The following is a 249,780-nucleotide window of genomic DNA, read 5'->3' as shown; positions in this document are numbered from 1 at the left end:
CGGCGGGTGCGGAGGGGGGGCGGGCGGGCGGCTTGGCGCGTTTTTGGGGCTTTGAATGGAGGACTGCATTTCCCACCGTGCTTTGTTCCGCCGCGCGCGGCCCCGGACGGGGCGGGCAGCACGTGGCGGGGCGCCCCGAGAGCCCAACCGGGACGGGGCCGCCGCTCCCCCGCTGCGAGTGCCGCTGCCAGCGCCGAGCGGTACCCGCGGGGATGCTCCGGCTGCACCGGCCGCGGGGGACGCCGTGCACGTGGCGAGCAGGGCCGAGTAATCCCGGTGCCCGCCCCCCCGAGCAGATGGTCAGTGCTGGGAGATAACGGCGGCCCGGGGGCAGATAATGCCCCGCGGGGGTGGGGGCCCTCCCGGGCACAGCCACCGGCACCCGGAGCGGCCCCGCTTCGGGAGAGCCCCTCGGGGGGCGGCTCCGCTGCCCCGGGGCATCCCCGAGCGGAGCCTTCCCACCCCCGCAGGTTTGTAGGGCCGGGTTCTGACAGCGCGGCTCCGGAGGGAAATGGAAATTTGTTACCAGGAAAATTTCTCCCCTCCCATGCGGTGGGTCCGGCGCTTTTGTGCCGCACCGCAGCTCCCGCATCATCTGAGGTACAGATACTCCATTATCTGATGCGGACGGTGCGGATCATGTGTCAGAACTTTTCTTGCACTGCTGGGGGGGACGTGTTTGGTGGTTGGTGATGCAAGACCCTCAGTAAACCTCCAGGAGAAAGGTCAACTAAAATGTCTCTCGTGCTGCAGTAACACATGAGAGCAGGAAACTGGGATGTGTTGATGCCTATTACTGTGCTTTTTAACTGCCACTAAGATCTGGAAGAAGCCATTTTTACCTTAATTCAAGGGAAAACCAGCCGCAATCCTTTCCTCATGTGGTGTGCCCTCAGTTAAACTGCCTTCTGAAAACTCTTGAACCCACTTCTTCTCTATGCTTTAATAAAAAATGTCTTCTAAATTGAGAAGCAAATCCATATCTGTGTTATGCAACATTAATATTGGTCTTCTCTCTTGGCAGGTATTGTGCTTCAGTCAAGATGCTGCTTTGATGCTTTAGCTGCACTGAAACAAGACCTTGAAATAGAAGAATTTGTGCCTGGTGGTGGGCCTCGAGTTGTGCAAAAGTGCTTACAGTGCAGGTAGAGTTTAGGATCTACTGCAGTTTAAGCACTTCTGGCATTGCTGTGGCGATTCCGTGGTGGTGGCAGGGCAGGGACAGAAGCAGGACGTGCTGCGTTGGAGCCCCGCTGCAAATGGTCCTTGTGTTAAGGTGCATCTAGTGCAGTTAGTGATGTAGCGTAGAATCTACTGCCCTAAATGCTCCTTCTGGCACAAGCTGCTGCCTGCACGTCCAAAGAAGCTGCGTCCGTCTGGCTTTGGCTCAGCAATTACTGTTTTTAGTTAAAGGCGTTTTTTTCTTCCATTGAAGGCAATTGCTCGGGAAGTAGTTTTGTCCTAGCAGTATCAAAGTGCTCATAGTGCAGGTAGCTTGGAATTGGACCTACTGTAATGTGGGCACTTACAGTACTGCTAGATAAAGTGCATCCTAGCCAGTGCCAGTTGCTGGAGAAGATGGTGCTGATTACAGTCAGTTTTGCAGGTTTGCATCCCAGCTTACTAAAATTGCTGTGCAAATCCATGCAAAACTGACTGTGGTGGTGGTGAAGCTGTGGTGAATAATGGGTTTTCAAGCTTTTTTTTTTTTTTTTCCCCCTTTTGCCCTCACCCCCTATTCCCCCTCCTCTTTTTTTTCCTTTCAAATGGAAGATTTGAAGATACCTTGCGCTGATTTCTCCATGGGTGGGGATTTGTTGCATTACTTGTAGCTGTATGTAGAGTATTGCACTTGTCCCGGCCTGTGGAGGAAAGGAGGACTTGTCATCAGGCTGAGCTGCCCCAGGTCTGCCAGTTTGGTAAAGCTCCTGTTTTGCTGTTGTCGGGTGGATCACGATGCAATTTTGATTAGTTTAGTAGGAGAAAAATTGCACGGTATCCATCTGTAAACCGCAAGACCTTCATCGCTGACAGCGTGGCTTGTGTCACTGATCACTGCTCACAGGACCATCCTTGCTGCTGGCTCCACAGCTTCAAGGGACACCAGGAAAGAAAACTTCCATACTAAGGTTTGTCCACCCTTTAAAAAACCACAAAAGCGCAAAACACGACCTGAAAAGGAAACCCCATGAACACTTGTGGTGGTCCAGGGAAGCACATTTCGGGGGTTTGTTCCTGTAAAATGTCAATGACTATGGTGAACTTACCAATAAAAGTATTTTTAAATAAAACTTGAGTTTAATGGATTTCATTAAATGTGGTTGCAGTAGAGAAGTGAGAAATCAAGGAGCTTTTTCTTTGCTGATTGTGGGTTACAGCCTCCAACAACCTCTTCCACCTTGATTTTAAAGAAGATGCATCTTGCTGCTGCTAATTCAGGAAGAATCTTTGCTAGGAAGGGGGATGTTTCTCTCCAGGCCAGAAGGATGTCCACTCAGTGCTCACCCTTAAGCCATGTTTTTTTTATTAGCTCTTTGACTCTCTCAGCCTTGAAGTTGGGAGTGGAGCTGCATCCTATCTGGAATTGCTGTCCTGGGAGTGGGGATCCCTTGGTTTGTGACTGGCAGAACAGTGTGACCAGAAGTGGGGCTGGAGCTGAAGCTGCTCTAGAAGCTGCTCAAAAGAGCTGGGAGAATCTCTGTGCTGGTTGAGTGGTGGGACCTGGGTGCCTTGGGAAGGGAGCTGAGCTGTGGGTGTGCAAGGGTTGATGGACATGGTGTTGAGTCTGCTGCTGGCTGCTGTTCTGTGCCAAATGTTGGGTTGGGTTTGGTCTTTTTAGAGTAGTTTATTTACTATGGGCAACCTCTTGAGATGGTTGCTTGGATTCTTGAGTTTCTGGGTGTTTTTTCTAGCCTGCCCCCTAAAACTTTTTGGTTACATTTGCTTTGTGTGGCCAAACTTGTGGATGTGCCCCAGCCCTGCAGCGTGGGGTTGCTGCAGTTGCTTTGGCACAAGCAGATGTGGTCTGTGAAGTGGGTGGGCAGCACCAGCAAATTTTCAACACCCTTTCCCCCCAGCTAAAATACTGTGAGATCCAAAAGAATCTTACTGCTGGTCTGGTTTACTGTGGCCAGCTGGGCTGATACCGCTGTGGGTCCCTGATGGAAGCCTGTCCCCAGTGGCCCATGCCCAGATGTGGTCTGGTTGTGAGCAGCAGGGAAGGCAACGTGCAAGCACAGCAATGCTTTCTTGGTTGAAGCTCCTATGAAGGTGTCCCTGCAGCTGGTGGCTCTGGATGATTTTCTACCCCAGAATTTAATCTGAGGCTGAGTTGTAATCTTCCTTGTCCCTGGAAAGCTGTAATCTGGGCTTCAAATCCCTGTGCAAACAGGAGGAAAAGATGTTCCCTAAGTACAGAGCCCTTCTGGCTGCACCACTTGGTGACAGTGAGGAACAATGGCTTGGAGTGCATGCTAATTGTGATTTACTGCAGTGTACCATACCCCAGCTGGGTGGAAGGCACTGGGATGTGTCTGTGCTGGGAATGAAGCGGTGTTAGTGCACTCTTGGGGGATGCTCCAAGCCTGGCTTTGTATTGCTAATACTGGGGCTGCACCCAGCTCTTTCTTGGGGTCTTGCTGGTGGTTTTGGGGTGATGCAGGCTTGTATTGGTGGGGTGGGTGCTGGAGGGAGTTCTGTGTCACCAGTGTTTGGTGCGAGGAGCTGGTGTCATCCTGGGATTGTCACTGGTGAGGGCTTTGAGCGCTGTGTGTGGGCCAGAGCCTGAGAGAGGCACCTGAAACCACCCCAGGCAGGCTGAGCTGTTGGCAGATCACCGATGGCTTCAGCAGTGAGCTGGGTGGTGTTGGAGTTGCTGAGGGAGGGGGATTGTTGTGGGTTCTGTGAGTGAGAGCTCTCCATCAGCAGCGTAGGTGTTGTGCTGTGCGGGTGAGTATCTACACAATCTGTTCTGGGCGACAAGCCTGCGGCGTGCAGGTTGGGTGGTGTGCGTGGATTTCACTGACTCTGCTCAAAGTGCTGAAATGTGGAAGCCAGCTGAATGTTCCTGCAGTTGTAAAGCAGCTCATGCATCGGGGGAAGTGAGATCTGTTCCCTGGGAGCAGCTTCTGCAAAGTTGTGCCCTGTGTGTGCTTATGCTCAGTAGTAAGTTGATTTTATTGTCAGGCTCTGGTACTTGAGAGCACAGCAGGGCAGGTGGTGCCTCTCCAGGGCTGATGGTGGAATGGTGAGGAGAAGTATTGGAATTGCAGGATTTGGAAATCAAAAATGCTCCTATTATCACCTGAGCAAATCTCTAGGGCTGATGAGGAGTGAAATGGTGTGAAAAGAGGCTCCATGTGACAGCAGTCTGCTGGTTCTGAACTGATCACTGCATCTCCCATTGAGGCAGCTGATTTATCTGTGAGCTCCTGTATCCTTTCCTCTTGCTGAGGATAAACTATTGGCTTTCACACATTGCAGAATTCCCTTTCTGAGAGGTCTCCCAGCCTTGCTCACAGCTATGCCCAGCCTACAGCTGGTTTTACACTGCCCCAGGGTCAAGACTTAGGTTTCCAAAGGTTTAAAAATGCTGAAGCTGCTTTGAAGCAACAAATAACCTGTTTTTTATACTAGCAGCACTGAGCAGAATTGCCTTGTCTTAAGCTCAGACTATTGCTTTGGGAGCTTTTTCAGGAGTTGTCCTTGATTCTGAGGTTTTGAGTGCTCTGTATGATCAGGTGGAACCCCAGAAGGACAGAAAAAGCTCAGAAAAACCCCACAAACAAGGTCTACTCCAAAGCAAACTGGCTTGAGAATGGTGGGTTTGGATATTTAGGATATCTGAACTCTGAGGGAGGATGCAGAGATGGGATGTGCAGGGCTCTGCAGTGGGGTATCCACTCGCTTTTCGGAGCTGTGGAGTTTTATCTCCAGCTCCCTGCAAGGAGAGAATCCACAAGGTCTTGGGCTTTTCTGATGTACCTTTTGGCTTGCCCTGACCCTGCCTTTGGAAAGGCTGTAGCCAGGGGTTCCCCCACCTGTTTTGGGATGCTCTGTGCAGCCCCTTCTCCCATGGGCAGCCCTGGGGGTGCAGGTGTTGCAGTGCTCCAGCAGAGGAGGGACAGGATGGAATCCCCCTGGCTTGTGTGCAGTGCTGCCAGGGCAGGGATGGCTGTACTGCTTCTTAAACAAGGAGGGCTTTTTAACCCATGACAAGTTGTTGGGCATCGATGCTGAGGGGCTGGGGCTGTCCCAGGGGCTGCTGTTCCTGGGAGTGGAATGTCAGAAAGGAGTCAGCACTGGTAACTTTTTACTGCAAGTGTATAAATAGGTACAAGCACACTGAGAGGTGAGGGCTGATGGTGGAAAGAGACAACTCTGGAAACTCCAGAGGGCTTCTAACATCACAGTGCCTGGGCTATTTTTGTAGAGTGGGAATATTTCATATTATTTCAGTCTCCTTCCTGTCACACAACACTTTGTTGTTTAATCTGTGTGTGGTTATTCCCAGCTGTAATCAGTGGTTATCCTGCGGAGCACCCAGTGGGTGCTTTGTTTTTCTCTTAAGGGGAGCTTGTTAAGATAATTCTTAGTACTTCTGAATTATCCTGTTTTTAAAAAAGTATCTTCTGCTGTTGATGGTCTTCAGAGTGGTTTTTAAATACCATGTTCATGTCTAAATCAGTGCAGTACAGCCAGGTAAGCATTTGTAACTGGTGAGTTTTTCACACGGTCTGTGTACTCACTGTCCATCATCTTTGGTTGCTCCCAAGTTACTTTTTTTTCAGAGTAATCACAGTAATGTCCAAAAAATCTGAGTATTTTTTCCTTTGTTTGCATGTGTTAATTAGGTTTAAATCATAGCTGACAGAGAGGAGTAAGTATTTCTAATTTGCTGGTATTGGTCACTGGACCAAGTGTTGTCCAGATCCAAACCAGCTCTTGACCAGAACCCCTGGCTGAGAAAGTGATTATGTGCTGCACCTGCCCTTGTCTCCTCCTGGCTTTTGTATCAAATCCCTGTGATAATGCACCACAATAACATTCCTCATTCTTTTTGCCTTTTTACATCTACCTAGGGATTTGAGTTGCTGTACTGCTGCAGTCGGTGTGCTGGCTGCTGCAGCCAGGTCATAAGTCACCAGTTCTGTGGCTAATTACCTTTCCCACTAGAAGTGTTGCTTTGTAAAGGTTAAGTTTCATTTGCCAAAGGATTTTATAAAATGTAGAGAATTGCTCTACTGAATCAAAGGGGAAACCATCAATGCTTTTTTACACTTATATATATATATATGTATATAAAAGGATACAGAAGAGGAAATTGGAAATTGCCATTTTGTTATTCTGGTGATACAGAGCTGAAGTGATTTTTTAATTTTTTTTTTTTTTTAAAGGAAATGGTTTCTTTGGTACTAAGTGCCATCCTTGTGCTGTTCTCTGCTGGAGGAAACACCCAAGTTTTTTCCTGGGTGGGTACCCTGCAGCAACAGCAAATGGCTGGCAGGACAGATTGAAAGCTTCAAAGAACAAATCTCTTGGGACTTCAAAGTTCACTCTTTGTCAGCCTGCCTGCCTGCCCAGAGCTTCATTGCAGTAATGAAAAGAAAGTTAAGATCTTCCTGCCCTGAACCCACAGCCCCCTTCCTTCCTCCAAGGCCAGACCACTCCTCTGTGTACATTCCCTTGTCCCTCCCCACACCCAGGAATGCTGCAGGTGCCTGTTGATGCTTTAATAAACAGTAATTTTTGAAGTAGCACCAACTCCCAGAACATCCACTTGTATTCAGTTTTAGTGCTCAGAGATGGGTGCTCAAATCCCTGCACGTGCCTTGGAAATCCCAGCCTGGATCCCTGTGCTGAGGTTGGCTGCTGGAGGTGTTGGTGGACCTTCAGCTGGTGCTGCCTGTAGCTGAGTTTGCAGCTTTCCAGCTGGGATGGGGCAGGAATTGGGGACTGATGGGGGAGCACCATCCCAGGGGATGGGAGGTTTGCCCTGCCCATCCACTCCAGACACTGCTCTTCCCTCAGAGAGGCTGCAGCACATGGCTTCTCACTTTTTAAAATTTTCCTCTTCTTGTTTCCTTACTAAAAAGAATCTTTTGTACCAACAGAATTCCAGCTGGGATGGGGCAGGAATTGGGGACTGATGGGGGAGCACCATCCCAGGGGATGGGAGGTTTGCCCTGCCCATCCACTCCAGACACTGCTCTTCCCTCAGAGAGGCTGCAGCACATGGCTTCTCACTTTCTTTTTAATTTTCCTCTTCTTGTCTCCTTACTAAAAAGAGTCTTTTGTACCAACAGAAGTTTACTGGTTTCACTGGTGAAAAACACGGATTTGCATTGATATGGAGTAAAAAGGATGCATGAAGATGGGAAAAGAATTTAATCTTTGCTTTCATTCTGAGTTTATGCAAACCTCCAAATACTTCTTTCCTCAAAGGACCAGTTTCTGCTGAAACAAAATGGTGATGATGATGGTGATGAAAACCTTATAAATCGACCCTATAGCCAAAAAATGTTAAGCCTTATCCTTCTACCCAAGGGTAGCATGTGACAGAGCCTGATTGGCTAAAAATGTTTTAGTTCTCTTTATCATGAGATAAGAAAGAAGAATGAAATGGCTGCTCACCCTCTGTTTTGGGGAGGCTTCATGGTGAGTGCTTCATCTGCAGTAAAAGCAGTGGTTAGCCTTGAAGAAAAATTTAAAACTAACAGAATTAGGGCTGCATCAGCAGAGTGTGGCTCACCCACCACCAATCCCATGTGTGAGCAGTGGGGATGGAAGGAGCATTGCTTGTCATTCATTGCTCCTTCCTGTGCCATTCTATTAGTGCAGTAAACACAGCAAAACACCCTGGTGTTAACCCTGATTGCTGCCTTGCCTTGGCTCTGCTGACGGGCCATTCCCAAGGCAGCCCTGTCGTAAACAGACCTGCTCAGAATTATTTTTATGTACCAAAAATCTCTTTTACCCAGTTACGCCTCACTCTCCAACTAAAACATGGGCCTGGCTTGTTTTAGGAGGTGATGACAAGCAGATAAAATGGAATTAGAGCCTCCGCTGGCTGCGGGCAGGGCTGCACTGCTGCCTTTCATAGCTCCTCGCCCGGGCAGTTTGTGTTGCAGTGCTGGCGCTCCAGCTGCTGGGAGGTTGCTGGCAGGAGACTGGGATTAGCAGCTCTCAGGGCTCCTGGGATGTGGATCTGTGTGAGTGCCTGCTCTGTGGCCTTAGACCCCCTTGTGCAGCTGCTCTGCCCGAGGTGCCTCAGAAAGGCTCGGACCCACTGCTGAGAGAAACTCATGGGAAACGTGGAGGTGAAGCTGCAGCTGCTGCTTGTGTAGGCTGTAAAAATCCATGGCCACCATCCAGACTGATCCTTTCCTTGCGTTTCTCCTTTTTGGCTGTTGGCTGTCATAAGTCAGTGCCTTCAGGGAGGCCTTGAAGCTGCACGAGTGAGACGGGGACAGGACAGGTCCTTGGTGCTTGGACTGCAGTCAAGGAGTTTTGCAAACAGGAGCACTGAATGAAGAAGGTTGGAAAAAGTGGGAAAATGCCTTCCCTGTGGATCCACATCAGCTTGTGCTCAGCTGGGCACCCACTGTCCCCCAGCATGGCCTGGAGTGATGGCACAAGACCTCAGGGGCTCTCCTGAAGCTGGGGTTAGAAACTGCATCTGTGTTGGGCAGCATTTGCTTTGCTTCAACTTCCTTCCCACTGTGGGATTCTGTTCTGCTTTTCCCATGCTGTTCAGAAGCGCCTGGCAGTGAGAATCAGCTCTGCTTTTCCTGTGTCCCATCAGAGGCTGGGGCTGACTGTGCTGCCTCTCGGGGTGATGTGCAGGTACATTCTCTTGTTTTCTCACTGGGTTTTGGGATCCTGCAAGCCCCAAACAGGAGTCCCTGTGTCCTGTTTGCATATCCTGTCTGAGCCAAGAGCTGCAGCCCCACACCAGGGCTCTCACTGGACCTGGCTACTGGGCAGTCTTGGCTCCTGGTCCACAGCATCACCCCTGGGTTACTGTCCCAGCTGCTTCTTGGTGAGCCTGGTTTTGCATCTTTTTCAGTGCTGGTTTGGAAGATCTGTGAAGATGCTTCTTCACATATCACTAATGTAAAAAAAAAGTTGATTGTGTGGCGAAAATACAGTTTTCTTGGCTCTTAATCAGCTTGGTTTTATTTCTTCTGGTTAATGTTGATTCTGGGTAAAGCTTTTATTCCCTGTCACGATAAGCTGTGCCTGCTCCAAGAGGCTGCCCAGAAACCACCTTCTGTGATGTGAGTGCTATTGCCTTTCTGAGCCAAGGCTGCGCCCTCATGGAAAGTGCCACTGGAGCTGTTCAGGAAAATCTACTCACTGTTGTGCCCAAACTGACAGCAAATGGGGCTTTTCCTGGTTCCAGCTCCCCAGTGTAGCCCCGTTGCTCTGGGGAGCTGCCCCTCGAGCCCAGCTGAGCCACAGCAGCCCTGGTGCTGGGCTGGGCACGCAGGCTCTGCCCGGGCTCTGCCTTGTGCCTCTCTGGGAACCACCAGCCAGCAGAAGTGGGTGCTGTGCCGATGGGAAGGGAAGTTGGCACAAAAAGGGCTGAGGAAAAGCTGTGTGTGACTTAGCTGGCAGGGATTTTCTCCCTGCCTGGCTCCTGGCCCCTGCCCTGACACATTGCTGGACAGTTTTAGTCCAAAGTCTTCAGCCTCCTGATTTTTCATTCACCACATGAGGGCAGGCTGTTTCTAAAGAAAATACAGCGAGAAATCTTCAGCTCAGTGGATAAATTCCCCAGCTCCAGGCTCTGGAGGGCTGACTGCTGCAGCCCCCTCCAGGTTTTGTCCCCCAAAAGCCAAGGGGGATGTGGTGAATGATGTGCAGAGCCCACCCGAGCACCATCATCCCCCAAGGCCAACAGAACCCTCCAGAGTCTGCCGCAACCCTCTCACTGCTTTGCTATTCCTCTGGGCAAACTCCATTTACTCTAATGGCATTATTAGCTCTGCATAATAAATGTCTTTTCCCATCGTGCTGCTGCTCCTCCAGCTGCAGGTTTGTGGCGTTTTCTTGCCCTGGTACCCTCATCCCCCTGAGGGCAGGGATGCTCTCGGCAGCATCAGGTGCTGTCATCCAGCCCCGTGGGATTTACCACCCTGGTCCCTCCTGACTTCACAGCTTCTGGCTGCTGTGCAAGTTAACACAGCTTCCAGGGGTTTAAAAAACGTTCAGAGTTAACTGGAGTTTGTTGGGTAGTTGTTAATGTTGCCCCTGACTTGAGTTCATGCCTCTCCTTGATTTATTTATTTATTTTTTTAATGGACATGTAGCAGCCCAGTGGGAACACATGACCTGAAGAACAAAGCAATGTGGATTTGTCAGTGTAGCAAATAATACCCGTGGACTTTACAGCAAAGCAAGGACACTTGGGGTGTCCAAGGAGGATGTTGAAGGCTTTGTGGTTGGTGCCCTGGGCAGGAGCACAGGGGGTGAGAGTGGGACAGGGCAGCCCTGGGGGTGGCTCCAAGGGTGTTCCTGTCCAAAGCCCTCTTCAGCTGCTCTAACAAGGTGCTGTGCTCTCACTGGCAGCACCAGCTGCAGTTGATGTGTCTCAGGGAACCCTGGTGCTCACAGTCCTGTTGGCAGAGCAGCTCTCTGTTACCACAGAGGTGACACTGGAGGTGACACTGGAGGTGACACAACAGCCAGGGATGAGCAGAAAGCCCAAGCCCCTCGGTGAAGGGATGTGATTGCTGCTGGGAAAAAGCAAAAGCCCACTGGATGTTATCAATCTCTAGGAGTCAGACATCCCAGTGACTGCAATAAACCCCAAATCTCTCTCAGTTACCTTGGGAATGATAGAGTCAGGAGATGTGATGGGAAACCTCCCAGTGTGGCTCTGCCCTGCTCGTTCCTGCTCTGCTGCTTTTTCCAGGTTTGTCAAAGCTTCCCTTGGGAAATATAAAAACCAAAACCCCACAGAAGAACAACAGAAAGCAAACCCCCAAAGCCCAGAGGTGGCTGCTGGGGGAAGTGTCCAGTGTTGGTGTTTGGAGCCCTGGCCTGTGAATTTGTGCCCTCCTGCTGTTCAAAACCTGATTTCTGCCCAGCCCCTGCCTGCCCTCAGGGCTGTGCCTGCAGAGCTGCAGGCACCAGTGGATTTAAATCAATGTAGATTGTTCCAGCCAACTCCTCCTAGAAGTGCTTCTGGTTTGCTTGCTCTCTCAAATAATTTTTCATGTCCTCCTGTGTGAAGCATTTGGGAGGACGCCTTGGATCCATTTAAAGTTTTTATTAGTGTCTTCAATCTGATGGAGCTGTTGCAGCTCTGTGGGAGAAATGTGTCCTGTGCCACAGATGTATCCTGGGTGGAGGATGGGCCAGGAAAACACAACCTGCACTTGTGGCAACCCCTGCTCTTGCTCATCCTCCCTCTTCCACAACCAATGCCACTGTGACTGCTGACGTGAGGCAATTAAATCCTGGGACTGGGGCTGCCAGAGCCAGAGGAAGTGCTGGTCCCTTGCCCTGACCACTGACAAATTTATTCTCTCTTTCTGCATTTTTTAAAAATTGATTTTTATTTTTTTTCTCCTTCTAGAGGGACATAAATAATTGGTGCTGAACTGTTGGGCTTTGTCCAGGATGGGAAGAGGAGGTTTTGTCAGTTGTTTTTTTCTCACTGTTGTGTGATGAGTTGAAGCACAAAACAGCATCCAACAGCAGTTCAAAAACATCAAAACATCGGGGAGGGAGTGGCCAGGTGGGCAATTGTTGCCTCCTGGATGTGGCCCCTCGGCCCCAGTGGGTACAGAAATGTTATTTATCCTTGGAAGTATCAATCACAATCTCTGCCATCACTCTCCTGTGGATTTACAGGAGTAAACAGCAAACAGGTCATGATGGAGTTTAAGATTGAATTTGGAGAACCATCCTCTCCATGAGTGTTGTTAATCTGCTTATAATGAGGGGGGAAGAAAAGTCAGTGCTGTGTGGGTGTTATCAGCTGGTGAGATAAAGCCTTGGCTCCATTTCAGGTCACATCCCAGTGTGTTCCCTGGTGGCCCCAGCAGGACCAGCACCTGCCCAGTGCTGTGTGATGTGAGGCTGGTTTGCCAGTGCCTGCTGGCAGGGCTGGAGCTGGCTGAGGAAATTGCTCACCCCTTCTGGCTGCTAATGGTAGGATGGGTTAAAGTAGCTTCTCAGGGGAAGGCTCCCTCTGTCCCCAAATCCTGTCCACCCCACTACCCAGAAAACATGGAGCACTAAACTGAAAAATTATTTTCACAGTGAATAGACTCCTCTGCTAAACATGTAATCATGCACCAGCAGGCACAGGAATGAGCTAGTTGGATGAACAAGCCCAGGACTGGTGGGTATTAGCCCCTGGCTGGCACTGGGTTTTGTACTCGTCCCAGAGTTTGTGGGATAACAGCAACATTTCCACTGTTTCTTGGTACTGGCCCTGTGGGCTGAGCTCCTGCAGTTCTTTTATGCCACTGTGTCAGGGTCTCTGACCTGGTGCCAAGCCCAAATCCAAGGAAATCCAGAGCAAATCTCTTTGCAGAGCTGCGTGATGTTGGTAGAAGTGAAGGAAAGCTTTCCAGCTGCTCTGCAGGGAAATCCAGCCCTCTGCAAAATCCAGGGGCTGAATGTCAACGAGGAAATTCCCACTGACTTCAGCTGGGGCAGGATTTGGGTTGGCATTAAAAGCTCAAAGCGCTGTTGCTGAGCCCAGCTCCATTGCCCCTTTCCAGCCGAGGACTAACCTCTGTTTCAGCAGAGTTCCTCCTCCTGGGCTTGTTGCTGACCAGCTCTGCTGAGTTCCTGCAGAAGCTGGAGTGCACAGGGTGTTTGAGCCCCTCTGGCACGGGCTGTCCCTGCTCACAGCCACTTCCCCTTTCCCTTGGGTGGTAACTAACAGGTAACAAGCTGCATTTCCCACCCCAGCTCCCTGCACAACCTAAACAAACCTGCATTTCATTTTCCTAGTTTGGGGTCACTGCTGACCTCTCTGGGCTTTTCTCTGTGGCTCTGGCAGCAGCCTGACTGTGGGCTCAGGATGCTCAGCCTGATGCCAAGAACCAGGAAGGATCTGCTGTGCTGCATGCAATGCTCTCCTCATTCAGTTCACCCTTAAAACACCCACAATTAAATTTTAAGACTCAGCACTTCTCTGGATCTGACCCTGGGAAAACAAAAGGCTGTTCCAGAGTGGTGTAAAATGTTCAAGGAGACAAACCTCCTGACCTAGGCATCTTTTTTTTTAAAAAAAATCTGTAGATGCACGACCCTTGGGAGGGGAAAACAAGGCTAGATTTTGTATTTATTGCTTTCCAAATAGGCCAGGATTGCTAACATGCTGCCCCATTGCCGAGTGCCTTTAGTGACCATTCTTTAACATCACCCCATAATGGTTAAATACAGTAACTTCCCTTCAGATCAAAAAATCCGTGGCACTGGTGTCCTTGAGTACTTTGGGATTTGGCCTGTGTTCAGGCCAATTCCTAAAACACAGCTCAGAAGCTGCCTCAGTGCCAAGTGTGTGGTGTTCAGCTTGTCCTGGGATTCTGTTTTCGCCACGATGGGCAGAAGTGCTTTGACAAATTCCTGCAATGCCCCGTAGCTCAGATGAGCTGCTACCCAGGCTGGTCCTCTCCAGGGTTGTGTGGGGCACAGAGAGCCACAGGTTTGGGTGTCCTGCCCAAAATGTGCCGTTATTTGCTTTTGTCCCAGGCTGTTTGTGGCTGCTGCACTCGCTGCCTGCCTGCGGCTGCTGCGTGCTGTGCAGAGCTCCTGCTGGGATCCCCATCTGTGTGCTCAGCCTGGAAGGCTCTTGCTTCGCAGCTCTCTCAGCTCCTGTGGGCTCTCACACTGTCTCCACCATCACACCCTTGTGAGGTGGGGAGATGTTTCCCTTGGAAGACACCAAACAAGATCACGGCAGTTTTGAGGCTTGGGCATCAGCCTGCTCCATAATCAGAGGAAGCAAAAGGTGAAATTCTTGAATAAACCTTTGTAAAAGACTTTAGATGTGTAATTAAACACTGAGCAAGCCTTGGTGTGTTCTGCTGTGTCCCAGAGAGCTCTTGCAAGTCACAAGGGATGGTCTGAGGTCTCCATGCTAGTTACAGACTCTCTCTCTAAGGCTGTGGGTGATGCATTTAGGGACTGGAGCAATCCAAAGACGTGGATATGGCAATCTCAGAGCTGGCAGGCTGGAGTGATGGGCTCTCCATCCTTGACATGCATCTGCCCAGAGCAGGACCTGGTCCGGTTCTGCTCCAGTCTGGACAGTTTCTCTCTTTAACTTATACCATAAAATCTCAGCACAGCGTTGTCCAAGTGGATCCCAGTGTGGTTTAAACACCATCACATTAAAAGATGCAAGTAGTGTCAATTTAATAATTATACTGTATTTCCACAACAGATGTTGACATTTCACTATTGTCCCAGAATTAAATGTCAAGTTATTCCTGCTCAGAACTACCACTGGAATGTTCAGGGATTCCATCTGCAGCTGTTTAGAGCCTGCCTGTCTGCTAAGCCAGCGTTTCCAAGCAGGTTTTACATGGGCTGCAGTGAGTTCATGTGTGTTCCCGAGAGCTGCCTGGGTTAATTAATTCCCTTTCCATACATTATAGCCTAGAGAAGCAGGGAAACTGGAGGGGGAGGTTTTCTTTGAAGAAATCAGTAATTTTGCTCATTGTGGGACCAATTTTTGGATTCCTGCTGTTGTTGCAACAAGGAAAACAGAAGCAGCGTTCAAGAACGAGCTGAAGGTGGATGTGAATGCTCCAAACCTGACAGACACATGATTAATCCGCAACAACTCATAACCCAAAGTCCAGTCCACAAACACTGGCACAGCTTTTAATTTTGCGCTTCTCACTGCTTATGGGAACTCTCTAGCTGTGCCTCTGAAGCACTTTCTGTGCCCTTGGCAGCTTTTGAAGCACTTTGCCTTCAATTGAGGGGTCAGGTAAATATCTCCGTGCACCACCGAGCTGATACGGGTGCCACGTGCTCTGCTGGTGCCGAGTGCCTCAAACCATCTCAGCAGGGGCAAACTCTTCTCTGCTCAGCTGTGGAATGTTGTTTCTGAGCATCCTGCCCTGCTGCCTGGTTCAGGGGTAAGTGCCTGTCGGGATTCTGAGGTTGAGATGACCCCGAGGTAGTAGAAAGTCTTTTTTCTCCTAGCCCTGCCACCAAAGAAGAAGCCAAGATTCGTCAGTTCTGCTTTTCAAGGTTGTTTATTTTTCCTTCTCTATTACATTATTTCCCTGACCAGCTGAGATCTGTCCAGCAGGTTGGGTTGCAGCACTCTGTCCATCCTTGGGGTGGTGTTAACATTTTATACTAAGAACTACGTGTACTTTATTTATAATAATTTTCCAATACCCATCACCTATGTTAGACAGTCTGTCTCTACTCTAAACCAATCAAGAAGTGTCACCATCACAGAGAAGATGGAGGACAAGAAAAAGGAGAAGAAGGACAGGACATGCCCAAATTCCTCCATCTTTCCTCTTGAACCCCCATTCTAAAACCCCAAAATTCTACTTTTTCACCCTGTGACAAATTAAGTCTCATTGTACTCAAACTCTTGTGGCTTGTAAATCTCCACACAAAGTTGGTAATTTTTTTCCTGGGCTAAAATCAAAAGCACAGGTGTTTTTGGCTCCGTGCCAAGGTCTCTAAGCCCCTCGCCAGGGTCTCAAATCATCCAGGGCAGTCAGAGGAATGCCCTGGGTTCTGACCAGTGCCACTGAGGGATTTGGGGGAGACAGGAGGGATGGAAGAGGTTTCCTTTGTGCAGCCCCTGATCTGCTCAGCTCCTGGCGTCGTGCCGTGACAGAGGAGCTGCCCTGGGTGGCTTCAGGTGGCCCCAGCAGTGGCAAAGCTGGGGATTTAGGGGAACCTGAGATGCAGGTGATGGTAATGCCATGCTTGACAGCTTTAGATGCTGTCAGTGTGCACAGCCTGTGGTCTGGCAGCCTAAGAGACAAAGGCATTTTCTGCCAGGGCTATCAGCTCTGTGTGCCCTGTGCCTCTCTGGGGGTAGAGGGGCAGCAGAGAGGTGGCTGCAGGCACTGGTTGGCAGGACATGGGTGGTAGAGGAAGGAGGGTTGTGGTTTGGAGGGTGGAAGGAAGGAAGGAAGGAAGGAAGGGAGGAAGGAAGGCAGGCAACCCCCAGGGTCTCCCTTTTGTAGCATTTTCAGGTGGAATCTGGATGCCTCCAGAGCAACACAAAGGCAACCCCCAGGGTCTCCCTTTTGTAGCATTTTCAGATGGAATCCGGATGCCTCCAGAGCAACACAACTGAGTGAGGGGCAGGTGCAACAGGAGGCAGTTTTGAAACTGTGGTGACAGGAGGGCAGATAATCACTATTCTGATCTGATAGATTATGGGTTAATGTCCCCTCAAACAAAGGCCTCAGGTGATTGCAAATGTTTCCAGAAAAGAGACAGACCACCTGGTCTCAGCCAACTGTGCCACGAAACTGCAGCTTGGGCAGCTCACACCAGCCATGATCCAGGTCCCAGGGCCACCTTTTAGGTGACAAAACAGAAAATGTCCCTGTGTTTTTTGGGTGGCAGCTTGCAGGGAGTGTGCCATTTTCAGCTCTCTGAGGGATTGTTGAGATTATCAGTCAGAAGCTCAGAAAGTCCCTGTTTCTGGAGAGTCTGAAAATCAACAAAGAAGGGTAATAACAAATAATTTGAGGAGGTTTTATTATTATTACATTTAGTGTAGGGTTGTTTCTTTAATGCTTGATATGTTTTTTCCACACTACATAGGTGAGCTTATATTACATAGTAAAAAGCTATTAGTTTTCTCAAAAGATTGACAATTTTCTTTCCAAATTGCTAAATTAAATTCTCTATTTTATGGGAATGCTCTTCCATTTGTGCAAAATCCTGTGCTCAGATAGTTAGGCCAATCTCATCACGCAAGACCATTAGATGAACTAATTGCATGTGTCTTACTTGCACATTTCTAACAGGAATATCTAATAAATGTGGAAATCCATTTGGAAATGAAGATGGCATCTTCATCTTCTTGGAACCTTGGAGATTTCTGCTGTTGCAGTTGCAGCCTGAGCACAGCCTGTGGGAATTTGCTGCTTTGTCAGAGCCTTTTTCCAAGGTAGGAACCATATTCATGATTCTCACAAGTTGCTCAAGGATGCAGTTTCTCCAGGGTGTTTAATTGATGCTAATCCCAGGAAGACACAGGGACACCTCTGGGCTGCCACCGAGGAAGGTGTGAGGGTGACCCCTGTGTGCTCACTGCTGATCCTCCTCAGGGTACTTATGGGTTTATCTCCTCGCTGTCCCTGCAAAGCAGAGTGAAACCATTACCCCCTGTTGGAATGGAGAGCTGTGGGAGCCAGGCAGTGGAACAGCTCCAAGGCTGTCTGGTCTGGAGGCATCTGAGTGGAGCTTCCACCCTCTGAATCCCAACACTTCAAAGTTCACCTCTGCTTGCTCTTCTCTCCTGTCAATGCTTAAGAGGCTGCACAAGACTATCAGTGACCCTTTCATACTCAAGTTTTTATCTTCTAAGGCTCCTGGCTGGATTCAGCCAGGGGTTTGCAGGCAGGGCAGCTTTTAATGGCATTGCTTGGCAGGTTGGAGTTGTCATTTAGTGTCTAGGGGTCCCAAAGGGTCGGGTGCTGCTGGCCCATGTGCAGGGTGTCAGAGCTCTCTCAGTGGGAGCTCTCTGTGCAGGATTCCTGTCCTGTGAGTGAGGATAGGTCTCTGTTCCCTGGGCAATGCCTGGTCTGGCAGAAGCTCTGCAGAACAGAGTGAACCTTTTATGAATTTGCAAGGTGCTTGGACTGACAGAGTGTGCTTGTGTTGGCTCAGTGCTTTGTATCACACAAAAATTAGGAGTTTTGCTCTTAAACTGAATATACTTTCCTGCTGAATCAGAGTCTTGCTTTCCAGGGGAAGCGAAACCAAAGCCACCCACACTCACTTTGTGAGTACTAAATATTGCTGACTGACAGCAATTCTCATTTGTGAGAGCAGTTTCTAATAGAGCCAGACCTCTTTTTCCCTAAGATCTTCCTTCTTACTCTTTCCCAGGTCACTAATGGTGAAAAATCCCTAAAAGCCATGGGTAAGGCCTGAATGCTGCTTGCTCCACGTTGCCAAAATCAGCAGGACATTTACTGCTGGCCTCAGAGAAGGTGCACCAAGAGAAAAGGGGCAAGGGGAGGTAAAGTCACTCAGCTCAAGCATGTATTGTTTAAATTATTCACTCTCTTCTAAAACAGACCATTGAATAATACATTGTGGTCACTTTTATTTCCAAGTTCTTGCCCTTGGGCTGAGGTTAAAAATGGTGTCCTGAAATGCCACTTGCACTCGGGTTCCTCTGGAGATGCCCCCCAGGCAGGGCCTCAGTTCCTGCTCTTCTCACCTTTTTCATGGCTCTGGGTCCTGTGTTGGGCAGAGTCAGCTCCAAGTCCTGCCCAGTCAGGTCCCCCACACCTCCAGTACCAGGAGACTGATTTAAACAACCTCAAAACACTAAAAATAACAAGCTTGGGCTTGTTTCTGTTTGCTTTTTCCATTGCTGGCCAAGCTCTCTGGAGTCATTTGTCCACAGCTTCCTTCTTCATTAATGAGACGTTTTGCTCTAATTGCACTAATCCCTGAGTTTATGGAAAACCTCTGAAGTGCCCTACACAGTCACAACATGGAGCAGTGGATGGAGCACAGTGACTTGCTCTCCTTTGCTTTCCTATCCTGTTCCTGTGACATGCTCACACAGTGATTTCTGGTTTTGGAGAGAATTTCTACTCGAGACACCCATAGTTCAGGTGGGTTTTGCAGTCTTATTTAAAGGACAGGGGCAGTCAGAAGAAAATACCTCTGCATCACACTTACCTGCTTCTCAATTTCTGCCTCATGTTTAATGGTAATAATATAAACCAAATCCCCGAAGAACTGTTTGAGAGGTCTGACATTTATGCATTGTATGCAGGAATGATTTAGCATTTAAAAACAAAATAAATCTCTCTGTGTAAGGTGGTTCATTATTCTAACTGATTGGAAATGAGACAAATGTGAATGTTTAGTGAGGCTCCTTTTAAAACAAAACTTCCCTTCTGTCAATGAACTGTCCTCCTCCACAGAGCAGTGAAAGCTGCCTGAGCGTCCAGCAGGATAATTAGTTATTCTTTGGGAAAAGCCTTCAAATGCACCAGTGTTAAATCTTACTGGGCTCTTTTATTAATATTTGGCTTGTGCAAGAAGGATGCAATCTTAATAGCCAGCCCTCTGAGATCTATGAATATCCTCACAGAGGCAGGAGAGGATGCTGATTCTGAGAAACCCAAGGTGTGCTGAGCCCTGAGCCTGGCAGTACTTGGATGGCTTCTTGGGCAGCTGCTGCTGGCATCACCTCTGGAAGGGTCAGGCAAAAAATAGTCAGTGCAAGGTTGTGGTCTCCCAGGGGGATGGGCTGGAGCAGGGACAAAGGACGAGGGAGCTGCTGATGGCAAGGGACAGCCCTGCACACCTTGTGGAGCCCTCACCTCCCAGGCAGAGAAGGGTTCTGGGACACAGCCACGCTCAGCACAGACATTACATCTGTGATGGGAGACCTGGAGCAGGAAAAGCCCCAACAGGCCAAGAGAGCCTCTGGGAGCAGGAGGTGTCTGCAGCAGAGGGGCAGAATGGTGCTGTGCCCCATCGAGAGCAGAACGTGCACCTGGGGAACACCAGGCACTTCTCTTCTGCAGGATGAGGCTCACAAAAACCCCAGGGGCCTGGTGGGTACTTGGAAAAAGTGGCTGTAATGACAGGAATTTCTTTGGTTTGCAATTTTTTCTCCTTGCTGTGGAGTGCAGTGACCTTTCCTTAATGAGAGCGAAGAAGCCTGAGAGGGAGGGAGGGGGAGGAAGAAGATGCTGTGGAGGAAATGTCAACCAGCAGAGGTGGTGCCTGTCCTGCTGCACTGTGGCTGAGCACCTCAGGAGCCTGCTGGCAGCCCCAGAGCCACCCTGCCTGCGATGGAGACTCCTCACATTTCGTTGTTCCAGGGTCAGTGCTTGCTGGGGCTGCTCCAAATCCACTCCAGCAAGGAGTCCTGGTCTGTGTCAGTGAGGGAGAGGAACTCTCTGTCTCTACAATTTATTGAATTTTTGGGTATAAAAGCCGACACTGTGTCACCTATTTGCTCTTTTACCCCCAAAATGGTGTTTGAGGAGCAGTCCAACCCTTGTGATACCTTTGGAATGCTTCATCACCATGCGACTGGAGACAGCTTCTGCATGAGCCCAGCAGAAATAGTCCTCTATTATGTCTCTTCACACAGTTTTTGCATATAATATTAAACATTAAAATAATTTAATAAGGTGTAAATCAAGTTTTACTATAGTGCCACTGCACAGGAAAAAAGCACTCCAGGAATTGCACCTGAATACATCGTGGCCTCCTCTGGAGTGGGAACAATTTATATATTCAATATAACTTCCATTGGTTCTGCTGTAAATCCCATCTCAGAGCTGTGTGCTCTCCTCATTGTACAGTGGGACTTTGCCAGTGTGTGCAGCCCCACAGCTCTCACCTGGGGCTGCCTGGGCTGCAGAGGTCCAGCGTGGCTCTGCCCTCTGACCCTGTGCCCCACATCGCCTCTGCTCCAGCAGCTCCAGAGCTTGTGCTGTGCTGGTGAGCCTTGCAGGGGAGTGGGAATGCTGCATCTCCCTGGAGTGGTATCCAGAGTGCCCCCTGTGCCTCCTCTGAAGCTGTTGGGCTGCTCCCACTGTGTGGAGCTGATCCACAGCTCTGTGGTTGTACATCCCAGCCCCCTGTGTGAGGGGGTGTGCCCGTGGTGTGGCAGCCCTGGCTGGAAGTTTTTGGCAGCACTTTATTTCCATAGGTGAATGCTCTGGGCTGGTCCCTTCAGGGCTGGCTCCTGGCGATGTCTCTTCTGTTGATTAATCACCAGGAGATGATAAATGAAAATATCAGTGTGAGAAATGCCTGCCCCGTGCTCCCAGCAGAGGCAGCAGTGCATGGTGAATGGTTTTCTCCTGTCCCTTCTGTTTGAATCCCTCTGCAGAGCTGGCTCTCAAGTGATCCTCGTGTACTCAGGAGCTTTGCCAGTGTTCAGCCCCTCTCACTGGGTGCTGGGGAAGAGAGGGGTGCTGGGGAAGAGAGGGGTGCTGGGGAAGAGAGGGGTGCTGCAGCTTGGGCAGTGGTGAGGAGTGCTATGAGATCCTTCCTCCCTGAAGGCTGCATCCCACCACCCGTGTGCCCCTAACTGCAGCACACTGTGTGTCTCATCCTTTTATGCTCTGTTTTGGGTTCTCCAGAGATGGAGGGTGTGTGGAGGAGCTTTTGAGCCACACCAACTGTGTCTGTGCACTTTTAATTTTACAAAAGATGCAAAATCCTTCAGGTGACTGCATGGTCAGCTATACAGACAGCTTCCCCCTGCAAACCTGTGCCTCATCCACAGTTAAGAGTTCTTTTGGAAAAGTTTGGATCTGGATGGGATTTTATCCCATGAAATATTCTGCAATTTTGTGTCCTTTATCAGGAGAGAAGACTTACCAAACCCTCTGTAAAAAAAGAGGAGATCTCTAGGACTGGAGCTCAGAGATTTTCCAAGACTCTGGGAGACATTTCTGATGTGTGACTGAAACCAGTACTTACTTGGAAAAAAGTTCTAGGCTTGAAGTATCTCATTTTGGACAGGGAGAGTGATTTGTCTGTGCATTCTTGATGTACAGCCCTATTGGCATCTGCAGTGTCTTTAAGTGATGTATCTCTCTGAAGGCTTCACTGCTTCTGCTGTGTGATCTGCTCCCAACAAACTCCAGAGAGCGAGTGATTTATCAGCCACTGCTTTTTAGGGTGAGGAAAAGGCTAATGCTTTATGGATCTATCAGCATTCCTGTATGGCACACAGCATACAATATCCTGCCAAAGTGGGGAGGGATGTCTGCTACCTGGCAATCCATCATTTCTCCCAGTGCCCCATGGCAAATGCGCTTTTCTTTTTTCCATCAGGCTATGTGCAAGTACTGTTATATAGTGAAGAGGTTCTCCCTTCTCCTCCTCCACAAATGGTTATGAAAACCTGAAAGTGCTGCTTCTGCAGGGTGCAGAACAAGATGGGAAGGGTCATTTTGAGAGGGAGAAGACGTCACTGCCTGCAGCTCCTGGTTCCAGCAGGACCTACGGGGCCCAAGCCATGCAGCTGTGCTGCAGACAGCACAACAGGAGCACAGCAGGGATGAGAAATCCAGGCCAAACACGCCCATGTAGACTGCCAGGTATGTGCCAAAACCACGCAGATGTGGCAACAGATGCTCCAGGATTTTCTTTTCTCCCTTGCCCCATGGTGATTTCCTCTGTTATGGGCATGGCTCAGCTGACCTTGTCCCCATGGAGCTCATCCATCCCATCCACAGAGTAAGTGAAATGTGTTTATAACCTGGTGAGCCTCTACTGGGGAGTACGAATCCCTCTCCTACATCTCTCCTTGGTGTTTTAATTGATTCAGGGTTTTCCCAGTGGAGAACATCATGAGAGCATTTGATAAAATCAGCTACACATGATCCTGCCTCTCATTACTCACAGGCTTGAGGCAGGTAGATGATTAAGTGAATTTTTTATGGTGTGAGCAGTTGTAACAAGGGAAATTATCATCCTGGATATGAGACAATGACTTGGCTCTTACTACATCTGCTGGCAGACAACTAACCCAGTGACTTTGAAGCAAGTCTTCTGCTTTCTCCTCCAGGACAAGCCTGCATTTGCTACCCTCCCATTAAAAGGACAAGCCATATGGATGTGCCTGTGCTCAGGAAAATAGCTTCAGATTTTCATGGGGCTGATGTTGCAGTTCTGATGGAAGTCAGAGGGTCTGCAATTGTCACCTTGGGAATGCTTCTGCAGACACAGAATGGGAGAGCATCCTTTGGGCTTGGGGCTGGAGGTGCCACAGGACATGAAAATATTGTTGGTCCTTGGATGGAATGGGATTCACCCCTTATTTCCATTTGGCTGCATCCTAGACTTTATTACCTCAAGAAAACTCAGTAATGCTAGAGTGAAAACTGGGGAAAATTATTTCCATTAGGGAAAGTTTCCAGTTAAAATGTGAGTTCTTTTTCTTCCTGCCAGCAGACTTTGGGTACAGCTCAGAAGAATGACTGAAAGAAAGGGTTGCCATTTGGTTTTGTTACATGTTTCTAGAAGCTTTAACTTGCTTTTGACACATCTCCTTGTTGATAAATACACTTTATTTTCGCAGGGAGTCATTGTTGAGATAATGTCAGATCCCACTGTGAAGCCAGATCCAGTAAAGAGCAGTAATGTTGTTTTCTAATTTGTTTGAAATCCTAAAGCACTCCCTCATCTGAGCAGAGATACCTAAATGGCACCTATTTGGCACTGGGTGTAATTCTTTGCTCTAATGGCATGCTTGACAGTATCTGTGTACTTACCTGGAGCAGCACAAGTCTCCTAAATGAAATACACACAGCAGGTTTGAAGATGAGCACAGGAGATGCTTGAATGCCTTTTAGACAACTGTAATTCAGGCCATAAACATAATATAGATTGCAATATTGTATATAAAGTAGTGCTTCAAATACCAGCCTTTGTGTTCTGCAATTCAGTCCAATTGATTCCTGACCTAGCACAATGCTGTACCCGAAACTGTTGCATAAACATAACAAATCCATCACCAAATCAATGAAGGAGATGCAGAAGAGGTGTGGCAGCTACCTGGTGTGCTGTGGCTCCCATCACCTCAGCCTGTGAGCTGGTATTCCATGTAGGGTGCCAGGAGAAATGAAAATGGGTAAAGGATGGCTCCTCATCCGTATCACCGAGCACACGCCCGCCCTCTGCTCTGCTGAAATCAGGCACAATTTGCATCGTGGAGCACCTGCACCTCTGGACAAAATGAAATTTCTGGATTTCTCCGAATTCCTACAAAGCAGGACTTTTTGCTGCCTGGTTAATGGGAGTTTTGTCAGTCATGCTTACTAGAAACAATAAAGGGATAATAAATAGTGCAGTCTGTGGACAGCAACAGGCTCCGACAATCCATTAACCAAGGAGACGTGTTGCACATTCCAGCTTATTAGACGCATATCCATAATATATTTTAACAATCTCTCCCTGGCAGGCATTTTCCTAGAACAAATACACAGTTTGGACTTCCATTTTTCACCCCTGTTCAAAATTTCAGAGTGAAAAAGAGCTGGTAGCGAGCCATTAGCAATAATTTGATCCTGCATTTGCACTGGAAATGTTAAATATATTTTTCTTCTGTTCTTCTGCTTGCACTTGCTCTGTCATTGTTTTTCTGTGCATGGTGCAGGCTGGGGGCGAGCAGTGAGGAGACTGCCTGGGCAATCACTATTTTGGCAGTTTTTCATACACGACCCTTGCTGTTTTAAATAGAGCCTTTCCTCACCCCACCTTCTTGCTTCCCACTTTGTACAGCTGCTTGCTGAGTGATGAGCAGCGTGGGCCCCTTCCAGCTGAGGGTGCAATGGTGGTATTTAGGGTCTTTTGCCGGTGAGATGGAGCTGGAATGTCCTTTCAGCTGAGGTACACCGGATCGACCAGGCCTGTGAGACCCTGGGGGACCTTCAGCTCAACGAGAGAGGCATTCCCAAAACTGCATCTGGAAAGTGGTGCAGAAATGGTCTTGCTGGAGGAACACATCCTGCTCATGCAGAGCTGCCTGTTTCCAGGGTAGCTCCTCTGGTGATTTACCCTGTGCACACCCAGCAGCCCCCCAGAGCCGTGGCACTCCTGGGCATTCTGCAGACTGGGCTACCCAGACTCCAGCGCTGCCCCAGGAGGGCTCAGTGATGCTTACAGCCCGGCACTCAGCACCACTCCCCCCTCACGGAGTTTCCAGGTGAGTTTCACTCTGTCCCTCAGCCTTTCGGGAAGGGTCTAGCGCAGTGTGTGGAACTTCGCCCTCCCTTGCAGCCCCGGCTGGCAAGGCCTTAAGAGACGCTCTGTCACTCTCGGTGCACACTGTGAACTCACGCCACCCGTGCGAACCAGGCACCGCGCATCCCGCGCCAGCCGCGCTCCTGGGGCTACGCAGGGTCTGCGCCGCGCAGGCGAGAGGGCACCGGGAGCAGCGCTCCGAGCGCAGCGAGCCCGCGGCTGGCCGGGCCGGGATCGGGGTTGGTGCCGGGATCAGTGTCCGTGCCGGGATCAGGGTCAGGGTCGGTGCGGGTGCCGGTGCCGGGATCAGGGTCGGTGCCGGTGTCGCGCGGGAGGGCGCGCACAGGTGCGGAGCGGGGCGGGGCGGGCGTGGCGCGCGGGGGGCGGGCGGCGCGCGCGGGGCCGGGACTGGCGGCCCCGGAGCGCCGCGCGAGGCGCGGGGCTGAGCTCCGCTCCGTTCCGCTGCTCCCGGTCCCGGCGCGTCCCGACATTGCTGGCATGCCCGCTGGCAGCGCCTAGAGGAGTGCCCCGCTGGCCCGGCAGGATGTCGGGGAGCGGCGGAGTGCTGCTGTTGCTGCCGCTGCTGGCGGCCGTGCTGCTCGGTGCCCCGGGGGCCGCGCAGCCGGCGGGAGAAGCCGCCTGCCGCCCGGTCCGCGCCGCCTTCCAGGTGCTGCAGCCCGGAGCCAAGTGGGTGCCCGAGAGCCCCGTGCCAGGTGAGAGCGCCCGCCCCGTGGTGTCCGGCCGGCCGTCGTATTCTCGCCGGGGTTCGCCCGGGGCCGTTCGGGTGGGGGGCGAAGCGGCTGCAGCGCCTGGAGCCGGGGCCGCGGGTCGCTGTGCGGCTGCGGGACGCTGCGGAGCCGGGTGCGGGCTGCCCGCTCTCCCGCGGGGAGCTGCCCTCCCCCGGCGGCGGGGGCTGCCTGCCGCTCGGTGCCGGCGGCCGCCGGGCTCGGCTTGTCGGATGTGGGGATGACACGGAGCCGGTGATTACTTCGCGGTAATGGGAACCCGCGAATGGGAGAGCGGGTCTTCATTTAGCTCGATTTGTTCGGGGGGTTTTCACCCCCGTGGCCGAGGGGAGCTCGAGCTGTCGGGTAGAGCCGCGGCGCTGCCGGAGGGACCGGCCCGCCCCGTGCTCGCCTGCCGCCGTCGGGGGTCCGGTGCGAGGTCCCCGGGAGTTCGCGGTGTCCCCGGCGGCGAGCGGAGGCTCCGCGCACCCATCACGTCTCTGCCGGTCCCGGGTCCGGCAGAGCCGAGGTGTGCCCGGGTCCGAGGCAGTCCCGCCCTGCCGGGCTGCTCCGACAGCATCCAAACCCTCATCCCAGCCCGAGCCCGGGTCTGCCGCAGCTCCAGAGCATGGGGCTGGAAGGAGGCAGCGCGGCTCTCCCCGGGCTGTGCGGGTACCGTGCGGGGTGCGAGCCTGACAGGTCTGGGAGAGGTGTTATTCTGCTCCGCAGTTCCTATTACAGGTGACTGCCGGGGTGGTACCGCACCAAACCTCACCACTACCCCCTGCGAGGCTGCTTTCTGTATACATGCCTCATTCCTGGTTTAAAATGTAAGGGAAATACTTGAATTCCTCGCCTTTTAAAGGTGCTTCGGAGCTTTCTGGGAGCCGGGGTGTCGGCTGCTCCAGGTGGATGGCTGTGCAGTGTGTGTACACAAGCGGAGCGCTGTGATGGCCGCGTCCAGGAGCTGCCTGGAGAGCTCGCTGCTCTTGAGTTGGGTTCGATACGCAGCCGAGAACGCCTGCCCTGAAAAGCTTGTGATCAAAGTATGAAAAGGAAGAGATAACAGGCAGGGGAGGTGCAATGAGATCATCGCCAGCGGTGGCTGCTTTTAATAACGATGTGTTGAGTTACGTTTCTTGCATTCGGTGTCACACAGGAGTTCCCTCAGCAGTGATCTGCTGCAGGAGAGGCAGGGAGGGGACAAATGGGGTGCCCAGAGCTTGGGCTGTGAGGTGGTGTGGCTGCTGATGCCAATCCCAAGTCTTTTGGTCTGTGGGACTGTAGCAATGCCTAATCTTATGAAGAGCTGTGAGAGATATGAGGGGCGTTCAGATGTAAGTCCTGGTGAGAGCGTACCTTTCCTATCCCTACCTGTCCTTATGTTCTCTTCTCATATGAATTTCAACACTTAATGCTCCTTTCAGAGTAGCTGCCGGAACAGCATCTCTTCTCTCCCTGTCCCAGAGAGCCATAGTCTCCTGGTCAGTAAGGAAGTGGCACTGGAGATACTTTCCCGTGAAATGTTTGCATGAGGAGTTGCAGGAAAGAGCTGCTCTTATCACCACTGAATTGACAAATTCCGTTTGTCAGAAGGAAGTTGTTTCTTTGAAAGCCAGTGAGCTTCTTGCTTTGATTCCTAAGTAACTTTGCTGAGTATGTTTTTGCACACTCCAGGGAGGTGATGGAGGGGTGGGCAGGTTCCTGGAGAATGACTCCCATTGTATTGAGGGGTTGCCATGCTGCAGTGTGATCCGTCCTTCCCCAGAAAGCAGCAGCATCCTCCCGCCTGGCCTGGCTGTGATTGCAGTGGGTGTTTTTGCCCTGGTATGCTCCTATCCCAGCAGGGTTCAGGTTGCTGGGGTTCCTCAGTTACATTCTCACTCCCCTGTGAGCCCCAGCTGCACCCCTGAGAGCCAGGAGGAATAAGGAGCCCTCTGCCTCTGTGCGGAGCCTCTGGGCAGCTGGATCAATACCTCCTAACAGGGCTGGTGTTTCAAGTGAATGCTTGCAGCTTGTTACGATGATAAAGTTCCCACATATCAAATCGAAAGTGGATTTCACATTTGCCTAAGTACATAAACTTGATCATAATTAAAGCAATGACTGCTTGCTTATACCTTGGATCTGGCCCATCTTGCATGACTCTGTGTGGTAATTACACTTCAGAGCACTTGCTTCTCCTAGTAGCAGCTGCATAAATCTCTGTAATAGGGGAACATCACTCAAGGACTATTTTCCAGGCATCTGTTTGTTACTTTCCTTCCTTTCATACATCTGTCAATTAAAAAAAGTTTTGGAGTTCCCAGCCTCAAATCACCATGGAGTCAATTCTGAGAACCTTTCCCAATGGATCATACCACTCTGGAGAAACTGAAGTTAACTTATTTAAAATGTGGATTTTTTTTTTTTTGACACAGTTGTTTCTGGAATCCCCATTTTGCATTATGAGCAGTTGTGCTGAAGGAGTAAGTAGTGGGAATGCTGCTGAGTTGCAACACCCTCAGGAGAAATGTCCCACAGCTCAGTTTTACCGCATCAGCGGTGCGTGGGCTGGAGGGACATTGGCACAGCAAGCTCCGTAGGAGAGCTCTGAAGCAGACAGAGACCACACTTCTAATTTAAAAAAAACCCAAAAAAAGGCACTTCTGTTAAATGTGAGGGAAGTGTCATGCTGTTTTGTGAGCAGTATTGATGTTCTGGGAGTAGCTGCAGGCGTGCACCAGGCAGTGAGAAGCTTGCCCTCCTCTGGTCCTGCAGTCTGGGGACCAGGTTTTTGTCACTCTGGAGCATGTTTTGGTCTGCTTAGAGGTGGGGAACAGCAAAGCCTAACTGCTCTCAGCTGTGCTGACTGTTCGAGAGATGGGGGGATGCAATTCATGGCTATTCATCTCAGCTGGACCTGGATCAGAGCTCTTGTGCTGGAGAGAGTGAGGGCAGGGTGGTGGGAGAGTGGTTTTGCTGGGTTTTGATGAAGATGAGACTGAATGCCAGCTCCTGAGCCAGCCTGTGCTTCTGTGCTGGAGTAGATTCATGCTCACTAATAACTAAATTCTCTTTTTGCTATGTTGCCTGTCTTGGTTTTCTTCTTCCATTTGTCTTTTCTCTGCATAATTTCTCCTATCTATAAACAGCAGCTTGAATTTCCATTTCTCCTGCTCTGTTTTTCTCTCCTCTCTGCCATTTGGGTTTCTCTGTATTGGTGGTGACAGGTAATTGGGCTGGTGCCTGTGGGTAGAGGGGAAGGGGTGAGCTGGTGCCTTGGCAGGAAGGGGACAGGGGATGGGTGCCTCTGCTCTGGAGCAGTGGAAAACTGAGGAATATTGATCTTGACAGAAATATCTGCTGGCAGGTCTGCTTTCCTTCTACCACAGCAAAGTGTTATTTCCAGCTTTTTGTTCATTTTCTTTGATGGAAGCAGATATAGATTTGCCCTAAGAAAATAGGAGATTAACCTTTTGGAGTTGAGGTGTAATGCTTTACAAGCGGCTGGCTGAGCATGTCAAGCTTTCTTCTCTTTTTTTTTTTTTAGCAGCTGGCATGTGCCAATGTACAGTTTAAAAATTAAAAATCCCAGCTCTTCCCGCTGAAGTCAATGTGCCTTTGCTCATGAGCTGGTTCCCTTTGTACTCCTGCTCTTTTATTCTGTTTTTCCTGAGTGGGACTAATGATGCTCCTCCCTGTGCAGCCTTTCCATTTAGCTTAGCACGGTGGTTTAAAAGCTTAGTTTACTAGATAATTGAGTTTTCTGTTCTTAATTATTTCAGGCCTGCAAGTTGCTCTCTTGATAGTTAAGAGAGCAGGAGCAGAACCCTAAAATTTAGTAACCTCCCCAGGCAGTGGTTTTATAGTGAGATCATTAATTTTATTTTTTTTTTCCCAGGGGTTAACTTTAACAACATCCTGAACAGTGTTCTTCCTGGTCTTTGGAATGGTTGTGGGATGTGTGCATGTGACTGTAACAAATCTGTGTGGGGAGTGGGTGCCCAAAGTTAACTCCCTTGATGACAGTGTTTATACATTTGTTAGGAGGAAACTTTTACTTTGTAAAACCTATTTTTCACTGTAATGTCTTCTTTTAAAGGATGTGTTTTTATAGGGTGTTAGATTTGCATGAGAATCATTTGGCCAACATTGTAAGACTAGGGGAGGAATCCAGAGTCAGATGATCTTGTGAAACACAAGATGGAATAGAAAATAAAGGATAATTAAGCACTAATAAATATCCCATGTACTGTGCATACTGTTCCAATTTAAATCACCTACTGAATGAGTTGGTTTATAATTTATATCTCTTTAATTAGGTTTATAAAGATCAGCATTAAATCTGGGTTCTAAACAGTTGCATTTCCTTTTCCTCCCCCTAGATGCTGAGCATTAAAAGGCACTGACAGATGTACAACCCCCTAAATCACATAATTTAAAAGGTTCTTAATAAAAAGTATTGAAAAAACTGGATGAAAATCCACTATATTTAAATGTTGAGTCACTGCTTTTATCTATTTAAAGCATGATGCTGGTTGTAAAACAATTGGAGGAGGAAAACTGACCCAAAACAGCATATTTCTTGTGGGTAATAGTACCAAATTGGTGAGTTAAGAGGGTGGGAGGAACTCCTCTGACACTTCCAGACTGGAGAAGGCGAAGGTGCCAATGCATGGAGTAGCAGAGCCCCCTCACATGGGGAGGAGGCTGCAGGAATGTGGCACTAAGCAGGGACAGGTTCTTATTTTGGCAATGCCTGGGGTAAATTTGGGGGGAATGTTAATCTGATTTAAGCTGCCATTGTATCTGGGTGGGAAGGCTTGTGTGCCTCAGTGTGCACAGCTTGCCTGCCTGTACCTGATGACAGGGTTGAAGCTATCCTGGGATGCTTAAAATCAAAGGAAAATCCTTCAGCCTTGTGAAGGAGTCCACAACTCTCCACAGATGATCTTGAGGGTTTTTATTTTTGACATTTAATTCACTGAAATGGTTTTCACTTCTGCTGTGCTAACCACCTATCGGCGGGAATAATTGTACATCAAAGTCAAATGTAATGGTTTAAATTCACTGCTACCCGACCGTCAGTAAAAATTCCCTGTCGGGAGGAGGAAGAGGCAGGGTGCTACTGAAATTAGCGCAGCTTTAGAGTTTATTTCTGCTGGGAGCATATGCAAAACTGCTGGAGCATTTACACTGCTGTTCCCCAAGATGGCATAAATGGCACAGTTCTGATGGTGCCTGGCGTTCCTGCACCCATGGAAGGGGCTGCAGCCAGTGCCTTCTCAGCCGTGGGAGTTGGGTGTCAGAGGGTCAGGCTGCTCTGCTTGGCATCTCATCATCTCACTAATCTTGCCGCGATTGGTATGTGAGCATCCAAATGCAATTTAATAAAACGGTTGCAGTAATTTGAGGGACACTTTCTTCCTGAAAATGAGTTTGTAGTGATTTATAGCGAAAGAAGAAGGTTGTTTGCAAGGGCTGAGACTGGCATTACAAGGTGTAATGACTTGAAACTTTAAGAAAAAGGGGTTGTGTAGGTTGGGAGATAAAAACGGTCTTAACAGTGAAGGGCCATTAGGCAGCGGAATGGGCTTCGCTATCTCACAAGCCGGAGTATCGCTGGAGGTGTTTGTGTTAGATAAAACGCTGAGAGGGGGAGGATTGGGAGGCTGAGGTAGGATTTGATGACTCACAGGACCTTTTCCCGTGCATTTTTTCGGAGTCAGAAACGTGTGGCACCCTAATTCATGTACTGCCGGTGTCTGGTCCGTGGGCTTGCTGCGCGTTCCCAGGCGTTCGTGTCTCCGCATCCTTCGCGCGTGGTCTGCGCAGCCTTGGCGCTCCTGGGGGGCTGCAGCTCGAGTGCAGAAGGGCTCCTTCAAGCAATGCCACGAGTAAACCCCAAATACATCTGCAGGTCAAAAGCTTTGTCTCTGTTTCATCTATGTCTGCTGGGGCTGGGGTCAGCAGCTCCTGGGGGAGTGGCATTGAAACCTCCCATCCCTGCTGCTCCTGGGGGATTTGGAGATGGAGTGTTGGAGCCAGCTCGCCATCTGGGAAAGCCATACACAGAAAAGAGCTGGCAGATGGGAGTCAGGCCCCATTCCCTGTCCCTCTGTAGCAGCACTGTGCCAAGAAGAAGCTTGTCCCTGGTACCTTCCAAGAGCCTGCCCTGCCTGTGTTGTCCTGTTGTGTTTACCGTGACGTTTCTTGCCGTGTTAGTTGGCTGTCTCTGCAAAACATTTTAAGCTGAGTTAATTCCCAGGCTTTTTCCTCCTCCTCTGTGATTGCTCTGATACAGCATGTGTCTGTCTTTTTACTGCACAAAAATAAAGATGCATTTAAAGGGAGAAGTTGGCTTAATTGCTAAAAAGAAGGATAGGATGTGAGTAAATGACCTTGCTGCTTCCTATCCTTGGCTTTAACTTGCAGAGACCTCTTAATTGCCAACTCTCAGATTTTCTATATTGGTATTTCCATTAATCATGGAAGGATTTTTACTTTATAATTTGAAATGTGTCCTAATATAATAAATGTAGGAGGAAATAAGCTTTGTATTAAAAAGAAATTTATGGGCGTACTGTAGTGTTAAAGAGACCATGCTAAGCCTTTTCGTGGTGTAAATTGAGTTGGGTTTGACTTTAAAAAACCTCTTTAACTTGCTGTTATACAACCGCTTCTCTCATTAATGCAGTGTCTTGCTGTTACGTGGTTTTATGGTCCCTTTTATTTTTTCAATGCATGAAATACCTGTCGCTGTGCTCCTCTGGAGTGGTGAGTTCACAAATCACTGAGGCTCAGGCTTGAGGCATTGGTGTTGCTGGCTCTGTGCCAGAGGGCTTGAGGAAGGGACTTGTGCTGGGCATCCTGCTTTGCAGAAGGGGAAACTGAGGCAGTGGGGAGTGATGGAGCCAGGATAGGGGTGTGGACCCTTTCTCCCTCTTTGCATGAGGTTTTTTGCAGCAACAGCAGGACCTGCACTGGTTAAATCTCCTTTCCCCACATGCATTGCATGTTGTAGATGGAGTGTTTCATGTTCCTTTTCCCATGCTGTGCCAGGGAAGGGATAAGGCTGGAGGGAGGAGGATTTCTGCTGTCGCTGCTCCTGAGCCCTGACAGCTGGTTTTCCCTTGGCACTGTGCATGACTCTTCTTCAGGAGGCACACGATTGAACTGACATTAATATTAATCCTGTTCTTCTAGACTACACTTGCAAAAGTGACTTTTGACACTTTCTAGTAATTAGGGAGAGAGTGGATGTGGTAAAAGACTCTTGTGAAGGAGAGAAGACAGGAACCTGAAAGGAAGCATAATCCTTCCAGAGCAAAGATGTAAATTACCAAAGTAGCTTTTACTGAGGAAAAACCCTCTATAACAAGCAGGAAGGCAGAGTGAGAGGTGTGAGGAGCCTTCACTCTGTCAGGGCTGTTGGTCACTGGCTTGGGGACTGCTTCCCAATCCAGGTTCCTGGCAGAGCTGAACCTAGCAGGGAACTGCTTTTGCTTTGGGCATGATGCAGTTTGGGTGGCAGACAGTGAAATGTGGGTGCTGGCTGTTCTTTGACCCTGGAGAGCCATTTTTAATGGAGCTGGTTTTTGCTGTTTGAGTTTCTAAGAGCAGCATCGGATTAGATGTGTTTTGCATAAGGAGAGCTATTTTCTTTGATAAGAGCTTGTTGCTCTGCTTGTGTGTTTGGGGCCTCAGTTTGCTCTTAAAAGTTGATGGAAGATAGGGCCTTTTACTACTGCTACTTCCAGCTCTTCTGTTTCATCTTCTCTTGTCTGAGCCTGGAAAGATTTCTGTTTTCTTCCCCAGATTTTATTATTTTTAGCTAACAACACTTCTCTTGAAGTTGTCTACTTTCTCCATGAATAAATGCTTTGGGAATGTCAAAAAAAGAAGTTTAGTATCACTGAGCAGTGCTGGAGATGCCAGAGCAAGTGGTGTCTCTCTGGCCCTTGTCTCCTGGCTTTTGTCCCATCCTGGTGAATGAGTGAAGGTGCTGCAGAAGAGGCTCTTGCCTTGTGCAGTGCTCAGAGCATCCCTCAGGATCTGGCCCTCTGCAGTGGGACAGCCATGAGTGAAGCAATGGGCGTTGTGCTTTTTTGCCTGTTGCAAAGGAAGGATGACATGGGGACATTTGGTTGCACAATTTAAAAGCTGGCACTAAAAAGCCAAGTAAATCATTATAGTTGTGTCCTTCTGCTATTACTGTTGTTGCTGGGGATACAAAAGGGTAGCAATTGCAGGCAAATAGCACTGTTACTTCCAAATTAGTTTCAAGTCTTTATGCAAATCACAAGCATATCCTCCTTGATGTACTCCATGCATTGCTCTATTCACCGTAAATCCACAGCCTCAAATCCTGTCTCTGTTTTCCACCTCCCACTCCACCTTTCCTGCTCTCGCTGACTCCTCACTGCTGTGGGCAGACAGGGGACAGCAGGGTGGGATCACTGCTCAGCCCTGGCTCACCAGTGCTTGGGGTGTGTGGGAGCTGGAGCAGGCACAGGGGGCCACTGCTCAGCAATCTGGGCTCTGCCTTACCCACCCTTTCCTTTGGCCAAGCTGCTTGCTCAGGACAAATTCCAGAAATGCCATCAATTTGCCCAAACAGTAGTTGTAGCCACGCTGATGCTTGGAGTTGGTTTCCTCTCCTAATTCCACCTCCTAATGTGAATTATCTTCTACTCCTGTGCCTCTGCAGGGACTGATCTGCAGGTGTGTGTCCCAAAGGGCTCCACGTGCTGCTCCAGGAGGATGGAGGAGAAGTACCAGGCAGCTGCCCGCCTGCACATGGAGCAGCTGCTGCAGGCTGCCAGCATGGAGCTGAAATTCCTGGTCATCCAGAACGCTGCTGTCTTCCAAGGTGAGTCCTGGGGGTGCTCCACACACCTGCAGGAGGAGGCAGCATTTCTGCTCCTCTTCCTCAGCACTGGGCAACTGGAAGTGCAAGTGGCTGGAAGCTTTCTATTTGCTTGTTTTTATGTTTGTAGATATTAAATATGCTGGTTTATGGTTAGCAATATACCTGGTTTGCTGCATGGTTGCTCTGCAGGGCTTGTCCTAAATATTCTTGCTGCTGTAAGAATGAATGGAAGTTTAAAGGCTAAACTTCTTGAGGTGCAAATTAAAAAAAAACAAAAAAACCCACAAAATCCCACCTTTCCAAGAACTGAAATCTCTGTGGAAGTATTGTCTTGTCTGACTCTGTCTGTCCCCAAATACAGCCTGCAGTGAGGTGATCTGGTTGTCACCTCAGTGTAATGCTTGGTGAGATCTGTCTCAGCTGTGTGTGTTATTGTTATCCACTGCACAACAAAGTTGGGTATTCTGTGGGAAAGGTGGCAGAGGCTGCTGGTTCCCAAATGTGCCCCATGGGATATTTGAGTGCTTGGTAAACCTATGCTCTGCTGTCTGGGGCAGCTCTCTTTCTAATGATAATATGATGGTTTTGTTTGTTTGCTTGCTTGGGTTTTTTTGTAAAATGGATCTTTAATTTTTTTTTTTTTTTAGTGTTGATACACACTGGTTTGTGCCACTTAAATCTGCAATTATTTTTTAGGGCCTTTTGGTTAATGTGCAGTGAAATGATTGCTTATTTGTTGAGTGCTGTCCTATTGAGGTTCCATCATTCTGTATTAATGGTGTTTTTGCTTGCATTTAAAAAAGAAGTCATGGGCAACCAAGCGTTTTTTTCCTTCTTGATGATATTTTTGCAGAATAATTGATTTATTTTTGTTTATGCCTCACTAATAGCAAGACCCAAGACCTGCTGAAGCCTGTGAGATCAGGGCAGAGCTCTGTTCTGGGCCACAACTGACTGATGAAGTTTAATATGTTGTTTTTCTCAATGTAAGATCAAATGAATTGCTGAGGAGATAACAGCACATTTTTTTCCCCCCAGTAATTCTTACTGCAGTTACCATTAAGATCCAATTCTAATAACCAGAATGGAGTAAAACTAATGCAAGATTGGTTTCCTAGGCATTGGAAATGTGGACCAGCTTCAGAAATGGTGAATAACCTGGGTGGAATACAAACTGCCTGCCTCCCTCCTTCCCATTTGACAGAAACTGCAGCATTAGTTTTTATTGTGTGTGGGAATGACACCCTGTGGAGCTGCAGGTTGTGCACTGCATTTGGGTGCTCTGGCTCTGGACTTTCTGCCACTCCTGGAGAGAGTTGAATCCTTTGCTTAGAGTTAATTATCCTGCCCCGTTTTTTTTTTTTTTTTTTTTTTAAACTGTTACTTCCACCCTGGCCCAGGGACCTGTGCAGGGGCTTTGAAGCTGAAGTTATTCTGAGAAGCCCTGGTATGTGGAATTGCCATTCTTGGTGGTGTGGAAGAAAAGCATTTAATTGAACAGTTTCTGACCACTTCTGCTTATTAAAAAGGCTTTAAAGTGACTAAAATCGTTTGCAATCCCATTGCAGAGGAAGAATTCCTAGCTGGAACCATTGAGGAGCTCACTTTAATTATCTTGTATAAAGTGCTTTGGTCTTGGAAGGACGATTCATGAGACTTTGAACACCATTTACTTTTGTTATCTTTAAAATTAGTCTGGAAGTTTGTAGGAGAACACTTTTTAAAATAGGTTGATCTTTTGATTGCTGCTTGCTTAAGAGTATTTTGATGGCTGCAGTGCCAGAGGCTGTTCCAGCTATAGGATTGTGCAGGATGCCCCTGGCCCGGCTGTGCAGGGGACTCAACTATTGGGGGATGCTGGAGTGGTCAGGGAAGAGGAACCCCAGTGGCACCTGAGCATCTCCTGCAGGTCCTGGGGACAGATTCCGTGTGGCTTTGGGAGTTGGGAGTGCAGGGATGGGACAGCTGGAAGCCGTGCCAACTCTGAGATGTGCTCTGGCAGGGAAGAGAGCTCCCAGTGTGTTTTGCTTTGGGTCAGACCCCTAGTCTGGGGACCCAGTGCAGAGGATGGATAATTGCATCTCTCTCCAGAGAGGGGAAATGTGTTGGTGTGGAAACACAGCTCAACCACTCATATTAAAAACACAAATGTGAAATCCTTCAGAGTTAATTTTAATATTTTTACCCTGGCATCTAAAGGGACTGCTAGTCTGACAAGCAGAATCCCATCCAGATGTTATTATTTTGCACCAAATTTAATTTCTTCCTGCTGAAGCTAGAGCAGCATCTCTGCTGATAAAGATCAAGGGAAATTGTCTGGCATTTACAGGAAATCTCATCCAGGCCTATCTGTTACAATGTTCACTTAGCAAAGTTTATTAGATTATTAGTTTTAGACCCTTGGGCTTTTTCTTTATTGCAGTTAAGAAGGAAAAATCCCAACCAAAAAAAATCCTCCCTTCACTAAATTTAAATGGTACAATTAGCTCCTGGTCTTATCTCAGAGGCATTTTTTAAAATTATGAAGATGATTTAAGTAGTGATTTAATCTTTTGGAAACTTGCTGTGTTTGACAGTGTTAAAATGGATTGTGGCTGCCTTGACTGCAGTTACATCTTACTCCAGGATTATTTTTGTGGGCAGTTTTTTCACTTTCTCTTGATGTATCCATGCTGGTACCTCCTGGTTGGGGTTCTCAGCTCTGAAGCTGGGATGAACCCCATCACCTCAGAACTGCTCATGTCTTTTGTCATGTGACATTTAGGATTGCTAAATGTTCTCATCCAAACTAAGCAGTAGTTAATGGAACTCAGCTGCTTCAGAGAATGGTGAGAACCTTGCCTTTGGTTTGCTTTCCCCCTCTTTTTCTTCTGATATCAGATCTTTGCTTTTTTCAATGGGGGAATTTCTGCCCTGCCACCATCTAGTCTTTACCTATTGAAGCAATGACAACAAAAGAAAATCCCTCAATGAATTCTGTTGATTTCCTAAACATTAAATCTGAATGGCTCAACTTTGTGAAAGGTGAAATTGAGCAGGAAAATACCAGTGTGGTTCTTCTTTATCTCCCCTTCCCCTCACTAAAGAACTGTGTTCCATGGGGTTGGCTTGTGTGCATGTTTATCAGCCTGATTCCTCCTGCTTCCCAAGCTTGGGAATTTCCTTTTGAATGGTCACTTAATTTCTTGCCCTGCATATTGGCCACAAAGCTCTGTGGATGACAGAAAATGAAAGCTTTAGCAGCTGCTCACTTGCAGCTTTTGTGGTACCTTCCTACCAGTTCTCTGTTCAAGGGAAAAGATACTTGAAAAAAGTGGAAAGATGGTGACACAATTAAGCAAAGAAGGACCTCTGAGAGAAGGAGGAGCATCTGCACCCATTCTTTGTGTCAGATTTCCTGGTAATCTCCCCTGCCATCAAGTGAGAAGAGCGGGACAGGAGAGCTGGCTGTGAGGGGCCGCTTCTGCACAGTGCGCTCCTGGAGAGAGCTGCTTTCAGTATTTTAAGTGATTGCTCAAGTAAGTGAACAGCAGGATGTGGTGCTGCCTCTCTGCAGCCCCTTCTCTTAGTGCCAGTCCCATCCTGGGGGGACTTTTCCACATGGTGCCAACACAGAGCTGCTGAGTGTGTCAGTGGCTCTGCTCTGCCATCCCCCAGCAGTGGTGTGAATCGTGAGACGCAAACTGGGGCTGATTCTGACCCCGAACTGAGCTGCCCTAATGCTTGTGTGGATGCAGAATTTGCTTCCACTCACTTGCCAAATAGCTCCTGTGGGGCTGCACTGCTGCTGGAGCTTTGGGAATGCAGTGGATGGTGGGAAGGTTGGGAGTGCAGTAGCCCAAACTGAAAAATTGCCTGGGATGCTGCAGTTGGGGCCCCCTTGGTGAAAGGTTGAAGGGGTAAATGATGACCTGGAGGGGCAAATGTAGACCTGGTCTATTCCCTCAGAGGCAGTGGCATGTTTCCTTCTGCAGATGGCAGCTGGAAAATAATAAAAGCTTTACTGGGGGAAACTTGCAGGGGCTACAGAGATGTGAGATGCTTTTGGGATGTGTGCTTCACAGTGGTTTCTAGGAAAACCATAATAAATCAACACCAACAAACCTGCCTGTGCATGTTTATTTTCTTATTCATGGGAGAATCCTGTTCCTTTTCTCCTCTGGATAGGGCCCTTGGTGGTTCTGGCAGAGCAGCTGCTGTGGGGAGGATGTCGATTGATCTCTCCTTGTGTGCTGTGGTAGGATAAAGGCAGAGCTGTAACTCTTAGTCCTACCAGGCAGCTCTGAAGGCTGTAAATCCTCCATTAGGCATAAATGCAGCCATTTTGGTTATTTATAGTTATTTACACTATCCATTCATATCTGTCAGGAATGAAGGCAGTTCTGACATTGCAAGCTTCTATCAGGTTATCTTTAATCAGTTTAGAGGCACCTAAGCCACAAATATATCAAATAGCCAATCCTAATGTTGGAGTCCTCTAAAGCATGACTGAATTATTTATTTTGTTATGATGAAAATGTCTGGGCTTTATTGGGTTTTCTTTGAAGAACTTGATTCTGCTTGAAGTCTGGAAGATAAAAGATTAGTGATTGTCTCTCCAAGTTTCTTATTCCAAATCCTTCAAGGCTTTTCATTTTTCACGAGCCTCTGTTACTGTGTTAGAGTCAAGGTGAGGGAGCTGAGATTTCTTTTATTCTATTAAAGAGGTTTAACTATATAAAGTATTTTATCTTTACTAATTATGCCTTGCACAGGTAAATTCAAGATACACGTAGCAATTAGGTGAGAAGAGATTGGGCTGTGTGGTGAGAGCTTTTGTATGTTAATCACCAAGACAGGCCCACTGATACCAGCACTACCCAGCAGAGCTTCTCTCATCATTTGGAATAGTTTAATACTCCAGGGTCTTTAAGCCAATTAAGTTTTGATAATTCAGGAAGGTCTTTCAGGTGTTGGCAGTAAGAAGAGCCTTGGGTGGACTTCAGCACTGCATTCTTGCTCTTGGTGTGTTGGGGAGGGAGGAGGTGAAATGGGGCAAGTGGGAGAAGTCTCTGGCTTGGACAGTCAATAACTATTTGAGAATGTGGAGATGAGGGAACTGGGGAGGTCTTGGGGCTGAACCAGCCCTGCAGAGGGGAGATGTGACCAGCAGGTTACAGCTGTGCTGTGTGCATGGCTCTTGGCTGTCTAACCAGTGTGCAGGGCTTGCTCAGCTTTTCTAAACAGGAGGAAAGTGATTGCAATTAACTGAATAAATGTATAAAATGATGCTTAGCAGGACTTGAAAGTGTGTCCTGAGTGGGGTGGTCAGTTTAGCAGCTTCAGGTGAAAAGTGCATGTGAAAATGTCAGCTCCTGCTTGTGGCTTGTAAAATACTAAGCTGACATTTGAGAGTGGACTCAAAAGAATGAATCCATTTCTTGGAAGAGAATATTAAAACTCTTATTAGACTTTACAAATAAATAAGGTCAAGAAAAAGATCTCTGTATCATCTTATCATTCCTCTTCCTAATTAGTCCTCTGCTAACTGGAGTCTTGCTGGACCCTTCTGTGATGCACCTACATCCACTGTGGCCCTTCTCTGCAAAAGCTTTTTAATTTGTTGTTGCTTTATTATCTTTTCTTAATAACTTGAATTTAAAATAGGAATTGTCTCACTGGATCAATTCAGGCTGGTGTTCTGCCTTTGGTGGGGCTTCCTGGCAGATGCTTTGGATGCACGAAGTTTGTAGTGGAAAACTATGGTGATACATTTACCGGGTCGAAAACGATGCTCTAAACCAATGATTACAGGTAGGTGGAAATAATGTCTGCATAATGAGAGATCTCTGGTTGTCAGAATTGGTCTAGGGAGGTAATGTTTCCTTTCAAATAACCAGAACTTATTGTTCATAAATCACAGTTAATCTGTTTATTACACCAGCACACGAAGCTGGAAGTCTGGAGTGTGCCATAATGCTTAGCTTTAGGAGCAGAGCTGTAATAGTAGCAGCAATTTCAAATGATTTGAAATTGGGGGATCAGCAAAATGCAGGAGTTTGTGGAGGCTCTGGGCATTAAAAATGACTGCTGAGGATTGATGAGTTTCTTTAACAAATTGTAAAATCCATCATGCAGGAGTTAGGGCATGAAACTGCCCTCCTGAGCCACATAAACCATGGCTTTGGAAGAACTGCATGACAGTGCATGCTACCGGGAAGGGATATTTTGAAAGATGTTTGGTTTTGCTTTTGTTTCTTCCACTCATTGCCTGAAGTTTCACTGCCAGCACAGCACTGGCATGCAGCTCACTGGGCTCTGGGGGTGCTGCATGGGTCCTCCCTCAGGGGAGCCTCTCATGATGCTGAGCCGGAGGTGAGGGGGGCTCTCCTCCTGCCTGTGCTCCCCCTCTGCTGCCTCAGCCAGTACCACGGTGGTCCCATTTCCCACAAATTCCCAAAATCCTGGTGCATCTTGGACCTTGCTCATAGCTGGAGAGCTTGGCATGTCTTTGGGGTGTCTCCTTGCAGGAGGGACCTGGTTGGCTTTGGCTGCTGCATCGCCCTTGAGCCGTGCAATGCATCCCCTCACCCACGGCCTCCCCTGCTCCCACCTGCGTTTCTAAGAATCTGTTTGTTGACTGCTGCAGGAAGGTTCTGTGTTATACCCTTTGCAGAGAGTTACCAGCAACCCTCTGGTATGTCCACAGAGCAGTAAAATGTGTTGTAGGAGACATCCCTGGCCTCCCAGGCCTTGCTTTTGGGGCCTTCATGGCTTGAGCGCTGCAGCAGTGGGGAGCTGTGTGTGGCTGAGATCCCTCCCTGTGTCGTTGTGCCTCTGTTTTTGCCCTGCAATTAAACACTGCTGACGTCCTTCCCCTCTTGGGTGAAATGAGGCTTGGAGGTTAATAAGAGGCTTTTTGTAGCTGCCTGCGTGCTGCTTCAGCAGTTTTTAAGCATGGCACTTGGTGTCTGGGCTGAGGGCCCCCAGTTCAGGGTGTGTGGAGGAGCTCCTGGATGCTTGTTGTGCCTTCTGCTGCTGTGGGCTGTCCCCTGCCAGCTCTGCTGCTGCTTTTGTGCTGTGGGAAGGGATGGTGCTTTCCTCCTTCTGGGGGGTGAGGGTGGAATTGGCTGTGTGCACATGGGGCTGCTCCCTGGCATTAGTGCTGCAGCTCCGCAGGGAATGCAGGCCACCTGGATGGGGAATTAATGCTGCAGCTCCACGGGGGATGCAGGCCTTCTGGATGGGGTATTACTGCTGCAGCTCCACAGGGAATGCAGACCTTCTGTGCTGGGGGTCTGCAGGAGGTTCACAGCCTTGCTGGGGTACCTGTGGCATTTCCTGCAGCTTCTGCAGCTCTGTGTGGTGGTGCTGCCCCTGTCCCATCCCTGAGCCATGCTGGCAGAGCGTGAAGCTCTGCCTGCACTCCCTGTCTGAGCTGTGAGACAGCAGGGAGCGAGGGCTCCCCGTTCCTCCACGTCTCCTGCTTCCACAAGTGGGCTGTTTTCTGTAATTACCTTCTGAGCTCCAAGTTATCATCTTTTGATAGTTCAAGTACTAACGTTCTTTAAATGCCTCCCAACGCTATAAAGCAGTCAAAAGACATCTCTTTAGCTTGCAGTAAGGTGATATAAATGTCATGTTACCCTTGAATGTGGTATTTATAGAACTGCTTGGTGCTGTTGAATATTTGTGTTTTATCCTTTGTAGTTCCAGTACAGAAATGGGCACAGCAGCGTCTTCCATCACTTGTCCTGAAAGGATATATAGAGGCATTCTCATCCTGCAAAGTGCTTAAAATGCTAACAAGAGCTAGTTTGCATTTGCTGGGGAGGAAAGGGGGAAGGAAGCCAGCACCCAGCAATAAAGACAGGGGCTGTCTCTGTAACGAAAACATTTTGCTAGATTGTCATCTGCTTCACTTTTAAAGCAGCAATAAGATATAGCGATAAAATGGCCAATGGTGCATTTCATCTAAGGGAAATGAACTCTTGCTGAGCCAATTAAACTGTCAATACACTGTGGTTTCACGTTCCCCTGAGCAGACTGGGTCACCTCAGGTGTGTTACTCACTCTGACTTCACCACTGATGTGAAATCAATTTTAGCAATTTATAATCTTTCATTCTACTGTGAAAGTATATTAATCTGTGAAAAACACCACTCAGACAGTGAGGACAGATGACAGCTTTCCTCACAAGTGTGTGTGGCTGGCAGTGCCTCTTGGATTATCTGGTGCATGCAAAAGTGTAACTTTTGGACACTCTGGAGGCACTGACAATCCAGTTTTCAAGCCTGGGGCTTTATACTTAAAATGTTCAAAAAACCATAGCAGTGCCTTGGTCAAACTTTCCACTACTCATGTGAAATTGAGTAGTTTGAAATTGGCTTTATTCCCTCAGCCCAGAAGAGGCAGAGCTCTCCACATTGCTTTTGGTATCAAAGAAGTGCTTGTGGCAGATTTATTACTGCTCACTAGAAAGTAAAGCAGATGCACTTGGCATGGATGGTGGAGAGATGCTGAGGGATGTGGGATCTTCTGTGTTGGTTTCTGTGGCAGCAGTATGTTTGAGTTTAGGTTTTTATCCTGCAGCTGTGAAGGGGATGCAGGCTGGACTGTGGAAAGCAGAATACCTGGAAAAGTCCCTTCCATCCAGGTACCCTGGCATGCAGCACCTGGTGCTGTGTCTACTTGCATCCCTCAGAGTGCAGCTGTCATAGGAATAATGGAATCATTTAGGTTGGAAAAAACCTTGAAGCTCATTGAATCCAGCCCTTAACCCAGCACTGCCAAGCCCACCACTCACCCTTGTCCCCAAGTGCCACATCCATGTGGTTTTTGAGCACTTCCAGAGAGAGTGCTGGATGGAATCTGTGATTGCTGTGGTGGGCTGGGCTTATTTAGGTGTTTTTGATGGGTGCTGGATTGGGTCCTGTGTCACACTGGCTGGTCAGAGAGGCACATCTGGGTTTGTGTGTGGCAGCCAGGGATGGACAGGAGATGAGGGAAAATTCTGATTTCCATGAAGTATTGCATTTAGGAATGAATGCATCTTCTATGACAGATTAAAAGTGGGAAGCACTGCATGTTTAATCTGCTACTATTAAAAAAACCCCAAAACTTAATTGGAAAGAAACAATCTGAATGTGTGCTTGGGAGAAAAAAAATCACAAACCTGTTGGTTAGCAAGTGAAGATTAAAATAAACCCTCTGAGACAAGGCAAAACAAAGAGCAGTGTAGATCAATTGTAAATGAATTCTTTTGCTGATTAGCTCTTCCCAAATTTGTCATCTTCAAGTAAAAAAATCTGTGACTGAGTGCCATAAAGAAGCAATTTTAAAAGCAGTAGAGAACAGTGAGGCTGCCTCTAGGATTACAGCTCACAGCTTTGGCATTCACTCCTTTTGAAGGAAATTGGTGAGTAACAGATTGCAGTAATGCAGTGTATTTGTATTGGTCAAATTCCTATTATGATCACAGTGAAAAATGATGTTCCTTTTTCTAGGGAAAGGAAATTAAATAGGCCTAGTAATCCATGTAAGGAGATTGGTTTACATTAAAAGGAGGAAGGAATGTGAAAACTAATCAGATCAATGCATGCTCTCTAATCTATCTCATTAAAAAAAATAAAATCAGATTGCTACTGAATTTCTGAGGAATTATATTGAAATTACACACATGCTTTTACTGCCTTTTAATTATGAAATTATTTTAATCTGATCAAGTCTGCCATGTAAGTGGGCTATCAACTGTTCTTAAATACCGGCTCATGAATTGAAAATAGTTCTTTAAATGGAAGCAAATAGCATCCCTGGTCCTTCAGCTGAGAATGCCAGATCATGACAGGGCCAGAGCTACCATTTGTACTGTGGAAATCTGTGCTGGTTGATTTAGGTGCACAACTTCCCTCTGGATGAGGCTTTTAAGGTTGTTTTTTATGCTGTCAGGGGAATGCTTGGTCTGCAGTGTCCAGCTGCACTGCCCTGATCCAGCTCCTTATGGGACCTGTGGGAATGGTGGTGTGCTGGGTGGTGGCCTGGGAAGGATTGTCACCTGTGATGTCAGGCATTGTCCCCCCTCAGTGGGGCTGTGGTGGGCAGCTGGTGGGGGGCTCTGCAGCTAAGCCTCTTCTTGTGCGGATAAGACATTAAAAAAAAATAAAACAAAGTGTTGTCTAAAGAGAAAAATGACAAGAGGAGTGCTGAATCTCTTGCACAGCATTTCTGCTTCCAGCAAACACTTCAGTCACAGGGAGCTGGCCTCTGTTAATTTGTCAGTAAGACACATTGAAAACTTGGACTTTTTTTTGGCTGAGGAATCACAAGAGCCCAGCAGTGGACAGTGGATAGTTCTGCACAGCTTCTTGTGGAGCCAGGGCCATGGCTGGTGACCTCTCTGTCTTTGCACAGAGCTGTGTGTGGAGGCAGGATGGTGTCTGACCACCAGGCTGGCACTGCCATGGGCACACGTGTGAGGTGACCTGTGCCTGTCCCTGCTCCAGCACAGAGCTGGTTGGGGGCAGATTAGGGAGAGTATAGGAATGTGTCCCCTTTTGATGGAGTGACAAAACTATCCTTGGTCCCCTTTAAAAGGAAATAAGCCCAGAAGTTTCTCTCCTCAATTAGGTGAAAAGGCATCTCATAGGACCTGGGGGACTTCACCTCAAACTTAAGGGTAGCCAGTTGGACAGAAGCCAAAAAGTCCTGCCTGGGCAATTTACTAGAAAAAGAAAAGAACACAGAAACTAATCGCTTTTGTGGGGTGTTTTACCAGGAGCAAGGACCTTCTTGTACCCAGCTTGGTTTTAATCTGTAAAGAGTTTTGTTATTTTGCCTTTTATTAAAACTTTTCTGTTTCCAACACTACCACAGAAGCCATCCTGCTGATTTTATGCCTTCTAAGGTAGCTGAGCTATCTTGGGTGTGAAATAGATCTCCAAGAGCTTATGAGAGCTGGCTGGAGGAGATCCCTATTTCAGGAAAGGGATGGTGACTATTGCCTGTGCTCCAGCAGGAGGGTGGTGTGGCTGCTTGGTGAGCTCTGTGCTGGAATTCACCCTCTGCAGAAAGGAGGGACAGCAGGAGGAGGATTCCCAGCCTCTGGGCTGGGGCTGTGCTGCTGGGGCATGGCCAGGAGCCTGCAGGGACAGCCCAACACCTCCTGCCTTCTGGGGGTCCACATCTGGCCAGCTGTGCTGGGTTCCTCTGGGGGAGGGACCCAGGGTGGGGCTGCGGTGCTCCTGGCAGCAGGCACAGAGGGACAGCCACCCACGGCAGGCACCAGGAGGTCACACTCCATGTGCTGCCGTGCATGGAGTGCCTGCATTTACAGGGGTAGCCTTGAAAAGGGGGGAAGATCTGCCTTGAAAAGCACTGATGGAGCCTTCGCTGTCCTTGGGGAATGAGCTTTGTGGTTTCTGAAGAAAGACTAAAGGTGTGTTTCCACACTGAGCAGCAATTCTGTATTTGTTGAGAGATGGCACTTGTATGTTGGATTTTCCAGCATCTTTAAAGCTGGAGGTGATAAGCTACTTTTTCCCCTTTCTTGCTTTGTTCATAGATTGTTTGTTTAGATAATGGCCTGGAAATTATATTGGTAACCTTGTACATCACATTTTGCTGCCAGTGAGGAGTAAACAGTGCATTTGACATTTGAAGAAATGGTTCATTTTCTAAGGGATATGATTCAGAATCTGCTTCTTGAACTAATGGACAGTATAATGCTATTTTTTTTACTAGGTTGCATAGATTTTTACCTTGAAGATGCTCTATAAAGTGCACTGCATTACCAGTGTTAAATAAAACCAAATGCTTCGCATTAAATGAGAAGGCAGTGTTTGAACTGGAGAGAGGTTGAAACCCTTTTCTTTGTCTAGCTTGTGATGCTTCGCCGTGACATAACCGTGAAAAATAATTAGACTGACTAGTAAGTAAATATTTGGTCCTGAAATGCATCTTGAAGATACAGAGCTGGAAGAAAGTAACCTCTCCAGATGCATGTTGATCCTCCTGGATTCGTCTCAGACCAACAGCTAGATCACAGAATTGTGTCCAGAAAACTGCATCAGGACATCATTGAGGGTGAAAAGTTTATAAAGATTATGAACAAACCAGGCAATCTCTGTAACTTTAGTTTGGTTTCTTGTGCACTGGAATACAGCCTTCAATTATAGCTTCTTGTGTTTTCCCACAAGCTTCTTCCCTTGTGTAAAGGCACTCAATGAATGTCCCTTAATGAGTATTTTTCTATCTCCTTGTTTGATGTCTATTTTTGAATATTTTAAATGACACCTAAAGATAGAATTCTTCAAAATTTTCAATTGCATGTGAGTACTTTATTTTTGTGCTGCTTCATATGCTCACCACTGAGCAGAAGCACATTTCTTTCACAGGTAGAAAAACTAGAATTCAGAAGGACCTTAATGAAGACCTTTTGTGTTCACTGCAGTGTAACAATAGTTATTCAAGTTGTAGGTCTTGGGTTCAGCTTCTTTGGTTAAAGCTGGCTTTTACACCACACACTTTTGGTCCTCTCAAACTGGCAAGGCAAAGAGCTGGAGTGTTCAGCTTTGAGTACTTCCACTTGGTCTTCAAGTTAATAAAAAGAAGCATTAATGCACCAGGCTCTGGGCTCTCTTTTAAAAAGTGTGAGCTTTTAAGGTTGTAAATACATTTTTAAAAAATCAACTCTTACTCTGTCTCCCACTCTAAAGACAAAAATGATTGGCATCTGGGTGTGTTCCTGCAGGTACAGCAAAAATGCACCAAACTCAACCACACCCCCAAACTGTGACCAAAATTTAATGTTTATACAGACTTGAACAAAATCCTGTCAAAAGCTGAGTTCTGTTTCAAAGTCTGGGAAATGCTTTAGCTAATTAAAGAAAAGGTCAGCAGGATTTCTTACTGTAGGCAAAAAAGGGAAAGATAAATCTTTCTTCTCTGCTTTGGTCTTAGAAGCAGTCAAACTGTTTTGGCTGAAATTAAAATTTGCCTGAGGCAGACAAAAGGCACATGAAGTTGCCGTCCAGATGGCTAGAATTTGGCAAAATTATAGGTAAGTAGGATTAGGGTCTAAAGATCAGAAGCATTAGGCAACTGTAATAAGCAGGGCTACCAGCTCTTCCTGTAATCAGTTATGATATTTAATCTAAATGTCTCTTGCAGAAAGCTCTTGTGCTATTCTGAAGTGTGATCATTCATTCAGGTATTTGGAAGGGATTCAAAGCTGCAGTTAAAGTGAGTTTGCTTGTGGAATGTGAGAGGGTTTTTTATCCTCTGGGTATGTGTCACTTCCTCTCAGCTGGATCTGTGTGAGCTGTACCTGCTGTGGCCATGTAGACCTCAGGTGCCTGTGATGTTGTTTTATTCATCCTGTAATCAGCCTGTGTAATAGATGAACAAAACAAACCTTGATCATAAGCAAATCTTTCATAACTTAGAGTTTATTACTTACTTGCTGGTGCATCTGTAAAGAAAAGTTTCTTTCCAGTCTTGTAAATGGCTCTGCCTCTTTTTTCATTTGTGTTTGTGATGCTGCAGGAGTCAGTGTAAGCAAATTAAGGCATGTGTGGGTATTTTTCCATTCAATGCCATTTTCTAAAGTCTTTGGGGACTAACCCAGCAAGGGAACTTAGTTTAAGGGCTGAAAAATGATCACCTGTTCCAGGACTTGACTCTAAGCACTATGAATGTGCCAGAAAATGTTTAGAATTCCTTAGTGTGCTCAGAGGGGAGGAGAAATGGAGGAAGAAAATAAAGAAATGATGTGATTTTATCTGTAACAGGAGCTGCAGAGAAGATGCTGCAGTAGCCCAAGTGGAGCCTCATGTCACCCTTTTGTGGAGAAAGCACTGCTCACTTCTGTCAGTAATGTTGGTGCTTGTGGTTCTTGGAACAGTAAAAAGTGTAAGGACCCCCAGCAGGCTGGAGCAAAGTTTCATTTGGAACAGGTGGCCTGGGGAATGTTGGAATCACTATCCCATGAGGGATTTAAAAATCACGTAGGCTTGGTGCTTGGGGACAAGGTTTAGTAGTGACTTCTCATTGCTGGCTCAGCAGTTGGACATGATCTTAAGAGGGCTTTTCCAGCCTAGATGGTTCTGTGGTTCTTTGGTTTTTAAGCAATACTAAAAAGTTGAGTTGCTTTGGGTAAGAGGCCATCTGCCCTGTTTATACACATTTTGGTACTTCTGGCCATCAGCTCTAACAAAAGATGAAATTGGGTGGTGACTGAGTCCTTGGCTCTTCAGGGTTGTAAAACTCCTGTGGAAATGGGGTTGGTGTCTTGCACCTTCAGTGCCCATTGTGTCCCATGGGGAAGCAGAGATAGATCTCCTTCTGTGTCTGCAGGGGTCTGAGTGTGCACATAACTCACTGTGATGTGTTTGCAGGCTGCAGGAAGGGTGTTTGTGCTGCTGCTGGAGCTGAGGGCGCAGTAAAACAGCAGCAGCTGAGCTCAGGGGTGACAGGGGACAGAAACCAGGACTCCTACGTGTTTTTTCTGAAGATGACCCCTGCCTTGTCTTGGGTGGGCACTGAGGGGAGGCTCCAGGGATCCCTCTGAGAGACAAGCAGAGTCAACACAGCACTTTCCTTCATGCTCTCTACAGACAGCTGTAATTTTGGGTTGCCACCTCTGCATGCAGAAGTGTCAAAGAAGGAATTTAAGGCTGATTGAGCACTGAGGATCAAGCCTTGCCACTCTGCTCTCCTCTGGGCTTTGCATGCCCCTTCTTCTGAGCAGCATGCAGCTTTCCAGCCTGCTCTCGAGGCAGAGGCATTTGGTTTGGTGCTCCTTGTATTTAATTTGTGTTTGCTTTTCCAACCAGCCAGTGGCTGGCCCTGCTTGGCTCCCTGGCCCCCTCCCACTGTCTTCCTCTCCCGGAGTGAGATGGCTGAGGAGGTCATGCAGCATTAATAGGGAAGCAGATCTCTGATTTTGTTTCTGCTTATGGACTCTGACATTTCTGGCGTTTCCTGAAGTGTAAAATGTTTCTGAGAAAACAACAACTTGGCTTTTACTGAAAAATTAATTGTGTTGGCTCTTTGCCCGTTGTGGTGGGCTTCTGTCAGAAGGCACAAGGGGGCAAGGGTGAGGTGTGGAAGGACAGCAGGAACATTAGGGAGAGGAAATCTGCATTAAGGTTAAAAGATCTGATTAAGCATGGATTATCAGGGAGCAATGGAAACTCTGCAGAAGGCATTACCTTCTGTGCACTTATGGTATAGAGCTAACACACATCAAGTTTATTTGCTTCATAAATTTGTTTTTTCTCTTAATTACAGTTAACAGACTATGCCTTTCTCTGCTCTTCTGTGATGTTCTCTGTGTCTCTGTTCCCCTCCATGCAGAGATAAACCGTGTACAGCTCCTTGTGTGCTGCCCTGGGGAGCGTGTGGGAGTAAAATGGGGAAAACCAGCTGGGTTTGGTGCATGCATGCACTTCGTAAGAGTTAGAGATCCAGTAAAAAGCACAAGAGGAGGCAAAATACCAAAGGGCTGTGCTGTTAATCCTTTGTGACCTTTTCAGTGTTGGTTTTCCTTTTGTCCTTTGAAAGGAAGGCATCATCAGGGAGCTTCGCAGTAGGACTAAGGAAAGGATAATTCAAGTTGTTGCTGAAATCTGGGATTAGGGACAGCTTGTGCACGTGAATTGCCATGAGGTAGCATTGGCTTATAAATACACACACAAGTGTTTCTACCCAGCCCCTGTATGGGACAGGGTGGTGGTGTCTGGTCTTGCTTTTCTCTGGGGTTTGCAGCCCAAGTCTGAGCAGGTGACAGAGTAGAGTATGGACAAAAGAGGGGATGTAAAGAAACAGTGTGTGTTGATGAGCATGCAAAGAACTGTGGTCTCAGCATCACAGCAAAAACAAAAAAAAAACGTGGGAAGGAAGAACCTGAAAGTATAGAAATAAGTAGCTTTGCCCATGGTTCTGGTAGCCCTTCAGGTGTAGTGGAGCATGGGAGATAAATGTCAGACAGTATATTCAAATTTCCATTTCATTTCTTCAAGTGGTCTTCAAGAGGAAATGGAGATAAAATGTGGGCTGATAACATGAACAGAAAAAAGGAATAGTTATTGTACTCAGAGCTTGCTTGGCCATTAGTATTCTATTAATTTTTCGCCTGCTTCTAATGATATGAGGAACACTGGATACACTTAAAAGGATGCATGTCATCAAAATGGTATCTGACAACAGTCTCTTCACTGCTTATGATGCTTTTGATTGTTAATGTAGCTAAAATGTAAATTATCAGAATATAAAAACTCCCTTTTGTCTTTCTAATGTTTTCATCTGCCTATTAAACAAATTACACAGGAAAGTGAGTAGTCTGTTACTTGGTACAGTGGTGTCACTCAGATACTTTGAAATGCTTAATGGTATAGAATGAGGTGTCCTTGGTTTGTGTATTTTCCTGTAGTAATGAATGACATTCTAGGCTAAAGTCATACTTGCTCTTTCAAAATGCAGTTGCCTTGTCCTTACTAGCTAATTCTAGTTTTAATGCATTGTGATACTGTCTTACAGAGTTTTATATCAGGATTTTAATAACAACAAGTGGTGGACGTGGAGAGCTGAGCTGGGCTCTTTCCAAAACCCTCTGCAGACAGCAGTTCAGAAATAACGAGCAGAACACTTCACTGGAGACTGGGGTCTCCAGGAAGGGGAGCTTTGGCACCAGCACGAGCAGCTGTGAGGCTGGTGCCTGGTCAGGGCTGAGGACAGGACTGGCCTGGTGTCCCCATGGCCAGCTGGAAGGAAAGACCCTGCACAGGTACCTCCAGTGGATGGGAATGGGCTGGAGCTGTAACTGGGAGCTGTTTGTTCCCATGGGCAGTGTGGTAAACCTTGGTCATCCATCTCCTGCAGCTGGCATGTCACTGCATCAGGGCATTCATGGGCGTTTGTGGCTGCCCTGGGGCACTCCAGGCTGGCTCTGAGGTGCTGCAGGTCACCAGGACCAGAGGTGAGTAGCAGCATGGCCAGTGGTGAGGAGGCACTCCTGAGGTCTCCCTGTACAGAAAAGATGCCTCAAACTTGAAACTACTGACTTGAAAGTCAGCTCCCTGTCTCCCACAAGGCTTGATTTGCCCTTCTTGATGCAGTGATGTTGCACACAGGTCCCTAAAGCGTGCATGTTTTCTTTAAGGAAATAGCAATACCATCTGCTGTTGCATGGGAATCAGTCTTGTGCAGCTATAACTGGGAGATGGAAGGTCACTTTTTCCTTTCATTTGGTTCCCTCTTTCAGGAAAACTGCAGAGGTGTCCCTGGGTGCACAGGGCAGCCTTTTCTATTCCCTTTCTATTTCAGTGAGGGTTACATCCAAAGGGAGCAAAGCATTTGCCATCCACCCTCTGCAGACCTCAACATTTCCCACTTCCAAGCTGGAACCTTCCTTGGAGATCTGTGCTGGCCTAGATAAACAATAACTGCAAGGATTATCTTCCCTCTGAGGCTGAGGGTGTGTGGAGCCTGTGGGGTCCTGCTTTGTGTTGACACAAGCTGCAGATGGTTGGAGGAGAGATTGGTTTTCAGCTCTAGGGACGGGCTGGGTGCTGCTTTGCAGGGAGGGAAGCTTTGGGGTGGCCTCTGCTTGTTTGCTTCGTAGGTCCCAGCTCTTGAGGGCTCATTTGAAAGCCGAACAAGCATCTCTCTTTGACCAGTCACTGATGAGCGCACACTGCTGATTGCCATGCTGGAAAAAAGCAGTTTTTCATAGTATTCTACGCTGCAAGTATTTTTTTTAAAGTACTTTTTTGCTTTCCTGTAAAATGAGGTGAGCAATTGTTCTGTATTGACAGCTGGCTTGTAAATCAGCCACTCACTTGCCACATGAGAGTGTGGAAATGCCTTATAAGCACTTTCATGTTTTGTGATCGTTTTAATTCCAGAATATTTAGAACCTCTTTGCCTTGGTGCAAAGTAAAATAAAACATGGTCTCTGACAGGTGCCAAGACAAGCATGGGAGGAATCTCTCCTCTGAGGGTCTGAGAAAGGGATTTACAGAGGAACTGCTGCAGCCCCCAGGGAAGGAGCAGCATTGGCTTTTGGATGTTAATTTCATTGTTTAAGGTCAGATTATGTTGATCTAAATCATGCAACTCATTCCATCAACAAGCAAGACTATTTACATAGCAGAGGGAATTAAAGTGCTGCTTCTCCTGCATTTCTCTCTGGTTTTGCATTTAGGTTGCACCTGAAAAAATAAACTGGTGTCCGTGTTAGGAGTGAGTTTATTATGCTTACCTTGTTGGAGAGGTGTTGAGCCGGGTGTTTCCCTTATGGCAACTTACTTTTTATTGGTGTTTTTATGGCCCTTGCTGTGGTTGCCATTCATCTTATTTGACTTCAGAGCTGGTCTTCCAGTCGCTCTGTTTCTTTGACAGTGAAATGAAGCAGCTTCTTCTCCACATACAGAATTACTTTCTTTTGACCTCCCTCCCCTGCTTGCCACAGTCCTACCCAGAGTTAATTTTCATGTCTTTGTAAATATTTTCAGTGCATAATGCAGCAACAGTGGCACCGTGTAGAGAATCCAGGAAAAAAAATCAGTTTGAGAGCTGGACAGGAGAAATGCCTGCTAGCTAAAAACACTGGTTTCAGAAAATACCCAAATGCCGCAGCTTCCATCTTCCATCAGCCCAAGCTGTTGCCTTTCAGCTACCATGACCCAGGGAGGTCTGTGGATGGGTACCTGACTCATGAACAGTTTTCCACAGGATATCCATTGGAGGGTTTCCATGGGAATGGCTGAGCCTTGTGCATATTTATTGTTTTCCCTTCTTGCTTTATTGCAGGGTACCCTCTGGAAGTGGTGTGAAGGGGACAATACCTCCACAGGCAGTGGCACAGCAGTGGTGCCCTCTGATTGCTCTTGCCTTTGGGGGTCAAAAGCAGGTGCCAGGACACTGGTGTGACTTTTAAGGGGATTTGTGGCTTTGTACAAGACCAGCAGCATGTCAGAGGTCCGCATGTGCCAAAAATCTGGCTGTGAAAGAGGGGACCTGAAGAGGAATGGGGCAGGACTGTGCTCATTTGTTGTGGTGCTGCAGCCAGGGGTCTGTTGGCATGCACAGGGTCAGCAGCTGCCCTGATGCATGAAAATGGACATGTTCACTCTAAAGTATAATGAGCAATTTGAATTTTGAATTTTCTTCTCCTCTCTAAATTTTTAAATCACGCTTTCTTCCCGCTTTGCGTCCATGCAGAGCTCAGCACTGGTCCTGAAAGGGGCTCACTTTTCCCTTCTCCTTTACATTGCTCTGAAACTTGCCTTGTGGCTTGCACACCTCTGATTCTACACAACACACACATTTCTCTCTGCTGCAACTGTTCTGTCTCTTCCTGACAAGACTGGCTACTTTCTACAACCTGGGGAAATATGAAATGAAGGATCTTAAGAGTTTTAAAGTGTCTCAAGCTCTGTGCTGTGTTAGGAGTGGGTCCATGACCAGATCTTCCACAGTCCTGAGATAAACTTGCATTGGGGGATGAATGGAGATAACCTGATAGGATCTGATCCTTTACTAAAGTGATGATTACAGTGCAATAGACTTCTCTATTAGTAGAAATCTTCTTTTTTTTCATGTTGTAGTTAGAATAGTTTTCTTTTCTTGGTGCCTGCTTCTGTTTTTCCCTTCCTTTCCCCAGAAAAGAGAAGGGGAAAAAATACCCCACAAAATTTTGAAGCAGTAGTTCAGATTAGTTTCTTGTATCAAGGCATTCCCATCCCTTTGGATGGGCATTTCCTTGCATTTCAACACTACCAAAGGAAAGCATCACTCTTGAGCAGGAGAGGTGTGGCAGGAGTCCTGGCTCCAGGAATTGGCCTTCCCATGAAGAACCAGTCACCTGCCCAAGCTGGAGCTGTGTGGGATCAGAGAATCACTGCTCTGCTCTGTGGAGGGTGATGACATTTTCTTGCCTGTTTGGATTTCCAGACAGATAGGATGTTAAATGGAGCTAAACCAGCATTTTGCTCCTGAGAGCCAGGACTGGGATTTTTGTCTCAGTTGAGGATGTTTTCTCTGGGATTGTCTTTCTGCTGGAGCCCTGCTAAGTGTTTAATAGGTGCACCAGCTTCTGGGATTACAAGCACTTTACTGGACCCCTGTTTTGTGTACTGATATTCCCCATGGGAAAGCAATGCTCAAGTGTTAAGAGACTGGATTCTGTTTCACCCACCTCATATTATTGCCACTAATCATATTATTTTAATGGAATAGGGATCCGTGTATTAAAGAATCTGTTGTGTTGGCAAAAAAATTAAAGATGCATAGGAATTGTGGTCATGTTGCAATAATTGCCTCAGTGGTAACATTAATGCTTTTTCACTTCACTTGCTCCTTGTTGATTGAACAACCCTTTTCTGTAGGCTATAAATCTCAATGGCTCTACTAATAAAGAACTAAGTAGTCTAATAATGTTTCTAAATGTAGCATGGCTTCACTGTTTTAGGTGAGTGCAATCTTCTGTCCAAACCCAATCCACCCGGGGGGGTGTGACTGTGTCGTAGCTTCACAGTGACTTACAGCAATGTCTTTGTTACTGAACTCCTTCTGTTGGAGACAGGTTCAGAGTTTAAAAAATGATGTAGTTACCAGTAACAGAGAGCTTTTAGTCATTTGAAATGGGAGATCAAGAACCCCAGTGAATTGCATTTGGTGATGGTGCCCTTCTTGCCATGTGTCCAGTGCAAATAGTGAAACGCTGCAATATATTCATGGCAGGGGTTTGAAACCTGTGGTTTTACATTGTGTCTGAAGTTCTGTTTTGCATCACCACCAGAGCAGTTTCACCACTCATTGCTCTCTTTGGCTGGATGGTGCTGCAGGCAGAGGCACCTGGTTTGGATGGTGGGAGCTTGGGTAGGGTGGATTTAGGGCAGAAGAGCCCTGGGCATGCAGGGAACTGAAATTTTGTCAGTCTTGTGCCCTTCTACAAAGTAGAAATTAGAAGCTTCTTCTGAGCAGGTATGGCATCTGCCTGAGCCCTTGCTGGAGAGGTGCTTTTGTTCTGGAAATGTTGGTTATTCAAATTGGTGAGAAGAAACATTTAAAGGGTTCTTAACTGCAGTTTAAGATTTTGTGAATGGCTTTTCTTGCAGCTATGGCTGAAGTAAAGCTCCAAAGTGTTAGATGGTGCTTTTTAGCTGTCACTTGAAGGGATCAGCGAGTGTTTAGTCATTTGGAATCACCAAGTTTGTCAGATTGCTAAGGGATAGCTTCCTGGGGAGTCAGAGAAATGAGACACTTGAACACACAGCTCTGGGTGCCATTTGTTTTCAGCTCCAGTTGGCATCATTGCCCAGGAGCACTAAATACAGCGTTATCTTTGGATTTCTTTGTGGGGTGGTGTTAGTCTAGAGTTTAAATGTTTACCAGTCCAGCCACATACTAGGAATGCCTCAGGAGCTCAGCCTCTCAGGAAATGAGCAGGAACTCTCAGTGCTGCTGCTGGAGCTGGGCATTAGCAGGGTGAGGCTGCTCCACAGCGCTCTTCTGCAGATTCAGCAAGACCTTTCTTTGATGAAGTCACTTTGCTGTCTGTGACTTTAGGCTGCCATAAATTATTGTTGCTGAATCAAGAGTGCAGTGACCCTAAATAAAGCCTCTTGTAGAAAACACTGGTCTTTTAGCCCAGCAAAAAAAGTGTCTTTTCTGTAGCAGGTGCTGCCTCTTCTGAAGCTTCATTCTGCAGCCCTTCAAGCACATCTGCTGGTCCCTGGGCTGGGGGGCTGTGCTCTGTGCAAATTCCCCCCTTCAAGAATCAGTGCTGCACCTGCTGTGGAGCAGAAATCCTGGGCAGGTATGCAAAAACCTGTCTTATGTGGGGACTTGGGTAAATGGAATTGTTTTCATACATTTTTTGTGTGTGATGAAGAGTCAGTTGTGAAACTGGTAGGGGGATGATTTGGGACCTGCTGGAAGATGGGCTAGAAGTGACAGATGCAGGAGAACACTGTCATTCTATCTGATGATGGAATGGTGCTATCTGATGGCATGGTGTGCTCTCCATATGGCAGACAGTGCTGCAGGGAGTTAGTGCTGCTCCATCCTCCTGGAGAAGGGCCCCATCTGCGTTTTCCTGAGCTCTCCTTAATCTGCTGGGCTCCCAGCTCATTAATGGACTGTAAAGCTCAGCTCCTGAAATTCTTCTCAAGCCTGGGTCTGACCTTTTGTGGCTTTTTCTGTGTGCCTCTAGGATGTAGCAGCTCTGTACTAGGAGAGAGCCAATGTTTTTCCAGGAAGGTTATTTGCAGGTTTGTAGGCTCTGGAACACGGGCAGTGCGGAGATTCACGACAGGACCAACACCTTTGGTGGGCTTAGGGGGATTTTACACTCTCTGGAACATGTTTGTGTTGCAAAGGCAGAACTCTGGCAATGGATTTCACCTCCCAAGCACAGAGAAGCAGGAAACAGACCAACTGCTGTAAAAATCTCCCTTTGGAGTGTTTTCTTAGCAACCCCAGTAACTGTTCTGGCAATAGATGATAAGCGAACGGGGCTTAACTTTTAAGAGATAATGTTAAGCTTCCACAGCTGGGCATTGTGCTGGGAGCAGCTAAGCACAGCGAGCTGTCGTGCCTACATAATAAGGTTTTTGATCTGACAAGTTTTCCTGTAACTTCAGAGCAGGCTGGCAGCAGCAGAGACGTGCAATGGGGGGAGCGAGGCTCGGTGAAATCTGTGCCCAGGGGGTGCCAGGAGGCTGCCTGTGAGCAGCAAAGTCCTGCAGGGCACTTACAAAATGAGCAATTTATACCTCATTCCTTTAGGGTTTGGGTTTTTTTTCATAGCTAGGTAAGCTTTTGCTGCAGCACCCTCAGAGGTCTCTGCCTGCTTACAGGTGAAGAGTGTGTGCATGTGAGAGCCACCAAGAGCCTCCCCAGGCTGCCTGCAGAAGACAAGTTGAGGCTTTGCAGATGTACCCAACGTGCCTGGATAAAACATTGTGAAAATTCTGTGAAGAAGCTCAGCCCTTGGTCTAGCAAGGGCTCTCTGAGCAACGCCAAATGCTGAACCAGCTTTGATAGCTAAATTGCTTTAGCTGGCTTTAATGTTTTTATTGCTTAAAAGAGGCAGAGGATATGCTTTTTGATGTGCTGGTTTTAGAGGTTTTTTTTTTTTTTTTTTTTTTTTTTTTTTTTTGAGGAGGAAGGTGTTGGTTGATAAAGTGCATAGAGAAATAAATTTCTTGTATATATCTGAAAATCCTTATTTTGTCTGCATTCCACTTTCATCTTATGTTTCCTGTCAATTTATGTGCTTTCTGATAAATGCCACCTTTTGGTGTAAAACAGCTTGAATATTTAAAACATGGCGTTTTGATTAGCTAAACTATAGATTTGCTTTGACATGTCATTTCTTTTGTTCTAAAATGCCCTGACAATTCATATCTGTGGCAGCCAAACAAGCAAATTTATGTACAAAGCTATTGTTCATTCCTGAAGTGTCACTGCTAAATGAGACGGAGTTTAAGGATTTGATTTCACCCCCTCTTTGCATGATGGGAGGTCCATTTCTCAATAATGAAACCAGTTTTCTTGCAAAAATTCAATTAAATGAAATATCAAACATAAATCAGAATGGAGCTTGCTTTGAGTTCCCATATGTGCCTATTGCTGCAGTGATAACACTGGAAAAGGCATTCATTCTTCAAACTGTGCTTTTTGTCTCAGTATTGTTTTGCTGGAGGAAAAAAACTCACATAAAACAACGATGAAAAACAGAAGTTTCATGGGCTACAAAGCTGGTTCTGATGCTCTCAGACTTGGAGGTGTGGCAGCCTCTCCTAGAGCACAGTGGGACTCCTGTAAGCAGGAAACATTTCTGGAAAATGCTGTTTTCCTATCCTCAGGGATGGCTCAGACCACAGTTCTTCTCCACGTGCTGGGGACTCATTGCAATGTCACGTCCATATCTTTCTAGAATCCTTGAAATGGAACATTTTGTTTTCAGACATAATTTCAAGAAATGTTAATGCCTTATTTCATCCTTATATGAAATAGGAGAGTAAAGCCTTCCCTTGAGTTCCGGTTTCTGAAAATCTTTGCTGCCAGGACCAATGTGTTTTTTTTTTTTAAAAAGATTTTTGTTTTCAAAGTTTAAAAACCTGCTGGTGAGCTCATAGTGTGAAATTACTTTTTCCCCCCCTGTGTTAGAATAAGATTATATAAAAGGCTAACAGGGAAAGGTAGGTTAAAATACTTCAGATATATCTTGGAAAATCTATTTCAATTATGTTCTGTGTGCTTTTAGTGGAGACAATAAATCCTAAAGAATTAAGAGAGCCATAAAGATAAGTGTTATAGGAGAGTACGTCTCACATTTCACCTTTGGAAATTAAAATATTTGCTGTGAAATCAGACGTTATAAGGGTCACTGCTTTGCTTGTGGTCATTAATAGCAGGAGGTGACTGTTGGAAGAGCTAAGGGAAGCCACTTCCCATAACATGGAAATTAAATGTGCAATTTACTGAAAATTCCCTTCCTTGTGAAATGGCTCGCTAATGCCAGGCTCTGAAGGGAACTTTGCTTTATATTTCAAATTTGCATTTGGACGGACCATCGAAACTTTTATCTGCCTTGCATGAAATATTGATTACATTAGCATAACGTGAGGGCACTTTTCTGTTTGTCCAGTGTAGCTGGGCAGTAAGGAGGACAAATGAGTTGTGTCCAAGATGTTAATGTTTGTGAGAGCCCAGAGCAGCTCTGATCCCAGGTGCCACTTGGCTGTACCTGTGTGTGCATCTCCAGGGGTGTCTGTCTCTGCTAAATGCCACTCTGCTGCTGCTCGGAGGAAATCTGTATGACAAGTAACAATTAATTTAGACAACTATTGGCACTGCGCTCAAAACCACCCCCAGACTTTATTGTAACAACATTTTCCACAGTAAAACCAATGAGGCAGAGCCTGCCTGGCCTCCTCCTTGTGGCTATGGGAGAGTTGTTGCAATGTCATAAATGGCCTGATATGTCTAAATGTGAGCTCTGCAGCTGAGTTTGGGCTTCTGGCTGTGCCCTTTAGTGCTCCTCTGTGTGTTACCAACCTGTGAAGCTCTGGGTGCTCCTGTGCTGACACTTGATTTTTAAACTCCTCCCTGTATTGCTTTTGCACACCCCAGTGCCTTCATTTGTTCCCAGTGCCTGGGCTGGGGTGGATCAGAGCTCCTGGAGCAGGGGTGGCTCCTGCTCAGGGGTTTATCAGCCCCTCAGCAGAAGCACCAGGGCTGCTGCTGTGGCTCAGATCCCCCAGCAGGGTGGGGGGACCACAGTGTTTGGAGAGGCTCTGTAGAGCTTAGCTCCAAAGGGGTGCTGGTGGTTGTTTTTTGTTCTCCCAGGGAGCAACCATCAGTGTGTAAAGGCAGGGCAAACATTGAGTTGTCGTGGCTCACATGACAGCTTTCTAACAAATTTTTATATCTGAGACCCCAAGGTATTGGCTGTGTTGGGGCAGGTTTTACATCCTGACCTTGTTTTGCAAGAGCAGTGATATCCAGGAGCACAGCAGGATGTTCCAGGGGCTTCCCTGCACGGAGTGCTGTGTTCCCTGGGGGCTGCCAGGCAGCACTCGGGCTGACAGATGAGCATCTCAGTCCCAGGGGTCCCTCACTATCACAGCCTGGTCAGCAAACACAGCACTGGGCATTGTGCTGGCAGTCCCAGGAGATGGAAATCTGTCTGCTTCAGCCTGCTGCTTGCTATGATATTCCAGTGATGAGGGGAATGAAGAGCTGCAGCAGGAAGCACCTTTTTCACTTAAATCATCTTTTGCCTTTGCATCTTGTGTTGTGTAAGCTACATACCACAATTATTTCTTACAGGTCTCTGCTCATTGATGAGTTGCTCATAGGCTGCTCTGTGAAAGACAGAATTTTGACTGGTGGGGTAGTCTGGTCTCAGAAGTGATATTTTGGAGTTTTTAGGCTCTGGATTCCTCACCCCTTACATTTTTCCTTTTTGCCCCGCCCTAATGACTATTAAAAACAAAGCTGCTCTAGATGAGTTGGTTGGAGAAGTTTGTTTTAGAGATGTGTTGCTGGTCTGGGGTAAAGAGGCGTCTATTTAACCTTGTTTAGAGCTGCATCTCAATGAAAAGCCATGCAAAGGATGGGATAAACCCTACTGATATACTTCAAACTACCTTTACTTTAGTCAAACTGAATTCTGGGATGAGCCCTACAGTTTTCTTCCAACACCAGCCCCTGTTATTGTAGATTTCCTCTGCATTTCTTGTAGTTGTCTTGCACCTTTCTTAACATCTGGCACAGCAGAGTGGATTTGACATCCAGTTAATATTTCACCATTAGATGACACACAGCAGAACAAATTTCTCCTGTTTTATATATGGCACTGGGCATTACCACTCCTGCCTTCCTTCTTCCTCAAGTTTTTGCCACTTGAGCAGCCTTGGCTGCTTTTCCTGCTGTGTTCCTGCCCATCCTGCTGTGTTTGTCCGTGTGGCTCCTGGTGGAGGACATCTCTGGGCTCTTGGTTGAGCTGATTGAATCATCTCTCCAATTTGACAGAAGATTTTGAACTGTAGTCATGTTTCCCAGAAATTTGAGGGGTTTTTTTTTGGTTGAATTTTTTTTAATCTCCTCTCCTGTGAGGTCCTAGGAGAGCTCCCTTTTCCATCAAAGGGAAGTAGGAGTGCTCCCAGACAGCCTGGGGTGCTGTGCCCCTCCCCTAAGTAACAGTGTCTCTTAAAACCACACATAGTTTGGGTGTCTGTTATGTATTAAGCAGTAAGACCAGAAAGATGATTTGCAAAAAATCCTGGTTTATGCCCAGTCTGCTTTCTTTCCTTCCTTTAGTGCTGTTAACTAAGGATGGACTCTTCAATGTAGAGGACAGTGACCCTCAGGTTTTGTGCTGTCCCCCCATCCCTGTCAGCCCAGTGGCACTGGGGGATGCTGTGTGGATGCTGTACCAGCCCTGTGCCCTCCACCAGAGCATCCCCAGTGTGCTCACAGCCTGCTTTGGGGTCCCCTCCCATGGGAATGTGTCAGCCTTGCTGCCTCTTTCTAAGGCTTCCTGTGTGCCTCTGTTCATGTGTAAATAATGGCCAGTCTGCAGAAATGTCCCTGGATTTGTTCTGTCTAAAGCCAAGGGTTTTAATATGCAGCCCCATCCTGGATGTGCTTCTGAAGGATCTGTGAAACTAAAACTACTGGATTGTCACTTGGCATAAATCTGCTGCCCAGGTGCTGTGTATGTGTTGTTTTTTGGGATTTTTAATGTGCAGAAGATGGAATGATGTGGGATGCTGGGAAGAGCTGTGCCTGGTGCTGTGCTTGGTCTCAGGACTGACTGTGCCTTGGCAGACCTCTCCTTCATGTTTGCACATACAAATGAAACCTGTGATTCAGAGTGGCCCAACCTGGACTGGGCTTTATGAGTCAGTGGTGGGAGAGACTAAAACATTCATGTGGTGAATATACAGTGTGAAATGTGGGAGACAGTGCAAGAAATTCAGTTTGCTGAATCGCTGGAGGAGTACAGAGTTACCGAGTGCTCTGGGCCTTGCTGGGCTTTCAACAGAGGTGTAGGAGGGAAAAAAATCTGCCCACTGGGAACCTGCTGGCTAGGTCTGACCTCTCCAGTCTGTTCACTGAATAATTTAAGCTGGTATGGATGTCCGGAGCTCATCTGGTCCAGCTGCCTCCTCAGGGCAGGGGTTGCAGTTTCCAAGTTCCCTCTACAGCTCGGAGCACTGCCCCAGCCCAGGGGCTGGCATCTCCCAGTCCAGGGAGCTCTGCCTGCATTTGGCTCCCTTTCCCTGCTCTGGTCTCTCTGTTTATTAGTCCTGCTCTTTCTCTGCCTTGGTGTGTTGCTGTTTTCCAAGATGCCTTGTCCCTAAATTCTGATTCACACACGAGAGTTGCAGGGTTGATATGAAGAGGTGATTTGCTGTTGATTTACCTGGTGCTGTTCATGGGCATGATTTTTTCTCTTCAACATATTGAATTAACTTGGGTCGCTAAGTTTACAGGGGGCACCAGTTAAGCCAATAGAACCAGCTTGAAATGATTACCTGATGCCACATGCAGAATACACGAGTTAACAAAAATGATTTAGGCCTCGTACAGCTCATGGGGTATAGTAATGTCCAACTGCACATAACTGTGAAATATTACACTTGGTCCTGGCATCGTTAAATGTGATGAATCTCTGTCACCATCCTCCAGTGAGCAATGCCTCCAACAGGCACGGTTCTAATGCAGAAGTGTTTGATATTTGAGGTGAGGTATGAGCATTTCGAATGTTGTCTGCTTTGTGGAGTGTGTCTCCTACCTCGGGACTGCCTGGAGTTCCCTCAAACACAGCCTCCTTGTGTTTGTCCTCAGCATTGGGATGTTTGTGTTTCCAGTTCCTCATTCTTCATTAATGATGTACACAAGTGTCAGCAGAGCCTTCCTCTCGTCTTTGTTACTTCTTGCAGTCATTGACACAGAGGCATGTGTGATAAAGACTCATCAAAGTCGTCATTACTCTGCAGTTATCTGCACTGAACTGTCTGGTTTGTCTGTAAACCTCTCTTTGATCTGAGTCTGTTTCTGGCTCCATGCCTCATTATTTACTTTCCTGTAGCACTCCCTTCCGAAGAGCACACATCTCCTCTTCTGTTTAATTCATGATGAAAATATATTGGTGTTCATATTTGTCTCCCTTTTTAGCACAGGATACGTAACAGTGACAAAACCCACTGAACCTCCCTGGGCTGCTGCTTGTCTTGATCTCAGGCTTGGGCCCCTCCAGCTCCTGTCTGCTCCCAGCCCCAGGGCAGCTGCTGTGGAAGGACTGTGCCTGTGTCTTGGCTTGTCACTGCAGGAACTTCAGTGACAGCCAGGAGTAAAACCTGGACTCATGATTGCCTCCTGGCATAGCTCAGAATCTGTAATGAATTGTATTTATTTCATGCATAGTTGTGCTTTGCTGGGGAAAGCTGACAAAGAAGTCAACACCAACTCGATTTGTCTCTTTCAGTTGTGCTGCAGGAATTATGTTAAAATAGATGTCTCTTTTGTTGGGAAGGAAGTAATTGTGAGTGAAAGGGGCAGTCATCCCTCTGTACTCAGCCCTGGTGAGGCTGCACCTTTACTGCGGGCTCAGTTCCTGGCCCTCACTGCACTGAGGTGCTGCAGCAAGTCCAGAGGAGGGCAGTGGAGCTGGAAAAGGGTCTGGAGCACAAGTCTGATGGGGAATGGCTGAGGGATCTGGGGTTGTTTAGCCTGGAGGAGGTTCAGGGGTGACCTTATGGCTCTCTACAGCCACCTGACATGAGGTTGAAGCCAGGTGGGGGTCGGGAGAGGAGATGGCCTCAAGTGGCATCAGTGAAAGGTTAGATTGGATATTAGGAAGAATTTCTTCACTGAAAGGGTGGTCAGGTGTTGGAACAGGCTGCTGAGGGAAGCAGTAGAACACATTCCTGGAAGAGTTCAAAAGGCATGTCAGTGTGGCATTTTGGGGGCATGGCTTAGTGGCGAATGTGGCAGTGCTGGGCTAGCAGACGGACTCAATCTTGAAATTCTTTTCCAACTAAAATGATACTGTGATTCTGTACTCTTGCTCAGGCAGATGTCCCACACCTGTCCATGTGGCCCCAGCATGCAGCAGCAAAGCTGGCACCAGCCCTGTGTGCTGCCAGAGCACAGTGCCCAAGCAGCTGTCCCACAGCCTGCAGTGGGCTTGGGGAGGTGACTCCACCCATAAAAATCACTTAAACCCAATTATGTGAAACAATTGCTGTTGCTGGGTGGAGGCAGGGATGGCTGCCCAGGGACCTGGCTCCCAGCTCCCAAAATCTGTGCGTTCAGTGTCTCCATTGCAGCTGCCATCAGCTCGTCGGGTGTTCCTGAGTGTTGGTGTGGGGAGAGCAGGAGCTGGACAGAATTCCCTGGAGGCATGAGAAGGTAACATTGATCATCAGCACCCAGAGATCCGGGCACTGTGCGTTCGGTGGCAGTTTGGCATTCCAGTGAGTTGGTTACACACTGCTGTGAGTTTTCATTATTATTTTCTGCAATGAAAAGAAAAGCAATAAATTAAGGGATATAGACCAGTATATGAATGAAATTCTATTAATAATGTAATGCCTGTTCTTGGTGGTCTGAGAGTTTGGTTGCTGGTATTTCTACCCCCTCCTCTTTATCTTGGTTTGCAGGTAGATGAAGGTGTGGGTGTTCTTTATCCATATTGAAGGATTAAGACCCCAAAAATTTATGTTCTCTAGCATAAAGGCTGCAAATAAACACACCAAGTAGTTGGGTGCTGTTGAATGCTGTGATAATTACAGAGCATTAAATGACATTTGAGATGAAATCCCCTATGAACACACAACGGCTGTCAAGGTCAGGGTTTAACAAAGCTTGTCATTCCCATGCCTTAAAATGCAGATTGCATACCAAGTCCCAAATGACCTCCTAACAGTGCAGAAGCTCTTTCCAGCCTGCAGTTGCACAGAAGTTTGAGCATTTCTGCTGAAATTAGTGAACCATTCATGAAGTCAGGTGCTGTTGTGAATTTAGCTGTTGAAGAGATCGTTCAGTTCCATTTGGACACTTGAGAGCTTATTGGTTAACATGAGTGATAGCTTTCTCACAGCACTTATTATGCTGTTAAGGGAAAGTTTGCTTTTATACAATTAGCCCAGGAAGAGAGTTTGCTTTTTAATTTATTTTTTTCTGCCCAGAAAAAGCTGTGCCTGAGTAACTGCAAGGAGAGGCTTGGAAACCCAGCCTGCTCTCGCTGTAGAGTCTAAGATGTCAGGAAACAAATGAAATGAGTCTGCCTTGTTGTTATTAAATGCCCTCGATTTTTAGCCTAATGACTTCGTTTTATTGCTTTGGGTGGGCACAGAGTGAGCACAGGCTTTGGTGATAGAAACCCTCTGCTGCAGAACAATGTGCCTGTCCCAAACCTGGCTCTCCTCTGCTCTGCTTTTCCTGCTGCTCCATTTGCCTTGATCTTGTCCCTGCTGAGCAAGGTTTCAGCTCCTGGAGGAGCATCCCCTGTGTGTGCTGCTGCCCAAGGGGCTCCAGGTGTGCTGGTGGGGGGCTCTGCTCTGAGGGGGACCCCAGACTCTCCCCTGCCTCTCCCTCGCTGCTTCCTGAGCCTGCTGCCAAATTCCCTTGTGTGTGTGGGATGTGATGGCACTTGGAGAGTGGAGGGATGGCAAGATGTGTGTCACCGTGTGCCCTTCCAAGGGCTGTGACAGCTCCTGGGGACACGGCAGCCTTCTCTTCCTGCGGTTCCAGCCTTGCTGTGCAGGAGCTCTGGCTCAGCAGAGCTGAGTGCCCAGGAGCCACGTGCTTTATAACTCGGTTTATCCAGGCTGAAGAGGATTGTGCTGCTTCTGCTGTCACTTTGACAGATGTTTGCACTTCACAGGCTGAATGGACTCGCTGTAGTTACATTTTGACTGAGGTATCACATAAAAAAAATAAAAATAATAGGAAATCCCAGTAGCACAGCCTGCCAGGGTCGGTAGGGCTGGTGAGGTGGAGGAAGGAATCAGCAGTTCTGGGCAGCATTTTCTCTCTGGATAGCCATTTCTAATTTTAACAGGGTCTGCAGGCACTCGCTTTGCTGCTTCTGCTGTTGAAGTCGTGCTTCCTGAGCAGGCTGCTTAATTACAGTGGTTTAGCTCAACTCTGTTTGAAATTTTTTTTTGACTAGCGGGTATGAAATGGAATTGGATCTCTCTGGAGCATTGAGATTGGTCAAAGTAGAAAGAGTAAGAAGGGAAACTTACTTTAAAGTGGGATTCTTGAGAATCTTGCATCAAGCTTTGCCTGGTTTTATACCCAAAATACCACTTACGCTGACGTTCATGTGGCTGGTGTAAGACAGCAGAATGTAGCCTGTAATTTGGGCTGCAGCTATTCACAGACCAGGCAGCACACTGAACCAGATGAAGCCAGATGCCAGCTAAATCAGCAGCATCCTCTTCCTCCCTTTTTTTTTTTTTTTTTTTTTTTTTTTTTTGCTTTACAGAATTATATGTATGGGACTTTTTTTTTTTTTTTTTTTCTTTACAGAATTATATGCATGGGACTTGGCTTGAATAATAACTATTGAGAAGGGAGAACTTGCCTCACTAATCATGAGCTTAAAATAGAATATTTGTCTCAAAGTTGTTGCTTATACTTTGCTTTGTATCTTCTGTCTTGTGCCCTGTGCTGTTCAGTGGCTATGGGACTGTGTTGGTCCAAAATCACAGTTTCCATTTAAAAAATACCCAAACCCCTTATCTCAGTAAGGTAAGATGAAGAAAGCTTCAAAGCTTTTCAAACCAGAGAGCACATGTCATCCCTCTTGGGATTGTTGGTAAAAAATGATGCAAGAGACCAAAATTAGAGACATGAAATTATAAAATGCCTCTCCCCTGCTTTTTTTTTTTTTTTTTTTCCCCTGAGTGACTTTAAAATATTCCCTTCCTGCAGATGGCTTGCTGTGCTGGGATGCCCCATATGTGGCATCACGTGTGTGCAATTACACATTTCGTCTTGATAAGTTTGACGCGTTTCTGTGGCCGGCTGTTTGTCAGTCATCAGCTTCAGCCCCCCTCCAAAGAGCCAGGGCTGTTCTTCCTTAATAACAGTTTAGATCCTTTTCCTTCTCAGCTGAATGACAGATATTAGCATATTCCTTTGGAAGGTGGTGCTGGGTGTTTGTACCAGTTGATGGGGTATTGGCAATCACAGATATTCTGTTTGTCATTTAGCTCAGTGAGAAAAAAACGTGTCTGAATCTGATAATGAAGAACACAGAAGCAATGCTGGCAGCCAAATGTCTATTTTAGCCCTAAATCACTTGTTTCCTAAAAGGAAAACAAATCTGAAGTGTGAAAATACCTTAGAGAGGTATTTTCCTGTCTGTGGGAGCTTGCAGGTACTGGTGAAAACTCAGCACATGGGGTTTATTGGACTGAATGAGCTTACTGCTGTTTTGTGCATTAGTTTTTTTTTTAAGTGAAGAAGGCATGTTGTCTTTCTGAATAACTCTTCCCCGTGGATATCTATGACAGCTCTTCTGTCTTGCCTCGCTCGCCTGTCAGTGTTGGGGGTGGATCCTGGGGTCTGTTGAAAGAAGCCTTATAAAGGACAAGGTGGATTGCTGGGCTGGATTGAAGTTCTTGCTGCTTCCACTGTGGCAGATTCGGGTGACTAACTGTCCAACAAACCCATCTGTTTGGGATTTAGAGGAAATACAGGAAAATGCCTGCTCTGTCAGTAGTACAGCATTAGAGCACACAGTGGGAACAGTTCTAGTCCATCAGCTGCAAAAATGATCTCCATCAGTAAATACCCCTTTTCTGCACACAGGATCTGTTTCACTCTTCATGCGTGTGCCTGAATTAGGAATTGTGCTATTAAACTAGCTGTGAGCACAGTGGTGTGTGCAGACAGGAGTGAAGGCTGCTCATGCCTCATTCTGCAAAGGATGCAGAGGGAGGACATTTCCTTCTCCCCATGCACGGCCAGGTGGACTCATTAGAGCATGTGCCTGTTGCTGTGTTAGGCTTTTTGGGCTCATTTGTCAGTTGGGACTACAAGTCAGAAATTAGTCACCCTCATTAAAAGGTTTCTGGTACAGCTCTTTCTCAAAGCAGAGGAAACAATTATCAGTTGCAATCACAGGTCACAGAGTTCCTGCTGCTGGTCCTTCCCCTTGCTCTCCTCTGCCCTGTACCCACCCATTGCTGCCTTGCTTGTCTCTTGTCCTCATGTCTTTATTGAAGGCATCTTGGTGCTTTTTGTTCTGATCTTTGCTAACCTGAGGGCGTCCCAGGGGACAGAATGTGGGTACTGCAGAGGAACAGATGTGCTGTACAGCACAACAGTTCAGAAATGAAAAAAAAATTTTAAATTGTCCCAGTGTTAGTAAGAACTGGCTAATAATTGCTGACCTGCTGCTTTCCCTCTCTCTGTTCAGCCCCTTGTGGGGGCTGCTCTGATGCTGTGCCCCGTTTCTGTTCTCTTATCAGCTGCAGGATGGAGGGTTTGGACACAGCCCCTGGAGCTGGAATAGCTGACACATCCCCAGCAGTTAAGTGCTGGATGTGAGGTGTTGGCTTATCTGCTTGTGGGTCCCTTTTGCAGCCAGAAGAGTATTAAAGACCACTTGGTACAACAGCACTGAGGATCCCTTTGATCCATGAACTCCTTGTGGAGTGCTCAGGAAGAGATTCTTACCAAGGCAGGTTTCCATAATTTCTCTTAGCAGCTCATTAGCCCTGAGCATTCTTGGATAAAATCATCCTGGTAACTTTCCTGCAAGACTGCAGAACATTTATGTTCCAATGCAATAGATCTGTAGTTGCCACCTGTAGTGTTGGGTCACTGTCCTGCACACAATGAAGCAGTCAAAGCCAGCTGGACAAATGGTGCCTGAGACCTGTATCAATGCAGGAGCCAGACTTCTTTTCCTCCTTTTTTTTTTTTTTTTCTTTTTCTTTTTCTTGCTAGAGCATAAAAGACGCTCTTCTTATTCCTCATAGCAGAGTCTTCTGCATTGCTTCTGAATTGAGCCCTTGAGAGAGGTACAGCAGCAGGGATGGGCAGAAAGGTGGATGATCTTGGGCAGGTGGACTTTGTTTTATCAGCATGGGGGAAGCAGGATGTGGAGAGGATATGGATGCAACTGGGCAGCATCAAGCAGATCTTCCTGCATGAGCCAGCAAGGAAGATTTCTGGCCTCTCCTGCGCTGATGTTGGCAGTCACAGATGCCCTGTGATGGACGTGGTGGCTGCCTAGGTTGGGAACTGAGCTCTGAGTTTAATGGGCTGAAATCCTGGCAGAGATGTTGAGGATGTATCTGAGACTTGGCTCAGCCCCAGGCAGCTGTCCCAAGCTGCACTTTGTGCCTTCCACATCAAGGGATTTTTATATCATCATCAGGCAGCCCAGGACTCTTGCAATATGCTATTAGTTGTTTTAATGCTATTTTTTTCGTTAATAAATTCTTTAAGCTGTAACTTTAATCTGTAATACTGTGGTATGGGGTGCCTGGGGAGGAAAGCAAGAATCCAGAAATCATGTGAAAGCTTTTAATAAACCATCAGCCCTTCCTGCAGTGCAGTCCTGTGGGAATTAACTGCTCTGTGCACGAGTGAATTCTCTCCCAGCCTTCCATGGGTGGCATCATTTTGCCCTCAGCTGGCACAGCACATGCTTGACTGCTCTCTTGAGTGTAGTAAATGGGGCATAACTTGTTTTCTTGGTGTTGGGGAACAGCAGTTCCGGAAAATGGACAAATCCTTTAAAAATAATGGGCTCAAGCAGCATGCCACTAAACCCTTCTTCCATGGTGCTGGGCTGGGCTCCTTCCTTGTCCAGGCAGGTGGTGACAGAGCCCTGCGGAGATGCCCGGCGTCGCTGGTTCTTGTGCCACTTAGCAGAGCTTTAACAACAAGCTGCATTGAGTTTGCAAGCAGTGGAGCCCAGGCCAGTGTTCTCTGCATGCAAGGTGCCCCCAAAAACCTGGAGCAGGCTCCCTCCAGGCCGTTTGATGCAGCTGGCACAGCGGTGGCCCTTGCTCTGTGTCTCCACTGCTGTGTTTGTGTGACATGTTTTGCCATTTTACAGGGAAAGCTTTTATTGGAGGTTGAATTTTTTTTTCTCGCTGCTGGGGGAGAAATTATTACCACCCTTGCTCCTCTTACTGCCCTGAAGACCAGAAATAGTCAGGAACTTAATGTTCAAACGGCTTTCAAAACCAGTATCTCTAAATGTCAAGTTAATGTGCTCTGGGAACAATGTGACTCAAGGACCCCATATGAACATCAAATTGCATCTGCTGCCACAAGGACTTGTGGATTCTCTGAGGCAAACACAATGGGGAGATTGAGAGTTTATTTCAGCTTTTTTCAGTCTTTCTTCTAAAAGTAAAGTTTTATTTTTCTCATTCCTGTCCTCGCCACAAATGCAGCCTGAACCTGTCTGAGATGGCAGATTAAAAATGAAACCCTCATGAATGAGAAATGCAGCCTGCATTTTTTATGATGGCAGAAAAAGTAAACCCGTTTTAAAATGTGCATATTTTTAAGAAAGTAAATGACTAAGTAGGTGAGATGTAGGTATCAATAAATATTTATTCCAAAGAAGTAATCTCTCAACAGAATTGGAAATTGTCTCATCCTTTTAGGCAATTAAAAATCAATGTTTGTTTTTCAGAGTGGAAGTAACATTTTCCCAGTTGCTTTTGGAGCATGGCCACTGTTGAGTGAAAAGTTTCACAGCTACATGACATTTTTTTCAGAGTAATTGCACTAAAAGGACAGGCTGATTTATAGGATGGATTGAAATGATCTTGAAATGCAGGGGAGGAAAAAACTCCCAGAGTTAACCCAAATGTGAAATTGTTCTCTGAATAATAAGTTGGAAATGGGGCTCTGTAGTCTCCAGGTGGGCAGATGGTGAGTGCTGAGGCTGGGTCACATCTACTCAGGGTGTGAAATGGCCGTGGTGATTTATAAATTTGAGACAAATAATATATTCAAATGAGCCTTATTTTATGGACCAGATAAACCAATTAAAGCTCTGAAAAAGATGTGAATACATATTCATGATCTCAAATACAGTTGCTCACTACATGAGTGGCTTAGGTACACCTGCCACAAGAACTTAGGGACCTGTTTCTGCAGGATTTTGGGGAAGAATGTTGGTGCCTCCTGAGCTCTGTTTGTCTTTGGAAGCCTTGGTGGTGCAGACAGTGGCATGTGAAACAGCACAAGGAGCAGAGCAGTGATCACCACGCTGAGCTGATCTGAGTGTGCTTGGTGGGAATTTGGTGTAGTGGGAGCACCAGGTCCTTTGTGCTTGGTGGGAATTTGGTGTAGTGGGAGGACCAGGTCCTTTGTCCCCGAGGGGACTCTGCTGTGTCAGTGCAGTGAGTGCTCCCTGTCCCCTCTGGGCATCCTGGCCATGTCACCCAGCTGCCCCAGGGCTGGTCACCTCTGTGGCCAGCAGCTGGTCCTGCCTTCCTGGAGTGGTCAGCTGTGGTACTCACATGCCCTCTGAACAGAGAGATTTAGCTTTCTCAGGATTCTCCTGAGAAGCAGAGAAAAGAATGATCAAACCAGTTCTTATGTCATTTGCTGCTCCTGTGTTTGTGCCCATGTGGAATGTGTTCTGGAGATGGTTTACCCAGGGTGATTGCTTGATTGGATTCTGGTGATGGTGTTTTGGATTCATTGACCAGCTGGATCCACGTGTGTGTGTGTTGGGACTCCTGGGTAGAGAGTCACAGGTTTTTCTAGTTAGTGATAGTTCTTGTTAGTGTAATATAGTGTAATACAGTATAATATAGTATAATAAAGTAATTAATTAGCCATCTGATGTCATGGAGTTCTGGGCATCATTCTTCCCGCCTGTCAGGCTTCATAGCACTGAGAGTCAGCCCTGTGTGTGAGGTCACTGTGACCAAAAAACCACGGCACTTATGCGAGGGGTGTTTCATTTTGTGGGAATAATCAGAGGGTAGAGTTTGATTTCCTCCCACTTACCTTTTAAATTTGTGTCACCGCGTGCCTGTGCCTTGGCTCGATGGCTTTTTACACCGGCTGCTCTAAATACATTTTAAAGAGCTGAGGAATGCACACACAGCAAGGTCATATAAATTAATAATTATCTAAGTGCTTCTGCCCTTTTCTGCCTCCAGAAAGGAGGTGAGGAGGGAAAAAACTTTTAACTGCCTTTTTTCCTTTTTTGTTTTTAAATCTCCCAAACTAGTTTCCAGGGCTGATCCTGGGCTCTGCCTCAGCCTTGGGCTGATTTGACTTCGTCACTTCACTGTCACATTGCCTGTATTTGAGCCAGCACATGAATTTTCATTTCCAAACGTGTTTGGGTTTTTGTAATTTATACACTGCAAATAGATTAATCACAAGCCATGCAGAACTTGTAATTATTAAAACTTGGAGTACAGAAGAGGTATAAATCATGACAGTGTTGCTTTCCAGCTGCCAATTAAAAATGGGAATTTAAGCTGCCTGAGCGTGGAGGGTTTAGGTTGGGAAGTTTCTGTGTCTTGCAGAAGAGTTAATGAAGAAAGTGCTTGCTCATAACTTCTCATTAAGCAACAACTGGATTTATGAAATACTGGCACTAGTGGAATAATTAGGAGTTTTCTATTATTGATGAGTTGGTCTCTTAAAGAGGGATGCATTATCTCAAGGAGTGCCAACCCTGAAGGCTGTGCTGGTGCTCCAGCAGCACCTGGAAGTGTGCCTGGACCATGTGGAGCCTGCCTGGGCTGTGCTGGGTGCTGGGAAGAGGAGCACATCCTCAGCTGGGTTCCCCCTGCTGCCAGGCTGTGACCCAGCAGGGGTGGTGGGATCAGGCTGGCTGGGACCAAGCGTGGGACAGGATCTAAACCTGCACTCCCTCCTCCTCAGTCAGCTAGGAGTGATGCCAGGGGTAGGGGCACTGCTTGCTGAGGGGTGGGGAGGTGGCACTGGGGACCATCACTGGGATATCCAGAGGAGAGGGGCTAGGCCAAGGAGAGGAGCCAGCAGGGATGCACCAATGTCATTTGCTGCTTTTTTTGCCTTGCTCTTTGGTGATGTGTTGGTGGCACCCAGCACACCAGGGCCCCAGCACCCTGGTGCTCTGGGCACTGCCAAAGCTGTGCCCACTGAGCAGATATCAGGAACCACAGCTGTTACTGACTTTTGGTACCAGAGCAGGGCTCCTTTCCTTGTGGAGCCAGAGCTGGTCTTGCACACTCTCCAGGGGAGCCTCAGCCTTCAGGCTCCACGTTGGGCTGATGGAGCTGGGCAGCCCAGGGTTCTCCATCACGATTCCCAGGGACTGTGGGGACGTTAGGCAACCTTGTAAGCCTGTTGTAATTTTAAAGCCTTTTGATAATGTTCCCCTCAGCTTTAATGTTACACATCCCTGCGTATGTTCCTCAGTAATTGAAAGGGATATCGGGCAAATTTGATCTGTCTGGCTTTGACTTATGCTGTCCTTATCTTGGCCTTCGTGTCATTAAGAAAAAAATTGGTATTGATCTGAGACTATACCACTACATTGTGCTGCAATTTTTCTTCCTTGCTAGTAGAATATAAATCGATAAAAAGCAGCTGCTTGCAACGTGGGGCAGATATGATGCTGTCATTTATATATTGTAAATCCAATGATAGCTGATCAAATCAGTGCGTCTGCTGTTCCAAACCTGACATGATTGAATTGTCAATAAAAAGGATTTTACAGTAAAGGAAGTTCTGCTGGCGATGTAAATGCCTGGAAGCCTCGCTAAGTTTGATACAAGATGAAGCAATAAGCTAGGCTATCATTATATAATTCCAACAGCCAAAATATTTGGATACTTGTGTTCTCACATGATACTGGAGCTGGAGGGAAACCTTTTATTGCAACTTGTTTGAAGAAGAATTATTCTGAGACTGAGGAATATGGATGGCTTCTTCTGAAATGAAGGTATGCTGTTCAGGACTAAGAGAAATAGTGTAGGACTTGTTTGAACTGAAGATATGCAGGTTCAGGTCATTAGCAGGAAGGTTATCAGTGTTTCTGTTTGCTTGGAAACAAATCTTGCAGGAAGGAATGTGATTGATAGGATAGTAAGAAGAGACCAGCTCTGTTCCTGTGTGGAGTCTCCGTGAACATGAAACCAGAATATGGTCCATGGTTTTTTTTTCTGGACTGCAAAGAAGATGTTTTGTGATGAATCTGTTCAGGAGCCTTTCCTCAGGAGTTAGGCTGGAAGATGCTGCAGCCACTGCAGGGTGGTGCCAAGCCATTTGAGAGCTGATGGACCTGCTGCTGTAACTTCCCTGAGTTGATTCAATTTCTGCTGCCCAAATACCTCCCTCTACCATGTCTCAGCCCAGCTGGAGAAGAAGTTCCAGCAGGGAGAGAGGGTGCAATCTGCTCCCCTGCATCCCCCAGTGGAGCGTGCTGGAATTGAGATGGAGGGGAAGAGGACTCAGGGAAACACATGGAAACATGCAGTGAAATCTAAGAAAAAATGTGCCTTTCCACACTCCAGAAAGACCTTGCACAGGAAACTCTTGGACACAGCCTCATGTAGTGTTTTTTTTGTGATACCATTTGGTAGTGAGGTCAGATGAGGCTGTGAGATGATCCTGTAAGGTCTTGGCTGGATCCTGAAGGCATCCATGTAGATGGTCACCCATGGGAATAGGTCTGCATCCAGCAATGTGCTATTTTAAACTCGTTCATTCTCTTTGAATGCATTTCCACAGTTAAATGGCCAGTAGTAATGTAAGCTTTCATTTCTAAGGATGAGCTTGGACCAGCTGCTTCCTTGTGCCAGGGGTTTCCTGTGTCAGGGATGGGGAGCTCTGTGTCCCTGCAATGCTGGCTGCCCCGTGCAGCTCCTTCAGACTTTCCCCACAATCTGCTGCAGGAAACCCGATTCTCTGCCCTGCATTTCTGCTCCACTTTTTCCCTGCTTTGTAGTTACTCCTGGACCTTGCTGATGCCCGTAGCTTTTAAAGGATGTGCTAATTCAATTGCTTGTGATGGACTGTGTTCTTAATCTCTTTATTGTGTTTCACCAATTTAGCTAAATCCTAAATCCATTAGGTACTCTCAGATTGCTTTACAAGTGTCCAGAGGAGGTGTTTGCAATAAATCCAGCCTAATTCTCTCTGCAGACAGGGTTTTAAGACTTCAGGCCTGGGCTGGAAGAAGAGTTTAAGACTTCCAGACCTGGGCTGAAAGAGCTGGTGCAGGAATGGGCTTGCACGGAAACACAGAGGACAAGAAGCAATTCAACTTCTGCTTCTTTACATTTTTTTTCTACCATCTGGTTGATATTGCTGTCTACTTCACTTTCTTGATGGAGGGAGAAACTTTGAGATGTGTGTGCTAAGAAACCAGCTTTGGGGACTCCCAGTCTCCTTTCACAAAAAACAGTGAGGAGTCAAAATGATGTTCTGTTTGTTAGGTGAGGGTGGCAGAGCTCAGAGACAAACCCTCAACATTTCCTGTTAAATGCTTTTTCTTATTTTTTTTCCTCTCCTGTATGAGGGTCGATGTGCTGGCATTGCTAAACACAAGCCTGCCACTTGCAAACTCTTTTTTTTCCTGTTCAGTTTGCATTGCTTTCATGCTGCTTAAGCCAACAGCAATCCTTTGTTGTAGGACAAGAACTATAACTAATAATTCATTCAGGAGCAAAGGAAATTAGCTTTTTCTCCCTAATTTTCCTTCCCCAGCTCTGGAGGCAAACACTGGAATGTGGCTGGCTCTGGGGGTGCCATCACAGCCTGGTGCTGGGGAGGGTGGGAGCCCCAGCCCCTGCAGGGTCCTGGCTCTGGTGCCACTCAGCCCGCAGGGAAAACACGTCTGAATTTCCACTGCTGCATCTGGGAGGAATCATTTGTGGTTTGTGGCTGTTTGGAATGGCATTTTGTGCTTATATTCTGCTCGTTAGGTCTGGGGATAAATGGCATGTCAGCCTGGGAAATGGGGAAGGGTAAGATGCCCATGTTGTAAAACTGGTTTGCTTTGTTAATATATCAAGGTAAAGGCTGGGACTCCCTCAAATCAGGGTAGGGTTACACTGATGCTCTGGAGAGAAAAGGAGTAAAAATGCTCAGGGGTTTATGGCATTGTATCTTAAGCTAGTCAGTCTTGGGAGATTTGTTTATATTTTTGTTTTAGCAGGGAGGTAAAGATTAGGATGGAACATGAGCGTGTTCATAGGAAAGATGAATTTGCAAAATGTTTTGCTGTCTCACTTGAGTGGAAACATGTGGTTTTCAGTTCCCATAACCTCAAGGCATTACCAAATCATGATTAAAGCCCTAAGAACAATGTGATCGGCATTAAAATCGGTAAGTTTGAAAAACGATACACTGTGAGATTTTCCTTAATTTACTTTTCTTGTCTGCCAGCGCTACAGGTCACAGTTTCAAGCCTTTTCCCACAGCAGTAAGGGCTGGATTGTTTTGGTTTTTAATTGTAAACTGAGGTCTTTATTTAATCTGCTCTGTCCAAAGCTGGGGCTGCCAGAAAACAACAGATTGTGCAAGCTCGGAGAGCAATTCCAGTGGTTGGGAATAGATTCAGCCTTTGTCAAAAGTGAAACTTTGCTACAAATGTCACTTATTGAAGTGGGGAGTGTGCCAGTTGAAACCCAGATGGTATTTATATTTCTTAAATGATAAGGTATGAAAATATTCATCTTGCAAAAGGCAGTTGTTCTTATTAAAGGTTGGTTTAATAGATGTCTCTATTTGTTCTTTTTGGGGAAGAAAAATACACTATTGACTGTATACACAAATTGCATGATAATTTAGGTAGTGCTTGATGATGGCAAATCAGGAGCTCAGCAGAGATGTAGATGACACTTCCAGCATTTTATATTGTTACTCTTTAAAAAAAAAAAAAAAAAAAAAAAAAAAAAAGTTGTAGCCTGTTTAATTCATGGTTAATGATGTTTAATTCATTCATGTGCAATTAAAAACGCCCACTGCAGACTTCATGGAGACTGCACATAAAACACAGAGGCTTAGTAGAGTATTAGAGATTCATCTGGGTGCCTGGAATACAGAGGATCTTTGCTTTGGCTTGCCTAAGTGGTCTTTGTTTAACTGATAGCTGCTAACTTTGTTTAACTGATAACACATGTTGTGCTGTTACTGGTGTTGACCTTTCCCCAGTTAAACAGGCTTAAAATGAAAGTGTTTATGGGGAGATTCTGCAGTCTGGCGTCCATGGACTCTTTGTCTGGGCAGAGTTGGTGTCTGGGGCAGCTCAGCAGAGAGCTGCATGTTTGCAGATTTTAAAGGCTTTTAACACACTCCCTGCACAGCCGCCCTGGGCAGGAACTGCTTTTTCCATTGCCAGTTTGAGTTCTGCCACTGTGGTTTCATTACACTTCGGGTTTCTTGAGCATGTAAAATGCTGTCAAATTGGTAACAGGAGGAGGAGGAGGGAGGTTTGCAGCGCAGCCTGGGGCTCAGCAGTAGCAGGGAAATCAAAGCAGTGTTTCCTGCCCCACTCTGGAGCCTTTGGAAGGGCTGGTCCATGTCCAGGGGGGCCTGCTCTGAGCTGCTGCTTCTGGACATCAGGAGGAGCTTTCCCAAAATCTGTCACAGTGAAGGGACTGAGTTTCAAGGGAAGTGTCAGCAGTGGAGCGAGTCCGTCCCATCTGATGGCTGGCAGCTCTTCCCTGAGCCATGGACTGAGCCTGCTGAGAGCCTGTCTCAGCTTTGTTCACCTGCTCTCAGCTGCCTTGGAGTTCCAGGGAATCCGTGAAGTGTTTGTGATGGAAAAGCACGTGGGGAGGGTAGCCACAGTATTGCAGTGTGCGGTTAAGGTTCTACCAGAAACGTTTCTGGGGATGCAGGGATGCCGTGGAGAATTGTTGCTCTTCTGCTGGCTCCAGCTCTTTCCCTGCCTCCAAAGGTCCCTCTGTTGAGGGCTCAGGGTATCCCTAGATGGAAATGTAGGCTGCCCATCAACTGTGGCCAAACTGCTCAGGTGCTTTGCCCTTTTTGTCCTGGCTCAGGGTAAGGCTGTTCTAAGGGACCTTCCAAGGTCTTTGGGTCTTTGGTGAAAAGCTGAAAACCTTGGAGAAAAGCAAGAATGTTTGTAGAATGCTGTTTATTTCAAACAGGAAAATGGATTTTGATATAAATGCAGGATACTGTCTGCAAGGAGGGTGCTCACCCCTCTTTGCCTATGTTGAGAAGTACATTTTTTTCCTGGTGCCAGACACGGGCATACAGGACTCCCCTTCTTCTTCCCAAGGATCTTTTCCATGTCATGGTGCTGGAGCTCAGCTCTGTCTTGGGCAAGGGAGGTTTGAGCTCAGATCAGAGAATCATTAAGGTCTGAAAAGGCTTCCAGGATCATTGAGATCAACTATGAGCCCAACACCACTGAGTTCAACTATGAGCCCAACTCCGTGTTCATCACTAAACCACGTGCCCAGGTGTCATGTCCATGCATCTTTTGAGCACTTCAGGGATGATGGCTCCACCACTTTCCACAAGCAGCAAATGATCCATTCAGAGGGTGGAAAATGGGTTTGCTCTGCTTTTTCATTTCTAGAGGCTGTTAAAAGTCCTCATATTTGTTATCAAAAAGGATCCATCTCTGACATGCTTGAGCCAGTCAGTTAAGTGCAAACATGACAGGAAATGAAATTTTTAGTTCTTGACAAGAAGTGAAAGAAAAAATGGCTTTTCAAAGGGAAGTGTTGTGGCAGGAATAGTGGTAGGCTTGGGGTAGGGGAAGGCAGTTGTCTTTGGATCAGAATTCTCTGTATTTGAACCTTAGCTCTTTTCCCCCTTGGTTTTTCTCCATGGATATAAAAAAAACCCCAGATGTTGATTCCCAAAGCAACTGAATAATTGTACCTAAATTGTTATAGCCTCTCAAATATGTCAGTGCTTCCACTGGAAGAGGAGATTATAGATGGGAGGGGAAGCCATGTGAAGGTTTAGAAGAAGGTGATGCCTTTTCTTATTCAGTGGAGGATATCTGTAGAGGGAAGTGTGCAAGCAGTTACTCAAAGGCTCACTACCACATTAAACACCTGCAGAGGGGCCATTTTAGACAGGCCATGGTGCAGTATGTCTTTGAAATGACCCTCATGGGCTCTGCCCTCCCTGTCCAGCAACAAACTAATTCTCAGGACTAATGGTAAAATTCTGCAAGGCATGAATTCCCAACTTAAATAGATTTACAGTGAGTTAATAGATCTTCCAGCATATCTCTTGCAACCTGTTTGTGGTGGCATCATTGTAACACGCACAGTAATTGAAAAAATTGTCAGGATTTACAGGCTTTTCTGACCTGTGTTTATCATGCCTAGGAAAGACTCCATAATAGACATAACATTTGAAGTATGGACATGGGCCTTGTGTGGAAGTGTTCAGACAGGAGCTCTCTCTCTGTGCTAACTTCTCCTTGGGAAAAGGGGGATTTTGGAATAATGAGCAGCTAATACTTAACAAATGCCACCAAGAGGGTCCCCTGTGCCAAGAGTTGCAGAACAGACAAGTCAGAACAGTGTAATGATGAGGATGAACCTTCAGCTTTGGAGGTAATATATTCTGTGTTGGTTTCCACATGCAGCCTTTCAAATACCTGATCTCTATTTTGAGAGGACTATGATGAAAGTACCCTTTGGAGAAGCTGTTTATTTTTTCCCAGGCATATTTGTCCTTGCTCCTTTTGTTATCATTATTTATAAATCAAAAGTTGTATTGATCTGGAGATTATGCGTTAAACCATGTCTGAGCAGTGGTTGCTCTATTACTGAGAAAAGCAGCTGCCATAAAACTTTTGGTAAATTTATCGATTGATGCTCTCCATGTTCCTCTTCAGAAAAAGAGCAAGCTGAATTTTAATTTACTGGGAACGCAGCTGAACACGTGGCCCCTGTGGGGCAAGGGATTTAAGCCTGTGAGGAACTTTCCAGAGATGAATAGTGCCATTACTTTGCAGAGGATTATTCATGTTCTTGAAGGAAAGCCTCTCTGGAGCAGGCAGTGGAGCCTCCGATCGATTCCTGGCAGCTGTGGTTGTGAGTCTTGCTCTTGAGAGCCAAATTATCATCTCGTGCTCCTGTTACAATGGTTGCCTTGCTCTCACAGGGGGGAATAAGGAGATGATAAAACATCTTCCTTGTAAAATGAGTGTTAATCAAAGCAGGGCTTTGAGCCAGGACTAGCAGGATGCAGGAGCCATGTGGAATGCTGGGTATGGACCAGCCACGGGCTCAGCTGGTGCCACCAGGACGTGATGTCCCACCTTCTGCTTCCTCCCCGGGCTGGGACCTGCCCATGCACCAACACAGAAAACAAAGTCAAAACCAATCAAACCAATCAAACCAACACCTCCCTGAAAAAGCCAAGCAAACAAGCTCCGCTCAAACAAACAAAGACAACCCACAAAAAACCCATCCCAAAAAAATCCATCAACCTGTTGCCTTGCTCTCACAGGGGGGAATAAGGAGATGATAAAACATCTTCCTTGTAAAATGAGTGTTAATCAAAGCAGGGCTTTGAGCCAGGACTAGCAGGATGCAGGAGCCATGTGGAATGCTGGGTATGGACCAGCCACGGGCTCAGCTGGTGCCACCAGGATGTGATGTCCCACCTTCTGCTTCCTCCCCGGGCTGGGACCTGCCCATGCACCAACACAGAAAACAAAGTCAAAACCAATCAAACCAATCAAACCAACACCTCCCTGAAAAAGCCAAGCAAACAAGCTCCGCTCAAACAAACAAAGACAACCCACAAAAAACCCAACCCACAAAAAACCCAACCCAAAAAAATCCATCAACCCGCCCTCCCCCACAAACAAACAAAACAGTTTTCATCAAAACAACCTTCCCCCAGCAAAACCACTGGTGATTTGGGGGGCTCCACTTAAGGTACCACAGAGGAAGGAAGAGAAGAAGTGAGTCTAGTGTTTGGAAAGTGCTAAGGCTGGAAACTGGGTAGGCTTGGGGTTCTTTATTTTTTGTGTTTGTTTTTTTTTGGTTTTTTGGTTTTTTTTTTGGTTGTTTTTGTTTTTTAAAGGATGGAAATGGTGCCTGGGGTTTGTGTGCATGGCATGCTCTGAGTCCTGTTACAGGGGTGCTGCTGTGGTGTTTCAGACAGGAGGTGTTGGGTACCCTGCTCCCTCTCGAGCAAATGCTGCTCAAATATTCTGCATCTGCTCGGTGGTCAGGTGCTGCCAGGGAGAATTGGAGTCCCTGCTTGTACCTGTGCTCCTCAGGTGACCCACAGTCTTATGACCATGTTGGAAACCTCTGTTTTTGTCTCAAGACACAAAACTAGCTTGGAAATCACTGAGTTGCTTTTGAGAACCTGGAAATTGTGCTGTGTCTGGAAAATTCCTTAGGGGGAAGAGTTAAACCCATGTTGGTTGCTGGATGTTACTGAGTAAATGGCTTTCCCAAGTTCTGCCGGCGCTGGTGGGAAACTGATAACAGAAATAAAGGGGCTGGAGTCACTAAAGAATGGTCAACAGGTGCCCTGATGTAAGTGCAAGTCCTTCGTGTTACTGTAGGGATCAAGAACTGATCTTCTGCCATTTGCTGTTTGTCAGACAGTTGAGATAACTTTAAAGAGAATTTGGCCAGGAGAGATTATTAAGGAAGGAATTTGCTGCTTAAATAAATATTCTGCTCTCCATTGTTGGAGACTTAACAGACTGATAAAAGCCCTCTGGAATGAAAGGGAGCCTGGAAAGCCAGTCTCAGATCTGCCTTGCTCTAAAGTTACTGAGACCAATGCACTTCCAAAGAATTTTTTTTTACTTTTTGAGTACAAACTCAGTTTGAGCTGGTGGCTTGCTTTATCTTCATTTATTCTGAGGAATAAAGGAATTTGCTAGGCTTCCCTTTTTTTTTTTTTTTTTTTTTTTTTTTTTTTTTTTCAGAAGTTGCTTATAACTTTTAGTTTAAAATAAACAGAAGAACTATGCAGACTGGTGTCCTGGTCTTTAGAAATGATTGGCTTGTAGATTTGGGTTGGGGGTGCATGAAATCATTTGCCCTGTGCTTGATATGTGTGGCTTGTCATTCATCTTTGAAGAGGTATGCTGCTTTTTTGATATCTTGATAACCCCATTAGGTGGATGTTGCAGCCTCCAATTAGTAAAATAAGGCTGAGTGGGTGACCAAGTAATGGGGTTTTATTGGTTGTTGTTGTTTTGTTTGGTTTGTTTTATTGGGTATTTTGGTTTGGTTTTGTTTGGTTTTGTGTGTTTTTATTTTGGTTTTGGGGGGAGGAAATGCACTTTGTGTTTAAAAATAAAACCAAAGCAATCCTAGCTGTGCTTTTGCAGTGGTAAAATGCTTGGCTCTGTGATATCTGCTCGCTTACCCAGGGCAGAGAGGGTTTCCCAAGGTTTTTGTAGCTATTCCTGCTGCACTAGGCTGTGCTCCCTGGCTGAGCACCTGGCTTGAAATAAGTGTTGCAGATGGAGTCTGTTGTCTCTGCAGCAAACTGGAGAGGTAGGAGAGACTAGGAGCAAAGAAATGAAGTATTTGGGATAAAAAAAAAACAAAACAGGGGAGGTGAACTTGAACCCCGAGCTTTGTGTGGGTTTCAGCATCAGGATGGAGGCGTGGGGGGCATGGAGAAAAGTTTATCTTCCTCTCATCTGACAGGTTACAGCACAACCTTTACCTCCACCACAGTGACCTTTCAGCTGCAGGAGCCTCTTGCATCCTCCCTCTCAACTTTTCCAGCTTGTGCTCCCAGGGCTTGATTTGAGCCTGCTTCTCCAAGCCCTTATTCCTCTTGCCCTTCGATTTTGATAAAGAATCATGTTCACTCACCACTTGCACCAGCCTTGACTGTTTGCATTTTTAACTTTGTCTGTATTAAATTTTCAGGAATCTGTTAAGCATTCACACATCTGTCATGGCACGAAGCGTTGTCTTTCTTGATGCTCGGGAAAACAAATTACACAATGGATGTGCAACCAATATTTAATGAAAAACGCCAGCAAACATGATGCCCCAGGAAAGATTTTATTCCAGAGTCATTCTTGTGAAGTGTTTGCTTTAAGATTTTTTTTTTTTTTTAACTTTCACTTGGAATGTAGGTTCCCTGTGTTGACTTGGGTGCTCCCAAGGGTCTCTAGGCATCCTGGTGCCCCTCAAAAAAATATTTCTTGTCTGTTGTCCATTCACCCCTGACCTGCCTTTTGCTGTCATGCCTTGTGGATGCCAGAGTTGGGTATATAGCACTGCACTGAGCTCCTGCAGGCAGGGTCTGGTCCAGGTGAGGGGCTGGTTGGGCGTGGGGAGCTGTGGGCACCGGCATTTCTTCTTTCCTTGCTTCTGGGCTAGCAGCTTGTGTTGGTGAGCTCTGCAGTTTGCATTAACAAAGTTTTTGTGTGCAGGATATAAATATTAAATGGGAGAAGCACAGTGTGACTAATTGTGTAACAGTTGGACTGTTACCTGGACTGGAACAGGAGCGCGTTTTCAGGGCAGTTTGAGAGGGTATAATGAGATGGATCGTACAGTATTTTTATTAGAAACTTCAGGGAGTGTATTTCAAACTGCCAGGGCACTATATAAGCTGAACAATTAAAAAGAAATGGCTTTGGAGCTCGGTGCTTTGATAGAAACAGATAATTAGGAGAAGATGCTTTTCTGACAAAAGTATAAGGATTTAGCATTGGCTGGTGAGCAACACTGGCTTGGAAACCTTGGCTCCTGTGGTAGTGAAGGCAGCTGGAAAAAGCTGTCTCATTTAAAGATGGGACCTTTGCTCTCTTGGACTGGTGGTGATGGAGCAAAGGTAGAAAGTGCAAACCTTGGTGGCTTAAAATTAAGAAGACAGAATAACAGAATTGTTCTACTTTTTATTACTAATGCTTTGAAGTTAATCTCATAAGCTTGGGAGCTCGAGACCATAATTTTTATGGTGACAATATTGTAAAAGTAATCCAAAAGGCTGTGTCATAGTGTGTCATAGAAAAAAAGCATTTTCTAAGCTTTAAACCCAAATGTGCTCAGTGAAACAAACCCTGTAAGAGCAGCAGTGGCACCATCTGATGGGTTCTGTAATGCCATAGACAAAAGTAATTATACTGCTTAGAAGAGCTTTTGTCTCCAGATAATGTTGTTAAAAACTTGCAGTGTAGTGTAAATCATAACAGAACAAATCTGGAGGCTGCTCTTATTGCTGCCAGGGGAAATTCTCTTAGATTTTGTTTCCTTTCTGCTCAATATATTGCAAACCTTTTCCAAGTTGGTAAATAAATATTACCTGCTGTTTGAAAAATGACTTGGGGTTCATCTCACCAGTAGTGCCTGTGGCTGCCAGGCCGTTATTGCAAACAGTTGTTCCTCTCTTGGTGAGCTCTGCTGTGTTGGGAACACAGGCTGTTGTGACAGGGCTGAAGTTGTCTGATTCATTGGAGGTATTAAAGAAGCATTTCCTCATTTCAGAGCTCACTCACATGAGGATTCCTCTGGCTTCTTTTGCCACTTCTGAGCAGTGGCACAGCAAGAGCCAAGTCAGAAAATACTTGGTTGAGCTTACAAACACTCAAACTTCTAGCATTTCCTTGATGAGCATTTGAATTCCAGTCCATGAAGGTTGGTAGTGGTTTTGAGGGGCTGAGCAGTTTTGGCTTTTAGATGTAAGGGATTTTTAAAGCTTTGGGAACCTTGGGCCTGCGGGAAATGTAGTGATTGCATTGGGAACAGATTAATGAACTGATTAATTTTCCAATGTCCTGCTTGGACTGGACACCCATGCTTTTGTCTCAGGGTGAAAATGATTCCTGTGGGCTGAGAGATTCCAGTGCAGAGCTCTGTCCTGATTCTTTGTTATTTGTGTCCTGAGAAGCAAAGGGAGAGGTTTTGCCATCAGCAGGGAAGTGCCAGAGGTCAGGGGAGCCAAGGCAGGGGAAGCCTGGCCGGACTCAAGGCTCTCTGACCCCTGTAGTTATTGCTGTGCCTTGAGCAGAGTTTGGTGTCAGGCCCTGTGAGCAGGGACCTGCAGGGACAGGCCTGGGGAGCAAACCCAGGTCGTGAGCAGAGCCATTGAAGCCTAAAAGAGAGACTTGAGCAAATGTACCGAGCTCCAGGAGCTGGGTCACTCGCTGCCCTGGAGTGGTTGCATCATAGATGAGGTTCATTGTGGGAGGAGGAGCACATTCATACCTAAAAGGCATGTAAAGTGCATTTTGTGGAGCTGGTAAGATTTGAAAATGGTCCCATGTGCAGGACGGGGACTCACTGTGTGCCACATTTGCAGCCTGTAGTGCTCCCAAGCAGCAGCATCCTGGGGAAGGTGCAGGAAATCTCAAAATGCATTCTCATCTGCGGGGGGAAATTCAGCTGACTGCCAGTGATCTGTGTTGACCTCAAGGGAAGTTTCTGCTGCATGGAAATCAGTTTTCTGTTCATTTTACGGTTTGGACTAGTGCATGAGGATTCACTCATGCTACAAACTCCTGGAGGAGATGACCCTGGAGTTTTCTGAGGGCACAGGGTAACACTATGACCTTGTCTAGAATTACTTGCCTGGTTTTCTTCCCTCGAAAAATCCTGAGCCTTGCTTTTACTGGCTCTTGGTAGTGGAATAACAAAGGTTGTAGTTCCTCCACTGTGAAGAGATATCTTGGTGTTCAAGATATGCGTGGGGAGACAAGTTTTTAAGCAAACAATCCTTTGCAGATGTGCAAATGGGAATTGTGAGCTCAGCTCCCCAGAGTAAGTGGGAGTAGCCATGGTGGGAGCTTCCCTGCTCAGAGGGAGTTTGTGGTTGCAGGATTTATGTGTCTAGATGTCAAGAAACAGGAAAATCAGTGTTGTAGGTGCAGTTCTAATGCCTTGGTACTCATGTGCTATGGGGTGCATGGGTCACACAGTCCTGCACCTCCACCTTTGTTCCCTTCCCAGCTGCCCATGGATGATGAGCTGCTAGTGCAGCTCCTTCACCTTTGCTGAGCCTTTGCCAAAGAGGACCTGATTGCTGTGCTGTGTGACACCCAGAGAAGGACAGCTGTCCCTGTTGGAAGCCTGTCTTTACAGCAGAACCAGAGCAGCACGTTACTGGAGGGGCAGCATGAAGCCTGTGGCACGTCCTGGTGTCCAGCTGCCACGGTGGATCCTGCTGTCCCTCCTTCCAGTGGTCACAGTGGTGTGTGGAGGTGGCTCCTGTGGTGTGCTGCTCTTGGGTGAGCTGGCACAGGAGTCAGAAGGACAGACCTTGTTTCACCTTTCTAAACACCTTCAGCTGCTTGTGAAGCAGCACTTGCTGAGCTTGGAATTGGAGGTCCATTGCTGTGGCTGCCCCAGCTCTGCAGCTGCCATCAGGTTCTGGCTCTTCCCTCTCCGGTGGAATGCTGGATGGGAATGGCTTGCTGTGGTCACCTGTAGCAGCTCCTTGTGGCTCAGGCAGCTGCATCACATAATCTCTTAAATAAACCCATCAAGTGGCAGACTGGGCTGGAGCTCCTGCAGCCTGGGGCAGCAGCAGGTTAATCCAGAGCTCCTCTGGCCCGGCCGCCGACCCCTTTGAAGTTTGCTGCAGCTTAAGAGCCAACGTGCTCAGGAAAGCTGGCATTTTTATAAGCAGCAGACTCTTATTATCTGGGCTGAGAACGCAGCGATTTCCTTCTCCTGCCAGTAATCCCCACTCAGGGCACTGTTATGCTCTTTTACAATTTATTTTCTCTAATTGCTGGTTTGCAGCGGCCACGCAGCTCTCCCTGGGCTGTGTTCTGGGGAATTTTTGCACTTTGAAGGGAGCTTAGTCCTTCCCTTCTGGCTGCTGGAATCAGGCAGCAATTCCTCTCCATGTACTTCAGCAAGAGTCCAGCCTGAAAAAGAAGTAATAGCCTGTGCTTTTCAACTAGTGACTGATATCTGTGGTCTAGAGTAGTTGAGCTGTTCCATTCATCCTTTGGGAGTCCTGATAAAGTGCCCTTGACTGAAGCAGTCAACAGATGTGCAGTACCAGGGCACCAGTGCTGGGCTGGTGATGATGCTCTGGCTCCCATCCTGCAAGTGCCCCCTTGGTTTCTCTTTCCTGGACAGGTGTCTAAGCCATAAGCAGAGTTTCTACAAGAGAAATACTGTGGGAAACTGCCAAAGTTTTTCCTGAAATCCAGGTAGACGACATTCCCAGCTTTCTTTGATCCACCAAGCTGCTCACCTTATCACAGAAGGAGATGAGGTTGGTCAAGCAGGACCATGACCCCGTGTGGGCTGGGCCTGATGCCCTGCCTGTCTCGTACGTGCCAGGACTGCTGGTAGATGATGGACAGTGGCCTCGTGAGTTCTTCTGCCTGCTCCCTCAGGACCCTGGGGTGGATCCCATCCAGCCCTGTTTGTGTGTATATAAGTGGTGCAGCAGAGCCCTGAGCATTTTCTCCTGGATTATGGGGACTTTGTTCTACTCCCCATCCCTCTCTTCCAGCTCAGGGTGCTGGGTACCTGGAGAAAAACTGGCTTTACTAAAGACTGAGGCAAGAAGATGTTAAGTACATCTGCCTTTTCCTCATCCTTTGTCCCTGTGTTTCTCCCTGCATCCACTAAAGGGTGGAAATTATCCTGAGCCTTTCTTTTGTTGCTAATGTGTTTAAAGGAACATGTCTTATACCCTCCTGTGTGTGCATCTGCATGTGTACTCTGCACAGGGATGGAGATTGTAAAATGTGAGCCCTGCTCAGCTGTGCAGTGCTTTTGCCTGCTGAACTTGGGGGCAAGTCTGATGCTTTGCTTTGTATTCACACTGCTTCATCCAGACCTGCAAAACAGCTGCCTTAAATGGCAGCTTTTGAAAATATCCTTGGGGAAAAAAAAAAATAGATGAGAGAAAAGATTGAATTATCCTCCAGCAATGAGTTTCAATAATGCCACGTTATGAGTGGGGCAGATTTTACCAGCAGCAAATGCAGGCTGTGGGATTTTATGGGGGATCAGATGCCTGTGTCACGTCTATAATGCACTGTCCCCCCTGTGTCCTTGTGAGGGTCCCTCGTGGTGAGCACAAGGGTCTGACCCTCAAAGTTTCCTCCCCTTTGAAGCACTCAGAGCCTGGCTGAGGGTCACTGCAGCTGCTGGCAGCTGGGGATTTAGAATTCCTGCAGCCAGTGCTTTCCGAGGAATATTTCAGAATAAGCAACTACTGTGGGAGTTGGGTGGGAGAGATTTTGGATGTGTAAGACTTCTTTTTTACAAAGTTGTATTATTTCTTGCATCTATTAATAGGGCAGCAGGAGTCTCCATATGCTTTTATAGTCCCTGTTGCGCTTTCTAATGGATATATGCAAAAGCTCCCAGGCGCATAAAATAGACACTCTCAGCCAGTTATTACGATAAAAATTATGTGCATGTCATGACCTTTAAAGCAGTGGGACTGTGTGTGCATGCCCTTCTGGTACACCACTGTTCTCCATTCCTTTCTGAAGCCCTTCTCGCCGTAGGAGGTTTGCATAGGAGCTTGGAATATTTTTCTAATCAGTGAAGAGTCTTTTGGCTCTGATGATAACTGGCAAAGCACAGAGGAGCGAGAAAATGGAAAAGTGGTGACTTTTTCTAAAGGGAACTAACAGAGAAGAAGGTAAAGGCATGTGGTGAGGCACAGCATGAAAATCCTGGCACCGTCTCCACTGCTGTCAGAAAAAAAACACTGGTCCAAAATGTTCTTTGTGCATTTTGAGGCAAAAGCTATTCTGGTGTTCTTGAGAATAAAGAGTGGGGGGAAAACGGTTTGTAATCCATGTGTCCTCTTTAAAGAGACTTTTTTTTTTTTTTTTTGTTTAAAAACTTTTAATAGTACACCCAGCATTTCATATAGTGCAATAGTACAAGTGCTCTGCTTGCAGTCTGTGTCACACTTGCTGCTGTGTTGCCTGGAGAACTTTGCCATCCTCTTTCAGGGGCTGAGGAGCAGGATGCTGGCTGTCATGGCAGGGAGAGGCCCCTGTGTCCCTGCAGCACTGCATGCTGAATCTGTGCTGTGAGGAAGGAAGGATGGCTGTCCCCTGGGAGCACAGATCTTGGCTTGCTGGGACAGTCCTGGTGTGCGTGTCTGAGCTGTGGACAAAATGCCTCAGCAGCATGGCTGGGAGCTGTGCAGGCACCAGGTGGGGTAGAGACACTGTTTGCAGAAGTGTATCAGTAATTTCTGCTCTGATCACTGCTTACACCACAGCTGTCTGCATGCCGGGGTGGGGTGCAGCAGCAGCACCCTGTCCTTCCAGGCATCCCTGAATAAGGTGCACCCAGGAAGAAAGAGCTGGAAGTCCTGGAGATGTGATGGTCTTGAAAGCTATTGAGTAAGCAAGAGGTTATGCAGGGCGAGCAGCAGGGCCAGCATTGCTTGTGACAGTGTTGATACTGAACCCCTGTGGAGATGTGTCAGGCCATGCTCAGCTGCATTCCAGCCTTAACAAATGGGGGAGATAACTCTTATGGCTTTAAAAATTAAACATTCCCTTTAATTATTGAACATGAATAATTTTCATGCAAATTGAGCCAGGATGTGTGTTTCTAGAGTGGCAGAGTTGAGAGCAGTTACATCGTGGGGTGTCAGTGACCTGTGAACTGAAAGGCTGTTCATTAATTTTAGCATTTTATGAATAGTACCCTGGAGGGTGGGACTTGGCCTGGTAGAACAAGCTGGCCAAAGAAAAAGACTTTTGTTTGCACTGATGGCCTCCCCTTCTAATGCTTTAAGATGCAAACTGGTGTGTGTTTGTAGGTATGTTGTCCTTATATAGTGGGGTATGGATATTTGGGATGCCTCCTGATGAGGAGGGCTATAATTAAAGGAATAATGTGGGGGTTCCCTGCTCACCTTGTGAAGGAGATGTGGGCTGAAAGTCCTAAAGTTTGTGAAGGTAGAGATGGGAAAATGCGTTGTGGTTTTTCCTAGCAAAATGACAGTGTCTGTCTAAAACTTGAATTTCGTGGGACAGCCTGATGTGTATGAGAGTGTTCCTGGCTGGGCAGCCACAGGTGGATATGGCACCACTGGCTCTCAGCATCCTTTGGACAATGGAGCAGCTCCATCCAGGGCAGATGAAAGATTGGATCTGCAGCTGAAGTGAGCCTGGTGCATTTGGGAAAGCTGCAGCACTGTGGGGGCTTTTGCAGTGGCTTAGAGGACACATAATGCAGGGTACCTGCTGGGGGTAGAGTCAGAATATTGTCTGTGATTAAACTCCTATAAATATTTTCCTTTTCATAATGGAATGTCAGCATTTACTGTTTCCTAATTTTAAGTACTGTACAGTTTGTCAAACATTTATCTCTGCCTTAAATTAAGTCTGGAGATAGAATTCCTGTTAATTTGAAATCAATATGAAAGGGGGGAGAGAAAGAAATTGCAGTCTAGCCCTTTTCTTGAATCAATATTTTCTTTAAAAGCTGCAATGTTAACTAGATCATAGGGGTTTTTTTTTTTGCCATTTTGAAATGTAGCTTCTGCTTAAAGAATTTATGCATTTCCCCTGGAAACTGCTGATGCTGGTGCTTTGCAGCAGGCACGGCTGCCAGCAGGTGTTTGACCCAAGGCAGGCAGGATGGGGCCAGCCCTGGCAGCACTGATGTGGTGGAACATTATCCTCCCTGTTTCTGGGCTCACCATCTCTTAATAACATTTTTTTTCTTGTCGTTGTTCTGTTTTGCAGAAGCCTTCGAAATTGTAGTGCGGCATGCAAGAAACTTCACCAACAGCATGTTTAGGACCTACTACCAGAGCATGGGGCCCAGGGCTCTTAAATTTGTTGGAGAACTTTTTACTGATATCTCGCTGTACATATTGGGCTCTGACATCAGTGTCAATGACATGATCAATGAATTTTTTGACAGTTTGTTCCCTTTGGTTTACTCTCACTTGATTAACCCTGGCTTCCCCGATCCCTCTGTGGAAATGACCGAATGTCTGCGGGCGGCCAGGAGAGACCTCAAAGCCTTTGGGAACTACCCAAAGACGATGATGACGCAGGTGTCCAAGTCCCTGCAGGCCACACGAGTCTTTCTGCAGGCTCTGAACCTGGGCATCGAGGTGATAAACACCACTGACCACCTGAAGTTCAGCAAGGAGTGCGGGCGGGCGCTGCTGAAGATGTGGTACTGCTCCCACTGCCAGGGGCTGCTGCTGGCCAAGCCCTGTGCCGGCTACTGCGGGGCGGTGATGCAGGGATGCCTGGCGGGCGTCCTGGAGATCCATAACCTCTGGAAGGAGTACATCCAGGCTCTGGAGGGGCTGACCAGGGGCATGCATGGCATCTACGACATGGAGCACGTCCTGCTGAGCCTGTTCTCCGTGGTGCGCGACGCCGTCGTCCACGCGCAGAAGAACGAAGGGAAGCTCTCGACAGCTGTGAGTAACCCTCTGCAGGTCCCCGGGCTCTCTTGTACACAAACTGTGTTGAAACCAAGCTGTCCCTTTCCTCCTGCCAGCAAACCCCAAATGGCTCCAATTACCAACCCCTTCCCGCCCCCTTCTGATCTTCCAAGAAACTTTTGGTAGCGTTTGAAGCTGGTGTTTGCACGGCCTGGGTTTCCATTAAGGGCTTTGCCTCTTCTCAGGTTGGTCAGAGCAGAAGGGTCTGGACTCGCCCTGGGGTGTGAGGTTGGGAGTTGAGATGTCCCAACTGTGCTTGCCCTGGGTAGCTCTGAAAGGCTGGTCCTGCTCTCCAGGTGTCCTCTGCCTCTTTTAGCATCAAAAAAAGGTTCCTCCAAGTAGATGCCAGGCAGAGGCACGTGCTGTAGCTTCCCCTGATTTACCAAAGAAGAGCTGATTCTCCATCTCATTCCAGTTTTGGGCTGCATTTAATGAGATTATTTCTTATTTTTACTTGACTCTTTAAAAATACATTTTGGGAATTTCTCAGCCTCCTGAGAAACTGAGGCTGTCTTGCTCTGAAAATCCTGCTGCTCTGTTTGAACACCAAGGACAAACGTACTGTGATACTATGGTGCTTGTTCTGCAGAGGAGATTTTTCTTGAGACACAACTGAGATGCTCTGTGTGGGGAGGGTAGAGTTGGAGATGGGGCAAAGGTGTAGGAGTGTTGTAATAGTTTGCTTAAAACCAAAGGTGATTAAAATCTGACACTGTTTCCCTGTTATCTGCTTGTTCCTGCCATTTTTGACTCCTGTTTACAAAAGAGCTGTGTTTATGTAGGTCACTGTACTACTTGCACTGTAACTCTTATCTTTTTTGGGGGGTACCATGGAAATAGATCAGCTTATGGGCTCCGAGCTGAGTGGCTCGGAGCCAGCAGCACTCTGTGCTGTTCTCTGTGCTGGCTCTGCTCAGCCACCACCTTGTGCAGGCTGTGACACATTGTGATGGCACTCGGGTGGTTTCCCACCCCGGGAAGTTTGGCTCCCATGGAGCAAGCTTTCTCCACTGCTTGGAAGGGGTTTAGGGACCAAATTACACTGAGCTGGATTGCTCTCATCTTGCAGTGACCAGGAGGAGTCTGTGCTGGGCTGGTGTTGGGCAGATGGGCCCAGGCAGGACTTGTGGGCAGCATGTTAAGCTCCAGGATGCAGTGCAGGACATTGGTTTTTAACCTGCCTGAGTCTCTTTCTGCAGAAAATCACTGTTTCACAGCAGCCAAGCACTGCTTGTGCAGGGAGGCTGCAGTGATGATCAGGAGCAGCAGCTCTGCTGCCACAGAGCCAGGGGAAGTTCTCCCATCAGCCAGAACCATCAGTCAACCTTCTCTGGAACACCAAAGGAGCAGAGATGTAACTGTAGGTTTACCTTGAGTTCAGGTGAGATGGAGAATTCATGTTGCAGTTGATAATGAGAGAAAACCTAGCTCAGCTCTAAGCCCAGTTGGCATTTCCAGGGCAGTAAGAAACAAAACTGACTTCTTCATGTAGATGGATCCTGTTTAATCTCAAGTTCAACTGTGAGCAAAAGCATCCAACATCAGTGAACACACCATGCAGTGAACAAACATGACTGTCTCTTATATGACTGAATATTGACACCTTGTTCTGCCCACAGAGAATGAGTTTGTGGCAGGACAAGTAGATGGAGCACCTCTAAAGTCAACACAAAGCAGTAGAGCTACAATCTGCCCATCCTCTGCCAAACCAGGACATAAATTGACTTCCTTTACCATAAAAATTACTGGGCATTACAAAACCATTCAGTGCTTTTGCACTTGGTAAAGCTGTTGAAATTCATTTGTGCCATATGTAGCTAGGTACTTACTTAACCATAACTCCTCTTGATTATTTAATACTTCAGTGATTCGTTTCTTTGCTCTAGAGACATTTCTGCATTATTGCAATGAAGGAGAAAAAAATCCAAGCCAAGCAAGCCAGTTGCCTGGCAATTGTCACCAAAAAAGAATGGCCACTGGGTTTTTGAAGTTTGTTTTTAAATCACTGATGTTGCTCAGCTAAGGGTTTTATGTCAGACCTGAGCCCAGAGCAACTTTTTTTTTTTTCCTACAAGTGAGGATATGAGCTGTTCAGTGGAGAAATAAGGCAATAATGGAAGCATACAGTATTGTAGAGGGTCTAAGAACTGAGCTGCATCAGGACCTGGGGTCATCTGGGGTAAATATCTTTGTAAGATATCACTTTGTAAATGATAGAATACAACTTTTTTTATTTAGCTGTGCTATGATGAAAGTTTCTCTGTTAAACTTATCAGCACATATTGAGTTTCAAAGAATATACCTGGAAGCAAACAGTTATATTTACTGTAATTCTGTAAATATGATTGTTTTTAGACACTGTAGCCATACTGAAGTATGAAATGCCACAGGGGTTTTCTTTCAAAATGTGGGTTTTTACACTTGCCCTGGCTTCTCATATTAATCTCTTTTATTACTGACCTTGGCCACCACTGCTTCTGTAGGCAAAGTACAGCTCACCTGCATGGTATTAACAATAATGACAGGTTATTTAATTGTCATTAAAATCCTCTGGAATTATGGAAAACTCATCATCCATACCCACAGTGATTATACCATGAATAAGAACACTACTGCCCTTGCCTGTCCTTTGGGCTTCTTTGATTTTTCCCAGCATTGGTGGCATTTCTGCAGCAGTGGTTTTCCCTCCTGGTATTTGAGATCCTCAGGCATGTTACCTGACTGAGCATCTTTTCTCCAGGTGGTTGTTCCTTTTTGCCCTTTGCCACCCCCCAGGCTGTGAACATTCACCCAGACCTGGCTGCAGAGGGCTCATGAACCTGAGCTCCAGAGGTGCTGCAGAGCCTCCAGGTGGGTTCTGAGGAGCTCTGCAGTCCCCAAGAGGAGGAAGTCATGCTGCTGTAAACCTGCTTTTGGAAACTGTGTCTCCAGGCATGCATTTAAATGGGAGCCTGTGTGTTGTTCCAGGTCTGCAAACAGCAGTGGAGAACAGTGAATTCAGTAATGTGGCAGTAAACAGTTCCCATCCCAGGCCTTGCTTTAGTAGCTAATTTGTCAGCTGTGGTGTGTGTTAGGGCTTTATTATTTCTGCAATTTGTCTGCTTAAAAACTTCACCCCTAAAACCTGCTATTAAAATACTTTATCAAGGAGGCTGGCACTCAGGGCACACAGGGAAAAAAATTGCTGTCTAGGCCTACATCTATATTAATTTTCTAATCTCCTACCTTTTCCCTGGTTGAAAATCTGCCTAGTATGTCCACCTCTTGTAGATATTTTAATCATTAATGTAGGGAAGAATGATTTTAGTCAGTCTCTTTGTGCTTTTTACCATAAACCAAGACAACTGGGAGAGATGCAGTACAAATAAGCTTAATAAAATATTCAACCCGGCACCTCCAAAAGTTAATGCTTTCTCTCTTATTGGAATTAAAAGGGAGACAGTCAGGGGGGTCTTACATAGGTAAAAGCTGATCTCCTCTGAGGTTAGAATGATGGAGTGGTTTAGGTTGGAAGGGACTTTGAAGATCATTTTGTCCTGACCCCCCTGCCATGGGCAGGGACACCTTCCACTATCCCAGGTTGCCCCAAGCCCCATCCAGCCTGGACTTGCAAATTGCCAGGGATGAGACAGCCTCAGGTTCTCTGTGCCTGTGCCTCACCACCCTCACAGTCAAGAATTTCTTCCTAATATCCAATCTAAACCTCTGTCAGTCAAAGCCCTTCCTCCTTGTCCTGTCCCTCCATGCCCTTGTAGAAGTCCCACTCCAGCTCTCCTGGAGCCCCATCAGGCCCTGGAAGGTGCAGTGAGGTCTCCTGGCAGCTTTCTCCTCTCCAGGCTGAGCAGCCCTGACTCTCTCAGCCTGTGTCCATAGCAGAGATGCTCCAGACATCTGATCACCTTCACTCCAACAGCTCCATTTCCTTATGGAAATGGTCCTTTTCCTATCTTGGGGGGCCTTGGAGCTGGAGGAGATGCTCCAGGGGGGGTCTCACTAGAGTGGAGCAGAGGGCCAGAATCCCCTCCCTCACCCTGCCTGCCCCGTTTTGGATGCAGCCCAGCCCTGTGCTCCCCTTGCAGTCATTTGTGCAGCTCTGCCTGCAGAGCACTGCCTAGAAAGGGAAGAGCAGGGAGCTCATCAAAGCCGTTTTTTTTTTCCACTCAGAACTGATGACTGAGTTTCTAGAAAATCCTAATAAATTGCAAAATCAACCAGAGCTTTGTTCAACCACTTGCATTTGTCAGAAGGAGGGAAGCAGAAAGGAGCCAGTGCTATATGGGAGCAGCATGCAATTCCCAGTGTGCTTGTCCTGTGAGCAGATCCCTGCTGCTTTACTTTCCTGCAAACACCTTTAAAATACTCTTTAGGTCTGGGTTAACTAGGTTATACAGAGTGCTGCTGGGGTGCTGTGGAGGTGATGCCATTGTGCAGGCTGGTTTGATGTTATCCCAAAACTGAAGTGCTCATCTCACCTGGCTCAGGGTGCTTGGTGTGAGCCCAGCTCTGATGGCCTTGGGAAGCCTCAGAGGCAGGAAAACTTGCTTCCCTAGATTTTTAGGGAATCCTGGCAGGGAGTACATGAGTGTATTGTAAAGATAATGGGGCTTTGGTTAATTGTAGCACCACAGAAACATTGCTGCAGTGTGTGCTCAGAACAGCAGTTCCAACAGATACACAGGGCTGAAAATCAAGAATAGGCGAATAAAGGGACTTTTGGCACCCAGGGATGAAAGTATCACCCATTGCCATACACTGAGATTTAGTACATTTGCCAGCACAGTGATGCCAGGCTGGTTTTCCCCAAAAACTGCCCAGGAGCTGCTTTTGGGGCCATCTCACCTGGTGGGTGACTTGCTGGAAGCTGCTTTGCTCAGCAGCTTGCCCTGGCAGGGAGCTCTGGTGAGTTTTCCTATCTGCTAATGGATTTTTCTGTCTGTACTGGAGCTGGCAAGAGCTTTGTGGGGAAAGCTTTGAAATTACAGCGCTGTTTGCGAAGTCCTTCCCTCTGAGACACTGAGATCGGTTTCTTTGTACTTTTAATGTGGGTTGCTTTTTGTTGGCATCTCTCCTGAGAGAGTCAGCTGGATGTACAGCCTCTGTATTTTCAAGTTCTTTATTGGCAAAGTTTAATCCTCAGGCTATTTTCTAATACTCTCTGGTAGCTGGCTCCATTTTTCACTTAAAGCTGGAAATACAGGAGAAGTGTTGGTTTTCAGTGATCTCAGACCCCCTCAGAACTATCCCAAGGTGTGTGTATTGTGTATTTTGTTATCCATTTTGTGATAGGCAGTGTAAGGTGCCTGATAAGTGTGTTAAAGCAAGCATCTGTTCCCCCTGCAGGATGAAAATAAACCTTATTTTGAGGGCAGTATCAGCAGCATTCCCATTCCTGTGAAAAGGCCTTGGGAGTACTATGATTAGTTGTCTGAAGAGGTTTCAGGTAGTAAAGATTTTCTGACATTTGGGGTAGCATATGGCAAAGCACTGAATTTCAAGGTGTTGATTTTGAGCTAGAAAGCCCCAAGTTGGTGGCTTGGCTGGTACTGAAAGATTAAGGGCAAAAGTTATTAATGCTTGCACTTTTGTAAACCAGTATCAACAATTTTGATCCAGCTATTTTGGCACACTGCTGCAGGACTTAAATCTCTGCTTTAGTATTCAAATATGCAGTAGCAAATCAGGGGCCTGCATCTCATGCTTGGGAGGGACTTTGGCATGAATGCTCTTGACCATCACTTGCCTCTCTAGGGGAGTGAGACTCAGAGGTTATTGTGAAAAGCCTAGTGAAAGCTTTTCCTCTTGTCTGGCCCGGGGAGGGAGACCATTGGTGTCACAATTAATTAATTAATTCACTGCTAGCACAGAATTTTGCCTGTGAGGATGCAGGCAGTCTTTGGTCAGGGTTGTCCTTTCCCAGTGTGGGCAGAGTTGGCATGCTGGTGTGCCCTCCTGCTTGCCCTGGTGGCATGGCAAGGCTTTGAGTCAACTTGTCACTGAATTGGGTCTGGGTGAAGCAGACTGAGTGTGTGGGGCTCTGCAGAGCTGCTGGGTGGAAGCAGTGGCCAGTGATGCTCAAACCTGTCCCTGCAAAGGCAGAGGAGGTGGCACTGAACATCAGCAGAGGTTTAATTTAAAAATAGCATTTGATTTTGCTTCTATTTGTAAATTTTTATATTATACTCTTCTTTTTTGTTCTCCCTTTGTCCTTTAAACTGGATGTGCTCTGGCCTCTGAGATGTGCCATTTCAAGGGAATTTGCAGTGAGGCCTTTATTTTAAATAAAAAGTAGAAGGGGGCTGCTGACAGTGCCCCTTCCTCCTTGCATGCACACACGGCAGCACGTGGAGCATCCTTTGACAGAGTGTTTGATGTCCAACCCAGCTTTGCACTGAAGACCACAGGAATCTGTTTGTTGACTTCAGTTTTGAGACAGATCACTTGGCTGGTGGCAAGTTCATCCCCACTACTCTGCAGCTCAAAAAGAGCTTTTTAAGGCTGCTGCATTTTATGGGTGGGAGTATCATAGAGCACCCACTGAGCCTGGCTGATCTCTCCGATCACATTGGCTGCATTGCAAGTGAGATGCACACGGGTTTGTGTGTGAGGGATGTCTTGCATCTTTTCCAAGCTGAAGTCAGAACAAGCCTAAAGACCTCATGCAGATTAATTACTGGTTCTGTGTGGCTGTCTGTGTGTACTGTGCCTTGGTGTGTTCCTTGTTTTAGTGGAGGAGCTAATTTGTTGTTTTGCAACTGGCTCCCGAGTGTTTAAATAGATATTTGGTTCTGAGATCCCTGGCATCAGTACAAAGAGCTCCCAGAGTTAGTGGGGCAGGATACAGTCTTAACAGCTGGAAATGAGGGTACACAGCTTTGCAATGTTTTGCAGATTTCTTCACTGCACAGAACAGCTTCTTCTTTTTTTTTTTTTTAATCTCTTCTTTTTCCTGGCTCCCATCACAGCTGGCTTGGACAGCTGGACCTGGGATGCTTTGGGATGTAGGAGAGGAGGGAGCTGGTGGTCATGCCATGCAAAGCATTGAGGGAGAGGATATATGGGCTGCCTGTTCCTTCATCTCTGAGCTTCAAGCTTTAAAATTTCAGGCTAATTAATTTTTTAATAAATTGTTATGGTCAAGGACATAATGGGAGATCTTGAAATAGATTGGATTTAAGCAGGAAAAACCTGAGTTTCATTCTGAACCAAAGATGACCACTTCAGAAAGTTCCCTCCGGTGTCTTGAGGGTTCATCTGCATCAAAAATTGTGAGAGAGGTGCTGCCCAGGGAGGATCTGCCCCTCTGAATGGGGAGGGTTGGGGCACAGCCCTTTCACTGTGTTTGCAAATGAGCTTTGCAGCTGGACTTCCTTCCGAGTTAAACCAGCCTCATGCTGACATTTAGATTTGGTTAACCTGAAGGATGCTACAGGCTGGTACATGACAGAAACAGGAGCCTGTTCGGGGTGGGCTGATCCCCCTGGCTTCTGAGGAGCCTGCAGAGGAGTGATATCCATGGCATGACCTGTCTTTATCCCCATTTAACTCAGTCCCTCCAGACATGCCATTGCCCTGTCCACTTACTGTGGAATGGTGGAGCTGCCTGTGGAATTCTCTGTTAAAACTGCCCACACATCTTTCTTTTACCAGGGAGACTAAACCCCCGAGCCTCAGCCCTGCAGACACGGCTCCCTGCTCGCTGCCCGGATTGCCGCAGCCTCCTGCAACCCCTATTAACATAGATGCTTTATTAGCAAAATACATTCTGGCCCATTTCCTTTCCTGAAGATTTTTATCCTTGCTTAGACCCGCAACACCAGAGTTGTGCTCACCAATATCCATCTCCCTGTGCTTTTCACGCTAAACCCTCTTTTGGCCTCATTATCCGTGACTGCAGTTTCCACTCAGGCCTCGGCCCGGGGTCATTCACCGGGCATCCTTCATCTTAACTGCGCTGAGTTTACTTCCAGTGACAGTAACCCCCGTGAGTGTTGCTGCCTTAAAACCAGAGCTATCTCTCCCATTAGCAATGCTGATGAATGAGCCAAGAACAAACCAGAAACTTAAAAGCGACCCTCTGCAAAGCAGGAATGGTGCCCAGAGCTGCCCGGGCGGAGCAGCGGTGTTTTGTTTTGTGCAGCAGAGGATGAGGGGCTGGGTTGCAATGAGTGGTTTGCTTCATTGTGAATTCTCTGCCTGTGTGTGGTGCTGTGAATTATATCATTTTTGCATCTTATTGTAAAGTGGCTTTGAGGTACCAGGCATGAAAGATGCTAAATACGTTTTGCTGGGGAAAAGAATTTCTACAAACAATTGAGGCAGATTTTTCATCCAGCTGCTGCAGCTGTGCACCCCTCATTGCTGGGTCCTCACTGCCCTGTCAGGCTACTGCAAAAAGAACTGGTGGCCTTTTCCATCCCTACCTGTTGTGTTGCCCCTCTAATGAGCCCCCGAGGGCACGGAGCCTGCTTTCAGTGGGTGAAGTTTGCTTCTAACTGCATTATCTTCCAAAGATTTGTTTAAGCAAGAGCAGACTGGCTGCAGAAAGCTGTGCTGATAGCCTACAGCTACTTGTGCAGAGTTATTTCTGTTTAAAAATAAAATGAAAATAAAAAGCTAGGCAGCTGTTGGCAAATTTTGCAATTCTTTTTGCAGGTGTATCTTCCTAACCTAATCAATTTTCACACCCAGTTCTCTTCCATGCTGCTGGCAAAGGTTGAGACGATGCTCTGAGCTAGTGACCTGGAGAGATCCAGCTGGAGAGCTGGGTGGTTACTGAGGATAACTTGGGAGTGACTGATGTGCTCTAAGTTATGTCTTTCTGAAGCTTATTAACTCCTGGATTGCACATATTGATCTGTATCACTGCACAAATAAAACTCTGCTCTCCAGAGAGCAGAGCGCAGGTATTTCTGGAGATACCCGGCTGCCTGTGCTGGTATCTCAGTCATCATCCTGTGTCTCCTCCCTGAGGGACGGCCCAAAAGCCATGGAGCAGAGGGCACTGAGGGCAGTGAGGCTGCAGGAGGGGATGCTGGGGTGGCTCTGATGAGCAAAATGTCACCGTGAGCTCCCTGCAGATGGGCTCAAAAGGGTTTGCCCAGCAGAGGCTAAAAAACATCCAGGAAGGTCATCTCTGAGCCTTGCTTCATGCAATTCCCACTGTTTGGAGCCAGAAGGAAATGTAATAACTCTCTACCTTTAGATTTTGGTGTAAGATGTTTATCTTTCTCATGAGTTGGGGAAATTCCCAGCTTGCAGCTTGCAAGGTGAGTGGAAAGTAATGACAATAAACAAAAATTCATTACATGTGTTTAGTCAATTTTTCCCCCATCTAGTGATTCTCCTACCTCATTTTGGAATTGTTGTATATCAATGTATTGGAATTCACTTCTCATAATCAAATACTAGTCCTCTGATGCTGTTAATAAAGGTGTTGTGATAAAGTTGGATTAATTTAATTTCTGTCTGCAAAAGCCTATTGTTGAATGAGTCCCTTTAATACATTAATCAGACATACAGCACTGTAACAAGGTTAAAAGTGCACACCGATTTCCATTATAAAGATATTCTCAATCAGGCAGAAACGAATCTAATGTTGTAAGTCATTCTGTAATTCAATTGTTCTAACCACAGTACATGTAAAAACAAGATGTCTTCCAACAAAGTCTCAAAAAAGCCCTGCAGATATTTATATCTTTATAGGAAAGAATGATTTACATTTTCAATAAGCCTTATTTGTCTTTGGGAAAAAATTTAATTCCTTTATTGAGCAAAAATCTAATGGGAGTCTTTTTACCTTGTTTGCCATGTTTTGGGTATATTATCTTGCTGCTGACCTGTAATTGGATTAGTTTAGGTCTGACTGTCAGGGAGAAGAAATTGCTATGGATCTGGTAGCTTCAAAACTAAGAAAAAAGCAACAGATGAAGTTAAAAAGAAAAAGAAAGAAAAAAGAACATAGGGCTCTCTCAAGCCTTTTGTTGGCCTTGAATGGATTAATTTTACCAGCAGCTAATCTCTGCTGCATGGAGGTATTTTTACCATTTTCCCTTAATGATAATTTTTATGTTTCTCTTTTAGACTTTCACTGGGGAGGTCCATGGCATGGCCATGGGGAAAGCCTCCTGCCCCCCTTGCCAGGAGCTGCATAAGGAGTGAGGTTGTTCTGAGCTTTGCTAGAAAACAAATGCTGGTAGTTTTTCTGCTGAAGAGATTCAGCAACTTCACTGCTGAAATGATTTGGAGAGTTTAGGTGGCTCCAGCCTTGTTGTCTTAGCAGAGACTGGGCTTTGGAAAGAGAATGGTGGATGGAGGGAGAAAATAGCTGCTGCTGGGGGGATTATTTCTATCTGAAGGTTGAAGTAAATAGGGTGATGGTAAGGGATGGTGAGGGGGGAGGAATGGGGGGTCCAAACCCTTTGGGGTAGGAAGGGTTTCCATTCACCATGGGAAGGGAGAAGGGCATTTTACAACAAAAAGTACTTAGAGGTGTAAAAAACCTTTGGGATGGTTTCAGTACGAGCATTTATTGAAATATAAATCTGAAAAGCTGTGTGTACCTGTGAGCATGGCCTGTGCAGGCTGCAAAACAAGCATTGCTTTTTACCTGTTTGTTTTGATATCACCAGTTACAGCAGATTTAGTGGTAAGCCCCATGTGCTCTATTTTAAATAAATATTACACTTGCTATTGGATTGCTGAGAGAGAGAGAGAACTAATTAAGGAGATGGGATATCATCTGTAAATTTTTCTTCCCTGAGATTTTATGAGCAGTAATTTGAAAAGAGCCATATTAAAGTCATTCAGGAACAAGTTAATGCTGCGTTTCTGAGAATATTGCCCTTCTACTCAAAGATTATATTAAAGAATAAACAGTGTACAGTAGCTAATTGCTAGCTGACACATTATAATGGCTTTATACTTCCAAAATTGAATCGGTCTGGTTTAAGGGAAAAAAAAGGAGAAAAGTAATGCAGTAACTTTTTAATTATTTAACGAAGTATTTCTCAAAGAATAATTGAATCTGGGCTCATGGCTGCAGGGGGGAAGAGAGGCTGGTAGGTATTGACCACATTTGCAACCCAGCTGCCACGGCTGCTGTTAAATACCCTGTTACAGGCTCTGACTCTGGCTTGTGTTCCAGACTGATGGCAGGTATCTGTTTTTCCTCTCTGAATTAGGCTGCTAGGAGTTTATTTCTCTGGGATTGTTTCTTTCTGTAGTGCCGTAGGCACAAACATGGTGCAGCATTAAAACCCACAGAAATCTGCCAAGGAAACCGATTAACCCATGGAAGGAAAATAACAAGCACGTGGCGATTGCCTGGAGCTGTTGTGCTGCCTGGCTTTGCCCAGTGAGGGTTTTTTTAAGGTCTTGGTAAAAACTGGTGATCCCTCAAGCCAATTCCTTGTTTCCCAGTCTGTTGTGATGGGGTAGATTTAATTGCCTGCAATAGGAGGGTCTTCTAGGCACCCATAGTAGCAATTGTGTGTTAGAGCATGCACAGAATGCAGTTGTATAATTCAACTGTATTTATTAGCATCCTTAGTCTTCTAGGCACCCATAGTAGCAATTGTGTGTTAGAGCATGCACAGAAATGCAGTTGTATAACTCAACTGGATTTATTAGCATCCTTAACAGAATTGGGCTCTGCTGCCTTGAGTCCTAATTTTCTGTCAGGTTAGATGATTCAGTGCTAATGTTGAAATCAGCTGTTTGAATTTGGAGCATCTTCAGCTTCCTCAGGGAATCAGTCCCAGGGGCAGAGCAGCAGCCTGGGGTCAGGAGCAGCCGTGTCCCCACCTCTGCTGTGCTGCCTCATCAGCCACGAAGCACCCTGGGGGCCAGGAGATGGACTCTGAGCACTGCCACCTTCTGCTCCTGAACCTGGCTTTAGTCAGTCTGACATGTTCGGGATATGTCTGGATTTTGCTCCATCTTCCCTTTTGCTCTGCTGTAACCTTCCAGGCAAGGCTGACTTCTCCTTCCAAGAATAAAGTCTTGGTTTGGTTGTCTAAGAAATATCAGATTGCGCAGATCTAAGTTGAAACCATAATGGTGCATTAGTATGCTGCAGGGCCCTGTTCCAGGAAATGTCTGCACATAGGAAAACTGCTTAAGTGTGTGTGCCAAAAATTAAGCAAATGCTTTTTTCTTGATTCTCCCAGTTGGTTGGCTGGGTTGGGTCTGAGCCCTGGCTGGGGCTACAGCCGCCCGCCCTGCGGTTTGCTGCTCAGCTCCAACCATCCAAACTGAAATACCAAATTCTGTGTTAAATACGGAATTAACAAAATGCTGGCGAGAAAGGCTGACTTGAGAAGTTGTGCCTTAATTATATGTCATGGATTATAAAGACAGAAGGAACAACTGTGATCATTTAGTCCGACTTCCTCTCTACCTATAAATAACAATAAACAGGCTTTTGCTGAAACACAAAGCTGCTTTCTTTGGTGGATTAAACACTCCGCCAGAGAGAAAAAACATCTTGTTTGCATTATTTTATGTAGGTTTGAAAGGGCTCGACTCAAGCTGAGGTCACGTTTCCTTTGAGAGAAAGGGCATCCTGTGCTGGGGGAAGCTGGGTCAGTGCAAGGGTTGGGATGTGGTGGGATGCTGTGGAGGTGCCAAGGGAACTGCAGCACTTGTGTGGTACATTGGCCATCACATCCTCCTGGGAACAGGGTGCCGTGTCCTACCAGGAGCAGTGATTGGAGCTGCAGTGGTTGTCTCTTTCCCCAGTTTAAGGTATGTGAACCCTGGCACAGCACAGGGATGTGCCAGTGGAAATCCTGCAGCTTCAGCAATTGGCAGCAAGGATTGAAACCCATAAAAAGTCTCTTGTGCTCCCCACTCCCCTCACCCTTATGCAGTCTCTGGGGTAGAGTGATGGTGTAGCTGTGCCATGTGTCAGACCTGCCAGCTGCTGTGTCACCTCTGTCACATCCACACACGTGGCTCTGTGTGGAGCCCATCCTGCTCCTTCCCTGAGAACCAGTCCCGACGCCAGTCCTCTCTTGGCCCTGTGTTTTTGCTGTGACAATGACCCTCTGCAAAGCATTTTGTGATCCTCTATATGAAGGATGGCAGTTGGGATTCAGGACTAGATGATCTTTAAGGTCCCTTCCAACCCAAACCATTCTAGGAAAAATTAAGTTACATTTACTTTGAAAAATGCCTCCTTAGTGCCTCTGTGGTTCTGTAGAAGTTTGAAGGAGCTGGTCTTCAAACCAGGTGGTGATGGCCTTCAGCACAACCTGGTCTGGTGGCTGCAGGGGTCCCTGGGCATTTGTAGCCCATGTTTGCAGTATGTGTTGGGCGTCACCCTGGGCACTGGTGTGACAGGCACTCTGTTATTTTAAGCATTAGTGTTTGTGTGCATTTTACACATTATAGCATTGCATTATTTAAGGGTGATGCATTATTAAACATTCTCCTCAGCACGGAGAGTAGGTCACTTCCTCTGATTCCTGTCTCTGCATGAGTGAGTTAGGATGCTGTCTCTTATGTAATCCTTGCAGTCTGAATAATGGAGATCGTAATACTATAGAGCTGATTAATAACATTCAGTACTCCATTAATGAGGAATTTTGTTGGAGTGTTCATTGAAGACATCTGTGTTACCATACTCAGTTAGTTCTTTCTGCTTGAGTGCCTGGAACCAGAAGAACAATCATTACTTAGTTAATAATGATGTGTTTCCTAAGATAAAGGCTTGTAAATTCATTTTTATGCCCATAATCACATTTTTCTGCTGCGAGAAGAGTGGGGGAGCTGGGAATTGTCTCTTTCCCATCTTCCTGACAAAATGTATCTAATGATTAGAAGCATATAATAAGAGTGTTTGTCCTAGCCAAATGTTTCTCCACTCCTGTTAATCGGCGTTCGTTTGAGAGCACGGCGCCGTTTGTGGAAGGCGATGCAATCACTGGGGCAGTGTGGCAGATTTAAATCAGTAATAAAAGCCCTGGGGAAATTAACAAGACAAAACATTAACCACAGACTAAACATTAACATATATTAGCATTTTTATTACACCTGTAGAAATGGTAAATGTGCTTGGTTACTACTATTAAAAAGTTTATGCTCTATCCCACATCATCGCAATGTATATTTTCGGTTTAAGCCCTTTAGAATTTAATTAAGCGGAATTCTGTAGCAGCACTTGAGTAATAGACTTCAGGTTCACTTTTATGGTGACTTTGAAGATAAACAGGGCACAAATGCGATCTTTATAATGCTAATAAGACTTGTGATGTGTAGTGGAGCAGGTTGTTGAAAAGAGTTGGGGAAGAGGCACCAATTGAAGCTGCTGCCTTACTGAGGCTTTCAGGCTCACTGGTCAAACTGGGTTCCATCACTGGAGGATGCTCGGGGTTGGGCATCAGTTGGTTCCTCCAAAGGCAGCATGTCTGTGGTCTCTTGATGTTCTGTGCATTCTGTAGCAAACCACCCTTTCAGAAGCCGTGTTCAAATCAATTATAATAGCTAATCTCTTTTCAGTTTAATGTGTGGCTTCTCCCAAAGGAAACTCACGAATAAGTATAAAATGACTTATGTGAACTCCAGAGAGCAAAAGAGATTGGAGGAGAAAATCTACAAAAATGAGGCCATCCCCTTGAGGGGAAAAAAATACTGTGTCTTCCTGGAGAATGAATCTATAAGCAGAAGAATTCATAGAAAAGACAAATGGAAACTCCATGTAAAGTTTAAGCAAAGGTCAAATACAGCAAACTCTCCTTTAGAGCAGAGTGGAGCTCCTGGGCTGAATGAGAAGTGGCAGGTATCCAGCAGTGTCTAATGCAATCCCTTCTTGTCCAAGGAGAAGCTGATTAGCTACTTTTTTTGTCTTTTTTTTTTTTTTCTTCTAAATCATCTAAAAATTACCTTTAAAATGTTCTTACTCTTAAAAGCAAAGTTCAGATTGGCACTGAGGATCCCGGTGTGCTGCTTTCCAATCCTTTCACCCTGGATTTCCTTGCTGATGTGCAAGATAAGATGTTTTTGCCCAGTGTGGCCACGCTGCTCGTGCCTTGGCAGCAGAGCAGGTTCATCAGGAGCCTCAGTGGTGTCAGGGGTGCCATCCTGCCATAGCCAGGCTGGAGGTGCCCTCCATCAGCTGTGATGCTTTGCACAGAGCCTGCTACTGTGGTCACTATTTCTTTGATGATTAACCCCAGCTATCCCGCCGTGGGCTGGCAGGTACCCACGCGGATCAGCGCTGTGCTTTACACCCATGCATCAGCTCAGCTGGCAGTGAATCTGGTCCCTGCAGTCCTCAGGCACCTCTTACCTCTTAAATTAATGGGGCAGCCTTAAAGTGGGCTGACTCCATTAGCCGTGTCCCTGTGCTCCTCTCAAACCGATGTTCCCTCTGAAGCTGAGCCAGTACAGGCGTGCAGCCCCGCGGGTTTGGAGCCAGCTGCTGGCCCTGGCCCTGCCCAGCCCGGCTCTGGTACCTCCCTGTGGCTGCAGCAGAGGAGTGGATGCTCCCAAAGTGTTCCCTTCGTGGCCTGGGTCACACTCCTCATGGAGGAGGCTAATTAAATAGGGTAATTAGTGAGTTTGTTAATGAGCTGGGGCAGGGTAGTTTTGCTTGGGCTGTAAAAGTGTTGGTGCCTTTGGGGGTTTGTAAAAGCTCAGGGCTTTGGGAAGGTTTTTCTTGCCTGGTGTCCCCTTGCAGCAGTTTTTCAGATAAAGTCCAGCTCCTGTTGTCTAAAAAGCACTCTGGCATTTGATTTACTTAGTCATTTTTTTGTGGCTTAATGTGTCAAACTTCAGCCTATTCTGAATTAAGGCAGAGCTCTTGCACTGACTGTACTATAGATAAGGGCTGGTGTATATTTACAGTCCCCCTGGTAGTGTGGAGAGCCCAAGGAGAAGAGCCAGTGGTTCTGTTCTGTCAATTTGCTTTGAATTTCACATTTTTATCTGTGTGTTGGAAGGAAACCACTTGTTAAACACTGTTGCTTGATACAAGTTTGGCAACTGGATTAGAGATGCTCCCTTCCTTTTGCTCTCCCTCTTGCAGACACACCACACTGTCCTTGCTCCTGCCAGAGCAAGCAATACGTGGAGAGCTGAATCATCACACTTGTTTCTCCTCAAGGTCTGAGCTAGTATCTGTCCTTTCCCTGACTGCCCTATAGTGGCATTTTTCTTTTCTTTTTGGAGCCTGCTTTAAAATGGCAATGGTTAGGAAGAGACTGGGAAGCTGTGTTCATGTGTTCCTGAGCCTGCAGTGTGGACTCAAAAAGAGGGAAAGATTGAAACAGGATTTCTGAGCTGTTGTCCTAGGACTCCTTGTGGCCCAGCAGCCTTTGGCAGATGGTTTGTGAAATCCTTCCCTCCCCCAAAAAGCATACACGATGCCGCCCCTGCAAATGAGCAGGCAATCTGTTACTTCTACTTTGGCTCACTTTATTTTAAAGTTCAAATCTCAGCCACGTTTTTGTTTGACTAAAGGGTGACAACTATTTCACTGTGACTTCACAAGATGGGCTGCAGGGTTGGGGTTTTTTCCTGAAAAGGTTAATTAGTGCTTGAATAAATAAATAAGTAAAAACTCGGTGGAAAGTTGGAGCAGTGCATCCTTCTGTCCGCAAAGATTTCATCTGCTGTCCCGTGTCACAGCTAACACAATCCACAGGAGGGATGGCTGGACTTGGTGATCAATGATTTGACTTGATCAACCATTGAACTCAGTGATTGTAGAGGTCTTTCCAGCCTTATTCATTTAGTGAATCTTGGAGCCTTGGTACCCAGATGCTGTGTGGGGCTGTGAGGATGCAGCTGAGCTGCAGCTCCTGAGCAGGACTTGGGGGCAGAGGGGCTGAGCTGCCTGCAGTGCTGGGTGGCAGATGAAGGATCCCCACTTTGCTGGGTGCCTTTGCTGTTTGAAGCAGCTCTCGGGTGCTGCCATTGTTCACGCTGTCACTCTGACCCTCCCCTCCTATTCAGTGCCTCTCTGCATCCTTGGGGAAAAGCCTTGATCCTGGACTTGCTGTTCTCTCAGGGTTTGGTAGGTTTTGCCAGCTGAAAACTGGGCTTTGGAAAGGAACTGGGGGGATTTTCACAGAGCTGGGGAGAATCAAAGGGAGTCATCACAAACAGCAGCTTGAAGTGTCTGACCTTTTCCCACTTCTCCACTTTATGTGAGCGTTCAGAGCATGGGTGCTGCTTTGTGGCACTGCTTCCTCTGTACCCACTGTCCTGGAGCTTTTGTGTATCTTGTGTTTTCCTGGAGGAGGTTTCATGGCAGGTCTCATCTCTGACTTGGGCAGAGGAAAAGCCCACAGAGATGCCCTGAGCATCCTGACACTGTCCTGCTGGTCTGCCCTTTGCAGGGACAGTGGCACCAGCCAGTATAGAGAGGGCACTGGATGTCCAGGCCCATTCCACAGTGAGGGCGTCTCAGATCCTAAATCCTTCTCCAGGTCTCCTGTTGTCCTGTGATATCCTCCTATTCCTGTCTGCTTGCATCAGGGGACTACCTGTAAACATTTGAGAGGGATGAGTGCTAACAGAAAGCCCAAAAGGCAAATAAAATAGCCCAAAATGTGATCCATTTTCTGAATCCCTCCCTCCCTCTGTTTTTGAGGCCTGCCAAGTGATGTAGGAAGGGCAGTAGAGCTGATACATTCTTTTGCAAAACTTGGTTTTGGCAAGGCAGAGAGGAGGCACAGCCGAGGGAGGACAGAAGAGGAAAAACAGGTAAGATGCTGCAGAAACTGCTCCCCTGGCAGCTGCAGGAGGAACTGCTTTGGCAGAGGAAGCTGCAGGTGCAGAAGGACTGGTGGCAGCATCTCTTCCCACTGTGATGTGAACAGAAACTGCAGTGCCCAGCTCCCAGGAGGTTTCTGTTTTACTCTTTGTTATACGGCAGCCTGAGCAAACAAACTGTGCTGCTCTTGATAATGAAAGAGGTGACATTACTAATTTATTTGCCCACCCAAATGTAGGATGTAATAGAACAGAATTAATCTCTTCTCTTTACACATCAGATGCTTGTAGCTTTGGGTGGCAGGTGTGCTTTTAACCTCTGGTGTGCAGCTCACTGGGATTGCCTTGAGTCAACGTGGTGTGGAAATAAATGAGGTGCTGCAAGGAACAGGCATTTCATGGGCATGTGGTTGGTCCCAAGCCCGAATGTGGGTGGTGGGATGAGGCTCAGAGGAAGTCAGGGTGCTGTTAGCTGTGGTGCCTTTGTGGTCCCCACAATCAGCCAAACTCCTTTCACAGGCCAGCGTGGGTGAGTCCTGCAAGAGCAGCACAGGGTGGATCTAAAGGAGACTTTGACAGTGGCAGTGGTGCCACAGGGGGACAGATCTGCCTTGACAGTGTCCCAGAGAAGGAAATGGTGGCAAATCCACGCACAGCAGGGACTGCAGCAGTGGCCACTGCTGGGTCAGTCTTGGGACAGTGGCCATGTGAGGGAGCTTGAACAGAGGCACTTTGGATTCCTTCCCTCACTGCTGCAGGCAGTTCCCAAATAATCTGTATGCTAATGAGCTAATTTGTGCCATTAGCAGAGCCCTGTTAATCAGGGCCTCCCACAGCATGACTGGGCTGTGGCCCCAGTGCTTGCTGTATTTTAGGCCCTGGGTTTTTTAATTAGTAGTAATGTGTATGATGCTCATCCCTGGGCATCTGCAGTGCAGTCTGTGCAGATGCTGAGCTACCTCAAGATAGAGAACCAGGGTCTTAGAATTTTCCTTCAGAGGTAAGGTGTTTGCTAAAAGTCTGACTGGAGGGCTAGAGTGCAGAGCCTTGAGATGCTGTGGTGTTCAGGAAGGAAGGAGCAGGGAACATCTCAAGCCCTCTCCTGCCAGCCTAAGTTTAACTTGACACAGGGAGATTTGCCTGTCACACCTGCAGCTCAGGGGTTTTGATAGCCACAGGGGCACTTCAATGACATTTTGCCTGAACCTTCCTGCATTCCTTCCCCTTTATACAAAAGCCAGGTTGTAAGCTTAGGACAGAATTTTGCTTTCAGGTGCTTGCTGAGCTATGAGCGAGATGGGGATGACAGGAGGATAGCAGCTCATGTGCAGGTGCCAGTGTGCATCTCAGCTGTTTCCCTGCAGTCCCAACACTTCCTCTTCACACTGCTGTGTTTGTGTTTTCCAGATCAGCCGGTTGTGTGGCCACGCTCAGCAGAGGCAGATTCGATCAGCTAATTATCCAGAAGACCTTTTCATTGACAAGAAAGTCCTGAAAGTGACTCACGTTGAGCAAGAAGAAACTTTGTCGAGCAGGAGGAGGTGAGAATGCTCAGGCTGAGTGTGGAGCCTGCTGGATGGGCTACAGGAGCAGCCACCATATGGAATGGCCCTGTGGAAGCAGATGGAAAAGCTCCTTATTTCCCTTACCCATAAATCTGGCTCTGAGCATCAAGAGCTGCTCTGTGGCAGGCTCTGAAGTGCAATGAGGTGTCCACGTGGGTTTTCTCACCTCGTGCACCCAGGTTAATACACCAAATGCCTTGTCTGGGTTTCTTGGGCACTGTTCTAGTGTATGAAATACGGGTGTAGTTATGGATAGAAATGGTCACTCCAGATTGAATTGTTATGTGTTACACTGTGTGTAAGTAAGGGGAATGTGTTTCATGCTTTTTGTGTAGTGTTTTAAGGTAGTTCAGAGATGTTAACAGCCTTGTACTGAATATTTTCAAAGGAAGCAGATGCCTCCACTGCTGGCACTGTGCTTCCTTCCCCATGTAAGTAGAAGCTGTAATTAAGCGGGCTCACACTGATGTGTCAGGGAGCAGCATCTCCCCTCTGGATCTGAAAACACACCCAGGGATATGCAGTGCCTTTACTTCTGTCTTGAATAAAAGAAAAATCCCTGCGGAAGTGAAACAAGCAAGCTGGGCAATTTAAGAAACTGGCAATAGACTAAGTTGGGTGTATTTCTCTCTGAAGACTAACAGGGCCACATTCTTGATACTGTTCCCATGAGATACAGCACCAGGGCTTGCATTCCTCCCTTGTCTCAACACGTCGGAGGTTACACAGCCCACAGCCCAGGCTCTGACAGAGATGTCCTTTGAAGACTCTGAAGGCTCATGAAATCTGCTGAGATGAATTACATGGGTTCATACCTGCAGATAGGAGGAGTTCCTCCCTGCCCTGCAGGGAGCTCTGCTCCCCAGGAACGTTTCCTTCTGCCTGCTCTCCCCAGCTCTGCTGGGCTTTGTGGAAGAGGAGCAAGGCAGAGCCTGGGATGTGAGGAGCTGAGTGCCACGGGCAGTGAGGCTTTTGCGTGGGGCTTGCCATAACCGATGATCCAGGTCTCACCTCATTTTGGCTTTCCAGGTGTTGGCTGGACCCTGCCCCACTGTTAGAGCAGGAGAAGGATGCAGGAGGTGGTTCACGCAGGAGGCTGAAGCATCCCTTGGATTTGTGCAGGGGCTGTAGGCTGAATTCCCACCCTTCGGAGGGGCTCTGGCTCATCAGACAGACCTGTTCATTTGCATGGGCAGTGCACGGTCGGTGCACAGGATGTGCTGGGTGGTCAGACCCCTTCCTGCGGGGCTGTCCCTCGGGGCTGTGCCGGCCCCACCGCGGCAGGAGCTGCTGGCAGCCAGCACAGAGCTCAGCCTTCCTTCTGCTGGTGTCGCCTGCCCCCAGCTGGCTGTCACGGGCTCTGGCTGGAGAGGGAACCCACGGCATCCCAGAGCAAGGGGGAATGGAGGGAGCTGGACACCCCCTGCACGCCAAACTGCCTGACACCGCAGGGCAGCTCCCTGTCACAGCTGGCAGGGCACGGATACCCCTGTGCAGCACCCGGGGGATGCCCTGAGAGTGCTGCCTGCTCCAGGGGCTAATTCCTCATCATTCCTCCCAGGGAGCAAGGAGGCTGAGCAATACCCCCTTGCCAAAGGGGGAAATGTGCTGAAACCAAACAAGACAGCTGTGAGGCCAAGTCTTACTGCCTCCAGTCCCTGATATTCATATTATCTTACTTCTGGTGTTATTTACCTAATTATATCTGCTACTGTTCCCTGATGACAGCTGCTGAGTGTTCCTGAAGAATCAGAGCTAGGCTGGGGGAATGTCACATCCCACTCCAGAGCTTCTGTCACCTCTCTGGAAACATTAGGGACCCCATGGTAAGCCTGGGATCCCTGATGGGATCTGGTATTCTGGCCCTCTGGACCACTGCTGCAAGTGACCAGCTGGAGATCCTTGTTGCTGGGAAGGGAAGGCACAGGGTTGGGATGCAGCCTGATTCACATCCCCTCTGTGTGGTGCAAGCACTGCTCCTGTAGCTCCTCTGCCTTCTGCAGCAGAGCCGTTTTGATGAGTGTAACCTGTCCCTTTGAATGCAGACTGTGACCCCTTGGCCAGCCCAGTGCATCCCTTGAAATCGTGTCCTTTTGATGGTGCAGCATGAAGCACAGCCTTAGCCATGTGTACAGGTCTGTGCTGAGAATGTCAGCTCTGGACCACCACCAAAAATGGCACCTGCCCTTGCAGCAATGCTGGATGGCCAATGTCAGCCAGAAAAAGCCCCTGAAGGGGCCTCTGTTGCCTTCTGCAAAGCAGAGGGGACACTAAAGCCTGAGCCCTTGCTGCTCAGATGCACCCCATGGATGTGTGGCCTGAGCCAGTGGCACCTTTCCTTAGGTGCTGTGAGAGTGCAGAGACTGTGTCTGACTTTTGCCTGGTGCAGAGTTGGGCTGAGGTTCTGCTGCCCCCACCACATCCCTCCCCATCACCAGTTTTGCCCTGGGAAACATGGGTTCAGCCTTTGAATGAATAATATCAAGGAAAACCAGAAAAAGCTGCTTTGGTTGGAAATAAAACTGATGCTTCGGGTTTGTTTGCACCAGCTGCTTCAATGTTGTGTTTGTGTGGCTACCTTCACTGGTTAAAATGCACCAACCTCATCTTCTCTTCTTCTTTTAAATGAGCACCCATTTTTTCTCCCTTTCTTCTAGGGAACTGATTGCAAAGCTGAAGTCCCACAGCAGTTTTTACAGCAGCTTGCCAGAGTACATCTGCAACCACAGCTCTGCTGTTCAGAATGACACCCGTTGCTGGAATGGGCAAGAAGTCGTGGAGAGGTGAATCACAACTCCCTTGTCCTCTTTCTTCTCCCTTGTCCTCCTCCTCCTCCATCCTGCTCATGTTTTGTTAGCCAGGCACAGGAGCAGTGTGAACAGGGCATGACTCTCTCCTTAGGGTCCTTGTGCAGAGCAAGGGTCCAGCTGTGCTGCAGCTCAGAGGGATGTGTGAGGTCTGCACAGATACAAGTGGTTGTGTGCTGCCCTCCACTGAGTTCTCTGTGAAAACTCTGCATCCACGATGGGATTTGGTCAGGGTGGGCCAGGGACAGGAGAGCAGCAGCAGCAGCTGGACTCTGCTCCCATGGGAGAGTGCACCACACTCCTCTGGAGCCCCAGCAAGGGCGTTGTCCCCGTGCACTGCAGGGCTGGGGGTGCCTCCCGCCAGGCTTGGTGCTGTGGCATCAGGACAGCGTGGTTGGCATCCCCTGTCCCACCCAGGGAGGGACAAGGAAGACTCCCTTGTTGAATTTCTCCATGCTGTGGCTCTCAACTGGAAGAGGTGAGGACCACTGAACTCTGGTGGTGCCACTGCTGCCCTCTGACCACCTTCCCCCCACCGAGTCCTGGCTGTCCTCTCTGGATGGAGCCATTCCCACCAAGGTCCAGCTCATCCTGTGGCTACTTTGCCCTGCCCCACTCACCATTTCACTCCTCAGTTTTGGTGGAAATTGGGGTTACAGAGGCAGGCGTGTGCAGGCTTCATATCATAAAGAGGAAGCAAGTGTTAATAGAAATGAAGATTTTTCTTGCAAAAAATGCCCCTTGGGAACGTTAAATAATGTGGAAATAGAACTTGGAAATGTTTTTTTATAATTATACATAAATCTCCTCTAATCACCCTACTTTGCAAAGCATCTTTTGCTATTAAGTAGTTTGCATAAGGGAAGAAATAGAAATAAGATCAGGAAGTGGTGAAATGTTGAGATATTAATTATGACTTCTTGATCAGTAACTTCAGGTGGTAATTAGCCTGTACTTGCAATACTGACCTGAAACACTGAATAGACCAAAATAGCATCAAACTCTATTTTGAAAAAAAATGACTCAACATCTAAGATCACACACTGACCTGAAACACTGAATAGACCAAAATAGCATCAAACTCTATGACTCAACATCTAAGATCACATGCTTAGTAAAATGTACTTAGGTTGCCCAAGGAAAAATGTGTCCTCTGTTGGTACTTATTTCTGGAAAATCTTGAGTTTCCATGCCTGAGACATTCAGTTGGAAAGAAAAAGATTCTTTCAGTATCATCTCACTGATTGTTAATTAAAACTTCTGAAGCAGGGCTGCAAACACTGCAGCTCTGGGGAGGGGAGCTGGGGTGAGGTCTTGGCTTACAACAATTCCCTGGGGTCACAGCCAGTGGCCTTGGTCCTGCTGATGTCACAGCTGGGCGAAGCGGGGGCAGTGGAAGGGTGTGGAGTCCAGATCCTCCTGCAGATGCAAATTCAGAGCTATCTGCAGATCCAGCATGACTTCAGGTGATAGATGGCCTTCAGCTTTCTGCTGAGAACACCAGGGGACCATCGTGGGCACAGTATGGCACGTCACATAGGTGCCATGGCATGCAGGGGGGAAAGGCAGGGAGAGGATAAAGTCTCTGTGTGTGAAGGAGGCACCAAGATTTCAGCCCCTGGCTGTTGAGTTAAGGAATAAATCCTCTACTGTGCTTGAAGAGCCTGTGCCTTTCCACTCCTCTCCCTGCCCCCTCTGATCTGTTGCACAGATATCACCACCTCTGCCAGCTCCTGTGAAATATTAGAAAGAGTTCCCTTACAGATATCAGAGATTTTGTTGTGAGCAGGGAGACTTCAGCTAAATAAAGCTGAGCTAAGACAATGGTCAAGGGTGCTCTTCTCCCAGGACCCACTTGCAGAATGTTTCAAATAGAAGGAAAGATGTAGTAAAAATGTAGTTAAAATGATCTCTACACTGGCTGCTTCATGTGCTTTGACTTCCCAACTTGGCATCTCTTTCAGAGTGTCTGGGAGGATTCCTGAAAATCAGGAGCATGTAAGGTAACAGTGCTCGAGTACCCCAAGCTGCCAGTTCCTTTATTTCAGTGTTTTCCCCAAGAGGGAGCCAAGCATCTGTTCATGGTGTAGCAGCTCTTACTCGAGCTATTCTGAGAATGTGTGTTATGTACTGGAGAAATTCTGTTCTCCTGCTGGACTGGTGTGTGTCTGTTGGTGATCAGACTCCATCTTGCCACTTCTTGCAAGAAATTTGGTGTGGTTTGAATACCTCGTATTAATTTCAGGCTGCTGTCCTAGTGCTTGTTCCACATAATGTGGTGGCTGCCAGGAAGAAGGATGGAGGAGACATGGTGGGATGTCCAGGATTTGATTGTGTTCTTGTAGGGATTGTGGCTATTTACCTCTGGCATTTCTAATGTAGTAGCTGAGTGTTCATTAAGTTAGAATAGAGCCCTACTGATTTATCCATTTCTAGACCTCCCTGTCATGACAAAATTTGTTAGTTATTCTAAGTCCTTTTCCTATAACATGTTAAATCAAGCCTGGAATAGCAACTTCACAGCCCTTGCCAGTGCACCCAAGGAGTTGATAATACCAGCAATGTGTGTCCTGTTATTTGGTGCAAACAGTCCCTTCTGCACCCTGCAATCCTCCTCCTGTGGTTTTTCTGGTTTGATATTTATTCTGCCCTGTTTACCCCAGTGCTTTGTTACCCACAGGCAATGAGAGTTTCTCTCCTCCCCATGGACTGGATGTGCTCAGCATCTTTCCACTGTGTCTCACTTCCCAATTTGAGCCTTGGACCATCCTCTGTTTCCTCCTTGCTCTTAAGCCCCTCTCAGTTTGGGGCTCCAGTGTAAAGCAGCAGGCTGGAGTATTTTACCCTGCTTTTAATACCTTGTGTTTTGGTTTTTTTGAAACTTACTTTTTGATCCTTTGTGATCATTTGCTTCTCCATGTTGGACCATCTAATGGCACAAACTCATCCTCCTTCCGAAGGTTTGATCTGTGGGTTAATGGTTTGATTGCCATCCCTATTGTGGGTTTAGGGACATGGTGCCTCAAAATGACTGCCTGCAAACAGTGGTAACCACACAGTAAAGTTGGATTTCTCTGTAATGCAGAGCAGTGCCTTGTGTCTTTTACTGTGCTTTTGCATGGTTGAAGAACATAAGCCAAAGTGGGAAAAAAAAATAAAAGGCAACACATTCCTGCTTTTCACACTTTTCAGAGTGTGTAAAAACACACTGTGCTTTTATGGGACACCACAAAGGTTCACAGCAAAAACCCACACTGCCTAAGTGAGGGTTTCTGGGATGCCCTTCCTTTCCTCTGTCTTCATGGCCCATCCTCTCACCAGACCTCCTGCAGGTGGTGTTAGGTGGTGAAATGTTGTCCCTCCTCTTATCCTTATCTCCATCCCAAGCAGGAAAAAAACAGAGGATGATTCTTATCACCAAGTCCTGACTGAGTAATTAGCTCATTTAAAGCCTTCAGCTTAAGTCAAGTAGGTGATGAGATATCAAACTCACCTCAGTTTCTATGGGAGCTCAGTGGTGGAATCTGAAAGGTGATTCGAACTTTATATATAGTATCAGGGGTTTGCAGCATTTAATACTAAAAGCCTATTAAATGTAGATTCTCAGAGTTTAGTAAGCTGCTTACATGAGTATATTCTTTTGAAGCTGTTCTGAATAGATTGACAGCAACATCTGCCCTCTGCAAAACTTGCAGGCACATTAAGGCTTACTGTTAGATACTGCCATTTCCAAATTTCTCAAGACAAACGTGTACGTTAATCCAAATCACCAGCATAACTCTTGTTTTCTTTGTAACAATTCTAAATTAATATATTTTTAGCACCTTGCCAGATTCTCTTCTTCAAGCTAAAAGTCTCATGTTTCCCTGCTGTTGCCAACGTACTGTGGTTTGTTTTAATCATACAAATCATAAACAATGAAAGCACAATTGGAAGCAAGACAGAAAAATGAGATTCTGTAATTGGAACAAAGGAAATTCCATGCCAGCAATAACCCTTTAGTTCATGAAGGGTTTGGTTATTTCTGGCAGTGCTGCAAAATATCTGATCCAATGGAATCCCCAAAGAGGGGGCTGTATAACTTTTCAAGCCCATAAAACACAGCTTTGTAGCAAGTATGAGCTATAATGAAAGGATAGTAGGCAAATTCAGTGGGTTATTGAGTGGCCGTGATAATTTCCAGAGTATTTCAGAAAACAAGATAATGAATCTTCCTCTATCCTGCTGCTTGGTCTCAGATTTAGCCAATTTTTCCATAATCTACTTGTCTGGAACTGAAATAAGAATAGAGGGAGACTTCAGGCTATCAAGTCCCATTGTTTTGTTGTGAATATTCCTGTTTTTGCTGCTCCTTCTGAAGTCCCATCTCCCTGAGACCTCAGGTTCATGACCAAGGCATCACCTGCAGCACTGTCGCTGGCTGTGAGCTTTGTGTGGGGCAGCTGGGAAGAAGCAGCTCTTCTCTTGGCAGGGAACTGACACAGCAGGGTCTGAGGGGGCTCTCAGAGGCTTCCAGGTGCTGGTATTTGGGAATCCAGCAGAAAATGGTTCCTTTTTAGTTAGGTGAGAACACTCCCCACTGAGAGCCTTGGATCCTCCTGGCTGCTTTTGAAGCAGCTTGTTTGGAGCTGCTGGTGGTGTAAATTGACTGCGGCATCACGAGCTCTGCAGTGACTGCAAGGACTCTCTGCAGGCGAGCAAACAAAGCCAGGAAGGCACCTGAGAGCCTCACACCCCACCTCTCCACTGCTTCTTGCACTCCCATGATACAGATGCCTGCCTGTGGCCGTGGGATAGTGGGGACACATGCCCCATATGGGAGAGAAGAGCTGGGGTGGACCTGCACCCCACACCAGCCATGTCTGGGATGGTGTGGGACTGACCAGATGTCTGTGGACCATCTGTCTTCAGAGAGGAAACTGTCAGGGAGAGAATTGTCACCTCTTCTTGGAGGCCTGTGGGCACATCCAGGAGTTCCACCCTGACTGCAGGGCAGGATGAGTGGGTTGGAAACAGCTTTTCAAGTCTTTTGGCCCCCACTGCTGATGTGACACTGAGGTTGTCTCACTAAACCAGAAATTAGCAGGGTCAGAGAGTAAAATGTTCAGTGGCTTTACCACTGTACCCACCTTTACTGACCCATGAAAAAACCAGTTGGAGGTAAGGGCTGGGTTCATGTAAGGAGGGGGGGTGGCAGAGCTTTTCTTGCCTTTCTCCCCTTTTTCATTTCTTTTGCCTCCTATGTGGTGAGGACTCAATGTCACCAGTCCACATAATCTGTAGTAAGTCACATCTTGAAATGCAGAGCAGCTTTGGGGGTCTGGAGGAATGTTGCTCTCTCAAACTCAGTTACTGACTCTTGTGCAGTGAAACCTCTGTGTTGTGTCTGTGTTGTGTTTGTCCCCCACCCACTCTCTCTGACAGGTATAATTCAGTGAACACAGATAGTAGAGGGAGAGCCTGTGAGGGATACTGTGCTATTTAAACTGGAGATACATTTGAATAAACAATTTGCAACTGGAAGGCAGGCATAAATTAATTGTTATTTGAATGACACACTTACTTTCCTTTTTCTAAAAGGTGTAATTCTTTATGTTTGACTTTCAGGATTACTTTCTCTAAATCACACAGACATTGCAGTAACTCACCTCAAAGCTAGCAGGGCTGAGTAGGATGAACACACATCTTACACTCATTGCCATGTGTTTAAATAACATTTGTCATCTTGTCTTCTCTGCTCTGAAATGAAAGCTTGGAATGAGCTGCATTTGGGCTGGAAAAACCAAACATTCACAGGAGACAGTTGTGGATGGTGGAGAGGAAAGGAGAGGAAAATCCCTCAACTTGACAGCATGCTTGGGCATTTATGTCTGGGGGATGAGGAGAAGCAGGAAGGGTCTGCAGTTGTACTCTCCCCACAGAAACCTTCAGATTATTGGTGTTTTTGTAAGGTGGTTGTCTTTAAAGTAATTTTTAATGAGGGCTGCTTATCAGCACATTTAACAATGTGACATTTGTGTTTGGAAAATACCACATCCCCAGCAAGAGCCCATACCCAGGGAGCCCAGGCAAGGAGATGCTGCTTGACGCTGAGACACGTCAAAGAGAAAAGTATTTTGGGCTTTGCTTATGAAGTGTGAGCCAGACCGTGCTCATGTTGCAGCTCTGACACCCCTTTGGCACAGAGACCCCCAGGGACTGGGGTGGGGGCCTTTATCCTCTGTACCTGTTTGCTGTTCCACGCTGGTATCAGTCACCGTGGCAGAGGCACGAGATGGGTTCGTGAAGTGGCACAAGTGTCCTGCAGAAGGGGCTGTTTTATCGGCACAAGCTGGACACAGCTGGAGATGGCTCAGAGATTTCTCTTCTTTGCACTGACTGCAGAACATGGGAGGAAGGTGGTGCTTTGGCTTTTTAGCCTGTGAGCCCACCAACCCTTCAGCTTGGGGGGGATGCAGAGGAGCCTGCAAGGGTGCTGTCCTGGGACCCCCAGCTTGTTGGGGTCTGCAAAGGCATCCCTCTGCCGTATTAAGGCCGGGCTGCTTGGCCCCGGCTGCAGGGAGGGGTGCCAGCTGCCTTTTCCAGCTTCTCTGGCATTTCAGGAATGCACGTCGCTCACTGAAGCTACATTTCAAAGCTTTTAACCCTTTGGTTGGCTGCATCCCACTGAATGTGGCCGCTCCAGGCTGGTGCTGGGGCACAGAGTGGCACAGCCCCCCTTGTGCCTGGGCACACCAGGAGGTCTCAGCTGGAGGAAGTGTTCCCCAAAGCAGCCAAGTCACACAGGACCATGCCTGGTGGGATGTAGCAGGTCCCCATGCATCTCCTTTTTTGCAGTTTATGCTCAAAAATGTGCAGCTTTGGGCCCATTTCCTTGCTGCTTCAAATGAACTTGTGTCATGGTGCAAATGGTTCATTTTGGTCAGGTACATGCCTTTGTATCTGGCCAGGTGGGAAGCACCAGGAGGTGACACTGCACTGTTTTAGGGAGAAATCCCTCTGCTAATGCTTTCAGGTTTGCTTCCTTCTCTACTAGACTTTTTCCCCTGAGAAGGCTGATCTGAGGTCCTCACAACCCCAGCAGAACCTTCTGGAGAACACTTTCAGTCTCTGGAAATGGAGTTATAGTATAGTATTGCTGTAGTATTGTGTTCCTGCCTCCTGTACTACATTGTGTAGGCTACAGAAATCCTCTCTGGCAGCTGTTGCGTGGATTTCAGAAGGGATTTCGCCCACTCAAACCCAAGCTATTGTGTTTGTTTGTATAAAGCTGTTTAGGAGAGAGATTGTATTAATTTAGTGATGCACCAAGTGGGCTTGGTTCTGCTCTTGCTAAAACCTGTGGGAGTTTCCTGATTAAATCTCTGAAACCACAGGAGACCTTTCAGCAATGTACTTCTGAGTTCCACCAGTGTTTTGAATTAAATCTACAGTGACACCAAAGACAGGAATTTCTTCATCATCTTTAAACTCACGCGTGCTGTGGATGTTTATGTCCAGTCTCCAGATGTGTTTGCCAGGTCGGTGCGGTGGCATTAAGCGGCTGTGTGACAAAGAAGCAGCAGGATGAATGGCTCAGTGCTCCAACCCTCTGTAAAAAGTTGAGCCCAAGTGTCAGCAGCGCCGGGCAGGTCTGTGCCTGCGGCAGCAGCCACGAGATGGTGCTCGGGGCATGCCAGGAGCCATGGGCAGCTGCAGCCTGGCCCCAGCCTGGCCCCCTTGTCCCCATCACTCAACCTGCACCTTGTCAGGGCTTTTCTGACCTGGGAGCCGTTGTTTCTCAGGTATAGCCGCGTTTTGTGCTTCCCAGGATAAGGTAGCTATTAAAAAAAAGGCATTTTGCAAAAGGTTGAGTCCCAACAGGAGGCCCCGGGGTGTTGGGGTGCAGAGCTGGAGCTGTGCTGGTGCTGAAGTGCAGGGGTGGGATGGCTGTGCAGGCAGCTGGGGCTTGGGAGAGCCAAGCTGATGAATCTGTGATGCCTCTACCTGGAAAAACTGCTTATGCCTGGAAAAGGAATATACACAGGCGTGTGTTCCTGTGCTGTAGGCATAAACACAAACACCTCCTTTCTCCTCTCCTTGTTCCTGTGTCATCTCTTCAGTGCAGCATCTTGCATGGTTGCCAGCCGTTAATGGAGATGGATGTGGGGAATGTCTAGTGTTGGGGACCCAGCTGGAGGTGCAAAGAGCTCCTGGACATGGAACTCCTGCTCTGAGATAGCCTTGGAGTGGAAATCTGCCTCAGTTCTGTAATTAAACTGTGTATTTCAGGTCAGGGCAGATTGCTACTGCACCAGTATAGATCTGGGGTTGCCTTTGCATCCCCATGTGTCTGAGTAGATCTCATCCTCTAGTTTAGAGCTTAAGCAGAGTTTAATCCAAGCCCCTGAGTATCCCCAAGCCCCTCAGTGTGCCCTGATAGCTCTTGTGGCTAAATGTCCACATGCCTCTTGCTTTCCATCCTAGCAAAGCATCTTCCCTGAGCTGGCCCCACCTCTAAAAGCCTGCTGAAGTCCCACTTTCTCCCCAAAACCCACGTGAAATGGGCTGTGATTGCCTGGGCTTGCCTGGCAGCGTGAGGATGGAAGATTAGCAGGGAGCTGACAGACAGGGAGCCAGCCACTAGGACTGTGCTCGAAGCTGGGTAAAAACATGATGTGTAGGAGATGAATGCGGGAAGGAAAATTCATGGTGTTTACCCATGGCACTGGAAAAACAGATGTACAGCAAAGCAGAGTGCTGCTGGTGTTATCTTGGTGATCTCACTTTCGGAGGCTGTGCCTGGGTTTGGTAGTGCCTGTTCTGGCTGCCAGTTCTGGGAATTGAGGACTTGCGTGGTGCTTGCAGAGCAGCACAGCCCATCACTGGGGCTGTGATGAATGGCAGCAGCCCAGAGCTCAGATGGTGCTGGTGTGCTCTGTGCTGCTGCTGTAGCTGCCAGCAGGCAGTGGGGGCAGCCCATGGCTCTGGCCCCAACCTGAGTTTGAGTTTGGTGCTTGCCTTGTGCTGGAGCATCATCAGCTGTTCCACAGGTCCTGAGTGTAGGGACATGTTCCTCTGAAGACAAGCGTGCAGCAGTTCTGTCCCTCTTCCCCTCCCTTTAATCACTCTGGTAAACTTTGTCATTCCATAAATCTTGCAGCAAGTGAATGCATATTTCTTTCCTAAGTGCTGATGAAAAAGCTGAGTGCAGCTTGTCTGCCCTCCTCTGCAGAGCTGCCCTGGCAGTTTAATCTAGTCTGTGGGGGCTTTGCTGACTCTCATGGTACCTGTGTAAATCAGGATACCCTGTGGTGCAGAGCCCAGCACTGTACCAAAGTCAAGGTACGTTCTGTCTGAGCAGTTACTTTGATCCCTAAGGCTGCATCTCATCAAAGACTGAAATCAGGATTGTTTGACAACACCTATTTTCCATTAGCAATGTTGACAGCATTAATTATATTCTGATGCTTTAATTCTTTATTACTGAAATCACACATCAGTGATAGTCATTATTTTGCAAGGGGGTTGATGTTATGCTAATCAGCTTGCAGTTAACTGGGTCATCCCACTCATTTTTTTGGCTGTGGGCACAACACTACTGCTCTTGTACTGGAGTCTCTGTGGTCTGCCAAGATTTATTTTAAACAAACATGAGCAAGCCAGAATTTCTGAGCCAGCTTTTTTAGGACTCTTGGGTGCAAGTTATGTGAAAATATTTATCTCTATTGTATACTGTTTAACATCTTCCTTGGTTACTAATGGACTGGAAAGGACTTCATTGTCCTCAAGTGATACAACTACATCATCTTGCAAAGTCAGAGCAAAAATGTTTATGGGAATCTTCTGTCCTTTCTTTGTCATTGTTAGCTGTCTTGTGCTCTCTGTTTTGGAAAGGGCTGGTGCCTGTCTTGGGATTTCTGAGTTTGTACTGAACTTTAAAGATCTCCTCTCTATTAGCCCATCACATCTTGGTCTTCTGTGTTCTCATTCCTGCAGGTACAGTCCCCAGATCACAAGGAATGGAGCAAAAGCCCAGGCTGGCAACCATGAGGTGAAGGTGAAAGGTCCAGAGCCGGTGATCAGCCAGATCATTGACAAGCTGAAACACATCAACCAGGTTTGCTGGAGACGTGCCAGCAGGGATGGCTCAGTGGGCGGTTTCCAAATCGGGTTGGCCTCCCCCTCACTCTCCCTGGGCTCAAGCAGACATCCTGGGTGTCTCCATCTGCAGCAGCCCTGGCAGCCCTGTGTGCACAGCCAGTGCCACCCCAGCCCTGCACAGCACCAGGCCCACAGGGCACACGTGGCAGGTCCTGCTGGATGCCTGCTGGTGTGGTTCTGCGTGCTGCAGCCTCAGCACTCAGCCTGTGCCTGGGTCGTGTGTGGATGCATGGCTGCAGTACAAGAATGCTTCTGCTGGGCATCTGTGCCTTAGCAGTGGAAGTCCAGGCCAGATGGAGCTGATGAGGTGCACTTGAGCAGGATGTGCTGGCTGGGGCTCATGTGGCACATACCTGATGTCCCCTCTGATTGGAGGAGTTCCTTATGGCATTGCTTATGGCTGGCAAGATGGATCACTTTTTTCTTTGCTGTAGATCCCTGGGCATTCTCTCCCAGTCAGCAATGGGGCAAGTTACTGTTGAGTGGGGAAATGGCAGAGCTGGATGAGATCCTTTCTGCTGGGGAGGAAGCTTCCTTCCCACTGCCTCAGACCTGGCATCCTTCCTGGGACAGGCAGTGTCTTGTCTCTCCCCATTATGCCACACCAGGTTAGGCCTGTGAACAAGCCCTGCTGCTGCCAGGGGATTAGGTGGCAACTCTGCAGATTGTTCAGCTTGTGTCTGAGCCTCCCCAGCACTGCCTTGGGCCAGCGGGGCTGGGGTCTGGCTCTGGACTCTGCTCTGCCCTGTGTGTCACTGAGTGTGGATGTCACAGGAGCTCATAGGGGTGTTTTTCATAGGCAGATAGGCTGGGCTTGCTGCTTTTCCAGGACACACTCTGGGACCTCACAGGGCAAATCCTTGGGTGCTAACACTGCTAACACAGCTGAGCTGCCCCATCTCTCCTGAGAGAGCTCTTCCCAGAGGGGTCCTTGCCCATGGTCACCGTGGCACGAAGCTCTGGGCAGCAGTGGGTCCCTGGGGTTAAGCCCAGCTTTGCTTCCCAGCCGGGTGGGCTGTGAGGGCGGCTCTCTTTGGAGCTGCTGGCTTAGCAACTTTTCTGCTAACCTCTGCTTTCCTGCTCTGAGACTGCCAGGGACTGTTTTCACAGCCATTCCCGTTTAACCCTGCGCCCTCCGAGGCAGGCATGCCTCATTAGGTGCTGTCTGGGAGCAGGATGCAGAGAGGGATTCAGGGTCCCCAGGAGCACCCCACAAAGCAGGAGCTGCCGTGGGCAGTGGTCCTACAGCCTGCTCTGCCTTCCCACATGCTCCCAGTGCCATCTGCCAACAGCCCATAATTATTAGAAGGGGAAAAGCGGGGGGAATAGCGTAATCAGCTACCTATTAAATGGGGTAGAGGGCAGGCTTCAACCTGCAGGTGATAATGATATTTTGCCATTCACAGTGAGAAAGTTGCAGTGAACAAAACATGGTTATTATGTACTTGAAACTGCTGACATAAAGTGGTTGTGAAATGCTGGCTGCCAGACTGGGTCAAGTTAGGTCTTTGCTGAACAGCTTGGGCTTCTGAGGAGTGGAGGTCTGTGGAGTGGGAGACCCTGGGTAAACAGTGCTGTGCTCAGCTCAGCTGTTTGCAGCAGCAGAGTGTCTCTGTCAGCTGCTGCTCAGAGAAGAATTGTGGTGAGGGGGTGAGTATGGTCAGCTCAGTCACAATCTCTTACAGTGCTTCCCCCCACCAGCTTGCAGTGTCAGGCTGGAATGTGTTAAGGGGGGCAAGTAAGCTGTTTTGGTTTGAACTGCATAAATGTATAAGAGCCTGAGAAACGTCAAACCCTCTTGTAAAGCTGTGTTTGAGAAAGAGGAGGAACTGAGAATAAAATCAGGAGAAAATGGGAAGTGATTTGTGCAAATTAGTTACGAAGCTTGCCCAGAGAAAGCTGTAGGTGCCCTGTTCCTGGAAGTGCTCATGGCCAGGATGGGGCTTGGAGGAAACTGGTCTAAGAAAGGTGTCCCTGCCCATGGCAGGGGATGGGAACTATGTGATCTATGAGATCCCTTCCCACCCAAACCAATCTGTAATTCTATGATATGATTCTGTTCCTGTGGAGGGTCTGTAGTCAATGGTCAGTAGCTTATATAGCAGGAAAGCAACTGTGGAGGTTACTTAAATTTGGGATTTGGGGTGTCAGAGCTTACCATCACACTTATTTTCTTGGCTGAAGGAAGTTTTGAGCTCTCTTTCACATCTGGAATGCATCTTGATTGCCAAAGAGTATTAAATGTGGAAGGATCAGCAGCTCTGGATGAATTACAGTTCTGTCTCTCAGGTGTTGGCTTCAGATTTGGGAAACAGTGGGAACTCCTGAGCTGGAGAGGTTTGAAAATCTGCTTATCCACCAAGCTCGAGCCAACAGTGGCTTTTAAGGATTTTCAGACATCCAGGATCTTCTGGAGAAAAGACCATCTTTGTGGTGCTCAGAGCTGTAAACTGGATTCCCATGTGACTACCTTTAAATTATGAATCTTGTACAATGTTGTGGCTTCCTCCCAGTGTGTTGTGTTGGAAATACAGCCTGGACTTTGTGGGTGTGGGCAGACTTAGGAACCATGCTGTTTGGTTCAATTTTCATAGAGATCCACAGCTTTTATTTTTACTTGGAGATTTTTTTGCTAAATAACTGTAATTTGCTGATGACTTCACCTTTATTCCAGGATGCTCGTGCTGCTGGAAGTGTCTGTTCTTTCAGTGTTGTGTGTATAAATTGTGCTTGCTCTTTAGTTCGTGTCCTCTCAAACCTAATTTGGGTAAATGTACATGCATTCTCATGAGAAATTCTCATGAAACGTTTGCAGTTTGAAATGAAAATGAGGTTTGTACATTAGAATTAAACCCATGGGGATTGAAAGAAGTAGAGTAAACCTAACCCAGAGAAAAGGGGAAGGGAAAGTGCCCCAGACTGTATTTTTTTGCTTTGAGCACCTTTGAGCTCAAAAATAAATAAATAAGTGAATTAAACACAGTGCCTGAGCTGTGTGCTGTCTCAAGGCAGCCCTTTCTGGATGAGTCCCCCTCAGTGCTGCCTATTCGTCACATCAGACCATTTTTGTTTCACCCAAATGTGTGATTCTGGCTGATGCTATTTTTTGTGCATTGGTGGGTGAGATGCTTTATTATTGCCATATTGGAATTTTTTTTCCCCCCAGTTCTGTTAGATGTCTACCGAGTTTTGATTTGAGTTATTTTTGTTATGTGCCCAGAGGCACGAACAGCCCATCCATAAATATTAGCATTGTTATCTCAGCTGGGAGGCTAAGGGTCACCTTCAGGAAAACGAGTTGGAATTGGTTCCTAACTTTTATTTCCCAGAGTGGATGGGGTCTGCTTCTAGCTAGCAGGGTTTCACTCATCCCTTGAGTGAAACTATATAGAAACTGAAAGGTTATTCAGTGTCAGCACAGGGTCTGGCTCAGGTTTTTTGTGGCTTGGTGACATCCCCAGGCAGAAAGCTGTGTGCAGGGTGAGCCATTTCCTTTGGTCACTCCGTTTTCCTCCAGCCACAGGGACGTTTGAGTGGCTGCCAGATGGGGCTGAGCTGCAGGTTCTAACAGCTGTGCATGGAGGTGGGAGCTGGGGTGCCACATGTCCCACGTCCTGGCAGCCCTGCCACGCCGGTGACCTCGTGTTGGGCACCCTCCTCCACTGAGAGAGGAGCTGGGTGATGCTGGTGTAAGGATGCAGCAGGCATCTGTGGTACCACATTGGCTGATGTGACACTCCTGGTCCTCCCTCCTGTCCCTGCCTGTCCTGAAGTGACTTTTATGTCCTTTGCAGTGCCTGTGGGGCTCTGACACTGTTGCAGCAGATGCTTTACTTCATCCTTAATGCCATTACCTCTTTAAGCTTGTGCCCAGTTGCAATCTCTTTTTTATGCTTAGGTAAATCCTGGTGTTTATCATAGTACTGTCTCAAGGAGGAAGAGCACAATTTTTTAAGAAAAGGAGGGGAAAAACACCACAAAAATTAATAGTAAAATCCATAAAAGGAAACTTAGCTGGGGAAGATGTCTTTACAGAATTGAATGGCCTGGAAACATATTGTACATTTCCAGACACTCGAGTTAAGGGCTCATTTAGAATATTTCAGATATACTGGAGTTTGACAGTTCTTTGGTTTCCACATCAAACAATCTGTAATTTATTGCCCCATATAGGGACTGTGTTTTTATCATATTGCATATTTTCTAGCCAGAAATCTAACTACCATATAAGCTCTTGAAAAAATAAACCCTTTGGGGATGGGAATCCAGGCAATATGCTTTCACAGACCCTGAGAAACTCCCTTTGATTTATTTCCTTGCAAATAAGGGGAAGACACAGTTTCTTGGAGTATTACAGCTGTTCCCCCAAGCAGGGTCTCGCTGCCTTTCTTTATGTGCCCGGTGTAAAGACCCAGTCCTGAGTGAGCCCCATGTGGAAGAGCCTCACGTTGCTCCTGGAGGGGTTTGCAGGAGGATGAGAACAAAATTTAGAAGTTTTACGAGGCAGTAAAACACACAGCTATACTTGGAAGGGGAAAGGAAAAAAAAAAAAAGCCTGGAGGCCCAGAGGTGTGAATGACCGAAGACAAAATAGACCTGAAGTTCACAAAAAAAAGCACGTCCTGGCATTTCCAGAGCCGTGTTTGAAGCTGGTTTGATCAACCAATATGTCCCATATTTGTTTGGAGGTTTAATGGGCTGTTTCCCGGCGGCCTGGCTGCTGGGAGAGGGCATGGTGGAGGTCACCCAGAAGTTAATTTGGAAAGAGGCCAAAAGGCCACAACTTGATTGAATCAAATGTAAACAAAATAGGCCTGGGAACGGTGTGATGCCCTTGTGCCTGGGTCCCCTGCAACCTCTGTGCTCAAAATACAGAGTGGTGGAGCACTGGGACCAGCGAGGAGGGTCTGACCCCACCATGGGGAGACAAGCTCAGGGTGGCAGAGGGACCCAGACCCTGCTCAGGGCACACAGGCAAATACAGAGTTTATTATGGGAGAGCCTTGGGAGCTAGGCACTTTGCAGGAATATATCTCCTCTTCAGAAAAATCCATTACTTTTGATGGATTTGGTGAAAGTTTCCCTGTGCCTGCTAGGCTCTCCGAGGTTTATTATTCCCACTGTATGTTAATTCCCCAATCAGATGAAGCTGCATAATAATTAGAAAAATGTGCAAACTGCCAGATTGTTAAATAATGCAAGGCACAACACTAATCACTTGAAAATACAATATTTAAATTGCACCAAAGCAAGTCACTCTTGACTCATTTTCCACCTTTAATAAGTTAACAGTACAGTGTCTGAAGTGCTGTATATATGCAATATAATCTATCAAGTCCTCGGAAGAAATGTTAATAAATACAAAAATTACTTGGACACGCCTTTTGTTCATCATTATTAAACAGTTTGTAACAATTAAAATATTAAAACCACATGTTGTTGAAAAGCAACCAGACATTGCAATTATTTCTTACTAAGGCTATTAAATAAAATCACAGAAGATTTTTAGTTTAATAATAAATGCATTTTAGAATGGATCAGTTAATTCTTCTTTAGTACACAAAATAATCTATAGCTCCACCAAGTCTAGGCCTGGTATTTAAGTACTAATTCCATTGTCCTTTTAGCTGTGCCTTGGCTCCCATTAACGCTGGGTAAATGCTCTTCCACTCTGTGGTATGGGAGTGGTACTGACAGGATTTTGCCAGGGCAGTTAGATCAGGAAAAGTGTGACCCTTGGTAATGAGAATGTAGTTAAATCTGAAGGAATCTGACTGTCAGGTGACTTTTCAAACCCAAACCCCTTCTTTCCCTCTTCAGGAGGAGCCAACACCTGCCTGGACCCTCTGGCAAACCTCCAGGTGTATTGGGATTGTTGAGGGAATGCTCTACCCAGAGGTCCCCCACACTGAGTCTTTGTGAACAGCCAGAGGTTGTTTGTACCTGGTGTTTGATGTCTGTTTTCAAACAGAAGTGTATCCTGGAGTGGTCTTATATATGTGAAGGGTTTCAACTTCGTGGCTTCAGCTCCAGCAGGAAGACAGGTGCTTCAGGTGTGTCCTGCAGGGACCATCCTCCAACAATGCTCTGGAAATCAGCTGTGGAAAAAAACCAGACCCACACCTCTAAGGGAGATTAATTTGCTTTTGTGTCCAGAACATGCAGCTGATGCCCAGTAGTGCCTTAAAACAAACACCAGATATCCTGTACCAGAGCTGAAGTTTATCCTGTTGTGGAGGAAACAAACCTGAAGGAATCCTTGAACAGCAAACCCCGGTGCAAGTGGAGCTATTGATAGCAGATTAACAGTTAATTACAGTTATTCTGGGCCTGGTTAATAGTATCAAGTGTCACCCTGTGCTGTGACTCAGGCTGTAATTTAATCAGTGGATGTCTGAGGTGTCCTCCCTGATGGGCCCAGTAACAAAGGACACAGCTCTCTGGTGCCGGTGGGATGTTAGGTGTCATGTTTTCTCCAAAATTTGACTTAACATCAAGGGTTTTTAAAATGTGGTCCAGACTGAGAGGGGACTGGGATTCAAAGAGCTTCATTGTTCAGAAGATGACTTCTGGTCTTCTTGGCTGCAGAAGAAATCCAATTGCTTTTGTTCCCGAGAAAAAGCCTTGATAACAATAATGTTACTTTTGATTTGGTGTAGGACTGCTTAGTGATGATGTTCTCAGGGGCAGGAGGAAAAGGCAGCACTGTCAGACCTGCTGTGGGCACGGAGGGTCAGCTCTGACGGGAATTTCCCTCTCCAGCCCTGGGCTGTGCTGTGGGAATGTGGTGCCCAGCTGTGGCATGGTGTACAGGCAGTGTGGCACAAATGCCTGTGAGGTTCCCACTCCACCCTGAGCTGCTTCATGTGCTGGGCAGGTTGAAGCTGGGAATTTCCCCAGTGCAGTTCTGCAACTTCACCCCAGCCCTGTGTCTGCAGGGGGAACAAGGCACAAATGTGGCAGATGTTTCCCCTGGCTGGCAAACCCCATTCCCAGCCAGTGAGACCTTGTGGACCTGACTGCATTGGGGCAGCTGTAAATACCCCTCATGGCTCAGGAACACTCTTGGTTAATGCTGTTGCTCATTTAACTTCTTAGCTTGGTTTTGACCTGTAACTGGCTGCAGAGACTGGGTTGTATTTTCATGCTCGTGCTGCCAGACCCCACGATGAGAGATGGCCCTTGCAGCACTTCAGACTGTGAGCAAAGAGAGAAATTTGGGTTGCAGCAAGGTTTGCTGTTGCCTGTGGCTTCTCTTGGCTGTATTGCCAGGAGTGATATTTAAGAGAAGGAAATGTGCTTGGTTGGGGACATGTGTAAGGAGATGCTGCTGATGCAGCAGGGTCAGCGAGGAAGTGGGAGGCAGCTGGCAGCAGGTGGGTGTTTGAGCCATCAACAAATACCCTGATGGGCAGGAAGTTACCTTGTATTTTTGGCAGGACCCCTGGAATGCCTCCTGCCTATGGGTGGGAAAGGAGTTTGCTGACCTTTTCCTGCAGCACATAATCTAAAAGCTGAGGGTGAGACTCGTAGAGGTGCACTTCAGGGCTTCCTTTGTGAGTGTTGTGTCTCACTGAGGGAGGGTATAAAGTCACCAGCTTTGAACTTAATTTAAGCCCTGAGTTGCTTCAGCTGTTCACTTGGTGTCTGTGCATCTGTGTGTGGGAGAGCCACGCCAGGCAGGGCTCCTCCTGCCTGCAGCTCCAGAGGCCTGAGCCTTGCTCTTGGCTACACTCAGCATCACTAGGAGTTGCACCCCAGTGTCTCAGCAGTGCCCATGCTGGAGCCTGGATGGTTGTTTCCTTATCCTGTTGGTAGACCCATCCTAGGTGCCAGTATTGACACTGGATAAGTTGAGTCCCTGGAGTGTTTTTTTGGTTTTTGCAAGCAGCATCCATGCTCTGAACACAGAGGAGAGCTGAGACCTCACCCAGGAGCCAGTGCAGCCACCAGGTGTTAATTAGAGACCAGCTGCTTGATCCTGCCTAGCTAACAGGTTTGGGGGTGTTTGCCATGGAATCCTCCCTCTGCCTGATTTAAGTCTCTGCTGAAATCAACAGCTTGATAATTAACCCCACGTTGGTGTTGTCCTGTCTGATGGGAGATAACTGGCTTATAAGGCAGCTGTTCAGTTCCCTGTGAAGCTCTGTGGACATCTATCAGAACTGCTTGTAGTTGCTTTTTGGGCTTCCAAAGCCTTGAAGGGAAGTGAATGCAAAAGTGAAGCTTGGAAAGAGGAGCCCCCAGGAGGGCAGGATGCAGCCAGGGTGACTCAAGCTGGTGTTCTGGCAGAAACCTCTGTGCAACCCAACCCTGTGCACAAAAATACACGATTTGAGGAGTGCCTCTCCACTGGGAGCTTTTGGGGGAAAAGGAGAGCGGCTGGGACACGGGTTTGTGTTGCAGAAGGAGAAGAGGAATAAAGAAACCCCTTCCAGCCCAGCTCTCAGTTGCTGGATCCCAGGTGGTGCCAAGGATGAGATGTTTGTCTCGCAGGCAGCCCTGCGGATGTCGCCGACAGTCGCCACGTGTGCCGGGGCCTGAGCCAGGAGGAAATCTCCCAGCTGCTCCAACAGGCTGGGCTGGGCAGGAGGAGGCTGTGGGGACCCCTGGCTGCTGCACCCCCTGCCTGGGTCACCTGTAGAGACCCTGATCCCCTCTGCAGAACCATGGGGCTGTTACAGCAAAAGGCTGGAGGTGGTGTGAGGCCTGCACGTCCTTCTAGGTGCTCTTGCATCCAAGGCACCTTCCATCCGGGCCGTCCCTGCTCAGATGTCTGAAGGAGGTGGTTGATGGTTCCACCTCTGCCTATTTTGCTTGTTTCTTGTGCTCCTGCTTTGCTTGTTGTCTCATGTTTCATCTTCTGGTGACGTGCACTTTGGGCCTTCCTGAGTGGTGTTTGGATAGAAGAGCGGGGTTCTGCTCCAACGAAACTAAACAAAATATGGAAAATATGGATAATAGCAGTGATGGGTCCTGGCCCATGTAAGCTCCCACACCCCTCCTTCACTCAGCTGCCAACGCCCTGAGGGGTGGCTGCTTGAGAGGCAGAGAAATTGCTCATTTCTAGTGACGCAGTGTGGGAAGGGATGCTGAAGGGCCAGCGACAGTTAAGGCTTGGAAAGGCAAAACAGGAGAAGGGGCTGTACTAGCCCAAAGAAGAAAGCAGCATTTCTCCAGCACTAGCATCGATGTAGGGCTCAGGGGATGGGGCAGAAGCAGACAGGGACTGCCCAGGACCCCATCAGGCTGGGCTGGGCCCCTCTGCCCTGCTCAGCACCCACACTGTCCTGTTCCTTCCTACAGCTGCACAAAAACAAGCTGTAAATAGCTGGGGTGGAAGGGGAAGGAACTGGATAAGGTGAATGAGCTGATGGTAAAACCTCAGTAATCTCTTTTTCACATGTGCCCGGTGATGAATGAGCATTTGTTCAGGCCAGGGAAGTGACACCTCCCCTGCCTGGGGGACTGCAGACAGGAGCTGGTCCCTGTGCCTGCCATGGTGCCAGCCAGGGCTTAACCTCCACAGCAGCATCCAGTCCTGGGCATCAGCCTGCCCTCACCAAAACAGAGCAATCCATAATGCCTTGGAAGCCCTTCTGCTTCCAAAAGAGATTTACTGTCCAGTGCAGACTTGTGTTAATTACTGCCAGCACTTAGGAGTCTTTATCTGTCTTCCTTTACCCATAGGGATGTTGTCAGTTTGGATAGCTAATCTGGAATTAAGCTGATGATCCATAAAGTAGGGCCACCCTTTGGTCAATAATTCACTTCTGTCACCAGCTTCTTTGTGCTATCAGGAGAGTGACCAGGAAAACTGATTTACTGGCAGCCAAGAGCATCTCCTCCGGAGCCTGTGAAGACAGTAAAGTGGGTCCTGCTGTGCTGGTAGGGATTTTTCCCATTCCAGGTATTTTGAGTGCAAGAATTAAAGACTAAAACATTTTTTATGGCTAAGGAGCCACAATATAAACTCAGAGCTATGGTTCACAACTTTAGTCAGCCACCACCACCACACAAAGCAGGAGTGACTCAGGATCAGTGTGTGGGGAGGGAATTCCAGGGCCATCCCTTGCTCATGCTGCTCAGAGCAGGCAGGAGGTGCTGTCTGGGGCTTGTTCTGCTGAGTTCAGCTCCAGTAGCACAAACCCTGTGATGCCTCAAAGGAGGCAGCACAGGGAAATGCAGGACTGGCCTTTAGAGCAACTGAGAAAATGGTTATGTCCAACTCATCATTTCTCCAAGCACTGAAAATTCCTTCTCCAAACTCTGCTTTCACTTTATTAACTTCTTATTAGTGATCATTCTTTGTTCTGCTGAGCTTGAAGTAGGAGTTGAATGGGGAACAGGTTTCTTCTCTGCCGTGTCTGTGCTGCCAAGGTGCAGCCAACTGCAAGGATCATAAGGAAATCACAATTCAGATGTTCTCCTCCCAAAATGGGTTCTTCTGTCCATGGGCCAACACTGTGATCAGAAGAGCAGTGGTGCCTGCTGGTGTGCACAGCCTCATGTGTTCACTCTTGCTAGAGAGAAGTATGGATCCTGGTATTTACAGATATTTTTAAAGTTTTAAATATCCTTATTTTCAAACAGAGTTTCGTGCTTGGTGCCAGGGAACATAGAGTTTTTCTGTAATATATGTTGCATTTGCTGCTGCCCAGGAGGGGGAAGGCTCTCTGGAGCTTGGAAAGAAGAAGAATGATGCTGTTGATGTTGACACTGAGTTTTTGCTGGTGCACACTCCTGTGCCACCAAGGCGCCTCTCCACAGAGTGGATAAACATAAGCGAGCTGGGAAATAGAAATGTGCTGTGGAGGGCACCAGTAATCTCATGAGGGTTGGTTAAATAATAAAGTATTTGCTAATAAAAGAAAATTTTTTCCATGCTATTTCCAGGGGTAATAAGCAGAGGAAGTGGAGAGAATAGATTCTGCTGTTGCATGCTTGTGCATGATCAGGCCACCAAATTCAAAACACATGAGTTTTGAAAAAGTCCACAACTTGAGCCTTATAAAATGGGTTCCTTTCCCTGATTCTTGCCTGTGATCAGATAATGACCTTCGTAAGCAAAACAACCCCAGCTGTATTTCATAATGGGAATATACTTCTGTACATTGTAATGAGCTGTTAACAGGGAACAGTATCGTGTGAAAATCTGCACGTTTCCCATGATGCTGCCTTGATTCAAAAGCCACACATAAATTACTTGGTATTGCAGATTTCAAGGTCAGGATTGGCCACATATAAGATCTAGTTTTTCACCCCCAAAACCCAATGTTTTTAGCAGGCTGGAATTTAAAATAGAAAAAGCTGATCAGTTGGGAATCTCAGGAGTTGTGAGAAGTACCTTGGTACCTGTGTCAGGTACTTGAAAGTGTGTGGCTGGAGTGATGAAAGGGAAAATAACACCTTTGCTCCTCCAAAACTCCTCCTTACGAGGCTCCTGAAGGAAGGCATCCTGAGCTTTGCAAGCAGTCGTGAGCTGGTGAAATTCACTGAATTTTGGGAGGTTTCTAGCAGAGCCAGGAGCTGATTTTCACTGCTAGGATGAGTTCCCAGGGTTCCCCTCCTGACGCCAAGCAGCACACAGACACATGGCTGGGGCTCCAGAGTAATTTCTGCACTGAGGCACTTTTTCTGCTGGATGTGAATACTTGATTATTAAGCATATATTACAATTCTGAATATTATTTTAGCTGTAAGTTTAGTCTCCATCCTCTCCAGCTTTTTAGGTTTGATCATATTCCAGAGGCTTACTAAAAACATGCAAAGAATTTCAGTGAAACTCTGGAACACTTTTTGTTAAATTCTTTCAGTCATGCAAGCTAAATTAAATGACAGCTCTGTCCACCAAAAGATTACAAATATCAATCAGACTTCTCCCCTAAACTCATGAAGGAATTAAATGTTTTTCTAAAAGTCTTCTATTCCTCTTAATAATCTCTTTGGCTGTTCTCTTTACTTTACATATTTTTGAAGTGTGTTGAAAGGGATGATTTCTGCCCTAAAGGAGCACAGTGCTTGTAGCTTGCTGACAGTATTTAATCTGAATTTGTGGGCACAATTTTGGGTATTGCTCAAATTGATATTTGCAATACTGTGGGCTTATTTCCAAAAGGAGAAAACAGCTATTAAACTGCAGTCCAAGAAACATGATGCTGAGCTCTTTCCAGAGATGGGAGATTAATGATAAAAAAGTATGTTGCAGCTCCGACTGTTTATGTTAAAATTAGAAAAATAGGACCAGGTGGGCTCAGTGGGCTGGTGGGATGGGGAGCTCTGAGTAAAGTGGTTGTAAAGAATGAGGAGTTAAAAAGATTTCAGCATACAGTGGCCTGTCCAAGACAAGCTGAGTCATTACCCCGCGCCGCTGCATCTGTTTTTGTCTGGTCACTGTACAGTTATGAACAACTGTGTAAATCATACTGGGATGCCCTGGGGAGCTTTCTTAGCAGGAAGGCTCGGCACACCGTTCCCATCTGCCTTGTGTTTGAAGCTATTGGGAGACCAGAAGACAAGCCAAACAGCAAAGATGTACAGGGAAAGCAGATGTGAGTGCCTGGTGTCCCTTGGAGTCCCTCCTGCCCACACCCTGGCACTGCCCACCCTACCCATCCAGAGGGTCTGGTTGGAAAGGGATGAGGTTGGAAATAAAACTGGTGGACACCTGATCCATTGGAACTCGTAGTGAGGAGCAGAGGGAGTTTATGGCCATGGTGGTCGTGTGGATGGGGGAGGAAAGCCCTGCAGCCCCCTCAGAGGTGTGTGGATGTGTGTGCCTGGACTCCCACAAAAAGTGCTCCCCCTTACATCAGCTACATTACAGTGTATTTTTGCCATTATGGTTTAACAGAGAAGAGTAGATATGGCAGTAAACTCTTACAGCTGGGTGAGTGGTGATTGAGTTAAAGCTATCTCACTGTTACATACTACTTTAGTGATCACCAGGCTGTGTATTTTCCTGCCTCTTACCATGGGCTTTAAACCACAGGACATGAATAAACTGTGATGTTAGGGTACAGTCAGCTCTGCTTGCTATTTAAGGATGGGGAATCTATGTTCAGTACAGCAAATATAATTTCATAAAGCATGCAAACCATCAGGGAGGTTGTGGAGTGGTTGATGAATGGGACTAGGGCTGCTGCTCTGGATGAAGATGAGACATCCAACAGCATTCCTGTGTCTGGATGTACCATTGGAGTGGAGTGGGATTTCCACCCCATGCCTGGTCTCCTGCTAACTCTTCCAGTAGGTTTTGTGTCAAGGGCTCTATTTCTCCCACAGGCAGCAGCAAAGTTTAATTGATCTTCTCTGTAGTTATCAGCAGCTGGGGAAGGCGTGCCTGAGGATGGAGCTTTTCTCCTGGCAAAGGAAGGAGCAGTGTGGCAAAGGGATGTCACGTTTACTTGATCCCAAGTTGGGGCCCATGTGATGTTTCTCAGAAAGTTCCTGTTTTATTGTGGCTACAAAGGCATAGAAATTAAGCTGCTAATTTATGGCATGCCAAGGAAAGAAGTAGTACTACAAGAAATGCTCAGTTATTTTCATGTTTGAAAACACACAATTGAAAAATCCTGATTTTTCCCTTGCCCCCCCCCACTGAGCTTATTAAATCTGAAAATATCCCAAAGCTTAATTCTCTCTGCCAGAAAGTTCCTCTGCTCTTTTCGGTAAGTCATGAAAGTTGTGCTGCCTGGGTTGCACGGTGGGGTCCTGTCTGGCTTGTTCTGTTCCTGGGATGCAGAGGAGTGAGGATCTCACAGAGGGAGTGAAGATCCCACAGGGGAATGAGGATCCCACAGAGGAATGAGGATCCTGCTGCTGAACAGTCGTGGCCCCTTCCAGCAGGATGGGCTGTGGTTTTGGCAGTGGTGCACTGGGTTTGAACTGGTGTGGGTGCTAATCAGCTGCTGTGCATGGCAGACCCTCATTCCACCCCAGCTGAGGACTGCTGTTAGCTGGGGGCTTTGTTTGGAGGAGCAAAGTGCAAGTGATGGTGTAAAGGCTTGGCTGGCTGGCATGTTTGGTGCCTGGGTGGGATCTTCCCTGTGCTAACCCCCAGCACTGCACTTGCCTTTTTGTTTGTTATTTTTTGGTGGTTGCACCATATTCTGGAAGAACTTGTAAACGTCTAAACAAAGTAAAATTCCTGAAAAGTGAAATTAACCAGCCTGAGCCAAAGCCTATTATTGGAGGCCATGAAAGCACATCCCCTGAGTTTTGAGGAGATAAGCTGCATTTTGCTGCCTGCCATGTGTGTGGGACTCAGCCAGCATGGTTCTCACACCAGGCAGACTTTGGCACATGCCAGGGAGAGCTCTGCTGCAGCTGGAGAACCCAAAGGGGTCTCACATGGAGCCATTTGTTTTTCATTACGTTATGCTCCTCTAATATAAACACTGAGGTATGTGGACATTGCTGTGGACAGGGCGAGCCAGCTGCCAAAGGCATTCCTCCAAGGCTGTATAAACTTCAGGAGATAAATATTTTAGAAACTGTTTTCTAAGGCTAGCATAATAGTTTAAAAATATAACCTAGATTCCAGATATTAAAAAATGCCTTGCAAGGCATGCATATTGCTGCAAGAGATGGAACTAACCAAAGCCCTGAAGCATGTGGAAAGCTCCCATTTTGCAATATCTTCTCTGTTACTTTATCCTTCGGTTTTTTTTTTTCTTAGCGCTGAGATTAAATTCAAGAAGCTTTTAACAGCAGAGTGGCAGTGATAGAAATTTTCAGCATATATTAACTAGCTGACTCACACTTTTTCAAAGGGGATCTGGGTTTATGATGGAGTGGCTGGCTGCTTTCAGCAACAGCAAAATCAGGAAAGTCAGCGAAGAGAGGAAGCTGATAGTTTATAATGTGTCCAATCCCTCTGTGTGCTGTGATGGGAGTGTGGGGAGCTCCCACCCATGGTTGGAAAGTGATCCTGACCCCGTGCTCAGGGGAGGCATTCAAGTCCTGTCTCAGGGATCTGCAAACTCTCACTGTTACTTAGGACCCAGCTTTAAAACATCCTTTAAAAGATGCTTTCATTGTGTCACTTGGCTACCCCAAAAGCTTTCACTAGCATCCTCTGTGCTTCGAGAGTGAGAAATGAGATTTTTTTTTTTTTTTATATTTGTGGGATCCATACCGACCTGAGAGATCTGCCATTTCCTTTCATGTGTTAAATCTAAAATGGGAGAGTCCCTGGAAGCAGTGAGATTCCCTGAACACAGGCTCCTCTTTGTACTGTTTTTTCCCCTGCCTGGCCTACCTTTGGACATGTGTTTTGTAGCTGACCCCAGAGCTTTGGTGACACTGGGGTCTTGCAGGGCTCATGTGATTCTGGTTGGGCAGAAGCCCAGAATGACTCAATGTGGTTTTGCCTCCTCCTTTTGTTTCTTGCACTGAAGTTTTTTGTGCAGCTTTGTCCATGAATGAGCCCAAGCTCTCAGTGCTTTGGCACAAGGAGTGTTGGGGTCTTGTCCCACTGTCCTGGCTCCGCTGAATCTTGTCCCCCCATTGTCACCCGCTCCCCCAGCGAGTGAGGATGAAGCAGCAGGAGGGAAGCAGTGAGTGACTGTGCCCCTCTTGTCTTTCAGCTGCTCAGAGGGATGACTTTGTCCCGCCGAAAAGCTCCGGGAAAAGCTGCAGAGGAGGAGGAGGAGAGTGGGGACTGCGACGATGAAGATGAGTGCGGCAGAGGCTCTGGGGATGGAGAGCTGCGAGTGAGGAACCAGCTCCGCTTCTTAGCAGGTGATGGGGATGTGGCACTGCCACGGCTGCCCCTCTGTGGGGTCCAGGCTTTGGTGGTGGTGTGGGAGCTGCTGCCTGGGCTCTGCTCAGGCACCCCAGTGCCACAGCCCAGAGCTGCAGACACCCAGAGCTGTGCTGGCTGGCCGTGGTGCCGGTCGAGGCAGCAGCTGGAGAAGAAATGCCTCTGCTTTTCCAGGCTGGTTCTCTAGGCGTGTACTGAGGGCAGCCCACTGGAGAGGATGTGAGGCAAGTTGAAAATCTGATGTAGGTCCCAGGGTCACCCTCTCCTTGCCACTGCTGCCTGCAATTCTGAGATTCAAGATGAGCTTCTCATCTTCCTGGAGGCCACCAGAAAGTCAGGAAGGCTTGTTTGACTGCAGCAAAGGATGGCTGTTTGTGATGTAGGGTTTAGAAACCCCCAAAGATTTTTTGCAAATACCTCAGACTCATTTTGCAGAAAGGATTTAGGTACTTGGAAGCCTAAAAATTGCTTTGCTTGCCAGTGACGTGCGAGTCATGTCCTTGGTTACTCTGAAAACAGCCCTGAGGGACTCCTGGTGTTATTAATGAGGCAGCCCTTGGTCACCCATTGGGAGGAGAAAGCAAAGCACCAGCTGTGACTTGGGCAGTCACAAATGCTGCTGGTGTGGGTCTTCTCCTAGGCCCACTGACCACTCTGTGGAGCTCAGCAGCATCGCCTGGTTTGAAGCCCAGGCTGCTGGAGGCTGTGTCCAGCAGGGATGAGCAGTGCTGGATGTTGCTCTGTGGGCTGGAGGCTTGGCCCAGTTGATGCTGGTTCCAGTGCTGCACGGTGCTCTTTGAGAGACCAGACAACTGAACCTGGATAAAATCAGCTTTGCAGCTTTGAAGTTTAAAAGGCAAATTTGGGCTCCTAAACGAAGCACAGATGTTTATAAATTCCCTCCCATTGGTCTGGGATAATTAAAATATCCTTAATGAAGTGAGAGTTGAAATATTAAATGCCAGTCTCATATCAAAGATTATTGACACATTATGTAAAATGCATAAAATACATATATTCAGATATTAAGTAAGGGAAAGAAAAGACTTCTCAAGTCCTCCACTCCAAGTCTGAAAGAGAAGCATAGAATTTTGAGAGGGATAAAACACATTTAATTTCATCCAAGAACTAAATAACAAAGTTTATGTTAAAGAAATGCAGGTGATTCACAGTGTCCTGTGCTGAGAGAAGAGATACGTGTTTCATTTTCCATATCTTTGTGTCACACCTTGATGTTATTTTTAATGTGTTTCTAATTTCCTCTTAAAGCCTTCCCCACACTATCATCAGTGATCTCTGGAGTCGGATATATGATCCTTTCTGCCTTTCCCTGCCTCTCTGGGCTAGTTTAATCACAGTATTGAACTCCCTGGTAACTCACCCCTCTTGTCACTGTGCTACAGGAACATGCAGCAGGACAGGAGGACTTGTCCTGTTTGCTGCTGCCTTTGCTATGGGATGGGTAAATATTAACTTCAAAGCAGTTGTGTCTCTGGGGCATGGGGTTCCTGGCAGGTAAAATCTTTCAGGTTGCTGAGAGTGTGGAGTTTGTCCAAGAGGGATTTAAGGCACTGACTGAGCTCAGAGAGCATGAGCTGTGCTGTCAGGGAGACTTTCTTCCTTGCTTGCCCATGCCATATGCTCTTTTTTTGTGTTTTGCTTTAGAGCAGAGAGGTGAAGCTGATATGACAATGACAGAATCCTGTTTGGTTGGTATTGGATATAAACTGTGACTCTGTTCAAGTTTTATGTTGGAAACCAGCCCAGGAAAAGTTGCTGATGGTGTGGAAATACTCATTTTCAACATTTTTGAGAATGATATTTCTTTTTACTTTGAAAGTGTATTTTTAAATTAATTTTTTCCATCATATCACATGTACATAGCAAGAAATAAAAGGGACCAGAAACCATTCCACATTCCCCCCCCCCCCACAACCCCAAAATTCTAAATTTTAGGGTAGCATGCTGATGTGAAATGATGCCAGGCTTTGAAATCTGGAAATAGTTTACAAAATGAACTTTTACATTTAATGTGGGTTCATCTCCCTCCTTCCCAAGGTGGTTACCCTGTAATAGAGGCAGAAGGGACTGGGAGTGGCTGGGGTTGTGTTACCCTGCTTCCATCCCCTGCTGGATGCTCTGCAGTGTTGAGGCAGGAGCGTGGATGGCAGGCTGTGTTGCAGTGCAGTGGTCAAAGCCAAACCCCCACTTGAGCATCTCTGAGTCCTGCTGCTGACCCTCGAGCTCGGCAGGCAGGGGACACAGTTTGGGGCTTTTCCCTGCTTTTCTCAGGTGCTTTGTTCAGCTTGAGCAAATTGGCAGGGGAGAACTCCTCCCTTCCAGAGGGTTTCCCAAGCCTTGCAGATGGACTTGGTGATGCCTGGAGGAGGAGGAGAGGTGGGTGTCTTGGGCTGGCACCGATTTTGGCTGTTGGTTGAGTGAAAACATTGCCAGATTTTGCCACCTCTGGGGTCTTTGCATCTCTCTGAGGCAGTGGGATTTTCTCCTGCTCCCCGGTGTGGGTGCCACTGGTCCTGCCAGCTAACTGCAAACATCTGCTGAGCACTGGCCTCACCAAGATGTCCCCTCAGAAGGTCTTGAAAATAAGGAAATAAAAAAAGAGCAAAAGGGGGGGGGGGGAAAGTCAGTCTAAAATACAGACTAGTTTTGATTTATCGCCTGTTGTATAAAATGTAACCTTTGTTTCCTATTTATAATGAGCCTGTAGTAACTGGACAGTCAACCTAAACTTTAATGATTTAAACATACTTGTAAACTGTCAAGTCAAAAGTTTGTGAGCGACTATAAACATATGTTGGTGAGCCCTATATGCTAATAAATTCATTATTATGTTGCCCCAGTGGGAAACACAGGGATGGCAGGCTTTTTTTCATGATAGGTCTTTTATTGTTTGTCACATCTGCAACACATTAAGGGTTTTGAAGGCAGATGATGTTTACAATAAGGGGGAGGACTGAAAACCTCCCAGCTCAGAGAAGAGTGCATCCTGTTTGTCAATGGAGTACCCATGGAGCCGGCACCCTGGCCGTGCAGCTCTAAAAATAGAGCTCTGTACACACACACACATATATTTATGCCACTCCAACAGCAAAGCATGTCTGCAGATGAATTATAGTATTTCCCCCCAAATTATGAGTCAGTGCAAATGTCTTGCAGGCTGTGTGATGCAGACATGTGCTCTCAGCCTGCTGGGATCAGCCATCCTGCACCAACCAGGCACCCAGAGGAAAAGGAGCCCGGCGTGGCTGGTGCTTTGCTGATGTCCAGCCAGCCACCCACTAATTAGCTCACCTTTGGGTGTGCTCAGTCTAGATGCCACTTGGAACCAAAGAGGTTGTTTCCAGGGAGCCTGAAATTAAAATATGGATGCTGGACAGGCTCCTGTGCCAGGTGTGGGCTTCATTAAATGCTTGGGGAGAGGAGGTGTAGGCATTTCAGGGGCTTTGCAAAGGTGGTTTGGTGTAGCTCACCTGTGCCCCTGGGCTTCTCACAAGCTTTGCTGGGAGGAAAATACCTGTTTTAGTAGCTGAAGCACACAGAGAACATTCTGAACAATCCAGCAACTTTGGGAAGGGGTTGGGAGTTTGAGGGGAAGATTTACTCTTCCAAAATATCTGTGTTAGGCAGCAACAAAAGTTGTCTTGGGAACAGATGGATTTGGCAGAATTAAGTAGAAATAGTTTGTCCTGGGAAGGGAAGTTGGCCTCATCCCATGAGATATGTAAGGATAGATGTGTGCAATAAAAATATATAAAGATGGCTCTGGAAGTTTGTGTGTGTAAAACAGCTCCCCTGCCTGGCTGCTCCTGCTGCAATAACCTGCAGTGAGTTTTGCTCTCAGCTGCCCCTTGGCTATTTCTAAGCTCCCAAGGAAGCCCCAAGTTTTCCTGTACCCTGCCCATTTGCTGTCAGACCCTTTGTGGGTTTCCAGCAGCTCATGCCATACCTAGGTGCTTTTTGAAGAGTCAGCACAGTCTCCCCCTTGACCTACCCAGATCTGTAACTCTTTAGTGACTTCTAGTTTGCTTTGCCACTGATTTATCCTCTTGGCAGGGTTTTTTTCTGAGTGCTCTCATCATCAAATTGCAGGCTTGAATATTGCCTCTGAGCTGGCCAAGTGGGGTGTTTTCCCAGGTGGAAAGGCTGTTTGTTGGTAGCCCCTTTTTCCATGTTACAAAGGTGTAGCATGGAAATTTGGGATGCTTCCAAATGGGAATTTGGGATGCACGTCACAGGGCAGGGGAGGTCTCTGTGTGTGTGAGCACAGGATGGGACCCCTGTGTTTTCTGTCTTGCACCATGTTTTTGGGAGCTGCTCTGAAACCCTGTGAGTTGCAGCTTTCATCCTGTTCTGCTTTCAAACAGCTCCCAATGCCCAGAAAAGCATTCATGTCTTGGAGGTCTCAGTGCTGAGATGTTCCCACAGCTCAGCCTTTGGTGACCTTCCTCCCCGTGTCCTCTCCTGGGTTTATTTCAGGAGGGTGCCATCAATCCAAGCTGCCTCCCTGAGGCTGCTCATTTTGGGGGTCTGACACCCCCGGGGGTTTCCCTGTCCAGGTGGTGGCTGTGAAGGGCAGAGGGGCAGGCCTGCACGGTCACTTTGGGTGCTGCCCTCCTGGTTTCTGCTGCTCATTTCTGTGGGAAAAGTTCCTTAGCAATGAGCATTTGTGCTGGAAAAGGGGATGCTCCCAACCTGGGAATAGCAGAGTCTGCAAAGGCTCACTCCACGTGTGTGCTGGGAGACAGATGAACACCAGTTAAAATATTTACGAGATCATGCATTCCCATCCTTTATGGGAATAAAGAGCAGTGATCCCTGCTCTGCCAATGCCTCCAGGGTGCCCCTATCCCAGCACCTGGATCTGCTGCTGCTGCTCTGCTCCATTTACTGCTCATCCCTCTGCTGAGCCAGGCATTCTCAAACACCCAAATGACTTCTAAAATACTCCTTCCACAGGTGGGAGATGTCCCCATGTGTGTGGGTTTTGCTGACAGTGCAGGGCCACGTGGCTGCTGTCCCATCCTGACGAACAGCCTGCAGCCCTGGATGGTCCTACTGACAAATATCCTGTGTGCAGTACCAATATTTCCTGTGTGTGCTCCAGCAGGGCTGGCCTGTGCTTGGCTCAGGCACTGGGTGAGATGGGTTGGATTGACACAGCATCCTTCCCATGGGGATTTCTATCTGCTAAAAGCTTTAGGGCTTCTAACTACCATTTTAGTAGGAGAAAATTACTTTTTTTTTTACCTTTTTTTTTTTTCTCCAAAGACAGTGATGTTGAATGCTTGACTGAAGCAAGGATAGCAGAAACATGCTGTTTTACAAGACATTCATCCCATCCCAGGGTGAAAAAATGACAAGGCCAAATGTCAGCTAGATTATCCTGATGGAAGAGTTGGAATTGTACTGACTAAAACAGTGCAGTAGTCTGATTATTGCTGTTCTATTTCAAATGTTTGTGTTTATTGAGCTTTTCTTTTAATGAAGGTCTGGTTGAAAGTCAAGAATTCATCATCATTGTCTAAATAAAACCTAAAAGACGGAGAGGGAGTCACATGTAGCAGTTGACTGACCCTCTAATTGAGTGGCAAGTTCATTAATTTACTTCTGACGTCAACAAAAAATGATTTTTTTTTTTATTGACAGGCTGAGAAAATTATTGGTGGTGTTTGGAGAAGGACTTGTTCATAGCATCCTTCAGCTGGCTGTGCTGCTGTGGCTCTGCAGGCCTCACACTGTACACAGTGTGTACATTTTGAAGGGTTCTTGTGACCCCTGTGCCCTGAGTTCCTCCAAAGAAACACTAATTCCATAACTGAAGGACTAGAAAGTAATCTATCAGAATTTGTGCTTTGAGAAAAGCTACATATATGAAAAAGGCATCTATGGAAGCAGCAAGTAAATCCACTGGGCATATTAATCCCATGGTTCTATCTTTTTTGTTTGTTTCAATTTCACTTCATTTTTAGAATGTTTTTTAACTTTTTCAGTGTTGTGCTTTCAGATCCAAGTCCATCTGGGCAATTTGTATTTTTAGGACTTCCTCTGCCTCGGTCCATTCTGACCCAAAGCAAAGAATGATGCACCATTTTTTAAAAAGCTGAATCAGAGGAGGGGATATTCATAAATCACATGATGCATCACATTCCCAGTGTGATCTGGTGTAAATCCTTCTTTTGGAAGGTCTGGCTGGTCTGTGGGCTCAGTGTGGGGTGACTGGGTGAGGCTGAAGGGCTGGAAACTCACTAAAGGTCAGATGAGATGGTGCCTCTGTGTAACACACAAAAATGTGCCAAGGTCTGTGGGAATCTGGGACTGCTCATCACTCCCAGATGTTTATAATGCCAGGCTGCTGGCAAAAGGCTCACCCTCTAGTTAGGCTGCAAGTTTGAATAACAGTTTGTACTGTGCCAGGGTGTCTAAGGAGATGCTTTTCAACAGTGTAATTTGGGAGCTAATGTTTCTTTAAATTGTTACTGAGTGCAGCATCTTACATGACTGAACACCTCAAAACAATTTCAAGTATGCAAAACTGTGCCCAGTTGCAATAGTGATGGCCATATTTATCCTTAAAGGACGATGAATCTGTTTTTTGTGGCTGAAAACACATGAATTCTGATGAAGTTGGGAAACACAATTCCTGACTTGGATACAGCCTTGCTTCTTGGTTTGGTGGTTTTTGGTTTGTTTTTTTTTTTTTTTTTTTCCTTTTCTTTCTGCTGTTTTTCCTTGTGGAGAGGCAAAATAATTTAACTGGTTTTCTTTTTAAGGACAGCAATAAAGGTATATTTCAGACAGAAGCAGATCAGGTGCTACTTGCTAAAGGCCCAACAAGATAACCTTACACAGATAGTCAGGGCACTGTATCTGCACATTCTGTTGTACAAAGAGAGGTTTGTCTGCAAGCCTGATAACAATATAACATGTTGATTGACTTTTCACATAGGAGAAGGTGTCCCTTTCATGAGTGGCTTGGCTTTTGCTAATGCCTTACTGCAGGTAAGCTGATAAGAGAGATTATGGGATGTAATAAATGAGGCTGTTGGGCACAGCCCTGCTGAGTGTTGAGGGAGAGGGCTCTGGCCCTGGAGCGTGTCCCAGCTGTCCTGGCTGATGTGTGTGCCCAGCACTCAGCTGTCAGACATCACAGGATGTCCTGTGGGCACAGGGCTGGGCCATCCCTGTCCTGCCCCGTGCCTGCTGCAGCTCCTGTTCCCAGAAAATGTGCTCAGGGCCAGCTTGGATGGGGGTCTGGGCAGCCTGCTCCAGTGGAAGGCCCCTGTTCATGGCAAGTGTGGTGGAACTAGGTCTTCTTTAAGGTCCCTTTCAGTGACACAAGAAGACAAGTTCACAGAACCAAGGTCTATCAAGGACTATAAAACTCATCTGCCCAGAAAGTGTCTTGGGGAAATACAGCTGTGTCAATGAATGTTGGGCCAGGTGGCCCTGCCTCATTGGAAATGCATAGGAGGAGGCCCTGCTCTCCCAGCTGTGGCTGCTGCTCTGCTGTCCATCCTCTTGCCCTGAAGATATCCAGGAGAGCAGATGATGGGTCAGTGGATCATGGAATCCCTCACTGGAAACATTTTGGGTACAACCTTCAGAGCACTTTTTGAACCCTGTAGGGAGGAAGATGGGGAATGCTCAAATTCCCCACGCTGCCTTAAAAAGCCTGACCTCTTGGTTCCTCTCTTCAGATTTGAACAAATGTGTTTGTTTTTGTGCAGGTGGTTGTTGTGGCAATGACCTGGCAGTGTGAGTTGCAGCATCACATCATGGCAGCAGCCAGGAGCTCTGGGGAGCTGGTGTTGGCTTAGATGTGGTTGAGTGAGTCTGCATGGCAGCATCTCCCTGCCTGGATCCAACAGGTCCCTACATGCTGCAGACAGCAGCACTGCATTTTTGAAAATTAGTTTTTACATCTTTCCATAAATATAAATCTATGTGTCTATGAAATAATCAAGCCTGATTAAATGAAGCTCTGAGTTAAATATCTGGAATGTAACCTGGATGGAGGAAGAGGCATTACTTGAGATGAGGTTTTCAAAATTAAATCAATGGACAGCCCATGCTGGACTTGTGCACAGGCCTGACCACAGAGCCTGTTGCTGGTTGGTCTCCAGAAGAAAGAAACACAGACCTGCCCAGAAAGCAGCCTCTTTTTTAGTCCTTGCCAAAAAGGTATTGGAAAGGGGAAGAAGGATGCTTCTCTAGAGAAACCTCCTAGGATCCTGGTGTTTTAATCCTCATTTCTTTCTCTCTTCTCACCCCTTGCTTTGCAAGTGAAAATAGTATGAATTTGGGTCTGGCCTGCAAATCACTCATCGGTGGGTGCATTACCAGGACAGGATCAATTACTGAGTCAACACTGCTCCGTGTGCTCCAGGAGCAGGGGATCCATCATCTGTCAGGCAGGAGCTCTCCTCGGCTGTTGCGCATTAGCCCTGAGCCGTGCACACACATCTGCTGGGGCTGACACCACAGTAACATGAACTGAACCAGGTGTGTTTGCCTGAGCCCAGGCTCCCCTGACTCCCAGGTGTATCTGCAGCAGATCCCTGACCCCTGGTGCTGGGATGGATGAGCTGTGAGCTGGAGGAGGGGTGTCCTCCTTCCCACGGTGCCTGCCACCTCCTGTGCTCTGCCTTCTCCCATTCCTGCCCTGGGGCTCTCACAGCTCCAAGGAGGGATTTCTTCCCCAGGAACACATTTCAGGCAGCCAAGTGGTGCTGGAGTCTGCTGGCTTTGCCAGCTTTTCTGGGGCGTCTTCCCTGGGGCAAAAGTGCCCTGGCTTCAAAATTTAATCTCCCCTCGTGTTGCTTTTAGGGCAAGCCAAAAACTTTCTGAGGGGAGGCTCAGTGTTGCAAACTGCCTCTGCTGGAACTGGGAGGCAGTGAAGCGTGCTGGAGCTTTGGATGGGATTTTCTTGTTTTGGAATAAACTGAAACATCCTTCTCTGCTCTTGCAGCAGGGAAGTGAAGCAGCAGCAGACTGAAGCACAAGGTAATGCTGTCTGCTTTCATCCACAGCAGCTTCTTGTCTAAAAGTCTGCTTGAAATTACATTTTTAATTATACCACAGGGAAAAAAAAACCCAAAACAAATGAATTTTTTGGACTTTGTTGGAGTGGTATGTCAACTTGCCTTTTATATATTTTTTTAATTAAACAACAAATATTTGGACACATTTTGCTTTTGTTCTGCTTTGGAGCAGTAGCACATTCCCCCTCTTTTATGGGAATGGAAATCTGGCATGTTGACCAGCTTCTGTTGTTTCACAAAGTGTCTTCAATGGTATTTGGGGCTCTCAATGACATCTTGTTGTCTGTTCCTGCTTTTCATTTGCTCTTTGCTTCCCGTGGGACCTGGGATGATGCTCTGCCCTTCCCTCATGCAGGAGGCTGGGTCTGTGCCCAGCATGGAGCCTGGATGCAAATCCAGCAGCACCTTCCCTTTCCCACACCTTCCTTCCTGGAGGGCCCTTTCTGTGTATCCCATCTCCAGGCAGGTGGGAGCTGCTGCCTTGGGGCTGACTCTTTGCTGGGTGCAGAGGGACCCTGTGCACCACTGAGTGCTCAAGGTGCATCCCTGGGTGGTTCTGTGATGTGAAGGGATGGATGTTTACCAGTGGCAGGTACTGCTGGCTGCTGAGCATCAGGTTTGGCAGCTGGACAGATTGCCAGACCTTCTGTCACTGCCTCAGTCCAGTGCAGGAGTCCCAGCAGGATTTATAAAATGTAAATTACAACAGCAATGTGAGACACATCCTTTTGCTTTACTGTTTTTTTCCTCCCTCCTTCCTGTTTGAATTCAGTATCTCGAGTCTGAAAAATTGCTGGACTCTAAGCTATTTTGCTTGTGTCCCGTGGATACTGGAGACACTTCCTGCACAGGGAGGCTGACATCTGCTCCAGCCTGTTTTTGGAGTTTTTTGTGTCAGACAGCCTGCAGTTGGCAGGTGGGAGCCAGTGGTTATTATCAGAATCTGAGTAATATCCTCTGTCTCCTTGATATCTCTCTGCCAGCTGCTCTGCAGCTTTGGTATGTTTGCTTGTCCTCTTCTGGTTCTCTGTAGATCATTCCAGTAAAAAGTAAATAAAAAAAAAGTTGTGTGCTCCCCAGAGTCATCACAGAACACAGCCTGCAGTATCTCTTCTCTTGTCCACATAAATCACTGCTAAAGCATGTGCAGAGAATGTGAAAGAATGCATTTATACCCAAATGCTCCCCTCTCCCCTTCCCTGTGGAAGCAAACTTCCCCACTTGTGCTCCAGTGCAAGAACTTGTGTTCTCAGGGAGCATCTGATGCTCCATCACCTTCTGTGCCCCTTCCTGACTCCTGCAGCTTTATTTAGGTGCGGGCTTTGCTGACAGTCAGAAAGCTTTGCCCTGGACAGTTGGAGTCTGGCAGCTCTTGTGGGGATGGAGGTCCTGAATCTGCCCTCTCCAGGCATCTCCTTGCTGGTTTGGATTTGCCCTTCCCACCCCTCATTGGCTTTATTTACCCCAGAACCATCAGGGATGCTCTCCAGCTGCTGCAGTACCAGAGCTGAAAGGTTTTTTCCTGGCCCTCAGACCAGTCCCCCAGGTCTGCTGACTTTCTTGTTTCCAGTGGATAAATACCAGCTGGTGGGTCAGGTTTTGATCTTGGAGGTTCAGCTGATGTCTTTCCCTCTGTTTGGCTTCTCTAGATGTTTTTTGTGGCAGCCCTGGGCAGCTGAAGGCAGCAGGGGTGGTACAGCACCATGGGCAGAGTGGGTCTGGTGCAACCTGGAGCTCCCAGCTATAAATAAAATAATTCCACTGAACTCGGCCCTCAGGTGCCTGTGGGCTTCAGCACCAACTCAAGTCTCTTGCTGATATTTAAGTGTCTGCAGGGCCAGACACCTAATATTATTAGCAGACACTAAATAGGTCTCTCTTATTTAGTGGCCTTAATTTATTAAATCACAAGTGCTGTCAGAAGAGGAGTGCTGGAAAAGGGAGCAGAGCAGGCTGTGAGTTTCTAATTGGCTGGATCAGCCCCCTGGAGATCCATGTGATCTGGTGCACTAGAGGCAGTGCTTTTGCAGTGACTCATAAACAGATGTGCCCAATTTACATTGCAGCTTAATACCTTTGTTTAAAAAAAATTGGCCTTTTTAAAAAGACAAATGTGTTAAAGCAGATGTTTCCAGTAAAACAAATACTTGTGTGATTTACAAACAACTTCCTACCGCCAGAACTCATTAGAAAATGTGGAAAATAGAAAAATAGCTCTGTGTACGCAAAATAAGGACATAGCAAGGCAGTATGGCTACACACTGAAGAAAAAATACTGCTGTGCTTGGGTTGGAAAGCAAGAGGTTAGAGCCTGATTTTGGTTGCTAATAACTAAGGTTCACCCTGACCAGTTACATACATTAAGGAGCAGAAACCTGTCTGTAAAAATACTTACCCAGCTCCTGTTATGTAGGATACAGGGTAACTGGGACCACTGTATGGGATTACCTGGGGGCTCCTAAATCCCCTCCATCCCACTGAAACCTACCCTGGGGGACTGCAGGATGGCACTAACCCTAAAGCAGAGCTAACAGATTCTGCCCCCAGAGCAAGCCCTGCTCTGAGGAATCCCTCTCTGGGCATCTCCCCACAGCAGGATGGGATGCACAGGGGGACTCTGCCTCTGCTGGATCTGCAGCTCAGGTGTGCCTGCTCACCTGCTCCTCCCAGTTTTTGGGAGGGTAAAGGCAGGCATGCACTGAGAAGCTCCTGCTGTTGCAGCTCTCTCTGAATTTGTCTCCTGCCCTGCAAGCCCAGCACTGCTGTTGCAGTTTGACACCCCATGTGGCCTTAATGTGTTTCCCAGGCTGCAGCTCCAGCACAGCCACCACTCTTTGTTAGCTGCAGGGGCTGGCAATCCCCCTTTGCCTTCCAGCTCTCCGCAGCACAGGTATCATATTTTTTTAATGCACTTGTCACCTGTTTTATCCAAGTGTTTGTTGCAAAAGAAGCAGTGACAGCAGATGTTTGTGGGTTGGCAGGCTGCTCCCCTACATCCATTGTGAGCGCCCTGGGCAAATGGCTCATGCAGCTTCTGAGAGGACACAAAGTCATCCAGGCAGATGGAAATGTGGGGAGGCATCCAGCAAGCCTGAGTGGGGAGAGCAGGGGAATCAGGAGCAGAGAAGGTTTTGTTTCTTTCCTAGAGCACTGCAGGAGAGTGACCAAGGCCGTGTCACATTGTGTGGAATTGTTCCAGTGGAGGACACCAGCTCAGCAAACTTCAGTGAGGGTGGTTTCTGCCGCATCTTGGAGCACCCCTGCACGTTGGGGTGCCTGCCCATTGATCTGCTTCCCATGGGACTGCTGGGGATGCCTCTTGCAGCTGGAGGAGCTGGCAGGATGGGGCTGGAGGATGTCCCAGCCAGGACTGGGTCACAGAGCAGCCCAGCAGCCAGGGACACACAAGGAAGCAGCCAGGATGATGTGAGGAGCTCCTGTTACTTCTTTTGGATGTCTCGTCAGGGCTGTCCAGTTTGTGATTAGGAAAAATGACTGCTAATGTCAGAGACTCTTGAGGAGAAGAGGGACTGAGTGGATACCCTTCAGACTGAGTGGATGCCCTGAAGGGTGGCTGTGGGATGGGACTGCCCCTGGTCCCCCCAGCTTTCCCTGCCTTGCCATGAGGAGTGACTCAGAGCCAAACCTGGAGTGGCTGCCTTCTCAGGGGGACTTGCTGGGACGTGTCCAGAGGAATTAGAAGTATCCTGGGGGGAGGATTCTGCTGCTTCAGGGTGGCTCAGGGCACTCAGAGGTGCTTTTCTCAGCTCTCCTGTCAGTGTTCCTGAAACCTTGCCACAACCCAGCTCAGTTTTAGCCATTAGTGAATGGAGGCTTGTGCTTGGCTCTCAGGGACCAGAAGGTTTCAGTGCTTAATTAATTTCTTCAAAGTGGAGGGTGTAATTAATACCTGTGGTGTGCTTGGAGACCCTTGAGTCTCTTGGGCAGTGTGAAATCTGATTTTGTCTATGAAAATCATCACTGGCCAGCACCACACACCAGGCACGGCCATCTCAGCGTGGCCACATCCTGTCACAGTGTCTGGGGGTCTTTTGGTCTCTGCTGGTGCTGTCTTGTGGAGATGTAGCCCAAAATATCTTGTTTCCTCTCCGTGCTGACAGTCCCCAGCCAGTGCAAATTGTTCTGTGGGCATGGAGCCAAATGGGAAAAAAAAGCCCCCTAATTCCTTAAAAAGAGGGCATCTCTGTCTCCTTCCCTGCTATGCCCACACAGACCTTTGTGATTTGTTCCTGAATTCCCTTTGTTTTTCATTTGAAGCAATTTCTTCAAACAAAGAGGGAAAATTGTCACTAGTTGCTTTGTGCTGGCTTTAGAGTAAACCATATTTCAAAGTCTAGGCAAACTGGGTTAAAATTGATATATTTTGGCAGCTTAGACAAATTTCCTTCCTGATATCTATAAAGCCTTTTTTTTTTTCTTTTCTTACCATCAGCATTGTTTTTGTGGGTGTTAAACATGAACATAGAGGAGAATGCAACAGATTGCAGGTATGTCGAGTTCCAGCACAATCAACTGCCATTATTTAAAGAAGATGCTTTTAACCAAGTCTTTAAAATTCCCTCCTCATTTTTCAATTTTCAGGTGTATAAGTGCAGAGAATTGCTCCCTGTCCCACCCCCTTGTGACACCATTGCTCACGCTCTGGGTGATCCACAGACGTTTTACACCACCAAGCATTAACAGAAATAAATTAACACTTTAAAAGCGTAAATGTTGTATTTCATAGGAGTCAGGCAGGATATTTGGAAGAGAAAGAAATGTAAATGGAATGAAATTCTTAAGCAAGATTATTGATATGACAGGACTAAAGAGCTTGGGATTCTGTGAAAAGTGCCTCTTTTCATCCCTCTAATAAGTCCATTACTTGCACTCGGGAATATTTTAAGGTCCTTTTCATGCTGACTCTGGAGTTGAGCATGCTTTGCATTTCAAGCTTTGTCTATGAATCAGTAGAAGCCAAAGTTATTTCTGCTTTAAAATAACAGGAGCAGGGAACAGCTAATCTCTTTTCATTCTGAGTCCTTACATTATTTTACTGGACAGAGTTTGTGTTGGCTACAAAACAGGGCATTCACAAAATCTATGAGAAGGAATTTAGTCTAAGAATGAAGCCTAGATTGCAGTATGCATAAAGACTCCTTTTCCTAAGGCCATTAAGAAATTCCAAATCTGAGCTATTTTGAACAGTGACATTAAATTAGCCTTGCTAATTCCAGTAATTCAAGCCGATAGCTGAGTTTACAAATCTACTAGATGAGGCCTTCCCATAATTACAATCTCAATGTGCTTTTCAGCTAAGGTGAGTTGGCACAAAAAAAAAAAAAAAAGATAAATAAATAAAAGGGGAGAAAATGCTCTTTCTGTTCTGGCTTTTGAGATGAATATCTCTAAAGAACAGTTAAGCAGCTGTATTGCACCAGTAAGACGTCCCCTGTCCTGGACTGGTAAGTTCATTTTGCCTCTAATGTGCAAGTGAAATGCAGGGGAGAGACTGGATTTTCCCCTGCTTTGTTTTGTCTGTTGTCTCTTTACAAAGGAGAATTCATGCTGCTGGTGCTTGTAGTTCAGTTTTTAGTTGTTTATTTACAGGTGGTAATTCTTTTTGGGAAAAGAAAGAGTGTGACTGGTTACCCTCTTTTGTGGGCAGAAAAAAAACAACCTCAACCTTTGGTGGATAAATCCAGGTTAGAGCAGGTGGAACAATGACACAAAGGTGCAACCCTTATTATTCCTCTGTACAAAGATGTTGATTTGCAGATCCCAACACAGCTAAACATTCCCAGTGTGATGGAAAGGTTTTGTGAATGTGTTTTCAAAGCCACAAGGCACAAAAACATGAAACAAATAAAATTGAGTGCATTATTTAAAAGGGTGTTAATTTTATTAGAACCAAGCAGAGGTAATATAAGGGTGAACCTAAGTATTCACATCAGCACTTAACTCAGGCTGCAATGTTCATAAAATGTCCTTTTGATCAAGCTGTGAGTGTTTTGATCCTTATTCTGTGAGCATCATTCAAAGTGACCTAACTGTAGCTCCAAACAGGCATCTGCAGCTGCAGAAGTCCTTGAGCAATAACAGGTCAGGAACTTGAATGTGTGCTCTGCTGGGAATGCTAATATTGCAATCCCTTGTTGTTGTTGTTGTTCCAAATAGGAAGGAAAGGACAAAAACTCTCACGAAATAAAAATTCCCAACAGAAAATTGTCCTTCCACCATCGACTGTGGATACTTGAGTCAAAAATATTAAACAAAATTATTATTTTAATCTATCAGAATAATAATGGCATGGCTGCTAAATAATTTTATATCATCCCCGCATGGGTGTTTGACCTTTCTCTTCCTGGTAGCATTGTCACCACTGGCACATTGGTGATTTTTAGAAGACCACCCTGATTTAAGAAGATGTTTTTCTGCTGGGCACCCACAGGATTTGGGTGCAAATCCTGCAGTTCACAAAACCATGGCAGCACACTGCACAACCACGTGGAGCCTGTTTGGAGTAGGGATGGACCAAAATGCTTGCAGAAGCCTGGCAGTCATCCCATGATGTCCACAGGCTCAGGTGTATGCAGCTGATTGTGCCCCAACATACTGCTTATGGCAAAGTCAGGTAGAAACAGCTCTGCTGTTTTTAGGGGCTGCAGGGAGCTGCTTTTGCTCCCCAAGGCTGGGATGATGGCTGGGAAGGAGTGAGGTGGGGGGCACAAGCAAGACTCATTTTTTCCTGAGGCAGTGAAGAGATGAGGGAGGCAGAAATGCAATTCTTGATTTCCAGGAAACTCTTATCTCTAATCTCTGTAATCCATTTTAGAGAGGATTTTGTGATTTTGAAGGGATTTACAAACTGGATTACATAGCCTTTTTATTTTGATTTTCCACTGTGATTGTGACATTCCTGAGAGAGAGCCATGATTGCCTCAGATAGGATGGAGAAGGAGGCATTGGTGGGCTTGGGCCTTGGAGCCCTGTTGAGTGGCCACCTCCTTGTTTCACTGCTTGCTGGCTCAATGGAGGCATCCCCAGAACAATTTGGATTCTCCCACGTGAGCAGTGTGTCCTCATCCCTGGCACCTTCTTGTGGCTGTACCAGCTGACCTGGGGATGCCAGGCAGAAGCCCAGGGCCAATCCCCTCCAAGCCTTGCTCCCTCCTTCTGCAGTGGGAGCAGTCCAGGTGATCTCCTTGAGCTCCAGCATGGTCCCAAGCGTGACAGGGAGGCGGAAAGCACAAGTGTGATGGCAGAGGTGCAGCACAGCACAAGCACTGCAGCCACAGGGTCCTGGTGCTCAGCAGGGATGACTCTGGGACTCCCACTGGAACTGCCACCACCATTCACATCCAGCTTTTAGCACCATCATTCCACCCGTGCTTTGGGGCCAGCGTTTGCTCCGGCCTGGGAGGGAGGCAGGGAGCAGAAATCAGCCAGGGTTTGTGTCAGATGTTACAGGCACCCAGTGAGCAGCTGGGCTTAATTTGGGTGTCTTTCTTCACTGCCATGCAGTGCAAAGCCAGCTCCTGGTGTCACACTACAGAGGCAGGTCCTGGGGCTGCTTCCAGTGCAGGGAAGATGTCCTAAAGCTGTTAAAATGTTCCAGCCCATGAACCCAAACCTTCTTCTGTATAAAGTGGAAAAGTTGGGTATGGTGATGTTTCCTAAAACCTTTTGCATTACCCCATTTTTACCGGCTGAAGTCACTTTAATGTTGTTTTAATGCAGGTCCAGGATTTTTTTTATTTGTTTATTTATGCAGGTTAACACAATGAGAAAAGCCAGGTGATGCTGTTGCCACTTGGCTCATCCTACCTGCCAGCTCTACTGTGGGCCGAGCAGGGATGTCCATGCACAACCCAAATTTTTGGGTTTTGACCTGAAATCTCACTCGAGATATTTCCCTTGGCATCATGAGTTGTAGCCTGGTGGATATCCAGGGATTTTTCCCTGAGTGTAGACATTGCACAAAGTCTTTGTCCCTTCTGATGGAAGAGGCACATTCCTGCTTTCCTACTTGAAGCAGGAATGCCACAAACCCCTGGTGTCTGTGGCCTGGGCGCTTTCAGGGCTGGTTTCCACACACAGTGAGTCACAAAGGAAGGTGTCAGATGTTCCTGGGTGCCATAACACCACCATGAGCTTTCCAATCAAGCATTGAGAAATATCCTTCTGCCTTGAGGGCTGCTTTTAGTGGCTAACATCTGGAAGGCAGTGAGCATTGCATTCCCATTAGGACTGCATTTTGTCAGCTTCTGCTAATACCTGAATGTCACTGAATGTGCTGAGCTTAGAGTGTTGAAGGCCAGCACGTAGCAAGAAAGAGCTTCCTCTCCTGGTCATATCCAGGAGCTTTTGGGGAGGAAAACACGAAGAAGAAAATTTCAGTTAGATGGGAGTATGTTGTTTTTGGTCATTAGAGGGAATATGAAGCATTTAATTTTGCTCTGCTATCACTGAGAACCTTACTTCCCAAAATCAAGAATGTACAGAGATGTCTCAGGTGACAGCAGAGTGATTAGAAGGGATCTCTTTGTGACTTAGATCTTGAAGGTCTCCAAGCAGGAAGAAATGACATTTGGGTGGGCTGAGATACTGGGGGATCTGCAGAATCATTGCTTCACCCAGTCCTGTATTGCTGCCACTTAAATAATTTCACTTCTATTCATACTCTTCTGTTTACAGCTATTCCTCTTTTTATTTCTTGACTCCTGTCTTTGTAGATGTTTTTGGCTGTACATGTTTAACTCCCTATTTTTCAGTGCTTTTCTTCTAAGCTCATTTAGGTAGCAGCTCTTGTTCTGGAGTGTATGTCTGGATATCAGACCAGGGTAATGCTGCTTCATCAGCAAAGCACAAGGACTCCAGCACTTCCAATTAATAATGCTAATGAGATTTGTTAATTTTTAATAGATTACACGAGTGCATCATTTTGTGGCTCCTCTCCGTGAGTGCAGTTCAGAAACTCTTTCAGGCTCTGCCAAGGGGAAAACAAGGAATGCAATTGCAGATGCCAGATTCTCTTCAGGGTAGATCTAGAACAAACCAAAGAGCAAAGAAGAATGTAACGAGTACATTTTCAAAGTAAACATAAGCCCAGGTCATAAATGATGGTCTTTCCTTGCCACCAGCCTCTGGCCAAGATGGGGGAAGGAGCAGTCGCTGGAATTGGGGTCACGGTGCAGCCCCTCTGCCTGTGCACTCTGTTGGGTTTTGAGGGTGTTCTGTCCCTTCAAAAGCTCGTGGACATGTGTGGAGAGACTTTTCTGGTAGTTGGGGAGCCAGGCTGTGCATAGTGGCTGCCTCACAGAGCTCAGTGCCTCGTGCACCCCAAACAGCACTGGTTAGACCCCTGGCTGGGACTGAGATGGGCCTTCCTCACATCTGGGTCCCCCCAAATCAATTTACTGCTGCCTTCCAGAGAGCATTGATCCGAGGGGAGCTTCCTGCCCCGCTGGTTCTGGGTTTGTGTTGGTACCTGTGGTACCTGTGCTCTTGGGTTGCTGGTGAACGCGTGCTGCAGGCCCCGGGCCGTCGGTGGCACACCAGCAGCCGAGAGGTGGCAAACAGGCAAGCGGGGGAAAAGCCTTGCTTTGCAAATCAGCAATCCCAAGCCTGATTCCTTTAGCTTTCTGCCCAGGAAGTTGGTTTTACCCCTTGCTGCTGAGCCGTGCCAGGCTCTCTTGGCCGTGTTGCCGATGGCAGCAGGGTGATGTTGAGCTGCATTTTTTCTTCTTTTTTTTTTTCCAAATCCATATTGCCAAGAGCCGCACCTCCTAAATTGCTGTGGAGGAGGTGGAAAAGCAGAGGCACAAGACCATGCACATGCTGCACATCCATCTCAGTGATGTGTGCCAACACAAGCACCACAGCCAGCCCTGGCTCAGCGCTTTAATTACACACCGGCGCGGCCGCACCTACGGCTGGGCTGTTGCAGCTCGTTGTGCAAGAAGACAACTGGCAAACCTGTTGGTGCTCCAGGATTTTAATGGTAATAAGCCAGAGGGCAAAACCTCCCTGATGAGACGAAACCATGCTTTGGCTAGGTGTTTGGAAGAGTTTAAGGTGTTTTGGAGAAGCAGGATGTTAGGAATCTTGGCTGTATCCATGCAGTTGTGGCTGTTTGTGCCATGTAACGCAATGGATGGTGGCTGTTTGTGCCATGTCACCCAATGGATGGTTTCAGGTGTTGTCTTTGGGGAGGCAGAGGTGTGTTTGCAATATGAGCTGTTTGCATGAGAAAACCCAGATAACTGCAGGCTGAGGCGAGCAGAGCTTTTGGTGTTCCAGGAAGTGTTTGGGATGAAATTGGAATGTTCTTCTACTTTTCAGGTGCAAACACCTGTGAGAGTGAAATGGTTGGCACTGTAGAGAAGGAGAGATTTGGGAGCCAAGGTGAGGCAGACTGATGTGTGGAATCACAGGCTCTTATGCTTCACCTTTTAATGAGTCAACAGTTTGGCCTTGACTCAAACATCTCTCCCTTTAAGAAATCCTGTCCTGTTTTGGAGACAGCCAGTCTGCTGCATCTATTGGCATCTTCTTCCCCACACTGGAGATGCTCAATGCTTAAAAAAATCACACAAAGCAACATACTCTGGAGATTGTAATTTTCAGTGGCAATGGTAGCATACGCTTTCCTGGGAAAAAACAGTCCTGTAGGAAAGATGCTGGCAGATGCCACAGCTTGCCAAGCTGCCCTACCTGTCTGTGACATTTCTACTTGATGTGTTTTGCATTCACTGGAAACATGATCCATTCCCTTCACACTGCAGTGTTTCCATCATGTGCACACCAGGGCCATCACCAGCAGCCCTGCTGGCTGACCATGCTGCATTAGGCTCAGTGGTTTCGCCCGTGTCGGGATCCCCTCACGCCCATCACGGCTGCACGAGGCACGGGCAGGGCTGGCAGGTGACAGGGGGAGGCAGTTTTCATGCCTGGCCATCCATTATGGCTCTGTTACTATATCGGGCCCATGGCTGGAGCCATCTGCTGGGGCAGGCTTGGCGGGCAGGCAGCCCAGATGCCTGGCTGGGAGATGACATTCCCTGGCTCTGGGCTCTGGGCAGCAGCCGAGCCAGCCTGCGGCAGCGGGGCTCTCGGAGGTCATTTGCCAGACATTTGCTAGCGGTTCTCTGTCCATTTTGGGGGTGAAAAGGGGTGTTTTGGTAGACAGCGTTGGATTTGGCAGAGCAAAGCCTTTGTGCCAGTACTCTTCCTGCTGGCTCCTGCTGTGCCAGCTGCCGTGGGACATTTTATCCCAACTCAAACCCAACTTACTCCCAGTTCAGCCCAGTTTTGCAGCCACCTCCAAAGCTGGTGTGGTTCAGCAAGAAGAGCTTTCTAATGATTCCTGCCCAATAAGCTTGTGCAGAGTCAGTATGGCAGAGTCAGGAGGCATTTTCCCTAATCCATGGGAAAATGCCTCCGCTTTATTTCGCGGATGCGGAAAGCGCGTGCTGTAGGGCTGGCGCCGGGTTTTGTCCTCCACGCTGCGAGGCCATTGAAGCCGTGGCTGTCCTGGGAGCACAGCACAGCAGCTTTGTGTTAGAGGGGCTTTGGTTACAAAAGATGCTTCCGGAGGGACCGGCTTGTGTGCGGCTGGAGACCTTTCACCAGCTGTGTGAGGATTCCGGGAAACGGCCCGGCACGCTCGGCTTGCGTGAGGAGGGGCAGAAAAAAGCAGAGCTAATGATTGACTATTATTTTAAAGGGATTATCTAATCTGCAGCCCAGAGGACAAGAGGGACCAAAATGAGTGAAGATTGAATTTGTAATTAGTGCAGATTGTTGGTAATACCCCCTGGACTCTGATTATAAACAGAAACAGATTTTTCTAGTTTCCTGCCCTCCCCCTAAAGTCTTTGCAGGCCAAAGGACCACTTTGTACCGAGAAGCTGATGCCGGTGAATTGGGTGATCAGAGCTGGAGTGGTGGAGATGTGTAATGCAGAAGGTGGCTGGGTAGAGGGGAGGCAGAGGAGTACCTTCTTGCAGGTTACTTTGCAGCATAAAGGCAAAGTTTTGGGTGGATGTGGCCAAAATGGAGTGTGTGGAATGTTAGTTTCAGTTACCCCACCAGCCATCCTGCATTTCTATCCCTGATGCTGAGGCTCTTTCACTCCTGGAGGCTGTGGGGGCAGGAGGTGCAGGGATGTGTGAGGGTGACCAGGTCTAACCAGGGATCCTAACAAAAGGTGGAAATCATAATGGAGCCCTCTCAGGAACTACCTGGTTAGGAACATTTGCAAATTTGGGTTCCTGGATTTGAAATATGTTTATTATCAATGATATAAGCAGTAAGATCAGAGGCAGTGGGCAGAAACTGGTGCACAGGAAGCTCCATCTGAATATGAGAAAGAACTTTACTAATGTGCAGTGAGTGAGCACTGGAGCAGGCTGCCCAGAAAGGATGTGGAGTCTCCTTCACTGGAGATAGACTCAATCCTGTGCATTGTGCTCTGGGGCACAATGTGCATTGGGCTTGAGAGGGAGCTTGGACCAGATGACTCACTGTGATCCCTTCCAACCTCACCAATTCTGTGATTCTGTGATGTATATTTTTAATGCTGCTATTGCCTGGATTGGCTGCCTGAGGTCTGTTAGAGCCTCATACCTTTTATTTTCCTTTCCTCTGATGTAACAAAGGTCATTAGAAGTTAAGTGAAAGGGATTTGCAAGGGCTACAGATCCATTATTAACACAAAATAAAAGATGTTTTGCTAAATCCATCACGCCTAAAAATACAGTTGGGCACAAATAAGGAATAGGATACAATGGAAGGAACAGTGAAAACAAACGGCACACCCAAGCACTAAACTTCTGAAGCAGTTAAGGTGAGGAAAATAGCATTCTAATCTCTGATGACAAGAGGGTTTCTGTTCCTTTCTCTTTAATTTGGCCAGAAGGAAATGGCGAGAGAATCACCATCCCCATCTGGGTGAAATGCCGTGATTAAAAAAATTACCCGTACTCAAGTTGAGGTGAAATTCCAGGATTGGAAAATTTCCCACGCAAAGAATATGTTTGGAACACTCATTTTGGTACTGGCTGAACATTTCCAAGGGGATTCAGCTGCTGCACTGAGACCCGTGCAGGAACTCGAATCTCATAAATTACACCCCAGAACAAGACTGTAAATGGGGCCGTCAAAACCTTTTGTGCTGTTAAGGACCTTGCTGAAACACTCTTTTGTTTCAAACGTCTTTCCTAAAGGGAAGGCAAGAGTAGTTACTCAGTTCCTTGGGAGTTTTTTTAGGTTTGCTAGGATGTCCAGTAAGAGAATATTCTGCCCCAAAAGTTCTCATGGTCACTGGTCTGGGAGCGTGTGAGTGCCTGACAGTACTGTGACCCCGTGGAGCATCTTTTAGGCTTCAGGAGCCTTTGTAATGTGTGGAAATACCTTCCAAAACACACTAAGGCAGGTTGTGATCCAACATTGTGCCAGGTGAGGAGTCTTGTGTCAAACAACCAACTGTGAAATAATCTGCTGTGATTTTATTAACTCCAAAACCCTTCACTTATTTTCCAGAAATGAGCTTGGGAAAATAAGGTGATGCAGGCAGGCTGTTCCCAATCTGCCCTGAAGCCTGAGCATACCTCCTGCCAGAGGGACTTGTTCTTTCTGTGCTTGCAAAGTCCCAGCACATCCCTTTCAAGGTGGCACCTTTCTTCCCCTGCTCTTCCCGTGGGTGTGCAGTGCCAGAGGACAGCAGCATATCTGTACTATTTAGAAGAAAAGCAGGAAAGCTGTGGAAAAGAGGAATTGCAGTATTTGTGAGGATCTACTAGAGAATTCAGTTTACCAGGCGGGTTCTGCTTGCACCTGGCCTCTCTGTACATGGATAACTGCTCCCTTTGAGCCATTTCTGACCTCCTTTGATGGCCTGGGCTGACTCACTTGTCATGCAAACATGGTTCTGCTTTTGTTTTGCAATGTTTGGGTATTTTTTGATTAAGAAATACTGCCTGTTTGCCTTGGCAGTGGTGTTCTTTGGATTGATGTGGCATTTTTTAGATAGAGTGCTTATTCAGTCTCTTGGATTATTTCTCAGGGGTGGGGTGGGATGATCCAAACCTTTCCAACATGCTAGTGATCCAGGAGGCTTGTAAAAGTCCTGAGCCAAGGTCTCTTCTGATGGAAATGACCAGTTTCCTTCAACTCCAAAGGCCAGGCTCTGAGGATAAGACAAACAGGCTTACCTGATTCCCATTTGGGTGAGAAACCTGGACCCCAGAAGGAGATGGCAGCAGCACAAGCAGGGGAGCAAGGGCCCCACTGCCTTGAGGAACAAGCATGAGTGCACCCACTTATTCCAGCTGACTGACAGGTTCAAATGCCCCAGGTAGGTCTGGCTAATGGCATCTTGAAACACCTTTTACTCTTTCTTCTTGGCCCTGAGATTTGCTGGTGTCTTGTCTTTCCACATTGTGTATTTGGACTTCTTTATTCTTCCCTGACCCAGCAAGACTAGGGAGGTGTTGTGCTGCTGCTCATCAGGTCCCTTGCAGCCAGGGATGGTTGCCACAAGCTTTCCCCTCTGTTAATGCCATGCTCCTCTGCCACTATCCAAACTTTTATACTGGATGTTTTCTTGGCTTGGAGCCCACATGTGCTTCATCTCAAAGTCTCCATGTTGCAACACCAGCATGCCCAGAGTGCACGATCCATTCACATTCCTTCCTTTGATGAGGTGGACCAGGGATGGGATGTGTTCTCAGCGCTATAAGGAGCATATTTTGCACACTCTTACGTAAGACTGCAGGAATGCAGAGCTCCTCAGGTCCTGCCGGAGCCAGGAGGCTTTGGTGAGCAAGGCCTTCTGCTGACTCTGGGTTTGGGAAGTGTTAGTGCTCGCCAGGATTTCCTCACTCCTGCACGCATCCTTGTTGTGCCTGGGGAGCAGACACAATTTGCATTGCTAAACACCCCCTCCAAAGCTCAGCTGGTTTTCTTTGGGAGTAGCTCTCCAGTAAGGCACATCCCTTACTTACCTCTCTTGTTTTCTTTCTGGAGCACCTCACTGTTGGGATTTTTTGGTCTCTCCAAGCATAAGATTTGGTGTAGGGCACTGAGACTGGTGGATGCAGGACTGCCAAGATGTTTGCTGAGCTCTTCTGGCCCAACAAACCCTGTGATGCCTTTGACTGCACCCAGACCCAGCTGCCCTCAGCTGTGGCACGGGCTGCCCCAGAACCCCAGTTTTGTGGGGGCTGGATGTGCTGTGTGTCAGAATGAATTGACACACACCACGTGTTACTGACACCTCTCTCCTTCTGCTTTCAGAGCTGGCGTATGACCTGGACATGGATGACATCTCTGCAAATAAGCAGCTTCTGAATCAGCAAAGCAAAGATGATGCTGCAGTCCCCAGCAGCGACCCTGGGAGTGCAGCCACCCACCCCAGTCCTGCTGCTGGCATTGCCCTGCTCCTCCTGCTGCTGCTGGGCCACCAGCCATGAGCAGTGCTGGTGCCATCATTCCGTGTCTCTCCATTGCCTTTTTTTAGTGAGGAAGATGTTTGGAACCTCTTCTGAAATATATGCACATTTCCAAAAACAGGACAAATGCCTTGAGTCAGTTTTTCAAGACTCTTCACAGAAAAAAAACCCCAGTTTTAAAATTGTTGGTTCATGGCGAACTAGTAAATATCTAACAGTGCTTTTTAAAGATAATCCTGTTAAATATAAGCAGGTTCATATTAAGTTGTGTTCCTTGCAGTTTTTGAACACTGAGGTCTCCCTTGCTGTTAAGGTGAAGACCGTATTTCATTTTGAGTTGTTCAGACATGCATGGGGTCCAGAACACCTATGGTTTATGAAATACTCCCTGCAAATATCATACCCCTGATTCCTAGTTGACTTAATACAGATTTTTTCTGTAGTTCAACTGGTTTTTGTACTTACTCCAAATTCAAGTCTCACCCCGGGGAATCTGGTCAGGACAACAGAGAGCATGTGAAGACAGGGGAGAGAGAAGATCAGATACTCAGCAGGAGAAAGATGCTGTGGAAGAGAAGCTGTCCTGCACTGGGATTGTGATGAAGATCTGCTCCCCTGGGCACAAAGCCCACCTGCCCCATGGCGAGTTGCAGGTGATTTTGCTGCTCCCAGCCAGGTCCTGAAGCCCTTCAGTGCAGCTGGCTGATCCCCACCAGCATCCTTGTGGCACATGCAACAACCTGGTTTCATTCTTCAGCAGTGAAGCACCTCCTTTCCCACGGGAAACCTGCAAGCACAGCTCCAGCCAAAGGACCGACGGCGGGATGTACGCGCTGTGCTTGCGGGGTGAACAATGACTGTCCAACGTGTTGTGCTGTGAAAGGGGAGAAGAAAAGGATTTACAGCCTTTTACAGGAGCCTGAGGCAGATGAGACTCTTACTCATGTGTTTCTTTGCATGTTCCTTTACGTAAGCTATCTCTAAAATAAAGATTGGTTGCTCTGTAAGTGGTGCCCTGGAAGTAGCCTCCCGTGTGTGCCAGACAATAGCCTGGGTTGTACTGGAGTGGGCAGCCTGGCAACACCAACTGTGTGTGCCCAGCTCAGGGACACCAGGACTTGGCTTGCTCTGATTAAATGAATGGGCTGTGTTTGGTTTGGTTTCTGGCCAAGATGGTTGCATATTCCTGTTTAAGCTCTGCCTTTACTAGAGTGTTTATATCTGCAGTATCTTGAGCTGCAGCATGTGTGCACACACCCCCTCACAAACACGTGCATGCTTCAAATATTTGTGTGCATCAAGCCTCTTTTACAGCAGCTTTATGTTTAGGAGGAAGTAGATAATTCCAAACCACGCAGTCAGATGGTTTGGAGAGTGGAAACTTTACCCAGTCTAAGTGGTGGGGCTGACCTGTCTGACTCTGATTTGAAGCCTTGGGATTGTGTGAAGTGCTTTGGGTTTGTGGCAGAAGGAGAGGTGATTGTTGCTCCACTCCTCTGCATGGAGATGTTAACTCCCAGTTCACTGCTCCTGATGCACAGGAGCAGATCTGGGCTAACCCATGGCATGACCTGGTGGTTAATTGCTGGAGACCTGTCCTCTGGGTTCAGAGTCCTTGTCCTATCCACACCAGGGTGAGTGCTGGGGGTGTTTGGGCAGTACTGCTGACATGTGGTATTCCTGTAAGGGCTGATTTTTTGCATCCATGCACTGTGATGTGATTTTATATTTTACATGTTTTTGTATTTTATGTTTTACATGTTCACAAAGCAAACTGCAATCCTCTGTCTCTTGGGACTGTGCTTTGACCCCTGGGTCAGAGGGGTCCTGGTGCATGGGGCAGTGCAAGGGAGAGCCAATGGTGGTGCTGGCAGGGGCATTTCTTCACCTTCCTGCTGCTCAGCTCTTGTTCTGGCCCAGCTCCTCACATCATCCCAGCTCTCTGTGCTGCAGCTGCCTGAGCCCCTGAGCCTCTGCTCCACCAAAGGGAATATTTTATTAGTGCCACTTGAATTTGAATCGCTTCTTCCCTTCTGATCATTTTCCTTTCATCCCCTGGGAGTGCTGGGGGTGGAAGTGGGCTGCTGGGTTTGTTCAGAGATGATGTGCTGCCTCTGCCCTGCCAGGTATTGCTGGTACCAGTGCAGGGACACCATCTCCTCTAATATGTCACAAATATTCTGTGTGCTGCTGCTTCCTCAGATAAGCAGCAGGATGGGAGGGTGGCAGCAGTTTTTCAGTACAAGTCCAGTGTGTTTTCTCTCTGAGGAGCTGGTCTGGACTGTGCCTTGCTGTGTCTCACAAAGCCTGGTGGGTTCTCCCACTTGCATCACCACAGTGTGATGCTGGTGCTTCTCAGCAGAAGACCCCTCTGAGGCATGCTGAGCCTGGTTTCCCTTTGCTGTTTAGCAAAGCTGTGCTTGCTGGAGACTTTGTTATGATCAGAGATCACAAAAAACAGCCTTTGAGCTCACTTCCTGCCAAGTTTATAAAATAACGGATTATAGCCTGAAAAAGCAGCTGTTGAATTTTCCCCTGCCCTGGGTTTGTGCACATGTTTTAACAGGGGGTTTGCAAGGAATTCTCTGGCCACTGAGGTGGAATAAAGCTGATGTTCAGTTCTGGGCAGTGTTTCATTCCCATCATGAGAAATGAGGAATAATTTTTCCCTGTTTGTTTCTCTACACCACTTCTGTGTACTGTGACCTGTCTTGCCATGGGATGGGGCCTCTCCATCAGGAGATGGGCACTGTCACCTCCCCTCTGCATGTGTCCCTGGAGCTCCAAACCTTGTCCCAGGGCTTGCAGGTTTAACTGCTAATACACAGTCGAGATTATTTCAATTTTTATCATTATTGATATTATTAATGAGTATACACATCATATATATGATAATATGTTTATATGAGTCAAGGAGAGGAGGGCTTGAGCTGCTGGCAGGTGCCAGGGCTGGAGCTCAGCTGTGCACACAGCTCCATGATAACAGTGATATGAATTTGGCACCAGAGGTGGCCACTTCTGACCTGCAGAGTGCCACCAGAGTAAATACCTGGGGTTTTAGCTGGATAGAGGAGTTTATGGCATGGAGATGCTTCTAGGGAAAAAAACCCAAACAGTGGAAAAACTCCTTTTCAGATAGTTTTTAGCTTTGTGATGAAACCCAGGGCCAGTCCTGAGCTGTGGCTGACTCCAGTCCCCACGTCTCCCTGTGCAGAGCTGTGGATCCTTGGTGCAGCTGCCAGCCTTGTGGGCTTTGGACCTTGTGCTGGCACCAGATAAAGGCCTGGCAACCTTGGGAATGTTTCCTGTCTCAGGTGGTTGAGCCCTCACTCCTGCCACTTAACTTTAATGCTTCCTGGCCATTCTGCAGCTCCTTTCAGCCCCACAGCATCCTTTTATCACAGCAGTGGGGTGGCAGGAGCCTGCTGGCCCCATCCCACACCTGGGCAGGACTGAGCAGCATCACCCCTTGTGCATTCTGCAAAATAAAAATCTGCATTAAAGGTAAAACTGCATTCTCTGGAGGGGTTTGCAAGCAGCCTTAAAAAGGTGATGAAGCCGACACCTTTCCCTGTGTCTGAGGGTGGTGATGAGATGCAAACATGTGCTTAGCATGTGTAATGTATTTCTGCGCTAACCACGCATCAAATTATAATTTAAAACCAAAATATTTTTGTTGGATGGGAAGTTCCAGTTCATTAATCAATTGACTAATAGTTTAGTGCTGGAATGGTAAAATCTAACACGCTGAACAGCTGCTAGAAACAGCTGGTGCTTACGGCTCATGCTGTTTGGGAAAGTGAAATCTAAAGTGTCTCAGTTTCGTTTTTAAGGGAGATTTTCAGAATTCCTCATTCATCTCCATGAGCAAAGCCCTCAAGCCCTCTGGAGCATGGGCCTAACAAGGATCCAGGGCTGGATTCACTGGAGCTTCCAACTGAAACAAAATGCCCCTTGCATGGAGGAAGCAGAGAGCACTGTCAGAGAAACCTGGCAGCTGGACATGTTCCTGTGGGTCAGCAGAAGGGGGACACGTGGAATCCTCTGCTGTATTTTCAGGTATTTTACCTGTATAATCAGGTGTTTTGATTTGCTGTTCAGTCCAAACTGCTGCAGGCTGAGCTATGGGCACAGCAAGGGAGATGCCACCAAGGAGATGCCACCAAGATGATGCCAAAAGGGCACAGTCCAGCCTTGGAGGGGGCTGGCTTGGTGCACAGCTCAGGTCCTGGTGGGGTGGCACGCTGGGGACTGCTGTGCTGGGAGGGAGGAGGTGACTGTCTGGCACTGGCTCCTGCTCTGCTTTGCTGGCAGCAGCTGGTCCATGGTGAGATGGGGAGGAGCTGGTGGTGGTGGGCAAGAGGCACCAAGGGAGCAGGGGAGACAAGCAGGCTGCAGCAGGCACCACACAGGGCATGGTGCAAAAGTCTCCAAAGTAAAATATTTGAAACCACTCAAACACTCAGAATGCTCCAAACAGCCAGGTGTGCTGCTGAGACATCTCCTTCCCACACTGGAGCACACAGCTCAGTGGTGGGACTGGCCAAGCCCACCAGACCAGTCCTGCCCTGCAGGCTCCCCAGCTCCCCTAAGCTAAAGCAGCCCAGAAATATCCAGCCAGAAATATCCTTTGGTTCCCAAACACTTGGGTGCCTTGGTGGGAATTTCCTTGACCTTTCCAGCAGCACTGCAGGTTAATGATTGACAAGTGCTGCTAAAGCTTTACCAGATCACACACCACACCCCCTAGAAGCAGGTGGCCATTCCCACAAACTCAGAGATTTTTAAGTTTGAGCTCCACAGCTGGGGTGGCTCAGCTGGGCACCAGGAAAATCACAAATTCTCCCAGTATGTTATTTGTTCCCTTAGCAAGAAGTTAGGCATGGAGGTACTGGGGGAATGAAATCTGCAGCCAGAAGGGAATGGGATGAAAAACTATGACATTGGAGGATTCTTGCTGGTCCTTAGTGTTGGAATTTGGGTTTTCTCTTAGGGACATAGTGAAGGTCCCTGTAGGAAGAAAAAAGGTGGATTTTGTTCAGCTCCAGCCTGTGCTTATGGGAAACCTCCCTAAGAAGTAAAAGTGGAGGGGAAAAAGGCAACCCAAACCCACAAACAACCCCCTAAATAGGCTTGTCAAAGTGTTACTAAGGGCATTCCCTGGAGATGAGGTAACTGAAATGTTGGCATAGGAAGATGAAGCACTGTGGCATGTTTATACAGTCAGCAAATTTCTGCCTTCAAAAAAAAACCCCAGAAAAGCAGTGGGTATTAATCAAATATAATTTATTTTGTCAAACATTTTGTCCTTTTGAAAATAAACATCTTGGTGTTGTTTTGCTGAGAGCGTGCTGGGATCTGAAGTACACGGCCGTGCTGGGGGCTGCAGAGTGATGCATCCCACAGTCCTTCCTGACAGATAAAGCCATTCCCTGCAAAGCCCTCATGCCCAGCTCCTGCTGAGGCTCCCCGTGAGCCACGTGCCAGCACTGCAGCCCAGAAGGTTTGGAGAGGGAAAAATCCTTCTTGCTGGTGTGGGGTTTTCCTCCTGGGCGAGTGTGGTGGGCAGGGGAGGATACACGAGAGCACTTTGTGGGGAAGGAAGGGCCTCACCAGAGATTATCCAGCATTGTTTCAAATGTTCCTTGGTGGCCACAGGGAGATGGAAGACTTCTCCCAAGTGATCCAGCACATTACCAGTGTTGAAAACCATATTTTTCATAGCAGAAGTAGAGATTTAGCCTCAACCTCCCAGTTTACGTGCTGTCTTCTCCCTTGTAGGAGCCCAGCAGAGACCTCAGCAACTTCTTGCAACGAGTCAACACATTTAGGGATCTGTGTCATTTGTTTTTGTTTGTTTTCACTGTCTTCTCTGCTATTATTATTTCAATGTGCAAAGATGCTGCACATCCAGAAAGGAAATCACTGCTGGATCCAAGCAGCACAACCATCAGCTCCAGCTCTCTGCAGGCTAATCACTAGAAAGAAGTGGAAAGCCTGCCTGTAGCAGCCTGTGTCCCTTCAGTGTCATATTATATTACCATCCACCATGTTAGCAAATGGGAAAATAAACACGAGCTGGATAGCAAAGCAAGAGGCTGTTTAATTACAGATGTGAAGAAGAATGACGTTTGTGTACATTCCACCCAGAAGTGGATTAAAGTGGTGACCTTTCCTGTGGTGTGAAACGGGTTTGTTGTGGAGTGCAGGCATCTCGTGTCACTTCAAGATCTGCCAGACATTTTGTTGCCCCTGTTGTTTATGGTTAACATTGGATGATGTCTCTTGAATCTGAATCTCAGCAGCTGACAGCATTTTCTGAGAACTTGTCATCTGGACTCCATCTAGCAAAATTCCTGGTATTGGGTGTATTTGTTCCCATTTGATGGAAAAACAAAGTTTTATGGAAAAGAAAAAAAAAAACTAAAGGGAGAATGGTGGCATTAGTGACTCATGATGTTGAGCTGAAACTTGTGGAACAATCCAGGATTTGGCCCAGGGTCCCAGACCCGTGGTGGGTTCCTGCTATTGCCTGTCACCATCTGTGGGATCAGCACCTCCTGAACGTGGTAGCCAGCACAGACACTTGGCCATGGCAGTGCCACAGAGGCATCAGGGATGGCTGTGTGTGCTCAGCCTCCTGTGACCACGAAAGAGGAGGGGAATGCTATTTCCAGCCCACCAAAGTCCCAGTATCTTGCTTTCTTGACTCATTCTAGTGGGGCCCTCGCTCCACATTCTTGACTGTTCTGCTCGTGACGAGGATGACAGAACAGGAGGGCAAGGAAGGGAATTTTTTCCAGCCTTGGTGGTGTGGAACCCCTGCAAAGGATGTGCTCATCACCTTGCTGATGCTGCAAGCCCAGGCTGGGCACTGCCACCTGAGTGGACATGGAAGCCCTTGCCAGGGCTGCCAGCAAGTGCTGGGGGCTCAGAGGGCCAGGCTGGGCAGCAAGGGGCAGGGAGATGCTGTCTTACAGAGGAGTAAAGGCACTAATTGGCCTGGTTAATTGCAGAGAGGGTCAGGTCAGGCCTGTGGGGTGACACTGGTTTGTTAATGAAGGACCAGTGGCAGCAAGGGGGCTGCTCTGTGCCTGTGGCCAGCAGCTCTTTCCTTAATTGCTGCCTGTTCCCAAGGCACAGCTCTGAAAGGATCCAGGGCACTGCTGCCCTGAGCTCCCAGCAGCCTGGCTGGCTTTGGGAACCAGGGGCTGGGTTTTTTTCTCTAAGCTGGATGCATTTCAGTGCCCAAGGCTGGGGTACAGGGCAGCCCTGCCTTGCTTTCCCCTGGCATTGGGGTGAGGGGCAATCCAGCTACGTGCCCTTTCACTGCCTTGGGATGCTCCACACAGAGCAAAGGACACCAAGGCCTGGGCTAGGAAATGGTGACCCACTTTTCAAGCCATGGCAGAGGTAACAGCTTGTTGAGTGTCTCAAATGGGAGGAAATCCATGGCACGAGGCTCTGCTCTGGCATATGAGGATGATGCTGGGGTTTGACCAGCCCCAGAGGGCCATAACACAAAGCTGCTTTGGGAGGGAGAAATTTCATTAACATAACAGGGATTGCCTTAAAGCTGGAGGTGATCCAGCAGAAGGGAAATGAGCCTGGCTGCACAGGGTGGCTGTGTCACACAGCTTGGAGACAAATGTTTAGCAGCAGCATATCTGCTGGTGAAAGAATAACTAGAGACATGGGTCTTGCACCTTTTAAACACTCCAAGTCTGCAAATGTGGAGATAGGATTTGCATGCTGCTTTATTTAGTATTATAAAAGCTGTGCCACGTTTATGGAAACCACCCTCCAGACACCAAATGCGTGACTGCAAAAAAAAGTTTCTTTAAAAATGTAAAAAAGAGCAGAAAAGTGGAGAAAAACTCTTGTCATCAGTGTCCCAGCTCCAGCTCTGTGGTGATGCTCAAGAGGAAGCTGTTGCTTCCCCTCACACTGTTGCTGCATCACGAGGCTGAAGTTTCACCACTAATAATTTATGCCTTTCCAGGGCCAGACGAGCCCACTGAAGTTGGGGACTCACTCATCCCCCTGTGGGGCCACTGCTTCAGGGCTGCAGGTGACAGGCACAGAGGGGAGATGGCAGTGGCTGCTGCAGGTGGCATGAGCCAAAATCCCAGTTTTGGGGGACCAAGCAAGGGATGAGGGAGAGGCAGGAGCACGGGCAGGTCTCAGCACAGAGTGCAGGTAGGGTGTGAGCACCGAGGGAAGGAGGGAACCCCCAGCTGCTCTCTGTGTGGCTCTTGGTGTCACCTCCCTCTGCAAAGACCTCCACAACAGTCACTCACTCGCAGGGGGCAAAGAGCCCTTGTACGTGAGGATATAATAATAACAGCAATAATAACAACAACAACCACCACTGCTCTGTAGCTCATCCTGTACACACACTCAAACCTCTGTGCAGTTTCCATGCTTCTTGCCTGAAATTTGTTTTTACAGCCTTTGAAGAGTGATCATTTTAAGCATGGTATAGACAGATCATTTAATTATTTTTAAGGAGACTGATTGATCCCACTGCCTCATGGGCTGCCAGACTCCATCTCTGGTGACTGTCTGGCAGAAGCTCCTGGTTATTGTGGTCTTGACCTGCTAATCCAATCTCTAAAGGAATAACTGAAGATCCTCATGTTCCTGTCTGCTGACTGTGGGATAAGTGGATTCTCCTTTTACCACCTCTTTCACACAGCCTCACATGGCATTTTGGTTAAGGTTCTGCTCTTGATCTTGTTCCTGACAGCGTGGGATGGGCTGTGGATGGTTTGCAGGGCTGTCAGGAGTGCCTGGATGGGCTCTGGGCTGCTGCACAGGACTTGCTCCTGAGCCCTGTATGTTCTGTTATCACTGTGAGACCCAAGGGAAGAGCTGGCTGCAGGCAGGGGCAGTGAAATCACTGCTGCCGGACGTGCAGAGGAAGGTCAGAGCAAGCCACGGCCAGAGTGTTCTTCAGAGGGTGTCTGGAGCATGCAGGAGGGACGAGGGAATGCTCTGCATGTCAGCCCAGCCAAACCTGCTCTGCCTCTTTCAAGGGCTCTCCACCAATGTTACCTGTCCCTGGGTAGTGTTTGGCCAAGGGATTTGTGCAGTTTGTGGTGCTCCATCCCAAAATAGTCATGGTTAGACAGACTGTTAAAACATAATTGGCTCAGTGTTCCTGAGTGTGATGAGCCCTGAGAGGCTCACAGAGTGGGAAGGTGCTGATGCTTCACCTCCTGTCATGTTCCCATGCTCTTTTTCCCCTCAGTCTCCTCTCCTCCATGGGGTCCTGGGCAGGTACATCCCAATGGTGATGTGCAGGCTAATTAAACCCTTTTGTTTTTATATTTTTTCCACTTGAAAGCGTCCCTCAGAGAGAGGCTGGATGCTCCTGCTTTTCAAGCACACTTCTGGGGGCTGAGAACATCCCCTACCCAGCACTGCTGTCACAGGGACACACCTTTCTGCACAACCCATCTCTGGCAAGGGACAGACTGAGGCTGCACCATGTCCCAGCAAAGGAGAAGCCCATTCTGCACCAGGTCCTGCAGCTGAGATGTGGCTTAGGTGATTTAGGAGCATATCTGTGTCTCTGGGACATGTGTGCCAGCTAACAGGCTCTGGGAAAAAAACCACCCATAGGAGCTGGTGTCATTGTAAATGTCACAGTGTTGTTATCCCAGCAGTGTCTGAGCTGGCTGGCAGAGCCAGGCCTGCCTTAAGACCAAATTAAATTTTAAAGAATTTTTAAATTAAGAAATAATTAATTTGGATGTCCATTCCTGCCATCTGTTTTTTGCATGATTTGGGTGTGAATTTTCAGTTTTCCCACTGCAGCTGTGGGACTTGGGGAAAAAACCAAACTTCTTTAAAGAGCTGAGAAAACAATTTCAAGTGCCGGGCACTTACATGAAGTATTGTGAAACCTAAATTGGAGGATCTCAGCACTGCTTACAGTTACTTTCAGGCAGAAAGACCCATGTCACAGGAGAAGAGCAGGCACACAGCTACCTGATGCTTCGCTTTCTCAACCAAAACAGAGATGTGAGTCACAAGGACATTTTCCACAGGGAACATTTTTTTGCCCATTAACGACAAAAAGAGCTGAGTGTTTTTTTTTCCCTTTTCCACAGGGAACATTTTTTTGCCCATTAACGACAAAAAGTGCTGAGTGGTTTTTTTCCCCCCTTGTACAAGAATCTATGGTGAGCATCTGCACCATGGAATCCACGAGAGCTGGTTGTTTGGGGGGCAGGGGAGGGTGCTGGTGATTTTGCACAGAGCCAGTTTTGGAAGGGAGGTCTGAGCACGGCACAGAGAGGACATCCCTGGAGCTGCTCTTTCAGAACAAGATGGAACCAAGAGTGCAAACTGTGGACATAACAGCCAGCAGGATGCCAGGTCCTCCAGTGACAGGCTCTGCAGAGGGTGTTTTGCAGAGTCTCCACCTCCTCCAAGACACGTTTTTCCAGAGGAAGGAGAGGTGGGGCTGTGCCCAGCCCTGCCCTGGTCATCCTGGGAGGTTCCCAGCCTGTGCACCTGGGGATGCTGAGCATTGCTCCCCATAGGCTGTGGGAAGTCGAATAAGGTATCAAGAAAAGTCCTTTTATTTTTTTTGCTGTCTCCCTCTCTTAATTCTTCACCCACCCTGCCCTGGATGTATCTGAAAGCCATGGGTGCTCCCAGCCTGCCTGCTGCAGTGGCAGGGGAAGGCAGGGGAAGGGCAGCTGTGGACACATCAAGGGGACAGTGGTGCTCCCTCTGTCCCCATGCCATGCAGGACCACCCACCCGGCCTGCACATCAATCAGCCCTGCTGAATCTCGCCACTGGCCACCTCGCTGACCCCGCTATCTCCCTCCTGCTCCCTGGGGATTCAAGTGCAAATGCCCTGGGTCTGGGCTGTCCAGGCACTCAGCCCTCAATGTCTGCCCGGGCTGAAGCGGGATCTCCCTCCAGCTGCGAGACCACCGTGTCCTGCCTGATTTACAGCAGGAAACATCGACCTGCAGGCTAACCAATGGCTGGGTTTTTCTTTTTTTTATCTTTTTTTTTTTTTTTTCTCCTTTCTTCTCTCCTGATCAGCTGTTGAAGTAAAATGACTTTCATTTTTTCCCCCCTCCTTTCTCCCCAGTCTATGCCCAAACCGCAATATCGGTTAAAAATATCATCTGTGAGAGGAAAAGGCAAATAAATGAGTAGATCAAAGCCAGCAGCCTGGGGCCGTTGGGTTGGGAGAAGAAATAGGGCTAGGCCTTGGGCCCATTATCTTGCTGATATCTAATGCCACCACTTCAGAGTGTGAGAATGGAGCCTTTTTTTTTCCTCAGCTGAGCGTGCTGGCCCTGCTGGTGTTTGGGAGCACAAAGGCCGCCATCCACCCCGGCTCTCAAGACAGACCGTTGACATGTTGCTCTCAGATTTCATTCCTGAAAATCTGGAACTGTATGCTGAACAAATAACATGATCTTTTTCCTTCATCTGGAAAGGATAAAAACAATTGCTGGCATTCTGAGCCGATCACTCTTTCTTTTCCTCTCTCCTCCCTCCCACTTTCCTTGCAAGCCCCGACTCACTACCCGCAAGTCACAACTTGAATATTTTCATTTGAAAACTTTAAACCATGGGGGGTGAGGGGCAAGAATGGATGAGAATGAAAAAAGAAGATTAAAAAAAGAAAAAAAAAAGGATTTCAAGCAGCAATGATATAACCATGAATGTCTGTCAGCCAGTGTGCTGCCCCAGCCCTGCTGGACAAGGAGGATGGAGCCAAAGGCAAGGGATGTACATCCCTGCCGTGGTATGGATGGTGCTTAGTCCATTTAGGGGCTGGCATGGTGAGGAGGTTTGCACCCTCTGGGACCCACATTATGCCCTCTGATGGGCATTGAATCTGGGAGGGGGACAGGAGCTGTGGTCACTTTGGTCCAAGGCAAAGTCTGGTGAGTCCTGTCAAGGAGCAGGACTTAAGCCAACACTCATCCTGCATCCCATTCTGCCAGCATGCTCCTTCATGGGTTTTGCTCCCAGCAGTGCCCTGTTGGGAAGAGGAGCCACACCAGCCTGTCCAGCCAGGTGATCCCAAGGGTGAGCAGTGTGGGCTGCCAGGACCTTCTGCCTGCAGCACTAGGTCTTCTAAGCGGGTTCTGTTTACTTCCACCTGTGTAGCACACACATTTTCCACTCTGTGTTTACAAATTCTTTTGAAATAGCCTATAAACAGAACTAAAAGAGTGCCTGAGGATAAAAAAAAAAGTTTCATCATTATTTTTTGTATGTATCATTATTTTATTGATACTGAAGCCTGGCACAGAACAGGACTGGGTCATGTCCTGCTCAAGCTGGTGCTCCCTCTGCTCTCCTTTGACCTGTTTTGCCTTCTGCATCTCAGGTGATATAAAAGGAGTTGGCCACTTCTGCTCCCCTCTGCTAACAAAAACCTCAAAGGCAGTGACGTGCATCCCTGCTGGAACGAGGCAGATGTGTACAAACCAAACGCTTGCTGGACTGGTGCCCAGGTGGAAGTGCTTCAGGGGAATGAAAGGCCCCAGATGAAGTGCTGGTTGCAGTAATTAAGACCTCTGGAGCTCCCCCTGGTAAGCTCACACTGATCTGCCCAAGTTGCTAAAAACCAGCTCTGGCCTCTCTGCTGGCCATCACAGTGCAGCTCCATCCTGGAGAAGCACAGCACGGCCTGAGATGGAAACCAGTGCTGCTGTGGGAACCAGCTGCCTGCCCACAGGCAGCACCTGCCGTGAGAGGTGATGGCCAGCATCAGAGGGGACTGGGATGGCCTTGCTGACACCTCTGGGGCAACAGGCTCCCTCTTCTCCTGGCTCTGCTCCACAGTGTTTTAGCTGGCACCAGGGGGTTCAGGTGATCTGTAGCTATTACTCGTTTTTAAGTAGTGCCAGCTGTCTGGGTTATCTGCTGCTCTGAACATGCCTCTCCTCTCTCTCCTTTCCATGCTGAAGAGTATTTCCTGCTGCTCTGCACAGTGCTTGGGGTTGTTCCCTCTGCCCCAGGTCTGCAGGGGCCAAGTCCCAGAGCTGGTGGGACCACCAACAGCAACAGGGGCCATCTCCAGCCCTGCTGTGCTGTGCCAGCCACATGTGCCAAGAGCTTTGGGCTCTGCTGATTGCAGGGTATGTTTTCTTCATGTACAGGAGATAGGAGGAAAAAGATAACCAGCTTGAATAGTGGCCAGGGAGGTTTAGGTTAGCCATTAAGAAATGCTTTTGTGCAATGAAAATACTGAGTCAGTAGCTGGGACAGACTGAGGAGGGATTTTGAGAACAGACAGGGAGAGGAGAGCTTGAGGTCGGTTTTTCTGGGCCAGGGAGGAAGGCATCAGGTGTCTGATGCTTTTCCCAGTCCTAATCTCTGCAGCTCCAGAGTTTTGTGACCCCTCCAGATGGATGATGAGCTTATCTGTGGACCAGGAGGCTGCACACTCTGGAGTGTCTAGACTGGCTGTGCCAATGCTCGCAGCATCCACAAACCTCACTCTGCCCCTACCCTGCCAGTGCCTGTCCCAGGCTGGCACCAGCATTGAACCAACTCTTAGGAGTGGAATAAAAGCAAAATAAATCAGCCCAGGCAGCAATATCTGCTGTAAATATAGCTCAGAATGTCCAGGGGAGGGCTGAGCAGGGGCTTGCTGCTGGGAAGGGATGAAAATGCAAGAATGAGTTGGGGGCTTGTTTCCTCTGTCATCCTTGAATTGTGCTGCCCATCTTCTTCTCTGCCCTGCAACCACTGGTCCCTCTCAATCCCCCTGCCTCAAGCTGTCCCCATTCCAGCCCCACTTCATGGCCACAGGAAGATTATGTGAGTGTGTATGGAGAATTAAACATCATGGCTGTCATCACACTGAGCGGGGCCGGCGTGAGGCAGACACAGGCTCCCATCTTGCCTCTCACCCCTCCTCAGTGGCAGCCAGATGTAAGGGGCAGGGAGGATGGGGACGTGTCCCCAGGAATGCTGTGCAGGTGAGTCAGCATGGACCTGGGATGTCAGCACTGATCTGTGTGATACCACTGGGGACCCTCTCTGCACCCCCAGATGGGCGACTGAGGAGGAGAGGAAGCCATGGCCAGCAATGGAGCAATGGTGACTGACATTCATTTGCCAGGAATCTGTTGGGGAATATTTTTATCCTCTGGGTGTGAGTGTGCTACACGTCAGAGCCATCTGCCACGCAGTCACTTTTGGGAGAGCTAGGGAGTGCAGGCATGAAAATCTGTGAAAGTGAGTGCGTTCCCGTGCCCTTCAAAGCCGTGTGTCCCCAGGTCTCCTCCCTGTGGTGCCTGGAGACAGAGCTGGGATGACTTCTTGTCCATCTGGGGAAAGAGACAAACTCTTGCATTCCCTAAAATGGAGATGGTCTTGAGCTCTGCAGAGGAAGCCCAGTGCACTGCAAGCTGTTTCAGACATGGGAAGCTGAGTGACACTAACAGCAGCCTCACTGCACAGCCAGCCCGATCCCCCCGTCCTTTCAGCATCTTTCCATCTTTCTTCAGTGTGCACAGCCCTTCACACCCAGCTGGCATCAGCCCATCTGCAGAAGGCAACAAGGAGCTAACCCACCAAGCCACCCCTTGCCCCAGAGTGGAGCAGTTACTGCAGAAGGTTTCTGTTCTGCTCTATAGGGTGAAGTAGCCCTTGGATAAAAATAAGTGATACAAATAAATAGAGACATCAGCCCATGACAAACCACTAGATCTGCTTGCCCTAAAATATCAGGCTGTTGATATTCAGAAACCAGACTCAGACCATCATTTTGCAACTAGCAGGATCCCCCATCCTCATGACAGATGCCCTGGATTAAACACCCCTAAATTTGTGGTATCTGGGGTTTTATCAAAGGAGACTGTTTCCACTTGAGCATCCCTCATTGCAGCCCGGCTTCTCTGCCGCAGGAACTCGCCTGGTTGGGGTTTACAGTGAGCCATCTCCTGCTGATGAGCTGGAGCTGGGAGGACATGCTTGTCCAGTTCCCTTTCAGCACTTTCTGACCTCCTTGCGGCCCAGACTTTCCTACCAGCGTGTAGGATTTAATCATCCTTAATGATAGCCAGGCCAAGGATAGCATTCAGCCAGGTTTTCCTAGACAGCTACATCTGAAATCTCTATCTGAGTACAACCCCCAGTAAATTCCCTGACAAATGACTGGAAACACTGCAGGGTTGTGGCAGACCTATGGCCAGGACCAGAATTAAATCAGACCAAAAGCTTAAGCCCTCATATAACTCCAGAGGGATTTTTGAATGTACTTGGTGCTGCAGCTGGGCTTGGTGTTCCTCTCTGCTGCCAAGATTTGCCGGTGCTAGAGAACTGTTCCACTCCTGCCATCCTGAAGTTACAATTGATCCTGGGAATCCTGTGCAGTTGGCAATTATTTGTAGCAATTTTTAGTGTAAGCCAGTGGACTCAGTTGATACCACTAAGATTTATCGTGATTTAACCACAGCCCCGTAGAGGGTTTGTGCTGATTCCTTTAGAGTGGATTCAAAGTGGTTTTAATTAAACCAACATAACTTTGCCGTGTGGATGAAGGCTTGGGCAGGAGCAGTGTGCTTGGAGGTCTGAGCTGTGCAGGAGAAGCAGCACATGGGAGGAAACTGAAAAGAAACTGTGGAGAAACCTATCTTCTCTGGCTTTCCTTCCCTGCCCTTCCTTCTCTCTGAAAAGCTGGCAGGGCTGCAACTTCTTGACTGAATGAGATGACGGAAATTCGAAGTGCCAGGTCGTGCAAGGCCTGTGGCGTACGCTGGAGGAGGCTCTGTGCAGACACAGGGGGGAGATGTCACCTTGTCACTGTCTCCTGTGCCAGGGCCAGCCATGGCTGTGCCAGCAGGTCCTGGCTGCAGCTGGCTCTGCCCAGCCCGGGCTGCCCACACTGCTGAGAGGGACATGCTGGCATCCCCCCAAATAAGAGAGGAGACTCACAGCTGAGTGTGAGCAGGTAGAGACCAAACAGCTTGGAAAGTTTAGCAGGCAGCACTGTCTGCCAGGTAGGGGAGATGGGGACATGAACCTGGGATGGAGGAGCATCCTGTGCCACCACAGCAGGCCTTGAGATAGGGCTGGAAGAGTCTGGGGACAGGAATACTAACGGAGAGAAAAGAGTTTTGGGGGACATGAAAAGTCAGGAATTTTCAGTCTTTTTAAAACTAAACCATGAGTTTTTTCCTCTGCTTTTCTCCATCTTTTTCTCCTGGGAAAGGGAAATTGCTCGAGCAGTTTGGGGTGAGGGGGCTGGGGAGGGTCTGCCAGATGTGCAAAAATGCTGGAGAAAGCAGAAAACTCAGAGAAAAAAATTCTCTTTTGAGAGAGGCTACTTTTCCCTTCCTTAAAAAAGAAAAAAAAAAAAGAAAAAGAGTTTTTCATGAAAATTTTCAGGCAGTTCCATTGTTTTGCTTCAGCCTTTGATTTAACTACTTGAGCAAGTATTTGACAAAACCCTCCGTGTTTTTCAGGAGGTTTCTTAAATCCCACCGAGGTATGGGATTATGAGAAACAACAAATGGCAAGCTGTCTCTAACCCCACAGACTTTCTCACTCTCGTTTTCTCTCTCACTTTGGAATAAAAAATGCAGTGCTCCCTGCTGAGTTCTCTTTAAAATTCACATTGTCTCTTCAAATAAAGGCTGGGAGGGTGAGGTAGTGCTTTGAAAACCAGAACTCAGTCATACATTGCAGGGCCAGATCCTAGAGGATTATTCTCTCTCAGGACACTTTATAACTTCATGAGAACTTCTGGCCTGGCTTGTCTCACCAGCTTAGCGTGAGTGGCCCCAGCGGATGGCAGGATGACTGAGATCCCTACACCCCTTTCCATCAGGATGGCTGGTGGAGACTTTTTAAACCATGATAAAAAAAATTCCATTTTTTTTTTTTTTTTTTTTTCCCTGGGGATGGTGGGGCCCATTTTCTGTGCAGCCAGGGGATGCTCCCTGCACCCAGGCAGAGGGAAGCCCTGCTGCAGCACGAGCCTCTCCACTGCGGCTGGCGCAGGCCGGGCTGTGGCAATGTGGTTTTTTTCCCCTGCTTTTGGTGTGATTTGTGACTGCCGCAGCCTGTGCTGCCCCAGGGCTGTGGTGAGCTGCCAGCAGCATCACTGCTAGAAAGCTCAGAGCTGGATGAGCATCTTGTTCCTAGGAGAAGTGCCTGGCTGGACAGCATGGCCGTGCTTTGGTCACACAGTGGAAATAAATAGAGGAACTTTTCCTCCTGATCCACCCGGACTTTTGGTAGCAAAAGCTTGGGAGCAAGCGGGTGAAGCTGGCAACTTCCTTTGCTGTCGTTTCACCTTTCCTTCCCCACTGTGGCAATGAGAGAAATGAAGCTCATAGAGGAGTACTGTATTGTAAACTGCTGCACATTCATTTTTCTTAAATGGTGTTATCACCAGGCCATTACACTGTCCTGGGAAAATGGATCTGTGCTGAGACACAGCACTGAACACAGACACATGGACACTGCAGCAGGACAGACCTCCCACACCCAGGGGACAAGGACAAGGAGACCTCACCATCACAGGGAGCAAGGGTTGAGCAGACCCTTTAAGTAAGTGGCATGGCAATCTCAGGAAATTATGATGGTTCCTGTCATTCTTGCAATACTGTGTGATTTTTCAGTAAACAGAAGCAAGGAGCAACTGTTGGACTCTGGTCCAAGGGCTCAGCAGGGCTTCTTTACATCTGTGCCTGTGTCTGTGTGCTGGGCTGGGGTAGGATGGAGAGTGACTGGAGCACCTTGATGTCAGTGTTCCCGAGGCCTTTGCCCTGCTAAACTCTTGGAAACAGAAGATTGGTGGAAAAATGTCGGTTTTGACAAGTCTTTCATGCACATAGTTCAGACCTGTCACAGCGATGTCAAAATTCATCAGCCTAGTGAACCCATTAAACCTGGGGCAGAGCTGAACCATCCACAGCTCCAGTTCAGGAGGCACGGCAAAGCCAAGCCGTTCCAGCCCTTCCGGGCAATCTCTCTTTCCCTCGCGGGGCACTTCGGAGCTGGCCTGGGTGGGAGCGTGGGTGCCAGGTGGGAACTCCTCGGGCCGAGCGCTGCCAGCCCGGCTCCGGGCAGGGGTGCCGGGGGTGCCGGTGCCGGGGGTGCCGGTCCCGGGGCAGATCCGGGGCAGAGCCGGGGCTCTCCGCGGGAGGGAGCGCCCGCGCGGGGCCGGCCAGCCGGGCAGCCCCGGGCTCCGCTCCGCCTCGCTGGGCGGGCGGATCCCAGCTCCTGATTTTCCCGGGGGCTGCAGAGGCTTGTCCCGGCCCTGCGCGATCCTGCTTGGCTGCCGCCCTCCCCGCCTCCCTCCACCTCCTCCTCCTCCTCCACCACCACCCCATGTGCTTCCTGCCGGGCCAAGTTCGCGGAGCGCCGCCGCACGCCGGGCCAGCGGAGCGGAGCCGCAGCGGAGCGGGACGCAGGGCAGCGGGCGCGGCTGCTGCGGGGCGCGGCGGGGCCGGCTCCCCCTGCCCGCCCGCACCATGCCGCGGCGGCGCGGCTGCCTGCCGCCCCTCCTGTGCGCGCTGGCCGCCCTCAGCCTGCCGCTGCTGCTGGCCGCCGAGCCCCGCGCCAAAAGTTGCTCCGAAGTGCGGAGGCTCTACGCCGCCAAGGGCTTCAGCCAGAGCGAGGCGCCCAGCCACGAGATCAGCGGTGAGTCGCGATCGTCGCTGCCGCCTTTGTGCGCGCTCGGCCCGGCCCCGCGGAGCGCGGGGTGCGCCGCGCCTGTTGCCGGCCCCGCTCCCGGCTCGGCGGCGGCGGCGCGGGCGCTCCTGCCCTTGGGTCGCCGTTCGCCCCGGCGGGGAGCGGGCGGCCCGTCCCGCCCCGGTGCCCGGCGGCTGCTAGCGGAGGGACTGAGACATGGCTTCTTTTTTTTTTCCCTTTTTCTTTTTTCTTTTTTTTTTTTTTTCCCCCCTTCCTTTTTATTTCTTTCTTCCTTCCCTCAACCTTCGTCCCGAGGTACTTGCGCATCCCGGGAACAGGAGTGCTCGCAGCCGGCAGCAGTAGGAAATGGTAGCTAATGTGCTCACACCCAAAACATTTTATTCTTTTTGTTTCATCCTTCATCTCCCTCCCAGGGCCGCTGCTTTTATTTCCCCTTCTGAATGACCTACTGGACCGCATTCTCCGCGGAACAAAGGAAGTGCCTTTTTAGCTGGAATCCTCGGAGACCACCAAGGACTCCAGCTCATGCACTGCAATTTCGCACTACTTTCAACAATAACAAAAATGCATGACTGAATGGCTCAAAAATGTGGAGTGTTGGAGGCATTCATTTCGGTCTGGGACACTGTCACAACACAGACAGACCCCAAGTAAATACCTTTAGACGGCTCAGATAGAAGCTGGGGGTAATCTTTACCATTGGTGTGCCCTCCAGATATGCATACATTATCCTTTTCACTGACAAAATTAAAATCATTTCAGTCGCTTGTGCTTTTGTATTGTCAGACTAATGATATGCATTTAGCCTACATCTGTTTGAATAAAATTGCAGGCCCGTTTACTTCTCCTAGAAATATTTTAATGAGAAACGTCTGACTGGTTGCAGTTAAAATACTCTCGCCCCTTCACTCCGCCTGCTTTGTAAAATGGTCTCTAATAAATAGTCTTGCATTTGAGTCCAGCCCTCATCAGTGTAGGATCAGAACGTGAGCAGACTTCCCCTCAAGTACAGCATTGTGAAGGTTTGACCTAGTCCTTATTTTATATATTATTGTTTAAGATGACTTGGTGAGCTTTGGAGAATGTCAGGAGTACATCATGCTGACAGGGCTTCCATTTGAAGCTCTAAAGCTGTTGTCTGTTTGAGAAAAGTGATGAGCAAGGTAAGATTATTTTACAAAAGAAGGGCTAAGATTATTTTACAAAAGAAGGGCTTTCTGCAATGACATGCTGAAAGTATGGCCTGGCTTATGTTGCTGTTGCAGGGGTGCAGGGAGTCTGTGTCTGGCCTTGCTTGGAAAGCAACAGGTCTTGCAAAGTTGTGTTTTAAATGTAATCCTGCTGTGCAGGGTATTTCAGAGAGGGTGGTGGAAGTCTTTAAAGGAGGCGTGCTGTGTACAGCTTTAAAGTGTGGTGTACCTCAAGTGTGACTGAATTTAAAATTAAACCTGGAGTGGGGTGCTACACCTGCTGCAGTTTCACGTTGCCCCTGTGAATTCATGTGGTTTTGGTGTGGGTTGTTTTTAGAGGCTCCGGATCTCCCCTCCTGCTGCTCAGCAGGTGTAGGCAGATGTAACCACCAGTCCCACTGCTGGTGTTGAGCTTTCCCAGAGTGGAGAACGTCACCTGTGGGATCAGCACAGGGCACTGGAGTCCCATGGGCCAGGTGATAAAGCTGGAGGCTGAGGTCTGGCACCAGGGTAAGAGGTCTGTGGTGTGTATTGTGTCTCCAGAAAAGAGTCAGTTGCCAAAGCTTTGATTTCAGATGGTGTTTCAGGTGATAAGTGGCGTGTTTTCCATCAGGAGAGTAAGTGGTTTGGACAGGCCGTTACCTGGGCGCCTGGCTATCTTTGGGAACAAGATAAATGTGTGTGAGGGAATGAGCCATGTGCTTGGACAAGAGTCCCACTGGAGTGATGGTGGAAACTGGTGATTTCTGCTTGGTGGCACCTCTCTGCTCACTGAACTGGTGGAGGACAGCTTGGGGAGGCTTCAGTGGGCTGAATGGAACCACGTGTAGACACATGAATGCTGATGGAATGATGTGTGGACACATGGTTGTTCATGTCTGAAGTGCATCAACTTCTTTGTTAAACTTTTGTAGTGATTTGATAGATTATGCTTTATTCTAACATCATCTTAGCAAGTGGCTTTAGATCACAGTGCAGACAGAAACTTCCTAGCATCTTTGTGAAAAGGTGTCCTAAAAGCTGTGGGAAATTTGTTTCTGTAAGTGCAGTAATTTCTTTGCTGTTGGGGATTACTGATCCTACAAAATGTTGGTGCAAAGTGAAGCAGCTGTGTGGTGCAGGCAGATGTGTCCCTGCTCTGGGCTATGTGACAGCAAGTGGAACTCATCCTCACTGGAAGGGCATGGGAGTCATTTGGGGTTTTATAGCATCTCACATGGATTTTTTGGCCACGTTTATTTTTTTTCTGGAGCAGCAGATATGAAAACTTTTTTCTTTCAAGGAAATACCCATTACAGCAGGCGTTTTATCTGTATCATTGCTATTCCAGTGGCATTAAAGGCTGTTCCTTCACCATAATTACCCAGGAGTTCACTTTAATATTTATTTAGACGAGTTTTAGGACCTAATTAGAGTATGCATAAATAGCAGGTTATATCTTGTTGAAGTACCTAGGCATTTCTGAAAGCAGCACACAGCTGGTCAACTCACTGCTTGCTTGGTAAGAGGTGTAAAATAGGTTATTTGTGGTGTGGGACATAGAGAACTTGTTTCCTTTTATGCCTCTTTGGTGTTAGAGGTATAAACACAGACTACTGCTATAAATCTGTGTGGAAGCTTTTCATAATCGTTTCCCTTTGGTGCTGCTTTGTACCTGAGTGTTCCTCAGTGGCTGCTGCCCCTCTAGCCCTGTTTGTGATGTGTGTGGCAAAGCTCCTGGCAGTGCTGAGATGCAATCTTGCTGTTGCTGGAGAGGTCAGTGCTTTCGTAGACCTGATGTCTACATAGTTGGTTTGTGAAACCTGACTCTTGATAGCATGTAGATAGTAGGTGGTGTGGGCAGAGCACCAGCCTCTAACTGCTTTTAAGATGACTTTGACAGTTTCCCAAGGACGGGTCACATCTTGGGAAGTTCTGGGTCCCGGAGCCACTGACTTTGTTCAGACTCTACCCAGAATGTGTTGTTCCTTATGGATTTCTTGTGTCTCTGAGCTGTCCTGATAGGGCTAAACTCCCCGGAGTGACCATCTGAAGGGGCTGCTTACCCTGGTTGGTCTGGTGGGGCTGCAGAAATGCAAAGTGAGCTGGTGCGGTGGCATCTGGAGACCCACAGTAGGTGGCTAGGTGGCTGTGATTTAAAAAACAAAAAACCCCCAACCAACCTTTCTTTCAAAAGGCTGCTTCTTGCCCTCAGGTGTTAAACAGGCGGAAATTCCTTCCCTTTTCCTGCTAATTGGAAGAACTAGATGTTTCTTTTCCTGGATTGAAAAGGAGAAAAAACCCCAAAACCATCGTGCCTGTTGGTGGAAAACTGGCAAAATTCCTTCAGGAGTGTCATCCCTGCTCTCACTGGCACTGCTCTCCTGGCAGTGGTGGAGAGCACAGATCAAACCTGGAGTGTGCCTTTGCAGGGAGCTGGGTGCAAGCAGCACTCTGTTCAGTCTTAGTGAAGTGTTCAGTGTAATTAATCTCTATTTAAACCAAATTAATTGAGTAGCTGCATTTATTTGTGAGAGCAGTTCTTTCTCCATGGCAGGGGAAATCTGTTGACCCTTGATTTTTGGACTTCTGGGATTCTGCCCAAAGTAACTGTGGGTGGGTGTGCCCTGATGTCCTGCTGCTCACTTGTCCCCATTGTATTTATGGCTGTCAGTGGGTGCCCTGTCCTCCTGTCCTGCCCTCGGTCAGTCAGGATGGCTGCTTTGTTTGCATTGCTGTTTGTTGGGGTTTAACCCCAGCCAGCAACCAAGCCTCACACAGGCACTTGTTCACTTCCCTATGGAAAGGATTAGGGAGAGGACCAAAAGGGTAAATGGTTGGGAACTTGTGGGCTGAGAAGAATCCAGTTCAACAGGGAAAGCAAAAGCTGAGCATGCAAGCAAAGCCAGGAATTCAGTGTTTCCTTGGGCAGGCAGGTGTTCAGCCATCCCAGGAAAGCAGGGCCCCATCACATGTAACAGTGACTTGGGAAGACAAACACCATCACTCCAAATGTCCTCCCCTTTCTCCTTCTTCCCCCCACTTTATATACCGACCATGATGTCATATGGTCTGGAATCTCTCTTCGGTCACTTGGGGTCACCTGTCCCAGCTGTGTCTCTTCCTCCAACTTCCTCGCCAGTGTATCAGTACAAGAAGCAGAAAATACTTTGGCTGTGTGTAAGCCCTGCTCAGCAATAACAAAAACTTTTCTGTATCATCAACCCTATGCTCAGCACAGATCCAGAGCACAGTCCTATACTAACCACTGTGAAGAAAATTAACTCTACTCCAGCCAAAACCAGCCCATTGTTTTACATGTCAAGTTCAGCAAACGCTTCTTTAGTTTTTCACATGCTTCTCTTCCATGTGGCCTCTTCCAACTGAGAAAGGGTTTCTGGATTCCCTCCAGGCCAGTGTTGCTCGGGCTGTCTGGCACTGCTGAGCCTGTTGCAGTCGGTTTGCAGGAGGCAGCTCTGGACTTGCTGTGTTACGAGAAGTACCAGATAACACCTGGTCATCCTTGAGGTCTCTTTGAAGATGTGGCGTGACCTGGCCACCAGCTGTACCTACTTGCAGTGATTCCTGTCCGATCAAGGCAGTGGTCCTTGGCGGGCAGAGGGTTTTCTCCTGCCTGGCACGGACTAATTAATGAACTGATTACCTGCCCACCCCTGGGTGGAGAAGTGACCACTGGAGAACATCCCCGCCGCCAACACAAGTGCCGGTACGGAAAACTAAACGAGAGAACCGCTTGAAGTATTTTTAGCTGCTTCTAATGCCATTTAGCAACTGGGAGCAGCGTGAGGGGGGAGCTGGCAGCGTGCGAGTTGCCCGCAGGCCGCCGAGGAGCGCTGGCGGCCGCGCGGCCCGGCGCTGCTGGCAGGAGCTGGCGGCGGCTCCCGGCTGAGTCACGGCTCCGGCCCCGCTCGCCGGGAAATGTGCTTTCTCTTTCCCTCGGCAAATGTGCAGCGTGGGGTTTTGTTCGGCTGCAGCGGCGCACCGTGTCCTAGCAGCCGGCAGCCTGAAGCATGTGGTTAGCAGCAACTGCTTGCAGTGGTCCGGGCTGAGTGGGAGTATCGTTTTCCTTGGCAGACGCTTCATAGAAAGTTCTGTTTTTTCTGCCAGAATAAGCAGTCATTACATTCCATACAATTCATAGTCAAATTATTATCTATTGTTAAAATTGCCTTAATTATCAGATGTTTCCTTAGACATGTAGCTGTTTTTTAAGAGGCTGAATAGGCGTGTGTACATTGTGCAGAAGGCCGGAGCTGCACAATGTTTTCAGTAGTGTTTTGTAGTTTCAGGGAGATTTTCTGTGGCTTTCGTATGTCAACAGGCTTTTTATTCATACTGAAACAGCAGCAGAGCCAGGCCAACACGACAGCAAGGTGCTGTTTTGGGTCTCTGCATCTCCCCTCTGCCATGGTATTTCCTTTGGTACCTGTGGAGCCAAGGAAGTTCAGGATGAGGCATCACTACTGTGTGTCTGAGATGGCTCCGATGGGAGAAGGTTCCTAATGAGCATTTTCTGTCTTGGAGGTGGTGCAGGCAGCATCTGCCCAATAGGGCTGGGCCTCTGTCAGCAGGCTGGAAAGGTCCCAGTTCCTTGAGGTGGTAATGTCTGTGATGTCTTAGCCTGCTCTTGGTGTTGGATGGTGGCTCGTACAGACCCCACTGTCCTGGTTCTGTGCCATGGATTGCCAACCCTGGAACCTGCATGGATGGGGAAGGACTGCCAGTGCTTCTCAAGAGGTGTCAGATGTGTGGTTCTCATCTCCAGTCCCCTTCACGCACAGCCATTCCCATGGACTCACCAGGGACTTCTGTGGATGTGCACGTGTGTTGATTTGCACAGGCACAGTCCCTGACATCTCCCGCAGGTGTGGGCAGCACCAGGATAGAGCATCAGGATTATAGTCTGCTGCAAAATTCTTTATTACCTTTTTTTTTGGGTTTTTTTTTTTTTTGGTGGGGGGATGGACATTCTTTTAGCCAGAGAGGTCAGGATGTGTCTCCTCGCCGGCGGCCAGGCTGAGAGTGAGCTGCCAGTCCCAGTCTCCCGGGCAATAACCTCCTTGCATTCCTCACATTCCTCCTGCTTTCTCTTTCTTTTGAGATTATGAAGATAACTTCCTTCTCCCATTGCTAAGCAATTCGAGGACCCAGTAAGTTTCCCTCTTGTTCCCTAAATTACCTTGTGTGCTCCAAGATGCCCCATGGCAAACCCCTCTGGTGCCCTGGAAGGTGCAGTTTGTGCTCTTCACTGGGGTTTATGCATCTCAGGAAGAAAGCTGCTTTCTTTTAATTGCCAAGTTTTTTAATTAAAAGAGATTACTACTTTGTTGCAGCCCGTCTTACCTGGTTCCTGGTTTGAAGAAGCGTTTCATGAAACTATTTTGCTTTTCTAGGAGAGATTTTTGTGTTTTTCTTTGCCAGCACAGTGTGCAGAGGCTGTGGCCGAAGCACAGTGTTTATGCCAGAGAATTTTCTTCTTGTTTACATCTTTCTGGTCCGGGAAAGGTGCTCAGATAAAAATAGCATGTTGGGAAGAGGGAACCTGGGGAGAAAATGTTGGAGGGTTTATGTGTGCAGAGCTGGTGGCAGTCGTGTGGGCTGTTGGCAGGCTGTGCCCCGTGAGGATGTGGCTGTGGTAGTTTTCTTAGGCTAGTGTTTTCTGTTTGAAGATGGCCATGGTTGGCACAATCATCTTCCCTGCTAGTTCATGCCTTGCTGTCTGTCACCTCTCATGTCTCTGTGGGTCCTGGGAGAGGAGGAAGGTGGGATGGGATGATGTTCCTCAAGGGCAGCAGTGCATCACCTCGCTGGCAAAGTGCTTGAAAGGATGGAGATGGTGCTTAAGAAGTGTGTGTGGGGATACCAGCTGGTGGGATCAATCTTAATTAAGGGCTACTCAGTGTTGATTTTAATGTGAAATTAGAACTATAGAAACCTCTTTCCAGTTATAAAGCATTGTCAGATTCCCCACCTTCCAAAAAGCATTCTTAGAAATACTTTCTTTGTTGTCCATCTTCTAAGCAGAGAAATAAAATCTGTTAGTTTCCTGTCTTTCTACTCATATTTTCTGTGGCTTACACAACCAGTGGCTGATGGCCTTGGAGTTGTGGGAGTTCCCTGTGAGGCACTTCTCTCTCTCCAAGCTTTGGTGTTGGAAAGGTACATGGATGGCGGAGAGGGGCTACCCTGAGCAAAGGATTTTGAAGGAATATTTCTCTTAATGTTTCCAATTTAGAAGCTGAGAATTGTCTGGATTTTAAGCAAATTCAGATGGGAGCAAACAATGATGAAATGTTTAAAATATGTTTGAACATTTTTGTGGGAATAGGAGCAGTTCTTATACAGGCGAGGCTGCAGCTTTCGGGAGGTGAAAATATGTGGCCCTTACACATTGTCAGCATTGTTGCTGCCTTTTTTTCCCCCTTTTTTTTCCTTTTTTTTAAAAATGCTCATAGGAAATTGGCTTTGGTAATTGAGTTTCTACAGAACCACAACATCCAATAGCTGTTCCTTTCCAGGGGTCACCCTTAGGTTACTTTAAGTAATGTGCAGTCAGTTTAACCTCTTGTGGTTTGTATTGCTATTCTAGAAATTACTGGTGATTTGGGGTGTGTTAGAGTAACAACTTCACAGGAAAACCCCAAATGTCAGGGTGTCTGGTTTTCAGAGAGCTCTGACCGCTTGCCTTGTGAAAACCAGGCACCTCAAGGTTCGTCCCCTCTTGCATCGGAAAATGCAGTTAAAGCCTTTATGGCCCGTTGACTTTCCTTTTGAAAGAAGCTGAAATAACCCTGGGTAATTTGTTTACCTACACTGACTTATAACATCCTCCTGCTCGGAAGCACAGTGCAGAACCTGTGCTGGATGCTCTGTGTTGGGTCACATCGCTCTGCGTGGCACTGATGGAGGAGGAGCAGTGCTCTGGACCCCCAAATCCCGGGGTTTAGGGGATTTGCTGGCAGCAGAGGGCCAGCTTTAAGAAATTATGAGCTGGGGCTTTGGCTTTGTAGCATTGACAGTTTGGTATAAAAAGCTCTGTGTTGCAGGCTGTGATGACAGAGGGTGATAAATCACTCTTGGCTGGTACTACAGGTTCTAATAATGGTGTTTAAAAAAGATTACATGGGTTTTAATACAAACTTTTTGCTTCTTTGTACTCTCCTCTTTTTAAAGAGTTGAGCCTGTTTTGATTCAGCATTCTTGGAACATAAAGATGGAGACAGGATTTTTACTGGGCTGAAATGCAGTTTTTTTGCTTCTACAAACATGAGGATCTTGTTTGAGTGTCTTTATAGCCAACTGGCTGGCAGTGTCCTCTGTGTAAGGGAGCTGGCTTGTTTGTTTGTTTTAAAGGTAACTTTGCCCCATGGAAGATTAAAGAGCAAGCAGCTTCACTTAGTTGTGGTGGGTGCTGCTATTGGAAAGAAATTAGTGATAGGGAGAGCCATGCAGCAAGGGGGATAAATAACCTCCTGCACCTTCCTTGGCTTTCTTGGCCCATTCCCATGGGAGGGACAGAGCATTTATGTGATCAAAGAGACGGGCACAATTACAAGCCTGATGGAAAATCAATCCCTTGCCAGCTGTGTATGGGCACCCAGGCAGGCTTTGCCTTTGCTCTGAATAGTGCGGGCTGGATTTTTTTTGTGTACCTGCCAACCTTAGGGTTTCTAAAGCGTGCTGGCCAGCAGTCCTGGGGGAGCACAGGATGCCTGGTGGGCCAAGGCAGGGAGGCAGTAGTGCCCGTGCCCCTTTGCCTGGGCAGAGGCACTGGGAGCAGCTGGCAAACACCCGGCATGCAGATCAGGGGTCAGAGTGGAGCTGCTGGTTTAGTTTGGACTGGAGGAAAACAAACAGGCTTCCTCCTGAGTTTTGGCTCAGTTTAGAGACAGAACTGAGGGTGCCATAGGGCAATATGCTTCTCTTCTCGGTGGGGGGAAAAATGGCTTTAATAGCGTCTGCTAATGATTCAGCGCTGTTTACATAATAATTGTGGTTCGCTTTCATTAGCTCTCATAATGAGATTGCTTTCTTCCAGTGCAGTGCTCGCTGGTTTGGTTTTACATGCTCCTGCCTCCCTGCTCCCCGAGCGTGGCAGTGGGATGAGGAGGGAGTGCAAGGGCTCTGTGCCTGGCCTGGCCTCCCTTCCCTGGCTCCTGGCATGGAGAAAGCTCACAACTGCTCACTGGAAAGGAGAGGAGGTGAAGAGGTTTTGTACTGCTGGGACCCAGGTGGTGCTTTGGAGCATCATCACAGTGGTTTGGAGCATCCTGGCATCTTAGTGGAGTTGGGTTTAAATCCGTTTGGCATGAGGTTCTCTCATCTTTGTACTGAAAACTCTTGCGCTTACCTGTTTGCGAGGCAGGGAATACAGTGACCTGCTTCCACGCAGAGGAAGAATCCAGGTCTTTTTGTCTCCCAGTTCCGCCATATCAGAAGCACTGATCTGTGGCAGTGGATGTGCATCATGGATGTTGTTGGTCTGTCGCTGCTGCAGCCTAACCTTGTTTGTGTTCCATGTCTGAGTAACTGAACGGTGGCGGTGCTCCCAGGCTGCAGGCGCCTGCCTCCTGCAGCACCCAGCTGCTGTGGGGATAACACCCACTGCTGAGCTCTTCTGAATTAGTAATGTCACTCGGAGGAAAATACAATAGCGTGAGTGCTGCCTTGGAAAAGGTAAGGCTGGCTGTTGTTTGGTTGGGTGGGTTTTTTCCTTTGTAGCACAGTAGTGGGTGCATGAGGGTCTCAGAGCTGGAGGACGTGGCTGACCCTGGCGCAGCACTGGGCTGCAGCAGAGCGGGTCCCCATGGAGCAGTGGGTGCTCACCCAGGGGTGCCATGGGGAGTGTGGGGTCTGTATGTGTGACTTTGCACATGTCCTGGGGGATGCATGCCCTCTCCCCTTTGGCTGTGACTGTTTCTTTAGAATTTGTTACCACGGGTAGATTCAGGTGTGCACTGCTGGAGGGTCCTGAGCAGAGGATGAGTTGACCTTCTTTGCCTTTGCAAAAGAAAACACTTTTTTGGGGGGCTGGGAAAGGTGTGACTGCTTTTGGCCACGTGGCTTCTACTAATCAATGTGAGTTAATTGGGGCTGGTTGAAGAGCTGTGGCTTGGTGGGTAGAGGAGGCTGGAAGAGGCTCAGGGCTGCTCAGCCCTGTTGAATCCAGCCCACCAAGGGCATCCTGGTGCAGGCGCCTCACTAGTGAAAACTCCACATAACTCAGCCCTCTGCATTACTAAAGGCTCCTTTATACCTCTTCTTGCTGTAACTCCTGTGAGAACAGCCAGTCTTTTCAGCAGCCTTCCTTATGGAGAATGTTCTGTGAGGGGAGCAGCCTGGCTGGCACGGTGCTGCTCCAAACCAGCCCTGAAGCTGCTGTTGAAGCAGTCTGGGGGTGGGCAAGGGTGCCAGGTGAGCCTTGTGCTCCTGTCCAGCCTTGCCAAAACAACGGCTGTGGGTCCACTTGCTGCCCAACTGGCTCAGCAGGATCCTGGAAAATAGTTGTGGAAACTAGGGGTTAATTTCTAGGTATCAAAATATGCACAAAAGGTTAAATGAGACTTCCTCCTTGTCAATGAATTACGGCTTGAAAATATTTGCATTCTTTCCTGAAAGATTTAGGAATAATTATACAGCACTCAGGGGCAAGGCATTCCCAGATAAACTTAACAACTCTATAATTTGTACTCGAGGCAGGGTTTCCTGTAAATGATAGCTTTGTTTAATTTTACAATACTGCTTCCAAATGTTTGCTGACTATGAATTGCCAGCTAAACTGGACTTGTGAATCTGGAAGAGTATTTGTTTGTTATTGCAGACAGTAAGAGCTGCTGTGTTAGGCTAAAACTTGGCATCTCCTCTACAAGCTGTAGGCATCTCTCCCCAGGCGGGTTTGGTGCAGTGGGCAGCTGATGTGGGGTGTGAACAGCTTTCCAACTTCTCTGTGCAAAATCCCTCAGCTTCTCTAGGATCTCCTCCTGCTCTGCCTTTCTTTTTCTGGGGTTGGGAAAGGAACGCTGCAGTCGCAATGCACATACTTTATTTCCATTACTCAAAGCTGGAGTCATGCATAGTTACAGCCAAAGACACTTCAGCAGCTCTGGGGATAACAAGATAGCTGACAGACTGGAATGTGGATTTATCAGGGGTAAAAACTGGCAAAATTCCTTATTTCTGGTTCTTCTTTTTAAATAGGCCCTTCATGCTCCTGCTGCAAGAGCCCACCACATGTTTAACCCCTTGTGTTCTCCCAGATGGATCCAGAGATGAGCAATGGCACTGCCCATGTTTCTTTTGGGATTAAATTGCTCAGTCCCACATAGTTCCTAGGTGTTGCTTTTAAACTGCAAAGCTCTTTAAGAAGTGCTTTCAATGGGTTTTTATTTTAAAGTGCAAGCCTTTGCACCAGATGTCTGTCTGAGTGACCACAGAATGTAAATTTTACTGTGTGTTGCCTTTGGACTGGCAGTTTGGGAGACTACTGGGCAGTTAACATAGGCAGATTGTGCCATGAAATCCGCTGCCTTGGATTTGATTCATATTAATTTCTTTCAAAGCAAATCTCTTTATTGGCTTCAGTTTCATTTTGCTGTAGAACTACTTTTACTGTGCCTTTGCTAGGACCTGGAAATACTTATATTGCTATGAGAAATAGGTCGCATTCAGCTCCATGGATTTTCAGTTATATATATATTAATATTGCAAGACATTAAGCAATTTCTTTTTGGGGAAACAAGTTATGGCAGAAGGAGCACACTTGGAAGTTAAATAGATTAAGTGAAATCCCTCAATTACAGGAGGGAGGTTCAGAAGACAAGTCAGGCAGTTTAGGGAAGGAGTTTCAAGTTAAAATTTAACCTTTCCCAGTCTTCTGTGAGCAGTGGTGCAGCAGGACTTGCCTGGAGCCAGCCCAGTGTGGGAGCCTGGGCTGAGGCTCTGACGTGGATCTGCAGGGTGGATGGATTTGGAGCTGGTGGTTGTGCCTGTGGTTGACAGTCTCAACTGGCTGAGAATGAAGAGAATTTCACTTTTTATTGGAAAAGGAAAGAATTGCTCAAGGATTGCAAAACACTTTGTTTTGGAAGAAATGTCATTGTTTGAAAATAGCACAAGAGCAGGAGGGGAGCTGTCCCTAAGCCTGTGGCAGTCTTGGAAATCTTCGTCTTATTGGGGGCTCAAGTGAAGCTTCAAAGCTTAAGTGTTAGCTTGGAGTTTTGTCCAAGGGTGTCCAGGCTGGAGTGCTACACTTCTCCCATTCCTGCCTCTTCCTTTGGTGGTGTAAGGACGGGGAACTTCATTGTTTTTTTATTTTCTATTTTAAGCAGGAGGGGTAGTATTTAGAAAGAGAAGTGAGTCTTGGCTTTTGGACAGAAGCACTGGCGGGGTGGTGGCCAGCACTTTGTCTCTCATGGGATGGTTTCTGGCTCCTGGTTTTCTGCCCTCTGTGTCCTTTCTGCTCCCTGCATTTATCTCCTTGGCTGAGCCCCAGGCACATGGCTTTGAACCAGCATGGCCATCAGAGCTTTGCTGCAGGCCCTGGTGCAGGGCAGGTCTGGTGCTGCTTGGCCTGTTTGTCTGGGTGCATCCCCAGGGCAGGTCCATCCCTGTAGCAGGAATCTGCTCTGGTCACAGCACAGTGTCATCCACTGGGGACACCCAGCCCTCATGGATTTGCCACAGAGGGCAGCCCTCCTGCCAAACCCTGCCAGCATCTCCCCATGTAACTGCCAGGGGCTGCCCATTGCTCCTCCAGGCTTTTTTTAGCTGCAAACTTTATTTCATAGAGTATTTCTGCTGGTGGAGGAAGCCAGGACACAGCAGTGGTTGTGGGGAGGGAAGGGAGCTCCTCTTCCTGCTTCAGAAAGACTAACACAACTGGTGAATCCATCCCATCCTTCTAATCAGCCATCCCCTCCCTGGGGCTCACAGTGCCAGGGCTGTTTACCTTCCTGCTGGTGGATGTCGATGGTCCCACCTGGGAGGTGGATGCCAAAGGTCCTGTTTGCACTCCCTGTTCTCCCCCCAGGTTGCTCAGGGCTGTGCTTAAGGAGACAAAATAAACCCCTTCACTGCCTGCTAGCAAAACCTCATTGCAATTGTCACCTGGTGCAATTGGGTGCTGTCAGCCCGGTGTGTTGTTTTCCCATCCCACCAAAGCTGTTTGCACAAGCCCAGCTGCTGTTCAAGAGAGGGGCTCAAAGCTGGGGTCTGCAAGTGGACAGTCTGTGCAACACCAGGGCTGTGGTGTCTCTCAAACTTGATTCTTCCAAAATACCTAAGAAAATGTGACCTTGTGCCATGTTCCCATGTGGAGCAGCAATGAGAAGGCACATGCTTACACTGTGAAATGTCTTTGGGAGGAGAGTAGGGAACTCAAAAAGCTTTAATTTTCAAAGGTTGAAGTGACCTCCTGCATTCTCCTGTTGTCATCTGAGATGCTGCTGTCCCTCCTGGGAGGGATTTGCTCAGACAAAGGTGGCAGCACAGAAATTGGCTTGGGAATTGTTGCAGAGATGTTGGGATTTATCTGTGCCGTGGTGAGGAGGAGGAGTGCCTGTGTGAAGCTGGCGGCAGATAAGGCTGGTGTTCACAGCTGTGCCAAGGAGAGCGGGCAAGATAGGGCATTCTGGAGAGGGGGAGAAGGAGGAATTCTCAATTTTGTGATACCCTTATCTTAATCCTTTCTCCCCTTCTTCCTCCCCCTTCTCGCCTCGTCCGGGGTAGGTTAAACTACTCAGCCTCGCCTTTTCCACAAACACTGGCAGGCTGGTGGTTCCAGACCCGGGAATACATTGGGAGTCTGTTTCAGCAGCGGGATGGGTTTTTGGACGTAGGTCGTGTTGTGCTAGCAGAACACAGTGCAGTGCTTGTGTGAGCTGGGTGGCTTCTGCAACGGATACCTGGCTCTTGGAAAAGTAACATTGGTGGGAGTAGCAGTCAAGGGCTTAAAAGCACGTTTTGCAGGTTAGAAAATCTTATTTACAAACTCAGCTGTGGTCTTAGCTCTGAGGTGTTTTGTGCAAGGGGAGATAAAGTAGGGAGGTGGCAGATGTAGGAGATGGTTCTGAACATCACTGGAGGCTGTGCTCCTGTCCCAGTGCTGCTGCTCCCTGGGGAGGAGGCAGTGACCCCACTATTGGATCTCTGGGCAAATGTCCTGCCCTGTGCTTGGAGTTGGTGCCTCTTGCCTCTCCAGGCACCATCCCTATTTTTTTTTCTTTCAGGGGGATTGAATCTGGAGCCTTGCCTCTAGCTGGAGGAAGGATTTTCACTGACACTCTCCTTCTGTATGATGGCCCAGTTTTAGGGAGTTTCAAAGGTCCTGGGCAAGTAGCACCTTGGGTTTTTGGCACTGGACGTCCCCTGCCTCCTGTTGTGCTGCTTATTTGCCTTTCTCCATGTGTTGCTTCAGCCTTGACCATGTGCATTTCTGGAGGTTTGTCTTATTTACATGAACAGTTCTCGGAAAGTTCAGCTGAAAAGCAGCTTTTTTTTTCCCTGGGAACAGCCAGGAACCACTAGTGTGTGATCTTTGTGTATAAAGTTGCCTTTCTCTGATTATAAACAGTGGCCCTAGGATGGATGTGCGGTGGGCCTGTTTAGATTTAAACCTGACCCACCTCCTTGTTTTCAGTGCTGGCATCTCCTGTGAGCTACGTGTTCTTTCCTGCCTTTTGCAGTAACACGTGGTGGGAGTTTTTTAACCTTTAAATTGGAAAGTCCTATTAAATTGTGGTGTTCTGCTCTAGGAGAGTGTATGATTTTTTTTTTTTTTTTTTTTTTTTTTGCCAATGCAATATCAGATTCGCAGATTGCTCATTAATTTCCCATGCTTTTCTTCTGATGGCCTGGTGAGCCAAGATAGCCTGATAGCCACAGAGAGCCTATTGCATGTCCCAGTTAGCCCCTGGGAGCTCTGGCTGAGGGAAGGGATGAGCTGGGAAGCACAGATCTGTGCCTTGGTCCTGCATCTGCATGGAAGAGCTGCTGCAAGATCAAGTTCTGCTGGCTATCCCTCCCAGAGCCCATCATCTGAGCTTGTTTCCCCAACCCTGCTTTGCATCAGATTGATATGAGCTAATTATTTCTGAAACCCCTTTAATTGGTGGTTCTTTCTGGTCCAGCTGTTTGTACAGTCATGAGCAGCAGAGTGAAGACCCGGGGCAGAGCAGCATCACCTTTCTTCCCAGGAAGGCAAGCTGGATCAAGGGGTTGACAGCAATCCCTGGGGTCACTGATGAAGCAAGAAAGACCTTTGTGTGGCTTTGTGGGCAAGGCTGGAAAATGCAGCATTCCAGAAGCTTGCTGCTTTACTGGGTGTTCATAGTGTGCAGCTGTGTACTGAGATGTAGCAAGGGTTCCTGAAAATTGAGTTGTGGCTGTGACGCTCTGGAGAGGCATTTCTGGGGTGCTGGCAGTGGTTCTTCCAGACTTCTGGAAAGCTGCTCTGAAGTGGAGCTGCTCAGCTGGAATATTTGGCCCCAGACTTCTCATTGTGGAAGGGACATTGCCTATGTCTGGGCTGAGAAAGTCATCCTGTGCTGAGCTAAACTGGGGAGACAACCAGGGAGCTGGAATTGTGGAGCAGCACAAGAGCTGTGCCTTGCCTCTGGTGCCAAAACAGTCTCCGTGTTGCTATGAAAATGTCTTGTGGAAAACTTTCCACTTAGAACTGAAGTCTCATTTATGTCTGCCCAGGACCTGCTCTTGGACTGGATTTTATTTTTTAAGCAAATGAGACTTTCTGGTCCTTGAGGTGGTGGAAATAACTGCTCCACCAACTTGCAGCCCACCCGGCCTCGGGGGCCTGGGAGCCAGTGGGGGGTTTTGGCAGAGGAGATGGTTTGTTCAGCAGCAGCAGTGCAGGGCCTGAGTGGGGCAATGGGCAGCGCAGCTCTCTCAAACTTACTTTGTGAGACTAAAACTTGATTTTCAGGGGACCACAGCTCTCTATATTGCAGCCTTCAGAGTACTGCTGTGCTCCCACAGACCCCTCCGGTCGCCCCCAGACTGCAGGCTGCAAACTGAATATGAAATACTTAATAGGAGCCAAACTGCCTTGAAAAATGTGTGGATGCAAAATTTATTTGAAAAATCTGGTCTTTTGTGTATTTTCTTTCTGGAGTCTCTTGTCCTGCTTTAAGTTCTTACATTACCTGCACTGTTACTTGGAATGCTCTGCAGGCAGGAGAAGGGCTTATTAATGTGGGTTTTTACATAGATAAATGTGGTTGTGAAGTACTATTGACACATGGAAATGTTGGTGGATGCATAGAGAAGGATCAGCTGCTTTGTGATAGCTCTGTGCCAGTTCCCTCGTTCGAATATAGTTACGAAACCCAGTTGTAGCAAAGCATGTTGTAAAAAAAAAAAAAAAGCAAAAAAAAAAGCATATTTCTGTGGCTTAAAAAGAAGAAAAATCAAACCCAAAACCACACACACCCCTCCTTAGTAAAAGTTTTGCGCACATAGGAAACAAAGGCATCGGCATTTGCTTGTCAGAGCTAATAAAGTTTGCTTGGATCTTAATTTTTCTGCTTGATTTCACAAAGTAATTGAAACTTCCTTTTTGCTGCAAGCCCTTTTTCCCCCTTCTTTTCCCTCTTTTTTTTAAAATATTCTTAAAAGAACATCTTTTGGTCAGTGAGTTGATGGAATTTTGCTCAGGAGGCAGGCGCAGTTTGAGCGTACTTTGCAACTGGTCAGTCCAAGCTTATAGGACAAATTACTTGTGTCTGCAAGTCATTCCTCCAAGTTGAAAACCACCTAGACCAAATAAACCTTGAACTACAGGTTTTATAGGAGCTTTTGAGCATGTAAGTGAGGCTTTTCTAATCGCAGTGATCTGATAAAACCTTAAAAACCAGGGTTCCCATAAAGAAAATAGTTCCACTTGAGGCGATAAAAGCCACATCTGGTAAGCTTTGCTTGCTACCTCCTGATGACCTGTGAAACAGCAAATAGTCCCCACTGCAGAGGAGCAGTCAAACTACTGGTGCCATACCCTTGTCATGGAGGGGATGCACCAAAAAAAAGCTGATTTGAGAGCAAAACCACCAGCCTTTGAAGAAGGAGCCTCTTCTGGCTCATCCTCTAGCTCAGATTTGATATTCCAGGATTTGATATTCCACGGTGCCTTGCTGCTTGCCTCCCGGCCGGCACGGCACAGGGAGATGCAGAGGTTAGGATAAGGAGGGGCCTGTGTAATTGAAAGCAAACAAACAGCTAAGACAAAGAAAGAAACATGAAACAGCAAACCCAAAGCCACAAATAGAAAACAGACTTTCCAGATTGATTAGTTCAAATTTGTTTATTTGAAGTCCCAAAAGTTCGCGTTGTCACTCTTTTGAGGTGTCTCTCCAATTTGGCAATATGTTGACCATGTGTTTGCAGATCAGTTTTTCACAAGAAAGACCCTGGTTTTTGGTGTGTTGGTGTTGCCCTAAACTTTGAATTGAAAGGAGGGTTGCAAGGTCCAAAGATTGATTTTTTAATTGTGACATCCAGGTGCTGGTTTCGAGGTAATTACATTCTGTTAAATTTTTGTTTCATGGAGAATTTTCCTTGGGCACATAGTGCAAAGATGTGCTGCTGATTTCCCAGGTTTAGGAAGCAGGTTTAGGAACACAGATGCACTTACTGGCTTTGGAAATCAGTGGAGACCTGAAAAGGTCTGGGTTTGGGCAGAGAGGTGCTTCCTATCTTCAGTAACAAATCAACAGTGCAGCTGTAATATATGTATATATTTCATGGATTTGGCTTAAACACCCTCAAGTCCCCAGACAGAGGAATTACAGCTCCAGCCTATTAACTGTTGGCCATTAATGAGTCAGGTCTAAATGCCTTGATTGTGCCTGAGATTTCTAAGCTGGATCTTTGCATAACATTAGCATGGCAGGAATGCCTCCCAAGGACAAATAAGAACTTCCCAGGCCTTCCCATGCCTCTCCAGGAAGGAATAAGTACATTTTGGGTTGTACTGATACCATCTCGTGCCTTGGTGCTATCAAAGGGGGTGGAAGCTCCCCGCTGCTCTGGTAGCCTGGCTCTGATGTTCTTTCACATCCAGGCACATTGCTTATCTTTAACCAAGGCTTGGATAAACTTCCAAAATAAATGACTGTAGTAGTCCAACTCGGTCTGCTTTGGCGTAGGTTTTCTGGAGTGACTCAAACGTTATAAATATGAAAGTAGCTAGACTTCAAACGCCGCTTTTGGACCGGGTTTTCAGAGTTGCCTCCTAAAGCAGCAAAGGGGAGCCTCTCCTTGAAGAAAATCTTTGGGTTTTTTTCTCCTGTTTAAACCCCCTCCCTCCCCGCTTCTCTTTTCATCCGCACCCTTTGTTCACGTCTGCCTTCCTGATTAAGAACTAATCAGCGAAGATAGATTAGTCGGGGAGCAGCGCAGCCCTTGGGAGCCGCGCAGCTCCGGCGGGTCAGGAGCCGGGAGGCACCGCGGGGTCACCGGCACCGCCGCGGAGGAGGCCCGAGGAGGCCGCGGAGCCGCGCTCCAGTGCACGGAGGAATGCGGTAACAAGATTTAAAGGAAACGTACAGAACTAACGAGGATTAAGGCTAATTGTCCTACGAGGGGCGGCAGGATGTGGCCGTGCGGGGAGCGGCTCTGTTCTGCGACGGGGGGGGGGAAGTCTGGGAGTTAGCAGGGCTCAGGTAGGGTTTAGTTGGTTTAGTTGCTGTGTGGAGAAATTGGGAAATAAGTGGATTGGTAATGAAAACAAAAAAAGTTAAGTTCTCCCTTAAAGACTTCAAGGCTGTCGGAGCAAATATTTCTGCAGTTGGTGGGAAGCATCCTCCGAATGGCGGGTTCTGGCCGGGCTGTTCTTGCTGGCTTTGCTCAGCTCTGTGCAGGGAGCTGGTGTCCCCTGAGTGTCCCCTGAGTGTCCCCTGAGTGTCCCCCTGGGGCTGGCAGGAGGCTCCTGCTGAAGGACTCTGCCTGCTATGAGTGTTTTGAATGCTGTTGGAGGTGTTTAGAGGACCCTGCCTCCCCTCCTAGGTCAGGCTGGTTATCAGAAAGGCCACGGGTATCTCTGAGCTTGAATAAGGGGGAGATTTAAGAAGCAAAAGCCCTCAGGCTTGGTCCTTAGCAAGCCACAGTGTGTGAAATGCTGTCTGGAGCCAACCATCCATCATCAAGTGGTACTAGAGGGCAGCCAGACCAAAAAGAGTTATTATTAACATTGTATTTCTGTGCATTGGGGAAGATCTGTCCCTGTCTGGAAGAAAGTGAGGTTTGCCTGCATCCCAGCCAGAGGATGGAGAGATGATGCCCTTCGAGGCTGCGGGACCCTCGGGGCAAACCCCTGTTTATTTGCCTTGTGCCAAGGGAGGGGATCACAGCGGGGTCTGGGGGCACCAGGGGCCTGTGATTCTCAGCAGGTGTGGTTGGCTAAGTTGCTCAAGCAAACTCATACTTCCTTGGGCCTTGAGTTTTAGCTGTTCCTGACTGAAGTGGTCCAAAGCTCAGTTTTCTGTCCCGTACAGAGGTGCCTTTGGTGACATTGGGGGTGTGCAGAGACAGGGGAGGTGCCTGATTTCCCAACTGTTAGATTACAGCTGGACTTTGCCACACCTGAACCCTCAAAACTTGTCATCTTTTTGTTTATACTTCCAGTTACCACAAGTCCTAAGTCCTGACTCCAAAAGCCCCAAGCAGGCAATGCTCTTGCAAATGGAGAAGATCAGTTTTCCCTCCAAAGGGAGGAAAAAATACCTGTCTCTGGGGTAGACTGCCACCCTCAAAGCAGCCCTGCCACCTCTTCCTTGGCTGTCACACACACGCTGCTTCAAGATATGCTTTCTTCCTGGCAGAAGCAGCAAACTTGAAATTTTAGTTGATGCCTCTTATCAGAGCTCTCCTTTTTCACTTGGTGGGCAGTGTTCTCCGCTTGCTTTAAAGCTGTGCTGCTGTCGGCCTTGTGTTTATTTTACTGGGGAGAATACTCCTGTGGAGATGGTCGCGTGCCAGGAAGGAAGGGATGTAAAACAGCATTGAGATCCTGCTAACAGTGGTGACACATCCACGAAGGGCAGCAGAGTTAGAGTCCTGTGCTCACATCCTGCAAATGCTGCGGAGCTGCTGGCACCCTCTGATCAGAGCAGGGCAAACCAGGCTGGCACATCTGGGGCTGTGCTTCCCCCAGTGCTCCTGAGTGCATGGTGTTACAACCATCCCAAGCCCTCTCTTCAACTACACACTTCCAGGAGAAGCATTCTGTGCAGCAGCCTCCCTACACCTATCACCAGGCACAAAATAACATACCCCATTTTCCAGTGTGAATTATTTCCCATTCCCATTCTGAAGGCTCATGCAACCAGAGTCAGCTTTCCTTTCTTCCCTCCTCAAAACATTAGTAACTCTGCTGGGACCTCACACCTAAAAAGCACCAGAAGAGTGAGCACAGCCCATATTCCCTAACTCAGGTCCTCACCATGAAGGTCAACTGCCAGCACCACTCTCCATCCAGGCATGGGGCTCCAGCCCTTTCAGAGTCACAGGAGGTCTTGGTCCTGGATTCGACCATCATGGATTCTCATCCCCACCTGAACTTTTTTTTCCAACCACACAGGTTTTTTAAGCAAGGAGATGTCTTCACCATGTAGTCAGCTCCCAAAGCTGACTGGTAGGGTTATGGAAGTACCACAGTTTAGCACCATGTGCCAGCATTCAGCATATTTAACATCCCACCCAATTAGCAACCGTTTTATATAAATGGTTTATTTGCCTTATTAATGTTAAAGCCACTTGTTTCCCCGGCACTTTCACTTAGGTTATTAATCAATGTGCATTTTAGTTTTTTGCTGATTACTCTAATGGCACAAAAAAATTCCCCAGACTCACAGAGAAAGCTTATAATAGCGAAATGATTTTTTTTTTTTTTTTTTGCAAACTTGTCAAGCAGTCAAAATACACTCTTTGATACCCAAACCAAAGCCCTTTCACCTACGCTTAACAACAGCGAACTATTTTCAGTTGAGCTTTACTGCATCTGTTAACTCAGCTGCTAATCCATCTTGCAGGCACGGGAATGGCAGTGCACACAATACCTCAGTGACATACCTCCCTTCAACACAACAAATAATCCTAATTATTTCCATAGCGCATACCTACAGTTACTTAAAATATCGTATACAACCCAGGTCTGTCTGGCTTCTATTTTTCCATTTTGCTTTGTTGACAGCTTTGGGTTCCCAAATTTACTGCCAAGAGGGTCAGGGAGTGCAGAGAACAAGAGAGATTTATATCCATGTGTGTACATTAAGCCAAATGCACATTAAGAAACTTAATTTTCTACTGGAAAGAGCAACTTAGGACACAAAGAGGGCTCTTGCATCCACCCACCCAGGTCCAAATAACCACTGCAAAGCTCATCCTGGACCTGATGACAGAGGCAGTCCCTGAAGGACCAAGTCTGGGTAAATGCTGTCTGCTGAGGTCAACCAGAGTGATTTTGGAACATCCCTCCTGGGCAGGGATAGACCAGGAGAGCTATTCCCACACTCCTAACCCAGCTCTTCAGCCCCAAACAAAAGACAAAGATCTGTCTCTGCTCTCCACAGCAGCCCAGAGAAGCATCATTGGTCAAATGAGATCCCCTCCTGCCCAGCTCTCAAATTGAGGCTGGGGCAATGGGAGAGGTTCGGGTGGAAGACCCCAAGGACTAAACCCAAAAACTCTACAGCACATCTGGGCTGGGGCTTTGCCCTTGGCAGGTGATGTCTTAGCAAGGAGGGTGCAGAATCTTGCCTTCAGTGAGGTTTAAAGAGTTCATTAGAAGCTAAAACCCAGCTCACCTGAGGAAAAATACCATCACTGCTTCATTTCCACAGCACAGCCAACAATTTCCTACCGACAGGGTGGCCCGAATACTGCAAGGTTTTACACCCTGGAAAAATATGCCATGATAGAGCCTGCTTTCATTCCAACAAACAGGATATTGAGTCAATTAGTGGCATACCAAACACTAACCAGACAGATGAAGATAATACATTTCTGCAAACATCAAAAGAGAGAGAAACCACACAAAGACCTGAATATACAAATAAGGCGAGGGGGAAAAAAGAATATTAAAATATTACATAATTAAGCTTATTATTTAAGCAAATCTGAAAAGGAAATAACTCTGGCTAACTAGAGGATTCTCCCTGGCTCTAGCTAAGACAGAAACCTTCAATGAAAACCAAGAGTTGTTAGTTAATTAAAAAAACAAAACCAAAAAACCCTCCATGGTATCTCTGAGTGAGAACTTAGGAAATGCAAATTCTCTTTATTATCACTAAATTCTTTAGGCATGAAATAGTTTTCTCATAACATGTCTGCCTACACACACAGAGTGAGTGGTGTTATACGAGGGACAAGGTATGCTGAAAATTATTGTTCTTTTTTTCTCACTTCTCTGGTGAGGAGGTTGGATACAGATAATAGATCAACCCACCTCCAGGATGACTGAGCCCCTCTACCAGCTACCAAAGAACATGTAAAAAGCCCAATACCTGCAGTCAGTAACTCTTACCTTTACCTAAGGGTAAAAGTCACAGGAAAAAGAAGTTGCATACAGCCAGCAAACTTCAAAATTCAACAGACTGGTCAGCAGATTTTACTGGGGTAATCAAAAAAAACCTCACCAAGTATAATTTCATGCAAATAAAGGGGGTAAAAGGGGTGGCACAGAAGAGAATCCATTTTGGAACAGCAAATACACAGAATTACTGAAGCCTCAGGCACAAGGAACAGCAAATAGAAGAGATCTGGCTGGGAGACAGTCACTTTCGTTGTGAGACTTCTCTTATTTTTTTTCCTCAAATTTCCTACTAAGAAGGTGAAACAAAGCCAAAAAAACCTGCTTGCTTGTATTTATTTTTCCCCTAAAGCTGTTGGTTATTTGAAAAAAAAAAAAAAAAAAAGCAGCCTCTTACCAAAACTGATCCCATCACAACCAATGTCATTTAAATTGGAATATTTTTCCTTCTGAACATTTTCTCCCTCTGTTTTTGGCCCCTCTCCCTCTGCATGCCCCAGGCACCTCCAGGGATGCTCAGACCAGTGCTGGGTGGCACCACACATGGACAGGTGGGAAAAAGCAGGAATATGCCACTGCCAACCACTTTTCCAGTACTTTTTTCCTTTTCAAACACAGCTGATTCCAGTGTCAATGCACAAAAACACTTTTCAGAGCCACACACTAGACTCTTGTGAGATGCACCCAGGCTCACCTATTTGTGCCAGCAGACTGGTGGTCATCCACTGGCAAGTCCCAGATCTGGCAGTGGATGACCCTTGTGATTCTGAGGATCATCCTTTATGTGGAAAAATACCCCTAAAAATTACAAAGGCAACTCAGAAGGATGTAAGACATCCTCAGAAGGATGTAAGGTTTTGTGGAGGCACTTGGTAAGACAGATCTCCTCAGCCAAGAGCTGCACCACCATGGGAAGCCACTGTTCTCCCAACTGGTGGCACTGGCACATTTCAATGCAAGCAGCACTGTCCCAAGGCACTGGAGCTGTGGCTGTGTGGCCAAACCCCCTGAACATCCATCCCCCCTTTCCAATGTTATCAGCTATGCAGGGGCTCAACAGAAGTGAAGTTTTCCTGCTTGCACAAGCAGCAAAAACAGGACACAAAGCAGAGCTACCATTTCCATGAGTTCCACAGCAGTAAGAGCACTAAAGGCATGCAAACTGGCAGCTGTGACCCAAGCAAAATTTTTTTAAAAAACCCCAAAAGCTAAAGATGTTTTTAATTCCTCAAATAAGAAACAAAGCTCGTGGAATTCAGCCACAATTTCCTGTTTTCGACTTAAAATAAAATTTGAAAAAATATCCCAGGCTTTATACAAACAATAATATAATCTATAAATTGGAACACAAGAGACATGTTAATTAACTTCCAGAGATTAATTCCCTATTGCAGGATCCAAAAATAGGCACTGCGGAACCTGCTGCAATTCTGAGACCAACTTTACGCAGAAGAGAAGGGGAAAAAAGAACACAAGAAACAAACAAACCCAAACAAAAACACAAGACTAACTGCAAACAACTATATTAAAGGGCAGTGTATGAATAAATAGACAAATATCTGGGAAGCAGCAGAGCGATGTTTTCCACTTGTAAGGACACGCTCCTTCACCCTGCCTTGGGTAGTTTTGGGCAGGGAGAAGAATAAGCTGGATGCAGGAGCTCAGCAAAGAGCCAGGACCAGCCAGGGCCACCCAAAAGTCTAAAGTGGCATGGACAGGAGACTGCTTTTACTTCCCTTGCTTTGATAGCAGAAGCTATGTGAGTTCTTGTCAGCTGCCAATGGCAGGGCTCTCTTCAGATCAGCACAGGCAACCTGGACTTTGGAGCAGAGCCCCAACTCCTTATCTCCTTCCTCCTGGTGCCCTGCATGCCACCAGCCACCCGCACCACAGCACCCACTGATCCCTGGAGTCCCACTCAGGGACGGAGCAAAAGTGAGCCCAGGCTCCACACCAAGGAGAAACAGCTTAGTGTAATTTCATCTGGAAATATTGAAATGCCAAGACTGCATTTTGGTAGTGCTCTTCATCAGCAGGTATCTAACGGCAGCAGTGTGAGCAGTGGTTATGCTGCGGCTGTGCCAGCATCCTGTTGGGATTACGGCAGCGCCGGTGAAGATGGACAGGAGTTCATGGTCCATTCCCAAAGGTGCTGAGCATCCCCAGATCGTTTTGTAGCCAGGAAAGCTGGGCATTTTTGGTATTTTGGGTAAATCAAAGGTGATTGGATTGAGTGGACAGTTCAGTAGCTGTGTCTGTCTCGATGACTCTGCCGGAGTCAATCACAAGCTCATGCTTTTCTTTCTTCTTCTTGGCCCTTGCTAATGCAGGGCTGGAGCAGTGGAGCTGTGCTCAGGGGTGATGCTAGTGTTTCTTGTCATCTTTGTTGGGGGTTTTGTAAAGCCTCAGTAGCATGTCAATTATAGATGATGGGTGGAAGCCTAATATTCTGTGATAATTAGAAGGCAAGTCTAGTGTGAAATTGGATTAGGGTCCAGCATTACAGTCCGGGATTCCTTTGGTAGCTGGTTCAGAGGAAGTCATAAAACTCCTTTAAAGATGACACAGGTCCATGTGTGCTAGAGGGGAGGGGCAGAGCACAAGGCTGGAATGCTGGCCCTGCTCTCAGGTCCTCAGCAGTGTTTGCCTCCTGTTCCTCCACCACCCAACCTTACCCTAGCCTGATTTCTCACATGGGAGCAAAGTCCAGCAGTAACGTCTCAGACCATAAACCACTCCTGGCTTGTTTGCTGAGCTCCAGTGAGGGGCTGGGCTGTGTGGGGAGCCTTTTAAAGAAATATCCACTCCTTGCCTCCCAGTAAACTGCTCTTGAAGCTTTAGCTAGTTTTGCTGTCCTTGAAGTATGAACTTGGTTGAGGTGAGGAGAAGCAGGCTGAGAAGGAATGCTAGACATCCAGAAACAGCATTTTGAAAAGGTCTTGGAAAATTGTTTGATAAAGAGAACTGCTTTTCAGTATCATGTAGCCCTTTAGTTTGCACTGCTCACTTGCTCATTTGATGAAAACTTGTTTTTCAACACATTGCAAAATAATTACTTGATTTAGAAGAAACTCTCTGTGCCTGGAGTCTGCTAAATGCAGTGTTTCTGTAATAGCTTAAATCATAAGTTTGCAAGATTACCTTTCTGAGCACATTTTCTTGGATGTACAATGGTAACATCATGTACCATCACATTTGTCTTTAAACAACCACCTTCATTCCCCATAGGTGTGCTGTTACAGCCAAGGAGCAAGTATCTTCCCTCATTTCTCTCTCTGTACTCATATGTATCATAAAATAAGGAAAAGTATTGCTGCAACAGGCCATGAGAAAGATCTGCTGCAAATCCATGTCAAGCTGTGGTGATGGTGTGCATATGCAGTAGATATTTGGAGTCAATCTCTGCTACTTGTGCTCTTTTTTTGCCGTGCAGCCCCTGATGTGATGATTGCACACCCTGCCAAACAATTCAATAAAAAGTCTAACTTGAAAGGAGGCTGTGGCAGAGTTATGTTTTTGCTGTGCTCAAATGGTGATAAATTACAAAAGCTGATGAGGTTTTCACACTCAACAGTAGATGAAGAGTTGCCTTGTATGGGCATTATTTAATGAGTTTTAACTTGGGAAATAATTATTGCCTAATGTGTCCTTGACAGTGAGTGCACACCATAAGCGTTCTCTACGTAATACACATAAATATTAGATCTCTGCTAAGTATGCCTAAATACACATATTTTTCACTCGTTTTCCTTAGAGGAGTTCACTGCCAGTTTGACAAAGGGTCTTGGCTTTGATCTTGGCTCCAGGTCGGTGTTTGTGTGTTCATAACTGCTCTGTGTTCACATGGAGCTCTGCAGCCTTCATCCCTTCCATTCCCCTGCTTGTAGCACCGTGGTGTTTGAAAGCTGTTTGATGATGTTTTGCATCAGGGTCTGTCTGAGTGGGATGATATCCTTGGATGGATCCTGGATGGATCAGCTCTGCTAGCAGATTTAAAAGGCCAGACATGAGATTTCTCTCACACCGTGCCAGTGTTGTTTGGATGTATTCTTAGGGATGTGGTTGTGCTAAGGACAAACCTCTGTGTGGGAAAGCTGGGGCCCCCAGTGTCTTCCAGTGACTTTCCAGTGGCATCTCCCACATAAGAAAACTGCAAGAAAAGCAGCCCACAGACCTAAACTTTCTGTTTTTTAAATGCTGAGTAGCAGAGTGCATCCTCCTATGATTAGCACTGAGTAGCCAGAGCTCTTCAGCTCCAGACAGAGCTAATTCTTGATCATGAGCCAAGACCACATAGTGCTGACATGACTGAGAAATATCTTCCATAATTAGATTGCTTGGTCATTCATTTTTGAATGTCTGAGTTACATTTTGGAGCATTATTTCTTAATGATCAACCAAATGGGATCTGTGCAAGCTTGATTTACTGTCAGTAGTGCTCTTGCTTGGCTTTGCACGTGTGTCCTGGGGAGGCACTGTCAAATCTGGGACAAAGGGGATTAGAGGAAATGATTTTGCTTTGTAACATCAGGTTGGATGGTAACTGTAGTTCAATAATGTTAATAGATTTGAAACAGATACCTGTATTTGTGAAATACTGGGCCTTTTTTGGTAATAAATAAATTGGAGAAGTTGTTAAAACCACGGTATGAGAGATCACAGGGCATCTGTGGGCAACTTCAGAAGCATCTGTGAAGTGTGACTAGGAAAAGAAATCCTGCTATCAGTAGGTCTGAATTAGCTTTGCTGCTATTCATGGTTTGTGTTGTGTCAGAGTCCTTAGTCCTGTATTGGAACTGGAGCAGAGATTCAAGGTGCAATAAAGCAGTGATGCTTGAGCAGTTTCTTATTTTGATGCTTGCTGGTGAGGTGGGCTCAGAGAGGAGGGCCCAGGCATGTTCTAGAATGGATTTAGTGGGCAGGATCTGAAAATCTGGGTGTACCCCTTCCTGTTTTTTGAATTACTTACGAAGCTACCTGGAGCTGCCTCTCTTGGAGCTGTGTATTTGCTGCTGGAGGTACTCCTCTGAGACAGAAAGAATTAGTCTGGGGAAAAAAGGATATATCTGTAAGGAGTCAGTGACATTTTTCTGTGTTTTCCAAAAGCTTTGCTTAAGCAGTGCTGCTTCCCGTAGCAGACTTTGAGCTTTCCGTAATTGAAGAGCAGTGGATGGTCTTGTGCAATAAATTAACTGTGTCAGAATTATCTGCTGGTCAAGGTCTCTCTGTAATGCCACAGAAAACAAACAAACCCTGTAGCGCAACAGGGAAATAGATTTTAGGAGGAGAGGTTCTTAGGAAATATATATAGAGGGAGATATAAAAATATTTGTGTAGTTTTTTTAAGATGGCCCTGAAGTACCTGTAAGGAAGGAGACACTAACCTTTCTGGGCTAGGAAGTCATGCACAGTGATACAAAGGTTCACTACCTGGGCAAAAGGCATTGTTGAGAAATCTTGCACAAGGCAGGGAGAGTATCAACCTGTTGTGTTAACCATGGGCAGGCTTTGAACAGCCCAAAACCTGCTTTTGTTTCTCTAAACCCAGTTTTGATACTCTAGCAGGTAGGATGGATGGCTCTTCCTTAAACATGTGGTGCACTGCCTGTCAGGAAGATGTTATTTTCTGCATGGGGGCTGACAAGTCCTTTGCAGCTCTGACAGTGAGTCTCTGAACCTCCACGGTGGTTGGAGGTCCTTGGTGACTTCCAGGGTGGGAGCAGGCAGGGAAGAGCTTTCCCTTCTCCATCTGTTTCCTCAGAATGAAGGATAAGGTCTGGCAGCAGGGTGTGAAATAGGAGAGAAGGCAGCAGCTTACATGTTGGCTGTGTCTTTTAAAATACCATCTTACTTGGAAACATGAGTTTCTCATCCTGACTGCTTGTTTTGATCGTATCTTCTGTGTTGACAAAGATTTGCACAGTTTGCCCAAATCTGAACCACTTAGGCATCAGCCCACCTGCTTTGTGTTGGTGCTGCGTTGTGGGGCCTGTCAGAGGGCTGGAGCTGAGGACTGCTGTGCCAAGGGTTTATCTTGGCCCCCAGAACTTGACAGTGGGATTTTACGGGTGGTGCTGGAAGAGGACAGCTTCATCCCACACTGCTGCAAGGCATTGAAAAGCAGAAAGATTACATGGGTCCAGATCCTATGTCCAGATTGTCTGAGAGATTTTGAAATGGAGCTGTTGCAGATACTGAAACACTTGGTGATGATCCCTCTGACCAAGTCAGCCAGATGAGTGATGACCAGATGACTCTTAGGAAAGAATTATCTTAAGGAAAAAATATCTGTTTGAAGTCTCCAAAAACAAACCCCCTATTTCCTCCAGGATGATGACAGAAAACTGCAGAATTAGGAGCTAATTAATATGAAGCGGTTTCATGAGCCATTGCATAAAGCAAGTATAATTTAGTGTCAGTGACATCCGTGTTTCTGAGAGAGACTACTTCTCCTCTGATAATTGGACTGGGGAGGGGTGAAGAAAAAAGCACTTATCTGGACAAAAAGGGCCATTGCCACTGATGTTGTGTATTAACTGAATGAACTGTGGAAGTATTTAAAATACTCAGCAAAAACTTCATGCAAGTTACCATATACAATATATCTATATACAGGTCAATTTTCTGGTTCTTCAAATTATATTGTACAGAATGAATACTTGTTTATTCTGTTTATTAACTGATTAAGTAAAAAGACACTTTTTTGTGTTCTTGTAGAAAGACAAGGTTTTTACAAGTGTTGTTGTAAAGTTTCTCTAAGTAATCAGGTTTTGATGTGCTTGGCCCAGTGCTCGCAGCGGGGGATCTCCTATGAAGTAAATGGTGCTGCAAATCTTCACACACCCTGCCTCATGAGACCTCTTTTCTCTGGCATAGACAGTCCTTTTAACTTGGGATATTTTCTTCTCTGCTTTTCAGGTGACCACTTGAAAGTCTGCTCGCAAGGCTACACATGCTGCTCTCAAGAAATGGAGGAGAAGTACAGTCAGCAGAGTAAACACGACTTCAGAAACGCTGTCGTAGAGCTTAGCAATCACCTACAAAACATGTTTAGTTCCCGATACAAGAAGTTTGATGGTAAGTGCAGAGACCTTGAACTTGCTCTCCTTGGGATAAAAATGTGAAAAATCCCCATCCTGTTGTTTCTGTGCAGTTTTTCTGCTCTGTCTCCCCCTTTGCTGGGAAAGTTCATGACTCGGCTCAGAGGGCAGAGCATGCCTTGTTTTGCAATCCTGTGAGAGAGAAGTATTTGCTGATTATGGCTGCTTGTTTCCCAAAGAGAGAGATCTTTCTTTCTGATTAATCTTTTGAAAAGCCATTTTGCTATAATGTAAGATTGCAGTTGGTTTTGTTGGTACATCCCCGCAGCGCGCATAATTGTAATGTGCACGTCTCACAGCCCCGATCCACAACAATGCTGCTCTTTCCCAGCACATTGTGAGCCCACAGGATTTGTATCCATCTCACTTTTAGCCTTTGGGGCTAAGCAGAGCAGCAGATAAACACAGTGGTTTTGTGTGGAGGCCGAGGGTTCAAGTGTGATGCGGGGTCAGAACCATAATGAACAAGTCTCGGCTGAGTTCCCATCGCTGGAGTGATGCTAACTGCTGACAGATAAGCAAATGACTGGTCTTGGTATTGCCCTTGGGTCCACATGTGTCCTGTCAGACTGGCTCTCCATAGGGCATGCCTGGCTCGTGGGAGCTGCAGGAAGAAGCTCCCTTTGGAAGTAGCTGGCACACAGCCAGCACTGCCCACCTTGTAGCCAGGTGCTTTCCTTTGAGAGCATCTCTGCAAACAGCTGAAGTCTATGCCTGGACACTGGGCACAGCACGTGGCTGAGGTCCCAGGGCATTTCTTGGTTTGCTTCTTGGTTGGTTCCTGTAGGGCTTTGTAGGTGTTTCAGTGCTCCTACAAAGGAGCCCCCTCGTACACAACAGCCCCCTGTTGCCTGGGTATCTGGGGAGGAGGAGCAGGGTGTCAGCTGCTGCTTGGGTTGCCCTTGTTGGCTGGGGGAGGGAGGTGACAACCAGCTGCATATGGAAGTATTTGACAAGTCAAATGGACTGGGTTGCTCACACAGTTCTGCTTGTACATCACCAGCACACTCTGTGGTAAAGGACAGTTCCCCCATGCAGCTCCTGGACATTTGTTCCCTTGTTTGGTCAGTGGTTCAATGTGAGTTTTTTATGAATACCCCAGAGTTTATGCCTTGAACCTCCCAGCAACTTCCTCTGCACTACTACAGCAGGTAGCAGCCTCTTACTTTCAAAAGGGATTGGCACTAAGGTGAGAGAAAAAAATCCCTGGGTATGAAATTGCAGTGAGTCAAAGTAGAATTATGCAATCATCTTGATAGCATCTAAATCTGCTGGCTAAATATTTCCCTCTTAACCTCTGTTGTCTCTACCTGCTGGTACACCAAAGGGGTGATAGAGGGAGAACCAAAGTGTCTAGACTTGCAAGCTTATTAAATGCAGAACAAGACACTTAATGAAATCCAGCCCATAGATAAGCCCGTTCAAAGAGACCAGAGGAGCAGCATCTGCTTCACCTTAAATGAACGAGGAGGCTGTTTGAAATGCTGCATTGGAAACAAAGAGCATGCATGGGTCGCTGCATTAGCATCCCTGACATCCTGAGAGGTGCATCTGCCCCTTTGTGGGGGGAGGGATGGCTGCAGGGCTGTGTGAGAACAGGGGGACATTAAGCCAAGCTGAAATGGATGCCTGTCAAAGCATAGGGCTTCAAAATAGCTGAGCTTTGGAAGGAAGCCTGCACAGGCTATTCTGCCTGTGCTCTGTGGTTCTCCTGTCAGCCTCTCAGAGTATATTCTGTGCTGGTCTCACTCTCACTTTAGCCTGGGAAGTCCTTGACTGGCAAGTCTGGAAGGGGATGGTGTTGTTCAGCTGTTCCTGAAAGCTGGATTTAGTGTGCCTGGCCTGTCCCTCAAGGGCGTGTCTCTACCTCAACTGAAACTAATGAAGGAGAATTGGCAACCTCCTCAGCCTGTCCCAAAGCCTAATGACTCTGTCTTTGAGTGCTAATATCAGAACTAAATCTTCATTTGCTGCAGACAAAGCTGATTTAGGGATTTTCTTTAATCTTACCTGGGGTGGAAGTAGAGATGAGCTGATTACCACCCTCCGTCATTTACCTCTTGGGAGGCTTTTAATCATGACTGCCTCTCTCCCTCCAGCCCAGTCACCTGGAGGCTGAAGGCACACCTTCCTTCCTCCTGGTTGCTGGAGCAGGTTGAGGAGTCTCTTCACTGAGGTCCTCAGGCTCTTCTATAAAAATGTTGGAGTTCCATGCCCTAGACTGCTATGTTTTGTTTGTTTAAGAGCCTGCTGTTGAATGTTTAGCTGCTTGTGGGATGGCATTTCCTTCCTTTGGTCTTGGTGGTTGGTCATCAGATCAGCTGTGGTCAGTTGTGTCCTGCACATTTGAGTTCCTCTTGCCCAGCGTGATTTATCCCACACTTTTTGATCTAATGTACCCAAACTACAGGAAGGAGAGGCAATTGAGACCCGTATATTTGTCCTGATCCTTAGGGATGAGACTGGAAAAGGACACAATCCCTTCCAGAGCTGCTCTTCTGCATGGACCCAAGCTCTGATTTTACTATTTGCAGCTCTTCAGGCCTTCTTTATCACTTGTAGCTAAATCCATTCAAATGGAAATAAAACTGGCAAAAATGAGCTTCCTCAGTTTGACATGAAATCCTCTGTGCTACAGCTGTGCAGAGTGACTGAGTAGGCAGGATGAGTTATTCCAGTGACCAGATTCACTTCAGATGGAGTGGACACTTCTCTTGAGGGGTGACACATCCCCGGGCTGCGATCGGCCACTCCAGGGTGCAGCCCAAACAGCAAACCCTGTCCTCCAGCCCTTTGGAAATCTTTGTTGTGGATTCTGTGGCTGCTAATCTCCCAGCCTTGACATTCAGGTCTGGGAGGAAAGGCAAACCTGTCCTGCCTCCGTTATGTGCTTGACCTTTGCAGCAGTTGCTGCTCAGAAGGACAGTCCAAGTGGCGGCACATCCTTTGGATGGAGGCTGGGATGCCCTGTGGCTTCTGGAGTGTTTGCATCAGCTGTTGCTGGAGTGCTGTGTGCTGTTGGAACTGTTGCCAGAATTGCTCTGATCTGACACCAAAGCTGCACGGAAATGGATTATCTCCTCTTTAATCAGGAGCATGGAACAATCTGCTGATTATCCATCCCCAAAGGGCTGTCCAGGAGTCATTTCAGCTCCCAGTGCATTATGTGACAGCATCAGATCCTCCTGTGCATATTTGGTTTGCAGGCACTGGGAGAACTTGTGGAGCTCAGGAGTCCCATATCTTACATATTCTGTCTAAATATTTGCTTACAGTACAGGTATGTGTGCCCCTGGAGGTCTCCCCTGTTGTAATTTAAACCACTAGCCTGATGCCAGCGTTGCAGTAAGAGGTGTATTTTCAGCAGCAAGGGAAATGCTTTTTTGTTAAAATAAAAAATACTTTGTGAGTTGTTGGATTCACCATTGCTAAATTATTTTAGAGGTGAAAATTTGCTGGTTAATAATCTCAGATATGTTTGTGGGCTTCACTGAGAAATTAAAAGAGTGGGTAAAATTTTCTGGCCATGTAAGTGTCTCCTTCTGTGACAATGACATTCATGGGAAAGCTGGAATTGACTGTGGTGACGTCTCATGCCATAGAAGCGGCTATAGCAGTCAGGGATTTAAATACCCCTTCCCTTTTTTTAAATGAAATCTCTTGTGCCTTGTCTTATCTTCACAACTTACTGCCCTCCCCTTCACTCTCTTGGGGATTAATAACATTATTAGAATTAATAGTGACATTAAGTCTGCATAAATGCTCAGTTCCATGTATTAAATTTGAACTTTCACCTCTTCTGCCCTGTGAGGCTGAAGTTTTCCATGCCAGGGTCTGTGCTAGCCAACAGTGCTTTGGGGAAACTGCTCAGCTGTTTTGAGGAATTGGAGCCAGGACAGGACATAGCCCATAACTCTTCTGCAGTGTTTCCGCTGTTCCGTTGCTTCCTAGATAAGATGTTCTTACTTTTCACTTTTTAAAGACACATCCTGAATTTCTTGGAAGATGTAACTGTTGTGCTAAGCCCTTTTCTGGGGGGAAAAAAATAGAGGGGCTGCTGAGTCCCCCAAGCTCCTTGTTTCTCCTGCCCCTGTATTTCACAAGCACTTCAGTTGTTGCACTTAAACCAAGTTGTGTCCCTTTCTTTTGTGCACTCCAGGCTTAGGCAAGGCAGCAAACTTCTGCAGCCCTCATTGTACAGGAGGGAAGCGTGTGAGGGGTCTGTCTCTGGACTGGGCTGGCAGTAGGTTTGGTGTTCCCAATGCCCAGATGACAGGAGTTGTATCAAATGGTGCAGCCCACGCCAGCATCTGGGAAGCGATTAAATGCCAGGAGTTCCATTTCTGATCCAATCTCTCTGGATTTTCCATTAGCATTTAAGATAAAACAAATACAGAAGTGTAAAAGGAAACCCTTTGGGGACAGTAAGTGGAAAGAAACCAAATCCAAGAAGAATGAGCTGGCCAGGGGTCCCCAAGTTCATGGTACACACAACCTTCTGCTGTACAAGGAGCGGGCAGAGGGGCTGGAGAGGGATTCCTGTTTGGGGGCTCCATGTTTGATTGGGCAGGGTAGTTACAGGCACAAAGTGTGATCATGATGAGTATCTTTGAAGCATCCCAGGGTGCCCTTGACCAAAGTGTGAGCCCTATGTTACTCCTGGGTACATGAATTTCTTCACTGAAGAATGAACTGGCATGTGGCTGAATCCAAGAGACTGGTCAAAAGAACACTGGACAAATAGCTTCCAAGCTCTGCTGAAACCAAAGGAATAAGCCTGTAATTAATTTCAGAATTTAGGTTTTGTTGTTCAGATAACCCTTTGCTTCCTGCTGCTATCTCCAGGTATGAGTTCTCAGGGAGGTGTGCTGGTGCAGTGGGATACATAGCTGGGATGTATTAATAACTGGGAAGGACACAGAGGGGACAAGAGAAAGCTTTTGGTGGTCTCCTTTCTGCTGCTTCAGGCAGTGTGGAGGCAAACAGTGAAAGATGAGCCCCACAGGTGCCCAGCCTGCTGCTCCTATAGTTAGAATTTGGCAGCCCATCGGGGTGCTCTGCCTTACCAAAATAACTGCCCTTTGGGGACCTTCATCTCACATTAACTCTTTTACTGGAAACTGCCAGTGGGAGCAGGGACCTGGGCCCTCATCCTGCTCCTTTGGCAGGGTCCCCCCGTGTCTGTGGCACCCAGAACCATGGGGTCAGTGCTGGCTGCCAGCACATTCATAGCTGCAGGAGGCAGCTCCAGGTGTCTTGGCACAGCTGGAGCACTGAGTGGTGGACCTCTGCTGTGCCAGAGCTGCATGGAGTTTGAGCTTCTGAACAAACCTGTGTGGTGGGAAGAGCTCTCCCCTTGCCACCCACCTTCAGGTGAGTGCACTGATGACCATGGCATCGTTAAGGCACAAACAATAGTGTGGTTTGGTCTTTGCACCCACTCACAGTGAGGTGAAGGTGCAGCCTTGTTCTGCCCTCCCCACAAATGAATGGCACCAAACCTCACGCCAACCAGGGCAGAAAATGTTGGGAAAATTGACCTCAAAGAAGCTGTTGTGGGGAGGCAATCCTTTGGTTTGAGATTGTTGCTTCCCAAGGATAGGGAGGGAGTCATTGAGGAGAAGCTGGAGGGAGCAACCACCAACACACTTCCTTTAGAAAACCCCACTTGTGGGCTTTTTGTTTGTGCTTTCCCACTCAGTGCAACAGCAATGAAACAAATTGTCTGCTGTCTGTGCCTTGGAAGTTTGTTTATTCTTTGTTTTTGTTCAACTGGCTCCTCTCCATCTGGATGTTTTTAAGGAGGTACGTACACCACCATGATTTTTAGTTTTGTTCATTGAGAAGGGTTGTGCTTGTCTGACAGTGGTGAGAGCCAGACCTCTCTTTTGGCAGGCTTGGAAAGATCCTAAGGTCAAGTTCAAGTTACCACAGAAATAGGAAGTCTCATAGGGTGAGGTGAAGGGGGTTCCTGCCTTGTTGATTAGGAGAGGGGGGAAAAAAGATACTAGATCTTGTAACTAAGCAAAGACTTCAGCAAGGGGAAAAAGCAGTTAGTATATGGGCTTGGGGGGATGAAACACTCTTATGTGATCTCAGGTCAAAGCAGTTCTGCTCTTAAGGTCACAGGTAAACTGCTCTTATCCTTCTGGCTTTTTTTTCCCAAAAGCAAAGATGCAGGCAACAGGCTTTGTACATGGCTACAGGAAACGTGCCTGGTGCTCTCTGGTTACTAATTGATGTCAACCAGTCAATGAGCTATTGTTTGTCTGTTTAAAATTAACTCTCTCTTCCTCCTTCTTGCACAAAGGAACCACCAAGCCTATGTGCATAGTCCTGGTAGCTGCTGCCCTGGATGCCCATTTTGGTGGTGGTTTGGCTTGGGGGTGTGATAACCCACTGGTGCAGGGCTGGAGCTATTTTATTAGTGTTTAATGTACTGTAATGTCTTAGTGTCCAGCCACTCACATGCTGGCTGAACAAATAAGAGGCAGCCCCAGCTGGAAGAGCTCTCTGTGCAAGTGTAATGAGATGAGGGTAACTGAGGTAATGGGAGCAGGAAAGACATCCCCATTGTTCAGTAGTGCAAGCCCTCCTCACACTCTGACAGCAGTAGGAAGGGAGGCTTGGGAAAGCATGTACCTGTGAAATACCTTAGTGAGTGTCCCAGAAAGTTCCTTTGCATTGGGAGGGTGTGGGAGGCAGCCTAAAGGAGCTCACTAGCAGGTGAAGTTTGGGCTGGGATCTTGGTGTATTGGTACCAGATGGATGTGGGGCAAAGGCTGAAACCCCTGAGAATCACAGGGTGGCTGAAGAGATTGAGGAATGGGTGCAGTGAAAATTAGGCATGGGTGGAGTAGAGGGAGGAGCAAATAATGGAGGAAGAAGAAACAGCTGTAGGGAGGTACATTGAGGAAGAGTTGTTGCAAGGAGGGGGATGGAAGTGCTGGGAACGATGGACCTGCTGCTTGGGGAGGAGGCAACATGGAAGCAGGGGGAGAAAACTCAGCATAGCTGACCAAAAATGGGATGTGTGAGCAGTGACAGTCCCTGAAACCAGGAATGAGGAGGCTATGAATTCTGGGCTCATCCTGCTGCATGGATGTGGCAGAGCAGGATGGACTAAGAAGGGACCAAGGGCATTTCTCACTGTTTTCTAGTTTGTGGGATGACTGGTACGTACAGCAGGATGCAATGTGCTGCTGTTTGTTTCTTGGATCACAGACAGCAATCTCCACATTGTCCTCCTCCTTCATTGCTCCTTAATCTCTAACAAGCTCAGTGTCAGTGTGATTGATGGTGCTACCCAGTGCTGTGTGTTGTCTTCTGCCCTGCTCTTCTGGACTCCACTAGCCCCATAGTGCTCCAGAAACCAGAACTTCTAGATACCATGGTTTTTGTGTGGTTTTGGTTTTTTTTAACCTCTGAGACTGTGACCTAGTTGTTTATGTTGTCTTGACTTTCACTAATCAAGCAAAGTTCAGGGAGATGTTGTTCTTCCCAGCTCTGCAGTGTTCACATATTGTGCCTGTTGCTGTGACACTGGCAAGATTTAAGCCTGTACTTCTTCAAGCCCTGTGAAAGAGTTCTTCCCATGTCAGGCCTGTTGCTGTGACACTGGCAAGATTTAAGCCTGTACTTCTTCAAGAGTTCTTCCCATGTCAATAAGTGCTAACACATGTTTGAAAACAGGACAGATAAACAGCTTGTGGATCTGCCCTGCCCTTCTGAGTTCATATTCAATAAATGTGTTAACACTATGTGTTCATCGGTTTCTCAACACTTCCGGAAAAAGGTTGTTAAGCTAGGATTTGTTTTTCCCGGTGGAAATTACAAATGCTGTATATGCAATAAAGGAAGTGAAGGCATATTAAAAATAATGAAGCACATTCAGAAAAAAATAATTACTTTTCTCCCTTTGGACTAGGTGGCATGGCTGTGGACGGCTTCAGCCTCCAGGTTAAGAGAGCTGTGAAACATTTGTCTCTTTTCTCCCAAATTCCATTTATCTGTCTGGACTGGATTTTGCTTTAGACGGTAGGAGCAGCTGCAGGGTGGAGTTTGCATTTGCACCTCTGGAAAACCCAGGGATGGAGCCAGCCCGTCCACGGCACAGCCTGTGGGGCCGTGGCTTGGGCAGGAGCGTTGTCTGGGAATCCATCTTGCTGTTGTGGACATTTTATGAGTAAACCTTTTAAGGAGAAAATATAATTAATCTCTTTGTGGCAGTGTTCTCTTCTGCACGCTAGAAAGCATAATTGTCTATACAGACAAGCAAATTAAAGGTTTTGGTAAGACAGACGGTCCTTAATTAATCATAATCTGGACAATATATTAAGAGTATGCTCAAAATGCTGGGTGGCAAATTATCTGAAACTAATTAATTGTGCCCATAAAAATTCAGCATGTTCCATATGCGTGCTTGAACCTGGTTTTATTTGTTTTTTAAGGTGGTTGAGTAATTGCACATCTACCTGGGATCTGTTTGTGTAGTTGATTTGCAAACCTCAAACAGAATAAGGCCAATTGAAAACTTGGCTTTTAACTAAGGAAACCTGGTGCATGGGAAATGCAGCATGTCTGGTGGCTTTTGGGAGCAGAAGGGCAGCCCTGGTGTCCTTTTGGAAGGGCCCCAGCACACCTGAACATGGGCAACAGATGGGTGTCTGTAGCAAGCACATTGGCTCAGCAGCCTTGCCGAACTCTTGGATAAGACTTGACCTTTTTTTGCACTGCAGTTGAGGTTTCCTTTGTTCTATAAAATGTGGGGGTTTTAGGTGAGCTGAGCCCTGGGTCACTGATGATTTGACGCTTTGCAGTGGTTACAGAGCAGTAAGTGTGGTGCTGTGGAGCACTGTGCCTCTCTGTGTGAAAGAATTCCCTGAAATAAATGTGTTTTGCTCCTGAAGATAAAGAAGTTGAAAGCGCAGCTTTGCACTCCTGCCGTGGTCAGCTCTGGATTCAGCCCTGAGGACTCTGCCTGGGGCAGGCTGGGGAGGCTGAGGACACCAGTGCTGGGGTCCTGGCACAGGGCAGGTGGTGGCAGCTCAACCAGGCAATGTTTGCTGCTGTTTCCTTTGTTGCCAGTGCATGAACAGAAGTGCCAAATCTGTCTGTGGGTGAAGGGGAATGTGCACCTTTGATGTGTTCATCTCATTTCCAGGGGCTGCCTTTGATTTAAGTAGGACTGTGCCCTGCAGCAGTGGACTCTCCTTAGCAAAAGCCCTCTTGTATGAAAATCCCACTCTTGAGATATCTGAAAATGTTAGCACAAGGAATAGGAAAACACTGCATCCCTTCTTACTTTTAAAAAACCAAACCGGACAAAAAAGAATATTTTCAGGTGGCAGCTATGCATCCAAGAGCAAAAATATATTGGGTCTGAAAGTCAAAAGAAGTAGATGTGTTGTCTGGAGGTGGGATTTACTCTGTCTTGCAGTGGGTGGAGTGAGTGTGTTTCTTCAATTAGCTCATGTATCTGCAATTTGGAAGAAAGATTGTTTTGAATTATTCTGGCAGTGGAATCTGATGTCATGTGGAAGCACCTTGGGGAGAAGCAGTGCTCTCCTGCACTGGGTTACTGGCAGGGCTGGTCTGCCCTCAAGCTGCAGAGAGGTAATACATCTTTTTATCTGAAAAAAAGGACATTTCCAAGTAGCTATGGTTATGTTTCTCAATGTGCTTTTTGAAAGAATGATTTGTTCAAAAGCAGAGACTTTTTTCCCCAGGATTTTTATTGCAGAGATGGCACATATGTCACATCCTGACTTTCTTCCATTTCCTGACATCTCTAGGCTTTCACAAAGTGGTGGGCATTGAAATTCTACCCTGAAATTAAAAAATGTTAAAAGAATAAACAGAGCCCAGAGTTGTAGATTGCCTGACTGCAGATTACTGCCTTTTCTGCCTCTTAAAGTTAATTGCATTGGAAATGTCATCTTCCTTTGAGCATCAAAGCTCGTAGCATGCACAGGATTCATTCTGCAATACAGACAAATTTTAAAATTGTTTCTTGGCATTAAGAAAGGTTTTGTGGCTCTGATCCCACAGTGCTGGTTCCCTCAGCCTGGAGCTCCTCCTCCTGAGCATCACCTTGAGTGACAAGGTGACTTTGCACCAGCAGGACTTGGCTGAGGTGTGTTGAAGCAGTACAGCATGGCCTTGCTCTTTGGTCAGGTTGGACCAGAGCTGGCTGTGCCATGTTATCCCAAAGCCTTGTCTGTGGTTCATCCTCTCTGTGTAAGCCATTCCTCTCTGCAGGCTCTGCTCTTAGTCAGGAGAGCCAGGGAGACCTTGGAGCCACGAGCTGCTCTTGCAGGTCAGTTTGTGAAACCCTTCCCAACCGTGTGTGTGCCTGTTTGCCGACAAGAGGGGCCAGCCCTTGTCCAGGGAGTTTAAACAAGATAACTGGAGGGAAGAGAGAGCCTGCCATCCCTCCAGATAGCAGTGTCTGAGGGAGCACTGGCAAAGTATGATTTGTCGTCTGTGAAAAATGTTTGCATTTGACAGCTTTTCACAGGAAGCCTGTCAGAGTGATAATTTAATGAGTACAGATTGCTTGCAACACAGCTGTAAAACGTGCTTTTACAGTGCTGTAAAATAAGCAACCGAGGCCTTTGTGTGTTTGCTTTGTTTGAGAACAAGTCAACTTCTAATACAAATGAAAGGTGGTCATTTATTTTACCCAGCAAACAGTCAAGACGTAAGAGAGGAACCTGCCATTTTTCTTCTTGTGGTGGCAAGGTTAATGCTGGGTTATGTTGGTGTTTGCTAATCAGCTCATTTCTGTGAAGGGGAGAATTAGTATCTAATTAGATATAGCAAGTTCCTAGTCAGATTAGCATTTAACTCATAAAAAGGACTTTCAGGCTTTTTTCTTTTCCTTGCAGGCATCTGTGCCCGTAGTTCGCACAGAGAAAAGATTAATGTTCCTTGTGGCGCCCAAGCTGATTTCTTGATGTGGAGATAGAAACTGAGGATGCAGACTTACACTGTGCCAACAGCTACACTAAAATGCATCTGTAGACATAATTTAATTGCTGCTGCTGACCAGGTTAAGAGTGCTGTGCATTGCATGGAGGAAGATGCCATGCACATCCCACTGCTGGGTCCATCCCTGCTTGCTGTGTTGAGTGGCCCTTCATCCCCAGTGCCATGCTTGACATCACCCCCCCTCCATCCAACCCACCTCCACCCCAGGAGCCTCGAGGTGCCAGCAGTGGCAGCCAGTGGCCAAGCCACAGGCACTGGTCACCAGGGCATCCTGTCTGGCTCGTTCAGGGATACAGGCATGTGCTGGCAGGGGTGGATGCTGACTCCAGGCTGCAGACACAGCCTCCTCTGCCCTCCTTCTCTGCTTCTTTGGGAAGTGGCACTTGGGAATGGGAGTTTTCTGTCCATGAAAATGGTGGTTGAAGCTTGAGCCAGAGACAACAGCGCTGTGCATGCACGCTGCCTCCTTCAGCAGTGCTGTGTTGGGCTTTTGGAAGTGCCTGGTTGTGGTGGGAAGTTTTCATTTCCTTTATTTACCTTCCTTTTGGGCAAGGAAAAGCTGCTGGCTGGAAGGCTGCGGGTGTGCAGGTATTTGCTGCTAATTAGATTGCAGGATTTTTTCTCTGTGATAATTAATGAACATACCGTTGTAGCCCGCATGAAAAATTGCTAAGAGATGATGAGCTCTAAAGCTTGGATACAGTTTATTCAACTTCCACTTGGAGTGTAACCAATAAAATTAGTTTGGTCAGGAGAATAAATTGGTTATGGTAATATGGATTTATTACTTAAGATAACTTTCTTGGCTTAAAACATTGCCTTGGGTTCTTTAGACTGGTGGTTGGAGTAAATAAATCATCAATAAATTATATCGATGGCAAATCTACCAGATTTGCCATCAATATAATTTTAAAAATCTAATAATTTTTGAAGAGTTTGCTGATGCATCTAGCAGGTTTTGTGCCTGGTACAGAAGTATTTAAATAAACAACTTGTTTGGTGATACTAAAAGGTCTGAGCAAAGGAAGGAAGTGAGCCTTCAAAATGATTAAGTGAATTAGAAATTAATATACACCAAGCTAATCTCTATAGTATAAACTCAACAGAAAAAAATCTTCCTGGAGAGGAAATGCCAGTCATGGGAACGAAAGTGGAGGTTCCTGCTGATATTGGACAGAGGACGTGTTGGGTGTTTGAAATCAATCTCCTCTTCCCTGGATCATTTCTCTTGTGCTCCTTAGAGGCTGCATTATATACAGCCGTGTCAGGCATTGAACCCCATGACTTTGTTCATCAGGAACTCATGGAATGTTTCAGTTTTTCCAGAAAATGTTTTCTGTGTTAGGCTTTGTTTGTACTGGAGCACTTTGAAGACGAAAATCTGAACTTCAGCATACTTTTAATGTCTTTTAACAAGGTTTAAATTCACACTGGGCCAAAATATTTCTCCCCCCCCTCTTATAACAACTTCTAGCTCTAAGCATTGCTCCTTTGAGGATTTAGAAAACCACAGAGGCATGTTTTATTAAAAAATATTTATTGAATATGAGTCACAGAAAAGCAGAGGTCAGAATCCTCAATTGCTGGTGGCATGCATAAAATAATTCGCTTCCTCACCCGGCTGGGCCCGCTCCCCGGGGTGCTGGTGCTCCCTGTGGGGCTGGAGCAAACAGGCATGGGAGGCTTTGTCCCTGTGGCACCTACCTTGCCCTCCTTAGCTGCCCCCAAAGCCATAGAGCAGGGAGTTTTTTTCCAAAATGGCCCAAATGCTTTTGGCCTGCTGGACCCCTCCCCTATTTTTTTATTTTATCTCATCTATGCCAAATCTCCAAGGCAAAGGCTTTGTGGCAGGGTGGTTTGTGCTTAGACACACGTGTCAAGGATGTGGTGATGTGTTCTTGGAGGACATGTTCTTTAAACTGCTTCTGCAGTGGTATCAGCATCAACTTGTTATCAGTGTTGGAGACACACGTGGCACTGCCAAGACATGGCAGCAGCCACTCTGGGCTGTTCAGTGCTCCCAGAGAGTGAACCAAAGTGGGGATTTGCTTTTAGAAAATTACAGAGATCACAAACCCAGTCTGTCCTTCATAATTTGAAAAATCTCTTGTTTTTGTGCCAAGTGTTTAGGCCTTAGATTTTAAGCAAATTCTGGTATATTTGTGGGGTTTTCACACTGGCAGGAACATCTGTAGCTCCTTCTGTGATCAGGACCAGTTGGGTAAGTGGTCAGGCCTTGGCCTGAGAGATGAACTTGCAGAATGGGAGATGGAACCTGCAGGTAGATTTTTAAATTTATTTTTAAAATATAATAATTGTTTTCAATTTTTGAGGCTGGTTTATGATAATCTTGGAAAATGAATTGTCAAGAACTGGAAAGAAGGACTCATTTGTGCAAAACATCTGTTTCACAAAACCACCTTTTTTGCTTTCCAATATGGTGTTCTTTGAAATTACATCTTTTAAGATGCCTAAATAGAAACATCAGAAACTTTTGTGCTTTTTTTGTCTTTTTTGTTGACTTAATCATGATATTCATATTTGTATCAGGAGATATTTCACTCATACAAGTTTTCCATTCTATAGAGAGTTTTGGGGATTGGTTTATGAAGATTAATCAAAAAGTTTGAGATATAGACATAGTTTTGAGGTATAGACATGGAAAATTTCAGGGGGAGTCCTTTAATTTTCCATTTCAGCTTGATGATGGTCTCGTTGTGCTAATCCTCCAGTTAAGCAGCGGTTGTAGGAGTGTGTGAACACACCACTCAGTTCCCGTGTTTACCATCTCTCCTCTCCCTCTTTCCTAGAGTTCTTCAAGGAGCTCCTGGAGAACGCAGAGAAGTCTCTGAACGACATGTTTGTGCGGACGTACGGCCGGCTGTACATGCAGAACTCGGAGCTCTTCAAGGACCTCTTCGTGGAGCTGAAGCGCTACTACGTGGGCAGCAACGTCAACCTGGAGGAGATGCTCAACGAGTTCTGGGCGCGCCTGCTGGAGCGCATGTTCCGGCTGGTCAACCCCCAGTACCACTTCACGGATGAGTACCTGGAGTGTGTCAGCAAGTACACGGAGCAGCTGAAGCCCTTCGGGGACGTGCCGCGGAAGCTCAAGCTGCAAGTGACGCGAGCCTTCGTGGCCGCCCGCACCTTCGCGCAGGGCCTCGCCGTCGCCAGGGACGTCATCAGCAAAGTGTCTGCGGTGAGCTCTGTCCCCTGAGTGTTTGTCCCCGTGTCCCTTGGAGCCATGACGGGCAGCATCTCTCCCTGTTGTCCTGTACCTAGAGGTGGTGGTGGTAGTTGAGCTCGCGTGGGACCCAGCTCCATCTATGTAGGCTACGCTTTCACATGGTAGAGTCACGTTCTGAGGACACCACAGCCCAGTTCCCCAGGTGCATGCTTTCCTCCTGTCTAGGGAGCAACAACAGCAGGAAATTAAATGCCTTCTGCAGTGGAAATAACCATGTTTGCTTGTGTAATGGCCGTATCTTCTTCTTAATATTGCCTTTAAATTACAGTGAGTCAGGGATGCTGCAAGCGTCTATTATGGAGCAGCTGATGATTTGCTCCTTGCTCCAGGGCATGGGGAGAGGCAGATCACATGAGCAAGCAGCACTTTTGTGACAACAGTAAATTTGAGCCATCTGCTTAGGGAAGAAGCCACTTGTACTTGGTGCCACACATGCAGCACAAGTTAGACCTCAGACTTTTCTAGAAAAGTCACTTTTTGGGAAATAAAACAGCTGTGATGTGTTGGTCACTTAAATGTTTACCTCCCTCTTCATATAAATCACTTTGGAGTTGTTTAAGTGGGGTGGCTGCTTTTTTGACATGAGATTTGTCTTTAATTTTAGTCTGGATTGTATGGTATAGGGAACAGTCAATAACCCCCTTGAAGTGATTATGTAAGATAACAAATATTAGCGATTTCCTTTAACAAACTCAGCTCATTTCCTGTGGGCTGTGGAAGATTTATTGTAATCATTTAATTGGGCAGAGAGACATTTACTTTCTCTGTACCTGGTTATGGAGTAATAAAACATGAGGCTGAAAGAGCAGGCTGGATTTTGAATCACCCCAAGTGCCAGGAAAAAAAAAAGAATAGCTGTTCAGATACTAGTAGAAGCAGAATGCAGTTCTGTAGGCAGCACAAACAGCATCCTTAAATGAGATAATCATTCAAATTTCTTTTACTTATGCGGATAATATTAAAACACTATCTCTGAGGATAGGGGAAAAAAAAATCTGCTTCCATGTTAATTTTTCCTGAAGAGAAATGAGGCAAACAGCTGGCAATAGGCCAGAATATGTATGGAAGGGCAGAGAATATTAGCAAGGAAGGAGCTGCTTAACTAAAATACCCAGACTCCAGGAGTGAGTTGCAAGTTAGCAGTGACAGGTCCTTGGACACCTTGGCTCCCCACCTAATAAGGATGACTCTTAAGGTAGACTAATGCACTGTTGGTTGAGGATGGGTGTGTGGAGGTTTATGTATGACACGTGGGATCACTCTTACGAGATCACAAAACCTTTCAGCCTCAGGGATGCTGTCCTGGTGGGAGGGAGGGGTGGTGGCAGATGAAGTGTGATGTCTCTGTGCCAGGCCACTGGCCAAGCCTGTTGACTCTTAGTTGGGGTTTCAGATTTGTTGGCCCTTGTTTTGTGGCTGTGTGGCAGCTCTTGTGGTCAGGGGATGGGGTTTTCACTGCTGTAGAGTGTGGATGAAATATTCAGGTGGGAGGTCTGGCCATTAAGCCCCTGTACAGTGCAATTACTTGATAGGCAGTAAACGTGCATGGGTGAGGGATCGTGTTTATGCTCCATCTGCTCAGAATTCATCAAAACATCTCCAGACTTGACACGGAACCACAAGGGCTGCGGTCCCTGCATCTGTTACGAATCAGTCGTGAACCCGAGGTGGCATTGTGATTTCTCTTTCCCTTTTGAAGATCCTTGAGTGTAGAGTTGCCTTCAACCCTAGAATTAATTGCTTGAGTGTGGAAAGCTACCCAGAGTCCCACGCAGCTGCAAAAATAGCTCACGTGCCATGGACAATCACAGTTGCTCTGCTTTCCACTTCAATTTCACAAGTTGCAGTGGAAATCCTGCAACAGATTGACTTTTCCAAGCAGTAACAAAAGTCCCTGCTGCTGAATACCTAAGCTTTAGCTGCAGCAGTAGAAGGAATAATAATCTTTCCAGTAGTGTTTTAATCGCATTCAGTGGGAATCTAACATCGTGTTTCTGCAAGACACAATGGGAAATTCTAGACATGAGTTTAAAAGCTGATGTTTTTATGCCTGCTGCTCTGCGGTTGTGTTTTGGGGCTTCCCACATTACATATAGATTAGCCTGGCTTTGCTGAGCTCTATGTAATGACTCCATTGACTTTCCTTCCTTATTATTTTTACTCAGGAGTTGTAGTGGAATGACTGCTTATATCAGGGATTAACTTGGGGGATAAATCTTCATTCTTCTTTATGAAAAAATGTCCGAAGGAATGCAAATTAGTTTTACTTTTAATGTGCTTTGTGACAAGTAAGTTAAAAATGTTTAATTGAAAATCTTCAGGAGGACAAATACAAACTAATGCAAGGCCCAGCTGTGTACTTTCCTGGGATACTATCAAGAGAGCAAAGAGCACTCTACAGTGCAATGGCCTTGATAGTTTTTTAATGATCCCAGATATTTTTACATCTTCACTAGGGAGTTGCATTTAGAAGGATATTGTTCTTGTGTGAGTTTGGGAATAAAGGGGTAAAAGAAGAGAGAATACTGAAAAGCTGCAAGTATGCTTGATTTCTGAGCCAGAATGCTAGAAAATAACTTTAAATTCAGCCTTGAATGGATCAAAAACTGTACCACTGTGTTGAAATACACAACAGAGAGAAAGCTGTATGGTTTTGAGAGAAAGGACAGATTTTTTTCAAGCTGTCTGAACTCCACAGTTTCAATGCTCAAGTCTTCACCCCTCAAATTCCCTTATTTGGACCTAAAAAGTACGATATTTTCTAGATCTGTTCTGAGCAGCAGGTCTGTTCAGGATGCTGTTTCTGCCTGTTAGAGGCCTCTGAGGTTGGCTGTGGGGAGCTGGGGGCCTCCAGTGCTTCTCCCTGTCCTGTGCTGGTGCTGGCTGCTTTCTCCCTGACCTCCCTGCCCCGGCCTTCGGGAGATGGAAATCTGCCTGTCCCCTAATCACTCTCCTGCTACTTAGCCCTGGACAAGCACTGAAGTCAGCCAGGTTAAATTGCTGCCAGAAGTGACATTTCCTGCCCTGGGCAGGGCTGGAAAAAAGGAGCAAATACAAGGCAGAGACGTGAGTGACTGAAAAAGGATGAGAACCTGCAAGTGGGCAGTTCTCAGGCTGCTGAGATGTTCCCATAATTGCATGCCATTAAACCCACAGCCTGGTCAAGGGTCGTGACACCTCTGAGGGCAAAGTGCACTGGGGCTTGTAGGGTGCAGGTCAGGTACAGGTATGGGGTGAAGGTCCTTGTTTGCAAGGGAAGAAGTGGAATCAAGGGCTGGGCTCCCTGACAGCATTTTGTGGGGTCAGGAGGAGCTGGGAGGGGAGGTCTGGCTGGAGGTCAGCAGCAGAGGCACATGAAGGCTGAAGCATGCAGCCACCCAGCACTGAACTCCTGGCTCTGTGTCACCATCTCTCTGCAGACCAGGAAGGGTGGATGTGACATTCTGCACTTGGCAGTGGTGGTGAGAGTTTTCTGGAGCCCCCCAGGAAATTTATCCTGATAAATTGTTGTTTTGGGATTCTTTTACCACTTTTCCCTCTTGTGTCCTATAATTTGAGGCAGAATTGCTGGGAGCTCAGGAGGCTCTCAAATCACCTCCTCAAGAAGCATTTGTGTGCTGAAAGCCACATGAGATATGAGATGCCACCAAAGCATCTGGGCTGCTGGAAAGGGTATTCCAGTCTATCCTTGGGAGCCCTGAGAAAGGCAGCAGCTTGAAAGTTGCATGCAAGAAATGGTGTTTAATTTGGAAGCACAGTTATGAGCCGTATGAAATAATGCAGTTTCGTGTGATGGTTACACCTACTTCTTCCTCTGGTGACATTAGCAACCAAGAGGAGGCTGCTGGAGATGTCCCAGTGGGTGGAGGAGGTCAGCTTTCTTTGTATTGCCATTTCTGCCCTAATGAGGTGTAGTGGTAGCAGCCAAGGAGGGCATTCTCTTCAAAATGTTTATGAAGAGAATTGCAGAGGGGGACGGGTGATTGCTTTCCCACAGGTGCTCCAAAGCTGGTGGGAGCCCAGTGGCTTTTTACCCTCATCTTGAATGAAGGACCTGTGGACCACAGGTTGAGCTGTTGGTTGACCTGCTGGTCTGTATGAGCAAACTGAACTGTGTCTTGTGTCATTTTTGGTATGTGGACCAGCCATTTGCTTAGGAGAAGCAGTGATGAAAATAATAAAACCATGAATGGATAAGAATTAAGACTGTTTTTGTAATCACAAATAGTAGGGCACCAAGATCTGGTTTTGGTAAAGTTATACCCCCTAGTAATTACCATTTGAGGATCTAAAAGTTTAGTCAGAGATCCAACCTTCCTCTGTGCAGTTTTTGCCCTTGGTTTGACTTTAGGGGAATGTGACTGTAATCCTCTTTCAGAAAGAATTCCATGTTCCTATATTGAAGGGCTGCAATATCTTGCTCAGGCAAGAGCCAACTTTGCCAGGGGAGTGACAGAAATGGAATATGCTGCTTGCATGCGTTGGGAAGGGGCAGGAGGGCAGCACTCCTGCTGTGTGGGTAACTAAGAAACAGCCAGAGGAGCTAAGGAGCCCTTTTAGTGTGTAGCAGAGGGACCTCCAAAGGGGCAGTGCTCTCCAGGCAGCAGGTTGCAAGCTATGAGGCCAGACCAAGGGGCTGCCGTGCACAAGGACATTTCCTTCCACATACCAGGGGCAAACATCAATGCAGAAAACAATACCAAGCACTTCTCCACATCAAAGATGACCCTGAGAAGACCTGCCAAGAATGTGACTGCATCTGCCTCAGTTCCAGCCATCTGAGGGCCTGTGCTAGGCCTTCAAAGCATGCTGGAGCAGCAGTCAGCTCAGATTTAGGGCTGGGAGTGCCTGGATAGGACTGTGGATTTGGAGTAGATGGTGTCATGCATGAGTACTTCAGTCCACTGGCATGGTTTTGGCTTTTTCTTTCTCTGCCCTGCACTGTGGTTCTGCTGCTATTTTTGAAAACAATGTGAAGGATAATTAAGGATGGTTTTGGTTGTAGATGCCTGGATAAATGTCCCTGCTGCTTTACTCATTCAAGCAAACGGAACATTCCTCATGATCCGTGGTGTCTGAGGCAGGGAGAGGCTTGTTCCTACAGTGAACAAGCTTGATGTGAAAGGCCCTTTGGTCCCAAGGGCACCATTAGCAGGAGATGCTGGGCCTTGCATGGCTGTGCAGGTGTTCAGAGGGAGAGGCATCCCCTTGTCTGGCACCCTGAGGTCCCCGTGCCCCTTGTGGGCTGGGGCTGCTCTTGGGGAAGACAAGCATGTGAATGTTCAGACAGCAGCTCGAGTGCCTGGTGCTGTGACTCTCAGGGGCTCTGCTTTTCCTCTCGGCACTGTCACTTCTGGAGTGGGGGGAGCACACTCTAAGTAGGGAATTGAGCAGAAATGTACTCTTGAACTCTTCCTCGCACGAGATAACGTGCAGCAGGCACTGCCATGGGTAGCAAGTGTTGAGACACAGAGTCGTGCAGTTCCCAAGATCACTCCTAAATGTATTCCCTTATGCAAGACCTCAGGGGCCTAAATCTGTGGTTGAACCAGATGCTGTCTAAACTATTAATGTTTTAGCACCAGGCCAGCAAAATTGGTTAAATACGTAGTTAATTCCAAAACACTTTCTTTGGAATATTTGGGGTGGGGAAGCAAACCAGGAGCCTCCCAAGTGATGTTCTGCCTCACAGTGAGCTGAACGTCAGGACCAGCGTGTGCCAAGATGATGTTCTTGAGGGTTCTTGCACAACACTGAGAGAAGGAAAAAATGATGCAAGTAGGGTTGTGTTGGTCCCAAAAATCGATGACAACTCACTTGTCTAAGATGACTGCTCACCTAGAGCATCTCACAGGCAGCTCCAGAGTATGTTTTTGAAATCATCTTTCCATGTCACTGGGAAGTTACTCTTTCAGTCTTTTAGTCAGCATTGCTGTAATTTTTTTTTTTTTTGCAAATAAAACACAGTATAAAATAAAAGTAATTTCACCACATTTATTTTCAAATTGTTGGATTTTTTGTTTTCTGGCAGCTGTGCTGCTGGCATGGCAACGCTGTTGTTGTGCAAGCATGGAAAATAAGAAAGCCTGAGTTATCAGTGTTATTATAAATAGTTATTAAAGCTGACAGGATTTTAAATGTTATTATTAACATTCTTAATGTTAACTTGAGGGTAGAGTGAGAGAATGTAATGTAGCTCTGGCTGTCTGACAGCTGTGGGAGCTCCCTGCAGTACTGTCCATGGTTGGAGTTCTGTCATCCTTCCTCAGCTATTCCTTGCCTTGAGAAGTAGATGAAAAAGAATCTGGTTGCTTCTCTGAACTTTATCTGCTTGCACAGATCAGTTTATCTTGGGTTTTGGTGGTTTTGTGGTAGCCTGTGGATAAGGCACTGCACTCCATAGGTGAGAACTTTAGTGGTGATGTTTCTACCAGAGGAATGCATCCAGCTGCAATTACCAGCAAGTTGGAAAAGGCTAAGGGTGTAACAGTTTCCCTCATGTGAAACTCTGAAATGGGACGGGTATGACAAGGTACCAAGAAAAAAACCAGATATTACCATGCCAAGAGCATGTCATTTTTACAGGAACATGATTTTACCTTTACCAGTCAATGTAAGTTGGGACGTTACCCCAACAAGTGTGATATGAAATGTTTGCATTAAGCCCCAAATTGTTTGCTTTTCACTTAATTTTTGTGAATTGTGTGCAAATCTGTATTTTTAAGGAGCAAGTTTGATAGGAAGATTGGTGCCAAAACACATCTGTTAGCAGCTTTTAATCTTCACGTTTGACAAAGCGTATAGATATGGACAAATTGTAATTTACATTATGAAACCGCAGGGTGATAGATTGCTGCAGTGGCGTGGAACGCCATGGAAAGGAAATAAATTTTACAAGATAAAAGGAAGGGACTGGAGTGCATTTACTTCTATCAGAAGCTTTTACAGGGTATGTGCACTGCAGCTACTACTACCTGGGTTCAAATCTACCAGAGTAAATCCCCTCCAGCAAATAAAGCTTTCTCCGGTGCTCTGCTTTATTAGAAAGGAGATTACTTGGTTTTGAGGGTCATTCTAGAGTACAGTTTGAATGAACTTGAGTTGCTTTCCAAGATAAACACAACCCCAGAACAAAGCATATCTGGGTTTACTGTTACATACAATGGCGTTTTAAGAGCTTGCACCTGGCGTGGCAGGGCCAACATTAAAAGCTTGTGAAGAATTGCCAATGCAACATATGGCACACCCCACTGACAGAGCCAGAGCTGGTCTGCACTGGGTACAGGCCCCGTGCCAGGGGTTAAGGTTCTCCTTGCAGTGCTACTCAAGCAGTTAAGCATTTATCACTGTTGTAACGAGGTGTAATTGCTCATGGTCTTCCCCACAATTCTCTCTTAGAGTGATCTCTGGTTGTGCCTTCCTGTTGCTTTTTGAGACGATAAAATGCCAATTCTAGACTGATGAATTTGCCCATTGTCTTCCTCTTTACCTGCAACTGTATTGCACACTAACAGCTTCCCTGTGGGTTACATCCATCACTAGCAGGGCTCAGTTTGGCAGTCACTGCAGGCTGGGGTTTGTCTTTTCCATCACCCCTCTGTGATCACCCTCTGCTCAGCTCTGTGCAGGACTCAAACCTGTGTGAGGAAGGAACCGAAACCTCGCTGGCTTTTAAAATCATTCCCTGTCTTTGCTCAAAGGACCTGCTCCAAGAGACCACTGCATATTGCCTGCTGTGGAATGCAGGAAAGCAGCTTCAGTTTCCCCTGCATCTGCTGGGGTTTGTAAAGATCTACCCCTATGGAATATCAAAGTGGGGGATGCTGCGGGGCTGCTGCTGCTCAGCGCTCGTGGGACGAGGTGGGAACCTAAAATGGGAAGGGGCTTCCTGGGTCACAGCTCTGCTGGTGGGTTTTTGCAGCATGCTGCCATGCAGTCCCTTTCATAAAGCTGCAGCTTGCCCCAGTGGGATTGGGGAATCCTCCTGCTCCTCATTTCACTTCAAACTGCTCTAGCACCTGGCTCATGCTGTCAACATTTTCCTAATTTTTCTTCCCGAGGAGGATGCAGAGCACTCCTGTGAGGGCTAACAGTGCTGGGATGGCCAGGATCAACTGGTAAGCCTCTGGACTTGGCATGAAGGTCCTGTCACCCACCGCTAAGTGACACAGGAAGGGATTTTTATCAGAGAAACAACTAAACTACTAAACTTGAGCGTCCTTCAGAGCTCTTGTCTCTGGGTGCGAGATGTTATTTAGTTCCCCCGCCACTTTTTTGTTGTGCAAGGACTGCACCATCTGGATAGCAGATGATACCTTTACATTTGTCTGTTTCCAGTTTTCCAACTATAAATCATCTGATTTAGCTGGTTTCTGTTGCTTAAGCTCTTAGTATTTGATCCAGCTCTCCTTTAAAGCCATGCTCTCCCAATAGGGAGCCTTCTGCTGGGGCTCCTGCTCCCACTGTGCCTTCCAAATATATATATAATATAGAATGTGTATATGCTCTGGAGCATCTGAATCAGATTCCACAGCCACCACAAACAGCCTTCTACATGGATTCTCCTTTTCCTCAGCCATACAGGCTCTTTGTGGACAAAAGAAGGGTGAAGTGCTGTCTGATGAACATTGCTGGCCAGCCAGAATCCAGTGCTGAGCTACATCAGCTGCAGAAAACTGTCCTTCTGTCTCTAACCAGTTCACTTGCCTGCTGAAGAGAATCCATGGGTTTGAGTTGTCAGAAACACAGCAGATCTTTACCTGTCATCTCTTTCCATAAGAAAAGGGGGTTTAAAATTTTGCTGATGTTATTAACAAAGGCAGCTTGATTGTGTAATGCTTTTGCTTTTCTGGTTTGCTTTTGTTAAAATCGGTTGCCTCCTAGTTTCATCACCTGTCAACAAGGTTTTGCACCAGAAGATTAGGCTTAGTTTCTCCATAGTCCTCGCACTGAGATGGGCAATAGTAAGGTCCTCGGCATATGTGTGATACCAGAACTTGCTTGTGTACATTCATGTCCACTTAGTCCTATTGTCCTCTGCCATGAAGTCAGTTCCCAGACCTCCAGCACGTGAATGCCATCCACATCTCCAGCTGTTTGTGTTGAGGGACTTTGCTCTTTGTCAGGGATGTCGTGTGTCTCCTCCAGCAGAGTCTTGGATCACAGCCTCTTCAGAGCACTTCCCTAAATGCCTTACAAGGAGTCTCAGGTGCATTGTTTAAAACACCAGACACCACTCCTCTTTTGTCAGCAAATCTCTGATTGCATCTTAATTTTCTATTTTCATATGTGGCTAATTAACACTTAAACTTGCTCTTGAGGGAGCTTCTCTGTTCAATGCTTCAGATGGACCCACCACGTGGTCGGGATGGATCTAATGCTCCTTGGACTGGCTGGATGGAGATGGTTTCAATGAATGTTTTGAAGCTGGGCCAGAGAGTGAATCAAACATGAATGATCATGAGTCACTTTGGAAAACAGCCCTGTTGAGGGCTCAGGGGTGACGTGCCTGCTGCAGACAGCTCCACTCGCACGCCCAGCGGCTGCACTGTGGCTTTTGGCTTTGAGGGTCCTCCCGGCTTGTCCTCAGCTGCAGGGTTGTAGCTGCCACCTCCTTCTGGTGTGGGGAGTGGTGTTACTGAGCGTGATGAGTGCTGAGTGTAAATGAACCCGGGTATCTGTCATGTAAATGCTGTGTTGAGGGACTTGAATGTGATATAAAGGAGCTGGTCTCTGTGCTGGAGAGCCCTGCTGGGCAATTGTCCAGGAAGAGCCACAGCCCCGCTGAGGAGGAGGGCATGCTCCCAGTGGGTTTGGTACAGGGGTCGTGTCAGACATCCCCTCCTGACGTCCCACTTTTTCCTGAAAAATCCCACCATCATCATCCTCAGCATGTGTTTGCAGCAGGGCTCGGAGAACGCAGCTTTGTGTGACATCTTTTGATTTGGGTGCATTTTACTGCCTTCCCTGAGCTTGAGTGTGGCTGCCCCCTTGGACTGCCTGTCCTTGCAGCCCTGGGAGAGGTCCCACATAATACAGGGTGTACTACATGGTGCAAATAATGTTTTGCAGATATGGGGGCTGTCTGTGTCCCCTGGAGTGGCAGATACACCCGAGGAGGTGAGCCAGACCTCTTCATCTGTTCCCCAGATCTCTGGACCCCACAAGCAGGGACCAGCCACGATGCCTGACCCTGCTGTCTCTTCTGCACAGCTCTGTCCCATGCACCTTGGGGTAAATGTGTGGGGTTTTTTGCTTTAGTGACTGAGGGCTAATTTTCTTGTCCTTTTTTCTTTTCCTCCGGTAAAGGTGAACCCCACGCCGCAGGGAACGCGGGCACTGCTGAAAATGATGTACTGCCCACACTGCCGAGGTCTGGTGTCGGTGAAGCCCTGCTACAACTACTGCTTTAATGTCATGAGGGGCTGCTTGGCCAACCAAGGGGACTTGGATGCCGAGTGGAACATCTTTATGGGTAAGGCAATATGGGTTAAAACTGCATGTAAGTCTTCACTGGTACTGTGTCCCTCGCCTGAACAGCATTGTGAGTGGCTGTGCTGAGCTGTAGCAGGTTTTTCAGGTATCTGTGATGGGTATCTTTTCCTTCCACACCTCTGTGTACAGCACACCTTTTGCTGTTCATATTAACCTCCAAATAAATGAGAATGTTGTGCCAGTGACTGTTGCAGCAAGCTTTAGGAGGATGGAAGTGGCATGGGTTTGTAGACTCAGAATATTTCGTCTTGCTGCATCAAGCATGTGTGCAAGCTGGTTTTTCTATGCTACTTACACCTTGTTGTCACCATACAGCTGTCCTTCCTGAAGTCAGTTTTCTCCTTCAGCAGCCTGGGAGTCTCCTTGCCAGCCATGAAGAGCTCTGGGAAAAGCTGTAGGCCTGGATTTTACACTAAAAAATTTAATAGGACATGTCTGTTTTTAAACAGCTCATTTGGTGCTTGGCCACCGTCCTTTTGCAATGTCAGCTGGTCTTGTATGAAACTGTGCTAGTGCTTTTGCCATCCTCTTCCTCCTGTTTGTTATTTCTCTTCTGTGCTTATACACAGTATCATTCAATACATAAAATTTAGGCTGAAATGTTAAATTCTACCTTGGGTCAAGGCTCATCAGAATTGGCAGTGCATCACGTTTTGGGGCACAGGCGATAGATAATGTTAAATGTTTTCACTTGTGCTGCTTTTCTATGAGGTTTGATTTATCTGTGATCGAGCATCCTTTGGGAGCAGTCGCTTCACTCTAGTTAATGTGTGAAGAAGTGCACATGTAGAGTATCTGCTGCTACTGAAAAGGCTGTGGTACTCTTCCCATTCCACTCATGGAAAAAAAAAAAGTTTGTTAGAAAGGAAAGATTTCACTAAGTTGCAAGATTTTTAAAAAAGTAAATTGCTGCTAGCTGACATTTCAGGCTACATTTATGTCTTAGAACTTGTTTTCCTCTGTTGCACTGGATTTTCGCTTTGCTGCCCATGCCAACTGAATGTGTGCAGGGTGTTATTTTCAGAGGGCATTTTTTGTGTGTGTATTCCGTATAGGGAGCTAAATGTGACACTAAGTTGGGTTTCCAAGTCATTCTCTGGGAGGCTGACACCCCAGCCCCCCAGTCCTCACAGCCGTCTTTCTCATGAGAATATTAAGTATTTCAACTACAATTGTTGCTGAAATAGCTCAAAGCCAGGAGACTTGCAAACATCTAGTCCAAGGAGAAAAGAAGAATCCCATGAAAGGGAAGGGCATAATGCCAGAAAACAGACAAAAGCACAAGCAGCTAATTGCTGTAGGTGGTATGCGGCTAAAAACGAACCTCGGGGGAAGCCGGCGAGCCCTGTCACACGAGACTGATCAGGGACTGCATACAATAATTAAGATTATTAAACAAGACAAAATAAATACATGTGATTCCAGGTTGGAAGCAAAGCTTTCTTATTGCAGTGCTTCCTCCCCAAAGGGCTTCTTGCCCACTCATTACTTAAGTGTGGTATTAAGCTTTGTTACGCTGATTGTCGGTATTTGCTTGGTTCTTGCACTCTCAGCTGATGGTTGCAGTGAAGTACAGATACAGAAAACTTAAGCTGTGCTTTCTTTAGACAATTTAATAAGTGAACAGGTGCTGTTTATGTTCCAGACTTTGGTTTCTCTCTCAGTTTGTCACTCGAGACAAATTAAATTAAATATATCTGGTGTTTAGGGCAGGGCATATGCCACAAATATCTTGTGTATGTGTTTAAAGGTTTAAATAATTAAAGAAATAACACCCCAAAAAATTTCCCCTAAACCACCTTACAAAATCCCAAAATCCCACCTCCATGGTCTCTGAGATTTTGCATTGTGGGTTTAAGTGCCAGGTTATGGCAATGATTTATTATGAGTCAAAAGCAGATTTTGAACCTATCAAATCAATTTAAAAATAGTTAAATCAGAGAACTTGTATCAAGTGCTGCACGTCTGTATGAATGTGGGTGCATGTGAAATACTCATTTGTGTGTGCTAGTGGGTCTATAAGTAAGTCAATTATGTAAAGCTGGGATGTAAAGTTTGTAGGCTTTTTGAGACAAGAAGACTTTGTAATTCCTTATTTCTCGAAAGTACCATTTAAAGCTGAGGAGTATGAATTAATGACCGAATTGTACTCTTTTCTCCCCTTTAACTATCTAAATTATTTCTCCCTCTATTCCTGACACAATTGTACACCAATTAGACAGGGGTATACTTTGTTTCAAACAGGCTGTTGGGGGGTTGGAGCCTTCCTGAATGAACAGTGTTAATCTCCAGTGCCTTTTCATGATTTTTTTTTTCTCCACAAAGGTTTACTCTGCTCAAAGATGTCGAATTCAGGCTCCATATACATATCTGGAGTACTACTTTGTGTGCAAAGAATTTTTCCCCCCACCCCGTTTAAAAAAAAAAAAAAAAGATTGTTGTTAATGAATGGTCAAGGTCTTCCCCCTCCTTCCTTCCCCTTTTAAATCAGATCTTGGGGTTAAGACTGAAAACTGCCTTTTGTTCTTCAAGTCAGACAGTGAGGCTGAAGATGTGGGTTTCTGATTATTGGTGGCACAATGAGAAAGAATTGCTTTCCTTCATGAGAGCGAGGTGCTTTGTTGCCAAGGATTGTCTCAATGCCAGTAGCAAGGACAAATGTATGCAAGAGGAAAAGGGTCTTTAAGGGATGGTGCTAGATGGTGTGTCTTGGTTGGTTTTTTTTTTTTCACCTAAATCCACTTCTATCTCCCCATCACAGGGAGGAGAGACAGTCTTTGTCAGGCTGTGTGTTTGTAATACATGACCCGGGTACATTTTTCACTCTGACAGAGTTGGGGATTCCGGTGAAGCAAAGCTGAGCCATCTCACCGTAGCTTATAAATATCATTTACTTTGCACGAGAGCTGGGACAAATAATTATTTGTAATCAACCCTCTCTGCTCCCCATAATGGAAAATCTTTTTCTGGTTGCTGAGCTGCTCAGAAGGTTGGCTCCTGGGGCTGGGGCAGCAGCCTCCCCTCCTGCGGGCAGCGGTGCCGGCGGCGCCCTGAGCCCCAGCAGCCTTGGCAGCATCACTGGGGGCTGCCAGAGGGAACCACTGCTCGCCACCACTGCTCTGGGGACACCAGCCAGCTCCTGCTGGGAGGTAAAAGTTTGCAGGATGCCTCCAAAATCAAAACTGTGGATGAGGCAGAGCCCCCCCACTCTCATCCCTTGCTCCACCCCACCCCTTTCTAATGAAAGTTTATTTCGTTTAGTGTTCCTTGCCAGTATCAATCCCAACTCCAATTACTGCTTTCCTTATCTTTTCTCGCCAGCTTTGGCAGCTCTGCTGGAGGCCGAATGCATTTTCTCTCTCGGCAGTCAAAGCAGAGGCTGCATTCCTGGGCTGTGATACATGGAACGCCATGGCACCCCTGCTAACAAAGGACCCAATTCGCTCTACATTCCCATGGTCTTGTGGATGGCCTGCCCGGCTCAAAGTTTACAAAGATGCCAAACAGCCAGAAGAATTGGGGTTTATGTTTCCTTTCAGTCTTTCACAAACACTTTATTGATCTGTGGCCTTTCCTGGCCACTCAGAGAATTAAGTAGTTACAAAATGGAATGAACTGTGCATTTTGTGTGTTTTATTATCTGTCTACTCATAATATTTTTATTTGAAATGAGCAGCCTTCCTGCACACTGCACCGGGATGTTCTTTATGCGCGTGAAAAACCCCAAAAGCTTTGACAATGATGAACACATTTAAGTTGTGCTCCACTTGTTTACAAAAGTCTCCATTTGGTAGCACATCAAAAGCATTTTTCTCTCCTCCGGCACAATGGTATATTCATGCTAGCAGTCATTACTCAGAGATTTGAAGCATCACTTTATTGGAGCCCACCACAATACAGTCTAAGACTCTTTGTTTCATTTGTTATTACCGTCTCCTTTTTTTTTTTTCTTTTTTTTTTTTTTCCTTAAATGCATTTAGTTCAGACCTGTTTGTAGTCCCTGACGGTGAAATTCCAGCCATGCCCTGCAACAGCTCTGTCATTGATGCTGGTGGTGCATGCCTGCAGAGTGAGGGGCTTTCCTGGGGCCTCCAGCTCCTCTGGAGCTCAGTCCCTAAGCACCCACACCTTGCTGGAGCTGACTGAGTGAGAGGGGGTTAATTGAATTATAGTCCTTTAACTAACACCCAGCAAATATTTAGAATATTGAGTTTTCTTCAAAAAGTGGATTTACAGGGTAGGAAGGCATCTGCAATTCATGTTGGGGGTTATGGTGTTGGATTATTATTATAATTGTTGTGTTTTGTTGTTTTTAATAATAATGGTAATAACTTTACATACTCAAATAGCTTTGTTTTATATTTTTCATCGATTTTGGTTTCTTTAATGTAGTTTATTTAACATGACTTGTGCACTCAGGCAGAGCTATTACTAAATTATTCAGTATGTAGAGTTTCTTTATAGGGATTTAAAAGATAGCTAGAGCCTATAGAAGTTTTCTGTTTGTGCAAAGTACCTTCTGCACTTAGGAGGAGGATGAATGTCATGAGAAAGATTAATAGACTGAGTGTGAAACGCCCATTTCTCGTTAATGGAAGGGGCCAGGCCTATCTTAGGAGCAGGGAGGAGCTCCTTGGGGCCAAAGGGGCTGTTCTGTCCTTGTCACTCTGGCTAGGAAAAATTGAGGAATTACATACAACTGGAAAATGATGAGTTTGTGGCAGAGCATCATGAAGTGATGCAGGAGAGGAGACCAGCAAATGTTTTGGGGTTGAGGGACCACAGTGAAAGCTAACAGTAAAGTAAGGTTGTGATGGGTGAGAAGAGACAAGAGCTTAGTGCCAGGTGTATTCCTGGAGGCACCTTGCAGGGGAGAGCCAGAGAGAGGGCTTAAATGCAGCTCAGGGTGGAAGCCTTAATGCCTGTAATAATTTCCCAGAGGAAGTAGTGGATGGTCCAGTAGCTGCTGTGTTTAATGATGCATTTGATGAGGACGTGTGTGTCAGCACAGGAGGAGTGACCGGGTGTTAGCTGAGAGACTTTCCATCTCCCCTTGCTTGTAGATGTGCCAAATACATCACGAGTGCACAGCATTCACCCTGCTCTCACACAGACTCCTTTCCTTGTGCAAGTTGCCCATGTGGTGCTAGGAGTTGCAATCCCTTGGCTTCCTCAGGCAGGAAAAACCTTGTAGCTCTCCGTGAGGGAAAGATGGTATCAAGGATTGTCTTGGACCCTTGCATGTTGGTTCCTTGTGCTCAAGACCAGTATGAGGAAGCTGATGGCTTTGAAAGCAGTCTTGAAAAACAAATGACACAAGGCAACCTTTAATAAATGAGCATGGAAAGGAGAGTGTTAGTAATGCTTGTTCTGATGGGAGGAGCTGATTACAGGCTGCTGTTGGCAGGCTGTGATGGCTTTTGATGTACATGAGCCTGTGGTTTGGTGCTGGCAGCCTCTAAGTGCCTGGTGAAGGTGTAGGCTCTGGGAACCAAGCAAAATGTTTCCTGGCGATGTGTGCTGGTCAGAGGTGAGACTGCAGTGGTTAATGTCCATGTGCTCAAACTGTTATTCTTCTTAACCTGAAGGTCCTTCATGAAAAACCTTTGTTTTTCTCTCTGTGTGGTAGATTCTCCTCCATTACAAACCTTTGTTTTTGCCTCTGTGTTAGATTCGATGCTGCTGGTAGCAGAGAGGCTGGAGGGACCTTTCAACATTGAGTCTGTCATGGACCCCATTGATGTGAAAATTTCAGATGCAATCATGAACATGCAGGAGAACAGCATGCAGGTGTCTCAGAAGGTAAATGGGCCAAGAGGACACTTGGGATTTTTTTTTATTTAATGTGTTTTATTTCCCTGTTCTTGTCAATATGTTTTTTCTTGAATGCCCTTTCAAGTATATATAAAGCTAATGTATTATTTTGGGCGGGGGCTGCGTTGGAGCCTGGAAAAGGGAGGCTCTTGTGACCTCTTACTTCATAAAATCCTTTCCTTCTCTCACACAGGTTTTCCAGGGATGTGGCCAGCCAAAAACACTCGCCCAAGGCCGGACTGCTCGCTCTGTCTCTGAGAGTGGTTTCACTGCTCGTTTCAGACCCTACAACCCAGAGGAGCGACCGACAACAGCTGCCGGCACGAGCCTGGACCGACTGGTGAGTGCCTGGTCCTGCTGGTGCCACACAGGTGCTTCATACTCGGGTACCACAGTGTATAATTGACCATTTTTAATTGATAGGCTTTCTTAATATTCCTTGGCTGTCTTAAAACTCTCTAAGGGGTGTAATCTGCCCATAGCTCTAGACATTAATTACCTCAGCGCTTCTATGTCAGAGAAGTGCCTGTGTTAAAAGCTTGGCTTATGAATAATTTGTGTTTGAGGAGCAGTGTTTAATTTTGTATTAAAAAAGTAAATCAACCATCAAACTCACAGCCTGAAGATCTGGCCTGTACATGTCTGTTGTGATGAAAAAAAGCGTCCCAACTTCACTTTTACTGAGCGTTTGGTATTCTGGAATCATGTCTTGTGTTCTTTTTTTTATTTTATTTAATAGGTTACTGATGTGAAAGAGAAGCTGAAACAAGCCAAAAAATTTTGGTCATCTCTCCCTGGCAACATTTGCAATGATGAAAAGATGTCTGTAGGCACTGTCAATGAGAATGAATGCTGGAATGGAAGCGCCAAGAGCAGGTTTGGTGATGCTACTGCCCCTGGTTAACCTTTCCCTCTCACCCCAGACCTTCCCTGTGTGCTGATCCCTCTCCCTGAGCCCTTTTCTCCTACAGGAGTGATCCCAGCTCGCCCAAGACAGGCTGCTGCCATTGCCCCTTTTGTTTTTGTAGCTGTGAGAGCTGGAATGTAACACCAAAGTGTTGTGTTGTCCAAGCTCTACATGGGGGTTTCTTTTAGAGGAGGGAACAGAGTGTAGATACACAAATAGGTCATCTTTCCTTGGACTTAAGCCCCTTACTAGTTGTTCATGGAACTGGGGAGGTGATCTGTAAAAAATCCTGTATCCCAGCCACAGAGCAGAGGTGCTTGTGTTGTCTGACAGCACTGCTGCCCCAGTGCCCCCAGTTGGTGTTTCCACCAGGAACTGGTTTCTTTGTTGAGCAAGGGCAGGGGTGGTGAAGGGTGGAGACCTTCTCCACTGCTGAGGTCAGTGGTACAAGGGGGCCAATGGTTTCATTCACACTTTCTATGGAAAAAAGAGTTACAAAACTGGTTTTTTTTCTTGTAAGGAAGAAATTGCCAACACATGAGTAAGCCAGAGTTTTTCTGTCATATGGTTTATGTAACTGTTTAACTTTTATTTTGGAAATAAAAGTTTCTCCTTTTTTTTTTTTTTTTTTCTGTTTGCTTACTGAGGAAATAAGCACAATCCAAGATGTTCCATTAAAAACAAAAAAAGGCAAAAAAGCAGTTGTCTGGGGTTTTCCAGCAGTTTTTCTAAGTAAAAGCAGGTTCTGCCCTTGATAGTTTTGGGCCACAGCACTAAGCCAGACCTCATAACTTTTGCACTGTTTTGTGTGTGCCTAAAACTCTGCCATACTTTGTTAGGGCAGTGTTTTGGGTGTATGTGACAAGAAGTGGCTCTGCCTCCTGAAATCTTCTTTATCAGCAGCTTCTATGGGCTTTTCATAGCAGATACCCCCAGTGTGGGCAGGGGAGATGGTGAGGGGCATCGAGGGGAGATGGAGACTTGGCAGCACTTGGCAAGGAGACAGGGCAGGCTGGATATCCTGTGTGGGTTGGGCAAGATAATTTGCTTTACTATTTTCTCCATGACTCCAATAAGGCAGAAGTTTGGTATTCTTCTACACTTTGGTCTCAGACTTCTTTCAAACATTGAAAGAAGAAAGAAACATTGATCAAATATTGATCACAAATACAAACAAAACTGTCACCACCAATTATCATTGTCACTCCCATATATAGGACAGGGTTTGAGCATGCTTTTCAGAGTATGATAACATCTCACTGCCTGGTGTCCTGGATCAGTAGACTGTGCTAAAGGCTTTTCTCTCTCTTGTGATACGGATATTGGCATCATAACTAAGAAAAGTAATGTTTTCTTCTGTTAAACTGATCTTTCTAGCAAGTCAGGTAATTGGAGGAAAGGGGAATGTGTCCTATCCCTGCTGTATAAGATGATACTCAAACGCCTGTGTCAGGAAATGCGTTCTGTTGGGTTTTGTTGCTCAGTCTCTGTTTTGAACCAGGAGGCTGTACATGTGTTCAGACCTGAGCAGGTACATCTTCTGAAGCTGAGCATCTTGGCTCTCCCCTCCTCTGATGTATGGGGCTGCAGGATCTCATCTTCACATCACAGATGTTTCTCCTGCTGGGGTTATTAGGGAAATTGCATCTCATGTCTGCATGGTGAGAAGCACACATTCAATATCCCAGCTTGATGGTTAAGGTCCATTACTTAAAGTCAGAATGACACTCTTGCCTCCAACAGTTACTATAGGTTTCTGTGGGATAACTATGGTCTCGAAGGTTGTGTTCCCAAAAGTGTCATCTAACTGGCATCAAGGCATCTCAGCACCTTGTATTGCTCTGCAGCCTGCAGCGAGCTGATTTATGCTGTTGAAAGCCATTATTATATAAACCCCAGATCTTCCTTTCCTTTCAAGTTGGGGAGAAAATTGTAATTCCCCTGCCCATGTGGCACAGTGTAAATGAAAACAGTGCTTCATTCCACATGCTGCAGAGATTGCAGGGAAGGGAGATGGGGTAAGAGGGGCTGTGTGAGGTGTAGCATGTGGAAAGATGCTGTTGGGCAGGGATGGCAGTGCAGAGTTCCCGTGGTGTCATCGGGACCCTGCCGAGCTGCAGCTCTGGTACCAGCAGGAATGGTTTCTTTTCAGGTATGACTTTGCAGTGACTGGAAATGGCTTAGCAAGTCAGGTGAATAACCCAGAGGTTGAAGTGGACATTACCAAGCCAGACATGGTGATTCGCCGGCAAATCATGGCTCTGCGGGTGATGACCAACAAGCTGAAGAATGCCTACAGTGGGAACGACGTCGACTTCATTGACATAAGTATGTTTGCTGTTGTTTGCCTTTTGCTTTTTCTTTTTTCCCTTTTAATTGGATTTCATGCTAACACGGGTAGCTGGTTAAGCTTCAGCTGTGGGTAAGCGTGTTAGTGAGGAGGGTGGGAACCGACAGGCTGTGTGAGGAGCGGTGTTCCCACAAAGCTATAGAGTGGTTTGGGTTAGAAGGGACCTTTAAAGGTCATCATTGCATCACCCTGCAGTGAGCTGGGACATCATCTACTACATCAGGCTGCTCAGAGCCCCACCCAACCAGCCTGACCTTGAGTCTTTCCAGGGATGGGGAATCTACCACCTCTCTGAGCAGCCTGTGCCACAGTGTTTCACCACCCTCATCATAAAACCATTTCTTCCTTATATCAAATCTAAATCTACTTTCTTTTAGTTTAAAACCACTACCCCTTGTCTTAATGCAGCAATCCCAGCTCTCTGTCTGTCCTCATAGAAAAGGTGTTCCAGCCTCTGAGTATTTCTGCGTCCTCCTCTGGACTCCCTCCAGAAGACCCTTCCTATGCTGGGGCCCCCAGAGCTGGATGCAGAACTCCATGTGGGAGTCTCATGAGTGGAGTAAAGGGGGCGAATCCCCTCCCTTGACAGCTGCTCACAGTGCTTTGGGTGCAGCCCAGGGTGTGTTTGACTTTCTGGGCTGCGCCCATTGCCCAGACATGACGACTGCACACAGAAATCACATTAAGCAGGCGAGCCACGCTTACCTCTCATAAACAGCAGAACAGCCACACTTTCCTTTTCCCCCTGCTGTCTTGTGCAGGCAGCAGAGGAGGAGGTCAGCAGGTGTGTTTGTTTGTTTCCCCAGGTGAGGAGAGCAGCGGGGAGGAGAGCGGCAGCGGCTGCGAGCTCCAGCAGTGCTCCCCGGAGTTCGAGTTCAACGCCACCGAGGTCACCGGGAGCTCCAACAAGAGCGACAAGACCGTGAACACTTCTGCTGCCACCAGAAGTGGTCTATCACAAGCAGCCTTGCTCCTTAGCATTTTGTTCTTGGCCATGCAAAGACAATGGAGATAATTGTGCAGCATAGGGGGAGGGGAAAAGACTTTTATTATCAGAGGTAGAAGGCACCTGCTTTCACTTTTATACCATCTAGAGACTTTGCTTTTTAAGTTAATGGACAACAGTGTACAGTTTTTACTATGTTGCCACTGGTTTTAAGATACTGATTTATTTTTTTTTCCCTTGCTATCCTGGGAATAACAGGAATGGGAAGTACCAGTCTATCCCATTCACCAAGAGTCCATGTTAGAGGTGGATAACAAAAATGTATATACAAGCCTGTAGTTAGCTCTGCATTTGTGTCTTTATCACTTCTTTTTTTTTTTTTTTCTTTTACTGTATTTCTTATGAAAACAAAAACCCCAGGGTCTTCTCTTGGCCTGTAACAAGTATGTGTTTCTGAAATGAGAAATATCTGTACAGAAGCAGGTTTTATTTATCATGTTATCTTATGAGGAAAAAATAATTGCCCAACAAGCAGAAAATGTTTCATGTAGTTAACTTCCCATTTATCCACATTATGTTAGTTGCCTTATCTGGAGAGAAGTGGAAGTCATTTGTCTTTATTATGCGGTAAAACAGAAGGTGAAGGCAGAACTGGTCATCGTGCCAAGGGCCCTGTTTGCTTAGGGCATCCATGCCAGGAGCAGGTTGTGCTTGCTTTACAGGAGGTTTGGTTAAATTGGAAGGGACTACAGAGAATCCCCATTCTGCAGACGCTGAGAGGAGTTGTCGTTTGTTGCCCGGGATCCTTGCAATCAGCTGTAACTCCTGTGGGTCAGTTCCCAACGTGCATCCCCCGTGGGAATGAGGCATTAAACTTGTTCGGTTGGAAACAGCTTGTCGTCTCACAGCTCCAAGTGCCAACGTGTGTCTTGTCTGCACGTTTGTCAGCTGAATGCTGGATTGATTTTTTTAATGGTTTCGGTTCTGGTTCTAAGTAATCCTGTGTGGGAGGGCAGGTGGGGAGGGGTTGGGTTTGTTTTTGTAAGAGTTTTGTTTCCTCTCTGATGGGGGCAAAAGAGAAGGAGCAGGCACTGTTGCAGGTACATGGAAGCAGGAGCTGGCAGGGTGAAGATGCCTCATTTTGGGTGTGTTTGGTCTCCTGGGATCTGATGCCCAGCACCTGTAGCTTTTCGGCGCTACCTGAGACACCTTCCTCTCTCTACCTGTGCTGTTGGAATTGGAACAATGTTGTGGTGAACAGCAACTCATGAATAAAAGAAATGTATATTTTTAAGAAAAGAGATTAAATAATTTTTAAAAGAGTTTAGCAAAAGCAATGCCTTTGGAAAGACTCAAAATGATCCTGCACGTCTCTTCCTGCTTTGGATAGCCTTTAGGTCTGGCTGGATGCCTGGATCTGGGCAGGAGAGCAATCCAGAGAGAAAAGGTTTGCTCTATTCCACCTTTGTGTCATAAAGGATAATTTTCTATTTTTATATTGAAGCATTAATTACTTGTTAGCTCAGGGTCAGCATTATACTCAACTTTATTTTCACACCAAATTTCTGCAAAGCTATAAAGACAGAGTATTCTTGGCTGGTATAAATAATCCTGGAGGCTTAATTTTACTAGAAGTAGCCAGTTATTTATTAAAACATGATGTTAGTAGAGTTAGGGATATTCTGGTTAGATTATTTTTCTTTAGAAAATAAATCATGGAACCATAAAATTGAAAAAATTATAAATTTATGTGTGGGAAAAAATGGATTGTAAATAGCTAAGTTGCCTTGCGAGGAATTGGAAAATGTGCTGATACTTAGAAACTACCTCAGTTCTGAGGAATTTCCTTTCTAGCTTTGAGTGCTATTGCTTTTACTTGGTAGAAGTGAATCTGGTCTCCAATATGTAGCTGAAAGAGTTATCCCTATAGACCTTGTTAGATTGTTTTTAATTTAGAGGGTTGAACTACATCCAGCTGTTTTCTTTCAGCAAAGTTCCCTAACAAAGAGAATTTCTGAATTAAATATTGCTGATGGTTTCCATGACTTTTCCTGATTTGTTTGGTTTCATGGCATTTTCTGATTGCCCTTTAATTATTTAAATGGTTCTAGCCATTTGAATTTTAATCCCGAAATAAACAAACCTTAGATGCACTACCATTGTAAATATATCGCAGTAGGGTCTGACTGGATAACCCTTCTGGCTCATACCCAGCTGGCAGGCCAGCAGAGTTAAATGAAGAAAAAAAGAATAAAAAAAAATAAAACTCCTTCAGAGCTCTGAGATTGGTGGAACAAAAGCCCTTATGTTTGGAGTGGCTGCATGCTCCAACATCTCCCTTCTTGGCCTAAGTGTTCATATGTAAGAAAGTTGCTTGTAAATTTTCCTGGTTTTGAGCATTTCTGCTCAGAAAACAAAAACGCTTCTGAATTTATATTTTTCATTTTACAACTAATTGCTCACTAATTATTTTTCCTTAGTTTGGTACAAGCCACCAATGCAAGGACCTCCCATCAGTTTTAAGCGTGTCCAGTTGATTTTGTTAATAGCACACGAGACTTTCAGTATATAAAGGACAGATTTGTCACCTGGGGCTGCAGGAAACAAGAGTAAACATCAATGTAGGATGATCAAAAGTTGTGTTCCTGCTTTTATTTTG

The 249,780-nt window shown here is 47.1% G+C and overlaps 2 protein-coding genes across 2 annotated transcripts; both read left to right on the top strand.

Moving 5' to 3' along the window:
- Positions 1 to 25,474: 25,474 nt before the first annotated feature.
- On the top strand, positions 25,475 to 163,899 carry GPC3 (glypican 3). Its single transcript, XM_041396598.1, has 8 exons — positions 25,475 to 25,643; positions 34,348 to 34,509; positions 90,644 to 91,338; positions 110,488 to 110,621; positions 113,303 to 113,428; positions 123,431 to 123,551; positions 139,186 to 139,339; positions 163,724 to 163,899. The coding sequence occupies exons 1-8, from the start codon at positions 25,475 to 25,477 to the stop codon at positions 163,897 to 163,899; spliced, it is 1,737 nt and encodes a 578-aa protein (XP_041252532.1).
- Positions 163,900 to 182,335: 18,436 nt separating this feature from the next.
- Positions 182,336 to 249,159, top strand: GPC4 (glypican 4). Its single transcript, XM_041396605.1, has 9 exons — positions 182,336 to 182,528; positions 212,187 to 212,345; positions 226,171 to 226,562; positions 236,919 to 237,084; positions 242,776 to 242,906; positions 243,112 to 243,258; positions 243,658 to 243,794; positions 245,978 to 246,153; positions 246,982 to 249,159. The coding sequence occupies exons 1-9, from the start codon at positions 182,360 to 182,362 to the stop codon at positions 247,188 to 247,190; spliced, it is 1,686 nt and encodes a 561-aa protein (XP_041252539.1). The 5' UTR covers positions 182,336 to 182,359; the 3' UTR covers positions 247,191 to 249,159.
- Positions 249,160 to 249,780: the final 621 nt, after the last annotated feature.

Source organism: Onychostruthus taczanowskii, unplaced genomic scaffold (genome assembly GCF_017590055.1).
Source record: "Onychostruthus taczanowskii isolate IOZ18803 unplaced genomic scaffold, ASM1759005v1 scaffold13, whole genome shotgun sequence".
Lineage (NCBI taxonomy): Eukaryota > Metazoa > Chordata > Aves > Passeriformes > Passeridae > Onychostruthus > Onychostruthus taczanowskii.
The sequence above is the reverse complement of the archived record's forward strand: the minus strand, read 5'-3'. Positions and strand labels throughout refer to the sequence as shown.

What these genes read in the sequence shown, in the direction of transcription:
- GPC3 (XM_041396598.1), top strand. Translation starts at nt 25,475, where the DNA reads ATGTCGGGGAGCGGCGGAGTGCTGCTGTTGCTGCCGCTGCTGGCGGCC. An exon ending in ACTTTGTCGAGCAGGAGGAG is followed by an intron (nt 110,622 to 113,302) that starts GTGAGAATGCTC and finishes CCTTTCTTCTAG; the next exon opens with GGAACTGATTGCAAAGCTGA. An exon ending in CCAGCTCCGCTTCTTAGCAG is followed by an intron (nt 139,340 to 163,723) that starts GTGATGGGGATG and finishes TTCTGCTTTCAG; the next exon opens with AGCTGGCGTATGACCTGGAC.
- GPC4 (XM_041396605.1), top strand. Translation starts at nt 182,360, where the DNA reads ATGCCGCGGCGGCGCGGCTGCCTGCCGCCCCTCCTGTGCGCGCTGGCC. An exon ending in TCATCAGCAAAGTGTCTGCG is followed by an intron (nt 226,563 to 236,918) that starts GTGAGCTCTGTC and finishes CCTCCGGTAAAG; the next exon opens with GTGAACCCCACGCCGCAGGG. An exon ending in GCACGAGCCTGGACCGACTG is followed by an intron (nt 243,259 to 243,657) that starts GTGAGTGCCTGG and finishes TTTATTTAATAG; the next exon opens with GTTACTGATGTGAAAGAGAA.